Raw genomic sequence first — 246582 nt, forward strand, 5'->3', positions numbered from 1 at the left:
TACATATGTGTGTGTGTGTGTGTGTGTGTGTGTGTGCTTGGTTAAACTGTCTTAAAACTAAGGTGATTTCTAGGGTTTATCAAGTCCAAAAATTTGTCATCTATTTCAGACACTTTTAATCATTAGAGATGGTGGCACAGTGGAGGAACAACTCGCTCCTGCAGCTGCTCATCATGTGCCCCCCCCCCCAAAAAAAATCCTGTCCCTTTTCTGTGCTCCCCCAACAGCTTCGGTCACCTTTGCCCTGTGTTCCAGCTGTCGTGCGTTTTGAAAGGGCCATTTGCAGCTCCTCACAGCGCTTCTGACACAGAGGGGAATGAGCAATGTGACGGGAGGTGGCAGCCACTGGTCGGAAGGGGCCACTCGCTAGATTCTTATCCACTTACCGCTTTATTCCATTTTTAGTTTAGCTGTTACTGGTACAACAGGAGGATATCTGCACCGAGGTCATCTCCAGATAATTGTAAGGGAAATGCTGTTACGCTCTCTAAAAAAGATGCCAAGAGAATGGATGATTTCTCGTTTGTAGCTGAACACCCGACAAACTAAATGTTTAGTCAGATGTGTGGCACATACAAAAAACAATTTACCATTCAAGCACTGATGCTTACACAAACACTCCAACCAAGCAGGAGCAGTGATGTGGATAAGAATAGGAGCAGTGGCCCTGTGTTTCCCTGGCCCTGGCAAACGTAGGCGCCCAGTAGAGGAGGGGTGTGTGTGTGTTCACAGGGCAAGACAAAGCAGTGGTTGTGCCTGGGGACTGTGGCCTCAGCAGAGAGAGGCTCGGCACGGTGAAGGTTCTCACACACAGAAAAAAAAAGATAGGGAAAGAGAGACAGAGAGAATGAGAGCGGGGGAGTCGGGAGAGAGAGAGAGAGAGAACACTTCCTGGAGGTTCATTCTTCTTCTCTGCAATCATCAATGGCATTCTCTCCCTGACCCACTCCTCTCTCAGACAAACAAAAGACCCCGCATTCCAGTGTAGCCTGACCGGCCAACCAGCCAGAGTTGAACCACATCACTCTCCCTGCTGGACCAGAGTCTGATCATAGTTGTGGGTTTAAGCTGTGCTGGTGGTGTCTGTTTGAGGGTGTTTATAATGCATCTCCATGCATAAGGGCAGTAAAGTTTATGTTCTTTTGAAATGGTTATAATATTGGGGAGAGTGATGTTATTTCACTCTCACTGGCCATGCAGATTTAATCAAATTACCTTTTTTTAAACAGGTGCATCTTTTATGTAACTGACAGAGAATTCAAAACAAAGCTTTGCAAAACCTTTTAACCCTGTTTTTAATTAATAATAGCACAACAGCAACAAATTCAAAAGGCTGCGATGTTATTGTTTTCTTTTGTTTATTTGAAACATATATGCTTATGTCTTAAAAAAAAAGTGGGATAAGAGGATGTTTGCCACTGTGGTGTTGTGAAACCAGAGAGACCAATTACTGCAGTTTTGTAAGCCAAATGTATTTCGGGGCTTGTTTGATATAAGATTTCAGCTCTTTAGCCATTCGGGGCCTTCTGCTTTGTCATTTTAGTTCTGTAATTTTCCACATTTCCAGTTTCGGAGTAAAGTCGGATTGGTTTAACACCTGGATTCTTTTACTGTAGGGCCCCGCTGTTATAATATGTCCAGTAAGTGGTCTAGTGTCATCCTCCTGAAAAATACATGAGTGGTAGCACATGTTTTAAAACCCTGCATATATATTCATTCAGAATTAATGGTGATTTTAAAGATGTGAAATTTACCCGTACCCCCTGCATCCTGTGCACAAATTCACTTCCTCAGTATCACAGATGCTGGCTACTGAACTGTTTGCAGATCAGATGCTGGCTACTGAACTGTTTGCAGATCATCTGGATGGACTCTCTCTCAGCTGGGAGGACACGTCTTCCATTATTTCTGAAAGGAATTAAAACTTTTTAACCACAGTACAGTAATTTGGTTTTTTACTTCAACTCAGTCCATAATAAAGGGGTTCAGACCCAGAGAAGTCAGTAGCATTTTCCATGTTGTTCATAAGTGTTTTTTTCCTTTGCCTTTCAGAGTTTAACTTGGAATAAACTTAACTTTTTGAATAAAACAATAAATGTATGTCTGTTCGCTTAACAGTTTTCAAAAGTGTTCCTTTTGAATTTTTACTTCAGATTTTCACTTCAGAATTGTGTTTGTTTCCAATGCAGTGAGTGTTAGTCTTTGGCCTAGTCCTTTGCATACAAAGAGTTCCCTGCGATGTCTACCTCTTTTAATAATATTGCATACCAAAGAAAATTCTCAAGTTCATGAGTTGCAAAATTTAATTCAATTCAGTTTTATTTATATAGCACCAAATCACAACAACAGTCGCCTCAAGGCACTTTATATCGTAATGTAAACCTCCTACAATAATAAAGAAAAAACCCATCAACAATCAGACAACCCTCTATGAGCAAGCACTTGGCGACAGTGGGAAGGAAAAACTCCCTTTTAACAGGAAGAGACATCTAGCAGAAACAGTCAAGGTAGCAATCCTTAAAATTTTCAACTATTTTCCCATGCAGTCCTTCACAGATGTTTCACTCTCTAGGAGGCCAATTTTACAGCAATATTTTATATTATTTGCCTGTTGCCAGTCAACCTAACTGTAGCTGTAAGATGAGCCACCAGATGTTTTAGGGGATTTCTAGTGTTGTCCCTAACTTTTTTGGAAATAGGATGCTGGAATCACATTAAAAACAGTTGCCAGCTTTTAGAAGCAATGCTTTAATAACTGATAATCAGTTGTGTTTGTGTGTATCTTCTAGGAGTGATTTATCACAACAGCTGCACTGGTTAAATAAAATAAGTGTCCCTATATCACTCACATACTTTTAGTATCTCTTATACTGTTCTGTACTGATCCTGCTGTTTTACACGCAATTTATACAACAATAGTTGTGTGATTCTTTTGCTTTGCTTTTTTAAAATATTACATTCATCTAATAGTGTAATAGTTTAAGCAAAATTGCTTTGTAGTTGACTGGAGATGCTGTTTTGGTCAGCTTCCCCACCGCCCCACGTATCCATTCACCCATCACCTCCTCCCTATTATGGCCCTCCTGCCCTTCTGTGTCTAATTGTTGTTACCGCGTGTTATCTATTCTCCTTTAACGGGCCATTAAGTTCTGTCTGTACTGTTTGTTGTACTCTAGACAGATACTGCAAGTAGACAGGGATCAGAGATCGGATGAGCCTTTGATGGGAGAGATGCTATTAACTCACTTTGACTTTTTAATCTTGTTACTGTTACGTTTGATCCTGCAAAACAACAGAGCGGGCATTCCCATCAACAGGCCAGAGAGAGCGGGTGGAGGAGGAGGAGGAGAGCACCAATGAATAGCAACTGGAGAAAATATGGGATACCCTAAGTCAGCTTTGCCTGTATGACAGGAACAGCTTGGCGAGGCTGACACATGGTAGCAGTGAGAAACACATTACAGCGTGAGTGACAAAGAGGGGAAATGACAGCAGAGGAGGCTGAGAGACAAAGGGCACAAGCCAATGAATTTTTCATCACAAGAGGAAACATTGGCAGCTTTCCCCTGCTATCCTGTTCTTTTAATATTATTAAGTCATTATTGCGGGAATTGTCACATGCACTGTCTTGCTTTTATAAGTGATACATATATTTTACTGCACTTCTAATGCTGATTCAACTTTGAGGCAGTCAACTACACCATGCTTGGGGATAGAAAAATAATGGAGGGGTAAGACGTAATGGACGTGAAGAGGGTCGTGAGTATCACAGTGTAAAGCAAGATAATGGAAATGTTAAAATGGGAGGTCTCTAAAATGTTTTAGACTTCTAGTTAGAAACATTTTGATCAAGTATACCCAGTCATCTGAGGGCGTCATTTGATACATAGGCTCCCTGACTTCTTTTAAGCAGACTGAGCTGGCCTGTCTGTACCTGTCCAAAACTGGTTTAACTCCTACCTCTCCAGTGGAGTTCTCTGTAGCTGTAGATGACGGTTTATCTAACACAACAGGTAAAAGTGTGGCATGTAATCATGAACAACCCTCAAGATTTTTACCTTCTCGTTCAGCTATTTCATCTGGTATATGCAGTTAATTTAAGAGAGTATCTGCATGAATACAAAAAGATCAGTGGCAAGGGCTAAATCAGACTAAATACACTTCTGCAAACACATTCTTGTGTTCAGCACATCTGCTTTACCCATTTTGAGGTATTTTGTTTTAAGTGTGTCAGACTGAGACATTCTCACACTTCATGTTTAGTTGGCATTTCCTGGAAATGTCAGAGGCCCTTCCACAGCAACTTGAAGAGAAAGCGTGTACCAGTGCTTTTTGGTACTGGCAGATGTGACTGGAACCAGGTGATCGAATGTGTAAAAGTCCACCACCGAGCCTGATGCTTTAGCGCTGATGTGCAACAGAATGGAAGCAGCAGCACATCCTGCTTATGGTTTCTTCTTTAGTAGTGATTTTAATATAATTTTACTAGATTACACAAGGCTACACATGTGTCTGAAAGAACCATATCTGAAACTAGAGCTAGAGCTTCACCTTTTAGAAGCACAGCTCTTTACACAGTTTTAAGGTGCATAACCTTTTGTTTTCGTGGTTTTGATTGGTTGGTTGACCTTATTTTGGATAAAGCTTTATTTACTTTGACCTAATTTCACTTATTATAACTCTATTTCCATGTTAACAAGTTTACCCATCAAATACAACTTGCTTGAAACAAAGACACGGTGACAAACTTGTACTTTTCTTTCAGATACAGCTGCAGCTTAACTTGTTTAAAACCCTAGAAGGAGGTTTGTGAACATAAAATATTTTATTGTAATATAATTTTAAAAGTTATTAAATAACAGGGCAGATGTGAAATGACAAAATGATAATAACATACACTAAATGAACCAGTTTAGCTCTAAAAAACGTTTTTCTTAGTCTTTTCTTATAGCAAACTTTGCAAGACTGTAATTTTGAACTTTTGTAAGGCACTAATATACAACATCTGGACTAACTGGCAATATTTGTGTATATTTTGTGACCAAAAAACATGTAATCAAAAAGACCAAAAAAAAGTAATACATAATTACAGATGATTGATGACTAGAAGCACCTTTTGCAACCCTAATATAGCTCATCGCAGAGCAGGTAGAGCAGGTACCAAAATGTAATTCTCATCTTGTAGCCTGCATTACCCTTGTGGTTGTTCCAGGAAGTCAAAAAAACCCACCTAAGTACACTTAATTGAAGCGAGGATCCCTTGAAAAACATACAAGGTCCTCGGCAGGTCCCCGAAACCCATTTTGGAAACCACCGGCACAGATAAAAGAGCAGAGAGTTCAACAAGGCCATGCAGAAGAAGCACCACTGCAGTTTTTTTTTTTTTCTTCAATGGGACGCCTGACAGCCTACTACTCCTTCTGTGAGTGTGACTCATTTATGGGCGGCTTTAGGACCCGGGAGAGACGGCTGCCACAGAGGCATTGCAGACAGCGCGTTTGGGAGGTGTAGTGGAAGAAAGGCAAGAGAAACGGAGTAAATGAGAGCACTTTGTCCAGATTGTTGAAGGACCCGTCAACTTAAAACACCGCCGAAACAGCTCACTATAATGAGACGGACACATTGTTGAATTCCTGTCCAGGTAAATGTCCGCGTTTCCTTCGCATGGTTAACTACAAGAGTTCGACAGCTAGACAGGGTAGGTCCCCATTGTACTTACATGGGATGCGGTTATTCTCACCCAAGCTGCCCTGCTAGGCCCCATATCCTTTCTAACGCTAGATGCAAACCTGAAATGAGGTACTTTCCTGACTTCACTTCGCCGTAAAAAGTTGTCTCATGACGAAAAAAGTCGACGGCTCATTAATTTCCTGTAGTGAATTCTTAACGCTCGGTGTTTTTCCACAAACAGCAGTGAGTCTCTTTAAGATGTTAACCATTCATTTTTTTTTTTTTTTTTTTTGACAATGACCACTTTTGAGACACAACCCTCGGGCCAAAATATCTGCAGTCAAGTCGCTTGAAACGGTTCTTCTCTTTGCGGGAAAAAAGTTGGGTTTTTTGGCGTTGTGCTTTATGGTCCTGGAGGGAAATGAAAACAAATGAGCTCAACAAGAGAGAGCAGCTCATTCATTGTTGTGAACTACCACCGCGTTTGTTTACTTGTTTGAGTGAGGCATTTATTGCCATCTTATCTTTAGCCATTAGCTTTGCTGCCTGCCTGCCGAGAAGCTGCTGTGGCCACAAACAGTGCTGCTTTACAAAAAAGAAAAAGTTATGCGTCTATGTTGTGACTTGTTGCCACGCGTTTACTTTTTGGTCCACAATTTAGACACAGACGTCATAAGAAAAAGTCCCAACAGTGTAATTTAACGCCCCCCCCCCGGTAATCAGTACAACGGGATAATGCCTGTGGATAAGTGTGTTTTGATAGTTTTCACTGGCCTCACTGCTAGCATCCCACCTACAGTAATGACAGTTGTGTAGGTCTGCACTCAATAGTTTTTTGTCTTAAAGGTTTATTATTATAGTATTCTTATCAAGTTTGAGAGATATCAAGTGATCAAGGGCATAGAAATCTGATGGGCTTTCAAATTTCAAAAGGATTCTTGCAGGATACAAGGCTTGCAATCATGTTTAAAACTTATTTTACTAATAATACTGTCTGTCTCCTTCTCCCAGGGTGCATGCATGTACTAAAAAGAGAACATTGTCCCCGGGTGTGTTGTACCCACCATGCCTTCAGTGTCAAAAAAAAAATATGTTTTTATCGGTCATGAGACTACGTCTGTCCACTGTGTGTGTACGCAAGGGGATTTGGCATGTGACCTGGGGAAGACGCAACAAGCTGGCGCAATGATGCAGCCAGTGACTGCTTGGCTCTCGCTGTTCTGTTTAGAAAAAAAACACCCACCTCCCACCCAATCCCCTCACAGCAGCTCGGTTGACGCAAATCTGCCACCAGTTGCATGCAGAATCTGAGGAATGTTGTTTGAAATTTTGTCCAAAACAGACAGACAGGGGCCTGGATGCATCACCAGAGTCTGGATGTACTGAGACTGAGAAAGAGGTGGTTCTCGTACCGGTGTCCCGGACGTCACTCTTCTCCATCTGTGTCACAAAAACTGAAAACACTGAAAACAAAATACTTTTGTTTTCCTTTTGCTTTTCTGTGTTAACTTTCCAGCCATTGTAAAATGATTCTCATGAGGTGTGATGTGTGTGTGTGTGTGGGGGGGGGGGGTGATTTGAATAAATTAAGCTTTGTGTTGCTTTTACAGCTTGTCTGAACAGCCTGAATATGATTACATTAACATGAGTCATAAAGTGGTTGGTGTTCGTGTCATCGTAGGATTAAAGCGGCGAGTCTGCTTGCCTTTCAAGGTTGCAGTCACTGCGGTTTTGTGTTCAGTTAAAGCTGCCCGCAATATTCTTATCAATAATGGTGTGCTTTCAGGGAACTTGAAAGAGGAACTTGGTAGCGTAGTAGATCACCGTAATACTGGCTCCACTGTGGTATTTGAGCTCAAACTAAAGTGTTGCTTTGGTGACTTGTTTTTCAGCAACAGGTTAGCGTGATGTCATTTCTTGTGTTTTTAAATACTTTCAGTGTAATGTTTTACTTTTGGAACCAGAAACCATGTGGTAGTTTTTCTGTTAACCGAGCAGAAACTGAAGCAAAAAATGGTATCTATTAATCTGTGATGAAGGAAGTAGCGTGGTGATGTCGACCTGATTTTTTTTTTTTTTTTTTTTCTCCCCTGCTTCCTGCTATAAACACATGGGACTATCCTCTCTGGCCCAGTGACAAGCTCAGTGTGTGGCAACTTTTGCTGCATGACACTGATTTGCATTGAATGGGGTGGCCCCCGGCGTTGGAGCCAGAAAGATGAATGATTGAAAGCCGCCCTGACATCAGGGCAGGCAGGCAGGCGGTGGCCCAGAGGCCTGAGGACCATGTGACCCGCTGTCAGGGTACTGGGTTCATTCAGTGGCTGCTGGCTGCAGCGCTGGCAGCGGCCCAGCTTTTTCCACACAGGCCGCAGTAGCAACAGGTCGCTCCCATTAAAACAGCAGCGCTCTGTTGTGGCTCCAGAGCCGGTCTTGTGCATGTGTTGCTTTTTTGGCTGCGGCGTGTGTGCGCTCAAGTTTGTTTGTGAGGTGTATCCCAATGTGTATATAATGTGTGCGTGCCTGTGTCACAGAGTCCACACTAAGATGCCGATGGGATCCAACGGTTTTTGTGATCCTTACTTTGAATTGCACTCTGTGTGCTTCCCTTTTTTTCCCCTTCTCAAATCCCTCTCCAGGATCCTTCCAACATCGGCTGTGTGACACAAGCACCACAACCCCAAGTGCAATAAACAAAAACACTGAGCGAAAATAAACTTTGGCTTCATAAACTTACTTTTGCTCACTGATGGAGGGGAGCAGAGTGGCAGTAAAAGGTGTTGATTGCACACTCGCTGCCAGATGTATTCGAGCCTGAGGCTGTACTGATATGACTCGTTGTCTGTCAATAGTCACATTCACTTCCTGTTGTTGTCCCCACCAGTTAGCTGGATGAGGCCACTCAAACAGAGCTCTCTTTTGATGGCCCAGCTCTGATGGAGCAGCAGGGAAATTGATTTCAGCCGATGGTCAGGGATTGCCTGGCGCAGTATGTGACATTTATGTGAACAAGCATTGCAATTGATCATCTTTTGGCTGCTTCCCTTTATTCAAAGCTATCTTTATATCACAAAGAAATACTGAATGAAGGAAAGGGTCAAGTGCTTTGGTTATGATAGCCTGCAGGTTTGAAGTCTAATGGTAGTCTTGACAGTGTTTGGATGACTGTTAGTACAGTTTTTACTGCCTTATTTGACTTCTGCTTTAACAAGTGAGCTATTGCAGCTACTGCTGTAGCATGATCTTTCTCCCAAATTTAGGTTTTTAGTTGGGTTTACTGTCTGCCCTTTAGTCATACATCTTTGTCTATGCCCTTACATGTGTTTACTATGTAACCCAGGATGGTATTATGTCCATTTTGGTATTTTGAACTGTCAAGACCTAATAACACTTTGATAATTCGTCTACTGGAGGCTATGCTTTTATTTAAAGGTGCTCAACTGTGTGCATCTCTCCATCTTCACTATAAGAAGCACACCTTGACCTCATAGTTTATTCATTTTGTTCTGTTGTCAAAACAGTCTCACCTCGAGGTCTGTTTAGGAGCAGCACTGTAACTGTTGAAGGGTTTTGACAACATCACATGACCGCCATCATCTGCCGCCTTGCAACGGTACTCTTGTACAAAAAGAAAAAAATCACATAATCAATATTATATTATCCTTTAACTAATTTAGTTACCTTGGGTTTCCTGGGAAGCTTATTCCTAAGAATTCTTTTTTTTATTATCTTGTAATATATTTTAATCTGAGCTGTGTTATATAGCACATGTATTTTGTTTTTAAGCAAAACAGTTCCGTGTTGGTTAATGCCATCAACCACATAGAAGTGTGCTTTAGCGCAAATCTCTTGCTAGAGCACGGCGGTGGGATCTTATTTTAAAAAAGACTGTCAGTGTAAAGTCATTTTTACTCACAAGGAAATTATATTGATGTTAATATAAAGGATGTTAATTTAAAATCCAGTTAACCTAACACGCATGTCTTCGGACTGTGGGAGGAAGCTGGAGTGCATGCACAAAAAAGCCCCAGCCTGGATTCAACACGATTGGGAACCTGTGCAGGTTGTACCCTGTTTTTCACCCTTTGACAGCAGTAATGGGCTCCAGCACCCCCACAACCCTGAATTGGATCAGTAGGGTGAAAAAATGGGTGGAAGCACAAGGGAAGCAATAATTTTGAAATGCTGGGCCAACATTGAAACTAACAACTGGCAGATTGCATATGTGTGTTGGTAGGTCAGTCCAGTTTGATGTCTTGCAGACACAGAAGTTGTCACTATAAATGCATACTGTGAGGAGAGATTAAGTGTCTTTCAGTTCCTCGTCACACACTATGTACTTGGAATATATTTATATCTTTTTAAAGAGTATAAATTCACATACCATTTTCTGAAAATGGATCCCAGATATAAGGACTGGGATGGAGTAGAACAGGTAAACCTCAGTCACTGCCTTTGAGTATCGTCTTATTTGCTGATTGACTCACAGCAATCAGTGAGGTGAATGTCAATGATTGGCCCTTGCCACAGGGATCACCACAGTGGGCATCTCTGAATGTTTGGTTTGGTACAGTTACACCAGATGTCTTTCTTGTCACAACTTCAAAGGGGATTTGTATGTCCCGTTGGAATCAAACCAGCGACCTTTAGCTTGTGAAGCGGGTGTATAAACATCTACACTATGGAGCCATTAGGTTGGTGCACCTCTACTTTTGTTAATTTTTAGTTCAATATCAATTTTATTCCTTTATTTGAATTAGTTCAGAATCATTTTCGTTTTGGAGCTCTTGGTCCTGTAAAATAAATAATTAAATAAATAAAAATGTTCCAGATTTCTTAAGAACATGACTTTCAGATACTGTCCATGTGCTGTATAGATGTTTTAGATCTGCCACATCTGCTTTTGCCCTAATTTTGCCTTTGAATCCAAGACACCAGGCTGTCAAAAATGCCAACTGTGTAAGTTAGTAGACTCATCAGTATTACAGCTCTATCATTAAGACACAGAAGGATCTGGCACATAATTACAATTGTTATTCAGAGGTGTGTAAGGTAGTCTCATTTAACCTTATGTTCTTTCAGCTGCAGCCCTGCTGTGTTTAACAGTTTGACCTTGTCAGTGTAAGGCTTGGGTGCCCTTTCTTGAGATCATATGACTATATTAAGGCTCAGAGAACAATAAAATTATTTTAAATTGCTTTCAGTGAACTGGGGGAAAAAACAAGAAATAAAGCTGCTTCCCAGAATTTATATTTCTTATTGACGCTCGTAAGGGAAACGCAAACACTTTAGTCGGTCTTTATCAAATTTAGACCCTGCTCACAGAGGCCCAAGGGATCTTCCAGGAAAGGTGACTCTTATTTTTCCAGAGAATATGATTGTTCCGTAGCTGGTGATTTTCTACATGTTATGTCAAACAGTCAAACATAACCTGCTGTGGAGCAGGTTAGGTCTGCACCATGTGTTACCATGGGGAAGTGAGCCACCTTAGTAACTGTAAAAACCCTGGGTTAAACCTGAAGTGACTACATTATGCCTGTAATCCTTCTTTGCAGCACAGGGCCTCTGGGCTATTATGTAGCACACAAAAACATAAACTTGACTAGACCTTTTCAAGATTTAAACATGCCATCCGTGCATGGAGTAGAACCCTAGTAATCTGTTGTTCTTGGTGAAAAATCATTAAACAGCTGTGCACAAAGTTTGAAAATCTATTATATGGATATCCTGTTTGAGAATTATTTGATATAATTATTTTCTCACTGGTGCTCTGTTCATGAGTAGGAAAAAACTCCCAGTCTATCAAGAACGGCTGCCTCAATAGTGAACAGCATGGAATTTTCCAATACGGGAGACTTCATTTTGATTGCCAAAACCCACAGCTTTACACAGATATTTGAACCTTGAAATGTTGCAGGTTCCACTTGCACTGTAGTTGTACCCTTCCCTCACTGACTGGGCCGTAAAGCAGGAAGCTCTTTTCGGTTCTCTTGCCTCCCCTCAGCCCCGTTGACCTGAGGGTTAATAATCAGACAAGTGGAAAAAATTGTTCACCTTAACATGGGGCTAATTTTTACTTTTCTTTAACTAATAGGTAACCACCATCGAGAAGACGGCTATAAACTCCAGGACCCTGTCTCCAGGCTCCTGCGCAGGGCTGAGTGAAGGAAACTTTGGACTGAAAGTTGTCTCTCCCTGAGAGAAACCTGGATCCTCCATCCTGGCCACCAACATGACCAATGTGGTGATCGTCAAGGAGGGATGGCTGCACAAAAGAGGTAAATTTACACTTTGTGCCATCAAGTGCGATATTATTTTTCTTGTGTTTATTTTTTTGATAACTGGATTAACACTTAAACAACTAACATTTGATGTGTGCTGAGGTTTTTGTACACGTGATTACAATTCAGTCGAGGTGTGTAGTTGTCGTGACCTTGTAACAAACCTAACTGTGCAACACACATTATGTAAAGACCCTAGAATATGTCAAAGATTTCAAACTCTTGTTGATACATGTCAGAAAACAAATTAGTTCATGCGTACAGTTTATATAACACTAGTACTGTACTTGATATAAAAAACGGATTCGTTATACAAATTGCCTCAACTTCTTGGTGGATGCAGCAAATCTTTTTTTTTTTTTTTTTTTCTCCTCCCTCTAAATGTTGCAGAAATGATGAACAACAACAGTATAGACTATTTGCCAAGTGGTTGATTAATTTGTAAAGCCATTTAAAAGGAAGTAGTATACCAAAGTAGTATGCCAGATGTAATATAAAGAGGCATCCAGTTGCAGAATCCCCAACGGGCCCCATGGAGCTGCTCTGACAGTGCTGTGTGGCGTGGCATGGCTCAGTGTCGGGCGTGAGTCCTGTTGTTTGGACGAAAAGGCATTCCTCACATACCTGCTGGCTTTGAGCAGCTTTATGTGCGCATACTAACTCTGCCTTCTGCCGTGGCTGCCTCACAGAGCCCACTTCACCACTGCCTGCACCACCAGGGGCAAAATAGGATAAGAAACCACTGAAATCTCCTGGGCCCAGAAATAAAAGGACCTGGCCTTTTTCTGGAAGAGAGAGCACCAAGACTTGCAATTATTGGATAAGGTGATGGGAGTATATCACTATAAGAGTTCCTGCATGTGTTAGCCCATAGTCCCCGTTTTCAAGACTTGTGCTAAGCACATAGCCGGTTTCTGGTTTAGTTTGATGGGTCAGCTCAATATACCCCATATGATGCCATCATGCACCTCTGGTCTTCTGTTTAATGTAAGGGCAGCGTGTTAGTTACCATTAGGACTTTATTTGCGGAAAGTAATAAAGTTCAAGTCTTGAAAGTTTAGGATTAGCTGGTAGTAAAATAAAGTCTACAGAAGTAAATTGTGCTACTTTTTTGTCTTGGTCTATTTGGGCAAAAAAACAGAACCTGCTGTCTTTAGAGAGAACATCTCCCCTGGTATAAGTGAATAATACGTTTTCCCCTGTTGAGACTGTGTGTAAATTTGTACACTCTCTGAAATACGTGTGTGTTTGTCCCATTAAAATCTGGCACACATCCATCTTTCCACACCTTCACAAGTACAGATAAGAGTGAAACATTATAACAGGTGGCCTGTGTAAAGTATAACTATAAGAATAGTAAAATAGTGACCGGTAAGAAAACAGTCAGCTTGTGTGACAGAAGCGTGCGCATATGCACACTGTTGTAGCGCTGAGCCTCCATCTATACGCGCCCCCCCCACCCCCCCCACCCCCCCATTTGTGACATGAACACTAAACAAACAACCCTTCAGAAATAGTGAGTTGGCATGCTGTCGTAGCCCAGCAGCTGTGCCCTGTGAAATGTCACCGAGCCTCTGTTTTGATTGGAGGGCATCCGCCTGCCTCCTTGACAGGAAGGCTTTTAGTGTCGCGTCACTGTCATGCAATCTTTGCCCCAGAGCCAGTGCACAGAAGGTGAACCTGCAAGTAGCCCTGTCTTTCTGTCGATCACCTCGGTCAGCCAGGCAGTCTGTGCTCGACAAACCTCTTCCCATCTTCCCGCACCTTGAGTGCAGCTTGTGTGGTGGCGCCACCCAAGTGACTCAAATCTCCATGTGGGCGTTATAATAAATGGCTTGTACCACCTCTGAGTGTGTTCACCATGCTCATTACTCCCATGTGTGCTTTCAAAACACCAATTTGATGTTTTACAACAGATTGACCTTCATATTTCCATCAACACTCCTTTTTCTTTCGTGTGTGTGTTTGTCTGTTTCATGGACCTGGTCTTGCACTGCAGTACTCTCTTACAAAAGCAGGTACAGTTTGAGTAGCCTCCTCTTCTAGCAGTGCCCATTTATTGGCTCCACATGATGATTGAATTTCACGGTGGGCCAGTCGCAGGCACAAAGCAAAGCAGCTCTGGCAAGCAGGCTCTTTGATTCCTTTCTGATTAGTCATCTTCAGCATGCACGTGCAGACTGAGTCAAGACGCCTGAGAGAAAGTAAAGCAAGCGATTGTGCCTCTGTACCTTGTAACCCCCCACCCTCAGTAGAGCTAATCTGTCATTAAAGCTCCAGATTCCCAGCCTTGGATTGCTCTGTACAGTTGTTCCAGACAGGCTACACTCTGTGAAATGATCTAATTCTGAAGGACACACCTTCATAGTTTCTTCTTAAGCCTTGTGCTGCAGTAATGCGTCTGGATTGTGGACACCATTGGGACATGTTGATGGGATTGTTATCTGTTTTGGAAGGGCAGTTTTGGAATGTGAGACAAAGCAGCTGAGTAGGATGGAGCGTGTGTGTGCGCACATTTAAACATGCATATGCAAATGTGAGTGGTTTAATATACAGAGTGAAGCATATTTATTCTGACACTGCCAGCAGGACATTACCCGGTGCCCTTATGCACAGACCACATAGCAAGTACAGGCCTGCACAAACACTGTAACTTTGTCGTTACTATCATAACCAGTTGTTATGTGTCCCCAAATGGTACTTCCTTTTTAGATCCTTCATGGAGTGCACCCACACACTCTGAATGTGCCTACGGCCTCTAGTGGCCACGGAGACCAAACGGCATGTTATTTCTCTTTGCAAGTGTTTTTCCAAAGTTTCCATCAAAGCCAGAGCATCATCTGACATCAAAGAGGCAGATTGTGGGTTCCCTAGTTTCCAGGGAAGCGCTGTGGCCAAAAACCCAGTCAAGCTCAACAGAACAGCGCTTGCTTGTCCTCCCTTCTTCCCTGGCTCTTGTTTGTTTGACTCATTTGCTCCCTGACAAGTATAAAGAGCCAGCCCCCTCGTTAGGCTAACGAAGGCCACAACAACTGTTGGATTTGGGTAGCACGCTCAGCTGGCTCCAACCCGTGAGAGGAGGGGTGGAGTGAGGGAAGGAGGGGAAAGCAGAGAGCACAGCAGTAGAGATGGGGGCGCAAAATGGGAGGGGGGCGCAAAATGGGAGGGGCGCAAAATGGGAGAGGGGCAGAAGTTGAGCAGCGTCTTTGTGATGTTCCCAGAACATTGCTCAGTGACCCAGTCGGCCTGAGGAGAGCTGGTTGATGTTGTGTGCGACGTGCCACAGAGACTCTCTCGTGGTTTGGTTTGGACCTCATCAGCTGATTGGCTCTTTTGCTGGTCATGCGGCTGAAGGACACCCATGAGCTGCTCGTCCATGCAAGACCTTGTTGGTGGTCCAGGAAAGTGCATGAGACACAGAGTGGGGAGTGAGCGGGGGTGGGGGGTTATGAAACATTAGACACAGTAACTGTAGATTTTTATATTTATTTTTTAAAACATTTTTTAATTTATTTTTTTCCTCCATTCTTTTGAACGTTTGTACCTTCCGCATCTGGTGAGCAGCCCTGCAACAATTCAGCCAGCATTTCCCACATTTATATTAGTTTGTTCTGTAAGATCTCAGTAAGGGAATGCAGTGTTTCCTGCAAAGCTTGATGCTCTTCAAGGGCCAGACCCACCTGATTAAGAATGTCTCATGATACTGCATTGCTGACTGTCTCAGGATTTAAGGACTTTGAGTCACGGCCAAATCTGCTGCTGGCCTTGCCTGGTCTACCCTCATTATGGGTGTCAAGGATTGCATACTGCTACAAATACACAATCACATAAACATACGTACGTACATACTGCAACAGTGTAGGGAATAGTTGTGCAAATTTGCTGATATATTGTGAAGATTAAATGTAAACAAAAATGATAAACAAAACTAAAACTTGTGATGCTGCATTAATAACTCCTTTACAAATATGCTGTGTTTTACCAGCTTAGTTCTGTTAGTGTAGTTAACGTTGTTATTATTACTACATCGTGCACTGTTCAGCCATAATCTTATATGCCAAGTAATGACCTCAGGCTTGTTGAACACACAGTTTTTATAGGATCTAAAGTTTCACTGGGGAATAACTCTGTAATGAGATATTGACTTCACCTGTCAACAGCTGACAAGTGAGTACATACATACACATTTTTAACATTAAATACCTAGCACAGAAGTTAAGTGATGGATAAAGGGATTTTCCAGAGGGAAGATAATCAAATATGGAAGATGCCTGTCTGTAACTGGACTGCTACTCGTATAGCACTTTGCAACTCTACTTAGCACTTAACACTTTTTGCTACTAGCCTTATTCACACATTCCTGCAGCACTTTATTCTATTCCTTTAAGCGCTTTCAATGAGGCACAGCAAGCATCCGGAGCAATTTGGAGCTCAGTATTTTGCCTGAGGACACCTCAGATTGTGGACTGGAGGAGCTGGGGATCAAACCACTGACCTTCCAATTAGCAGACAACCTGCTCTTCCTCCTGAGCCACAGATGACCCTCTGTCAGTGGGTAATTCAGTAGTTTGACTGAAACTAATGGTGTATACCCTGTCTTGCTAACTTTTTTCCAATAAGTTTACAATAGTCAGCCTGAACTTTGTGAGGGAAACGCCCAAATGAACACCAGTAGTGAAAGTTGAAGTGGCAGACAGATCTGAGTGGATCCCCTGTAGGCAGGGTCCAGCAGCAGAGGGTGTCACACCAGGAAGCCATTGCTCTGGCCGGGTGTCTGGCCGTCAGCGTGGACCCCCTGCTCTGGGTAATGGGAAGCAGTCTTCCTGCTAAATGTGGTGGAGAGAAGTAAATTACTGGGGTGCAGCTGTCGGCAGGCAGGCTGGCTGGAATGGTGGGGGGGACCAGGAGGCTGAGGGAGGTGGCACCTCCACCATTCGCCTCCTCTCGCAGCAAGCCCGCTGTGTGCTTACTTTGCTGTGCAGAGTCCGCCTGGTCGCCACAACTGTGGTACTCAGCAGTGATCTCAGCCTTTGTTACTGTTGCTGTGCACCCTTTCTGTCTGTGTCATTTCCTCACTGTCCTCATCTCTCTCTTTCTGCTTGTTCTCTTTCATTCTTACTCGCACACTTTTTTTTTCTTGTCTTTTATGGTCCCTCTTTCTCCCTTACCCTCACAAGCTCATCCCCTTTTTAGTCCTCCCCCACTTCCAGCGCACGCTTCCCACTCTGTTGCTAGGATAATGACCCTGCTGACAACTCAGACCCATGGCGGAAGCGGCTATGGACCAGCGAAAAGCTCAAAGTCTTTGACATCAATCAAATCACTGGCACCTCTCTTCAGTTTAGGGTGGGTTAGAGAGACAGCGAAACGAAAGGGATGCTTAGCTGTCTGGGGACTCAGATATGTGTTACATCTATGATATTGATATTTTCTGTTACTCTGAGCATATTTCATATTTATATTTATTTACAGGGCATACAGAACATTTTAACAAGTAGTGCCCCTGAAAAATGTCAACAGCTGGAGTGTACCTGTCTAAATGGAGCAGGCGCAACGTAATCGTTGCTTGTTTAAGGGTGCTAAATTTTACTGGTCATTGAGAGTTCATTGGCACTAATTTGTTCTAAATAATGTGTGTTTATTTGTTTGCCATGCAGTAACCCAGTTAACTAATCCATGGATTGCTTGTTTACCCAGGGAGAGGGTGCAAATCTCAGCCCAGTGTGGCAGGGGGGAACTTCCCACAGTGTCTCTATGGTAATCAGCAGGTGTCACTCACCACAGAGAAGAAGTGAGGGCTTTCTTACGAGCGTGAGAAAGCGGGGCAGCCTCCATCGCACCCCCTTGCTTTTTTTTTTTTTTTTTTTTTTTTTAGGATAGCAGTAGCAACCCTAGTGACAGAGAGAGAGGGAAAAAAAAAAAAGGGAGAAGGGGAAGAGACAGAGGGCTAGATTTGGGGTTGGGGTGGCCCTTCAACGGAACCTGTTGATGCTGCTGCCAAAGCCCTGGCAATGGTGCACCTCCCACCCCTCCTGCAAACCCCCCCAAATCCAGCTGCATGGAGAGAATGAGGCCAACAAAAGGGAGTATGAGCCGGGGGGGTGGGTCAGGAAGGCATAAAGAGTAGGAAAGAAAAGGACTCCGTACTCCAGGATAGTTTAAGATGGCATGTGAACCCGGCGCTGCCTTATATGGTCGCAGTCGGGCAAATATGTAGATGGGTGTTCGGTCAGCATGAGAAGCTCAGCTTAGAGCAGGGCGTCTTGGGGGTGGAGTTTGTGGTTGCTGGGCTCAGTGTTGACCCTTGCATCAGGGAGCCCCCACTCTTTTAGAGCAGGCAGTCCGTGCCTCATTGAGATGCAGGGCACAGGGTGGCAGGCCGCAGCTGCAGCCTACAGGCAGAACCCGGCAGAAAAGGGCCGAAGGGATGGCGGGGGCGGCTGAGGAAAAACCAACAAAAGGCGAAGCCCCCCTACCCCCTCCTCCCACGCTTTGGAGTTCTAATTCCCTAATCCTCAACCTCCGCCTACCCCCACCTCCTCCTCCTCATCCGATTCTCACCACTCAAACTCACACACACGCACAGTTCATGCAGTTACACTGGCTCCCTTCCTCTCCATCCCCAAGCCATGAATGGCCAGACGGGGACAAAACCCAACAGCAGCCCTCTCAGGAAGTCCAACCACTGGGTGTGAGCACTGAGGCACATTTTGTCTGACACTTCTTTTGGTTCCTCTCACTCTGTGTGAGATCATTTACCCACTTGCATTGTTAATTACTGTGCATGTGTGGTTTATCTAGTGGCTTGTGACAAAGGTGTTCTTGTCTTTTTTTAAAGTTACTGTCTTGGAAATTTTATTAAAAACCTTACAAATAGAACGAGCTGGGATACAGCTGTTAGTTTGAGAGACTGTGGCTTTTTTTTTTTTCCTTCTCCTTTCTTTTGTAATTTAAAAAAAAAGACTGCTTGATGAACACTACATGATGCGTCTTATTAGCCAACAAACTATAGCAGCTGGGTTCTCAACATTCCTGTTGCTGTCACGTAGAGACGGAGAGTGCAGGATGCTCCTCTGAACCAGCCACTAACCTCATTCACCCGCCCTCTCTTCCTTTTATTTAATGAATCCTCAATAAGCTTGTCTGACTAACCCTTAGTGTTAGGGCCTCTTAAGCCAAGTTGACTTTCACATGGCTTTACTGTCCAAAGAAAGGATTAACGTGAAGTAAAGAGTCATTTCTTGGAAGTCGACGTGAAGTGTGATCAAGTTTAGAAAATTTGAAATGTATAATGTTAACACTTCCTGATCATTTCAGTATCTAGATTAAAGTGATTCCCTCCTCAGGAGTTGTTGTAGTACCCTTTTCTTGTAATTCGGTAAAAGCAAAGATGCTCCAGCTGCTGTGCCAAACCCGTTCTTTCCTCCTGTACCGTGTTTGGGGTGTAGAGGGGCGTAGCTGTGGCATGCTGAAGCTGTCCGCACACAGGGCCATGCAGCAGTTGGCAAATAAAGATGAATTCTGTTTTGTTTGGCAGCGGTTCTCCGTTCATTATTTTCCACTTTGCCCAGCGCGCATCCCAGCCCTCAGCAGCTGCTTGTCATGTAAAGACACTCTATCAGGCCCTGACAGCTCCTCCCCTGCACACACAGTGCGCATGGCTCATGCACACTTCACTTGCGCTCACACACCCCCACACCACACTCACTCTCCTACATATGTGGGGAACATATGTAGTGATCTGTCTCACTACCACGCCGTTCAGCACAACTCCTCACACACTGCTTTCTCATCCCCTCCAGTACTCTCATCTCTCATCTTTTGTCAAATCAGTCTTCCCATTCTTCTGTCCTTCCCCTAATTTGGTTGAGACGAGCCACATGTCGGCTGTCATGCTTTTATTAGAAAAGCTTACTGGGACTGTGATAATGCAGTGGATTTCCTCAGAGCAAAGTGTGTGTTTGTGCATGCATGCATGTGTGCCTATGTGTCAACCAGACACTTGAAGCAGGTTTTATCTTATCTAGGTTGTGGTCAGTCTGTCTGTTGGCCACTTTCCTGTTTTGGAGAACATGTTGACATCAAAAGGTTTTAGTTTACTGGAACACTGTGATGATGAAGTGAGTTAAAAGCAGAAGGCTCTCCTGTGTTGTTCTGAGGCCTATTGTCCTTTGTCAGCAGTCTGCACTTTTTCTCAGTGTACACAGGATGTATTTGGGGTCTAGTATGCAAAGCACTGGATTTAAGTAGTGCAGAAGAAGAATTTTTTTTTTCTTTTTTTCCCTCTCTACATCTGCATAACAGTCCTTGTGTATAATTACCATATAAATGTATCCATGTTTACTCTAAACAGTAACTGTATACTTGACAGAAGGGGGAAAAAACCCAGCCTTAGTTTTCACTTTCTCACTCTGTCAATTCTTAAGAAAAGCCGCTCTGTGGAAAGTACAAATGAATAAAACCAAAAGGGGAAATGTGTGTCAATAGGAAGCTGACAAGGGTCATCTTGGTTGTTTATGCTCAGAGTGCAGACTGCAAGTGCAACCCCTTCACTCCCCCCCGCCTGCTCTCAATGCGGCGGAGACGCGCGCTCGCAGACAACCGGATATAGCCATTTCCACAGTTGTCATGTGATCAACTTTGTGGTCACAGACGAGGAAGTTACAGTGTCCTCCTGTCTAGAAGGAGCATGCACTAGTTGAGGGATGTGCAATGCAGATGTGGGGTTGCTTAACCTTTGCAGATGTGGCATCAAAGATGAGTGCCCCTGCAGAAAAGACTTTTTAACTTTCCAGTTACAGTAGACTGCGTTAATACAGTGGGTTAGACCTTATTTACCTTTTTGTGTGGAACAAGTCCCTCTTAATATCACAATTGCCATTGTCAGAATGGGGATAATGGTGACTAAGGATGCTTAGCTGGCTGTGTCTTCCACACCAGTATGTCAGATTTTCCCCCAATACATGCCATGCCTTGCCATGCTGCTGCGTCACATATGACCACCCATGCAACTACTAGTGGGTGCCATGCGTCAGTGGATCTGGCAGAAAAGCCTTTCAAACTGACTGTTTGTTGTAATCTGTTGCACACAAATACCTTTCAGTGCCTACAAGGCGCCATACATACACAAATGTATTTACACACAAGCACAATCATGTGTACACACAAACACCTGTTTCTGCCCATCAGGATCTGAATCTACGTAAGAACATTACACAGTCTGGAAATGATTTGCCTGCGTTCCCGCCGCCAAACGAAAACTTCTAAATTGAAACTTTAGGCCCTGCTGGCGAGACACGTATTTACGTTGAGCCTTCATCACGTGTCGCGGTGTCAGGTAGGGGGCTCATTATGCTGCCTCTGCATTGTGCACATACTGTCCTCAGTGTTGGTTGGCATGGGTTATAGCTGGGAGATATGGGTCAGCCAAAACCTGACCACAGAGTGAGGCACCAGCTGGGGCCCAGCGGAGGAAAACAAGGACCGGTATGAAGGGCTCAGGAGACTTTCTGGCTGCAGATTTGTCCAAATTACGTATTGAACAGGCTCTCGAGTTAACTCTCAGCTGATACTTAATGACTATGTGTATTCTTAAATGCCACCTCTTTTGTGCTTTTATTATTTAGATTTTATGCTAAACAAGTCTCTAAGCTCCATTGTGCTGAAGTAAGGAAGTCTGGTGCTCTTAAAGGCTTGTGATAAATAACCCTACGGACGTGGAGTCCCAGGAGATCGGCGTGTATTTGGATGATTGATTGTTAAAGTTGATTGGTGTGGTTTGTATTTGGAAAAATCTTATCACTGCAGTTGTGTGCAAAGCGGTCACGAGGGAGCTGCAGCAAACTGTATTCTGCTTATTTCACTTGGGGCAGCACATCTAGTATAAGCGGATTTGTCGAAAAGCTGTGAGCGCCCGAGTCTGACGCCTGTCAAATTTGAGCTAATTTCTAAATTGGCTTTATTTGGTGTGAAAACACTTACTCAGCAGCAAATGAGATGAAGAATCTCCTCTTGCACAATAAAGAAAAATGTAATAACATATTAAACATCTGCTCTGGATTGAAGACTAACGTCTTCTATCATGCCAAGTGACGGATGTTTCCTTTTGTATGGTGATTGGTGCCACCACCCCAGCAGTCAGAATAAATCAGGTGTTTTGTTTTTGTTTTGTTTAAACATCCGGGTGTTTTGATTCGGGTTTAACAAAACCGAGAACTGTAACACAAACATCTGCATCATCGTACTGCAATTTCATTTTCCCAAGTGGAGCTAATAAAACAAGCTAGTCTATAACTTCCAACTGTCCAACGAGCACTCTTTTTCATTTTTCTTCTGATCAAAAAACTCTTGTTATCTGAAAGGGAAGCAAATACAGAATGCATTAAGATCCTGTCGGTATCAACATTTATGGCGCTTAATGAATAAAAATGATTTGAAAAGTGTAAAGAAGCGATAGGAGAAACGCCCTTCAGCTGTGTTGAGTTACGTTGCATAGTTTGTTTACCGGTGGTGCTCTGCAAACGTCCCTGTTGGTAACATTTTGATTGTAGCGTTCCAGCTGATTCAAGCGAGTCGGGCGTGTTGTAAACAAATCATCCACAACTTATTGTGATAGTAAAACAAATTATTTTTAAACTGCTTTGTCTGATTATCTTTGTGCGAACTGCTAAGTACACACAAAAACTGGTAGGTAAAATTATTTATGTTTATTGTCTGCAGAAGTGGAAAATATCAGCCAATCTACTGGATTTTAAAAATTCCAATTCCATAAATGCCGAATATTGGTATCAACTGAGTTCTAGCTATAAACCTGCATTTTCATTTTTCTTTTCTAATAATGGGCAGGTTGCGATTCCTGTGCGGTAGCAGTAACAAATTGGATTATATAGAAGTCTAAGGAAAGTTACCGTTAACTCGTTCCCTCATCCTGATGACTTTAATGTCTCGATCGCTGCTCTCAAGTCCCATTAAATAAAAAGCATACAGTGTCCCTCAGCAGCCAGAACTCCCAGCTCATGGCTTCTATAATCTGCATTATATTATTATCATAGCGGCTCCGTCCAGCTTTATGTATACAGGCTGTGAAGGGCATCCCGTGTCGTCGCTTTATGTGGGGAGGAAAAAATGTAGAAGAGAAGCAGGAAGGGGAAGTTGATGATTTTGACAGATTACAAGTGACAAATCTTGAAAAATGACACTCAGCCAGTTTTAATAATTCATGTGATTTCTTTAAATATTTTAGTATAATGCGCACTAAATAGAGTAGATATTACAAGCTGATGTTTGCTCTGTACTGTCTAATCTGCTATCAGTTTCATCACTCAGAAGTGTGTGTGTATGTGTGTGGATAACAGAAGCTCATAGGACAGATCTTTTACTTTTTACACACACGCGCATACACACACCACACTTCTGTGTTGGAGGAAATGGGGCAATTAAGGACAGCTTGGTATGGCACTGCATGGGGTTAATATGCGGCTCCGTAATTAAAAATAAATTACAGTTTTCCTGTATAAATATTCAAGTTCCACTCCGCTGTGTGCCACTGCCTTGTTATGGTATGTAAGCTATTTTTTTTTTTTTTTTTTTTTTCCTCAGTCTTCACCGTCTGCACAACATCTGGCGCAACATTTCCTGAAGCATCACCGGAATAAATTGAGTTTCGTCTGCCTAAGAGAGATTCATTTGTGTGATGCCAGTGTGTCTAAGTGAATGGGATGGACATGCTTGGCTTGAGTTTAAGGCTGTTGTCTAGAAAACGAGGAGTGTGGAAAGTTTTGTATGAAAATCAAATTGAAGCGTTGGCATCCACCGTTACAGAGTTAAGAACTGTAGGAAATGTTAAGCCGGACTGCAGATTAAAATGTTTTAAGTGAAGTTAAAAATTCTACTTGTTAAAAGTGTATGCAAATACTGTTTTAAGTTGCTTAAATGAAAGGCAGTTTTTGCTGAAACTAAAAGCGTGAAAGTGTAAGAAGCCTGAGGATATTTGCATACGTGATTTACAGAATTTTAATTGTGAAGCTGCTTTCACACATGCACTGAGAACCCACATGTGTTGTTCAATCATACTGGAGCTTTACCCGTACGTTAGATTTTTACCATGCCTGCTGTGCTGTTGGAAGAATGACACGATCAACTAACTGTCACACTTCAGAGAGGGCAAGTGAATCCTGCACACTCTCAAACAAGAATATTTCCAATGGGAAGAATGTGTTTGAAGCTTGCATTCCTCCATTGTGTGCTACAAGTGAGAAAAGGCCACTTGAAACAATGTCCCATTCCTCATTCTCCTGGTATTCGTTTGATTTCTTGCGTAAAAATGGCTACAGTGGAATTTTAATTACAAAAAAAAAAAAAAAAAAAAAAAAAAAAAATCTAGTCTCCTTCCTGGTGAAATTAGTCAACTTAGATCCTCAAACTCGGGACAAGTCGGGACAAGATTATTTTGTTTTGTTTGAATATCCTGTGACAATCTACATTGCAAATGACTGTTGAAAGAGGACGTACCACGTGGAAGGAAGTAGTCCTGACTCGAGCTTTAAAAACAGCATTTTTGATTTTCACTAAAAGAAGGCCCTAGTGCTTTCAGTGCTAATTTAATAATGTGTTATACCGCTGACAATTTATATGAAAAGAAATCACTAAAATGTAATGAGACATTCACAATGTTTATTCCTCAGCTTTCGAGACTGTAAAAGCAAGTAAGGTTTGAACAGACAACACCGGAGGGGGGGGAGAAAAAGGAGTTGGTCACATGCTGTTTAATTTTGCCTCCTTTTCAATCTTTTTCTCTTATCAGGAGAATACATCAAGACCTGGAGGCCAAGGTATTTTCTCCTGAAGAGTGATGGTACATTCATTGGCTACAAAGAGCGACCGCAAGATGTTGACCAGCTGGAAACCCCCTTAAATAACTTCTCTGTAGCACGTGAGTATCTGCTTCAGAGAAACCACCACATTTTTTCCCTTGTTTCTTGGCAGCTTGTTTTCACCCCTATTTTGTTTGCTGCTCTTCTTAACTTGCATACATGATTTAAGTTCAGTTCTTTATACTTCTTCTAGTCTCTACCCACACTGAAAAGAAGTTATTAACAGTTTGACAGTGTATAAAGAAAAGTGTGGAAGACCTTTTTGAACAAGTAACCCCTGAGTTTACTCATCTGGCAGCTTTCTAAATGACTTTGAATAGAAAGAGAAATTGCTGTGTTATCATCTTAATAGTACGGTGACGCGGTTTTCAGTAGGAGGACCGCTCCGAGCAAAGGGAGCTCTGCCACTGAACGTGCACGCAAGATGTTTTGACTCCTTACATTAATGCATCAGATGGCAGCTCTCTTCTTTCTGTGCAGTCCCCGAAACTTTGTTTGCATTGTGACAGATAATAACAAAAACAAAACAAAACCAAAAAAATGCCCAGAGCAGCTCGACTCACTCGATCTTCACATCAGAGAAAGTTGCTGCGATAAGCTGCGCAGATGACTGAACACAGCAATTAGACGGCATACTGTTTGTTTAACAAAATGTTTCCTCTCCGACACTCTTGAGTTATCGTGGCCATTAGCCGCCTGATTTCAAGTATTTATCTGGGCTCCTCTCGGAGGTTCTGTCTCCATCAGCGCTGGCTTTGCTTTTGTCACCACTGTGACCCCACCACAGAGGACACATGGTGCGTCGTTGCTGACGGGGCCGCTGCAGCTGGATTACATATTCACCCTGATGGAGCCATGTTGGATCTCAGTGGTGGTCCACTCAGAGTCCTCCATCCATCAGACGCAGGCCATTTTGTGTCACGTTCTGACATATTTGCTGACATGTTTCATTTGGGAACAGATGTTACTGCGAAGGAGGTGCAGATGGAAATCTCTGCTTTGTAAATTCAGTTATTAGACTGTTGTGAGTAATTGTTTTTGCAAACTGCTTACAAGACAATTATTTGCTCCAAAAGTGGGAAAATTTCAGCAGAAGCAATAAAAGAAGGGTGTGATGATGTGCATGATATGAAATTCTTAAAGAACAAGACTGATTAAGCCGGGTGTGTGCCAACGTGGCGAGTTAAACATTTCCTGGTTTGAGTTTCTCAGACCTGAAGTTCTGTTTCCTTTAGCTGATTCATTTTAGTGGAAATGTGAGATCATCTCAGGTTCTGCTCTGAGAAAACAAGATGTGACCTTGGGTTTTGGAATTTATCGATGATTCAGATCAATAATTTAACATGTCTTTTGTCAGATCCATCACTGTCTGAAAATGACTAGTAAAGAGTTGCTTTTTAGAACAACCGTTAGGGAATGATTCGGAATATGTGCCGGATTTAAAGCACTACAGATACAAAACATTTTTATTTTTAGAGGGACTGACGATTTAAGCATCAGTTGTTTTCTCCCACCAAAGTGCACCTGTTCTTTTCCAAATTGGCCGAGATTGTCTGTTAGGACAGCGATAAAGATAAATGGCTATAACTGTGGGTCTGTCTCTCCCCTCTGCTCTCCTACACACTGGCCCTTCTCTTCGTCTCCATCTCCCCGGCTGTGGTCAGAGTGCCAGCTGATGAAGACGGAACGGCCCAAACCCAACACATTCATCATCCGCTGCCTGCAGTGGACCACTGTCATCGAGCGTACCTTCCATGTGGAGACCCCCGAGGAGAGGCAAGTGAGACGCAGACCCCTCTCTGCTCACAGAGCACTTGAGCTCGAATCATCCGCATGTTAAGATTTGGCCCGGATCGCTATGAAGTAGTTTAAGAGCTTAGTTTTTCTAACATGCAGAAGCGTACACCAACATACATATTTAATCATCATTATACACCTTCACCCTGTGCACCGGCTCTTGGCAGAAGTCACACTTGAAATTGCCTTCCTGTTGATAAGAAGACAATTACATGATTGGGCTGCTGGGGTTGCTTGGTGGTAAATGGACTGATGTAATCTCTCTGCTGCTTGTGTCTCCCTCAGGGAAGAATGGACCAAAGCCATCCAGGCAGTGGCTGAAGGCCTACAGAAACAAGAGGAGGAGATGATGGACTCCTCCCCAGACCCCATGGACATGGAGGTCTACCTGACCAAACCCAGACTCAAAGTGGTACTAGCTCATTTACACTCAATGTGTCTTTGTTCAGTTATGTCCTCATAAATGTCTCTCTCGCTCGTTCTTAACTAGTGAGATTGCTTCTCGCTGTTAGTACAGCTTTTTTATTTTTCCCGTCCTCATTTGACAATTACTACTCCTTCACCCTCCCCAGCTTATTTGTACTTGCACAGCTTCGGCCCACAGCTTCTTTCCCAGCATCAGTTGTGGGTGGCTTAGCACCAGTTAGCATGCCCACTAGGTTTCACACATGGCCCCCTCCCCCCACATGTGTCATGACTTAAAGGTCCAATGTCACTGGATTAGATGTCCCCCGCACAACCATTTTCAACATTCTCTCCAGAGCTGGGGGTCAAAGGTTAACTGAGACACAACCACATATATAGGCCAAACCATTAGAGGAGTGGAAATTGCTCTGTGGGTGAGATGGTGCCTTAAATGCTTCAGCGTTGTTGTCAGTGGGATTGCGTGTCCTGTTTAGAGTCTGAGTTTGTTAATGCTCCTGTTTGTAACCAGATGCTGCATTCTCCCCCATTGCCTTGCAGACTATGCACGACTTTGAATACCTCAAACTCCTGGGAAAAGGCACTTTTGGCAAAGTTATTCTGGTAAAGGAGAAGGCCACAGGACGCTACTATGCCATGAAGATCCTAAAGAAGGAGGTGATCGTAGCAAAAGTGAGTGGCTGCCAACGAGCAAGTGAAGGGGTGAAAATTCACTGGGAGTCTGGGGGAAAGCAATGACTGATACCTAAATAGTGATTGAGAGAGTTGCACAAATACTGTCCTTTTTTTTTTTTTTTTTTTTTTTTCCCCTTTCTTGTCTCCAGGATGAAGTGGCGCACACACTCACAGAGAACAGAGTCCTCCAGAATTCAAAGCATCCGTTCTTGACAGTAAGGAGCTCCTCCATATACACAAACCAAACCTTATTTTAACTCGCACAGATCCTCAGAGGCCTCTTTAGTCCAACCCAGAAGCATCCATTCAGAAAACAGAGGCAGTTTTTGTCAGGAATGTTTTGAAGTGCTGTGCTTACAAAGGCTAGAGTTGCTTGGGGCCTTTTTTATTCAATTATTTTTATTTATTTATTTTTTTTTAAATCTGTTAACCCTTGCTTTGAGGTGGGTTGTAATGATAAGCTCCTCCCACATTTTAGATCTAAGTGGTGGGTGAAGGCAACACATTGTCTGTGCTGTGGTTTTCCTCCTCTTCTTTCGAAACGTTTTAAAATGTAGCTAAAGCCGCAATGTGTATTGTGATATTTCATGTTACCATTAGCTGTTAAAATGCCAGCTTCCTCTTGACTTGGTTTGAAACATGAAGTTCTGCTTTGAGGTTTTTGTTTTTTGATCTGCAGGGACTGAAATATTCCTTCCAAACACATGACCGTCTGTGCTTTGTCATGGAGTATGCAAACGGTGGTGAGGTAAACTAGTTTAATCATCGCTAAATGTGCATCTGTAAATACTTTGGATGTTGACTGTGTTAATTTCTCAGTTCCTTCTTGACTGAAAAACACTTATTTGTTCTCTGCGTCCTTGTCAATCTCTCCCACATCCCCTCAGCTTTTCTTCCATCTTTCAAGAGACCGGGTGTTTTCAGAGGAGCGTGCGCGGTTCTACGGCGCAGAGATAGTGTCAGCTTTGGACTACCTGCATGCTGAAAGAAACGTGGTTTATCGGGATCTAAAGGTAGGCGGGGAAATGTGTCCTCACTTCCTATCATCCTAGCAGTCAGCCTCCCTTTCTCCACCCTCCTCCCCTTCACTTTCTTTCTCCCTCCCCGTGGCAGGATATAAATAGGGTCTGTCTCCATCTAGAGCAGTGGCCAGGCCTTATTGATCTGCCTCCCCCAGATCAAACTCCAGACCTCACTGCAGCTGGATGGAAGTCCGGCCTGTACGTTGCTGCAGCCAGACAGAAATAACTACCACAGCCCCTTTGAACAGATCACCACCAACCAGTCATTATAGTACACACAAAGTTCTCAGTGGGTGATATCACCGCTCTGTGTGTGAGATTGACGTCATTCTTTGTGTTAGCTGTTTTCTTTAATGGAGGGGGGAAAAAAAGCCACACATCTTCTCAGAATGAAGTTTGACATTTCCAACTGCTTCTTGTTTTGCATTTGAGTTTAAAAGGTAAACAGAAGTGTGAGAGGGAAGATGACATTGGAGATGGATGCTGCAAATTGATAAGGCATGTTTGAGTTTAAGAAGGCTTTGGGGAGGTTATCAGTTGCAGTGGGCTTCTGAAGCCTTAATACTTCCAGCTGATAAAACTATACCAGCCAGGTCAGCATAGCACTCCCCCCATCATCCCCTCCCTTTCCTCCCTCTCTCCCTTGGGTTTATGAGCCAGGCTCCCAGCCTGCTAGGGTTCTCCTGAAAATGCCAGAGTAGCAGGATTGGAGGATGTGCTGACTCTGGCCGGGCGCTGCTGGCCACGTGTGAGCTACAGCTGCCAGGTGACTTTAACTGAGGGAGAGAGACGGCGAGGGGAGGGTGAGGACATGCTGATATTAAAAGGCCATGTAACCTCAAGTCATGACACTGCATAATGCATGTTTTTCAGTCAGTTAGGTTTACCTGTGTATATGTACACCAGGTACCTTTTCATATTCACGCTTTTTGTGAGTATTTTCACAATATTTATGTATCAAACTGAGAAAACAAAATTTAAAGTGTAGAGATCAAAAAATGTTTTCTTTCCCTCACACGTCGTTGACCTGAAAAACTTTCTTGTAAGCCATCAGTTACCATCATATATCACCACAAAGCACAAATGACTAAGAATTGGAGGGGAAGAAGGCCGTAAGTGTTGCTTGTTTGCACAAGTGCCCTATTGGTAATTTACTTCCACATGAGATACCTTATTTGGATGACATGCATAGTTACTTCCAACCTAAGGTGTTTAATGACTAAATAGTTTTCAGTTAATTAATTACAGACGTTAGTTGATGTTTATTTTTTCACAAATTCCTGTAAAAGACTCTTGTTTCTGATAGATAAATATATGTTTGATCATTTAATAATTTATATTAACGTCATCTTTTTGGGATGTTTAACCAAAGAAGTAATTTTTCTGTCTTCTCCACAGCTGGAAAATCTTATGCTGGACAAAGACGGACACATAAAGATCACAGATTTCGGCCTGTGTAAGGAGGGGATCAAAGATGGCGCCACTATGAAAACCTTCTGTGGGACTCCAGAGTACCTTGCACCTGAGGTAAACACAACAGTGGTTCAGCCTGCTGGAAAAAGTGACTTTAGTGTGTGCAGAAAAGCCCGCTTTCTGTAGTTCTCTATAGATCAGTAACAAATTAAAGTAAGCTGAAGCAATAATTTGGTGTCAGGCCACTTTAGAGCTGCAAACAGCTTTGAAATCTGGTGTGTGTTAGATGGTGGTAACCACATTGTCTAATGGTGTTCACTTGGGTTGACATTTGGTGACTAATTTACTCGTCCAGCTGTTCTTTCACTAACTGCTGGTGCAATTTAGGAATGAATCTGTATTTCTTGGTTTTCTTTGCTCTTTTTATTCAAGTTTCTGTTTTAATTTTAAATATGTGTCTATATTGGTGATATTTTTTCAGATGTGCTGAGCCAAGAGCTCTCTACCTTGCTTTAAAGTAAATAAAACCAAAATTATTGTATTTGATTGAACTAAATAAGATAAGCTGGAGCCCAGCATTAAATGCTAGTCGTGGTGCATGTGACATTTGTAGAGAAAGAAATGGTGTGTGGTGTTGAACATTAGTAAAACAAAAGGGCTGTTATCCTGAAATGCCTTTCTAATCTCTAGTTAAGGTTGTGTTAATGAGTATGCCGTGTGCTCAGGGTAGGGCAGCCTGCTCTCATGTTATATGACAAGGGGTGTGGCTACCCTTGTTGCGTGCAGGTATGACAAGTGCTGGAGTGGGCTGTGTAACCCGAGAATTCATTGTGAATGTTTGCGGTGGTTGGGTGGGTTGGTGTCAGTAAGTACATGTGTGTTTGCATGAGCCCCGTGCCTGCTGCCATTTAAAAAAAAAAAAAAAACAACAAAAAAACAACAACAACAAAAAAAACAACGTTTTCCAGGAGAAGGTGTCCATGTTGACACAGTTGCTGTATCGTTGTTTTTAGTCTGCATTTGGAATTTTCTGGTTGGGGGAGGAGGAAGGGTAATTGGCTGGCAGCATTTCAGGAAACGTGAGCTTCCGCACTCTGAAAAGAGAAGAAAAACACACACACACACACACAGAGACCACATTGGCTACAGCTGTTGTGTGGCACGAAGGGAGCCACAGCCCCCGATGCTGCCTGGGGTGCCTCACCTGACCTGGGCTGACTCAGAGCTGGTGTGAGGACACTATTACAGAGTGCTTCAGGGCGCCTCTCGGGAACACGTACCTGTGCTGCTTGCCGAATCAGATGGAACTCCCATCTAATCATCAGCACCAGGTAAAAGTCCGAGCTTTAAGTGCGTTTTCCATACATTATTCCTGCCCGTTCCAAGCTCAACCTAACCCACTTCGCTCCACCACCGAGTTGCATAGCCCATGACGGCTCCAACCTCGGCAACTGAGAGAAGAGAGACATCAGGGGGCGTTGCCATGGCAACGGGGTCGCTGGCAAGCGTCTCTGTGGAGTGCGGGCCAGGCAGTGTTACAGGTTGTTCTGCAGTAAACAATGACCTTGTTGTGTGTGCTGCACAGGAATGCTGTAACGTCTGGGAATATTCCACCCAGAGCAGAGGGTGGGGGTGGAGAGGTGGGGGCGAGAGGGAGGACAGACCCAATCTGCAAAAGCCTGATCAGTTTCTCTCAGGAGTGAGGAGTAGGAAAGTTTCATTCAGTCACTTTTTATTAAGTAGTAGAAAACTATTATTGGCCAAGGGATTTGGCTTTTAGGGAACTTCTACAAAGGAAAATGTAAACAGATTTAATCTAGCCACTGACACTGATCTGGATTCACCACTTTAAAAAATTAATGGCTTTGAGCAGAAAAAGTGCAGTATACAGAGCAGAGCTCCAAAGCAGCAGCAGCGCTGTGTGTGTGTGCCTTTTATCCTCTCTCTCCTCACTATCTCTGCTCCTTTGGGGAAGTGTAACAGTATTAGTTTGGGGCTGGGGTGCAGGCAGGCAGGCAAGCAGTCCTGGTTACGTATATGAGGGATGAGCTTGGCTCCTGCGCTCCTGGCAGCTTCACAGCTGTGGCGCTCTTCTACATATATGGGGCAGCTGCAGGCCCAGCTGTCGCACGGTGTGAATCACACGACAGCAGCGCTGGAAATAGAGACGGCCCAGTAATCCTAGCCCCGCACCGGCTTCACGTTACTGCCCCTGCCCTCATAGTCGTCCTCTTCGATGCTCGCCGCTCACCGCAGCACCCGGCTGTTTGCCCACAGACACATGCACTCGGCTTGCGCATGCACATACAAAGTAGTTTTGTTCCTTTTACGGACACATGCGTCCATCTGTTTTCCAGGACCTTCTGTGTCCGACACGGTTGCGTCCGTATCCAATTCTATTAATCCACTCATCTTTTTACTTAAGATTCTATTCTTGGGTTGGAATTACCTAGCATCACACTGCTGAAGGTTTAAGAGAACAGACTGTTCTCCTTGTCTCGATTTCACCTTCAACATCCGCCTGGTGAGGTAGAATCCAGTACATGTCCCCAGAGACCTTGGAACAACTCCGCTCAGCAGCACATTAGTCATGCAACAGGTTTTGCTGTTCACTAAGCACAACACTGGAGGAGTTTGTCTCATTAAGAACTGTCAAGAAAGTCACTTTATGGAAAGACTAATACTAAATATTTCTCTTTCTGAGACTCTGGCTGCGTTCATTGAGGTGGTTTGTTTGTAAGACCCTTGTCTGTTTGGTGCCATACATAAGCGACCCACACCTCTGCTGCTTGCTGATCTGTATGTGTGGAAGGCCCTGTGGTGATTAAATATGCAGGGCTCTGGGGGAAACTCTATCCTTGCTCCTAATGTGAGATGTGAGTCAGTGTTGGCTGGGGCTGCCTCAGAAGCCCAGACCAGGGGGAAAAGCAGGTGATTTTTGTTGGGTGGGAGTGAGTTGGTGTACGGGGGCAGCCCAGTTACTTACAGTAATTGTATTTGGTTTACAAAGCTGCAGTTCTCACAGCCTTTCATGCCTAACACATGATTAGTTGTCAACCATAAACTGTACCTGCAAAAGTGTAAGGACTACTTATAAGATAATAGCACATTATAAATCTGCAACAAGAAGTTAAAATGACTCAAGAGAATCCAAAAAATAAAATAAAATTTCGCTCACCTTTCTCCCCAACCCAGGTGTTGGAAGACAATGACTATGGCCGTGCTGTAGACTGGTGGGGTCTGGGTGTGGTGATGTACGAGATGATGTGCGGCAGACTGCCTTTCTACAACCAAGACCACGAGAAGCTATTTGAGCAAATCCTCATGGAGGACATCCGCTTCCCCCGGACCCTTGGCCTTGAAGCACGCTCTCTGCTCTCTGGTCTTCTGAAGAAAGACCCAAAGCAAAGGTGACAACCTTTCTATTTGGTGTTTGTGCAAGGAAATGTACGTTCCTACTATGAGATTATGATATAAAATGGTTGGAATTATCTACATTAATTAATTTTGTCATCATGCATCTGGGTTTGATCTGTTTGTACTCGTTTCCAGGTTAGGTGGAGGACCTGATGACGCCAAGGAAATCATGCAGCACAAGTTCTTTGCCAGCATTGAATGGCAAGATGTTTATGAGAAGAAGGTGTGTTTCTGTAAAGCTTCCTCATTCCCCTGTGATTGTCGTCTCTGTAAGATCACCAAACTTGGTCAGCTATCGTTATCTCGGAGGTCAATAAAGTGACGCCACCCATTTAGGCATGACATGGATTGTCATCAGACTGGGAAATGGTACCAAACTGATTGAAGGCTCTAATGTACTGATACGTTTGTGTCTTCTCTTCCACAACAGCTGGTCCCACCATTTAAGCCCCAAGTTACATCAGAGACAGACACGAGATATTTCGATGAGGAGTTCACAGCACAAACCATCACGATTACGCCACCGGGACAAGGTAGCGTTAAACATGCACACTCTGGGCACCCATACAGAGTTTCCTACTGTGACATATGATGAAATCAAATCTGTTCATTTACTGAGCAATTGTGTGACCTTGTATTTGAGCCTGACCTCTTCGTTTGACTTTATTACCAATTATGACTTTTAAATTGATAAAGATGAAATGAGATATCTTTTGTTCTCAGAGATTGCTGAGTTCCTTCACCTGTTAAAAATGTTATACTTGTATTTTTTTTTTTGAAGAGTTGGAAAGGTGAAATACAAGTCATTCACCCACAGAGGTTTTTGCCTCTGTACAGAGTATTGTGCTCTATCCATGTGCTAATGCTTCAGTTAGTGGTGGAGGCCTCATAAATGTGAATGCAGAAACCTTCCTGCAGGCATAACTAGCTCCCTTGAGAGCAGCCTGCCCTCTCCTGGAGAGTCGGGGCCATTAAAAGCACAGCGTTGTGCCTCGTGAAATTCTCAAATGCACTTCTGACAGCTAGTATATTAATGGCAATGGAGTGATTATGGGTTACTAGCTATGATACTGGAAAAATGAAATCCATACATGTTATTTATTGAAACATAAACAAGAAATGAGAAATGTGCATATACCATATACTGCAATAGGTCAAAAGGTGTGGTATACTCTGGATAGGTTGCCTCTCGCTATCAGAGAGTATTATTCATACCTATGGACCCTACAATTATTCAACCCATGCATGTTCTTGCACGAGAGGGCCCAGCCTGTTAGTGGATTTAAATCCAGGACTTTCTTGCTGTGAGACAACGGCTAACCACTGGTCCATTCTGCCATCCTTACAAAAACTGACAATCGAATATCTGTAGAAAATCTTTTTCAGAGCGGAGACAGTTTACATGCCTCCATTACTCTGACAGGGATAGACAGTTATTAAAAAATTTATGTATTGTTAGAGATATTAAAAGTTGGCAAGCTTTCACATCAGTTTCTGTATATTGCTTAAATCCATTACCTCTCCTAAAAAACCTAAAAAACGAAAATAAAAAAACCTGACCATTTATTTCTCCCTCCATCCACAGATGACAGCATGGAGTCCTTTGACAGTGAACGGAGACCCCACTTTCCCCAATTCTCCTACTCTGCCAGTGGGACGGCCTAAACGACTCTCAACCATTCCTCCGGTCTGACCATCTCGCTTCTCCCCACCTGACTGCACTCTCAGAAGACCGGGGGCCCAAACCCTCGTCCTCCCAGCAATCGTCTGCAGAAGCTGTCTTTGGATGCAACAGTCGCCATCTCCAAATTACCTTTTCCAGGAAGAAGGAAATCCGAGACAACATACCTGTGTGGCCTTTGAAGACTGACCACGGAGATAACACTACTGTTCATTTCCTGGTTGTTTATTACTATACTGAGCAGGCAACCGTACACCGTAATGAATGGGGAGATGTAGCTATGCACAACTTACGCTACTGCTATAAATCAGATTTTTTTTTTTTTTTTTTTTTTTTTTTGTAAACACAATTTAATGTCACCATAACCATGTCAGTTAGAAAATGGGCATACTGTGGACCAAATACATCATGTGGGAAGAGTGTATTGTTTGAGTGGGTGATCAATCCCTGTTTTAGTCCATTCAGACATTTTTTTTTTTTAATTTTTTTTTTTTTTTGCTTCATAAGTGAATGTACCATATTAAATAAAGTTAATATTCTTGCATACTTATGTGTTGTAACACATGGCTAATTCTCCTAAGACTGAAATGCCATCGTGTGGAAAGGATCTTTATCACTTTCCTACTGCTGAAAAACCAACTCTTGTCAGTATGTTGTACTGTCACACCACATCATGGTAAGTCTGGTGAATGGATTGTGAAATGCAGTCTGATGCGAGGAAAGGCAAATATGCAAAGAATGCAGCGCGATTAATCATTAAGGCACAAACTGGCCTGCAGTGAATTTTATTTTATTTTTTTCTTTCTTTCTTTTTTTGGTAACTGTTTGCACACCAGAGTCATTGAGAAGACCCCCGGTTACCTGTTCAGGGTAATAAACAGCCTCTGCAGCCTCCTCTTGAAGTAAGTGCTTATAGTTCCTGATGCCTTTTTATCTCCACGCTGTGCTGCAAACATCACCTGGTTTCCCTCTGGTGAGGGTCGCTTGGTTTCGACCCTTCTCAGAATCTCTGATCTCTCCTTTGGGTTTTTCCTTCATGTACAGTACACTACTGGGTGTTTTCCCCGCCCAGTGCATTCGCTGCAGCCTCAGTGAGGTCACTTTAACATAATACACGTCTTTTAGGAATACTTTGCAAACAAACAGGGCTTCAGGGGATCCGTCATCTTTGATTCGCCCCTTTCGGGGTCTTATATCCCTTCACAAGCTTCTGAGTTATTTATGAGACCAGCATTGATTATATTAAGTTGTACTGTGCCAATGACATGCACTTTTTCTGCCCCCAAATGATTACATTTGGACTCTTACTTGTACTTTAAGGTCGGAAAAGAATAAATTTGCTTCTTTTTATAATATGGATTCAAATGTTTGTGAATGCAAATAAAACCAGATTTGCTTGTCGGTTTTTTGTTTTTGTTTTTTTTTTTTTCTTCCTTTTTAAAGAAGGCTCAGGCTTCTTTTAAAAGCATGCTCAGTTTCCGAAAGCACTTCAGTATATTTAAGATGACAGATAATCTTTTTTTGTTTTTTTTTTTTGTTTTTTTTTTTTCTTTTTTCTCAAAAAGTGCATAATACATTATTGAATGTAATGGTTTTTATGTTTTCTCTTCAATCGTTTGCAGACCTTTTGTTCGGTTTTTGAATCTGTTACTTTTTCCTATGCACACGCGCCCTTTGCTGTCACCTTCTGAAAATAGGGAAATTCATTTTGTACTTTTTGTTTTTAATTTCAATTTCATTTTTTTTGTACCAGCCCTCCTGTATTCCTGAGACTGAGGACACCAGCTTTAGTAAACAATAATATAAACTTTGTACACTGTTTTTACTTGTCTCTTTCAAATTGATGAAATAAAAGGTCTTAACAATAGCTTTGTGGACTCTTATTGTGAAAGGGATTTCAGGCCAAGACAGTTAAAAAGCTCAGAACTCAGTGAGATGACTGTACAGTAATATTAGACCAGATAAATTGTGCTGTGTTGTGTTGGCAACATTTATTTTTGTTGCTTAGTGGAAAAAATAAACTTTCCCACCACACTAATACTTGTTTTGGGTTCAGATTTTTTTTTTCAAGCAGATCTTGGTTGCAGTTTTTATTTTGTGTTACTGTGTTTTGTTTTGTTTTTCTTCAAAAAAAAAAAAAAATCAACTTTAGCAAATTCTGAAAGTCCATATAAATTATAACTTTCCTGTATCATTAATACTAAGTGTATCATATTTTATACATGGGTTTTTAAGACCTTTGCATCATTTCTTCTCGTGACAAATCTGAATAAATCCCACAATATATTTATAAAATGATAAATTGCACAAATACTAAGACACGTATATCAAAATCAATTTGTCTTTTTTATGTGATCAATAAACACACAGTTTTTAAAAATTGGAATTTTCTGGAATTATTATTTCATGGTTCAGGCTTTACAAGGTTAAACTATAGTTTCCCTCTTAAAATCATAATCCTACTTATCTGCAAACGTCTTGAGCCACCCTTCGTTTGTTTACATTCTCCTTTCAAAGAGCCACACTGTCTTAATTTTTAAAGTGGTCTTGAGCAATATTTCTCTGGACTTTCTGAAAGTCTTCCAAAGTTTTTCTGGCTGATTTTTTGCTCATTTTCAATTCAGTTTTGTTATTTAACACTCCCCTATGAATCATTCAAGCTTAAAAGAAGCAAAAAAAAAGATGGACCAGTGTTGTGTTTAGACATAACAGGCAATTTATCAAAGACCCAAGATAGCACAGTTTGACAGGCATAAAATTGTATTTGTGTACCAAGAAGGTAATTTCCAAAGAGAACTTGGCATATTTAGACATGGTGTGCAGTGTGTTCTTAAAATATTTTGAGGAAACTGGACAAGTGGAGGACAAAGGAAGAAATGAAAAGCCTAAAAATATATCTACAGTATTATCATGTCATTATGAAATAAGTAAAAATCCAGCAGTGAAACAGGACATGACAGATACATCTAGCCCTTCAGTTGATCCATCCACTATGGAAGGGTTGCTGACAAGAAGTCATTCTTAAGGAAGAGAAACAGGGTGTAAAGGTTCAAGTATGCCAAATTCCACGAGAACTGAAATAAAAATCAGTGACATGAAGCCTTTTTGAATGATGAATCCAAATGTTAAATTTGTGGTGCAAATCATAATTAATAAGGAGAATTTCAAGAGAGAGGTATAACGGTGTGAGTGTCTGTGGATGGGTAGTAAAAGCATATCTGGAGAGAAAAACACAGTGAGTCATGGATTGGCCTCCCCAGAGCACAGAGCTCAACATTAATGGAGCAGTGTGGGAACAGAACAAAAGGCAGCCAACACCCAAAGAAGAGCTTTGAATGTCCTCCAAGAAGCTTGGAGAACTATTTCTGAAGACTACTTAAAGAAACGATAAGAACGCTTATCTAAGAGAGTTCAGGCTGTGCTGAAAAATAGATGTGGTCGTAACAAATCCTGACTTCCAAATCTTGTTAGAGTCGTAAAACTCTGTTTTTGCTTCATACTTTATTTCAATGTGTTTGCACTTTTCAAGAAATTGCTGCATATATTTCCAATTTTTCAAAGAAAGAAAGATACGAGTGTCTGAAGACTTTTACACAGAGCTGTAAATACATTACATTTGTGAAACAAAAATACTGATTCAGCTGGAGGTGATCTGAATTACTGACATTCTGCGGTGTAGCTTTAAAAATAAGAAGTAACAAAAGCTTTAAAATAAACTGGTATGTAGTGGTAATCTGCCACTAAATAGTGAAAGAAAGAACGGATGCAGGAGTTTTGTTTGTCTAAACCTCAGTGTGATCACACCCCACAGATAAAACATGGCTAAGTGTGTGTGACAAATGTTCCAGCACTCAGCGCCTCTGACTGTGTCTTGGCCGTGTTCTCCGCCTCTGCAAGACTGCTCAGGTCCACGTCTGGAGCTCCACAGCTGGTCTGAGACGAGGAGAGATGCTCCCCCCGGGGCCTCGGGCAGATGGTACAGTCTCTGGAGCAGATGTTGACAGCCAGGGCTCACAGTCTGTCTTTTGGCCAGCTGCAATGCACAGCGTCACACACTGACTGCGAGGTCTGACCCATTGTGGAGCTCACCTGACAAAAAAAAAGTCCCTTTACCTGATTTCAACTGCATTCCCCAACCCACATGACAAAGTGTGGTGGTGATGAGGTAAATGTGGGTGAAATGCACATTCCCACATAGATTTGGTTTTCTAAGCTGTATAGACAGATAAACAATATTAAAGTGCTGACCTAACGTGAGATATGCAAAAGCAGAAAAGGTGTAACGCCAGCTGCACAGAAACAGAACCACAGTTACTGCCTGGTTCATGGGAAATTCACACTTTTTACACCATCCAGTTTCAGTTTCCATCCAGTGATGTCACCGTGAAAGTATATAATTCTCAGAGATTTGTCTCAGTGCTGACTCATGGTGTCCGTAGAAGAAAGTGGTGAATTGGTGAAAGAGCAGGTTTTAATCATAACAGAGCTGGGTGTTTTCTGTTTAGAGGGAAAGCCCTCGGAAACCGGTCAGACCTGCTGATTAAAACCTCTTTCAGGTGGAGGGCAAATTCAGCTAAACTCAACCACATTTGCCTCACAGTGAACTTAGTGTTTTGGAGCACATAATGCATGGCCAGTATATGAGAACATTGTTTTCATTGCACTCAAATGCAGCATGAATCAGTAAAATATGAATGTGTTAAAATAAACTGGATGGTGACCTTTTTTTTTTCTTACACCCAGTATAAACACAGAAAGTCATTGTGACCTTGTGGCTTCTTTGAAATTTCCTGAATGAATCTCGTGATGAAATCTTTTTTTTCTTTTCCCCGGAGCAGCTCTAGTGTAAATTGAAACTAGAGCGCCATCTAATGGGTGCAAAGCTTCTGTTTTTGGATTCATATTTTTTTATAGCCTGCCATCATCTCCAGAGTTCTGTTTCATGTGTAAAAGCGATTATCACCACCTGTTGCAAAGTTAAACGGTGTTATTTTGTGATTTTTTTTAGTTTTAATTTAACCTGGTTTCTGAGTTATCATGCGCTTTGCACACTTTTAACTAATGAGTTGATTTTAACGACGAACTCCTATTGTTCGTACTCTTAGAGGCTGTTTCTCCCAAACGCCCTAATTTCTTCTATTTAGACGGGAATGCGTTGCCAAAGTGAAACACAGGATAAACAAAGTCCAGTCGGGACATGAATAAAGCCGTAGATCGTCTATAAAAGCAGTTACTCACCAGATGGCGACTAGCGCTATGTTGTGCTGCACATGCGCATCGAAGTTCTGAATTTATTTAGCTAATAGATAACCATTTACTTACGCTACAAACAATTTCTGAAATGTATTCAGATGTTAGAGCTTTTTAACAGTATATAAAATAAATTAGGCCCATAAAAAGTCTTAGAAACCACGCAAATAAACATTACGCATTTAACAAATTCAAGGCAGCCGACATTAAAGAGAAAAATAAAATTAATAAATAAAAATGAAAATATAAAGAAGGTAGGTAGACATTTTTGATATTTAAAAAAATAGACACGACCCTTAGCTTTCAGCTTGAAGCCGCTGCCATCTTTTCTGCTCCCGGAACTCGGACAGAGTGAGAGCTCTCACTCTCCTCTACCCTCTCGGAGAGAGAGAAAAAAAACGCTTTTGATAGGGACTTGTCAAGCTACGTCAGCCCGACGGGAGAAGACGCGTTTGAGGTTTGAGTTTCGTCCGGTTGTCATTCCTGCAGGAAGGTGAGGGTGTGATCGAACTTTACCTGCCCGTTGTCACCTGGTGAGCTTGTTGTAAGTGAGTGTCGGTCGGACGTCGAATTTCCAAACTGCTGTGGGACGACAAACACTGGATTCGCTCAGGAGTAAAACAGAGAAGGCTTTAAAGGTGAGTCCTTGTTGGAGGAAAATCGTTTGGAGATAGCTTATTTCGGTCAAGCCGCTGGCTCACGAGCGTTAGCTAAACAACCTCACCGACAGACTCCGAACAGCTCTCTGTTTTATCAAAAAAAAATTCAGTGGTTTATTTACAAGAGTGTAAGCAGCTTGTAATTTAAAATATAAACACTGGCTTGTATTTTTTTGCCATTAGTGGTTAGTTGGCAAAGGTTACAGGAAGTTAAACCTGAGCTGGAAGTTTGAATTGTTAGCCATCGTCACCACCTTACTCCTCATAGGAGCCATTTGCAACAAGTTTCCCGGCATGCTTCATCAAAAAGATAAACTCTAATATCTCATATCGACTTTATTCGATTACGATATCTGCGTTTGTGACTTGTGTGAACATACTGTGCGGTGTAACCTTTCCTGACGAGTGAAAATCTAGCTATAAAAATGGGATCAGTTTTTTTTTTTATGGCATTAGCTTGGTAGTAATACAGCCAGACACAAGTGGTTGGATAAAAAGATCCTCTCATTGCAGGGAGGGTTTTTCTTTGGTTCTTTTTTAAAATGATATTTAAAATTGCTACTAGATACTAGCAAAATCTGATTAATCCCAAGAGCTTGAAAGTTCCTGCCAAAACATAGACTTCGACTTAATTAAGTGAAATTAAACAAAATATGACCAAACAAAATTGCTGGAGGAAAAAATACACAAGAAATTACAATGATTGATACTGCCTAAAAAGCTTGATATAAAATACTGACAAAAATCAATGAAATAATTATAAAGAGAATATAAATATCCTTTTAAAAGTGAAGAACAAGCATTGCAAATTTCAGATAACATTAAAGTAGCATAAAGTTTTTTGCCACCCTAGATCTATTTTGATTGTCGTCTTTTCCCAGGATGCCAAGAAGGTCCTGACTCGCAACCCCAACATGAGTGTGACATCATGGTTTCTGGTGAGCAGCTCTGGCACGCGTCACAGGCTGCCACGCGAGATGATCTTCGTCGGCCGGGACGACTGCGAGCTCATGCTCCAGGTGAGTGTCATGCAGAGTGTCGTACGTGACGTTCAGGATGCTCAGGATAAGTTGCATTACTCTGCACTGATGTCTGACAGAACAGCTGGTCACGCAAGTATGCGAAAAACCAGCGGGAGGCTTCTGGCATGCGCCCTGTGTGCATTTCTGAGTGTGTGTAACCAGGTGACCGTGTCTTCACACAAAGTTGCCCCTCACAGCCTCACAAACAATGACTTAAAAACTGAACTAAAGCATTCCCATGTGTTGTTTTTCCATGATCTGTGTGCCACAAACACAATTTCTTTGTGGTTTTTGTGTAATATTCTCCTCCCATTTTCTTCTCACTCTGTATTTAGACCAGCGAAGGAAGAATGTTGCCTCGGCAGCAGTTGTTTATACTTTCCTTAGTTTGTGCGTTATGTGCAGAAAAGCCCCGCAAACCACAGAGTTGCTCATGTCCACATTTAGGCGTCGCCGGCTCAAGGAAAAACCTCATCTTTTTTCCCAGCCTGAAATGATGCAGATATTTCTAGTGCTTGGGGCTTCTTCCTGACTTGGCACATAGCCCATTCCTGCCCTATATTGTCTTTAATGTCTTAAATGTTTTGGGTTTCTTGGGGAGTTTTTTTTTCTTTTTCTTTTTTCCCTCCCTCATTCACATTGTATCTGAAAGATTAGAAGAAGAGAATCTTGTTTGGCATGAGAGGCACAGGTCCAGCTTAAGTGAAATTTTATCAAACGGCACAATTAAGGACCTTGCCTTGAAAGTTTGGACTTTCCATGAGTACTAGTGTTTGATCAGTCTGCATCTCCATGAGAAGTAATTAGACCATACGCCCCTACAATGATACTGAGTGGCTTTTGTTTCTAATTCAGTGGCCTGTTATTGTTTCTTAAGCCAGAGATCACGTTGTTTTCCTCTGATAAGGAGTGCAAAGGGAAGCTAAGGGCTACGAGTTATGAATTCAGATCTGTTAAGCTAATCGGCAAATTGATTAACCAACACTAAAAACTTAAAGTACGTTATTTAAAAGGCGACCAATTGAGCTGATTAACACAGGCAGTGCAGACTGCCTCCGACTGCTGTTTATCCCAGTTAGGGTTTGGTTTGGAACAGTTTGTGACAAGCCCATAAATTGTCCATTGAATGACAGTGTTAATTTTGCAGACAAGTTTGGCACTCAGTGAGTTCGCTTGTGCTGAGGCCCTAATGAGGAGAGAAGAAAAAGTGAGTCAGTCTGAATCACTGGCTTAGCCTGAACTTAAATGATGAAGGCGCATTTTTGCTCTGCTTAATAGAATAGAATAGAATAGTCCTTTTATTGTCGTTGTACATGTACAACAAAATTGTGGGTACTCCACACAACTGTGTAATAGCAGATGCGTGCACAAAAACTTCAGCATTCAGGGGAGATTTTTGGTAGATTAGGGCAAACAGTTAGTTTAATTTACTGCAGAATTTAAATCTTGTTTGTTGGCGAGGGCATATTGGCACACCCAAAGAGATTTTAGCCTTTAAAAGAAAATTCCTGTTTCAATCCCATCCATCCATCTTCATATCCACTTCAGGGTTGTCATCGGTGGAGAGGTTGCCAGTCTATCACAAAACTAACACAGAAAGACCACAACTATTCACACTTGCATTCACACCTATTATCAGTTTAGACTTGCCGGTTAACTTGATCTTGTGCATGTCTGTGCACTGTGGGAGAAAGCCAAACAGACACAGGGAGAAAATGTAAACTCCACACAGAAACGCTCCAGCCTGATGGTGGACCTTCTTGGTGCGAGGCAGCACTGCTCCATCTCATGCTTGGAGTTTCCTAATGAAAATATTTGTGCACTGTCTTGTTAATTGGGATTGTATGTAAACCAGAGTAATAGACTTGTTAGGTATCAAAAATAACTACTGCGGCACAGCAGTGCAGTGCTGTTGCCTCGCAGCATAAAGGTCCCAGGTCTGCATGCTGACTGGCAGTGACCTTTTCACTGTAGAGTTGGCACATTCTCTCTGGGTACTCTGTTTTTTCCCCCCGCAGTCCAGATACATTTATGTTAGGTCGACTGCTGATTCTAACGTGGCTGTAGGTGTGAATTTGAGCATGAATGATTAGCGCTCTCTCTCTCTCTCTCTGTTAGCCATGTGATGACCTGGCAACCTGTTCAAAGTGTACACCACCTCTGAGCTTTGATAGGCTCCAGTTACCCCTCAACCCAAAACTGAATAAGCTGTTAAACTGACATAATTTCTGATAGACTCAGTGCCTATGGTGCATATAGGTAAAATTCATACTGTCGCCACCTTCCAGAATCCCAGTTGTAAGCCTGGAAAATCATACCTTGGGGTCTCAATTTAGAATCTAAATGAATGATCACAAATTTCATGTCATGTAATCAAGTTGTCAGCACATCATGGATTTTTTTTTTCCACACTTGTTTCAGTCTCGGAGTGTGGATAAACAGCATGCTGTCATCAACTATGACCCAAATACAGATGAGCACATGGTGAAGGACCTGGGCAGCTTGAACGGGGTGAGTGGGTCTGTCTTTACTTCCAAACTTTGTACTTCAGCTTGTGCAAAAAACAACAAAAAAAGTCTCTGGTATCACCGAAGGCTCGTGTTTCAACTGCAGCAAATCCCTGAGTACAAAAATGTGTGCCAGAGACGGTTGGGCAAACAGTGACCATTGGGACCCCCCCCCCCCCAAAAAAAAAAAACCATCTTTCCATCTCACTCTGTTCCCTTGTCCCTTTGCTGCTGTTGCCACTTCACTGCACCATTATCCCAATGAAATCCAGAGCTGAGCCGTGGGAGAAACCGTTCATTGTTCTCAGTGTTTCTTTTGGCCTTAGTAACTGCAGCTACACTAATCAGAGCAGAACAGTACGAGGGCCTATAACTGAAATCCTTCCCCAATTACCTTTGTTTAGTCTGTGTAGAATGAGATCTACTGTTTAGTGCACAGTGTTATCCTTGTTTCTTTACTTTTAATCATCTGAAGATAAACTGAGTAACTCCTCTAGCTGTTTGTTAGTTAAGGGAGAAGTTACAACAAATTGATGAACAAATTGCGCATGTGTTTCTTTCCACCTGGACATTAAGGCATTTTACAAAAGCTTACTGACATTGCATAACAACATAATCTCATCAGAGTTTTAACGTGTTGGTGGATTAATTTTCAATGGGGAAAGGTCCGCTGGCAAAGCACCTTACGGTATTCGAGTGCTTGGAATTAGAAGGCCTGTCACCTGTGAGTCGGCACATTTCCTTCATTAGCGAATGAACCGTGAATGTTATGAATTTTGTTTTGTTTTTTTCTGTTTTGCAGACATTTGTGAACGACCTCAGAATCCCAGACCAGACATATATCACCCTAAAGCTGTCAGATGTCATTCGCTTTGGTTATGATATCCTTTTTTTTTATACTTATGTTTTAAACTTTACTCAGTTTTTTAAAATTCTATTGGCTTAATCATCATTGGATTTGTATCATTCATACATTTATTATGTAGACTTTCTGCTTTTGGAACAGTTTATATTGGTCTCTGGTATGCAACACTGAAAAGGGCCAGGGGTCAGCAGCATTTTGTTTCTCCACCTTGGTCATTTGATCTATTGGCATGAAAATCCTGTGTGGTTTTTCAGCCAGGATAGTGAACTGTTGACCGGAAGCCGCCTGCACTCTTTGACCTCAGGAGAAAACTAATGAATGGTGAAATGTATGTTAGATAACACAAAGCAACACTGTTCAGTGTACAGATACGTTTAGACATGCTTTGTCGTTAGAGGTGAAGGGACACAGTTTCGAGAAGTAATTCACCGCTATAAGTACATTTATAGGTTTATAGGTGTGTTACGGCCCTGGGCCTTGGAGGGAGTGTGACTGCCTTTTGTGTTCATATATCTCTCGATGTTTATCTGTTGTCTCATCGGTTTTGAAGTGATAAGTTTGGTGATAGTGCTGCAAGACAGTAAACCAGTTCACTTATTTTTTTGTTATAATAAAGATTTATTTGTTTTCTTGGCACAAACGGAGAAACAAAAACATAGTATTCAAACAGAAAAAAGTAATGGTCAGTGCTCAGTATTTTCCAGTCAGCACATCTCTAATATCTAATTGTTTGAAAAGAAAAATATGTAGATTGTTTCCTTTAACTCCTTCTGTACATGTGCATGTGTATATCCTGGAAAAGAGTCAACACAAAGTCCCGGAGGAAGCGCTTAAAGTAAGTAAGAGTAAGCTGTCCGTTCCTTTTTTAGTCGTCAGTGCTCGGCTGTCTTCAGCGATAGATGTTTGCTGTAGATCCCTACTGAGAAAGACTAAATAGATTACTCCTTATTTTGTTATTAAATGATATGTTAAAATAGTCACAATCTTCCCAGACCAACTCCTACCATGACAAACTAGAGCTTAAATATCTACAAGTAATTCATTTTTTTCTTTCATATTAAATTAAATAACTTAACACTTAATGCTGAGGCTAAAAAGTCAAGTCATTTCTACATGTTTTATGATGCTAGTTACTGTAGATGAATTCAATTAAAATAAAAATGATGCATGTGTAATATTTAGAAGTTGAAGCTTGAGTCTCTGGTGGATATTCTTCCTTACAGTGTGTATATGTTAGGACAGTTACAGCTGTACTGATTGTTGGCGGAAGGTTTTTCACATCCTGCTTCCCTCCTGTCTGTGTGTGTGTGCAGCATGAGAAGTACACAAGCCAGTTGCAGCTTAGCATAAAAGCCCTGGAGGCCAAGGCAAAGGAAAAACTGCACTTCCAGCACTCAGAGAAGAGCAAAGACTCTTCATCCAATGCCAAACTCCAGGACAAAGCTGAGCGTAAAGCCCACTCCCTCACAGGTAAATAATTCTGTCCACACAGTTCATTTGTTAGCAGGAAGGTGGCAGGTTTTATGATAACAGAAGTAGATAAATTGTTCTGGGTGCATGAGAGAAACAGCTTTAAATGAAGTGGATTTGAATAGCTTGGTCCCACATACATGAGGAAGAGGAAGTCTGCTTGAGTCTCCATGTACTGCATGACTTTGGCCATAGATCCCTCGATAGGATGATGGGCTTCTCTTATTAAGAGCTTCCCTGCTGTGGGATTAGGATGCCATGTGAGTAGAGAGGCTGATGCTACAATCCTGTGGTGTCAGTAAAAAAGTAGATCTTGACATCCCAGGGTTGCCAGAGTAAGTATACATGAGTAAGGGCTTTGCAGACAAGCAGAGGGGTAAAGAGTTAAGGACAAACAGTCTTATCTCAGTCAGACATGCGTGACTGCTGACAAGAGGAGCTCTGCTGCCAAGCACCCCGATGGTGCTTCAGCCACGTGCTGTAGAATTAGAAAGGTCTGTAGGTTTTTAGTCTCAGCTTGGCACTTCTGTCCATGTAGGTGATGGTAGATCTATCACTGCTGATATTTCCAGTTCTCTCACACCCTCTTTAGTCTGACATGTACTTAGAGTAAAATAATAAATTTACTATGTGCAACAGCGGAACAGTCAGGCCACTGTTAAGTTAGGCATTTTATGAATGAAGCTTATTCACACCAATGAAACGTTTTCCAGCTGTAGTTAATCTAGGAAGCAGCAATCTTGTGCTTTCGGCTCCATAATCAGCCCTTTGAGCTTAGAAGGAAAACTACAACTGTGCCTAAAATAGGACTTTTCCAGCACATGCCTCATGTTCCTCAGAGTTTCTCATAGCTGTGTAATTGACTGCAGCAATTTGAGAAACACTTCTTTGGTTAGCTCCTTTTTTTTTTTTTAGTAAGACATGACTTTGGAGCAGAGTGTGATTATGTTGCCTGCAAGTATGAGTTCATTATTTTGATGCAAGAAACCATTCAGTGCAAACTCTATATTTACTTGTTGCTACGCAGTTACTGCCTGCACTCAAAGGAGTCTGTGCTGGTGTGAGCCAGTGAGATAATGAAAGTGTCCACTGCTGTCATGCTAAATCTACAGCCTCAGTGAGAGAAGTATGTTAGAGAAAAGGAGTACACACGTTTTAAAGTGTCACTTTCATTCATTTTGAGTTTGTTTGATGTAGGAAAGTCTCTTTGCCTCACAGAGACCGAGCTTGCATATCTCTGTTGACAAATGCTGATGCAAATGCAGTCTCTTTGGCTGAGTTTGTTTAAGGCCTTGATATGGTATTTTGCCTAGCGTGGATCAAATGTCTCATATTAGGTTTGTTTTCTTTTAATTCTGACAAGCCTTGTAGAGGGAAAAAAAAAAGACGCGTGTCTTTTTCTGTGCTCGTTTTCCCCTGCAGCTGTACAGGATGTGGAGTGACTCCAATCCTCCAGCTGTCTGCAGCACAGGACACTTCACTTGTACAGTGTGTGACTCAGTCAGGCCTACATTACTGTGCCAGGACCCAGGGCTATTTAGTATTGAGAGGAAAAAAAGAGGGCATGAAATTAACAGTTCAGCGTTCCCAGTGATTGCTCTTGTAGTGGCTTCCTTTTTCAAAGTTTCCATACATAACAAATCCAGTAAGTTATAACAATAGCTAAAACAAAAATTCACTTTTTTTTGCTTTTCAACTACCTCCAAACACAGTACTTAATGTCCCTAATAACTGCCACCTTTATTTTGGGAGATTATGTCCCGTCTTTGATGTACCTCTGTGTCTGTGCACAGTTTGAGATGCCTTTGCTGTTTAATCAAATAATACGCTTAGCATAACCTTGCTCTGTGTACTGAAGCTGTTACACTCGCCCACGTTTTCTTTAGCTAAAAGGGGAAGATTAAATAAGTGGAAAGGAATCTGTAACGTGCCCGTCTGCCTCTTCGGTCACTGTGTTGATGTCTTATTGTGTGTGTCCAAGGCAACAGTGGCCAAGTGCTGCTGATACTTGGGATTGTGCAGCCACATTAAACTCAAAAGAGCTTGTTTATCCTATTTATCAGGCCAAACGGCGGCTTCTAGATGATCTGATTAGTAGAGGCTGGCTGGCATGTGTGGAACAGTATGCCAGGTTATATGGCAAGTCTTGCTAAACACATATCATCAGCAAATTTAGCCAAGGTAACTGGTCTCAAATTTAAGAGAATATATACAGAGACCACTGTATGCAAAAAGCCTTTGCATGCTCTGGTTATTCTATATCCTGGACTGATTTCTTCTATTTTTCCTTTAAAGATTAGGATTAGCTGTGCTGTCCTCACATGAGGAGGATTATGTTTTGGTGGTTTGCTGATACATCTGGCATCACAGTTTGACCCCCCCCCACCCCCACTACACTCTCTGTGTCATGGGAATGTGTGGGAGCTCTGAAACATCCAAAGGCCACTTGCAGTGTAAGGCTTTGTTTCTGAGCTCCAGCATTGTGTAACTTTTTATTGTTGCAACATCAAACCCAGACAAAACACTGTTTTGTCATGTGACTAACAAACTTATTGGATTATAAAACCAAGCAGTGGTTTAAATTCACGTCTTTGTTGGCTCTTTCTTTGTTCCTACCATTCCTCCCTGCACCTTTAGTATATTATGTACCTGATTGTGTTTGTTGGTCTGTGTTTGTGTCTGTCTGTGGGCTTTTTCCTGCTAGCCTCCACAGATTCTCCGATATCCAAGCCCACGCCTCTGTATGGCCAGCCTTCCTGGTGGGGAGAAGATGAGGACCCGACCAACAAAAAGGAGAGCAGAGGTGGAAAATTTCCAGAGAAGGAATCTCCAGGTCAGTGAATCTGTCTTATATTTCTACATGCAATCACTTTCATTTGGTGTATGCGTTCAGAAGTGTTTGTCTTTACAAGCAAAATGTATTTTATGTTAGTGATTTAATTGCATTTATTGGATATTCCCATGTTTGTGAATTAGATTTAAAGTTGCCTTTTTTTGTGGCACTTCTATTTGATGTTCTCTGTGGGTCACTGAGAGGTAGATGGTGTTAAGCCCAAGGCAGGTCCCTGGCTGTCAGTTGTGGACTGATAGCCAGGCCAAACCATGCCAGGCCAGTGGGCAGTGCCTGTCTGCCTCATGATGGATTATGACCATCTAAGCCGATGAAGGGGGGAGGGATGGTGATTGTTCTCCTCACGTTGCCCAGACAAACCGATTATTCCCCCTCAACTACCCTCCACTGGACTCTGAACTCCTAAAGTGGTATTTGGCCACACCCAGCTGGCATCCAAAGACCAATCACATGATTTGTTTCCCCAGCCAATCGTCTGGAACCTTCATGTTATTTATGGCTCTTATTTTCAGGAAATGTTTAGTGGTTATGCTTTAAGAGATTTACATAAATTGGAGTTCCTTTAACTTTGAGTTACTTTGATATAAGTGTGACATTTCTAATATTCAGCACACTAAAAGCTTTTTGTGTAGTTTAAGTATTTATAATCGCCTCATCTCTTTATTGACAACAGAACCTGCTAAAGATGTATCCACATATGAGAGCAACGGCTCTCTGCCAGACAGTCAGGCTAAGGCCACCTTCTCCTACTGTCGGGAGCCCAGTTACTTTGAGATCCCAACAAAGGAGTTCCAGCAGCGTCCTACCAAGAAACCAGAGTTGCAGGTTCATGAAGTTCCAACAAAAGACACAGCAGATCCCTCTGACTGCATCTCCTCCACCCCCACACCCCCTGTGGTTCAAAGCCACGCGTCCTTTACCATCGAATTTGATGAATGCACGCCAGGTAAAATGAAAATCAAGGACCATGTGACCAAGTTTTCTTTCCGTCAGCGTAAGCAACCTTCCACTGAGGTTGCTAGCACACCTACTGAGGTGATGTCAGCACAGAGTAAAGTTGCTGACTGGCTCGTCCAAAGCAGCGCGAGCATGATGGGAAAGAGGTCGCAAGATGAAGATGTGTGCAGCACAAACAGCGACCCATCTCTTCTGAAGACCACCAAGAGTGAGTCTCTTATACACTATCTGTTTACTCTCGCTTTAGATGGAATACTGTGTTAACTTGTTCTCCTTCCATCAATAGCAAACTACCATGAAGATGGTTCTCAAAGTGATTCGGGGCACCCAGCACTCAATGGGAATAACTTTCTCCGGTCAGAACATCAGGATTCTCCACAAGCCTTGAGAGCTTCACCACCACAGCGATTTCTCTCCCCTGACTCAGTAGAGCCTGTGTCTGGCTCTCCACCGGAGTCTCAGTCCCTTTCCAGTCTTGCTGAGCCCCACCAAGCCTTTGTGATTGAATTCTTTGACGACAACCAGAGAAAGAAGCGTTCCCAGTCCATCAATATCATGGCCCCACCAGAACCCTCCAGTCTCAGGCCACAGTTGGAGAAAGTAAAGAAAAGCTCAAGTCCGACTGGGGAGAGACAAGTCACACCTCCGTCTTCCACAACTACTCCGCCAACCCAACGGTACACTATCCCCCTGAAGGGCCCTGCTTCTACGGGCCCCCAAAGAGCTGGCTCTCTACGAAGGGAAAAGACTGAAGAACGGATCAGCGCCAGCGTTTCTGCCCGCTCATCCTCATCTGTGTCTGCAAGACCGTTTAGCAGCGTGGGCCGCAAATCTAAACTCACCCAGGAGTTTACTGCTGAATTACTGAGACAAGCAAAGGAGATCTCTTCTGCCACCTGGGAGAGAAATACTACAGCATCTAAAGCAGGGTCAGGGCTGGCATCACAGTCTGACCAAATTACCACTAGCCCTCCTCAGCCTGACGCTCATTTCCAGCCTCAAACTTCCTCGCCAATTCATAAACCTGTCCCCCTCAAGGCTCCTGTTATGCCCCCAGCATCTCAAAGTTTTGAAGTTAAGAGCCCCACAGGCCCCAGAAATGAAGAGGAGGACAGTCTAAGTGATGCAGGAACCTACACAATTGAAACAGATGTTCAAGATAAGGAGCTGGAAGAGGCACGGAGCAAGATTGACCAGGCAAGTTGTTCCATGTATGCTCGTTTTAAAGGAAATAAGGTGGCTTTGCTAATCACTGGTCTCCTTGTGTTTCTTGGAGTGAAGTCCTGAGCCATGAACATTAGCAGTCCCGCTTTGCCCATCTGTGCACTTATCTACTTGCAATGCTTTGTTCCTGACAGGTGTTTGGTGTCGTTGACAGCCCAGAGCAAACGAACCTGAGTGAAGCAGAAACACCGTCAGCATTTAGGCCTGTTATTGTTCAGGGCAGGGAGCAGCATAGTCAGAAAAGTTGTGGGGAGGTGAGGCCAGCTCCAGAGCAGGGACAGAGTCTGGTGAAGGTAAACTTTCCTGCTCAGGGTGGAATGATGAATGGCTAGATAATTGATCATTTTAATGTAATAATGATTATTTTCAGTCGGTAAGGCTGAAGTGTCTGATTGCACCAATCGGGATGTAGTGCTTCCTTGATTTGCCTTCTTGGTATTTGCTCTTTTTTCGGTGTCTCTCTTTTGATTTGTGCACTTGCCTCTTCTTTGCACACAGGCTCTGGGTTCATGATTGTTCGGGTTTTTCTTTTCTAACCAAATAAAAGAAAACAGAAAACCAAACCACGTGTTTAATACAACATGTTAGGGTTCAAGTGCATACAACACTTGAAACAGATTGCTCTTTTGGAATTTATAGTAACTGGAACTAAGGGAATCATATTTTTAACAGTTTTGTTATTTTTAACAGTAATGAATAACTTGTATGTTATCTTTTACAGGTTCAGTCAGGAGGTGCAGTCTTACAGGGGGCTCCTAAGTGGATGTCTTGCTGGGCCAGCTTGGCAGACAGCTATGCAGAATCTAGGCCTTCGTCCGGCCTCTTTGACATCCATTCCCAGATGGGACTGTCAGAAGGGGGTAAGCCACCTAACCAGACAATGATAATGAGACACCCTGATGAATATGAATGATATTCAGCTTCATCGTCTGTGGTTAATATGCATTAAAACTGTTCCACTTCAGCACGAGGCACAATCGTCCACAAGGCTACGCTCAGCCAAAGCCAAGAACGAGTTCAGCGCGGCCTGCGGCTGACATCACCGGGGGAGAAGAGTGACATTCCAGCTCCCAGCATTCATGTTCATTATGACCCAAATTCAACATTTGATGTTGAAGATAATAGCTTGGGGGTCCCTGGCGCTCAAGACGGCATTCACAGGTTAACTGTGCAGGACGATGTAGAGCCTGACAGCCTGAGTGATGCCAGCAAGTCAGATGATGGATCTATTGTAGAGCAGAAGAGGAGGCCTCTGTCAGACCAAGAAGAAAAGCAAAATGGAGACAAGCGCACGCTCCCGGCCAAGTCTACATCTTTTTACATTGGGTCAGAGGAGGAGGTGGTGCCCAAAGCTAGCACTCCTAAGGCTGAGAGAAAACAGGTGACCAAAACCTTTTCAACAGCCACTCTGACCAAACTGAGAGGCAGTCAGGAGTCTGCAAGAGTCAAACCTGTTGTATCAGCTCCTGTACTGAGCCAGGCGACACAGAGGCCAGAGGGTAAAGAAGCATCCCCGTTAATCAGACAGGAGAGCTTCACGAAGGAGCGACCTAGCAGCACCAGGTTGCCTAACATCTCTAGCCAGCCTGCTCAAAGAGATCTAAACCCCGAATTACTGCAGAGAGCTAACAGTCAGGACACGCATTCGTTTCTCAAAGAGACTGAAGATGTTCTGGCTGTACTGGAAGCTAAACTCCAAGCAGGACAAACCAACACTCCATCTCCTGTTATGGACTCTCTTTCTGGGGAGTCTGATGTGGATACCTCCAGCACAGTCAGCCAACACAGCAGTAAGACAAAGCCAAGCACACTAACAAAAAAAGTATCGGTCAGTGGCCTCCAGAGAGATAGGTCTTCAGCTAGCCTAACTAGTCAGGATTCGACTCAGCAGTCCTCAGAAAAGCACCGTACTCAGGAAGCAGAAAGGAGCAACAGGACTGAACCTCTGAGGAGGCCAGTTGGACTCAGACGCAGTGTGGGAAAACGTGGTTCCACAGACCTAAGTGATGACCATCAGAGCTTACCGTACTCTGATCAGGAGTCAAACAGCAAACAAACACGCAAATACATAATTCCCCTTCAGAAGGAGGAGACCAAGAGCTCCAGAGTGTCCCAGGCGCTGAGTCGTGCCAACAGTCTATCAGCCCCAAGACCCACCAGGACTTCCATGCTGCGCCGGGCTCGCCTCGGAGAGGCCTCAGACAACGAGGGGACAGAGACTGATAAGCTGTACCAGGAGGCCAACAACACCCCAGCTAAGCAGCCCCAGGAAGCCAAGAAACTCTCCAGGCTGGATATGCTGGCCATGCCTCGGAAACGGACAAGCTCATTTAACACACCCAGTGACAACGAGGCCTCTTCCACCCCACAGTGGACAGGCAGAAGCACAGGATTTTCCAACCGCAGCGCAGAGCTGGGTGTCAGCTCCACTCGTAGGGCCTCTGGTCCAGGGCCAAAGCCGGGAGAAAGGCCGCAGAAGGCAGCACTCAACAGAACTCCAATCACTCGTGTACGCTCTAGCAGTGCCAAATATGCCAGCAGCACAGCAAGTAAGTATAGTACCGGCACTTACACACCATCTGTTCTTATATGTTTAGCCTTGTCTGCCATAAAAATGAACTCAGATTTAGCATTGTGGGAATGACATGCCTGCGGTGTGTGTCAGACATGACAGTGAATTGGTCTGAAGCCTTTATAAGTCTCAGTTAATATAACTGATTTCTCAGTTCTGCAATTAAGAACTTTCTCATCAAACAACAGCTATGTGTGAAGGAAACTAACACTAATACTAATATTAATTCTCCAATATTCAATATCTTTCATCTGCACAGTGTACACTCATTGAAGTGAAGGCTGTATTGCCGTTTTTATATGCAGCCATGCTTTGAGAGTGTATTACTGGTCATGACTTAACGCAATATGTTTCACATTACAAATCAACTTTTATTTTTTAAACTCATTTATTCCTATCTGTACTCAGCTGCTGTACTGTGGAAGTCTAGTGTTCATTTGAGTTTGGTTCAGACCCCCTTAAAAACAACAACAGTAAATTGTTGGAAAGTCATGAAGTCTTCCACAGCATCATGTCTGTCTCTTGTTCGGGGAAATGTTTTGGGGGTTTCTATTAAAATACTCAGTGGTGTCTTTTTCTTTGTTGTTTTTTTTTTTCTTAGTGGTCTTCTTTCATGGCATCTCTTTCTCTCTCTCCTGTTTTTCCAACTTGTCTGTCCTCATCTTCCAAAACTCTAACCAATTCACAACACCAAGGCTCTAGGAGACGACAGAAAGGCTCTGACTATACCTCTACCTCAGATGAGGAGTACGACTCAAACCAGAGCACTCCTAAACACAAACGCTCCCAACCTTCCTCAGCTTCTCATAGCCCACGCAATCCGGTTCGGCCGCAGCCGATCGTGGCCCTGCGTCCAAAACACCGCGGCAGAGACTCTGAAGAAGAGACCAACGAGGGAGATGCCTTCCAGAATTGGTCCACACACAGTGCTGAGATTGCACGGTAAGAAATATGACAGGCTGGGCGTTTCTGGTGTGGATACTTGAGTTTTCCAGCCTTACTGACAACAAAACTGGTTTTACGCAAACAGTTTTAAGCATTTTTATTTAGTTAGTTAAGGGTTGTGTAACAAGGAGTCCAAAATCACAGTAGATAAGGTGATGATGATTTTTATCTGCTCAAATGGTTAATTTACTTCACTGCAACAGTAAACTTGAATATATTTTGTTTGATATTTCCTTTAATTTCTTGCAAAAATATTTGCATTGACTTTGTTGTAGAGAATTGTTTTAAAAGTAGAAATACTTAAATTCAATACAATATGGATTTTTTTTTTTTTAAATGTATATAAAGGTTGAGTCAAGATCTGGCCAAAGACTTGGCAATATTAGCCAGAGAGATCCACGATGTAGCGGGTGATGGTGAGCCCGGAGAGGAGTGCAATGCACCAGGCTCCACGGCGGCTTCTTATGAACAGGTACCGTTGTTACCTTAAACTTCAAGTGAATGAGTGAGGGCATTTTTGACTGCAGCCATGTGTTAACATGTGCTGTTATGATGTTTTTAAATGTAAAGCCGTTTCCTGCTATGAATTTGTCTACCTCTCTTACAGCTTTGGTATTTGTTTAAAAGGAATTTGCTCATAATTGAAAATTATATGGGACCATTTATGACTTAAACATTGTTTTTGTGGTTTTCCACCACATTTTAATATTTTACAGTGAATCATAGCTCATAGACCGATATTAGCTCAAAGTGACGATGAAAGAGCTCAGATGAAGATGATTCTAGTAAGCTCTTTTTTTGATAAAATAAAGGAAAACCATACTTACACTAAGTCTTCTAATGCGTTTACCTGCCATGGATACAGGGAGACATGAATAGAACTATTTAAAAAACAAAAAAACAAAAACATATTTCTTTATTTCATCTTTTTCTTGATCAGCATGTTTCAGAGGCTAACAGCCACCAGAAAGTCCCCCCAAGTTCTGCACCATCAGGGGAAGCTGAGCAGAGCTGGAGTGACCATGAACAGAACTCCAGGAGCAGAGAAGAGGTCAGACATGATCGGTTGCTTCTCCTTTAGATATCCTGTAAGGAGAGCTCTTTTATTAAAGTGTTTTATTTTTTTTCCCCCCATTAGGGCGTTGTGGACACTGCTATGCTGAATCCGGTGTCTCAGGTCATAATTGCTATCAGAGAGAACACGGAGCAGCTCGCTGACAAAATGAAGTAAGATACTAAGAAGAGCAGACACCACGAACACTTAAACTCCTCTCTTTCCATTCCTGATCTGGCTTTGATGAAAAACTTTATTGATCCTGTCTGACAGCCAGACTGCAGTGAGCATCAGCTCTAATTTAATTACTGTAACTTAGTGAGTCAGCTCACAGACAGATTGGCGGACATTATGGAACCGAGAGCAGAGATCTAATCTAAGTAAATGAGACACAGATGAAAAAACTGTTTCCACTGTTACATGCAGCTTCAGGTTGTCTTTTCCTGGTCTTTATTTGGTAATGTTTCAGACGTTAAACGAAAGTTATGGCTTACTTTTGCTGTGATAAATTCTGCAAAATGATCGGTGTCAGAGAGCAGAACGTTGACTGAAAGACACCTCTGCACACAGGGTAATGTTCCAGGACAGAGTGGATATCTGGGAAGAAATTGAGGCCAAGGTCAATTCTGAAAATAATGTCCCATTTGCAAAAACATCCAACAAGGTTAGTGTGCTTTTGGTTAAATGACAGGATAAACATATGCTTCTAAATACTGCATGTTTGAGCTAAGTTAGACGTCTGTGTTTCAGGAAATCACATCTATCTTGAAAGAACTCAGGAGAGTTCAGGGACAACTCGAAGGTGAGTCATTCGGACCCTTTAGAAACTATTTAAATGGAAATAATTTTAAAATAGATTTTCTTGTGGCTGATGACTAATTTCAAATTTTTAAAAAAAAATATTTAGTCATTAACACAGTCATGGAGCCCAGCTGGCAGCCTGGAGCTACCAAGACCTCAGCCACTGCAGTCTCCTCCTCATCTGGAGTTCAGACTAGCAAGCATTCTTCCTCACGAGACTGGAGAACGGTGCACTCCATTTTCAAACGTGGCGGTGGCCCGAGGCCCAGCGAGAGGGTCAGGAGAGCGGCTGCGACCCCGGACGATGTCAGAGAGGGGTATTTAGTCTGAGATCTGGCACAAACACGCAGGTCCAGACAGTCCACTCCAAACAGCCAGGTGCCAGACCTCTGTGTGCACAAAGGAAATACAAAGGAGGGAAGTGAGACTTTGTTCACAGAAGTGCATCCTCCTGCACACGCAAACATACACACTACTGCACTATAAGCACACCTCACACTGACCTGTGTCAGGATGTAACACACTGAGAGAGACCATAAAGCTATACTTGATTCTGTGTGTTACAGATCATCGTCATTATTTGCCAGTGTTGTGATCACCAGCACTTTTTTTTCTTTAATAAAAGCTCATCATAATTAGCTGCCCAGAGAAAAACAAGCCTGAACGTAATCATCCCAGGGAAGTCTTCAGATACATCAAACATGTGTGTTTAGTGACAAATCATTATTGAGGAATTGTTTTATTTTTTTAATAGAAAGAACTAAAGTTAATACTCGCAGATGCTGATATGCTGTGTACTCCATCCTCAGTAACTCCCCGTGCTTATTGTTTTTTGTTTACCTCCTTCCTCTTTGTGGAGTAGAATGGAAAATGTATTTTTTAGGGGATTTTTTTTCTGAGACACTGTGGTATTTTGTAACTGACACAGCACGACTGTAGGTGCGAGTTTGTCGCCTTTTGTGCCAGAATAGTTTGTTAGTATTACGCAATCGCTACAAGCCAATTTTGTGTGCATGCTGGTACTATTTCCCTCGTCGGAACTACACTTTTGTCCAACAGAGGGTGAAAAAATCCACTTCAGGAATGTGCAATCTAAATGGAGGAATGGGTGTGCTCTATAAGTAAATCAGCAAGCAATCACAAACTCTAAGTGGCTGCAGCTTTAGAGTATTCCCGGCCCTTGGAACTTTTGTAAAATTTCTTATTTTTATATTTGTGTCAAACACATTTGGGAGCTTTGGATTGTTTTCCACACCTCGAGCAAAATTTGTCTCCAAGGTTTGTCCAAAGACGAACACGACACGATTTCAAGGACGAGAAATGTGTCGTCTTTATCTGTGTTTCTGCACAACACCTCGGCCCCTCGAGTCGTGAGAGATGTAATGTTATTTATGACCAAGTAAATTGTATGAAATTGTTAAAAAATCTTTGATGATAGCAGCTGATTTGTTAATGTGTGTGTAAATGTCTAAAGATTGTCTACACGTCCTACAGGTTACCTCTCAATCTCTTCTTTTTGCACTAAGGTAGTACAGCATCATCCCTCTTTAAGCCGATACGCTGCAAACTGAAAGCTTTGACTCTCCCGTGAAAGATTGTAAGAATCTGATGCTGACACAGGAGGCCGAAGCAGGGAACTCCGGCAAGCTTCTCAGTTTCCCTCTTCCTAGTCTTGACCATGCATGTGATTGTAACTGGGAAGTACCTACAAAAGTGCCACATTAGCTGCATGGGATAAAGTTTCATGCGGACGAGTACAGTGGTTGTTTACAGACTCCAGCAAAATTTGAATGTTCTTCTTCTTCTTCTTCTTCTTTTCATTCTCAACCTGTTGCTGCTATTCATCTTCTGTGGGATAGTATTTCCACTTAGCTTTAGTCCAACACGGTCCGCTGAAGATTTAAAATGTGTGTATCAAATTTCTGTCCCCTGTTTTGGATCTTCAGTTTCTGTTTCCATTCCTTCCCTACCCAAATGATTTGGTTGTAATTTGATAGCTGTTATTTATGTTTGGTTATTTGTGTAAGGTGTCAGATGATATGTTTTTTTCAAATAAATGTGATTAGTAAACCTGTTTTGCTTTTTGTCATCTGTTGTAATCTCTTGTCACACTCACCCACTCTGCCCCTCCCCTCCTCATGCTACATCACTACCCAAAAAACCTGAAATGAAACTGAAAATGGGAACTATGCTGTGATATATTCGGCAGCAGAATTCACTTCTGCTCAGATTTGGGGGGGGGAAGTTTGGAGGAAGAAAACAATCAAGTTCGCTTTGAACTCTTTAACTGACACAAACGTTTCTTCAATCTGTAAGTTTCTTTTCATTGCTTTAAAATTTATCCAATTCCAAAATGTTTTCATTTTGGAATAATCCAAAATGAAAACAATTTGGAATAATTGCAGTAATGCAGATGATTAGGTTCTTATCAGAGATGTGAGCTCTCTAATTTGTTTATCTTCTGTCCGACACGGTAACTTCCTGCTTTTGGTCTCTAACAGCGCTTGAAAGGGGAAAATGACCTCCTCGTATAGCAGCCTTGATGACAGCAACGATTCAAACAAAAGGGTAGGGCAGCATCAAACATTAAAACCCAAACTATTCTCTTTCGTGCCTTGTCTTACTCTTAAAGCTCTCTTCCTCTCAAACCTCACCTCCTTAGACCAGCTGCGTGAAGCTACTTGCGATTGTGGCATGTCTGACTATTCTGGGGGTTTTGCTCGCCATCATCGTGCTGGAGAGACCTCCACCTCCCAAAAACCACGAGATACTCCCAGGTGACGACGGCTGGAGCAATTTCTCTATTGATCAGTGCAGGTAATAATCCAGTAATTACATCACGATCTTCTTAAATATCTGCTGCACGGCTTGAAGAATCTTATTACATGTCCACATTTGCTCACTGTTTCGAAATCAAGTCGTGATTTCGCCGTATTTGTAAAGTGGTGCGTCTTTAAACTTTATTTGGGCTCATTCTCCGATTATATTTTCTAACAAAATCTACCACAATTTCCTCTTTATGTGTAATAAATATAAGGAGGAGGCCAGGTGTTGCTCTTTATGTGGGACTGGACGTTATTCCTTATCAGCCTGACCCACAGTTTGATTGGCTCTAGCTTGCAAAGGTAAACACTGCAGGACAGACACTTCACTGGAATTTCACTGTAACCTAATTTTGGATGTGGAAACTAAAATAGGACAGACTGCGATCTTGTGTCACCTGCACACTGTGCAGCTTTGTACCACAAAGGTAAAAGCTGCTTCCCTGGAATATCACTGAAGCTACCACAAAGAAAAGTTCTTTGTTACAATAAAGGCTGTGAAGCTATGTGACTAGCTAACCAGGTGAAGTCACTTATTCTCAGGGGATGTTAGCGTCAAACGGCAGCTTTCTTTTAAGGTTATTGTTTGTAGAAAGTTGGTAAAACATTCAAATAAATAAAATGCATAGAAGTACTTTAATCATTTTTTGTGTGACTTTCACATTATTTTTGAAGAACTCTTGTTTTGCTTCATTGAGGTTTGCTGGCATTCATTTTTGCACACCTCTCTTAAAGCCCCCCATAGCATTTCAATCAGGTCGAGGTCTGGACTTTGTGCCATTGCAACATCTGGATTCTTTTGACTCAATGCCACCAAGGTGCAGGTCTGCAAAACAAGCCCAAACCATCTGCTTTTAACCATGTAAAGCACTTTGTGCTACATTTTTTTTGTATGAAAAGTGCCTTATAAATAAAGATTGATTGATTGATTGATTGATCACCCGTCCTCCCCTGTGGTTGATAGTTGGTATGAGGTGTTTGTGCTGACATCTCCACTTTGCTCTAGTCTGTCCAAAGGACATTGTTCCAGAACTCTTGTTGTCTGTTCAGGTGCAACTTTGCAAACCTAAGCAATCAAGATATTTTTGGAGAAAGAGCCTTTCTCCTGGTAACCCTCAAGATCATTTTACTAGTGGAAGCAAGTGTTGGTTTTAAGTTCATTTGCAGTAATATTTGACTCTACAAAACATCAACTGTGACTATTTTTTAAGGATGTAGAGGTTAAAGGGAAGCTGTAATGCCCCTTAAAAAGGGTAAAAGCACCTCATGGATGTCAATTAAAGCTTTGGATGGGTCTACAACTCCACATCTTTAGACTTAAAGATTAAAAGTTACTTCCTCCATTTTTTTTCCACTTCAGCTTCCAACGAATTCCCTGAGCAGATGTCTTTTTTTTTAATCCTGCAGCATGGCCCTTGTGGAGAGCATTCCCGAACATATGAAATACAAAGACAACGTAACATTCGGGATCCCTCTGGAACAAGTCTGGAACAATCTCATCTCAGTGGCAACAAACGAAGTGGATGTGGTCTCTTTCTACTGGACGTTAACTGGGGAAGACATCAGTGTCAACTCTTCCTCTGATATGCCCGTGAGTTACCAGCTGCAGTGGATAGTTGTGTTCCTTATTAAAACATCCCTACAAACTTTTTTCTTCTGTTTTCATTGTGTCCTTGGCAGGGAAGGAACATCCTGAAAGAGCTTGAAGAGCTTCCTTCGAGGAATGTGACTGTCCGAGTGATAACGAGTGTTCCCACCGTCAGAACAAACTCCACCGATTTAGAGATCTTAAAACAAAAAGGTTTGCTTTCTCTTCAACAAAGTCTTGTAGGCCACCAACTCTTTGCACCAGCTTGACCTTGACCCTTGTCTCTTTTTCTTCCTGCCTGTAGGAGTTCATGTGAGAAAGGTGGACTTTGGCCGCCTTGCAAACGGCGTTCTCCACAGCAAGTTCTGGATCGTCGATAGGAAACACGTGTTTATTGGAAGCGCCAACATGGACTGGAGGGCTTTAACACAGGTGAACGCTCACATTAGAGAATCAAAGGTACTTTGCTATTTTGAACCTTTAGAAACGCTGCTAAACAATTTAATGAGTTACTTTTAACTGCAGGTGAAGGAACTAGGAGTTGTGATCTACAACTGCTCCAGTCTTGCGAAGGACCTGCGTAAAATCTTCCAGTCCTACTGGGTGATGGGTCAACCCAACAGCTCCTTGCCACAGCCTTGGCCTGCAAAGTATAACACAGACATCAACAAACAACACCCCCTGCTGGTGAAAGAGAATAACATCTCCAGCCAGCTGTATGTGGCAGTAAGTTCTTTAAGTTTCAGTTCCTTTTTAAAGGATACTGTTAGGTTTTCTTTATCATTAATAGAGAAAGGGTTGTAGTCTGCAGCTATGTCTGCAAAAACATACTTAAAACCTGTGGTTATGAATCAAGTGCTCCTGTTGATTTCTTGTGTTTCACGCCAGGCTTCTCCTCCGTCCTTCTGTCCTCCATCGAGGACTCAGGACCTGGAGGCTATTCTCTCCATCATCTACGGGGCTCAACACTATGTTGATGTATCTGTCATGGAGTACTTCCCCACCACGCGCTTTGACAAGCCTCGGAGGTTAACTTAACCCTTTACAGAAAATACTCCACATTTATGATCCACATCGTTTTCCTCTGTTTTCCTCAGTCTGAAATCTTTGGCTTTCACTCAGCAGATACTGGCCGGTCATCGAGGATGCCATCAAGACGGCCGCGTTCGAGAGGAAAGTGCATATCAGGATGCTGATCAGCTGCGGGCGGGATTCTGATCCAGACATGTTGCCTTTTCTTCAGTCTCTAGCCTCACTCGACTCTCCTCAGCAGCATATCAGCATCCAGATAGTAAGACGCAACATGGGATACATGAAACTCCTGAAGATGATTGTCACTATTTTAAAAAAAAAAATGTGTTTACGCTCCTTTCTTTTTTCAGAAACTCTACATCGTCCCAGTGGCAAACCAGTCCGATATTCCATTTTCCAGAGTCAACCACAACAAATACATGGTGACTGATAAAGTAGCCTATATCGGTGAGAAACACAATTATTCTACAAATGTGTTGTTGCTCTAAGTCAGTTGATGGAATCTCTGACCAGGTTTATGCTCTGCTGCTACCCAGGTACCTCTAACTGGTCAGGAGACTACTTTCTTACCACCGCTGGAGTGGGCCTGGTGGTATCCCAGCATGCATCTCAACCTGAAATGAAGAATACGACCCTGTACAGTCAGCTCAAGGCAGTATTTAACAGAGACTGGCATTCAGAGTTTGCTGTGCTCCTCGATGACCTGGGACACCACCCAGACTGTTCGCTATCGAGATGACTGAACCTCTTTTATGAATCTTAAGTGCATTTCATGACATTCAAATCCCGGTTGGGACACAGTATTTTGCTGGTTTTACTACCTTTTTGTGAGGAATGATATTTTTTAATACAACTGTCACATATGTTGATTAACCTACTAAATGTGTCATGCTTCAGTTCTGACTGAACATGTTTTAGTACATGTGCAGTCAGATTAACAATGTTCTTTCAGGCACAGTGTGATCATTCACTGCTGAGCTGATTGTTTTAAAGCATGATAAATTAATATACTGCACAACCATTGAGTGCATTTTAATATCATGTCACATCATATGTAAACATGCATGAGACTTTTGTTGAGTCTCTTGTTGGCTTTTGCCACAGCCTACTTGGATGCTCACTTTGAAGCTACCTGTTGCTGCAGTATCTAAGTAACACCGACCAGCACAGCACTGCAAAGCCATGTTTACGCCTGCTGGTCTGATCAGATAAGCGCAGGTTTGATGGGGAAAGTCATCAAAGAAAGGCTGAGAAATCCCCCAACTTTTGCCAGCACAGCAATATTGGTTAAATGCGCCAGCACAATCCTGGAGTTACAAGCAAGGGCAGTGAAAGCTGCAGCTGTGCAATAAGAACCTCATCTTTGTTTCTGATGTGTTGCATGGATGTCCTCTGTTTGTTTGTGTCTGCAAATTGTTCAGTTTGTTGGTAGATTTTTGTGCTTTTGCTTGTGTTGGTCTTTGTATATGTTTGCACCCAAGTGTTGCAGATGCTGTCAGTTGGGGTGAGATCTCACACTATACAGCAGCTTCCTCTGGGGTACTGCTTGGACTGCTGATCTGTTTTGCACTTTTTCGCATAAAGAACAGTGTAATAAAGATATGGTGGGAAGAAAAAGAATCTGATCTTTAGACTTTTTTATAGTGTCAGTTCACAACAGTCACTTTGAGATGCTTCAACTTCGTGAACCATAGTGTAAGGTAAGGACACCATAGATTAGAGAGAAAACTCAAACAATCAGACGATGCACCATGAAGAGCTTTCGGGAAAAGTGGGGAGGAGGAACTCCCTTTTAACAAGAAGACACCTTTGTCAGTCAGCCAGGTTCAGGAAGAGACTGTCATGTACAGTGACCTGTTGGGGATTCAAGGGAAAGAGAAGAGAAGAAAGAGAGCATAGATACACAAACAAAACACAAAGTATGGTGGGGAGAATGCCAAGGCTATCTTGGGGAGGTCCCCAGAGTCTATAGCGACATAATTGAGGGATGGTTCATGGACACCTGATCCAACTCCAACTGTAAAAGTCATTAAAAGTTGGTGTCAAGCCTAATCATAAAAAAGAGAGTGTGCCTGTCTCCTGAATCCAAACTAAGGTTTCCCAACAGGGCAACATCCTGACAGCTGAAAGCTCTTCTTTGCAATTTGCTTTTGGAAACCTGAGAAAAACACAAGTAAGCCTGGAGTCTGAGAAGGCAGTGGTCTATTGATATCATATGCGACTGTGAGGTCTTAAAATATGATAGAGCCTGATCATTCAGAAATATGTAAAGTAAGATTGGTGTTTTGGGTCAAGTGAGCTTTTTCTCTCTTCTTCTTTCAGTGACCTTTGAACGACAAACATAGTCATGTGTTTTGCAGGCTAGCTATAGTTGAGAGAACAATGTCACATACTGCCTCCGCATCAGCTGACCGCAGAATCAGATCTGCTGCAGTTCTTTCAGACACAAAGAATGTATATTTTTTAATGTTGACTTAATCTCCAGCAAGTTATGGATATTAACAGGGCTCTAGACTAACTTTTTGCCATGGGCGCACAAAAGTTAGGCGCACTCAAATTTTTCAACCACATCGCTTAACACCGCAGTTTTACATGTGCACTTTTTTGGGGGGGGAAATTGCAGTCCATACAGACAATATTCATTTCTAAATTATTAACTAACAATCTTCTGCTTAAAGTGCTTTGTCAATATTGTAGAAAATGTTAAACTTAATCATCATCTTGGCTCCTCTGACGACCTGTTTGCTGTTGCATGCTGCTGAAAGGGAGTGGGGAGAGGGGACACTTGGGCAGTGCATTTATTGCAGCATATAATGTGTTTTCTGGATACACTGTGCTTTTTCAGCATTCAAAGATTGATGGCACCGTGTCAGAGCACGGTGCTTGTTTTCATTGCTTGTTTTTGCCCTCCCGAACAGTAGGCGGCAGTGTGAGGTAAATCTATCGCGCACAGGTCATGAGGTCGCAGGGCGGGGCTTCGGCTTGTGCAGTAGGCTACGTGTGCTTCACAGCAGTTAGCTTGCGGTCAGTGAGTTAACACCACAACTGAAGACAGAGACATGGTGCTGCTGGAAAATGATTCGGTAAGAGCAAATATACCTCGTTAATAACTCGGCCTGTTGTTGACGTTTACTATGAGATAAAAGTAAACATTGTATTCCTTAGCTGTCGTAAAGCTAGCTTGCTAATAGCCACAATGTTAGACACGCCAGTAGGCAGATTCAGATTAGCAGTTAGCACTGAAGCTAAGACTGGGTTAGACTTTAAAGTTGTACTTTCTGGCTTAATTTAATTGTTCAGGTCAAAAAGGAGCTGACCGAAATCCTTAGGTTCTCAGCCAGGTGTTGTTAACATTATCTCCAGCTGCCACTTGTTAAATTGGATTACACTTAGCTAAACTGTTGCAGTTTTGTGGAGCAGTGCAGTAGCATTAAATGTTTGAAATGTCTTGTCCTCTCGTCTCCTTTTATGTATTAGCGTAAGATTAACAATAGTTAAAATAAGTAATAATAATCTTATTATTACGATGAGGATTAACGGTTTGATAAAATATTATTAGTAAGGCTGTCTGAATCATCTATCGAGGCCAATTCTCCAGTCGGTACTTTTAAATAAAATAATCTGGATCCACACCGAATTTAAACTAATTCTTCCTCCACCCATGCTTCACCTTTTTCACCAATTTTCATGAAATTCGGCGGTGTAGTTTTTACATAATCTTGCTGACCATGCTTAAACTACTCTGCATGACTGTTGCATGATTTCACATCATCTTTCTCCTCCTGTTGTCCAGTTTCTCACAGAGCTGACACGGCTCTTCCAGAAATGCAGAACATCAGGCAGTGTTGTCATCACATTAAAGAAGTGTAAGTGGGTTTTCCTAAAAGCGACAACCAAGCTGTGAATTTCCATTTTTTAAAATGTATTTATTTATATTTAAGCAGTTTTAGTAAGAGTCTTTCATTCTTCCAGATGATGGGAGAACCAAACCGGTGCCCAGAAAGGGCCACGCGGAGTCTTTTGAACCTGCAGACAACAAATGTCTCCTCAGAGCAACTGACGGCAAGAAAAAAATTAGCACAGTGGTGAGCTAACGTTGCTTTAAGATTTTAATTTTGTGATGCTTTGCTGTCCCCACCCCACAGCTGGTTAATCCTGATTTTTCACTTATAATTTCAGGTCAGCACCAAAGAAGTTATCAAATTTCAGATGGTAGGTTGAGCAAGTTTTCATCTAAAGTCTTTTTTGACCTTCATATAAGACTGAAACTATTGTGTTTTTCTTAAAGTTTTGCCTCTTTGATAAATCCACCGTTTGTACTTCTTTCATTTTCAGGCGTACTCTAACCTCCTCAGAGCTCATATGGATGGACTTAAGAAGAAAGACAAGAAAAGCAAAAGCAAGAAAACCAAAGCCACTCAATGAGCAAGAGACTCTAAGACAACCTTGGGTACCTAAACTGGTTCGCACTATCTGAGGGGAGTGGGAGAGGGCTCCATGTGATCTGCAGCCCCCAATCTGCTTTCCTCCCATTCATTCGAGGCCTCAGATTCACAGACTGCTTTGATATTATGCCATTGTTTGCATGATAACATCTCATCCCTGACTGTCCAGTGCCATTTGGAACAGAAAACTGAGGATTTCTCATTCATCATCTCCACTATTTCTGCTTCGGGACCAGATTTTCAAAAGTTCTGCTGCCTCTGGAGCCCGATGATTAACAGCCCTTCACTCTATTTAATTATTAGAGAGCATATTTATGTTATGTTACCAGCTAAAAATAAAAGTTGTGCTAGCTCATTCTAATTCAGCTGGTTGTAGATGTTTCATTTTTTCTTTTTTCATGAAATTGGATTTAAATGTCAGTCTGAGTTTTCACGTTGAACCAAATGGTTTTTTTTCTGGTGGGGTCAAATGTCATGTACTGTATATTTTTTTTATTATGTCTTTAGAGGCACAATTAATATTATAGTCATTGTTTTTACATACCGATACCAAGCTGTTAAACTGGCTGTCTTAAATACTTTAACACCAATATGTATATTACAGTTTCAGCTAATGTCTGAATGATGTCATGATTTGGTTAAATAGTGCAAAAAATGTTGAAAGCTGCAGATTTACTGAAAGCATGTTTGAGTTATAAATACAGAGAGGAGTATTGGCTGTAATTCAGATGCCATTTTTTTTGTTTATCACAATCACAAAGCATGTTTGACTGCAGCCAGAAAACGTTTCCACCCATTTGTGTTTGTCCCGTCGTGATACCAGAGTCCTGCTCTCATTCAAGAGGACTGCAGCAGAATTTAAATTCAAAAATAAAGTGCTTTCTAAACAGTCACAGCTCGTTTTTGTCTGTTAAAATACTAAAGGACCAAACGTGAGCAAGATAGGAAACATTACGGTTAATACGCTATTTACAAACACGCATTTTTGTGCTGTACTGGCAATAACAGTCTGTGTGGCGGTTAAAAGAAGTGCCGTCTCATAGCGCGGTGTTTCTCTTGTCCGGTCTTTCCTTCGGGGATAGCGCGAGCTGGCGCTGCCGGGCGCTCTCTTCCTGGTATCCCTGGTTCATGAGGCTGGTCACAAACTGGAACATGGTCTGGATCAGAAACAATAAGCATTACACACATGCTGGCCATTAAAGTGTCAAGCTTTTGTCATCAGCTTTTAGCAGTTCCCTCCTGTGTGTAATTTAATACACGCTTTTCACAAAGTTATTGCACTGTGCAAAAGCCTTGAGGCAATGCTCTTTGAGAATCACCTTGTTGGTGAAAACATTATTTTATGTCTTTAAACTTGTGTTATCTTTGGCATTTTTTTTAGTTTTGTTTTGCCAATTCAGACAAAGACATGGGAACAAATGGTTTGTTTTATTTGACATGCTTCTAGTGACAAAGGGCCTAAAGATACGATTTAAAATGAGTTCATTGCTAAATTACCTGTTATGTGTAGACATAACACTCCCCAAATCCCTCGATTTAGGCGTCTTTTTTGTGCTTGAATGATTCATAGGTTAGTATTTAGCGGCTTAAGAAACACACACAGAAAAAAAACATTCCTCTGAAAATGTTAAGGTAGGACTTGACTGAAGTTTTGCAAATCTATTATCAGATTATGAACTGCATTAGCCACTAGAGAGCAGAAGAGGCTCAAAATGGAAAAGGATGCACAGTTTTTATGTGGATATTATACTTTAGATCTAAGCATTTGGATTTTTCTTTACAGCTGTTAAAACGTTTCTATCTGAGCAGCGTCAGCAATCTTTCATTTAAAAGAAAAAGCCGTCTCAGAGTGATCAAACTCGTGACAGAAACACCTTCCACTTGCTCAGCACCCTCTTGCATGGTTCAGTGAGATGTAGATTTACCATCAGTCAAACTTGTGTTGCATTAGTCTCCATCTTGACATGTTATGCGGAGCATTAAAGAAGGGAGTCAAGCAGGAACCAGCGTTGCTGCTGTGATGGTCGCACCCATCACATCTATTCCACGAGGTTATTTAACCAGAACGGGAGGTGGAGAGACTCACAGGTCACAGGCTCCTTACCTTCCACGCCTCCTCCAGCTCGGCCGTCCACCTCTCCTTCAGGATGGGCTGCACGGCGCAGATGAATTCTGCTCCAACATACTGGGAAAAAAATAAATAATAATAAAAATAATAATGTGAGATGCTAATGTGCTCGTGGATTGTTATGTGCTATTTGCAAGAGCGGGCGGGTAAAGCATTTTTTGCAGATTGGGGATGTGCGTCAGCTAATTCGGCTGCTGTGACTTTAGGGGTCTCGTTATATAATGGCTAATAAAGCGCTACACCATCAGCACAAATTAAAAAATATGTGTACACCTCTCCAAACAAAGCAGCATCACACACAAACAGACAGCAGCTCAAAGCTGTTGGGGATCATCGGGGGCCTTACGCTGTAGTACTTAGGCGGGGCGTTGTAATGATAATGGCTTTTCCCCAGCTCCAGAGCCAGAGCCTCCAGTCTGTCCAGCTGGTCCAGTCTAGCCACACTTTTTTCAATAAAAGACATCACCCTGCAACAGATTGAAAAACACACTCAGCTTTATCGATCCACCATTCAGTCGTGAATTAGCAGGGAGCGACTATCAGGTGATGCGCATCCACTATAGATGACACTCGTCTGTGCTGAAAGGCTGCAGACTCTCATGCCAATGAGAATAAATAAGACCGATGTGCATCTATCAGCTCCTCTCAGCTGAAAGCCAACCAGCTCCTCTCACAATACTTTATCCCTCCCCGAAGACAAATATTTCTCTACACAAAAGAACACAGTATCAATTTTCTTTGTTGTCGTTTGTTTGTGTGTGTGTGTCTGTCTGTTTGCCATCGCTGTAGAGTATTATGTGTGTGACAGCTACAAAGATGGAACAAAGGATGAGAGCTGATTTAGCTCTCTCCTATTTCTGTCTCACAGCCCAACGTGGACATTGGTGCCGATCCCCAACAAGTGCGCCTGAAGAGCCATTTGGCTGTAGCGGTGAATTTAAGAGCAGCTGGTTCAGGCTGGAATTTCGCCTGCGCCGTGGCTGCAGCAGCCCCACGCTACCCTCTGCACCTTCAGGTCCTCAGGCAGTAATTGGCTGCTTTGGCCTCATGTGTAGAAAAACACAGAGAGGCACGATGCACGCTGGGAAACAACGACAAGTGCCAGTGATGGATGTTATGAGCTCTTTCTGCTTTGGACTGGAAAGCACCGAGCGACACTCTGATTATATGATCACCTGAGGTTTATTTTTATGGTGTGTGATATGTACGACATGGTCTAATCATCTGTTCTTGTTAGTAAGGAAAAATAAAGTTATTCTAGAGCATAAATCTTGTGATGAAGTTCTTTTGTAATCTAAAAAGGATCGTTGCCACATGAATGTACCTCATGTGGGTGATGTGTTTCTTTTACTTCCAGAAACCTGGACATTTGTTTGAGTTTGTCCCACCCACACACACACACACACACACACACACACACACACACACACACACCGCCCTAAATACCCATTAGAGCACAGGGTGCTTGGACCCTAGTGGATACTTCCTCTTGGGGGTATCTGGAAGATCTTTGGAGAGGCTTTGTTTTTTTAATATATGAAAAACAGGAATGATTTGTTTTTAGGAGGTAGGCACAATAAAGTTATGAAATAGGCCCATTTGTTGCTACACATGGATTGAACAATATTAAGAGAAGGATGCACATGTCATTGATGTTTTATCACTTGATTTATGATCAGTCGTGTGGTTGTTTTTTTGCAACTGGAAACTTTTACTGCATGAATGAATCATTTCCTATTCAGTTGATTTCTATTTTTTTCCACTCGGTGTGTTTTATATAACATAAGTGTCATCTATTGTGGGATTTCCCACATACCGTTACCAGTCTGCTGTATCCCACTGTTATATTTGAAAATGCTCACCTAGAACACAAGTTCAGCTACATTACCTAAAGTGTTATTTCTGCAGATTGTATTTTCAAGAGTGCTTTCAAATTTATGTAAAGTGCTTCGTAAAAGATCTCCATGGTGTAGCTGCTCAATAATAGTTTTATATATATATATATGTATATGTGTGTGTGCGTGTGTACTTTAAAAAAAATAGGTCAAAAGGGATCCCTGTCAATAGTTATCAGACACTGGGAACAATGAAAGAGTGAAATAATAAAACCTGTTGCTTCAGGTTGAGTGTGTCATCTGTTGGCAGAAGACGGCTAAAGCCAACAATGCTTCTAAGAAGGCTAAAAAAGCACATGGACAACAACCAGAAACTTGAGCTACTTCAGATTAGAAGAAGCAACATGAACCTTTGTTTGTGTGAAAATGTTTAGGTGGAGTAGCTATAGTGGAGTAAACTGCAGATCTATGCTAGGTCGAGATGCTACAAACGGGCTATCAAAAATGAGATATCTGTGATTGTGAACTGGTACTATAAAAATAAAACCAAAATTTACATATATATATTTATATAGTACCAGTAAATCTGAGTTTATGTGAAAGATATTGTCTTCCCCTTTGGTGTGTATGCTGTTTAATTTGCTGTTTTTTCAGTGTTGTTCGAGGTGCTGATGTAGGGACGTGCTGGGATGTAGAGTCCGTGACTGACCGCAGGCCGTGCGCCCTGAGTTCTCGGCTGGTCCGCAGCCTCTCCAGGTCCTCCACATCTCGGAAGAGGAAAAAGACGTCCTTGCATTCAGGATGGGTCTCAAACAACCTGTTTGCCATGACAACAAGTACAAGCAGCCATCCGTGAGCCTCTCAGAGCCACTCATGTAACAGCCTGTCACATTCATTCCCACACCAAAACAAACCTCTCCCCCGGAGTTAGGATGATATAAACCCCAGAGTTTTAACATGGACAGTCACACATTTATTATCCTGTTTTTGCCGTGCTGATTTCAGCTCATCAGCGACGCAATTAGAGGATTTTCTCTCACCCTTGAGTCATTCTCTACACCAGACACTTTGAATAGAGATCTGATTGTGCCTTTTGGATCTTACTCTAGTGCTGCTTATAGTCAGTGCCTTCCGGTTTTCACAGCCAACATTTGCAATCAGAAACAGGCCACGGGGGTCATGACTTTGTTAGCCCGTCAGGCCCTACATTCATTTCCACCCGTGGCTCTGGGCGAGCCGCCCTCTCAGATTCAGAGTCTCAATTAAATGAGCCACTGCTCCTTGCTTGCGTCTTCTGACTTAAACTCTCAGCCAGTTTCTCTAACCAGATATGTTTAAGCATGTTACCAACCAATCAGAGATCCTTTCAGTCTCCAGCTGAGGTAGCTGTGATTAGTCATGCTACCAGAATACACAGCTGCCTCCCATGGATGTGAGTGCTGCTGTGCTCACACTGAGATCTAAGGCTTATGGTAATTCTGTGTTTTCATCATCGTGGAAGAAAAGGATTGTGACAGGCATCCGAAATGTTGTCAGACAATCAGGGGAGGAAAATATAAGCTAAAAAAAAGGGTGACTGAGAGAAGCTGTTGATTTTAATTCACATAAAACTTAACGAGATCGGATAGGCATCACATTTCCACCGATATGAAACATCAGGTAATATCAGATATTCATCAAAGAAAAACTGTTTATTGTGTTTATTGTGGCTGATTCCAGTGCAAACTTACAAAATGTGGGTTAAGGTAAAGTTTGATGTGCCCTGTTCTGAAGAAGACACTATTCAGAGCGTGTTAAAGCTCTGCATTACCAGAAGTAATTATGAGCTGATTATATTATCAGAGAAACAACAATAATTCTTAATTATTAGCTAACAACACAAATAGCACTGCTTACTGTGAAAATTTGTTACCTGTAGTGCTACGCAGACAACTTGGACACGTACGGTGCTGATTTCTAACTCTGAGTTAAGGATTAATGGGAAATAATAATATGTAAAATGATGGTGGGTGTGGCGGTTTTGCTGTTTTGCTTTTATTCCCCGTGGCCCTTTGAAAGAAAGCAGTCCTGTATTTTTAAACCTGAGATTAAAAAAAAAATAGGGCACATGTACAACCTTGGAAGATAAAGAGATGGCTAGAGGTGCTGGGAGAGGTGTCAGAGACTCTAATGAATGCTGCAAAAAATACCCATAGCTCTCTAGCCTTTACACAAGCTCACCAAAATGCCCAGAGGTCTGAGGAAGCATGCGTAGCAGCATGTTTGTATGAGCTTTTAAGTACTGTTAAAGCACATCTTACTATCATGTCTCCCTGTTTCTTCCTCCAGTTTCTCTTTAGTCTTTATCATTTAACTGAATGCGTAGAGCTTACAAGTTAAGCAACATGTGGGTATGCCATGCGCTTTATTACCTACAGCATCACACATGAGAAACGTGCATGTAATTGTATCTTTTTCATTCAATTCAGCTGCACAAAGTTGAAGAAACAATGCTATGTTTGCAGTGTTACTGTTTTTGTGTTGTTTTTTTCAATAGCAAAGTTCATCCGTGACGAGAGAGCTGGGACACTTTCCTTCTCGCTACTCATACTGAGATGCTCGCCAGCTTCACTGATGAAATAAAAAAAAAGGGTGAAAGTGAAGCTCTTATTTCACGACTGTCAGCACACCGGCGACACATAGACAGCTTGTTATTTTCTTCCATTGTTAATCTCTTGTGGACATGGAGTGTGCATGCAAGCATGCATAACATATGCAGACAACGTAGCACTCTGAATGGCTCAAGTGGAATTTTAATTGGCATTGCACAGAGGTTGCATTCATTTCTGTGTCGTTCACAGATATGCTACTCCACCTTTGGTGCACCTTACTTTGGGTAAATTTCACAGATGAAAATTCCCTTGCTGAGGAGTAAGATGAAAACACCATTGACAAACAGGCGATTCCCATTTGTTGTTTCATTGTAACCATTGCTGTTCAATCAGGAGTTGCAGGCAATGGTGACATTTGTACCCTGGGGTGTCCCTGACCCACGAGAGGCCCATGCATTTTCAGGCCAACACCTAAAGTCAATCCCTTTAACTCACTCCAGGCATCTTTCACTGGGCTTCTGGCCACAAATAGTCTCTCTTCACTCTAAAGACTGACAGTCTACATCACCATATCCTCTCATTTGTCTCATTTCCCTGCCAAGTGCCAAAGGGCTAAAGATGTTTTCCCGGAGGCTAGTTATCATCCTAATTGCTAAAATGAATTTGCCTGATGGCTAATGCCTTTAATTGTATAGTACTATGGGAGACCCGGACTGATATTATTATTGTTACTATCACGTGATGACATTAGGATGTGATTTGGAGTGATATGAAGGGAGGTGCGCAGGGGTGAGGTGGGGGGATCTGTTCCAAGCTTCCGGGGGGCGCGGAGAGGGGGGAGGGAGTGATGGAGGTAGAATTCAGGCATGTCATCATCACAGTAGCTCACCAAGATACTTTACAGACCTCTTCCTCTGCAGCCTGCAGGTCACAGCGTTTCATTAAGCTCTGATTGGATGATCAGACTGAAATTAATAGGCATTATTTTTACTTCTTTTTTCTTCTTCTTCTGCGTAACAAGCAACAACAAAGCGATGCAACCCATTAATACAATACAATACAGTACAATACAGTATCTTAAAGGACTCAGTGTGACTTGATAAAACTAAAGAATTTATAACACCCCGCCCCCCATCCTTACATGTCGCTTCACTAAATTAGTATTTTATTCGATTCTGAATTGCCTGAAATTCGACAAACATCAGAAAAGTCCTACCTGACGAACATAATAATCCCAACTTTGGCTATATCGTCCCGGATAACTTTCCACGAGTCTTTAATCATCTGAATCTGGTCCTCGTTGGGATACGCGGCGGCAGCAGCAGCATCCTCTGAAGTCTTCTCTGCAAACTCTGATTTTGCTGCGAGACCTGATATTGCGCAGCCCATTCTTCACATGAAAGAAGGAAAGAAGATTATTTATTTATTCTATTTTGGGGCAATGCCAATCCAGGAAGATTTTTTTTTTTAAAAAAAAGGAAAAACGACAGTTAGATACTTCGGTGCCAGAGGAAATGTGCTGGTGGTGGCATCTGGTTTCAGTGCGCGTCTGGAACTCCGCTCCTCCGCGTCAAGTCAGTGACCAGGATGCGAGCTGTGGTTGGCTCAAAATAAATAAATAAAAAACCCTCGGTGATGCGCAAATATGACAAAGGTTTGGTGCCTTTATGGAGAGGGTTTCTCTTGTGGATTTCCGGTGTAACTCGATGTGTTCATGTCCGACTTGATGGAACTTTTTTTTTTTAAGCGAGGCGGCGCTCGGCATGACTTTAAAAATAAAAAAAAACTAGCCAACACAAATGAACAGACTTATGAGAGCACATTAGCAACTATAGTTGCTACTGGCAGCTCCACCCGGATCTTATTCTAACACAGAGGTTCCCAAAGTGTGGGGCCCGCCCCCTAGGAGGGGCGCAGAACCATTGCAGGGGGGGCGGTATGAAAAGAAAAAAAAAAAGAAAAAGAAGGCTTGCACACTGCTAGCATAACGGACAGGTTTTTTGACGGGGCTCCCACACAAACGCAAAGCAGGAGATGAAGCATGGCCAAATAGGTTTCCAAACCAACTTCCTTCCAAGCCAAAGACTAGAAAATATGGTGAAGCATATCTTCCCTTTGGCTTCACCTGCACAAGTGCCAAGGTAGGTCTCCCCTGCAAAATTAGTTTTCCCTGCGTGGGAGCAGCGCTGTGCTCTCCAACTCACGGACAAACAGGATCCCACATTCTTGATTTTTAGTTCACAAACACTTCTTGTAATGACTAACTACTCCTGACATTTTGGACATGTTAGCTCTTTATGCAGTAAAGTTACAGTGGGATACAAATAATATCAGGCTGATCCTTCCGTAATTTGTTCCCCCGGTTCAAATCACGGACAAACAGTATCCCACAGCTGTTTATGTGTTTAAACCCATTTTGCACAGAGAGACATTTTTTGAAAAATGTATTGACAGCAATGTTGAATATTATTAAACAGGAAAAAAAACAACTACACGTAAAATAATTACACCGTGACGCCGCTGCCTTTCTATAGGGAGAGACAGTAACTGCGTGTGTGTATGTAAGCGTGTAAAACCTGCAGATAGTCAGATTAACAGTATTTTGTCTCTATCTGCCATTCTGCAATTCATCTCATGTAAACAATAACGTGGCGCACAGCGTGACGTGAAAAAAGGCACATACCTTTGACGTTGCGTGATGAACTCTGTAATCCTCGTCCACACGTAAACGCAAAAAAGGAGTTTTAAATAATCTCCGTTTTCGGTGAATCGCAACACCGTTTACGTGTTGACGAAAAGCCCAAACGCATAGAAACAGCTGAGTTTTCAAAAATACCCGTGTAGGTGTGGACGCAGCGTAAAAGAGTTAGTAGTGTATTTTATTACTACCTATAATTTATTGCCGTTTACTTGTATTTGCTTAATCATTTACTAAATGTTTGAGGTGTGAAATGAACCGCAATGGAGCAAAATATGGGTGTGTGTGTTTGGAGGATGTGTTGGGGGGGCGCGAACATTGTTCTTGTAAAACAAAGGGGGGCCTGGCAAAAAAAAGTTTGGGAACCACTGCTCTAACATATTTACAGTAACTATGACTGCCTCGTTGTTTGGGTGTCACACCGAGCTCAGTGCTCTACACGGAAAAGTAACGGGAAATGAGCCATTTGCTTTTCTAATTGAGGCCCTTTGCATACTCTCCTTACAGGAGTGGGCCTCCCATTTGATGATGATGGTACTTTTTTTTTTTTTTTTTTTAGAGATATTTAAAAGCAGTTCTCATATATTGAGGAAAAGCTAAGAAAAAAACCCACTTAAACTTTGTCGTAGAGCTCCTCCTTTATGGCACTGGTATCATCTGCTTAGAACTGTTGCTCTCTTCATTTTTGAAAGAGCATTTTCTTACACCACACAACAATAAATCCTCTCAACTCGCCTTTAAATGAATTTATTTGATGTAAATAGAAGGCTGTCTTTGAAGCCAAGTCAACCACGGTATGAATGGATCTGCAGTAACGCACATTTACCAATAACTGACAAGGACATTTCTGTTTTTATTCAAAATATGGGAAACTGCGAGTATGAAACAGTGCATTTTCTGAAATGGAAAAGTAAAACGAGGTTGCTCTAAGCTGAGTATTTACAAGAGGCCAATATTTCCCAAATATACAGTTTTATAAATAATGTTTAAGAAAATATACAACTTGCTGAGAAGGCTAAAGCTCCAGTGATGTTTAACACGTTTTAGAAGCAGCTACAGTAAATGACAAAGCAAACGACTGCTAGGATCACTTGCTAAAAACAAAATTAAAAAACAAAAATGGCAAACATCTTTGGTATGTGGACACAGGCTGTGCTAATAGCAGAGCTGACATCAGTCAGAGCTTCCCTGACAGTTACATAGAAATATTGCTATACCGACTGTAGCAAGAATCACTAACAGTGGGAGTACAACCAGTTTTCCCATTTCATACAGGAGATTATATACATATTTCTACATAGACTTTGTGCAGACATTTACCCAGTGTGTAAATATTATAATTCATATTTTATAAGAAGACAATAGCCATTAATATGTCTCTGGTGTTACACTGTGCTGCGATCATGTCAGGGTGTCTCCTATAGTAAAAACACTGCACAGTCACAAAGTTGCATTCTTTTAAGAGAATAAACATGAAAAATGGGTGCTGGGACAAGTATGAGATATTTGTCAGATAATGTTTCAAAATTCTAATAAAAATATACATAATTCACATGTTCATGAACTTGTGCTCAAGTTCTGGAACTTCTCTCGTAAGCTTCTCACAAGTTTGCTCTCTGAGGTCTTCCCTGAACTCAGGAGATCAGACTTTGCTGCACTGTCTACGCCCTCGGGACAGAGGTTATCCCCTTCTTGTGCTTGGCTGACCTTAAGGCAGGTCCTGGCAGGATCCTGAAGGTTCTGTACTTCATGAAGGGGTAAAGACCCAGGCATATGGTCCAAAGATTTCCACCTGCACAGCAGGGGATAGAGTCGAGAGCGTTTCTGGTGTGGGGGCCAGTCTTCTACTACGGAGCCTTTGTCTCTGCATGTGGTTTCAGATTGCTTTCTAAGTGTTTCAGAGTCTGTCACAGACCTACGAAGATCTGAGGAGCTACTGTATTTATGTTCACAGCCATTACACTTGTCCATCCCACTCAGGACTGTGCAGCTATGGGTTATTTTTGAGGACTGGGATGCATCCGTGTATTTGGAGCGCAGCTCCTGAACATCAGGCCAATGGAAGGTCTCCATCTCCGGGCTCTGCGGGCAGGTAACTGTGCTCTGGGAGCTGGCTCCAGAGCTGGGAGTCAGGACTGGACTTGGAGAATGGAGTTCAGGGATAACTGCTTGATTGCAAGCATTCATGGGCAATCTTAGGCTTGGTTTACCTGCATACACACAGAAAACAGACAAAGAATGCCTTTCAGGTCTCTTTGCACACAAGTCAAAGTGCTAGGGTACTGTAAAAGAAAAAGAGCAATGATTTGCATCCTATTTACCCCTTTTTCTAAGCTGCAGCTTCTCCTCGTGGACAGCAGGCATGTCCCTGAAGCCTTCCTGGTTTGCAGTTTCTCGGCTCCTTTGCCAGACAATGGGTTTGTTATTTTTAATGCGCTGGCTGTACTGACGAGCCAACTGGAACACCTTGTTCTTCATCTTTCCCATATCTTGAAGGATCTGGTCCTCATCCATGCTTGTTCGGAAGCTAATGATCTTAGGTAGTTGACCTTGGCTGTCTTTACCGATCTCTTGAAACACCGGGATCTCGGAGCCCTGACCAGATCCTCCTTGGCAAGTTGGGATAGGTGACAACGTGGAGAGGGTGTTGGAGGCGGTGCTCATTTCAGACTCGTCTAGGACCTGAGGTGATTGCTTATCGGTTTTAGCATCTGAAGTATCAGAGCTGATGTCGTGTGCCACTTCTAATAATGACTCACTAACTTTCTCCTCTGCATCCTGCTGGGCTTCCTGGCTCTGTCCCTCATTTTCCATGTCTTGCCAAACCTTGAGCATTTCTGATGAAGGCCTGAATTCCTCTTCTGTGCCTGAATTGTCTGAAATGCTGTTAGAACTAGCCTGGGCCTCGAATGATCTCTGTGGCACATAATTTTCAGTGTTTTGACTCGTTTGTAATCCAGGAAGGTCAAACACAGACCAAGATGTAGGCCTGTTCTGAGAGAGACCTTTCCTAAGAGCTGGGACGGCCCTCTCCTGAGGAGCAGGATTATCATTAAGCTGTTGGCTCAAGTTCCTGACCAGACCTGCTGGAATATAAGACAGACTCTCCCTGCGCTTGATGCTGAAGTTAGCATCTTGGTGCTCAGCGTGCTCGTAGTACTGTCGAATTTTGTGGATGAGGAGGCGATCTTGTTTGGAGAGCGTAGACCTGCGTTCCCCTTCATTCAGCCCAAGTTCACGCACAGGAACTGACTGATTAGCCTCTGAGCTAGTTTTCAGCTCTGCTGAGGAGCTGAGCAGCATTTGGGTCTGTTTCTCAAAATCCATGCAAGCTGAAGGGCTGTGGAAGGCATCATCATCCGCGGACTCTGAGGGGCAGACAAGTGAACCCATGTCCTCTGACATTACACTGCTCCGTCTAGATAGGTTGCCCCTGAAGTGTCCAGCTATCACACTCGCCTGGTCTAGCACAGAGGAAGGTAGGATGCTTTTATTACCCGAGATTATCTCCTCTTCCTCTTCTGAGAGCTCTCCATTTGTCAGTACACTCGCCTCCTCCACTTGAAGACCAGAGGAATCACTCTCTCCTTCTTCTTCCTCTCCAGTTTCTCTTGAGCTATCCTGAGGTCCTGAGGTCTCAGTTTCTTGTTCTGAGGGGGTCACAGGAGACTCAGGGCACTGGAAGTGATCCTCTTCCAGCTGATTGCTCTCATTTGCTTGAGGAAGACAGTCTAGATTGCACGGCTCCTGCATACTGACCTGAAACATGACACGAGTTTTGTTTTACAGTAAAATGATACTTTCTAATAACAAGCAATCTCTAAGCTTAATGGTGCAATTTACAGTAATCTTAATAGTTGAATGCATAAACAACTTATGATGCATGTACAGTGCTGTGCAAAAGGTCTGTCTTTATATTTTGCTAGGGAAATGGAAAACGGGTGCAGCAGTTTATTGAAACATGCAAATATACATTGAAATACAGTATATGGCAAAAATGTCACAGCTTGAACTCTCAGGCCATCTTTCTTATCACTTTTCCAGTTTTAAGTGGTTAAACAAAGGAGAAAAAACCCCAATACACTCCTTTGAAAATGGTCATGTACAAAGAATCGACTGAAAATAAATGAAAAAGCAGCCAATGTCCAAAGAAAGACTTTGAAAAACCTTCAGAAAGCCTTTAAAAACAATTAGAAGAATGTGTGGCTCATTGGAAGCAAAATATAAATCAATCAGGGCGACTCAAGACTTTTGCACTGTACTGTAAATGATCTCATTAGGCTCAGCTGAGATTTATCACAGGGATCCATGTCTGTACAAAAATCCAAGTGTAGTTAAAAACTGCAAAGGCACTGTGAAGCCATTTGCAGCTGTCTGTAATGACTCTTTACTGGATCCTTTTTGTTACCCCTGGCGAGTTCACTATTACATTGTTTGCGGCTGTACTAGTGTTCATATTGCTGATGTCACCCCAGCCTGGCATTAATCTGAATTTATTTCCAGGTGCTGCCTGCTCTTTTGGAGTGCCTGCAATTGCAAGAAGCGCAGCTTGGAGCTGTGCGACGCAGATAAGGTTAGGAAGAATAATAACCTGTACTCTGCTTGGCTGAAGAAGCCTTTTCCCCCCCGCAAAGTTACTGATTATGAGAATCAGGCTTGAACTGTAGCTGGCATCCAAAGCCAATGTTGCCTGTCTCAGTGAGAGTGCCTACCATAGCACAACAGTACGTGTGAGGAATTTTAACTACCAGGACTACATATGTACAGCAGGCATTAATATAACTTCAGGCATAATTCACATGTAGCTTAGAGACTATGTTGATGGCAAAGGGCAGCTATTAAATAGGAAACCAGTTTATTTGTGTAATGTATTATTAAATAAGCTCGCACTCATTCACAGAGCTATAACAATAACAGATAATAGACTGAGAGCCTCATTCAAAATATACAATGGCTAAAATAAGCTTAGGAAAATGAGGACAGATGGGTACTTTTTTTTTTTTTTTTCAGGGTGAAAATCTTTGCTGATTTAGATTGTTTAATTCATTGAGAACTAAAATAACACAAACACATTCAAGTTCAAAACTGAAATCACAGTCTATGGCGTTTATGGCCCCTGTGTAGCTGCAACCAGTCCCAACAGCCTCTGGGCACGATTCTGGTCAGGAATCGGATCGTGTCCTGCTGGATCTCTTCACAGACCTGGATCAGGATATCAATGAGCTCCTGGACAAGTCGCTGTTTGGCAGTGTTGGATTCACCAAAGTTGGATTCAAGTCTGGTGAAGGTGAGGGCCAGTCAATGGGCAATCAGCGCCTTCGACATCCAGGCACTGCTTACACACTTGGGCTGCATGAGCCGGAACAAGCCCGGAAACAGGAGGAACCCAGTCCTCACAGCATGAACAAAATGTCTAATGATAGGCTGGAAGATTTCATCCCAATTCACAACAGTCAGGGTGGTATTCATTATTCAACATGACACTGCCAAACTGGCACACTGAATAATGTTGAAGGCAGCATAAAATCTGACTATTTGATGCCTGTGACATGAACCTGCTTTCATTTGTAAAGACAACAGTGCCAGTGGTGGACCTGCCAGTTCTGGTGTTTTCTGGCAGTGCCAGTTAAGCTGCACAGTTCTGGGCTGTGAGTACAGGTCCTACTAAATGATGTGGGGTCCTCATGACACCATCACAAAGTTAGATTCTAACAATTTGGTCAGAAACACAAACAGTAGGCTGTTGGACGTCATTTGATGTTCCTCTATGCACAGAGGAGCAGATACTGGTTGTGCTGGCCTTCTATGGCCCTGTCCAACTCTTTTTATGTAATAGGCTCCAGCCCCCCCACGACCCTAAAAAGGATAAGCAAATGGATGGATATTTGGGGATTTTGTTATCCGTAGTACATAATGTCATGATTCAGGGAATCACGGCCAATAAAAATGATTTTCAGGCCCTCAGGCAGCACTGGGGGCCTGAGCTTTAAAAACAGACATGATTGTGTGTTGCAGGAACACCTCTGAAAACCATTCATTGTAGCATCCAACGACCGAAGTTGAAACTCAACCATGCAATGAAACACACCTATATAAACAAGATCCAGAAAGAGCCCCTGCCTTCTCCAGGTCCAAACTCATTTAAAGTGGAAAACTTTCCAGTGCTAACCTCTGGGCTAAATTGGTGGTATGAGTAGCACAAAAATTATTTTACAGGTAGAGGCCAATGACATTTTTCACTAGTTTTGAATTTGGCTAGAGTCAGTGTCACTGCTGGTAGCATGAGGCAATATCTGGACCCTACAAAGGTTACACAGGTAGTTCAAATCCTCCAAATGGAACATCAATGGTTACCATTACCAGAAGGTTTGCTGTATCCCTAACCCCCACTAGGTTGTCCTCTAGCCATGTTTTGTTTTTAAAATTGAAGAAGCCTCTTGGATGCAAGGATGAATGTCTTCACAAGCTTAAAGATTTCCAGTTGCCTTATTTTAACAAACTCTTAGGACTATTATGACCTGGGTGGCTGAGAACCTACACAGTAAACATTTCCCTTTCCCAACTTCTTTTGAAACATTTTGCCACAAAGAACCGTTTTCACTCATAGTACACAGATTGTGTACTTCTGGAAACTTGCATGTCAAAATATCTGCATGTGATTCTAAGGGCAAGTAACATTAAGGAGAATCAGCATGTCCATTATTTTTTTTTCTTTTTTTTTTTTTTTTGTCTGTCCCATTTGGTTCTTAAGCCGTCAGAATTGTTGTCTGAAGACCAACAAGGATACCAAATGGAGATGGGTACTTTTTAATAGACCTCATACACGTCACATGTGACCTCAGAGACATGTATGGAAATCAGGTTTAATAGATGTGTATAAACTGTATACTGGGATTTATCAATTACCTGCAAGCTGCAACTTTCTTTCAGAGCATCAGCCTCATGTTTTTCCACCTGCCTGTAAGCTTCTGCATCCTCTCTTGGCAGAGTTTTCAGCTCAGCAATATCTTCGTTCTGATCATCCTGAAAAGGCAAAACATGGAATCAATCTAGTCTTTTGCTTTTTTTTAAAAATGAAAATCTATTGAAATGATGTGCACTCAGTCACATTTGGGAACAATGTTGCTACAACAATTAACTTTAACAAAGGCTTTCTAATTATGAAAGTTCAAAGGGGAAATATGATCAGAAAATATGATTATCAAAGGGCAAAGCTCTTGCTCGTTTAATCAGATGGCTACATTAACCTTTGAAGTCAAACAACATTTAAACAGAGCAAATTGAGTCAGTGGTTCAAATGCAAATGTAAGCATGATCTCAACATCATAAGCTTTAACATTCATCATGAAATCCAGCACCTTGTAGCAAGAGGAGGAAATGATAAAACAGGAGTGCATGCACAGTGAGAGGACACAAAAGTCTAAAGCAAAAAAACAAACAAAACACACGCAGGCAAAGACATGCACAAGGTATGACTTAAGTTTCACCCAAGTCCTCAAATTGGTCTTTATGAGCCGACTGACAGGATTTCAGTTGATGTTCTTTAATAGCAAAAATTTAACCCAATGCATTCAGTGTGGACAGTGCAATTGGTAGCAGGTGTTAGTTCCATTTATGAAGGAAAAAAAAAAAAAAAAAATGAGGGATAGGGATGAGAGCCAGCGTGGGAGAATGAGTGGCAGTGAATATTGGTAAGCTGGTGGAATGGAGCAGGAAATGGGAAACCCGTGGGTGGCTGAAACCCTCACCGTTGTGAAGTGAGTAGAAAGCAAAGACCTGGCTCTATAGTGCCAGCAGGAGATGGCTGCGAGCACTGAGCTGGCAAAGTCGGCTACCTGGTCGTCTCCCATCAGTATATCTTCCTTGTAGCTCTCCCCATCTTCCACATCCTCCTCCTCCACAGCCTTCTCTGGCTCCAGCCCCCCCTCACTGGGTAAATAGCCCTGTTTCGGGTCCCTGTCAGTAGGACTTAGCTCCTCCAGAGTGTCCCTTCTCAGCATTAGATCCTCCACACACGAGCTCTCAGCCTGGGGTTCCCCTAGACTGGAGGTCAGCGTACTGACACTAGTGGCCGGCTGAAGGGAGCATCTAGCCCCCAGCAGTGCCCCCTCACTGTCTGCGTGCTGTAGCGTGAAGGCATGGACATGTGGTTTGTTATTGCAAGGCCAGTGCTAGAGCAATGCTGTGATTGCAAAGCTGTAAATGGGATGAAATTACCATAAAGCAGCTTTAGCTTTAGGTGAGATGTGATTTATTTTTTTCGAATCTAGGTTAAGTACGTTTTGTGAAGATTAGAAATCTCGTTTTTATTTGATTTTCTTTTTTAGTTAGAACATAAAGTTTGAACTGTTGACTCAAAAACGGATTAAACCATATCTCACCACAGCCCAGTGATGTAAATAAACCACTTTGCTACAACAGACAGAAAAGACTTATTAATGCTTATTAAAGGACAGCATTTGGATTTCAAACACTCACCTTCAAAACAGCTGCGTGGAGAACAAAACCACAGAGGAGGAGGCCGAGAGAGGAACAAATGAGAATGTTAACGACAATGAAAAAAGTATATGCCAGTCCAATATTATGTGCCAAAAATGACCTGAATACCATGTACATCTTGTATAATTACAATCAGGACAATTTCTGTCTTCACAAATGGGAATTGAGTGACGTAGCTGTTAGTCTGGCCCGGACTTAAGGGAGGCCCTGTGATTAGATAAATACTGATAAGCAGCATCTTGTTCTCAGAGTCTAAAGCCGGACACGATGTAATTAACCAGTACGTGATGACCTCCTCCCTCACCCTGATGAGAAGGTTGACATGAAAATTGCTTTTTCATTACACTGGTTCAAAAACAGATCAGGTCTGGGAGCAAAGGAGAAGAATAGTGAGATTTTCTCTCTTTTAAAACGGTAAGTCAGAATCAGTGAAGATGCACAGATCTAAGGGCCGGGCCGAATCTGACTACTGAAAAGAGCCTGTGTATAACAAAGCCTCTGACCAATGTGGCATATAATTAAATGGATTATAGTGAGGTGGAATGGGGGTGGGAGTGAACGTGCGTCTTTTGATGTGTTTTCCAGGTGTCTTTGAAAGAGAACAAAGCGGAAATGCAATGGAGGCACAAAATGATCATGGTAGGGGGCCGTGGGGCTGCTGCCCCAATGAAGAGGCAGAATATGGATCAAACTCTTAACACTGGTAATGAATCTGCACCTTTTGCACCTAAATCCTACTCAACATCCAGCAATTTACAACATACACACACACACATACATACAAAAAAAAAGCCACTAACCTTTTGTGCTTCTTCTGATTTGTTTGGCTGGCTCTAAAAAGAGGATTACAAATTGGAGAGCTTACTAAGAGTCTAACTGGTGGTTTAATGATCACAAAAACTACAAAGACCAACGTTTTTGTATTCAGATTTAAAATCGGTACGGCTCTTATACCTGATCTCCTTCTCCCATTTCTTCCTTCGAGATGGAAGTCATCAGGCTGGCAGGACTCCACCTTCTTCAGCTTCTCAGGGCTATACTGGTACTTCCCCAGATCTGAGCAGCAGAAGGATATGCCATTATACTCTGATTACTACAACAATCTTCTCCACACAGATAGATGTCTTTTTTGTATATAGAACTACTGAAAACACGCCCTGTCCATATTGGTTACTTTAATTGTAACACTTACAGTTTGAATTGTCCAGAATGGCTTCTTTTGCCTGTAAAAAGAACCCAGCATGTTTCAGTAAAAGCTGCCTCTTCATAAGGAACAAAAAAAAATCAGTGTGAGGGATGATGTTGTTTACCCTTTGTGGAACGATGGTGCTGTGATTCTCAAGTATGAGCCTCTTGATGTGATGGGCCCAGAGACGCTTCTCTTCTACAGACTTGGCCTGGATCAACAAGCACTTGCTTTAGTCATTTACATTAATAAAGATGCACCAGATATAATCCATCCATGCATCTCTTTCTCTCCATCTATATAATGATTCTATTTTCATTTACCTGCACTGTGTGAGGCTGCTTGGGACGCTTGAAGTGGATAACACTGAAGAGCAGGGGATCCTTGGCACTGTCAAGTAGCATTAGGGTGGAGCACTGGAACCACAGAATGCAGTAATGAAGAGAAGGGCTACACCAAGTGTACTTCATTATCTCTTAATTTGCTTTCTAATTAAAAAATCTAATTAAAGTGGACATGAGTTATGCTCATTTCTAGGCATATATATTTTATAACAGGAGTGCTCATATTAAATATAACAGTGGATAAATTGGTTATTTTGAACTACATCAGACAAAGCTCATCTTTTTCTTCTTATACTTGCCATCTTTTCCCCCCATTTTCAAAGCGTTTAAATTTGTTCAAATAATATAACAAAAACGTACCAAGATATGGATCTTATAGACGTAGTGTTCTCCTCTTTTTTTGGTAATAAGGAGCATCTTTTCAAAGAGGAAGAGAGTGCGGGTGTTCTTCGCTCTTAGCACATGAAAGGTGCCCTCTAGCACAAGCTCTCCGTAGGTGGTCAGGTCAGCGCCCTTCCAGTTGATCAGAAGAGACTGGATCTCCTAATGATCAACATATTAGCACATACCGTTTAAGTATATATATGAAAAAAATAAGACAATGTTATAAATGCTAAATTGGGGCTGGCTGTTATTTTTAGTCCTTGTACAACGGAAACACTGAGAATGAACTGACTACATGTGGTATGTGTCCACTGGGACATTTCTGCATGTGGGGTCACAATAAATGACTGATATGTGGTCTTCTTCTCAGTTACCCTCCTAAAACTGTGCAAGCACTGAGCTGCACCCGACTATTCAAATGCCTCTTGGTGGGCTGTCTGCTAACAGATTTCAAGCGAAAAGCAAGTTTCTCTTACAAACTTAGTACTCCTCTTATCTTACTGAACTGTTATCACAGTAAAAGGCATTTCTGAAAATCCCTGTGGTGAGAAAAATAGCCATGCATTTTCTAATCTAATTAAGGTGAAGGCAACCTTGATGTCTTGTAATAAAATGAAACAATCTTGTCAGAAAGCCACGGCTTGGATAGGTAAAGTGAATATGAACTAGGATTCTGTGTCCAAAGGATCCATTATTTCTCATAACTTAAACCAAGGAAATCATTAAATCTTTATTGTCACTTTAAATTAAAAACAACATGAGAAAAGTATTCAAGTTGAAATCAGAAGGATGTGCCTTGGGAGACATTTTGAACACTGGAGCTCTGAAGAGTTACAGAATCATTACATTTCAAAAGCACCTTCACTGAATGTGAACGGTTTATTTCAACCACATGGCAAAATCAAACTCTTCACAAGTATTTTGAAGGAATCTCATCTGACCTGCACTCTGACAGCGTGTTCGTGCTTCCTCTTCATATCGTTGATGTACCAAGCAACCCCTGTCATGGTGTCTATGGCCTCCTGAATGACCTCGTAGCCCTCTTCGTCTGGGTCAAAGTGCTTTGCAATTTCCTTTAGCAATGATCGAAAATAAAGATTAAAAATAAATAAGATTCTGTTGAGGTTAGGTCAAGTTACAGTACATTCATACCTAAACATTTTTTGTATCTAGATTAATAAGTAATGTAAAATTGGAGAAAGAGGTCAAGAAACACTTGTTTACAGTTTTTTAATCTTTTAAATCAATCTACTAAACTGAAGAAACATTTTATTCAACCAAAATGACCCTTGAGGAGATTCTGTACCTGAAGCAGCAGGTGATATTTCAGTATCCTCTGAACTGGCTTTAGGAGGTAAGAGCCCAAAGGAAGGGAGCGCTTCAGAGCGGCCTGCCGATCCCTGAAAAACTTGGCCAAAGTTTTACTCCTCATGCAGTCGGTCAGTGCTGCCACTGAGCTGTTGGACGGCAAAGAACGACATCCATCAATACCATTAAAGCTTGTTATATTAAAAACTAGAATTACTGTTTCGTGGGCGTTTTTGCCAACAAGCCAAGCTGCAGTTTAAACATCCACAGATTCATGTGGTTACATGATAGCAAACACCACGCTTTATGAGGCAACAGATACTTATTTAGTTAACCTTTTAGTTCAAATGATATATTCCCTTAAAGCATTCCACACCAAAACAGGAAAATAAAAAAAAATAAAAAAATATGAGAAGAACATCTCGTCCTAGCTACTCACTTGGGATAGTTGGTGCAATACTGGGTGTAGATTTCAAAGTATTCACTCTGGCGAAACACAGACCAGTCATAAGTATTACTTATGTGTATTGCTTGGGGAGCTGATATTGCTTTAATTAGTGGAAGATTGTTGTGCTTACCTTATTCACAAAACACTGAGCGATAGCCACGGGATCATTTTCACACATGTCCAAAGACTCCAGCAACTCACTGAAATGCAGGAAGCAACAATATGTGATAGATGAGTGTCAATTGGGAATACTGAAACCGTGATTAATTAACAACTATTAAGAAACAGGTACTGGTAACCAGCAAGAACTTAATACATATAGTGACTTGAGCCTTAAGGAGTTTTTGATCTTTTTTAGAGGGAAAAAAAAATACCAGTAGAGGGAGCCATACACTGTTAAACAGGCGAATGTATACATATCTGGATTGAGACTATACCACCAGTCCAATCAAAAATGGGTTTTATTCAGGTCACAAAACAAAACCCAAGTTGTAGTTTAAACTTTTACAAGCTGTAACACCATCTCAGTAAAAAAAAAAAAAAAAAAATAAAAAAAAAAATACAGGCGTTTTACTGCAGTATGACTCATTTCTCTACTGCTGAAAATGTACTTCAATTACAATGGAAAACTGTCGGAAAAAAAAAAAGTCACTAATCATCACAAGTCCTCTGTATGAAGTATTTTTAATGCACGCAGCACAATCCATTTTCAAGTGCCGCAAATCTTTGAGTGAAACTGACTTCAAAGAAATGTGCCAGCGTGTTCTTGGTTCAGTGAGAAAAGCATCGGTGTTAAGATTTGTGTGTGTACAGTGTCAATATTTGTTCATACCACATGATTGCTTGGTTAACAATATTTACTGCTTAGAGAATGTTAAGTGCCTCAAAGAAGTACAGATTCTTGGATGAAATAAAGACTGTTTATCAGTAACTCCCAATGTCAAATAAGAGTTTATGACTTTCAGAATATTGAGAACTTTGGAGTTGGCAAAGCTAGGCAAGGGACTGGACTACAGCAAAGTAAATAACTGTTAGATTCTGGTTTCTTTTTTACAGTATGTGCAGTACAGCATCCAAAGTAAGCAGAATTTCTGTATATCGTTCATCCAGAAAAATAAAAGCTGGTTTCCCCCTTTTGGACATATACATAAACATATGGCACTAGTGCTAAAGCTGATATAAGGATTTATCCACCAAAGCGATACTATGATTTAAAGTTAATATCACTGTTTATATATTGCGAAAGCAAAGCCCTCACAATGCAGTGCAAGTCAGGCCTCGATACAATGGCACAACATCAATTACAAATCTGTAAAATTAGACTGTGATCAAGATGTAATAACTACCGCAGCCTTCTTTATAATAGCTTTGGCATTACCAGGGAGGCTCCTCGCTATGAGAGGAGAGAGGAATGTTAATGTGTGTTTTGGCAGGCAAGCGCGGTCAGCAACGAACACTTGCTGACATAAGATGTCGAAATGTAAAGCCAGCTGCACCTCTATTTCCGCGGCTTTCGGATATTTGCAATCAGGTCTTTACTGCAGCGGGAGCTGTTCCTTTGTTTTCCCTGCATCCGGTTTGAGTGACTCAATAAAATATAAGCAGCATGTGAAGAAAACTTCATTAAGGATTTTTAACTTTCATCAAATGCTCCATTATCCAATAGCATAATAAAAGTGTACAAAACATTCCTTGCACAAAATGACTGCATAAAAATACCCCAAACAGACTTGTTGTATGTACCTGTTGAACTCGTAGATGTCCTCTATGTTTCCAAAGAGAGCACACACTTGTTCTGGCCGTATGGGAAGGTTGCCTATATCGATAATGTGAGCCAAGTAATCCTGAAAAAACAGTAAAGAGGGGAAGTTATATCTAAAAACTCCTTAAAATGTGGTTACATGTTTATGGTTAAGAAAGAGACATGCACTTCCAAATTCCTGCCAGCAGAGGGAACATGCATATACTTTTTCCTCTCATAGCCTTCTTACATCCTCTGCACTGAGTGATGATGACACTTGTTTAGTGCAGCTGATTGCTGCAGTTTTAGGGCTATAACATTTCTTCTAATGTGTGTAAAAAGACAAGTGGGGTATCAGAGCTTCCCGAGCTACAGAAGCAGGATTATTATTTTATAAATCAGTTATGAAACAGTTCAAGGATCCTTTTAAGGACTTGTTCTGTGGACCAAGGAGCAACGTGACTCCGTGAAAGAAGCTCTGCAGTACCCATTCTAGAAACATCAGTACAGCCTGTTCCCCTCCCAGAACCTGATTCCCTCTGGACATAAAAAGTATTCAAACTAGTTAAAAATATCAAAAAGTACTCAAGCCAAACATGCCAACATCTGGATGACCCTCTTTTTCTGTCAATTACACACTCGCGTGGAAAGAAAACAACTCGAAACAAGCAAAGGGGAGAAATAACGATAGTCAAACACAGATATAAGCATTTACTAAATACGGAGCATACCAGTAAACAGCTTGTGCGCACACAGCAAAGCCTCCCTGATGATGTGGTGTAAATACAGGCATACTTAGCAGGCTTGCTGGACGGCCCAGATTAGGAGAACAGTCATCACATCACACTACTGAATGAACTGCTGCACACCATTGATGGAGAATTCCTGTGCTGCAATATCAATGCTCACTCTGAGCCGACAGAGTGCCGTGAGATTTAATTTAGTGAATCCCGTCTGTAGCTTATAGTGCTAGAAGCTGCTTTTTCTCCCTAATACAACAGGTAGGCCTGCATGTAATTGCAACACTCATTGTTTGAATCGCAAATTTTCACATTTACGAATAAAATGCTGAAAGATCTTTCTGGGTGTGTTCTGGACAAGTGTTGGGAATATATTTGGGCATGCGAAACCAGCCGGGGGTCAAACAGCTGTTCTAAAAATGATCTCATGGAAGGACAGTAGAGTGATGGCTTTAAGAGTCAGAGAGATAAATGGCAAGATAAAAAGCAAGGATGTACATGCGTAACAGCTGCGTGTCAGGATGAGGCAAGAGCTTTGATTTAGCATGAAATCAAACAATGCCAAAAGAAGTGTTATGGGCCTGTCGAATCCAAGGCTTTGAGTAAGAATAGGATTAAAAAAAGCAAGTTAAGCAATACTGTAATCATGGAATGACTATTTTCCCACGCTATAGCCCAACATCTCTTTTCACATGTGTGTTATTTCTTCTGTTGGTGCAAAGATAGAGATATTTGTGTTGGCTGGGGAGGCCTGACACTTCAGACTAGGCTAGATCTTGCAGCAGAGTCTGTCTCACTGGCTCTGCTCCTGTCAACTGAAAGAGTTTAAGGTCCTGGAAGTGTTTGTCAAGAGCACGTCATTATTTAAGCTACAGCAGGGGCAGCACTCCCTCCCACACTAAATGCAAGACGCCAGACACAGTCTGGAGCAAAGTGAGGAGGCGCTAACTGTTTTACTGCCATTCAGTGTCAGAAAAGGCTCACCTGTTAAAGGCATTAGAGTCCGTGCAGTGACACAGTAACACACTGCTCCTGGTTTTTGTGGTTTTTTTCCACCCAGGACAAACTGAGAACTGGGGAGATTTCTGTCTGGAAGCTGTTTCCAGACTACAAAGGTAGAAAGAGTGATAAGAAGTAAGTGGCCTGCTGAGTGGTAAAATCATCCCTGGCTCATTTTCCACGCTTCACATCTTTCAGATGAGGTTTCCACTATCTTTAACCAAGATCACAGAGCCCAAGATTCCTGCTGCCACGAAAGACCTGCACTGTTTCCCATTCTGACTCCACATATGAGCACACTACATAATCCCAGGCTGTAAGCTGTAAGCCTTCACTGCACTGTAAATATACAGAATAGTTTATACAAAACACTAAAACTCGACCATGAACTGTTTAACGTCCTCCTTTCTATGAACTAGAAATCTCTAAACAAAGCAGTCAGCCGCCAGATGTCTGGCACATTTTTTGTCAACTGGCTGATTTGTTTGGAAAAGAGGAAAATCAGAATGGATCCTGTTCAAGTACCAGACCTATTTGTAGGGAACACAGTAGGCATTATTTACTTTCAACAGCCACTGACTCAGTTGTCCGTGTTTTGGTTCCTGGCTGCTCAAATTCATCAAATCGCCACTAAAAGGTGACGCAGACATGAGGTCATAGCTGCATGTTAATCCAAATCAAATATGAGCTTTAAGTTCAGATGATTTAGTGGCTATAATTTAAAATTGTTGGCTCAATCTGAATACTTGGCTAAAGGGGAAAAACCCTGACATCCACTCACCTCTACAATGCTGCGCAGATCCTTGACGTACATGCGCTCTGTCTCCATGATCTCCATGACAACCCGGTCCACATAGGTCAGCTTTGGGTTGGGCGCCATGGCATCCGCGACGACAGGCGAACAGGGGATGTGAAGTATTTCACCAGTCGCTTTCCTGTTGGCTGTGCCGTTGTTGTTATTCCACTGGCGGTTGATCAACCTGGGCTCCAGCTGTTCCTGCCAGCGATGTCTAGAACCTGAAAGGGTGGGACTCTGGTTCCCAGCCTGCTCTCTGGTGCCTTCAGCTGGGCTCAGCTCCAAATCTATGTCCTCTTCACTTGGAATAGGCGGTGTGGTGGAGGAAGGAAGGACTGCTGTGCTCCCGAAAAGACTGTGACTATCACGGGATGAACCAGAGGACAGGGAGGACACCAGGCTCACTGGACGTTCACCCTCTCCATCCAGTGGCTCCATGCATACCTGGCCGCAATAGTATGGACCCAAATCGAGGCCTCCCTGGACATGGTCACTGTTGGAGAGGGGTGAGGACAACTGAGGAGATTCTGGAACAGGTGAGAGAAACATTGACATAAATTAGGTGAGGTTTTGAGAAATTTAAAAAAGTAAAACTTTTAGCAAAAAGCAGACAAAAATTAAAAGGATCTTCATCTATAATGTATGCTAGATTATTACTGTTTTGGTTAAGGACATTAGAATATTCTAATGTGCAACTTTTTACCTTTATTGGTAGGATTCTAACATTGTCATGCATTTAGATACATGGAAGCTGCTCTGTAACCAACTGTTTACTGCTGGCTCCTGCTTGTCTTAAAGCTCAAGCTATAATACAGTTAAATCTATGATATAGCCACAACTATGTTAAACCACTATGGTAAGTCTGCCCAGCAGTGCAGTGTAAATGCAGAGTAATTATTAGCACAAGAACAATGCCTCCATAAACATATCTCAATACACTGTAAGTGTATCTGGCTTCCCCGCAATGCTACTGCAATAGATGGCATTCTTCCATTGTAGGCGTGCACTGTTTTCTTATTTTGATTGATTATAATCAATCTACAGAACCAAGCCTTCTGCTTCTCTTTTCTGCAGTTCAGTAACAAGTAACTGGTCTTTAGTATGCATTAGCTTGAATTTAGCTCATTATTGCAGAGCTATGCAGACACACCAGGGCAAAAAGGGAAATAAAAACAGTGATAGCCCTTATAGGGATTCAATGCAACTACTAATGACATGTACAACATCGATATTCCTCATTAGTCGTTATATTTCGCCTTCTCATACATGCAGCTTTCTAAGCCATAAAAACGCTGTTTCAGTAACAGACATTCATGACAATTATCTTAGACAATATGTCACAAAACAGATCATCATAAAGGAAGTGAATAAAGAAGGATCCAACTGCATGAGTCCCATTTTTGGACAATGTTAGATAAAAGTAAATCAATGAATGTTTAAGTAACACTGAACAGACTACTATCCAAGAATCAATACATAACTCTGTTTCCACTCCCAGACTAAGACAGAGGAGTGGCTTACAGTAAAAGGCCTCACTCAGATCATTACTGACACAGCCCAATTACAATGCCACATATTATATGAAAAGCCCAGCCATTTCCTCGCTCTCCTGACTATTGAAGACTAAACTTTGGAAAAACGGAGAGGGGAAAACTCATGAGAAAAAAAAAAGGGGGGGGGGGGGACCAGGAGCTTTGTTTATGCGTCTTTATAGAGCCATGACTGAATTTAAGAGAACTGGAATCCATATTCAGTTTCACATTCTTCCTGGCCAGATGGGGAATTTTCCTCACAAACGTTTCCTAAACATATGAAATCATAGCGGGGTGAGAATGGCCACTGTGCAGAGAACTCCATTTCCTTAAATATTTAGAGAGTAAAGAGGTCAAAACAGTTTGCCAAGCTAAAGAAACACAGCTTTGTCAAGCAGTTCAACTCCAGTCCAATAAATGGAAATCTATGGAGGCACGAACCAACTTTGAGCAAATCATCAAGTGGTAATTAATGTCTTGGGTCATATTGCGTGTGGATGGAGAGCATAAATTGGTGCCGATACAACCCACCCAAAAAAGGTCACTTATGTCACGAGCTTGAAAAGCACTATTTCTTTCTGTTCTACATGAGTGCTGACAAGTTTCAACTTACATATTTCCATCATTAGATGTGCAACAACAGATCCAGGATAATCCCAAGGTTTTAGAAACAAAAATATGTTGCAACCATGCTGATTCACCTTTCCTGACTTCACTTATTTCCCAGCACAGAACATGAAACCTTTTACAGTTCTGTTTGGAAGAAATAATATTAAGCAAGTCAAACATTTCATCTCAGAGCATGGGAAGAACATAAAGCTAGTGATTTATGAAGTGATGTGCAGCTGGATGGGTTTCACTTGAAAAGTCAAGCTACCTTTGGTTTATTCAGACACACACAGACGCGCCTCTTTTGCATCTTGAAACTTTCCATGACTCAGTAGTGAGCTCATGTTGTTCATACTACATCTACAATCCGCACCAAGCCTTCCCACTGACACCGTTCCCATGCAAAACCTCACTGGGAGAAACAGATGGGCTGGCAAGCACGAGGTGACCGCTAGAGAAAGCTCTGTTTACGCTCTGTGACAAATCACAGGGCTGATGGTGTAAGGGGAGTGTAGTGGTGAGCTATTACACTCAATACACTGCTATGAATTAGGCATCTGCTTCCTTTGCCGCTTCTGTCGGTACTTTTGGTTTTGAGCCTTGCTCTGTGAGGCATGTGAAACTCCCTTCCTCTTTCCATTTCTTCCTCCCACCCAATATCCCTCTATAATAAAGCCGCTCTGTAGCAGGCTGCAAACACTGCCAAGTTAAAAGGAGGAAGAGGAACCACACAATGTGAACTACAGATAGGCTAAAACCCAAGTCCCTCACCTACTTTTGCACAACCACAGTGACAAAACAAGACATGCATGAGTAAACTGCATTATAAGGTAAACAGCGGCATTGTAAGAATACTCTGGACTTATCTGCAGATTGGAGCATGCACACTTGAGATCAGGAGCTCAGCTTTGATTGACCACTTCAGAGATTGTACAAGCAGGAACTATCAGTAGGTGATACCACTTACCACATGTTTTAGGTTAAAACTGGAGGACCAAACACCACCTATGCTGAAAGAGGCTGAGCATAGGAATGTAAATGTCCTGCTGATCTAAGATAAGCCCAATGTGTACTCCTGTGTGACCCAGTGCAAAATGTTTCCAGTCAGCCTGTCACAAAGATGACAAAAGCCAAGCCAGTGTAGTCTGCATCCTCTGTAACATTTCCATTTACATCATCTCTCCCTCTATATATCCTAAGTAATAAGAAAAACCATCATGCAGACAGTGTAAAAGAAGAGTGTCTGCTCTTGCTTGGTGCCACATAGTCTCTTCAGCATGTGCAAATATTTATTACTAATCTCTGAGGGATCCGTAGCCACAGTGGCAAAGCCGTTCCCATTACTGTGGCACTCTGTTGTCAGATGTGGAGCGCTTTACAAGTGTCTGCCATTTAAATTAAGCCTTTTTAAGAATAAATACACAAGATTTCAATTAAAGAAACAATATTACAAATGTACTGCAAACAGATCAAAGCATCCATACTGTGCAGTGTTTTAGATGAGTATTTGGTTCAGGCCCAAATGTCAGTGATATTTTGGCAACACCTGCAGGGAAAAGTCATTAAAAAGCAACCACCACAACAGAGTTTAAATAGATGTTTTCTAAAAGACTGTTAACTAGCTATGGTAGTCATGGATGACATTTTTGCATGCCAACTCGATTTTTAAGTACAAGTTTTAAACATTCGGAGGAAATGTCTGGAAAATGCAGTAAATGTGGATCTCTAAGGTGGGCCAAGCTCCATTTCTGATAAAACCTTTACGAGAATACATTCGATCCTGTTAAGAAAGACAGAACCAGTTTTCTTGATAGAGGTAATAATATACTGTATATTAAAGTGGAAAGTTTAATAATATCTTATTTACACTCCAGAAGTACCGAGTGTAAATAAGGAGCAGGTCAAAGGGTTGCATCCATTTTTAACATAGGTGATGCATGCAAGCCGAGGTCAACTTTCCTTTTTAGCCATACATTACAAACTTGAAACCCCGTCTACTTATAATGTATAATTAGCATATTTGCATTCATTTACATTCTTCATTTCCTGTCTCTTCATTTTAAACAGCTCAGTGGACAGACCTGTTAAACCACAGATTATACAGAATGCTGGTGGGGAATGTTAAGTATAAGGGAGCTTAAGTGTATGGTCCAGAAAAAAAAAAAAAATTATTGTAGCCAAGCCACAAGTGTAATTTTGCCATTCACACGCCACAGTTTCACAAAGTGTTCTACCTCAGCTACAGCACAACACTCTCCTTTGTTTCAGCTGAGCATCAATACAGCTAGCGCCTTACTGAGATAAACATTAACCAAGTCAAGGCTAGAGTTTGAGATAGTGTAGTATTTGGACCACATTTCAAAAAGTCTCTTAACCTCAACAAGCCAAAGAGTAGAGACTGTGGAATTCTTAATGGATTAAAATAGGTCAGACTCTTGTAGCCTAAAATGGAAAAAAGCTAACCCTCTCATTGTAATTCTTTAAATTCCAGCTTCTTGCCTGTTAAGCTGAGGTTAACGTTTACAGACAAAGGTGTTTTAACGCTACAAGCATGACTTCCCTTTTTAACTCCTGCCTCTTTGAATCCTCTGCCGTGGACAACTGAATGCAGTTCAACTGTGTCTTAATACAATCTGTAACACGGGAGGTATTCCTTAAATTTAAAAAGCTGCAGCTCATATAATGAGATGTATATCTGAAGACGATCATTCCTCAAACTTACTGGTATATTTTCAGTCTCCGTCATTACTGAAAAGAGACGCAGCATTTGCTTACAGAGGCGCTCTGTGACTAATCAGTCGAGAACTAAAGAAGTCTGTTTGTTTCCATTTCAGCCCAAGCTTATCAGACAGTTAACAAATGCACAGTTCATAAAACTCATCTGCCTCTGACATTATGATGATATGAGTGACATGCAGTCCCTAATAGGATGATGCAAGAGTTGAAGGGAAACACTGAAATGAAAACCCCTGCATCTGGTTATTAACTTTCTAAAAGGTCATAGACAAGATCGCCTCAGTCTCAAGCTTCATCTGTCAGAAGCTGCTACTGTATAGGGAACAATGAGTCCCTCCATATATACTTGTATAAAACATTTACCAGTCTCGGTCAAAGACACATACAAAGTACAGATGTTACTGTTGGTAAGATGCTCTTGCAATAAGCTCTGCAGACATGATCGGGCATATCTCAGTACATTTTTTTTCCCAGGTAAATATTATCACCTTCTCTGGTAACATAAGCCACAGCATGCCACAATGACGTAAGTTAATAGTTACATAACCCAGTGATGATGAGACTCACATTTATCCATCAGTTCATGCAAACCAGCTTCAGATACCCATGCAAATTCTAGCCAAGAAAAGCTCTGGTTTTTATTTCTGGGACATCTAAAACTACCGTCCATGTACTCGGCATATCTGTAATCTGTCTGGACTCAACAACACAGGAAGAACCAAACTCTTTGTAAAGGTTGCATTGCACAATGCAACGTCTGCTTGACTTGAAATATGAGGAAACCAGCAAAAGAAAAACAATGTCAGCCAAAGTCTGAAGAAGATTACAGAGCAGGTTACAAACTGCACCATGGAAAATATTACAAGCAGCAAGAAGTCGACAATTATTTGTAACCTAGCTTAATTGTGTTTGACAAATGCTTATACAGCCAAATTCAAGACCCTTTTTTAAAAATTCAAATATCTGAATGCTTACCGTATAGATAGAAGTGTTGAAGCCAGTAAGAGCCACAGAGCAAAGTCCAATTTTTCTAAATCAACATTTCCTATCTCCTCTTCAGTCCCTACAACTCCTATGATGACAATCAGTATGATAAATGAGTACGTGTCTTGTGATTAAAGAATAGATGTCTCCCAAAGAGACACACCTGTATGACTACTTTAGCTGAAGTTAAAAGAATCCCCCAAGTGTAGCTAGCGTTGTTAATGTGTCCCTGAAAATAAAGAGTTTGTGCTAAAGTTCCTCCTGCGCTACCCACTCTGACTTGTGGCCTTTTGTTTTCTAAGCAAATCAGGAGAAAAGAAACAGGAACACAGCCTGTATTTGTGTTCCACATGCAAATGCTTATTTGAAAGCAAAAAGAAGCACTTAGCATTAGAAAAGCATCTTTCTTTTACCATTTCAAAATTGATAAAATACTACACACACATGGAACACTATGAGACACCTCAGCTCCTCTAAATATTTCCTTTCTGTGGAAACTGTCATTTGCATGAGTACCTTTACTGGGATTAGAAAAGCACTGTGGATAACCATCCAAAAGAAAAAGCGAGTCCCTGCCTGCTCTATTAGCAAACTTCGCTTGGACGCTCCTGCCTGATTCATAATGACTCATGTATTAAATGACAATAAATTGAACACAGCAGACAATGAATCACCTGTAAAGTCACCCTGTGCTATTCCTATAGCCTTATCAGGAACTGGATGAGTGATGGTGATAAAGCTGCCGTCCTGTGAATAACTCTGTTTCTTGGGTACCAGCCTCTGTCTCGCAGTCGTTAACATTACTTCTGACAACTTAGGACAATTAAGTGATGGTAACCTGAGACACAAGTAAGTGAAATTTAACTTGTTGAATAAAGGGTTTGTTTCAGTCATTTATAAAGAACCTGGCTGTTTAAAGCAATGCAGTAACTATGTTTTTATTGTCACTTTCATTTGCCAAGTTATAACATGCTAGGAAAAGCAGAGTTCCTAATGGGCTCATTAATGAATTCACTCTCAAGCAAAGAACACAATCAGCAGTTTGTATTCATGTATATACCATAAAGAAAACATAAAAACCTTTCCCCCCCCCCCCCCATAATCTGGTTGCACTCACCCTAATCAATGTTCTTATTGCTTTAGAGATTTAGGTATTATTACTTGAATAATTATCTAGATCATTCTTAACTAAAAGGAAAGAAAACAAGTTTGTAACTCAGTCATATCAGAAGCAGCCAATTTCATTGTACACAGTCTATATAAGTTTCAACTTGTCTGAAGTGTGAATAAAGCAGGAAACTGCACCCATGAGCACAACTGGCCCATGTACTGTAGCAGCAATGAGTCTGTTTTACTTTAACTGTCAGAAAACTATAAATCATTAGATTACTATTTACTATTAATAGATTATTGGAGATTGATACTGCTTAAAGATGCCTTTAATACTTAGGGTTTGTGAGAGGCACTAAAATGTATGTAGGATATGCAGAGGAAGTGAAGCTAAGCATACTTTTACATCAACTCCTTCTTTCTTGTTCTCGTTGCTATGCAATAAAAACAGCGGAAAAACAAAGTTGCCATAAAGTGATAATCTACCTAAAAATCAAAGCTAAACACATCAATATTACTGTCTAAAAGTAAGACTAAAGCCTGCACAAAAAAAAAAGCTGAAACAAAAGACAGAAGCTGACAAAAACACCATAATCTCCTTCAGACCAGGTTAGGTTTATAGTCTAAATTACCATGGCATTGTATCCTGGTAAAAAGCCCTAGTTAAAAACAGGTTGCCTCACCAACTACAAATCCTTTTTCCATAGTGGAGGCCTCAGCTCTAGAGACTATTGCTAATCTGCTAACTGATTCTTCAGAGCCACGAGAACAGTGTGTGGCCGTGTTTCTCTCAGGAGATAAGAGGAAATCTTGCTTCTCCCTACATCTCAATAAAACCCTTCCGCCACTCAAGATCCACTCCGAGCTTCCTCGTCCAACACCCCTTCACAACCTCTGGCAATGAAGTCCTCCCCCAGTGGCAGCTGGGAGACAGGGAGGGAGTCTTACACCGACTTCCTTGGGAAAAACTCCTCCCCACCTGGCCCCGGTGAATGGCTGCCCCACAGGAGGATGTGAGGGTGCCTCAGAGGATTAGGCCTGGAGTCTTCACAGACCATTATCAAACAGCATGAGTCAGAACAGAGGTGATTAGACACCGAAACCAATGGCCTGGTTTGATTTCGTATTCCCTGACAGAAAAAATAAAAAAAGGTCACGTCAAAGGTTTTCTGCTGTAAACAGTCCTTCATATGGTTTGATTAACACCACCTCACATGGAACTTTTAATGTTGCGTTAATAATTAGCCTGAAGGTCGGTAAATAAACCGTAGTGAACAACATAGGCCGAATACACATACACAAGCTGAACCTGCATTCCTCACTGGCAGCCAAGGTCAAACTGTTGTACTGAGGAGTTTTAGGGGGGAATTCTGGTGTTCAAAAGTGAAACTAAAAGTCTCCCATTTACTGTCTGTAACATCAAACATTAAGATACATCTGTATTATTTTGCCCCCCCCCCCCAAAAAAAATAACTTCCTAAAAAGTTACAAGTGTGTGGATGTTAAAAGGGGCACCTACTGAAAAGCTAGTCTTTAAGAAAGCTATATGAAAAGAAAGTATTAGTCCTAATTCAATATGATAGCATATAAGAGTAAAAAGAGGACAGGATGAAGCACTATGACTTTATCAGAATTAAAGTGACATTTCAGCAATGGAGATGTCTTAAAGAGTGAAAAAGGACAAAACCTCCTCTCAGAAAAACAAAACAAAACAACCTTAAATGTAATCTTCTAAAACTCCTCTGTGCTGGACGCAGGCTCCTAAAGGATCCAGCAGTGCCAGCTGACCTCAGTGCATAGGCATGTGATGATCCACTTAAGAAACTCCTCCATCAACAAGCCCCCCCACCTCCAAGACCTCTTTAGGCACACACACGCACCAAGCTCTGGATCCATTCAAATCATTTCCTCTGGACGACACACACTTCTGGGCCCCTGAGGTGTGAGCCCATTGTAAACTTTACCACCAATTTGACAATCTACAGCCAAACTGCTGTCCTGTTAGCGCCTCTCTGCCGAGTCCACGCGGGCTTGTGTCAGCACAGCTGTGTGCGGCGTGGAGACGAGAGGTCAGAGGGGAACCGTTCATTTACTTCACATGAAGCCGTTTATCACATGCAGTGTTATAAAGGGTGTGATGGTGTTTTTTCTTGGCATTTAGGCCCCAGTAAAGTTGTGTTACTTTGCACTCAAATAAAGAATCTTGTTATGACACCAAGTTCTCTGTCTTCGTGTAGATCACTAAATACGACACAAGCAAAGGTTTTCTCATGCTTAAAGAGTTAAAAAAAAAATCCTTCACTACATTTATTACACAAACAGTCTTTCACAATAACATTACAGTATAGCTCGATGTCTGCAGGGTGATTAGAATATTATATATAAAATGGCCTTTAGATTGTCAACTGACTGTAAAGTGCTAAAAGGAAGTTGATGCAGGGTTTTATAGATTCAAATGAGATTCATAGAGGCCATCTAACTGGAAACAGCCTGTAGCTAATGTGGGTAATCCACTGGAAGAGCTCTATAGAAGGAATGCCATTGTGAGAGGATGTAAAATAATTCATTCTGAAAGAAAGTCTTGTAAAGAGCAAAAAACCAAACAAACAATTCTCTATAAATTAGTTTGTATTGTGTATAATTGATTTGCACAGATGTATGCAAGAATTGTGCTGACATACAGGACGAGGAGCTGTCTGGGATTTCAGTCTGAGTTCAAATCGATGCAGAACAGGAGTTGTGGCAGGCTCACCTGAGACTCCATGTGATTTCCGCTACAGACAATTAGGTAGAGAAAGAGTTCCAGTCCAGGAGCTCCATTAACAAGCCCACTCAGAGATGTAGCCATCCCTGCCATCATCTATCTATGTCCACAACCCTATGCCCACTGGTCTGGAAAAGCTGCAGTGAATGGAGATGATCCATCCGTCCCCCTAGAACCCCTTTAAAGCTGTACATTCTGCACACGCAGCTACATTCCTGCTTGGGGTTAAGTAGGTCACGGGGAACCCTTATCTTTGAGAGAGTCATTTCATGCAGCCTCAGGCCTGTTAATGCCTGGATGAACCTTGTCGGAGATTAGACACACATTTTCCTTTTTTTGAAACGTCAGAATATATGGATTACACCTGTCCTCGGGCTACAAGGGTTGCAACTGTGCATTTTCACATTCTAACGCAGTAATGAAAGGTACATTCTTACAAAAATTATTAGGGGCACTACAAAAGTTACCCTACATCCTTAAATTTGTCTGGGGGAGAAAAAAAAAAAAGCACCTTGGTTGATCCTTATTATGTGTAATATGACATGGCCCCTATCCAAAACCTCCAAGTGACAATAAAAACGCCCTCTTTTCACTCCAAAAATCCTCTGACCTTTCAGAGACACCAGAGCTGGACTGTAACCACAGCCTTTTTATTGTTTACCTTGAAGAGACAGGTCTTCCTTTCGCCACATGCATTCCTCCAGCCTGTTAACCGCATCCAATCATCACCTTCCACAGAGGGCACATTACCAGCTGCCCTGCCCCTTAATCACCATCCATCCATCCACACAGCAGGGGGGCAGGTCAGTCACACTTTAACTCAAGCTGAAAAGGATTTAACCGCAAGTGGGCTTTACTGCCAGGATGATTATGTACGAGTCACACGGGCTATAAAAAAAAAAATAAAAAAAATGTGAGGACATTTACTTGGTGCAGAGTGACATTTTGAGGAAACAGACACATATTTTCATTGAGGGTGGCACACGTCTCCTTTTCACCAAAGCTGAATCAGTGGAATAGGCGTAGGGGGGGAAAAGGCCACCATTTATACATTGGTAGTCTTCAGCAACAGTGAAAATCCAGCACCAAATGTGTTCAGTAGAGGAGAGAGGAGAGGTGTGGGGGTGGTGGAGGACTGAAGGACAGAGCAGGCAGACAGATACAAAGAGGCCCTATGTCTATGTTGTGGCTCTGTGACTAAAGATAATGAACACTAAAATAATATGTAATTTGAGTGGTCCCCAGTATATAAGGTCAGCACTACTGGCTAGACTACCCATCTTGGCTGCCTGAGACACATTCGGGTTTGATGTGCAAGTGTTCAGGGGTTTCAGCTGTATGAAGGGGGTTGGCCAAGATCCACATCCACACAAAGAGGCTCTCTACCAGCCAGGAGTGTAGGAGGAGAGTTCATTGCTCTCTCAGCTGTGCCTCTCAGAGCCTCTACATTTCCTCTATTCTTCTATTTCCAGCATTTTACATTCACCTCTGCTGTACTGCTGTGTTATGTTAGCACAGTGTCCTGGGTAACCAGATATACCAGCAGGAATAAACCTACATATTAAAACCCTATATCATGAAACTAGTCAGTTTATAGACAGCAATCACCAGCGTTTAGGTCATATAAAATATGTATGTTTACCTTCCCCCATTGGGCCCTGGTGGAGAGCAGAATGGGTCCCCTCTGGCATGGCACGCGGGCCTCTGCTGCATACAAGAGAAAATATGAAGGGTCAAAAGAGAATGGAGGCATTTCACAGCAAGACATACAGCGTAATATTAAGGGTAAGGGTAATATTAATTAGATTCACTGGACTGAGCTGTAATTGAGAAAAATGCTTTGTTTCTTTACAGAGTCATTCTTGTCTCATGTGGCTCTTCTTTCTGACTAGACATAGCTTACTGAGGTATTACTGCATAAAACACAGAAATTTTCCATTCCCTGCTTACAGCTCTGTGTTGGCTCATGTTAGCCCCTGGATAATGCAAAGTGGCAGTAAAGGTTTTGGTATGCAGAGGAACAGGAGCTCATGCTAAATGGTGTAAGAAACCACTGAACATGGACATAAGACAGCTCGCCACAACTAAGTTAACGCTACAGGATTCGAGTGATACGAGTATTGATTCTACATCCTTAAAGTGGACTCATTATGCTCATTTTCAGCACCATTATTTTATTATTGGATTCCACTGGAGCATTTGCATAATTCACAATTCAAACCATTTTATCAGGCACTGGTGTGGAGTCGCGGTTCATCCGCTGTATGGAAAAAAGAGATTTTAGCCACCTCGCCTTTCGTCTGATTGTCGACCTCTTGTAAACAGAACACATCAAATCAAAATAATCTTTTATTACAAATATAACTGTCTAGTGAGATTACAGGTTCTCCCTTGGTGGTAGATATTTTTCCTTTATCCCTTATGCCAGGCTGCTGTGTTCTTAATAATGAGCCGTGTCCTTTCCAGAGCCACTGTGCTGCCAGTTTCTCACATCGCTGCCTCTCAGTCTCCTTACAGCAAATTAACACAGTGCATGAGAACTTGTCTCTCTGCGATTCCTGGTGAGCCTCCGGCCTTCACATTCTTGGTCCAGCTAGATCAGAGGAATAGGAATTCTTCAGGGATTAGGATGGGCATTGTTCGTAGTTCATCTGCTGGCCACTGTGCAGAGTTGACAGCCAAGCCAGCCGAGGCCAAACGGAGCCCGCTGCCAGGAGGTTCACCAATTAAGATGTGCAGGAATGTAAAAAGAAAAGTCACCGAGCTCAATCTATTAAGATGACTGCTACACTGTGGGGTCCCTGCAACCACTGGCTGGCATAGAGTAAAGACTGTTTGGGGAACCCCCCAAAAAAGCCCCAACAAAAAATTATGACACATAATTCTTATATTTTTTAGGAATCCAAGAATGAACTAGGACAAGTATGTAATAAGAAAAAATAATCCTCCTTCAAAAAGTTAAATGTGGGTTTTGTGTTATGTTTACTTAATTATCTAAAGATATCCTGTGCAGTGTTACACCACTGGTAGCACTTTTACACAATGTCTTTTGCAATGGCAGGAAAACACAGATGCAAGAATGCATGCACACAGTACATGATAAAGACTTGTGCATGGCTTAAAAATATCTCATTAATTTACACCATGTGGTTGTAGGTACTGCAACCAAAGGTAAGACAACTGTAGCTAGCAAGTACAGATGTAAATGCATTCTGACATTAATAAGCAACACTAGTTTTTATTGTTAACATAAAATGATTATTTAAATAAAACGTTGTAAAACTACTCAATATAATTATTTTTAATATTCCTGAGATTAGAAACTGACATCTAACCAACATATCAGTTCTATTGTGTTGCCTTGCACAACTGGTATCACACGCTGCAAAAACTCAATAAATTTGACCTTTGACTAAGCTCGGCCAATTGATTTTCAAGTGCTGGGTTAATATACAAAAACGCAGTACTGATGCTGAGAAACAGGCTTTGAACTTGTCCCACTGACCAGTGAACTAATAAAATCCTCTGATAATCCCACCTACTATGACCTCTGAGCTAACCTTACCAAATGACCGGACCAAAACTATGTTAATCTGTCTTTTGTCAATCAGAGGCTAGACTGGGAATAATGGGCTCAAACCTAGATACAGTGCAGACGTCTGGGTCTTAAAAATGTCTTATCAAAGGCTGCTTGTAGCTGTAGAACAGTGGCTTTGGACTGTAAGTTTTAAGATGCCTAACAGGACACTGTAACTTAATCTTAGAACATCTGGACAGTATCATCGACTGTAACTCATTAACTTTTACCTACATTAGCTGACATATGGCAAATCCAAATCCTTGTTTTCCTAGGGAGGGACAGTGGACAACTTTTGAGTCCTAACGAAAACATGAAACACACGACCAACATTCATGCCAAACTGACCACCTGTGCTTGAACTAGTTGTCATTTCACACAAATGGAGAACATTTGGTTCCCACAGCTGATGACTGCACTAACCGCAGCATGAACCTCCCATATGGGAATTTGCAACTTGCCCCTTAATTGAAGACAGATGCCACAAGAGCCAGGCTGACAGTTATTAAAAGAAAAACCTGCAATGGATCATTTCTTTAGACCAGCTGATAAACTGGTCTGAAGAAATGTTCCTCTAAACGGCACGCTTTACAGTGATCCGTATGATTGGCAGTAAGAACTCGAATTCCTTTCTTTAAGCAAAACAAACTGACATTTAAGGGGAACAGATGCTCGCAAACATGCAGTACTTGTGCAAATAAATAGGAAATGTCATCAGCGTGGTCTGAAAACACGCAGACAAATGTGTACCTTGAATCAACATCACTGGTTTGATATGTTATAGGAAAGTCCCCAGGGGCTGATAGCGATCTATCTGGAGCATTTTTTTTTTTTTTTTTTAAATCATTGACCGTTCATGGATGTTATGTGGAAGTGAGACTAAAGAACATGTCAACAGAGGAAATCAGAGAAAAATGATACTTCTCCTCTTGGGGATATGTGCCACTTTCTCTCTCTCTTCAGGCATATACAAGGAAGATGACATCATACTGCCAACTATTTGATTGCATCTGCTTTTAAAACACTCCCCAAAGAAAGCTTCCATGCACAGGTTGTTGTACTCCCAAATGATGACGCACAAGTCGGATTCAGAATGAAAAAAAAGGACCTTAATTGGGCTTTTGTGAGACAATTAACAACACAAATTAATTTCCCATGGTGCAGAACAAGTTGATGGGAGGAGGAACTATAAATAGAGAATTCTTGCAGTACTTCTCTTTTGCATCACGGTGAACAAAACGTGTACCCAAACGCAGGCCACGGGAAAGTGAAAATATGACAAGTTCCCCTCGGGATGTCTTTACTCAGTCACGGTGGGGTGGATTTTCTTTATTTCTTTATCATCAGGCAGGACGGATGTTTACGCTCTGAAGGAATAAAAATCTGACCTGGAACGGCCCGGGATTCTATGAGGTAACCGAGACAGACTCTTTATTATTCCAGCATGGGTGCCTTGTTTATTTTGCACAACCTCTCTTACCCCGTCCATCCTTGTAGAAAATACCCCTTGAAAAATAGCCTTTATGTGAGTGCCCCCTTTCCCACATTATTTCTGCAGTTTGCCCCCTGACACACAGGCTTTAAGACTTTAAGACCAGCTTTTCATTCACCGGAGAAAACAATACACCCCAATGGTCGCTGTTTGTCTCAATCAAATCCGCAACCTTTACAAAAGACGCTGCCCTAACCTTCCCACAGTCTCTTACTTTTAACTCTGTTGCATATGTGAGCGTGAGGCTTAAGTGAGGTGATAAGTGACCCATCTCAATGAACACCCACAGAGTTGTGCCCATATGGTCTGCGTACAATTTAGCCAAAATAGCCTTTAATGGGAGAATAATTGTTTCCCAATGTGGTGGAAAAGGAGAACGAGCAATTTTCACTTCCCCACCTGAGGCCTATAACCGTAGAATGCATACCTGGCGTGCGAGGCTGGAAACTGCCATCTTAACGTGCAAATGACAAGTGAAGACTTCAAGTTCTGTAAAATTATAAACGGTAGACAACCAGAGGGAAGGCAGTCCTCCATAATGTCCTGCGGTGTTTGGAAGGGAGAGGACCGGACTGAGGGGTAAAATTAGACAAGTCTTCAAATAGAACTGGAGTGTGCACGTTTAAAGGTACATTACACTTCTTTTGCAAGCCAAATGGTCCATTGGGCCTTCTTGAAGGCTTGTCAGTACTGCAACGACAACCTCCCTTGGGTGTCTAGAATACCAAATCTCTTGTGGCACTCAAGTCTCCCCTTTCAAGTAAACACAATGCTGTTAGTCCCTGTTTAAAGACAACTTTTAATTCTTGCAGTCTAATCCAAGCTGAAATTTAGAGGGAAAAAAGGGGCTAAGGCAATTCAGGACTATAAAAAAAATTCTCAGAACAGCATCAACTGAGCAACGAATGGCTAAATAATAAAGATGGGGATTTCTGAGACTCTCAAAAGAAAGAATAAGACCTCTATATAGATGAATCCAGCCTTGGATTCTGCAGCTCTGGTAATTTTATCACAGCTGCAGCATACCGAGACTCTGGAAGAAGGATTTAGAGGCCAACTCTGAGATCCAAGACACACTTGGGCAGTTTCCTGTCTGGACCACCTTAAAGGGGGAGTGCTGTTCATCGCACTGAGGCAACATTTAAGTGGAATAAAGTTGCTTCGTTATTGTCTGAAAGGTCAAGTGAGGTCAAAGAGGCAGAAGATTGAACTTTTCAGCCGTAATTGATTGATTTTTGCCCCATTCTTATTCTTCAGCAGCTGGTGGGGACGAGTCATTAAACTACCATTTAAAACTTCCCTGTGTCTCACTGGGGCGCTCATTAGAAGAAACAATTAGGATGGTTGGGGCCAAGTATGCGCTCTGTAGGGGTGGAAATTGGATGCGAGGAAAAAGGAAATGGCAAGTGATTCAGCTGCAGAGGGAGGACTAGTTTTTCTCACAGGATAAGCGTGGTAAAGTGGAAAATGTCTGTAATGAGAAAAAAAATACAGACTGTAGCAGCTGACCAAAGTTCACTGAACGGAGAGGGTTTTGCGTCAAAGACAAACAGAACTTATCTGACTGAAACTCGTGTCCACCTCAGGTCCTGTGAAATTATATTAAACAGAAACTGCAATTCATGTAAAGTTAAAGAGATTCTTCATAAGGAATGCGTTGTATGAGTACGCAACCAACTACACAGCTCATCCCTGTCATAATATACAGTATATAGAGTAGATAGGTATGCAGATGTTTTGTAACGCTCTGGCGGTTTCGGTCATCTGTCTTTACTGAAACTGAATAACTGAGTATTTGTCAGCTCGAGACGTGCTTCACAAAGACAATTACTTTATTATTTTACCCTCTGCAACCACCGAACAATAAAATAAACCATGCAGTGTGTCTTTCCAAAGCTAACGTTAAGTTAGCCAAGATTTGGTGAAGTTATCAAAAGTAGCCCACGTACCGAATTCGCCAACTTCTCTCCTTCCAGCGACTACAATCCTCAGTAAACCCTTTTTTCTTCTGTGGTTTCTGGCTGAAAATATGCAGGTTAATCCGTTAGTTTAGTCTCTTCACATGGCACATGCAGCTCAGACACACATCCCAACTGCAGGTTATCAGCTCGTACTGCGTCCGACAACTAAACCCTGCATCTTTGAAGAACTGCGAAGAACTGATGCCGCTTTCACTGTCCATCGGAAATAGCGCTTCTGGGTCCATGCTACCCCACTAATTGTAAGTCAGCATGGCTTAGGATGATAAAATTATGTCTTGCATTACACCCCCTGCTATTTTACCTTTAATAAGGATTAACAGTGTATGTCCCAGAATAACTGCTGTTTTTATAGGGTGTAGTTTACTTTGTTGTTCTAATTCACAATTGTAACTCACTAACAACAATCAAAACAGACGTAGCAGGATAGCTCAAAGTGAAAAAAAAAATTGCTTATATATAAGTCCGTCTCTCGAGTATTCAACAACAAACAAGACAGGGGTGCCTCCAGAATATTTTCATTGTGGTGGTTATGTGGAGGCGACTAAAAATATTGCGGTGGCACACCAAACACAGAATTTCCAGCTTTATTATTATTTAATATTATACGTTAATTGAAAAATATGGCAAACAAGAGTGAAATAAAAAGAATTATATGCCTAGTTAAGTTTCTAATATTAAAGTTAAATTTGATATTGCTGAAAATAAATACATATGAAAAACAGACAAGATTTTGAAATCCAAACTCAACTTCCTCTCTCTTGTGCTCACGTTTATTAAAATTAATACCGACATGGGACAGGGACACTCTTGGCAGACGACCCCCCCCACACACACACACCACCACCACCACCAGTGGGGCCCCCGACGGTGGCGCCCCTGAAACAAGGAGCGCATGAAATGTACGTACTATTTACGTACATTTACGAGAGGGACGCGAACGCAGCAAAGGAACGCCTGTTTTGGATGCTTGGTGGGTGTCAGATGTGTTCCCACATAACGACATCTGGACTGCATAGTACATATATATATATATATATATATATATATATATATATATATATATATATATATATATATATATATATTTTTTTTTAAATAAAATGTTGGGTCCTTTAACAATAAATAAATAAATCTATAAAATCATCTTTACTCCCACCCACGGAATATGTATGCAAAGCAAAAGCTTGAGAAAGCCATTGTAACCTACCCCCGCCAATAACTTTTACGAGGGTCAGGTCATTAGAAATGGGGACTTCACAAAAGATGGTGTCAGTGAGTGTATTGGGTGGGTGCTAATTTATGTGCGCTATTGCTTTGCGCAACCCCCTCTCTCCTGTCCTCCTGAAAATAATGTCACCATCACCGCAGAAGGCTGGAGACAGCATGCTAGACCACTTTACAGAAGGAGTCAACACGATGGGAAAAGTCAGCTGTTACTGTCCCATACACATTAATGAACTTAATGAACTTGACATACTCCAACCCATCTACAAAACGTGGCTGAAATTGGTTGAATTGGTGATTTTAAGTTAAACATTAGAAAGGCCAATATCGCCATCTGCTGGGAACCATTGCATCGGCTTCTAACAGTGACCAGATAACTACAAACTACCTATGGGGCAGTGAAAACTGAATGTGTGTCATTTGTCATTTACCATTCACACAGACACACACATATCTATACATATACATATATAATTGAACTTTTCTGACCTTATTTCTGACCTTATTGTTAATAGTCTTGCAAATAAGTGATCAGCTGGTGGTTATTGCTATTTGTAATTACAGCATGTTTCATTAAGGATGCATCCAAAGATGGCAGAATTTTAAACATTTTTAGCCAAATGAGAGGCACATAAATTAGTCCCTTCTTTATATTTAGTTTCAAGAAGTCAGAATTTCACTTATTTTTTAAAGTGGTTTTGAACAATAGTTCTCCAAGCTTTCTGATGGCCTTTTAAAGTTTTTCTTTGGATGCATCCAGCAACGTACACGGTACTAGTGATGGGAATTCTGGCTCTTTCTAGAAAACCGGCTCTTTTGGCTCAGCTCACTAAAAAGAGCCGCTCTTTCGGCTCCCAACCAGCTCTTCAGGTTGTTTTTTGCTTGGAATTGCATACAGAGGATTCAGTGCATAAATAAACTTTCTGAACCCTTTATCATTCACAACTGAAAATAGTTGGAAATCAAGCGCAATCATTTTTGCCTGGTCTTTATAAACTGAGTTCTGTCTTGCTGGGGTCACAGACTTCTGCAAAAACTGTCTAATAGAGCTCTGGGTTGGTTTAGGTGGTTGTGGTGGTGTACTGTATGATGCTGTAGATGCAGCAGCAGCAACAGTTGCAGTAGACACACTGGCACCATCATTAATATCACACTCAACTGACTGTGTTTTATCTTCCCATTGCACTGATGGGTGGACAGTTCTCAGGTGGCTGTGCAGGTTGTTTGTGGAGCCGGCTCTATATGATATTCTTTTCTTGCAGACTCTACAGTCTGCCTTTGTATTGTCAATAACATGGAAATGGTTCCAGATTTTGCTTCTTTTCTTGGTGTCACTCATTTTCTTTGCTATACCTTTCTAATGTGACAATGTTGTCTCTTGTTGTTGCCCCTGGCTCTCTTTCTCTCTCCCTCCTGCTCTGTTCCTGTGCTACTGATGGTGCCTGAGAGACGCATCCAGCACTTCAGTTGACCCAGTCTCCATTTCAGCCAGTGGTGTTGCAGTTCACGCTGTGTTGAAGAATAAAGTTGGGCATAACAAATATTGACTTTCAAACATGTTAGAATTGTACAAACTCTGCACATTTCAATAAATTGCTGCATCTATTTCCCATTTCCCTGGGGAAATATCACGAAATGAGAGGTGGTTCAAAACTTTTGCACAGCAACGTACCGTACTGTGCAAAACTGAAATTAATATTCTCACTTAATTTGCTTTGTGATAGTTTTGATCCTATTCAGAGAAATCAGCAGAGCCTGTGACTTTATGGGGAGTTACAAGTTTCCCTGTTGGGCAATAAAAGCCTTATTTTTAAAAAACTGCTCTGCAGTCCTTCATAAAGACAGACAACTGGTCACCCTAGTCAGTATGTAAATTGTGTATGATGTGTTGTTTAAAACCATATAATGCAAATTTGCCGGTGTAAGAGATTTTAACATTTTATTTGAAATAAACCGACATGATCACTTAGATTCTGTTGCTCTGACAGGTTTCAGCACTTCTTCTTTCAACAAGCAGATCACCTAGAAGCCAGCAGAGGTCAGCAGAAAGATAAACCATCTGCACTTTGTATAATCTCATGTGCTAACCGTATATCTGAACACAAAATTTGGTTATCAGGACTTAACATTTTATATCTTGTAAGTAAATGACAATAATCATATTAATATGACTTCCTATCCAAAACCTTACAAGTGTGTCTGTGCGCTTCCCCAGATCTGTTCATTGATACAATCCTGTCTCAGTGGTCCACAGACAATTCCTGCACCTTATGGTTTGGTTTGTGCTCTGACATGCACTGTCAACTATGGGACCTTATATGGAGAGGTGTGCCTTTTCAAACCATGTCAAATAAACTAAATTTACCACATGTGGTTTCTAATCAACTTGTAGACACACCTGACAGATGGTCAGTGGAAGCAGGATGCTTCCACTGAGCTTTCAGTGCCACGGCAAAGGCTGTGAATACTCATTTACATGTTTTATTTTTGTTTTTTATTTTTAATAAATTAGCAAGATTTTCTAGCAATTTCTTCTTTCTGTTTTTGTGTTGTGCATTGAAGAGGTCAAAAATGAATAGAATCCATTTTGTAATGAGGTTGGTAAAATGTTGAAGTGAACCCATGTCATTAGTTTCCTGATGTACTATTATATTACTTTTTATGTTGTTAAAGTGTGGAGAAAGTGGAAGTGTTGCATCATGCCACTGAATGGCATTTGACAGGATGTGGTTCTATTTTCTGAAACTGCTTAAACAGACGCCAGCCGAAGTGGTTTGACTCATTTCAGCCTCAATCATTGCGTGACTTGGTTCACATTAGCAAAGTATAGGCCAGACAAGTAACCAAACAACAACAGAAATACATTTGCACCTTCTGCAAGCCAGAGAATGCAAAGACGAAAAACCCCAAACAGCAAAAGCATATTTAATGCTCTTCAAAATGTCTACAGTCTGGGCTACATTGTGATATTACTGCACAGATTTAAACAACTCAGGTACTTTTATAAGGCTTATAAACTGTATTACCTGTGACTTTTAACCACCTGAAGGCAACATGAGAAAAAAAAATTTATTTAACAAATAACACCACACACAGTCACCAGGAAGTGTGTCATGCCCTCCAAGGGTGTCTTAGAAAGCTAGTGTGTATTACCATAAACACATACCTGAAGATACACACGCAGCCCAGATAAGCAACATGGTAATTGTATAAAAACCAATAAAAGATCTAATCATAAAGTAATCAAAAATCTAATTTATTTATCACCCCAGCTACACATGCACAGACAGGCAAGCAGCGTCAGAAGTCTGAAATACCAATTTCACTAACAAAAAAACCAAATCAAAGCGTGGGACACATTACACAAGACAGTGTTGCAAGAGCTGACTAAATGAAAACGTGTTCAAACGAGACAGTCGATGTGTTTTGCAAGACAAAGATTTCTCAAATAAAAGTGAGTTAATATTTTTATTAAGGAAGAACATCACGATCCAGCAAATATGTACATTTTATGCTGAATATTTAACTGCAAGTGTATTTTTTAAAGTGTGAATAAGGAATTGATAATATATGTTGCTTGTTCTAAAAACAAATCTTGAAAAATGATCAACCAAGAAACTTTAGGGTAAAGCATTGCCTTCTGAAATTCTAAGAATATTTACAGCATTAACTATTCATATGAAATCCATGGGAGTATGTAACAATAGTTTGGAAAACACAATACAAAGAAAATTGGACAGAGTAAAGAAGCCAGCATTAAAGCAACTGCAGTTGCAGTTATGTAATGTCAGTGGGTTAAAACATCACTGACATTACATAACCGCAAAATTTCCCAGATTTCAGTTGTAAAAAAAATAAAAAATAAAAATCAAGAATATTACTTTGTAGAAAGAGGCCAGTTTGGGCCTGATAAGAATGTAGACTTTTGTACTTAAACTAGCTTTATTTAAAGAAAAAAAAAAAAAAAAAAAAAAAAAAAAAAAAAGTAGCTGTCCACACACAGCTATAAGATAATTTAATGCAATGATGAACATTGGGGGGGGGGGATCTACTTTCAAAGAATTAAAAATACTTTCCTATCAGCCTGCACAAAGTGCTATCCAACAACTCAAAAAAAATAATCAAAAAAATCAAATGAAACCTCACATTTCATCACTGATGACGTCCAAGACATCCTTGGCTGTACATTACCTTTAAAAACATACATCTCCAACTCTCAATCTTAACCAAACACCAGCCTTTCCTTTTCTCATCGATCAGATGGGCTTGGTGGTGCTATTGTAGACCAGAGCATCTCTGTTGTGCTCGATCGTGGTGTACGTTGCATTACTGGCAGGCAGACGATGGTGCTGGGACTTCCTTCTCTTTAGGAAGTGGTACGCCAGGATGGCTAGAACGATGACAATAGCCACAGCCAACACGATAGCTAACGCTAAAATGGCTGTTAAAATGAATTAAAATAAGCATTACAATTACAGCATTACATTTTTGGTCATATAAGATTTGAGCTTGAAAAGAGGGTGAAGAGTAATGCTCTTGATTTAAAAGTGGTAGGATGGATATTTAAACCTCCACTGGCAAGAAATTATTTTCCTTTGGTACAGGCATAAATAAAAATAAAGGGTAATATACCTGTTTCGCTGCCACTCTCACTGGCTTCGCTCTCTTGTCTTTCTCTTAAATATACATCATTTTCTGAAAAACAAAAAGTGGTATGTCATTAAAAAAAAAAAAGAAGAAAAAAAAAAAGAGTTCCTTTAATATTAAAAACAATCTTTTGGAGGAAAGAGCAGGTGTAAAGCCACTGCTGAAGTTGGAAATTGTTGGTAAACTCTTGAACTTGTAACACAAGTTAGTAAAGGAGTTCTGAAGTGTGAAGCATATAGTTCCAAACCTATTTATAATACTCCAAATGCCACATAAACACTAACAAATAGCTATCAATGTCAATCAAGAATTCATTCATTTAAACCAGGGATGTCAGTCATTTTCAATGGTAGGCCACATACAGCCCACTTTGATCTCAGTGGGCTAGACCTGACCAGCGAAACTATGTGATAAAAGGGTAAAATTACAGGTAAAGTTCTGGTATTTTATTGCCCTGATTGTCTTGTAATTAAAAAAAATATAAAGTTTTCTGTAATTCACATAAAATGTCATTTTTATTTTACTGTGAAATCACTGTAAAATAAAAAACAAACAAACAAAACAACAACAACGGGGTGTCGTTACAGGGCTAATTTTGGCCCCTGGGCCACATGCTTGACACCACTGATCTAAACAGTAAAACCAAGCATCCTGTTACTCTTTAGCATGAAACAATGATGGAAATAACTTAATATTAACTTGCAGATTTCCTTTGGCCAAACACTTCGACAGTATAGACAGAATGAATTACATTTTACTGCTTCTCTGTATGTTAGCATCTTTTTACTAATCCGACAACTAGCTAATATTTGTGTGTCACCGTGCGACTCGGCTATTATTCATACAGTTCATGAGTCTCATTCAGCCATGTTCAAATTATGTGCAATAATGTATGGCCCAAGGTTTCAGTATTGGTTATCATCATCTCCATATACATTTTCTGGACCATATGGTAGCGCCAGTTTGTCATTATACAAACAGTTCCATATTTACAGACCCAACAATCATGTAGCAGAGTTGGCATTTAGTCGTTTTCACCTGAAACAATATTTAGTTGGCCTTTTTCATCACCAAATGATCACTAGGTAGTTGTTTGCACCAGCTGGGCAATAACATACAGGAAGTTTATCAGGGCTTTTTATGGTCCACAAATGACTCAACGGTGAGATAAAGGATAACGCGAGGTCCACTGTGGAGCTGGCTTCTATCTTTTGTGGGTTCGTGGTAGAATTAATTTGATAAAGAAGCTAAACCTACTGCAAAATAATTCATTTACAGTTCACCTTCTTTACAGTTCATTGTGAGAGCTGTGAACTGCTCCATCAGAACAGGTGTGAAATGTCACGTGGGTACCTCTAACAAAGGCGCCCAAACTAAACCCGGAGAAAACAAAGAACCATTTAAACTCCTGTAGCATAAAAATGGAATGAATAGGAAATGGTACTATCATATATGACCTGTAGGTCTCTGGTATGTTTTTTGTGAATGAAGTCTGGGATTATGTGTACTATAAATATATAAAAATTAAACCCTACCTGTGACACCACGGCAATACTCTTGACAGGCCGCCTCATTCTCAAACTTGTTATCATTTCCCCCGCAGCCACTGTAGTGGAAGCGCATACACTTCTCTTCGATGGGTTCGTAGTACCACTTAGTCATACTGTCCCTGCAGGTTCCTCGGTTGGGAGTTTCTGTGCAGTGTGCTGTGAATTTCAATAAACCACCACTAAGGTTAAATAAATGGTTACATAGATAATAACAGCCTGTGCTACATTTAGAAATAGCTAATTATATAACAAATAAATAAATAAACTCTAGAGAATGGCTTAGAAGCTCCAATCACCTTTTTTTTCATTGACTGGAATCTGACGCAGAATCTCAAAGTTGACTTTCACTGACGACCACACAGGAGACAACACCAGTTAGCATGACTTTCAAGAAACATTTCACCAGAGTGCTATCAAAGCCCCATTTGTGATCCCACAAGCCCGTTAGTTATTACTCACAGTCGTCGCAGTTCTGCTCATCAGAGCCGTCGCTACACTGTGGTGTTGAGTCACACTCAAGTGCAGGATCCAAACAGCAACCATTAGCACAGCTGAATTGTGTCACATTACACGGAGCACCGCATTTTTCTACTGTGACACACAAACATAAGGGAAAGTGTCATTTGTACTGTTCTATGGCCTAGATAGATATTTGCCCGAGATAACTAATTATATCCAACAGTTAATGACCCATCAGACAACTATCACCTAGAGTTGTGGTGAACTTAGCAGTCAGGCCATAAATTTACATGGTTTTGGTTGTGAGAACAGGTGTTTGTCAAATGGCCAGAAACACAGATTCAAGGGAATTCTGATGGAGTTTCATAATTGTGTAAATATGAAACTATTTGTCAGTACAAATACATTTGTAAAAGTAAATAAATTACTTTTACATGTTAGCCAGTCCTTCATTAGGAACCATTCAGTGTGGCATCAGAGACGAGGAGAGCAAGACTGAGGTGACCAAGAAAAACATACAGAGTAGAAAAAGTAGACATTCATTTCCAGTGCACATGCGGCTTCTACTCTTTTGTTCCGTGACCATCATTTACCTACCTTGATTTTCATGAATAGGTAAACCTCTACCAGATCCTTTTACTGAAAGAAATAAAACAAAAGGAGATTATGATTAAATGAAAATGATTTGTTAAAAACAGATTTACCAGGGAGTAAGCTACAGAAAGACATTAGTATTGAGATTTTCCTCAAATAAAAAGGGGTTTGATAATATTAAGGAGAAGAAATGTTCATTTCTTTTAATTACAAACTATCAGTGAAGCCATAAAAAAGAAGTAAAAGTAAAATCTTAAAAATTTTTATTACAGTGGATTTGAAACAAAACTACCATTAATAAATTCCCATCTTAAATTTGAGTAGATTTATATCCAGACTGAAACAACTGTATCTGAGAATCTTGGAAAATTACACTGAGCTTTTAGATCAGGTCACTGACGTGTCCTGATGGTGACATTTCACCTCTTCAGGCAGAAAGGATGACAACTTTCAGCAATAGTCTGCTATCTCAGAATCACTCAACAGAGAGGCTGAGGAGGTATTTTGTCCCTTGGGCGATCAGACAGTATAACACCTGGGGGGGATGTTTTCAATTTTTCAAATGTTTTTAAATAATCAATTAATATATTTTGTATTGTATTACTACTACTTTATGTTTTCTGTCAACTGCACCTGAGGAGACATTTTCACCTACTCTCTAGAGAGCAGTCTTGACTTGTTATGCAGAGAAAAGTGTACATTTTCTTTACCATACAAAAGACTTTGCACTTATCCATTAGAATCGTGCTCACCGGCATTTTTGGAACAAGCCTTGATATTGGCTTTGAAGTCTCTACTTGATTTTTCCTTTATTTAAAAAATAATAATAATAATTCATCTTCACTTGCAGGCTCACGTCATTACTTCTCACAGCAGGAGCTATTTGGAGAATGAAACAAAGCCAAAGTCGCACACAGCTCTGGGCTCTGTGTGCTCAAAGGGCTGAATCTCTGACACAGTTCTGTCTGTGCTGATGTAACTACTCAAACGAAAGCTTAGACCTGACACTTAGTGGCAAAAACACTTGTTTTAAATTGAAGTGAATGTTCTAAAACAGGGCTTGAAAATGTAAAAGATGTATACCAGGGCAAGTAGTTACAGTTTGTTCTATGTATCCTCTTATAATCTGTAACGTAAACCCCTTCAGTGAATTGACACACACATATTAATGATCTGTCAGTCATTTAAATGAAAAACAACAAACAGAAGAATAAAAGCATTGATCACAGGTACCTGAACCGTGGCAGGCCTTAACGCACTCGCTCTCGGTGAGATAGTTGTTGAGATTCTCCCTGCAGCCCCCGAATGTGAACTCCTCACACTTTTCTTCGGCGCCGTTGTAATGCCACCGAGGGAAAGAGCCGCGACACGGTCCAGCCTTCTTCGGAGCCATACAGTGGTCTGATGGGACACAAAATAAAAAGGATTACCTTTGAATCACAGCTAACTTACTCAACCACACATTAAATTTCACTAGTAACTTCACAGCCTGTATGTGTTCACTTGAAAATATGAAACCTGTCAACAGCTTATCAAAAGGCCATTTCTTTGTGACTTTAAGAGGAAACAAATTATGCTTTTTCTTATTTTCAGTAATATAAATACTGCTAAGATCCTATTAAACACGGCCGGAGTTTCAAGCTATGAGCTCAGCGTGTGTACAAGAAACCCCCATGAGGCAAAAGGATTCAGGTTGTTCTAAATGCTCACTTTCCCCTCATATATGTTTTATCACTCGGCTCTGGGTATGAGGACAGAAACCTCACACACCTGCTGTTCAAATATTATCTGTGTCAGGGGCAGCCAATTAAAGAAAGTTGGCTTAAAGGGCAATTAGCACCTATCCCTTTAGGACCAAGCACTCGTGCTGATAGGTCAAACAGTGGATGAATCAAGATACTGCACCAAGGCCCTGTGTTAAGATAAATAAGGATAATATGGGACTTTAATTCATCAAAACAACTCTAGAAGAGTCCACTTCTACTTGAAAAGTAGCTGGAAAAGAAATTGGAAACAGATCCCCATTAACAAATTTAAAATGATACATTATTAGTCAGTGCTTTAAATGTTAATCAGATGCATCAGATGACTTTCTGAAGCAAATTAACAATATGACACTTGCTTTAAGTCCATAATCCAATTTGATCAATCGTACGAGACAGCTGTCCTGTGGCATACGTGGTACTGGATTTGATGAGATTTCCTTTTTGTCTTGAGAGCAGACAGATAATTACTTATGAAACTGCTCTCCAGACAGAAAGAGGGAGCAGAAAAAAAGAAGTGAGGAACAAAAGAACTACAGATCATGTGAATGTGGTTAATGACACAAAAGATCATACAGACTCTTAACACTGGAAAAGGAAACGTAGCATTTGGAAGTATAAGCTGTACTTTAATTAGTAAGTTCTCATATTATTTCTTCATTCATGAATGGCAAGCATTGTTATGCAAGAGTCGCGGCACTGACACAAAGCCAAGTCTCAGCAACAATCACACATATTCCACAGAAAGCATTCCTGAACATTATTCAGCACTAAACCTGTTAATGGGTAACTGAACCAACTAGATGGTTAGAAATCTTTTCCTGTCCTTCACAGTATAATCAACCAGCAGATGCAGAACTAAGCAAAAGACAACCCCCTACTGCCCACACGTAATTTTAATTTTTAAAAAACAACAGATTTTAAATGACTTTTAATTAGTACGGACACTTCCATTGACTTTTTGTTTGTGTCGCCTAAGCAGAAACCAGACTGACAGGTTCTGCTGAGTTGGGGGAGGAGTGATGGTATCGGGGGAACAGTAAAAACCACACCGACTGAGATTGCTCACTTCCGTTTTCTCCAGAGAGCGTCATGTCGCCTTACTGTGGTATTTTACAATAGAAGCGACCTGGATATTACTTCCCCTCATACAAAAGGAGAATATTAAACCAGTCGCTTGTGCTCCAAAGTTCACTTTCCTGCTACCAGCCCTCCTTCCCCAGAGTCTTAGAATTGGGCGTAATCTCTTTAAAACACGAGCTGTTATCCCTCTGTGTTCATGTTGTCATGTCACTCTGTCCACAGGAATGAGTCTAGCATGTTGTGACATGTCTGCCAACATGGAAGGACTTCAAGGATTGGGACAAATCGAAAACAGGAGGAACTGAAAACAAGCTGCTTGGAAATGTTTAATATTCCAGGGTGAGGGTGGTGCAACAGAAAATTAATTAATTAAAAAAATTATCCATATATTTACAAAAAAAATAATTTTTTTGTAAATATCTTAATTAGGAAGTCTTGACCCCATTAAAGAAAATGTCAACAAATACAATACGGAGGAAAACATGACTCATTACAACTGAAACTGAACCATAGCTCCTGCCAGTTTATCAAGTAATGAAACATATTGGCCAGCTCCAATATGAAATGTAATTTCCAGCTTCGGACTGGCAGCGTGGTATTTATGTCATGAAGACTCTGATCTACAGAGTAAGGTTCTCTCTCCATTTAAAACTTAAAAACAGATACATGGACTGACTCTACGATAGCACTTTTCTGCTTCAGCATTCAAAGTGCTTTATACAGCAGCCTCAATAACAGAAATAAGCACATTTGTTCTACACTTAAGCCTTCTATCTAACATTCAAACTGTGATCGTGCCAGAGGACACTTTGGCATACAGACTGGAGAAGTCAGGGATAGAACCACCAATCCTTCAAATAGTAGATTCCTTGCTCCACCTCGTGAGCCACAGCCACCACATAATTTAAAACCCAGTATGTTCAAATCATGCTGAAGGTTCAAACAGCATCTTTCTTCAGACTAGATACTCACGCTCAGACTGCTCAGGAGTGAGGACGAGGACCTTAACATCGGTTGAATCCGACTGGCCGATAGTATCCGTAACAGTCAGCTGGAACATGTATTTCCCAGATGTCAGGTTGGAAACAACCATTTGGTCTTTATATTGGCTGTCCTGTAGGGCATATAAAGACAGGGTTTCATGTTTTTTTAGTGAAACAGCAGGTGGAATCAATACAGTTATAGCAGATATTCCTATAAATAAATGCCATCGTCTTAAAATAATGGTGGTAAATTCAGGTTTGTCACTCTCCTCACCTCATAGACAGCATATGGATATTCAGTGAGCATTTTCCACTTGTAGGACGCAATCCCTTTGTCATCTCTGCTTTTCATACCATTCAGTACAAGCCTTTCATGAGGCTGGATCACCTGGCCCGGACCTCCATCAGCCACTGGACGACGGTCATCAGTATCTAGAGCGAAACCATGAGATGAGTGGGAATCACATTTTGACCAGTTTTAACAGAAAATGTAAAAAAAAAAAAAGCAACAAAACAAAAACAGTACAAGCAACTAAACAAGCTGAAGACGAGATGAACATGCTAACCCTTCCAGGCATGTAGGAACACGCAAAACTGAAGATTACTGCCATAGATATGAAGAACAAGATAAGCTTGCTATCATTAAACAAAACAAAACAAAAATCGTGAATCAAAACTGGTGGATTTAATTATCGGAGTGTACTAACAAATTTGGCAAATTCATGACCTTTAAGCATTTAAACAGCACACCCTCATAATGTTTGTTGTGAGGTTGGGTTCCTTAGAAAAACGAAATGTCACTACTGGATGTTCCCACAGTTATAGTCCATATGCATGTCAGATATTCACAAAGGCATAACTAACAACATGTTGATCTCTTTGACAAACATTCTGTTGTGAGTTTTGGCCTTACCTGGGTCGGGGTAATTAACATGATACCTGCTAAAAATGTTCTTGTGGATATAACTGTTGTATCCTTTCTTCCCAACAACGCGGCAAACGTATTTCTGTTTGTACAGGCAATCAAAGAGAAAGCAGGAGCTGATCGTGCCTTCCTCCGCTCCCTCCTCCATGAAGGCGACATTGCACCTGGACTCTTTGCAGCAGGCTTGCACGCAGTCCTTGTGTCGATACAGTTTCGGCGACGAAATAAACGTCGCTCCGTCTTTCACTGATCCGTCGGCATCGAGCACAAAGTTTTCCCGACCTTCCTCGAATTGGGCCAAGCATTCCTCACCAACCTGCTGACCAGCGGTGGTTACGACAAGTAACAAGAGCAGCAGCGCACACGCACCCGATCGTCCTTTAATTAATGAATACATTATTTTAAAATAGAGTCCCATAATGTAAAATTGACGCAAGTAAAATCCACAAGTGAAAGTGAAATCGGTTAAAAATATAACCGAAAACTTTATAACTAAAAAAACCCCCAAAAAAACACAGACACAAGCCAAACAAAAAAACCTGTTTAGGCCTCAAAGAAGCTAAACAACACGTCTCCTCCTCGGCAGTCAACTCTGATTAAAGTCTCGAGAAACTAACTACTTCCTGATATTCTTCAAGACGCATCTGAGTGCTACCACACAGATCTGACGCTTTACGAGGCTGAAACTCAGAAGAGATTAACCTGTTTGATGTCGGCAAAAACCAGGCAATCAACGACATAACCCAGGTGACTCACCTGAGATACAGGAAGTGAAATTCCACTTGAGCCGCCACTCCCTTCTCCCTTCAAACAAAACAGGGACAGAGCACCGAATATGTGAGTGTAAAGCAGCATTGTAAACTGCCGGGCGACACTTTATTCAATTATTTGGTCCTCAGCTTTTAAGTTTGATTTTAAGTTACATTAGTAGATATAAAATACAGTAATATAAATCAGCAATAAAACAACAAAACAAAACGCACATATTCATTTAAATTTCATATAAAAAAGGGCTGTTTCATAAAAAATAATTAATAAACGAGATAAATCTAAAAATGTGTCAGATAAACCAATCGTGGGCAACAAGAGAAAAAGATGATATTAAAATGATTAAATATAGAAAAAAATACTATTAATATTATTTCATAATAATCAGAAAAGTAAAGCGAAAACCAGCATTAAGATCTTCAGCACACTGCTGAGCTGTTACATGCCACCAGTTTTAACGTGCATGCGCACTGATTCTCTAAGTCTCTCGATCTGCATTGAGGGGACGCTGTTCTTGTATGGATATATATATCACCCTAATTTGTTCTTTTTTTTGGGTGGTGGTGGTGGTGGTGTTTTTTTTTTTTTTTTTTGTATAGTTATGAATAGTTGTAGAGACCTCATTGTGTTGAGATCTGGTGAGTATAGAGGTCACAGAATTAGAGCATTTTCACACTCATGAAAACCACTCAGTGACCTCGTCTGCCTGATGGGGGGAACTGCCGATCTCTGAAGGAACCACTGGCATCAGGATAGAAACGTTTAATCGCATGATTTAAGCGATCAGGAGAACTTTGTATCGATTTGACCATGCGCTCTGAGGAGACAAGTAGACACACCTCTCCCCGAAAAAAATAACACGGTGTCTGTGTGCACCTAGGACGCAGGTATGTCCTGCCTACACCACACATGAATCACCCAGTTGTGAGAATATGGAGAGGAATGACTCATCGGTTCATATTGTTTCCCACTGCATCTCTAGACTAGTGCCTGTGGCTTTTGTACCACAGAGGTGCATTTATCATTGTAATAGGGTTTGTGCACTGCAACACAATATCTCCCTTTATGTAAATGTCACTGAAAGGTTTTTGCTGACAATCTAGAGGAAGGATTATTCTGTTTCTCCTCACATATTGCACTAATGCACATCAAACGTGAGCTGCTGACCACAATTACCAAGCCTTTTTTTAAACTAATGTCTTTACCATCGATGGAAATGCAAATTAGGAATTCTTCCAAAATGGTAAAAGCTGAGCAGTCTTTGTGGCTGTGAAGCTCCTCTTTCAGTGTCTAATTATTTACCCCTGTTTTTTAATACTGTCATGGACTTAAAATGTTCATGAGCTTTAATCCAGAAGATGGCAGTATGACCCCACCAAACGCTGAACAAGCCGGCTTGCGTGAGCAGTTTCTTATTTATTTCTAAAAGCATTGTAAAAAAATAAACAAACAAACAAAACATGCTTCTAGCCCTGATATGAATAATAAACAAAATGACCCATCTTTTAAATTCACAGCGGTCCCAGTTCTCTTTGTCATAGTAATACTGAGCTGAATCAGGCTGGTGAGTCATTAAAATATGTGACCAGTCAGGAAGCAACGCATGAACCAGGTGTGGAGCAGCAGGAAGTCGATAATCAAATTATGCAATGTAAATAATTTGGTTTAGAAATGTTGAAAGAAAGAAAACACTAAGAAGATAACTATCTTGTAGAAAACAAAGGTAGTGGGGTTATCTGCGAACTCTTCAGCCCTACAGTAAGGTCACACGAGCAGAGGTCAAACTTATTTACTGCCCTTGCTTTCGTTTTCTCTCACCTACAATGAGTCACCCTGGCAGGCCTGAGGTGAGAAGGCCTAGCCTTTTTTTTTTAAGACAGCCCAATAGAGCAGAACCAAGTAGCCCTACGATGGGATGGATGAATTTGTTTGCCTAGAAAGGTGAGCTGCTCGAGGCACTCAATAATTCAGTGTTTGTAACAGACGGTGCATCAGTGGGTGAACGCTCGCAGCCATGCCTGATGGATAGTCCCTGCCAAAAGCCAAATAAAACAGAACCCCATTATTCATATCGTAATAGGATCTGTGGAAACTCTGCAGCCTGTTGCCTCTCTTGTCTCAGCTGTAATAATCTGGCATAGGTGTCCACTACTATGAATTTTTTTGACCTGTGGGGTGGAGTGCTGTTTGACTTTGGAAACACTGATGCTTTCAGACTTTTGTCGTTTGACTTCTAAACAGTCCTAAACACTGCTGCTGCTGCTGCTTCATCCATTATTTACCTGTGCGTAACCGAGGATGCCAATTGGACTTCAAGGCTTATTAAACGCACACCTGATAATACCCGTTATAAAGAACAAAGCAGCTACCATACTAGAGGAACCCTGGCTCACCTGTCAGGTTGGGGGGGACCCAGCTATAGTTAGAAGTGTTTGTGAACTTAAGAAGCGTCAAGGATGGCAAACCAATTTGACTCTGTTAACTTATAAATACTTAAGGTACTTTTACTGAGGGGGAAACAATAAAAAAGAAGCTGAGTGGTGTGCCAGTAATGACAGGATTGGCAGGATGTGCAATGATCAGAGGGGAAAAACCAAAAGTGCAAAAGGATATGCTGGCATATTTTCACTTAGTTATTATCCTAACTTGATTGAAGGCAGTCGCCCTTTCGCCCATTCTCCTCTTTTTATTGCTGTAATTGACCTATGCCCACCCCCTCCCCCAACCACCTTTCCCCACCCACCCCTTCCCGCTATAAGACAGAGAAAGAGAGCAAAACGCAAACACACACCCTGTAAAGTGTGTGCACGTACACACATGCAGAGGCAAGCTCAGAGCCATATCTCATTACCATTCTACTGATAGTGCAGCCAGTGGGTGTTGCAAGAGGAGAGAAGGAGAACAAGACAGTGAGCTTTAGAGAGGGACAGAGAGAGAGAGAGAGAGAGAGAGAGAGAGAGAGAGAGAGAAGGGGGGGGGGGACGAGGACAGGCAGGGAACCAGAGGCAGTGTTAAGGAGAAGGGAGAGCACGAGCACTCCTCAAAGATAACAGGAAACACAGGAGATACGTGTGGGAGCAGCGTATCACTAAAAGAAAAGCAGAGACAGAGCAGGGGATTCAGAGCGTGCAAGTCCAGCGTGCCTGTAGGTCTGTCTGTGTTCCAGCTCGGTGCGTTTCCACGGATCTCCTGAGGCCGTGGCAGCCATGGCGTCAGACCCTAGCACCCAGTCCAGGGTGATGTTCCAGGCAACAGACAAAGCAGAGGAGCCGGCACACCGCAAACTTGGCAAGCTGACAGTCAAATACAACCGCAAGGACCTGCAGAAGAGGCTGGATATTGAGGAGTGGATCGACGGGCAGCTGCACCTGCTGTTTGACTGTGAGGTAGGACGGGGCTGGCTCACACAGACACTCACTCAGAAGCACGCTGTGCCGGGGGTGGCCAGAGAGGAGGAGAGGGGAGCGAGTAAGGGGAGAGGCACAGAGCCGCTCAAAAACGTTGCTTGTAATAGAAATGACAAAAACCCGATCGAGGAGTGGGTGGTAGGAAAGTAGCTGTGTTTCACGGCTGTTCTTTCTGGTACAGAAACCCTCGCATGTCATCATAATGACTGAGGTGCCAGCTGTGTGGTGTTCTGCCATAAGAGATCGAATGATTTTGCAGAGAGGGGATGTGACTAGTAAGCACGACCACAATTTCACACCTCGGTCTCTTTAAGCATATGTGGTCGCCATGTGGCTACATTAAGATACGAGGCGTTTAGATGATGTCCTTGCACATAACGAAGTTGTACAGTGAAGCAAGCAGCAGTGAGTCAGAGCACCAAAACAATTATGTCACAATTCCAATGTCTGCGTGTCTTGTGACAGATTCACCCAGTCACTCAGTAACTATGTAATCGAAAATACAGTATGGTACATAGTTTGATTGCTCACATATAAAGAAATGATTAATGATGATGGTTTCGATATAGAAATGAACATGCAGCAGGCATTGGAAAAAACAAAAGGTATGCAGTCTATATTACCACAGGACATATGTGATGGTTAGAGTTACATCATGGAAAAGCATTACTATTACTTCCATAGCGAATTTAATCCATGGTGTGAGGACGGCTTCGTTTTAATACAGCGAGGACTCTACCAACAACAACATCCTTCATATCTTCCCTCCTGCATGGTGGGATGCAATCCAATTATGTCAGAGGCTCCATATTGATTTGCTTGGCGTTCTCCAAGGGGAAACCATGGCAACAGATGTCTCATCGCCTACACGAGGCGGTGTGGCACGTTGGAATTAGGGGTGCCTGTTAAAGGAGAGCGAGCTTTCCAGTGACGACGTGGATCAGATGACAACGCAGCCTCCGTTTCATGCTGGAGAACGCAGAGACAAAGTGTTTCTCGTTTAATTCTCAAACCACACGGAGGCTCTCCTCGCTGTAAGATGGTCTAGAGCCACCTCTCTGCCTGGCATCCCTTTACATTATCACGAAACCCTTTTCATACGGCATAAAGCAATGCATAATAGTTAGGGCTGGATCAGGTGACCCTGAATCCTCTGTTAGTTACACTGTGAGTGTTTCTTCTTCACTCATTATGTGTTTATACACATTTTGTCCTGTCCTGGCTGTGCCTCTCTGAGTCTGGTTTTGCTGGAGATTTCTTCCTGTTAAAAGGGAGTTTTTCCTTCCCGCTTTTCCAAGCATTTGCTCAAAGGTGGTTGTTACCTTTACCTTACAATATAAGGCCCCTTAAAGTGAGTGCTGTTGTGATTTGCTGCTACATTAAAAAAAATTGAATTGTAATTGAATTGAATATAACACTGCAGAGCACGAGCAGGTGGGCAGATCTATGGCTGCCTGCAGACAGGGAAGTTCTGTGTAGAAAATCTGAACATGATTAGATAACGTCTTTATCTAAACCAGGGTTAAGCCTTGCTGCCTTAAAGTTAAACCATTTGAGTCACAACTGAGGGAACTTAAGTGTTTTGCTCATCAAGATACATGTTTCATGAGCCTCTTTCCCCTCTTGGTAATATATGGTAATATGCTTACGATGCTGAGGGCAGAATAAATCACATTAGTTGAAACTGGGACACGTAGATAACAAAAACAGATCCAAAGTCTTGTCTCTGTCTACTGTTTTGATCTTGTCCCAGAAACATACAATTATTTTAGTACTTCTGCTTTCTCCTTCTGGTTCTAACGTGACCTAACATAAGTGTGAATGTGCAACACATGTACAGCACAGACAGCAGATGTTTGCCCTGCCACAGGATGGATGGATTGTCGGTATAACTGACAACAGAGCAATAACATAATGCATTTATTTGATGGATTTACAATAATACCTGCTACCACTGACTTCAAGTACCTTGTCTTTACAATTTCCTTAAGACAAACCTACATTCTTTACATATGGAAATTAAGGCTCAACTTTCCAGTTGGGAAAGCCTGAATATTTGCATCAGGTCCTCATGTGGGATTATTTGCTCTTGTCCACGTGCACAGGCCAGTGTAATGAATTTTGCATGGGCTCGGAGGAAGGTTACTTTGTTGGTTCTCTGAGTCTTCCGCGTGGAAGCATTTACCATCAGTCCCCTGTGTCACCGCCTGAATTATTTAGACACATCTCTAATTCATAGAAAGTACTGCCTCAGTCTGGTGTGGCGGCTTTCGTTTGCGGACTTCACACCTTTTTAAAAACTATATACTAAGTAAAGAGTTCTAAAATAGGCAATGCAACCTCTCAGTCTGCATGCTGCTTCGATTTAGACAGACCCTACCTCTAGTTTCCCTACTGACTGTCAGTCTTCTTCAGTGAAAACTTGTTTTTTAAATGTGCAGACTGCAGAAATTTCCACAGAGAGAGAGTAATTTGTTTGAGACTTTACGCAGACTGGGATGAATCCTATCAAGTTCAGCTGATTCTTCTTTAAAAATTGCTCAGATTTGTATGTAATTAGACAACAGGATATGGCTCCCTTTTTTCTCTTGCAACTGTGCCGTGACTCACTCGCTGAAGTTAATGAACATTTTGAGATGTGGACAGCTCGTGCTTCGGGCAGGAAAAGGGAAGGGGATGATAAGTTAACATGTGCCGGCATCTTCTCGAAACAAGACACGTTTTCCTGGGCATGGCTTCCTGTGTAATAACAAACACCATGATGAGCATTTGATGTTAATGTTTTGTTAATATCTTGTTATAATGAAAGGCTAGTGAACCGTGTTACTGACTGTGTTATGAAATTACAGGAAGTTCAACTAAACCTGTTATAATAATAAAAAAGAAAAAAAAAGAAAAGGCCTGTCGTGTTGTTAGCTGCTCACGCCCACAATAGTGAAGTGTTAGTGAAAATAACAAACCCTTCCTGTCTAATCCCGGCTGCTGCTTATCAAAGAATAATACAGCATCATCAAATCCTATTGTTCAGTGTTCACAGCAATAAGCAAAGTTTAGTTTGCTTATTATTCACCAGCTGATTATTAGAGCTATGCAAAACTGGTAATGCTCTTATTAATATCAGTAAATATCCATATTGAAGCTGAATAAAAAATCAGACATAGCTTGAATTTCCTGTCTGGTACTTAATAAATGTCAAGGAGTGATATTGATTGCTCAGTTAACGGGTCAAAGGTCACCAAAGTCATTATTCTCTTGGGATATCAAATGTCAACACATTACACAACAATTTTATTGGCTCAGACACACTCTCTTGATTTAAGCAGTGAAAAATATCACATCCTAAGGCAAAACTAATGGCAGACACTCTTTACATAGTAGCTACTGTTCTATATATGGACAGTTTCCCATCACTGCAGCTCAGCACTGCTTGCGGAGAGAGCTTTAGGTCAACTTCCGATAATGGTGAAATTTAAAAATTGTAAAATTCCGGTGGAAGTCGTCTTATCTTTGCTACATATTTGCACTACCACCGTCTGAAGCTTCAGTCCTCTGAGAGCCACTTTGATATTCATGAATTCCAGCATTAGTGCCAACATTCGTTTTAGCTTCAGTATATTGCTTTTTAACTTCAAAAAGTGCTGCTGAGACGGTTTCCACCCAGAGGCCTCATTAAAATGCCCTTTCCCTCACAATGAAGGTAAATCTCGGCGAGAAATACTGGGAAGTTAGAATGAGGACGAGATCGTGAGTCTTCGTGATAAACTCATGTGTTCCTCCCAGCTTGGGGAAGCCGTCGCTCATTGATATTCAGCAGTGCTCTGCATTGCCTCGCTTTCAGAGGCAGACTGAGGAAGTTTAAGAGCAGTATAAGTACATGAGAGCTCCAGGTTTCCTTTTCACTGGACATGAAGTATACTTATACACGTTTCTATTCTTATACAATTATAGTAGAGCCACTGAACGGCTCCAAACGGTGAAAATTAAACCTCTTCAGTCATGTCTTAGCAGTGTTTGGATGGCATACTGAACACAATTCCACAAAGTGCAAATCAATTTTGATAAATATAAGTACAATAATAAATACAAAAGTATTCACCGCCTTTTTTCTTTTAGTCATTAAGGTGTTTCGTTGAAGTTTTTCAGGATTACACTATCAGCACTTTTGAACCAGGTCAAGTACAAAAAGGCCAACCGCAGTATAGTTGGTAAAGCAAAGTCCATAAATGTACAGCTTAGATATAATAATAATAAAAAAAACCTTCAGCCCTGCATTTATCCTGCAGACATCAGCAGAATTACACAGGGTCCAAACTGGCAGTGTGTATCAATTAGAGGCGGGCACAGGGGCCCATCTATTCCGCCACTCAGCACTTCCGCATTGATTAGCTCTCTCTCCACATCTAGAAAGCTGTGTGAGCCCCGTCCTTTCATGTCATGAAAGCTCCCAAACCAGAAAATATTCCTCCTAATAAAAAAAAAGAGGCCACACTCGTCAAATATGAGCATGCACCTGCTGACTCCAGATATCTTCGAGTTCCTCCAGTGAGCACTCCTCATTCCCCCTGAAAGGTGTTCAGAGCTCGTTACATAAAGTGATTGCTTTGCTAGATTTGGCCTTGAGAGTGGAGAGTGCTATGTTTTACAGCCTTCACATATAATTGCCGTTAATCTTTAAAAATGATGCCATCTATAGGTCGTTACATTGCAGTTGGGAGCGCTCGTGGGTTTGTGTTGTTTTTTCTTTTCCAGGTGTGCAGAATTCAAAACATGTGACGTGCATCAGAGATTAATATGTAAAAAAGTGGCGGAGCTGGAAATGACAGCTTGCTAAACCATCCATAAAATATGAGGATGGCGTTTTGCAAGCCTGGCCTCATACACCCTTTCTGTCTTCATGCATCAGCCCACTGAACTTTTCCCATCAAGTCAATCAATTTTTTATTTTGTTTTATATAAAATGTTTTTATCCTCTACAGTAAACCCACACCAAAATAACTAACTAATAAATCTGTCCCATGTTCCTTCCCTCACCCCCAACCAGTCGTCAGATGGCTGTCCATCCCTGAGCCTGGTTCTGCCAGAGGTTTCTTCCTGTAAAAAAGGGAGTTTTTCTTTCCCACTGTCGCCAAGTGCTTGCTCATCGGGTGGAACTATCTGACTGATTTTCTCTCTAAAGTGCCTTGATGCGACTTTTGTTCTGTTTTGGCACTATATACATAAAATGGAATTGAACTGAAAAAGTAATGCGTTAGTCTTCTGTCTGAATGACTACATTTAGTTGGCTGGAAAGATGAGGAGGGATAAAAAGCCAAGAAGCCCACATTATACAATCCAATTTGCAGGAGTTTGTGAGGCATGCAGAAACACAAGTATCAGTGAATATGGTCTTTAACTTTTATTCCTCTCCACTCTCACAGGAAGAAGAGATCCCAGAGTTAGAAATCGACATAGACGAGCTCCTGGAGCTGTCGGATGAGGGGCAAAGAACCCGGCTGGAGGTAGGATTCTGTAGAATAACCTAAATACAGATCTGATGAGATATTCCAATTGCTTGTTAATGACTTGTCAGGTATTTATTATTGCTGAGTGGTTCTGCAACTAGTTCCCCTAAATTACATATATATACATTAGTGCTGTCAGCGTTAATCTCGTTAAAATGACGTTAACGCCATAACCGCATAAACGCCGCAAATCTCCGTTAGCGAGTTGACGCGGATCGGCCCGCGCAAGGGGCTAACGCGTTAGATCTAACCGCACTGACGCATTGACTCCATGCAGCCCTCCTAACGTCATTTTAACGAGATTAACGCTGACAGCAATAATATACATATTTGTATTTGGTTGTCCTTAAGAAGAAACTGACTCATAATGAAATCCTGCTGTGCAATGTATGCAGAGAAAAAGAAATGGAAAACGTGTAAGCCTCTTTCTGTTTGTTCATTAGGAGTTGTTGCACGAATGCGGGAAGCCAAAAGAGGTGAGACAAAAACTTAGAAAAGAACACTGAAATATTATGTCTACTTATTAACAAAAAGTAAAAAATTAAAACAAAAAAATTAAATTTCCCCATCTTCTCCATAGGATTTTATCAACGGGCTGCTCTACAGGATAAAGGGTCTACGTAAAATGTCAGGTCCACTGAAGAAATAATTGTAGGTCAAATTAAGAATCGAGACAATGTGGAGCCGCTCATCTTCGTCGCCCCACACATTAACCATTTGGATGCCTGTAGGTGTGGATCAGAGGGACTATATTCCTGCCCCCTGCCTCCTCTTCCTCCTCCTGCTGGGTCATCATCAATGTAACACCAGAGCTGTGGGGTTTTGAATTGAATTTATTATTTTTTTTATTAATGTTGTTATTTCAAATTCATTTATGGACTGCTTCAACGTTTCCCAATACCATACCAATAACGTACACGTGATAAAAGCTGTACTGACTATTACTCAGACGGACTGTTTTTGTGTAAGACTGTACATTTTTAGTTGCTTATTTATGTACATAAATATTTTTGTTCAGATAACAGTGTTGTCAAAATAAAAAAAAATTAAAAATAAAAACATTTCAACATTTTCAAGACAATGCTCACATCTGATTTTTAACAAAGTGATACACCAATATCCTTCATCAGGTATTATCATTTCCACTCATTCAAATAAATATTGGCGTGTACATTACACTAATTGGTTTACAGTACCAGTTAAACTACCCTGAGCTCACAACTGCTCAGAAACACAGATAATGATTTTGCCCTACTGTCTACAGACAACTTTCCTACAGAACAGCAGTCAGCATTTTATTCCCAAAACATAAGGTAGTGTTTTCAGGCATTTTCAACAGATTGGCGGAAACAAAGGAAACTTTGACATGTCAAGAGTAGGTGTAAACACAGTGAGATCAGCAACAAGATGTTCCATTAAGTATGCATCCATTAACTTCGTCCATTTCCTGTCTGGGGTACGTGTATGACACGGCCAGAAAAGGCACAGTAACACTTTCCACATGAACCTTAATGGAGCAAGCCCCAAGAGAAGAGTGTAATTATGGTTTCTCCTCAGCCAGACAGTAATGCACGCTGATGAGCCTGCACTCTGGCCTTCTCTCTGTCAAACACACAGGGTCTTTCGGGTGAGGTCTCCACTATAGAAATGTATATGGTTCTCCTCGACTTCTCTGACAAAGAAGGCATGTATACTATAAGAATTGCACTCCCTACAAGGCCTGCCAGACTGAGATATTTTTTATCAAGTAATAATATGTTGGATCTAAAAGGAAAAAAAGGCTTTAATGTTAAAAATAAAGCTAAGGTATGCTGCATGCTCTCAACGACGTGACATAGTTGCTAACACTTATCCTTTATTTATAATCAAATTACACACACAGCCAAACATAGATTACAAGAGCAACTGCAGTGACTGCCAAAAGAAAACAAAGCCCTTAGTAATCCTTTTATACTGACTCCTCTGTGCTTCCTCGGTGCAGAGCTGACAGCAGTCTGGGATTGTACAACATCCCAGATGAGCTCACGATGTGTCTGCTTTCTGTACGGGTTATAAAAACTTGGAAATCATCATATGATGACAAGTGCAAAAGAGCACTTTAAATAAGCCTTTGTTGCCATTAGGAAGTAGGACAAGTCAAAATAAAAATAAACCCGATACTTCTTATTCAGATCAACCATATTCATTTTTGGGATTCCTATGTGAAGCGGCCGTGCAGGTTTGCTGCAATACTTTCACTGTCTAGCAGCCTCTGCAAATGTTACATACGTCTATTTTTACACATTCCACAAAAAATAAACTATATTTAAGATATTATACATATTATATTGCATTTACATTGTGTTTATGGTCCTTATCTAGCCGGTGCTTTGCAAGAAATATTACCAGTAGTTTCTTATTATGCTCCATTCAATTAGTTCAGCCTTAGCATTTACTGAATAAAATATGTTAATGAGTTCTGATGGTTTGTGGCTTGTTTTAGATGATTAGAGAGACTGTTTTCTAACAATAGTAAGTCACTTAAGGCTAAAGAACAAGTCTAAGTGTGATGGCTGGCCTAACTCTAACAATCACCTGCAGCATAGCTTCACTATCATGTCTTCCTCTTCTTCTTTGGCGCAGTGTAGTTAGTGGTGCGATGCTCCTTCCTGTCATATTTATCATGGCCTTCCCTGGGGACATAATGAAGCATGGATTGATAATTCATCAGACTAAATACTTTATATTCATGCTGCTTAACAGTAGGGCAGCAGCTTGCCTGCAATTTATCTGGGTCATGGTATGCATTCCAAATCACAGAGATCTTGTTTTTTTGTGTGCAGTCAAGGCTTCGATGCAAAAGTCAACCATGAGTCTAAAGCTAGGCTTTTATCTTTCTTTCTATAATTAATGCATTTCATACTACCTGAAGCAGCGGTTACAGTACAGATCTCCATCACAGGTGTGACATCGAAGGCTGGCATCTTGGTTACAGATGCAGCACCACGGAAGCTCTTCTTCATCACTGTCTGATTGCTGATGTGCATCAGCAGCAGGTAGGTTCCTGTTCTTAGGTGCCGGAGGCGGAGCCTTTACAATAAAATCAGATCTGGATATAAATTTTATGCACTCACGTAGCTTTAAAAAAAATAAAAAATTCAAGTGTGGTTTTGTACCGGTTTCTTGGACGATTTTTTCTTTTCCCTATTCCTTGGGCCACTCTGTTCTAAAGGTATGTTGTAGCCACTGGCCTCATCTAGTACAGCTTCTTCTGAGAGCTGAAAGAATACAAGAAAAAATAAGAAGTGATTAAATTGGCAAAATAGCAGCCCCTTGTGGCTAGGCACACTGGTCTGAATTAGTTCACTCATGCCTTTAGGGGTGTAAGATGTATGCAGGAACAAATTATTTATAGTTCATTATCATCTGATGGTTATTTTGCCACACCTGTTTTAACACTCTCATAACAGCTTCTTCTTCAGTCTCCTCTTCACTGTCAGGTTGCTGGAAGTCCTCCATAGTAACTATAAATGAATCACAATGAAAATGGGGCATGATATACTAGCATACTAGCACTTCTGTCATGGAAACTGCATTTACAACGCACGTCCTTATCGTATTTTATGACACACTAGTGTAAAACAGTGGATAACAGATAAGGTGTGTTGCATGGTGCTCGAATAACTCACCTTTGTCCGGGTCCTGCCCCTTCAGCTCTGCCAGCCTCTTTGCCATGTGGAGGATCTGATCCTGAGAGTGACGCTCTTTCCTCAGCTCCTCCATAGCTTCCTCGAGCAGATGGGCTTTCTCAGCCTCCAGCTGCTTGGCTGCATCCTGGTTCTCTTCCAAATTCTCATCCAGTGTACCTGCCTCACCTTTATTGAGATCATTCATACGGCCATCTACACCTTCAGATTTAATAACAGTGTTGTTCAGTACCTGTTTATTAATTTTACGATATAAGAATGAATGATATGACTGACTCATTACTTATTGGTTTAAGGCAGGTGAAATCAGGGAGAAATGCAATATCTTACTGCATTCAGGATTTGATTGCTGGTTGTCAATTGCAACTTCCTCTGTCATCTGACTTATCAAATCATTGGCTTGTTCAGTCTGGGTCCGGTTTTCTGGAGGCTGATGCACCTACAGACATGAATAGACAAGCATATATACTTGGAGTTAAGAGAAACTGTTTAGTATTGAGTTCCCTCTAAATAAATATTTGAAGCTATTGAGCTACTGAGCTGTACTGTAAGGTCTAAGATGTTACAAACAAGCAGGAAGAGATTCAGCTCACAGGTCGAGGAGCTTGAGATGGTGGAGGGAGGCCCCGCAGAGTGGCCAGACGGTCCTCCATCTCTTCTGCAGAAGGTACTGGCTTGCTGGGAGCTTTCAGAGCAGCAAGTCGGGACTCGAGCTCTTTGTCAGAGGGGACAGACTCTGAAGAAAAGGCAAAAAGCTTACTCCTTACCTTATTTTGGAAAATATTATAATAATACTGCACTTGCTAGATTAAATAAAAATGAGAGCTGTTAAAAATCTTATTACTAGGTGCTGTGTCCTCCTTGAGCTTTTGAAGCCTTTCAGCAATCGCCTGATCTTCTTTGCTCAGGCCGCTGGTTAGTGGATGTCCTGCTTTGCTAGTCCTCACAGGCTGTGTCGGCTGTCCTTGCTGTTTGGCCTCAAGTGCAGCGACCCGTCTAATGGAAGACACGTGTACTTTAGATATTATGAAACTGCTGTGCTGCCAAAGTTTAAGTCATTCCCTTATTTGATCATATACACTGACTTTTTATAGTTTTCTGGAGGAGACCATCTGCCAGCACTGGTTGAAGATTGCCCACTAAAAAGAAAGAATTTTAAATAAGAGAGAAGCTCCAAAGCCAAAACAAAACTACTTTTAGGTTTTTTTTTCCTCCTTGCAGGGTTTGAGCGTTACCTGGTCAGATTACCATGGCACTGTTTGCAGACCTTCTGCTGGGTGTTGCCACAGCGAGGCACCACAGCACTGAAAGTCAAGCAGCTGGAGCAGAAGGAGCGGCCGCAGTTCTTACAGCCCAGCTATGACGAACAGTAAACAGATCACTTTATTCAAAATGTACCCCTATGTATGTCTATGTGGTTAGCATTAGCCGTGAAATACTCACCTCCTTCTTGAAGAGGCTAAACTTGGACGCACAACAATAACATCGACTGTCCATACCGACACGTGCAGAGGCTCATGGGTAGGAGGATGTTAATGCTATCGATACAGCTACAGTGGGTTAAAATGCCTAAGAAAACACACTCAGTCGTGAGCATTAATCTGGCAGCTAGCTACTAGCAACTATTTTCAGGTGTTCATTCAAAACAGGAAGCAACGCGGAAGCTGAGGTGTGACGTAATGCATACGCATCTTCCGGTTTTCCGAATCGTCCAATCAGAATACTGCAAAACCTCTGGCGGTCCTTGTTCAAAACACAGACACAACCGTTCAACAGGTTTACTGCGACAACGTTGGAGTTCCAGCTGTCACCTAGAAAAGAAATAAAGGAGGCTCGGAAGCGGTATAGAACACGCAGGTTTTGTAGAAAGTCTATTTTAATTCAGCTAGGAAAATTTGTCGTCGATGGAAACATTGCTAAAGTTGGTCAGGCTAAAGCTATCGTTAGCTAGCTAGTGTGTTAGCTCCAAACGCATGCACTTCCTAACGTTAGCAGGAACGCAGGGAGAGTGTTGATAGCTGCATTAAACATCATTTTGTGTCTCTGTCACACGGTTTGTAATACGATGGCAGTTTACCACATCATTATTAAAAAAATGTATTGTTGTCGAAGTGCATCGTTAGCTCATGTTGTCCTAAAGCTTGTTCAGTATGCCTCTTGGTCATCATGCCATTTAGTTCGCACACAAAAGGACTAAGTAATAAACAATTATAATGACAGTAACTGTAATATATACTTTTATTACTTTTAGCTATACAGAGGTAATAATAAACTTTGTGTATATCATCAAAAAAGTTATTTAAAATTAAATACAACTACAACAAAAGTGCATCAAACGAAATAACAAGTAACAGACTTGACCAGTGAAAAATTAAATAATTTTAAGGCTAAATAAAAACTGAATGAAACTACATATTACTTAAAGCAAAGAAGTTATATGAAATTAAAACAAGGGCTGTGTGTAAAGAATATTCAGTCACACCTAGGCTTTGGAGGGGGCTGTTAAGTTTAAAGATTTCAACACATCCAGGTCCTCTGGCAGGCTGTTCCAGCAGCTTGAGGCATAACACTGAAAAAGCTGCCTCCCCAGAGGTTTTTGTCTTGCACTTTGCAACAGCTAGAGGATTTAAATAAAAGGATTTTAAAGTCAATACAGAAACTGACAGGCACCCAGTGTTGGGACTTTGCAACAAGTGTGATGTGTCCTCTCCTTTTGGTCGTAGTAAGTCTGGCAGCAGATATCTGAATCAACTCAAGGAGATCTTAGGTAGATCAGATAGCAGAGCCTTAGAGTAGTCCTGCCTGCTATGTATATAAAACTGGTTTGTCAGAGTCACCAAGATAAAATTCTAGCAATATTTTTGAGTTATAAAAAGGATGATTTAGTGGCACACCCAACGCCTCCCTCAAGTTACGATCTGAGTCAAGGCTTATCCAGTCAGACTTGGGGGAAAAAAGAGAAACAACAGCATTGTGGTAGATTTTTAAAGCATAGATAAAACTCTGAAGGCCACCTCAGAAAATCTGAACACACTGATGATGTAGTAGTCTCAAAAATTCTTGTGTCAAATATGATACACTAGGCATTAAAGGGTTAAGTTTAATTTTTATTGTTCTATTGATTTGCCCATAAGATGATTTCTTATTAAAGTTAGATTACAGATTAGATATTAAAAAAATAGGACGACTTAAAAAGCCCAAGCAACTGAATTAAATGTGTGTATACAGAGGGCGAAATAATGGTTTTGATCCAGGACTGATTCTGTGGGCACGTGTGCTTTCTACACATAACGAATTGAGATCAGGGTATCTGTAATTGATTGATTGTAATTTGTGTGCCACATGGGCACAAAGCCAATCAGTGGGAGCCAGACTTCTGGCTGTTTGTAGGGGATCAGCAGGGGATAAATATCAAATAATTAATTCTCCTGCTGTATGTATCTAGTTTCTGTTTCAGAAATGGCAGAAGGAGGAGATGTGGAATGGGAGCTCAGCAAAGAAAACATCCAGCCTTTGAGGCGGGGTAGAGCCATATCGGCCTTACATCAGGCGCTGAGTCAACAACAAGATGGACCCACCTCTGCAATCAACCAACAGAGACAGTATGGATGGCTATTTTAAACTTAAATTGTTGTACAATTTCTCCATGCATTTTTCATATGATGAAAAAAGACCTTGTGGATATTTATTTCTGCAGGGCATTTGAGTCTGAGTTGCGCACATACGAGGGCGATGATCCACTTAGTGTTTGGGATCGGTAAGGGAAATATGTCAATAGCCAAGTGTGCTCATAAGCATTGCTCTTAAATTTCCCTGTAATCCTAACACGGTTTTATTTTTCCAGGTATATTAAGTGGACAGAACAAACCTTCCCCCAGGGAGGAAAGGAGAGCAACCTTACCACACTGCTGGAACGAGTCGTGACCAGATTTACAGAGGAGAAACATTATCACAATGACCCCCGCTATGTTGACCTCTGGATCAAATTTGTGAGTGCAAAAGTATAACCTCTGACTATTTCTGTTACTTTGACAAACTAATGCTGCATTTATAACGTTTTATTACATGTCACCAGGCGAAGAACTGCCAAGAGCCTTTGGAAATTTACAGATACATGCAAGCACAGGGAATTGGAGTAACACAAGCTTCCCTCTACATCGCTTGGTCAGAGGAGTATGAGGATCAGGGCAACTTCCGCAAAGCAGACTTGGTCTACCAAGAGGGGTTCAGAAAGAGTGCTGAGCCACATGATAAACTCCTACAGTTTCACAAGTATGGAGGCATCCAGTGTAGTTTCTGATAAATGAATATCTCTGTTATGTTGTTACAGTGATCACATTTTTCTGTATTTATATTCGCAGGGCACTGCAGGCACGCGTTTCCCGGCAGGTGATGATGAATGTGGAGGAGGAAGACAGTGATGATGAGCCTAAGCAACTCGAGAGAGTTTCTCTAGCTGATCTGAAACACAGAGGGAAGAAAAAGGCTGTCGCCCCCGTCAACAGAACAGGGGCCGCGATCAGAAGTAAGCACATGAATATACAAATAAAATCTGTTTCAAAATACTGATGATAACAGTGCTTTAAGACTGGGAAAAACATAATGGGTTTGTACTCAGGTATTCCCGGTGGCCTGAAGTCACAAGGCGCCCCTGTTCTTGGCAGTAACAGTCGGTTGGTCATCTTTGACGAGAATAAGGCTCAAAGCGCAGGCCCATCGGAGCCTAGATTGGAAGCTTGGGTGGCTCCTCCCACATCTAGGGCGAAGGAGAACGAGCAGAAGCTCGAGCGATGGTGTGATGTGAAGGTATGGGAGAACAGGCTCATTGTCGTGTGTGTTGAAAGCCATTATGGAAAGTTGATTCATAATTTTCTTTTTATGTCGTCATAGATGCCCCAGAAGTCCAAATTTGGGCATACTGTTATGGCTCCGCCGCCTCCCAAACTCACTTTCCAACCATTTGTGGAGGAGTCAGATCAGCCTCCTACAATGTGAGTTACTACAAATACCTTTATTTATTTATTCATTCACTTTTAATTTAAATCATTATTTTGACCGGGAAAAAAAGAACAGACGAAGAGACAACAGACAGAAATGCCTGAGTACCAAGATCTGTGGATGTATACACACATTTAATTGAAAAGCCCAAATAAACAAATAGAAAAAGTCTTCCTCTCTCATCTGAGTTGTCATATCATTCGCTTGTTCAGTCTAGGTGCAGTTTTCTGGAGACACCTACAAACATGAATAGACAAACATAAATACTTTCAGTTAAGGGAAACTGTTTAGTATTGAGTTCCCTCTAAAAAGTATTTCTAGCATTCTTCACATTTTTAGTAGCATTTATCAGAAAAAGATCCAGTTTTTATCTGCCGTTTTATGTCATTGTTTTACCTGCTAAATATTATATTCACGTCACATGTTGATTAGTGTCTTCCTAACCTGAATGTAAGTGCATTGTTCTGTCCCTCCCTCAGGACTCCATGTAAGATCAACCCAGCAGTTAACACAGTTTTGTCAGCACGTAAGCCAGGCAGAGAGGAGACTCCTCTCAAAAGGCTGCAGGACCATCAGCAGCAGCAGAAGGAGGCAGAATCGGGAAAACAACAGGAGCAGAGCATGTACTGTAAAGAGCTGCTGCTAAATGGTGCTGCTGAGTTCTGCTTTGAGGAGCTGCGAGCTGAACGGTTCTTCAAAAAGACGGCACAAGAATCAGAGGAAGGGCAGAAGGATGAAGCTGCAGCTGGTGCTGCAAACTGATGCTTCCAAATGGGATTTAGTTCCTTTTCTGAGTTTTTACCATTTTTGACTAGATCATGTAGTGACTGTTCATCATCCAGATGTAAATATTGTCATAGATTTCCAGTTACTCAGAAGGCTTTATAAACAAACAAAAAAGCTTTTTGGGGGGATACCCTGGGAGCTGAAGACACACTAAAAGGTGTATTGGATTCGTGCAAATACAGTGGTTGGACCAAATAATGGGAAACCCTGTACAATGTAATCTAGTAAAAATGCTACTAGCGTGAGAAAAAACATAGATGTAAATACATGTTGATACTGAACTGATGTCCATGCCTTAGCTACCAAGCGACTACTCAAATGTGTTCCTTTTTCACTCCTGCTTGCATCCATTGTTCTTAAGCAGTTTTTTTGTATGTATTCTGTTTTTGTTTTTTTCTTGCTCAGTATTTCTTGAGCAGATTTTTCTACTCTAATCCAACACAGTCAAAAATGGGTTTCAGTGAGACACTTCAGCTGGGCTTCATGCGCACACTTGAGTACATGCGCCTTTCAGGCCATGTAACATTGATGTCCAATAAACTTGATACAATAACCAAACCAATTACTGGTGGTTGTTAATTTCTCTTTTAGAAACCAAAGGGGGTTGTAGTAATGCACTGTCAGCAGGGGGCTTGCAAGGGGAAGCATAGATTGCACTCCAGGTAATGGTGTTTGCTTAATTACTAACAGGACACCAGAGCAGTTTAGTGCCGACTGTAATCTGATGCTGGTGGGGGCATCAGATAAAAATGCATTTAAATGTCTAATGTGTAATTCAGGAAGTATTTACCCAGAATCCCAAAAAGCATTGAAAGTACACTTAAACTTTTAATCTACTGTGATGACAGGGTCCACTTTACACAGTCAACTTGCTGGGCAGACTTTGATGAATGGCTGCAAGATAGGTGGCTGGCTCATTAGCAAGTGAAATCAACCACTTGCAGCTGTGAGCAGATCAGGCTGTGGTTATCCCCAGGAAGCCACTGTCCTGATGAACCGTGGCTCAAAGCGGTGTTAGTTTTACATGCAAGTGGATCACTGGAGGAGCACACTTCACAGTGGAAATATGACACTGCCGGCCAAGATCCTCTCTAGTGGTGAGTTCCCATACTGTCTACTTTAAATTGTGGCTTAGTGCTGGGAGCAGCTGAAATTCAGTGATAAGTGATGGGCAACATGATGCGCTCCCATCATAATAACAGCATAACTGCACCATAATGCATCCTCTATGCCTCGCCGGTTGGCATGACTTATTAAAAGCTCGTCCCAGCCAGCGACTCCCGACAGAAAATCCATAGCTCTCCGCACTGCACTGGAGAGCTGGTACGAGGAGGCCATCTACTGTAATGCTCTGTAGACGGGCCCTCGGAGAAGAAAAGCTTTTGTCCTCTTACTGCGACGGACAAGAACACTCGAGTGCCGTGTAGTCTTTACCTATTTGTAGCCTACGGTTTGTGTTTGCATGCACCAGTTAGCAGAAAGCTTTCTGTCCAAGACCTAGACTCACTTTAAGTCACTAGTAGAGGTTTTGCCCAGTGAGAAGGACTGAGGTGAACTTCCATCAGGCTTGCACGGAGACAGAGCAGCTTGTAAACATGCAGCAGCAAAATCATCAGCCCCTTTTTTCCCCCTCCAATCATTCTGGTTGTGGAATTTCATACGCTTTCAGAAAAGGAAACTATAGCTCATGACTTAAACTATGAAGATTATTTCCTGATTTAGATCTACAATGATTTCGTTCTGTAATTTTGACTCATGGTTATGTAATTCAGACAGCAACCCCAGCGTGTTAATATACTAACCGATGAATCAGTATTTTTACCACTTTCACTTCGATCCTATCAGTTCTCCCGAGGCCACTACTTGATATATACTTATATATCTCAAATTTGGCTTAATGTTATGTAATTACATGTAATTACATCCATGAAAATGACAGCTTATTATCTTATAATCATGAGTTAGTGGTATTTTTTTAGGGTTTTCTCTGATCATGTTTGACTTATCTCACTGTTTCCACTTAGTAAGTCAGAACTTTGACTTACATTACCTTGCACATTTGTTTGGTTACCTAACTGCTCATTAGCTGGCAGGTTAATGCCACAGGCTTTCTCTAGATTTCTGCAGTGCTTGTCTTAATCATACAGATTTAAAAATGGATTTCTAGGTCATCTGAAAATGTCAGTGGATTGTTTTTTCTAAATGAAAAATTACATTTGCTTTAGCTTAATACTCTGAGCCCCGGTAGCCTGCTGTGTAATTCCTACATATTCATGCTAAACAATAGAATGAATTGAAATGCAAGGAGTTAAAGTGGTCTTACTTATGCAGCTTTGGGGCTTTCACTTTAATGACGCTGTGGTTTAAGACCAGTATTGTCATTGTAAAATCTGTTTTACATCACAAGCTACTTTTACGCTATTTATCCGAGAGGAGCGCCGGGTTTAGAGGACCGCTTAGTGAAGATGACATGTAAAAATAATTTATAACATCTCCTAGTCTCTCCTTTTATTGCAATACAATACACACTCTTAAAATACTCCATACATACATATATACAAAAAGAAAGTGATAATTAAATAAATTTCATCTTCAAGTAGAAAAATGATATCTACCTAACAGTGCAGCAGTAGCTTTCTTTTTATGTCTGTGCTAAACCACCAAAGCAAAATTGTGTGGTTCTGTGCATTCTCGCGGAAACAGGAAGACATGTTTCATTTATTGACCTTTTGACCTGCGCAGCTTTCCTTCATACTGGGCAAGCAGAGATAAGGATAAATAAGCAAACCTCAGCTCAGATAGCCCTGGTAAAAAATGGAGTAGTTTTTGTGATCACCATATTTGTGCATTTTAATCTATCTTTTACCGTTTCATGAACTCAAAGGAAATCATGACTATAAGAAGACCACCACACCAGTTAATATCTGTGACAATGATGCTGACTAGTAAGAGTGAAAGAGAGGGAGGGGTTGTGTCTGCCATACCCCTAACAGGAAAATCTGCCACTGTTATGCAGATTGGTTTAGTGGAGTCGTTTTTCACCTCACTTTATTTGATGTGTGTGTGGGGGGAAGGGGAGGGGGGTACCATTATTTAAGCCTGTTGTAGTGCCTTTCATATCAAAATGCCATGTATTACACATATGCCCTAAATGTGGCTCACTCTTGCAGGCAGTTTCTGCATGACTTGACCCTAATACATTTTCCTTCTCCGTGCCTGGTCTTAGCTTCTGTATAAATTATTCAGGAAATGATTGTGGTAAAAGGAGAGGGGAAATGTTTCGCTCAAATAATGAGGATGCCGGATCAGATGCAGGAGTGTGGCTGTAACTTTAGTTTCAGTGTCCTCACTCGCAATGATTTTGGGGGGTTTTTTGGGTCACGATAGACTCGAAAGACAGTGTGAGGATGAGGATCGAAGCCCCTCTACAGGGATAGTCCCACACCCCTTTTTACAAGCATCGGTACATACAGCAACCCCTCCTCTGCCATCTGCCATCTCCCGCACCATGTCATTTCATGGATAATACATTTGAGTGAACATCAGTGCACCGGGTGAAGGCAGCACCCTCGTGTTCTTGTGTCACCCACATTACGTGCAAAGGAGACAGAGAGGCAGAGAGATGGTGGGTGGGGAGGGGAGAGGAGAGGAGAGGGTGGGGGATGAAAGGTATCCCAGGTGATGAGGTGTTGAAGAGCTCTCCTCTCCTTACAGTCACTGGAAACCGGCACACGGGCGCAGGCACATGCTGCTATCAGTTCTTTTGCAGCCCAGTGAGGGAGTGGGAGGAGGCAGAGAAGGAGGGAAGTGATAAAGAGAGAGGCAGAGAGAGGAGGAGGAATAGAGTAAGAGAGAAAGGGAAAGGGAGGTGGGAGGGAGTGTGTGTGTGTGTGTGTCTGTAGGAGAAAGACAGCGAGCCTGAGAAGGAGAAGGAGAGAAAAGGGGGGTGGATGGAAGGAGCTACATGGTGCTGTGATATTCCTCTCCTCCTGGATGCTGCTTTTCTTTTTCATGGCTTTGTCCATCCATTGTACGGACACCCCCTTGTCCCCGGGAGCAGGCACCGGTACACGAATCAGCACTCAGCCACAGAGCCGGGGATGAACCGGCCCCAACAAAGAGCCTTTGAGATGGCAGTGTGTGCTTCTGCCCGGAGGGAGGAACGCATCAGGCTTTCCCAGGCAAGCGGCAGCCTGCAGTGTGCTCTCGCTTGAGAGCCATCCCTCCTCGCCGTTGTGTGCATGAGCTTGAGAGCGTGTAGGTCCGTGTGCGAGCGTAAATGTGTGTGTGAACGTGAGCGAGCAGTGCATAATAGTGGATGTGAGTGTATGTGCACACTCTCGCTTCCAAACCTTCCTGGAGGAGAGAGGCTCTCCTCTTCACTGGACAGCAAGGTAAGGGGGAATGACTGATTTTTTTTTGGTGTCTTTCTCTAACAATGATTTTATCCCTCCAGAGCCCCATCTTCTTTCTTCACGGCGAGGAGAGTGGGGTAAAGTGGGGTGGGGGGCAAAAAAAAAGAGGCTTAACGTCATTGATAAAGAGCAGGCTAGTGTATGCCATCGGTAGGCATCAGTCGTGGTGGAGGAAGAGAAAGAGGATGTGGAGCAAAAGCCAGTGCAGCCAGGTGCAGATGTGGTGGCGGTGGTGGGGAGGTTTGCTGGATGTATTCAGTGATGGACTGCATCTCAAAAGAGGAGCCTTCACCTTCTGCTCACCCCTCCTCCTTAAAATCCCAACATCGTCTCCTCCTCCTGTCTCTTCTGTCCTCAACCCCGATTTCACAAAAAAGGATTCAGCACTCCCTAAAATGCTGTCTCTCTCAAGATGGATCACACTTGATAAATCTAGGATGACTATTATGAGTACTCTGGACACAGATGCTTCCTGTTTTTACCAATGTGAATTCAGGTGATATTTTTAGTTGTACCAGTGCAAGCTTCTACTACTGCACATATATACATACTTCAGTAGATGGATGCTGTGGAAAGAATAGGCACGATAAAGGAGACTCACACGTGACGTGTTTTCCTAGCATAAAGAAAACCTGTTGTACGAGGGGTTGCATGAACGTGGGATGTGATGTTTGCATTGTACTGAGTTTGAGCACATTAAGAAACAAGAAATCTGGTCAGTACTCTGGAAAAAATAGATTTGTAAAGTCTCTCTATTAGTCTGCTATTAGATGCTAAGTCCTCTGTGGAAATCAATCTAAGGTGAAGGTGTTTTAAAGAAGTGTATAGATTGTTTGTTTTAGCCCACTTAGCATTGCCAGTGCACTCATTGTGAATGATGCTGTCGCAGCACTTCTCGCACTTGCTACTAAAAAAAGAAATAATAATAACAACGCTACTGTTAATGATTACATGTGTGAGTTGAGACGACATCTGATCTTATCTGTGCACATAAGGGGTGATTTGCTCGTAAGTTTAGTATTGATTGAAATCTGTGTGTTTTTTGAAAATTTTTATTTTTAGTCTGTTGATACGTAACTGAGGCTCTGCAAGTAAAAAACAAAGCTCTTGTTTGTGACTCAGGTCATTCATCGATATTCACAGAGGAAGAGGAAGAGCAGCGAAAGGGTAGGGGATGTGACAGAGAAGGTCTCTTTGGTTCACACAAATGCACACAAACACACACACAGCTGGACATCTGCTTCACTCAGGGTGACGTGCGCTCTTCTGTAAAGTCTATATTTTGGTGTTTGTTTTGTGTTGCCCATCGTGCAGGTTTACAGGCTCACAGTAAAACAAACAGACTTAAACACACGCTTCAGGACGCCGACAGGACAGCAAGTGATACGGACCTCTCACACACTTGATCACGGCACGCAGGTGCTGTTGCGATGCCCCAGCGACCCATGCTGGGCTCACGATTGTTTTCAGGAGCGTCTGTGACATGTTCATGCTGGTGAAGGCGGGGGAGCTGTGCATTTACCAGCTTAGTGTAGCTACTGGCCACGAGATGTCAAGCACTGAGGATTAAAAAATCCTCAGAGTCCAAATTAGGACAGCATGACACGAGTCCCCCCCCCCCTCTCTCTAGGCTGAAACAGCACCCATGCTGGGTGACAGAGAAGGACAGCAGAGTTGGTGCAGATTGATACCATAAAGGAATCCGAGGTTAAAAATGGACTGTGCTTTGTCCCTTGGAGAGACATGCTGAGGCCTTGGCTGGGAAAAAATATAAATCAAAGCCTTCATAAGCACATGCGCATACAGTAAAGCATGCACCGAGTCCCAGTGCATCAATAAATTAGACCCAGGAGAGAAAAGTTGGGCTTGTACCATTGGTCCAGCCTGATCATACGTTTCTATCAGCACAGCGTCAAATTGTTCAAAGCACTTGTGAGAGCCAAGAGGATCTTTAATTAAACAGAGTGTTGGTCACTGCTGCATTTTCTTTCTCTCCTGCCTCTAGCCCTTAACATACATATTGATGCATATTTCCTGACGTGACAGTCTGTGTTTTTCTACTGATGTGTCAGCATCCAGATAACATCCCATAAAATCCCACAGGACAACAGAAGCGTTGTTTTTACAGTGTCATTACGTTAAGGTGTTTGGAGCAGATAGAGACCACAGTTTTTACTGCGCAGTAATGTCCACACTCTTCACTGCAGGGCAGAGCAAACTAGTTTTCTTGTCCATTTTCTCATCCGTGAGAATCAGTGCCATTATGTCAGATGACAGAATGATGTACGTGCTGTGTTGATGCAACTGTCCTGTCCTCAAATCCCCTCCACTGAGGCTTGTTTACTGCAGAAAAGATGATGGAGAAAACAGTTTACATCTTCAGAACTGAGAGAGAGCTCCTATCGGCATCATTACGCTTCAAAAAGTTGGACAAAAACAAATGTCTATGTTAATTTTTTCAGACAGCTTCAAATCTACAGCCATCCTCTTCAGTATTTTTTTCCTCTCTGTCCTCCATCCTAGATTTATCCGTCTTCTCTTTTTTTTCTGTCACCGCAGCTGAGTGTCCGGACTCTCCTTTCCTCCCTCACTCTTACTGCTCCCGTCTTGACCTCTCATTTCTTGTTTCCTCCTGTCAATATTAACACAGGACAAGTGTTCCCTCCTGCGCAGATTTCTGCTCTTAAAGGAACTGACAGCCCACATTGTTGGGCACTGACACTGTTTTTTTCCTGCGTACTTCCAATCCTCGGGCCTTTTCCTTACTTACGCCGAGCATGAGGAAATGACAGACGAGCGTTTTTGATCGTTCACTTTCTCAGAATCTTCAGTGACTTCTACCATTTTAGATTTGCACGACTTCATCCAGAGATTTGAGTGAAAGCCGGCATATGACGCATCGCTGCGAGTTATGTGACATTTGAAAGACCCCGAGATATGTCACTATGAATGAACTCCCTGTGTGAATGTGGGTCATCCATGCTTAATATCTCATTTTATAAACAGAAAAGTGAAAGCACAATATGGATACAATTGACTATCTAACCAGGAACCTATACTTCCAGGGTTACATAAGGGTCTACTCTGACACTTTGCAACCTTGTCCCATATTTTCTTTACACTTTCATATATTTGCATCTCTTTTATAATCATCAAGGGTATGAACTCTTAATATTTATCAGCTGCAAGACTGTATTCATTATGTGTTTCACCTTGTGGGTCCTCCTGTCAGTTTGCGTGTCAACATGGCAAAAGTTGGTCCTGAAGACACCTTTAACGGGAGCAATGCCAACGCCACGAGTACTTTGTCAAGTTTGTCTGTGGATACATTTTGGCCACACTCTGTGCAAGCTTACTCTTTTTGTGCACTGCTGCTGATAAACTCTAGACCAAAACTAGTCCATAACACTCACTTCACGTGCCCTTGGGTATGCTCTACATTATGTCCTTACCCCTGAGTGGAGCTTTTGTCGGAGTTACAGCTACATCAAGGACTGAGAAAGTTGCTGTTTGAAAACTGGCACTATGTAGCCACACAATATATCTTTAGTCATCCAAAGAAGATGCTGGTTTAGGGAAATCATACTTACTCTTCAAGTAATCCCAAAGAAAAGAAAAAGAGAAATTCTGCATATTACCTCAGAAAATAAACAAATAGGGCCACATTGTCCTATGTGCATTCTGCCTACAGCCTTATTAGCCTAAAGACAACAGCTAGTAGCAAAACGGTACTGCTTTCACCTTTACAATGTGCTACACTACTTTACATCAATCTTCAGAAATTAATCTTTGCAGAAAAATAACACAACATCTTTCACTCCATACATTTTGCTTATTGACATGATTTATGTGAATAAAACCTTCTTGACAGCTGTAAGATCCCTCTCGACCCCCGTTCCCACTTTGTAAAAAAATAATTTTACGAGGGCTAACATATCTTTTGTCCATTACATATTACATTTATTAGACACGTGTCTGTGGCAAAATGGAACGTGATTGCTTTGGTGATTTCGGTACATCTTTGGGAGCTGGATGGATATGCTGACACCCTGAATAGGCTAACTTGTATCGACGTTTAAGTTGACTCTGGACGATTCACGTTAGCAGGCATTACACTGTTTTTCTTGGCCTTTCATGCATTAATGGTACTGCAGTTTTTTCAGGCAGTTGAATAAGTCATTTGTGTTGGTTTGCGGTGCAGACACAACCCATAGCTTTCTGTTCATATGATTTCTTTTTAGCTAACATCACTTGCATTAATTCAAGGTATTTCCAAATAATAATAGATGATCCACTTCAAGGGACAGCTCTTCACCTTCTGCTGTGCATTTCAATTTAGTTCTTTATATGTCTGTTAACATAGCATTACTCATCCAGACCAGCCCAGGAAACATGTATGGTGCAGAGAACAGCTACTTGTGACTGGCACAAGGATCTGATTTAGCGCTTGCTGCTTTTCTTAGCATTCTTAGTATAATAAGTGAAGCACTCATATTAGATATCAGTCTATCGTGCACATTTAATTGTGGGAAGCCAAAACCCTGACAGAGATTAAGATTCAGTTAAGTGTGCAACACTACTAGGTAGAGTGATAGCCAGAATGCATTTAATGCCGACAGTCTCTCGTTGCATGCTACATGTGCATGTGAGCTACATTTGAGAAAGAGAAACTTCGGACAATGTCCCAGGCACACTGATGACTTATTAGACACAGTGTCAGTTTGATCTTGTCTTCAAGTAAATGTTCAGTAAGTGTAAGCAATAAACAATTCAGATGTTTATAGTTCACAGGTGTATAAAATCAAGCACCTAGCTATGGAGTCTTCCTTTACAAACAATGGAGGGGGTGTGTGTATCTAACAAGATACATGAACAAGTTAGTTCATGTAATTTCTTCCCTCTTAGTTCCACCATCATCTGTAAGTGCTTATATTGCATAAGGGAAGCATTTGGAATTCAGAGCAACTCAAGCAGCAGCCTACTTGAGGTTACAGAGGGTCGCCGAATCCTGATCCAGGATCTTTGTTCACAAGTCAGACCTAGCAGCCTTCATTCGGCTGGGAGAGTCCAAAGGTGCTAAAAGCACAAGTGGTCTGTTCCTCAAGGAACCGAAAATAAGGGAGTGACTATGAAAAGATGCGATGCTTTGCTTTATGTAAGAAATAGCAATGAGGACATTGGCAAATGTGAGTCTACAAACCAGACAATCAATCGATACTTTTGAACCCGCATTCTACTTTATACGGCAATGTTATTATTGTTAATATCATTATTACTGTTTTAGTTCATGTACGTAGGTATTCCACAGAATTAATGACTTGCTGGTTACACAAAAGAAAAAGTCAAGACATCACCAAAGTTTAACCATCTTTGAATGATCATTGCACCGTAGCTATTTTAGTCTGTTCAACTGCTAGTGTTAGACTGACACCCCAACAATGTCATCTCCAGCACAGTGCAGCTAGCATGCCTGAAGAAACAAAACTGTGCAATCAACCAAAGCCACATTTGTGCAAAGAATTACTTTATGGAGCTAATAGATTCATGCCGACATTCTCCAGCGTTTCTTATATTCTGAGTGCTTTGTCATGCATGATGTATCAGAGTGCTAGCGTCTTGTTATTCCGTGTCGTTGAATGCAGCTTATTACATCACATGTAAGGTCCTATTGAAAGTCCTTCCATGCTTGCAGAGGTGACTTCAAAGAGAAAGACATCAACGTAAATCATAAACACTGCTATTGTACTGTCCAGTCACGTCCAGCGCCTTGTACCTTTTATGCCCTCAGACGGTGCGTGTGTAAGTGCATGTGTATGTGTTTTACAAAGCACGGGGAAAACATGACCATCCAAGACCCCCACCCCCCCTCTAGAGGCAGTCTCATTACACTCAAAGGGCAAAACGGTCATCATAATGAAGCTGATAGAAGAGCAATCTCTAAGCGCTCTACACTGCACTGCAGATTCCAAAAGCACCATTTAAGACCTTGATGCTATCTATACTATTATGAAATAGATGTAACCCCCCTCCTGTAATTCAGTATAGCTGGATTATGCTTATACATGCATTGACAAGTACAAAAAGAGGATTACCTCATCTCCATCGTCTCCCACCCTCACTTCACTATTTGACATGAATCCCGTACAAAATAAACACCCATCTAGTGCAGGAGAGGAGGGGGGGAAATGATGCGTCCTAAAATTAGATCAGTGAGGGACTGAACACCACTAATCCTGCAAGCACAGTCACCTGCACACTCATTACATTTTTGCATGCACGCCAACAAAAAGATAGAAGCAGAAATCAGGGCAAATAGGAAAAAAAAAATCATTCAACAGAGCTGGGAGCACTAACATCGAGCAAATCCAATATCTCTCTTATCTCTCGATCCCCTCCCACTCAACCGCAACTCCTGCTTGGGGTGATCTGAACATGAGAGGAAGGAAAGCATGCTCTCTCTTCTTCTGTCATGTTGTCTGTGGGGAACATATGGATTGCCTGGTTGAAATTCTGGATGGTATGAGAGGCCAAGCTACTCTGCCAGGTGAAGAAGTTCCATCCAGTCAGGGGTAAGGCTATGATTGGATATTAATTTGAGCGTGGATTGGGAAAGGGATTAAGTGGTTACTTTCTGCAGAAAAATAAGTGTATTTTGCATGCGTTAGAGAATCTGCAGGCTGCGGAGTCTTTCTTTCAAGGTTTATGTTTAGTCAGACTTCAGAAATACTTATTGCAAACAGATTTTTGCCGAGTTCCAGTGTGTGAGATCTTATTTCTCAGTGATGGGATTTGTGAGGGTTTTTTTTTTAGGTCACGCGTTTGGATCTGTTTAATTTGTTGCTCCTGCATTAAGTTGTGAAGATGAAAAACACTTCATGTTGCACAATTTTAAGAGTGACCTCATCCTGGCTCTCCTTTCATGTCTGTGACAGCAGCTGGCTGAGTTTTGCATCAGCACATTGATAGATTCAAGACAAGCCACTGAGGCATAGGGTCAAGTCCCTGCAGTTTTGAGGGATGTGACTGGAAAGAGATGGTGGACTGTGCAAGTCAAGCTCTGTGGAAACATATTTTAGGGCTTAGAAATCAATAGCATATTGCTGTCAGGAGTGTCATAAGCCCGGCAGAGTCTGAGAGGTCAATCTAAGGCCAGTCGCATATGATTAAAGCTTGTAAATCAATAATTGTATCAACTTTTTAAATTCATTCTGCCCAGGAATGAATCAAGTATGCATGTGTGTTTCTTCTTGTGTCTAATACCACAGTGGTTAGTTTGTATTTCCAGAGTCTGCAGAGGGGAACAGTGGTCAAGTATGAATAATGAATACTGTGATATATTCTGTTCTCTGCTGTTTTGAACTGATGCAACTTGATGAAGTATCATAAAAACCAGCTGCTCTTTTTGCACTGGTACTGTAGCAGTTTGCATTTTACTCAAGTGACTATTGATTGGTATGCTTATAAAAGAATATGTGAGCGCAAATGTGTAAATATTTGTTCGGGCAATGCCAGCATCGGCATCTTTAACAGCTATCTAAGCAGACAGCCTCTCATGCAGTGCAAAAAGAGAAAAAACGACAGAGATCACAATCTTCTATTTTTGCAGCTTGTGTTTTTTTGCAGGCATTTTTTATTCAAAAGGGGCCACAACTGGCACTTAAAAGCCTTTCTGTGTCTCCAGGAAAGAAACTGGGTCCCTGTCTCTCTAATATATCCAGGTTTGACTGTAATCTTGGCCCCGACTCCTCTCACCTCACCTTCTGAGAGCCCTCACATCATAATGTCCCTGTCAGATAGAATTAAAGTCCTTCCCAGCATCACATTATGTACATAGGGAGAGCACAGAGTGGTGCATTTATGCGACACTTAGCATATTAGCCTTGTGATTGAATTATCCTTGGCGAGTGTCACGTCTATTCTAGCAGTCCTTCTTCGCCCCCTCCTTCCCGCCTATCTCATCCTACCGCTGCCTTTCTGTAATGAAGTGGAGGTTTAGCTGATGTGACCAGCGGGCCTAACTTACTTTTACCTTGCAGCAATGCAGCAGGGTGTGTGGCGTGGGTTAGTTACCAATACATCTCTTAACAGGCGTCATTGATGCCGATTAGAGCCATGCTGGTCCGAGGGCGGAGGTGGAAAGAGGAAAGGCTGCCAGTGTGATCGCCTGCTGGTTTGCAGAGGGCTGAAAAACTAATTTTCTCAGCTCCCACTATTTCAGAGTGCATGATGGGAGATTGTATCTGATCCTCTCAGGGTACCTTGTAGGCCTCTGCATTGGCTATTCATTTCAGGGTGACTTTTTGCAAAAACAAACAAGAGTTCTGTGACGATTTAGTTGGCCACAGAAGTGCTTTGAGCTTGACAGGTCAAGTTAGCCTGCTATGGCAGTAGTTTTTACTGTATTAGCTATCTTAGTTTAGCATGTCAACATTTGGTCATTTGCACACGCAAATACTTAAATCAGGACGGAAGTAGTGGACTAAGGAGCAGACCGGCACTGGCATCCCCCTCGCATGGCTAGCTGAGACGGCTTCCATGCTGTGAGCTATTTTAAAAAAAGTATTAATTCCAATCAAGTGACTTAAATGTGAGTGATTATCTCCCCTTACAGCTGTGCAGCCGAGGAAATGAGATGTAATGCATTTAATTATTTCCCCCCCACTTGAATGGAAAATAAAGCTGAATATACAGTAAACCCGAGTTAGTGGCTCAAGAAATACAGGACCATCCATCTGAAGATTAAGTAGTTGCCCTCCCTGCAATCAAGGGCACACAAGCTACTAATTAGGATGGGATATGAAAACGGTTATAAAAAGGCTTTGAAGGATAGCCTGCCATAGTATATTTATGTCTGTATATATATGTGTGTGCATGAATGTGTGTTGTACTTATTCTGCTAATGCACTGAAAGCCTGTGGGCGCTGGCCAGCCCAGCCTCATGCTCATCAGTAAAAGGGCACAGAGAATGAATAAGCCTTAATTGACCAGATATTCTTCATTACACATGTGCTTACAAATCCATTCGCTCTCCTTGGAGCTCTTCTCTGTGGCGCAAGCCTGTGACAGCCAGCAAGGCAGTGTGGGACATCCACGTCCCAGGCACAGCTATTAGAAAAGCCATTTGAATATATATATTCTCTCATGTGGAAGAATCATTTGTTGGCACATTTTATTTAAATGAACCTGGAGTAGTGGGCAAATGAGAGCAGCAACAACTCTCTAATCATTGTGGCACAGGAGTTTTGTTTGTATTTAAATGTCTGGTTTACAGTTACTGAATGTGTTGTTGGGCGCAACTTCTTTAAAGATGATTACCTTTTTTCTACAGGGACATTTTGAAGCAGACAGGCTGCTACCCTTCTGGACCTGAAGATGTTTCGCAAAAAGAAAAAGAAGAGGCCTGAGATATCAGCGCCCAAGAATTTTGAGCACCGAGTTCACACCTCTTTTGATGCTAAGCGGGGCTGCTTTGTGGGCCTGCCGACACAGTGGCAAAGCTTGATAGAGAACCTGCGAAGGCCCAAACCCATGGTGGACCCTTCCAGGATCACAGAGGTGGAGTTGAGACCAAAGAAGGTATGCTATTTAGCCCTTTATTGATTCTCTGTCCTTACCCTGAGGTGACTACTAATGAATGGCACACGGCGTTGATTCCCATTAAGCTGTAATGAGCTTCATTCACAGAGACATATGTGCTGGTCAGTGCAAAAGTATTTGTGAGTGTTGTCACAGAAAATGCCACAATCCTCTGATGGCAACGTGGAGAGCTCTCTCCCCCCGCCATCTTTTTGCTTTCTTATCTATCATGTGGCTGAGCTAATGACCCTGCTGTGTACACTGACTGTACAATGTTGAATACTCATAGGGGCCACAAGATTTATTACTCCACGCAGGCAATTAATAACAGTCCATGGTGCCTTCCCAGAGATGTCAAGCAGAAGGGATAAAAAGTGCAGGTACAGCAAAGGAAATGCCAGTGAGTGATAAAGCCTGCAAATCTCAGGATTTCTGTGCTTCATTGAACACGCCGTTGATGCTTTTTATGGCCCCTCCAGAAAATAAAAAACCCACAAACATTTCGTTAAGTCTATGACGTGATTGTTATTAGTGCTGTGGAATATGAGAACAGTCATTCCAGCATTTAGGTCACTCAGGTCAGTCAGCATGGGTTTAGTGTCATCAGAAACACAGAAAATCCTAAAAGCTAAAAATAGAAAAATAAAGATTCAGCACATTTCAGATTATTTCTACATGATGGGAAGACAGTTTCATTTTGAAAAAACATGTGAAGTTGCACAGAGGCTATTATCACCTGCCATTCCCTCCTCACAGCAAGGTGCTACAGTAGGTGAGATGTCATCTGACCTCTACCCCCCCTGTGCTGATGTAATGGCACTGAGCCAGAGAAATGGGAGAGGCAGTAGACTATAACTGAACATGACTCTACCCTGAGTACTGACTACTAAACTAAACCACCATGCAGTCAGTGTTACATCAACCCTGTTCTGGCAAAACATCTAAAGATTGTCTGATGATTTTATGTCAGGGCAAGCTTAGGCCATTTGCCTTTGGTTGCCTGCCAGTTATGCATACCACGAGAAAGTTCATGAGCGGTTATCTCGACAATCTGAAAGCATGTGAACATGTAAAGGCTCTTTCTTTGTGTTTCGCTTTAAACATTTGCGAAGTATATTTGTTGGTGTATTGTCAGAATCGTCCACTGAGGAAAATAAATTCAAGTCACCGTCTTTGTAGAATGACAAAGATGTCCTTTACAGATTCCCAAGTCTAAATTTAACTCGCCTTTGAGCGATGATTATGTCACCCTCATTCCTCTCTGTCCAAAATCCTTCTATAATGCAATCATGGCTTGCAGGATGTGATACAGATAAATGCTTCTCTCCTTTCAGACCATTGTGCGTGGGAGCATGATCGGACACGGAGACTACATCGCAGCCATGATCAATGACATGAGCCGTCTGTCTGTGACCAGTTCCAACTCTTTGCGGAAGAGCAGCCCTTCAGCCAGGAAGAGAGCCCAGTCTCTGGGAAGGTTGGGGGAGGTGAACGAGGGAGACACTTACCAGTATGAGGGTCTGACCCAGGAGGATGACGACGATGAGGAGGAGGATGCGGGTCAGGAACAGTGGAGGAATAGGGCCAGGAACATCCACAGTGAGACCAACACCCCTTACTTGGGCATGAAGAAGAGCATCACTCTGCAACCTAATGGGATTTTGCCCAAAGCCACGTCCACCTATGAAGTCGGGGTCAGCTCTCTCGAGGGCCCGTCACATCCTGCTCAGTCCCAGAACATCCAGATGCCAAGTCACGGGGCTTATATGAGTAGTGATATGGGCAGTCCTCAGGAGAGAGTGATATGGAAGAGAGATTTCCAGCTGTCAAGGGGAATGCCACCAAATCAAAGGCCTGTAGCTTGTTTCTACAGCCCTGCTATGACGGTACAGCCACCCCAGGGAGATCAAGGCACAGTCACCACAGAACTCCGACCCAATATACCAATGTACATGCACCAACAGAACAGCCCTGGCAGGCCCTTCTCCTCCTATGACCTGAAAGTAAGCCTTTGCAGCGATTAAGTGCACCGATAATACATTATTTATAGAATACACAATATGTGCATATTTCTAATCCTATGTACATCATTTTTAACTACTCAGCATGTTTCTGCATGAGCTCTGAATACATTAAATAAAGTTATATTTTGTTGTCAAAAAACCATCACGGATCATGTTAATGCTTAGGTTGCGGAACTTTAGTGAAGCAGCTTATTGATTGGCTTTTTCACTAAAGAGGATTAAAGTTCTGAGTTTGAATCTTTGGTTTAATTCTAGACTAAAAATAATGAAATGTGGGTTTATGGTGCCAGTAAGGTTGTAAATGTTGAAGGAAGATGTGTTTGCCAAGATCTTTGCAGGACACTTGGGGCCATAAAACAACACATCAGTCATATCAGGTGAAGTGGATAAGGACTGAAAGTGAAGAACTTGATTTACATTTAGTTTTAAAGTGGGTCAAGAACCTTAGGCAGGTGGCCAACTGCCTTTCAGTTTTCTCTTAATTTACCTCACCCCATTTTTCTGTGTTATTGTGCAGGGAGAATCAGCAGTGAGGTACCACTCTGGTTTCCTGCCCACCGGCACCAGCAGTCCTCTGGTGGGAGGCGTCAGACCCCAGCGGACTGTTCGCTCCTCAGCCAGCTACACCTTGGGTCTGTCTCCTAATATGGGACTGAGGCCCACTGGACCAGACCCCTTTCTCAGACACTCTGGATGCCCCAACCCTCCCTATCCCAGACAAGACAGCCCTTCCCAACCTCGACCTTCACCTACAGGCTCATTAGCCACCAGTCCTCCAGGCACCTGCTCCCCTGCCTTCAGACCCCCGCAACACCCATCACCCAGACCCCCACCCGACCCACCTAAAGTGACACATGAACAGTTCAAGGCGGCCCTGCAGATGGTGGTGGACAAAGGAGATCCACGCTCTTATCTGGAGAACTTTGTGAAGATCGGAGAGGGCTCCACAGGAGTGGTGTGTATCGCAACAGAGAAGCACAGCGGCCGGCAAGTGGCAGTGAAGATGATGGACCTGCGGCGGCAGCAGAGGCGAGAGCTACTCTTTAATGAGGTACAAAAAAAATAATACAACATACAAATGCAAATAATGTACAGAGTGTCATTAACAGCAACATATCTCTAATCTTTGTTGTTTAGCCTGTGGAAAAAAAGTTTAATAATCTCTTCTGTAGCTCTGGACCAATCAGGGCATAAAAGAGAAGTCAGTTGCTTCATTTTAAGTGCTAAAAAAGCACTTTAAGTGAGTTAATCACAGCTTTAAAGTAGGGGAGTGTTTACAGCCTGGTACGAGAAAAAAACTGATTCGGTCTCTAGAGTTAATTTTGCCTTTCATAGCAACATTTGAACATTTTTAATGAAGTTATCTGACAGCTTTGGCTTGCCGTGCTGTTAAATGCAATAAAAAAACAAGCAAGTCTAATATTTTATTAGTATTACTTATCACTAACTGGTATCTGATTCTGGGTGACACATCCAATGGCTTATTAAGGTTAAGTGATCACTTGTATTCAAATATGATCATATCTGACAAAAACCAAGAGGCTTCAAAAAGGCAGCTGACACACGGTGTGCCTTTATAGTGTCCAGTTTTTATGCACATCTATCATTTGGAGGTATTTTCCAGTCTGAAAGAGTAGCACTGATGTCATCACCATGGTAATCTTTATGGAGTTTAAATGAACTATATTTCTGCTTGGCACTGAATTCCAATGACAGAGCAGCAGTCATCTTTACTCCCAGAGAACCAATAAGTGGCCACATTGTTTGTTATATTTCTAAAGATTATACCACCAAATAATGTTTTGTGCTGCAGGTGGTCATCATGAGGGACTATCAGCACAGAAATGTGGTGGAGATGTTTAAGTCTGCTCTGGTGGAGGAAGAGCTGTGGGTCATCATGGAGTACTTGCAGGGCGGAGCACTGACTAACATCGTTTCTGAAACCAGGTGAGAACGCCATTAAATGAAATATCTTCATCCACAGTAGAAAAACAAAACAACAACAACAAAAAACTGTATTTCATTGATTCCATATGGAACTTATATTATTTAATAACTAAATCAGCCACAAGGGGGTAGTGTAGTATCAACTGGTGAGTTATTGATGTTTCTCCCAGGAGTGCAAAGACTGTCATCCAGTTTTCTCGTGCACGCCACGTCTGCTGCTTTCCTCCAGAGAAAAATTATAATACAGTAAAATAATTGAATTTGTGTGTGTTTATATGCCACATGGAAGGCTGATTTTGGGTAGAAATTTGATCCCCCGATGCTGCGGCGCATACATCAAAAAGGGAGAAAACATATTGACCAGCAGCAGGGAGCTGAAATTTATCAGGGTGTGTTTGTTTGAGCTGTCAATATGGTTTATATTACTAACAGATGGCTGGCTCAATCTCCATAGGGTGACCTCAGGGTTAGATTGTTTGACTCAAAGGGATGAAAATTTTCCTCTCAAGCCAAATGATATATAAAGTGAGCCAGCTGTCACTGCCACTGCTGGTCTAAGCCTAAAATAATCAGGATATTGACACAACAATCAAGATCAAGAGTCCTTTGTGTATGCTGTTTCTCCAGGCTGGACTATGATGTCAGATTATTTAAAAAATCCACCCAGTTTTAATCATTTTATCTTATATAGTTTTAGACAGTTTTTAACCTACAATGATAGCTGTGTGTGGGAGGAACCTTACTCTGTAAAGTAATTGTTACCTAGTGTTATATCAAAGGCACATTAGCATCGCGGCGGAACGGGCATGTTTCATTCGTCACTCTGCTACGTGGGAGTTGTTGTTTTGAACCTTGCACTCTTTATCGTTGCCTTTAATGTGCGGTGATTCATGAAATTCAACTTTAAGAGCTGTTGATTCGTCATAACTAGTAATGTAAATGTGTGAAATGTTCATGTGAAATCTGTGCGTTTCTGTGTGTGTGCATTTGTTGTCCTGCAGGCTGAGTGAAGAGCAGATTGCTACAGTGTGTGAAGCTGTGCTGCAAGCCCTGGCCTATCTCCATTCACAGGGAGTCATTCACAGAGACATCAAAAGTGACTCTATACTACTTACGTTAGACGGAAGGGTATGAAATGTTTCTTTCTTTCTGTCTCCTTCTTTCTTTCTCTTTTTGCTTTCTTGATTAAAATTAAGGAAAGCGTTTTTGTTCCTCACAGGTCAAGCTTTCAGACTTTGGCTTCTGTGCTCAGATCAGTAAGGACATCCCTAAGAGGAAGTCTCTAGTGGGGACACCTTATTGGATGGCGCCTGAGGTCATATCCAAGTCGCCATATGGCACTGAAGTGAGGAGGCACACATTCAGTTCGCATGAATACCACCAGTGTAGCACTGATTGCCAACAGAGGCAATCTGTGCAACAGTGTGAGACCTGTTAGACATTTTTTTCCCTGTGTCGTGGTTTATTACCAGGTCGATATATGGTCGATGGGCATCATGGTGGTTGAGATGGTGGATGGAGAGCCGCCGTACTTCAGTGAAACCCCTGTAGCAGCGATGAAGAGGCTGAGGGATGAGCCAGCTCCTACTGTTCGAAACGTCAGTCAGGTACGAGAACAGACCAATGTGCTCGCACTCATTTTTTGAAGATAACTGCAGTATATTTACGCAAGCTAGCAGCAGTGATGGTCCAGATTGAAGTGTCTTGGCAAATGCTGGATGCAACACAATTACACAACCATATCACTGCAATGATTCATTGGAGTTCAACTATATTATATACTTATACGTACCTATTATGTGCCTATATAGCAGCTGGATAGTGTAGTGGCAGGCCTACACACCTTTGGAGTCGCAAGCTCGACCCAGTAAGGGTCCTGGCTAGACCCCCCATGCTAAAAACCAAGCCCTGGAATGGCGCGGCTACGTCTGCAGCTTGTCCGCAGCTCGGTTTATGTGACAAATAAAGGTTGTTTGTTTGTTGTTTGTATTTCTTCCTGGTGCAGGTCTCCCCAGTCCTTAAAGACTTCCTGGACCGTATGCTGACTCGAGACCCCCTAGAGAGAGCCAGCGCCACTGACTTGTTGGAGCACCCCTTCCTGCTGCAGAGCGGCTCACCTCAGTGCCTGGTCCCACTGGTGGAGCAATACCGCAAGCGCATGTCCCGCTGCTGACCCCACAGGGCTCCTGGTTCCCCATCACCCACCTTCTGTCTGACCCGTCCAGGCCTCAGAAGAGGACTAGCAACTGGGGTCCAACTCCAGCTCCCAAGCCAATGGGCTATCAGCTCCAGAGGCGCAGACCCAGACAGCATTTTGCTGTCGGGGTAACGGCGGCAAGTTTGGTAGACAGACACAGCATGGTCTCGGGCATGAGAGAAGCATCTTAGGAGCGAGTTAAAGGCAGCATGCAATCCCTCACTTCTCAGCTCGGTGCGATCCGATTATCGATTGGTTTCCTGTAACATTCAGTGGGATTCAACACAGCACAATGTGGTGCATATCAAAGTGATAGCAAAAATCAATATTCCACATGACTACATGTACATGTGCTACTATTAAAATCCTATATAGTGTTCATAGTGGGCATTATTGCTAGCTGTGTAAAGCTTTTAAAGCTGGTGTTTAGGCTCAAACCACAGTAGCTCATTGTGACATTATTAGGCAGGGATAAAGTTACCTCTGCACACTCACACTCTGTAGTGGAAACTGGACAACAATCTGTCAATCCACACTCTTTGCATGGCCAAATGGAGGCACACCTGGCCTGATGTGAATGCTTGAATATGTACGAAACAGGGATGTGAAAGACAATTCTCCTTTTATTAGCATAACAAATGGGTAGATGAAAGCCCCAGCTGCTACTATTGGGCTACTGGAAAACCACCAATTCCATGTTTCTCTTTTTTATATTTATTCTTTATTTCAAAAGGTATTGTTGGTCGTTTGTATGATGTGAAGTTGCAAATAAGGTTTCATTATTAGGTATGGACTTGAACCATGAGCAGATAAATTAATAATGTAAATACTGAATATTAGGATCTTACACCTGCTGACTCACTGCAGTAAATTATATGAAACGAATTCAAAATGTTACTTTTCTTTACTGAAATGTGACTGTATAGTTGTTTTTTTGTTGTGTGTGTGTGAGAGAGAGAGCGAGAGGAAGTGCATGAATGTGTGAGGTGACATTTCAGCGTTCGCTTCTGATTTAACTCTTTGTATTGTGACAGACTTTTTAAAAATCATAAGATTTATGTGTGTGTGTGTGTGTGTGTGTGTGTATGTATGTGTGTTACTCCTGAAGATGTGTGTGACTGTATTTGCATTTGTTTGCCTAGATAAAGCACACAGGCCTGGCATGTGATGCTGCAGGACGTCGACCTGCTGAGAAACACTTTGCACATAGTCTTTGTATTCTGACACAGATACATGTTGACATGTTTCATGTATTTCTATTTCTGTGTGAAGCATTCATGAAAAAGAGAGTTACACATTTTAATTTTGTACAAATCAATAAATGATGCATACTGAAGCGGTATCCATTTAAGTAACTCTGAGTCCTTTTGGCATATGCATAAATACAGGATGAATGAGCCGGTCTTTTAAAGTGTTTATTACATGTTGAGCATGAATCATACAGTGCACGGTCACTGAATATTTAGGCGAAATACATTTCTTCTTTTTTTATTATAAACACAGAAGCAATATCAAATACATTCGATTTCAGGTCATATAAATCTTATACATGTGAAACAAAATATTCATTTTCAGCAGCTCACAGACTGAAATTGTGTTCATTTGTAAATGATTTTAAACATGGGTTAGCAAAATTGCACTTTATGCAACTTTTATTGACAGGTATTGAAAAACAAATAAGCTGCAACAAAAGCGAGGAATCATTACTTTTCTCAGTATGTAGGCGCTACTGCTGAGCAAGTACCAGAAGTTTAAATGCTGTTAAAAAACATCCACTACCAGCCAATTCTGCGGTTAGACATTGTCCTCTTTCTAGTCGAGGGTGGACTGAGACGAGCAGCTTTCGAACTCACACTTCACTCCACTGATGCTGTCGACGCTCGGCTGACTGTTGACCTGTTGGTGCGTGTGCGAGAAAGGAAAGGTTTCAGAGCGGGACATCCGACCCCTGCCATTCGAGGAGCCCGATGAGCAGTCTATGACCATCCTCATAAATTCGGGTGCAGTGAATCGCCGCAGCAGTCTGGTCCCCAGGCCCGCGAACCCCGGGGTACGGTTGGGGAGCTTCCCTGACTCAATTTCTCCCCTGGCAGGAAGTAACTTGTTGTGTCTGGCAGTCGCGCCAAAGCTGCCCCTTTTCTGCTGCTCTCTTCTGCTCAGTGAAGCCATATCATTAGCCTCTTCATTCTTAGATTTGACATTCTCCTCTGGCACTCTTACAGGCGGATTCTTGCTGTTTAAAAGAGGTTTTGGCACTGAGACAATTTTGTCAGCATCGTTTGTCAAGCCCTGGGTGTTCCCATGACAGTCCATCTTGTCTATCAGGCATCTCTCATCCTGCAGCGAGGCTCTCTTTAATTTGCTGGCTGTCAGGCTCATGTCACGCACATCACCCTGATAGGACTGCTTTCTGCTGCTCAGAAGGTCCAGGTTAAATGACTTTGCTTTGCCCCAGAGAGGAAAACTCTCTGGTGCTTGCTCTGGGAGTCCAGTGTCTCGGCTGACATCTTTCTGGCTTGGCTCAGGAAAAGAGTTCAGTGTTTTAGTACCCCTTAGCTCTCTAAGGTGGCAGTTTTGCAACTGCTTGGCTGTGAAGAGAATGCTGTGATCTCCCTCAGTTTGGCTTTTCTCAAGCTGAGGAGGCAGAGCCCAGCTGTGGCGATGGTTTTCCTCTTGAGATTGGCTCCTGGGACATCGGAAACGGTTCCACACTCCATTGCCGTCGCCAATTTTCAGCTGTCTCTGAAATACCCCAGGCAATTGGTCTTCATTATTTAACTGTTTGGAGAACCTCTCCAGAACCTGCCTGGGGAGCCTGCGGGGCAGACGGCACTCACCCTCCTGAGTGGTACTCGCATCAACAAGTGGATCATCTGTAGCAACACTCCTCCTGCAGGGAAAGTTCAGAATCTGGACACACTGACTGTGCCCAAAGAAGCTGGCAACCTCAATGGCTGAGTGGCCAGCGTTATTGGTCCTGTCCAGCCTCAGTCCCAGTCTTTTGAAAGCCCTGACCAGAAACTCCAAAACCTGGCTTTGCCCAGAAAATGCAGCATACATGAGGGCACTGTTTCCCCAGGCATCAGTGATATCAGGGTCAGCACTGAACTGAACTAGAAGTTTGACCACGTCCAGGTGTCCCATCTCACATGCATGGCTCAGGGCTGTGCGACCATCCTCGTCCTGGCAGTTGACATCCGCCCCTTTTTCCAGCAGCAGCCGGGTGAACTTGGCCCTGGTCCCAGGGTCTTGCAGGCAGACGGCATACATGAGCGGGGTGCGGCTGTTCTCCGTCTTCGAGTTGATAATGCGTCCATCCAGTGCATCCAGGATGAAGCGTGCAAGGTGGACTTTACCGCCATGCATGGCATCGAGGAAGGTCTTGGTGCCAGAGCCCTGGCGCAAATCTTTTGGCCGCATCATCCTACAACAGCTACTTGCGGTGCTGAGCCTTCAAGTGAGCCGAGAAAGAAAGATGGCAAAAAGGGAGAGGAACTGTGCGGCAAGTTCTCCGATACTCACTGTGTTAGAGTGAGCGCTTCACCTCGGAGTAAGACTCAGAGAGGAGCTGCCAGTGTTTTTATACCTCCCTTTCCACATGCCCTCCCCACGTTGCCTAGGAAACAAACGTCTGAGGACCATTATGCAGTGGCAGCATCCATTCAGCCCGAGCACTCTCTGCCTGGAGAGAAATATATGCTATTTGAACAGAATAATTACTCAAGGAGAAAAACATGGCCAGCATTTACCATGTGAGGTCTGTGGGGTTAATTTAAATGCAGTATTTTCACTTTTGTTTGTTGCAAATGAACTCAATCGAGAAAATTTTGCTGTTGACAGAGCAGTCAAAATAAAAAGGAACTCCTGTGATGAATAGTGCATTATGCTCATATGTAAATGTCCCATTTACATGCAAGACTATACTGTATCAGTACACTTAGCAAATGTTTGAGGGAAGATGAGACAGGCTTTGAGAGATCTATTCACTCTGTTGGTGGGGGGGGGGTATGTTAGCAGTTATCCTTTTTTTCCTTGAAATAATGCATCTATCCATCCATCCCTCTCTGTGTTTGTTCACAGTTTGCTCCAGGCTGCCATAATGAAGTGCAACAAGTTCAAGGTATTCTCCTCAACTGTGTGAAGACTTTTTCGAGGTTTCATGATAATGGCCTTGCCTGAAGGTATTTTCTTGTCAAGGGAAATAGTAAATCAGATCAAATCTACAATAAAAACACAGTGAAAGCAACATTAAATTAAAAAACAAAAAAACCCCGGAAATCGCTCAATGTCAGATTCAGTCCTCTCAGTGACTCGAGTCCCTTTAATCATACAGATTAAGACCACTGTTTGTTTGAAGATTTCAATGTGATTATCAATCTCCTTTTGCAGTAACACTGAAAATAACAATCAAAAGCCCACATGATTATGAACTGCTCCTCTAAATATAGCTATGTCAAACTACTGTAGTACTTGTAGTATTAGACATTCAGTTAGTACACTTCATAGTTAATGATTTTTAAAAGGGCAGCTGTGCACTTACAGGGAGTGACCAAGACTGATGTGCTAACTACTGCAATTTATGAACATGACTTATAAAGGCTCTGGCCACATGTAATACTCTGTACTGAAAATAACAAGTTGGCATAGATACCTACCAAACATTAGCGATGATGGTGTATCCTCCTCTCAATGGCTGAAGATTGTTAGCCAGTACCTCCTTTTTCTATATGTAGCAAACTTATGGCAAATGGTTGTTTTTGGTTAAATTGTAGGCATGTGTTTATTATTTAACACTAGTTAGCAGGTATTTGTTTCTCTGCATTGCACCTGTGCAGTATATAAACAGCTTACTAGTCACTATTTCGATATTTTATATTAAGATTTTGCAGACACACTTACTGTGCACAATAAATGGCTGTATGTCAGTCTGCACTAAACTACGTACTCAAAAAAGCAAGTTTAAGAAAGGAAATATGATTTGAGATACAGTTAGTGTTTATTCTGTGCACCGAGAAGCTGGCAGGTTATTCTGTTTTATTTTTCATAGCTTGTAAGAATAATCAAAATATTACAAATTACCACTAAAATCTCAATTGTACACATATGCCTTAAAACCGTGTTTGCGTCATTTTACTCAGATCTACAAACGTGAAGCTCACGTTGGTACCACTAATTAAATTATTTAATCCTTTGTTGTCAAGACTTGTGACTGAGACCCTTTACACAGCTGTTTGCGCTCCACAAGACTAGAGTTTAATTTTAATTTCTAATATAAATCTCAGCAGGACCAAAAGTGTGCCAAATGGTGGAGGTGAGAGGAAACATTACTCCGCTTCCACCTAGCTCACTGTTCACCATCCGGCTTCATCAGACCCTCAGCGGGTCCTTTGTGTAGCACTACGAGCCATTCGCTCATTCAAGTGGGGCTGAAATTCATCAGCAGATGCTTCCTGTGGGTTGTCTTTACATGGTGGAAGTTATTCTGTCAACATCATCTTTTTTCATAACAAAATCATATCATTGTCAGATCATGGTATCATGACAAGGTCATATTATCGCAGTAACTCAGTAGGTTCCTACGATTACTGAGATGCCACTTTATAGTTTTACGATAAATAAATATAAAGCTGGTGAATAAATTATTCCAAGGCGGTAAGATGGCTTTTCCATAAAGCTGTATATGCTAGAATGTCGACATGGACATAGACTGTAAGAATAATCATACAATTTCAAGTCCTTCAAACAGTGTTTGAGTCATCTGTAAATGTGAACCACATGCTGATACTATAGGAAAAATATGGAATCAACAAAGTCATTTGAAACCACAAAAAAGTGATTTTTTTTCAATGCTACTAGTAAGTATTATAAGTATTAATGATCATTGTAGCCTAGTTAGCCTGGCATTGCCATTTCTAGAGCTAAATAAAACACTTTGATTCTAAAATGTTCCTAGTTTCTGATCCTGAACATTATACATACACATCATCAAAAAATTACACTTTGGCCTTACTCACGTGAGTTATTCCAGTGATGCTCATATGACCGTCATAAAAAGGGATTCATCCTGACAATGTCACCTCGACCCTGCATGATTAGCATTAGCATATCAGAAAATGGGACACATTTCCTGGATGTGGAGTAATAATTTTGACTCACCTTCAATCTGCTTTTGTGATTTAAGCTTCAGTATAACTCACCCACTCAGGGATTTGTTGTGCACAGAGCATACTGCAGTTATATCCAGATGATCAGTGCACTTCTTGGTTGGGCTACCGTGACATTGCATCGGGCCAGACTCCCTTTCCTTTATAAGAATTCTCAGGCAGCAGTTAATAATCATGCCTCTTTCAAAGACACTTTCTTTAGAGCTCATTCTTTTAATGCCTATTGAGGAGTTTTCAAACTTTTTTCTGGCATACTTCCAGCCTAATAGTGCAATCCATTTCTGAGCTTGCATGAATAATTTACCAGGTATCTACAGACTCATCAATTCCACTCAGAGGTGAAGTATTCCTGTACTTAAGACATTAGCGTGTTTAAAATTCTATATCATTTGTTCATGATAACGGCTGTAGAATTGTCACAGGTCACCAAATGTAATTAACAAATAGCACAATTTCCATACTAGTGAGTATTTTTAAACTGTAAGTTAGAAAAAATCAAGGCTGTGTCAGCAAAATTACACACTAAAGAAACCAGCCTCGGCTTATCATTTGTAAATTGGAGGCCACCTTTAGGATTAATCTGATAAAGTGGACCTCAGTGATTGGGCAGAGTTCACTAACACTATGCCACTTCTTATCATGAGCTGCAGAACAGTGAAACTTTGGTTGTTTTTGTTTTTTCAGTTCATCCCAGGAAATAGACTTGATCCATCTGGATTGCGTGCGTCCTTGCAGGCTGTTTCAACTATTATTATGTCTTGTGACACTGACAGCTTGGAACTGTAAGAGGAACATTGATAAATTCCTAGAAAACAATTGCCTGTAAACAATAAATTCCCTTTTATCTAATCTTTCTTCAACATAACAGATAGCTACTACATAGTATCTAACTTTTATTCATTGTAGTGTGCTTTGTTGCCCAACACCAAAATTACCCAGTTGTTTAGATACATTTCTTCAAACCCAGGACTGATTATTAACATAATACCATCATAGTGAGGTATGCTCAGTTTACCTCTATGCATGACATAAAACCCCTCTACTATCAATCCCCTAAATATGAAAACTGGAACAAAGAGAAATGAATGAAATGTGGATGAAATATTCAGAATGCGAATGAGTTGGTACCATGAGACTTGCTAATTGCACAGATATATGCAATAAAGCAAAGATGTCGTGGTAAATACCCGATCTCTCATTCACAGCGGGCCTGGCCTAGGCAGGAGCCACTTTGAATGCCTGATTAGAAATTAAAGCTGGTGTCAAGTTAAGGTGTTATCCCCGGTTCTAAATAACTTAATTAGCCACGGGGGAGAATGCACTTTCAGTGATAAAAAAAAAAAGAAAAGAAAAAAGAAAGCAGTCTCTCAAGGTGCTTCAAGAAACAACTTGCATGTGGAAACAAAACACAGAGCTGGGCCTTCTTGGTACCTTCGCTGAGCTACAAACAACTGGGACTAGATAAGTGTAGGAAGGCAAGAAACTGAGCACATCTGGGACAAGTTCAACAAAGCCCATTCACTGTCACTAAAAATGTTTTCTTATCAGTGACTCAACATGCCCTCATCCTCCACGGACTACTTAATCCTCCTTGCTAATTAAACACACCTGAGAGTGACGTGGTTTGGGTGATCACCTGCCTTGTTCTGTGACAAACAATGCAGCTCGTGGTAACTTTGCGTTTCCATTCCCTGATCAAATTTAGAAAGGAAAACAGTGCCAGCTACAGCACAACTCGCCTAATCAAGTCGTAACGACCAACGTGACATGATGACACTTTCCTAGAACTCGTCAACGTTATTAATGACCTCCTTTCGGAATCACGGCGTAAACACAATCTGACTTTTGCTTCCTCGCAGTTATATAACATTTTAGCACCGGTAGATGTGTCATTTGAGTCGGGGATAGCTTTTCCTGCAGGGATAAAAGCACTAAAATGACGCATTCATATTCACCCAAAACAATCATCGGTCCGTGTGTCTATTCAGTGCCTCTAATGCCCTTTGATTTGATACAAGGACACAGCAGTCTTAGGCTGAATTGAGATTTCACACACCTTCCGTTCCAGGAAAGAGGCAGCAGCTGGCCTGCTGTCACTGTGTAACCATGGTGTGCGTGTCATCGCTAAGGTTGAGGCGAGGTCATTGCTGCCCCATAGCAGAGAGCAAATGTCGAAGAGCAGAAACTGTGAATCAATTTCAAGCTTTAATAAATGTCACTTGTGTTTTTATTTCAGATAATAAAAACATGGGGCATTATTGGATTTTTGTTTTGTTTTTTAAATTTCACAATAAGACAGAAGATAGCCATGATGAAAACGAGATGGATGGAAGGGGACAATTACTAAGAGTTACAGGGTTGCCACTGAAGAACCTGACAGCTCACCAGGAGCTGCCAATCACAGGGACTGCTGATATGTTATTGACCACGAGGCAGACCCCTTAGTGTCTTTGCTCCCTCCGTTATCATCAATTATTATCCTGACTCAGGGTTGCTAGCCTGCCAGAACCAGATGGCAAACAGTAGGTTGTTCCTTCTGCCTTCGGATTTAGAGGACTATAATATTAGCTTTCAGGCGGAGACATTTTGGACAACAGTGCATTAGCGGAGTGTGTTCTTTTGCCACAGCAAAAGGGAGGATTGATTAAAGAGGGGAAGCAGCAATGAGATCCAAAAGTCCAAATCACATCGGGACTCGATTTCTTGTGGTTTTGCATAAAGACAATCAAAAAGTTTAAGAAATGATATGCACAGTATTTCCCTTTTAAAGTGCTGATTGGTAGACTTCTGACCTCTGATATTTGGAGTGGCTTGAGAAGACGCTGTCTTTCAAGCAGTACACTGAATACAACGCACTTTCTTGTGCAGTGGATGAATTTCTGCACGGGAGAAACATGCAAAAATGCACCTGAAATGGAGATTGCAATGTTTGTCTACAAGTTCTGAATATTTTCAACTTGTCCAGTCTGCAAGTAATGATCATTCTAAACTCTTCTAGTATCTGATAAACCGGTAATTGATTTTCAAAGTAAAAGTTGCATCTTTTGAAATGTGTTGATCGCAGAAAAAGCACAACTTTTACTTTGAAAAGTAACAGTCTCACTTTTTACGATTTTCAGTTTCACTATTGCTTGGCAAGTCTTTTGCAAGTGTTTGCAGACAAGCTGACGTATTTCACGTAACTACTGGCGAGGCTTTTGGTGCATCTCTGTATACCTTTAGTAGACCAGTTGTGATCACTAGCTTAACTGAACTATACACCTTTCACTAGTAACCAGTGTTTACTATTGGGTCACCGATCAGTTTCTAGGCTTTCATACATAAGACTTTATCAATTACTTTCACAGCAACTGCTGGCAACCTCCAACAACCACTCACAACTGGTTGAGGAACACACATACTTCCCTATCAAACAGAGATTTCCAGGAGGTTGTCAACTGGTCTCCAGGTCTGTGTCTCTAAGGCCAACATAAGGATTTTTGCAAAAACTAAAACTTCTCACTGATTTCCTGTTGAACAAGAGGATTTGCCTTCAATGCCATTTCCTATGAACCACCTGTACCCACTTCCATAATCTATCAGCTCTGACAGAAATTCTTTTTTCTGCAGTGATGTGGAAGAGATGGAGGGCCACAAAGCTCCCCTCTCCATCTTCCACCTGACAGGCCCTTTTCGTGGCCTTGCAGGCCCACTCATCTCTGACAGCTCAATAAATTGTACAAATGGATAACAAATGCATTTGTTTGATGTCCACAACGTACAGAGGCGGGTAACACTCGGGCGCATCAGGAGTAAAGGTCTGCCTCACTGGGAGGAAGCTGCAGCAAATGGCAGGTTTAGCTGGGTCAGTGGAGAAAGCAGAAAAATTGCACCTGGGGACTTTAACACAATAGCACGTGCCAGATTTCATTTGATATGATAGCTGGACTGCTGACACCGGCGTATCTTTTACTCAGTTTCCTCAAGTCCATCACTTTATGGACTCTGAGTTAAAGGGAAACTGATCTATTGTTCTTGTGATAAACCTTTTATTGATTTTAAAACATGACCGTCTCTAACTTTAAAAAACACAGAAAAAACTCATCAGTCAGACCTCACCCCAACACCATCGCTTTGTAAATCACAGGCCTCTTCACGCCGTGCTCCCTTGGAGGAATTTCACTTCTTGTTAAATGAACAAATGGCCCTGAAGCCCATGGATATCCATTCTCTCCCACATGCTCTGCCACTCACGTTGTTCAGCGTTCACCTTCCAACTGCTAAAACTGGCTTCTTTGTGTGTGTGTGTGTGTGTGTGTGTGGACACACACATACAGTGTACAATAAAAGTAGCTCTGAGTAAAAGCAAGTTTTAAATGAACCCTTGATAAGACTTCTCTGAAAAGAGGCACTTGGTGACTCACCTGTATTAAATGCATAACATAGAGCACATGCTGTCATGACATTGTGGGTGTTATGTGGCTCAAGACCTTTTTTACACCCACCATTCTCCTGAGCTGCTGCCACATGAAGCAAAAAAGAAAAAAGAAAAGCAGACATGGGGAAGGGAACTAATGATGTAGGCAAGCTGAAGTGATATTGTACCTACATTTAAATAAAATATGTTCATATACTAAAGGTGTACTATTGTAGATACACAGACAACATCAAAGATTTTCTTTCCAGGTGTCCTTTCACTTCATTGGCAGTTTGTTTGTGGTCACTGTCATGCTGAAAAATGAGTTTGTTGCTAGTCAGATGCTTTTCAGATAGTGCTGATAGTGGATCAAGATCAGATGTTTTTCCATCAAGTTAGGAAAAATCCCTAACACCACTGGATGAAATGTAGGCCTAGACATGACAGAGCCTCCATCGTGTTTTATAGATAACTGTCGGCACTCTCTCTTGGATTTTTGGCAAATAAGTCTTAGGGAATCACATTGTTGTCTGTCAAAATTTGTTATCTTGGGCCTTCTTTGCTAAGTTGTAATGTGTAGGTTCAATGCTTGTTAGTTAATTGAGTTAACTGAATTAGATTGTTAGATTGGAAACATTTGGCTTACTTTCTGCAGAGCATGTGTTTCATGTCAGTGCTTGAAACTTAAATCAATCAATCAATCATGCATTTTGTTCAAACCTTCAAAAGAACCATTATACAAAATATCCACCTTCTCTTTCTTGTTGACACGTAGACTGACTGCTCTGCATGAACCAGAAATTGGGAGAATATTATCACTTATTTATGTTTTTTTAATGAAATCTGAGTGCTAGACTTTTTTCTTGTTGCTTGTATATCAAATCAAAAAGGTTCAGATTGTTAACAATGCTAAATGAAACTGATAACTGACCAATCATTAAACTTTTGACTGATTTATCAGTGTTTTTAAACCTGCCCAATTACTCTGATTTATTATATAAAAGCCATTTAGGAAATGTTTTAACTATGTACCAATAACACTGCAGAAGCAACAACAGCTCCCAGGCATTTGACTGTTTACATAACAGTGTATTCAGCTGTCAGGGTTTTCATATGATGTGTCTCTGTTCTCTTAACTCACTGTGAGATGGAGGCTCTTAATCCAGAGAGGTTAAAGCTATAATGGAGCTATCACTACACAACAAGGTAACCAAATGTCAGAAAGAGCAAGAGCAGAATAAATCAACCAAACTGAGCCTTAAAACATGAATTTTTGCCACCCGGGAAACATGAAAATTAGGATTCAGGTAGTCATGAGAGTACTGTCTGCTGCTACTTTAAAGTATGTGGGTGTCTGTGCGTGTGCACTTGTATGTGTCTGTGTGTTTAAGTGAAAGGGCCATATCATCAACACATGTAGGACGCTCAAATCTGCATCTCTGAGGAGGTGGAGGTGCCTCTCACAGGCCCTCAGCGCTCATGTGATACAGTGGAGAAGAGGATGACTGCGATGACGATGAGCCACACTCATTGGGCTGCTGTACCCATGCCAGAATTATAATGTTAATGAGGTTATGTTGGGCATCCAGGAACAGAAATCAACGTATGTATCGTGTATGCAAATCATGATGAAACTGCAATCTCGTACTCTCTTTAAAAACAGAAAGTGCAGTTTGCAGCTCGCAGAATCCTCCACAAACAGGCTGTGAACAGTGCAGCCTCGGCAGGTGGTGTTTATGTGGGTGGTGTGGGTGCTTAATATTCATCTAGGATGGCATCCACTTCGAGCCAAGATGGGCAACGGATCCTGACTCCACCTCCTGTGGGTCAGACCTGCTTCCTCACACAGGAAATAACAAGTAGAAAAAAAATGTGCATGTACCTCGCAGTACCCCTATTTTTAGAGCTTATTCCACTGAAAAATACCAAATCTCTTGTCAGCTGTTCGTTTAACCTCACATGTTCCATGTTTCATATGACTATTGTGCAGAATTCTGCTTTTGATTGCAGAATTTAGTTTGCAAGGGGAGGCACAACTGAGCACAGACGGCAACAGACAAAGGCTAGTACTGTCTTTTCAGCCACTGCCAAGATTCAGTACAGTTTCACTGATGGTAGCTATTAACAGTTTTTTGTGCTTTCAAGTGATATAATTTCTCAAAATTAAAAAAAGGTTGAGGTTAAAGTAAAAAAAAAGTATATTACATACCAAAAGACTTTTTAATTAGATTCTATTAAATTGAAAGACCCTACAATAATAGGAAGAAAACCACTATAGTCAAGGGACCCCCTATGAGCAAGCACTAGGTTAGAGTGGAAAAACTCCCTTTAATAGGAAGAAACCTCCAGCAGAACCAGGCTCGGGGGGGCAGCCATCTACCACAACTGGTTGGGGGTGACCGGAGGGCGACAGGACAACCATATGCCATTCGTTTAAAGCACCTAGGATCTAATTAACTTTTCTTAGGAAATTCTTTACCTTTACTTTTATCTCACAGATATAAAAACAGTATAAAACTTTTGCTTTTGCAGCTACTCTGTGATTCATTCGTGTTTGTGAACGGAAACGCTTTCCTCCTCCTCTTTTGACTTTTCATCCAGTGTCACTGAGTAGCCGTGTGTTCCCTGTCGGTGAGAGATCCTGCTCAGGCCATCCCTCTCCAGCTGGTTTGAGACAAACCTGCCGGAGATGTCTTCATCCTTATGTAAGATAATTAGCCCAGTGATTCAGGGCTGACTGGATTCACACCCAAAAGCTAACAGTTCATCTGTGTTGTGCATGAGGTGGCAGGACTTTCGGGCACAAGCTGTGTCTCCTAGAGATTTATCCGGATCCCCCACTTTGAAATGTCACTCATGTCATTTGATTCAGAAGAAGGGTGTCGCGTGGAAAAGGAAATCAAATGAATGAACAGATTGCTCGGGATGATGAGTCAGAGAAAAGCTGCATTCATTAATAAATGCACGCACGAGCGTGTAAACACTTGGGGGGGAAAAATGACTCTCACAGGATGCTGTGCATAAGTAGCTGAAATTTAGGCTGAAACCCTGCAATTTCCGGATTTATTTATTTATTTAGTTTTACCCAGACTACCTGCATTATCTCTGATTCACGTGCCTTTATTATAGCTCTGGTTTTAAAAGAGCACGTGATCCATCACATAGCAATTATGTGGTATTGTGAATCAGGTTATAATGTGCAAAATTACACTGAGGTTTGAAGCAATGCGCAAAGAGTAAGAGAGACAGTGGACAGGAGAAAAGAGAAAGGGTTACTGGCAGACAATACCTAACCTCATTTCCCATCACCTCTTCACTTAAGTTCCAGTCACTGATTCAGCTTCATTTTTTTTTATATGAAGATGCATATCATTTTGCTGTGTGTCAGTATGATAATTACTTCACTTCAACAAACTACAGTCAATATAATATCTCAGGGATTAGCTAAGAAAGACAAACCTCAGCTTCAGAAATTCAACAAATCAACCTCTACAAAAATAAAAAGATGTAGCAGTTTTAGTGATAGAAAAATAACACATATTTCGAGTAACTATAAGTTTATTAATCATCAATTCATCACAGGAATAAAACAGGAGAAACTCCAAAGACTACACTAAAAATCCTCAAAAATAGGTTGAGCCAGATTTTAAGCTATCATCTACATTTTCCAAACCAGATTTTCATGTTTTACATGCAATACAGGATGTGCCGTGCACGTGGAATTGATGTCAGAGGAGCTTCAAGCTTGTTACAAAGTAAATTTACCTTTTTTTTTTTTAAATCTGCAAAACTGCAGTGGCTACATCACAGAGTCCAAGCGAGCACTTATCACACATGCAAACTGATGTGCCATTGTCTCGCTCAGCCCTGCAGACTCTGATAACCCATTTTTGCATCTACATTTAGTCCCATTTTTAACTTAATAGAACAGAAAGGAGACCACAAGCACCTCTCTAAGGCTTTTAGAGCTACAGAAACCACATCTGCAAGATATTTGTCACTTTGTCGCCTAATTTAGGGTGTTTTTTTTAATGGTGAAAAGAAACAGAAATAAAGAGTTAAATAGAAACTAAAAAAAAAAAATCTTTTCAAAATCATCTAATTTTGGAGTACCTGGACATTTTTGAAAACATCATTATCAGCTCCCTAAAGTATACACCCACCTATGAATTAGCACAACTAAATTGCAACTTCACTCTGAGAACCTCTCATTAAGCAATCTTCTACTATTTCATATCCGCGCCCTGATTATAGGTTATGTAACAGTTTGAAAGCAGATATAAAAGTGAAAAAATACAACAAAACATTTATAGCAGAGTTACACAGAGAGGTAATCAAAAGGCACATCTAACCTAGGAAGACATCTCCATAGAAGCCCACTCCACCCCCACTCTTGTCGACCTCGTCGACCAATTCAGGGAAGTGCGCCCCCACACATACATTAACGGCCTCTCGCACTTCTCGTGGCAGCGATCTTGTTTTCTGATCGTGCTCCTTCAGGGCCTCTTGATTGAGCTGCCAACACAAGGGGCCAAAGGTTAGTCGGAGGATTATCAAGAGAATGGGCTGACATTTTCATGATTTCACACATTTTTCTTTTCAGGCAGGTGCTTATCATAATCCTTAGAGAATGATTTTCTCTGCTGGTGCAAGTAAAACTGAGTAAAAAAAGATCGACCTCAACTGGCTTATACCCAAGTTTGACTGATTGATTGCAAATAAGAGTGAGGGATTTACCAATATGGAAAAAAATGGCTCAATATTCAGTCAGTATGTTAAATACAGCTGCATACATTAGCTCACATTCAGCTCTCTTCATTCATCCGTTTGTTTTTAAAGCCTCGCTTGAATTCCTTCCCCCGCCTCTCGCAATATCGAAAACTCTATCTGCAAGCTAATACTACTGGTGAGACATAAAAACACACCGTCCATCTGGCATTCGCGCGTCAGCGTCTAAGCTGTCTTCTCACACCTCTTTTCACAATAATAACTGCCAAGATTTCACCAATCCTAAGCAAAGTATTGTCATAAAAAGCATTCTGACATCATTTACAGCGGTGGGAGCTTGATGTGTACTTTCTGCATCCCCCAAACTGGATGTGTCACGCAGCAGCATTATGTACATCCACTGAAAGGACAGATGGCCGTGTGGTTGAAAAACAGGAATTTGGTGGTTGGCACAGTTTGGATTATGGATGCCTTTAAGTAAATCAATGTAGTCAGATTTACACTACATTTGTTTGGACAGGAAAATCCAAAAAACTCTTTGCACAACGAAGGTAAGGTTTGTGTAAATTCTCTCTGTGATTTTGCAAGTACAGTGTAAAACATTAAATCTCTATCATTGTCTTTAAAAAGGTCGGGTACTGGTCGACAACCCATTGTAGTGGGGTCCATGCATCCACAGGTCAGGAGTGTATTGGACCAGCACAAAATTAGGCAGGCGGTCACAAGGTTATTCCCAATCAGTGTGCGTGACATGGAATAATGGGTGAGTACTCTCGGTTGATGCTAGCTCACACACAAGCGAAATGCTCTAATTTTTACTCACTGATGGGCAAACCTATGTAAGAACTTATGCAGCGATGGGAAGAATTTTTTAAAGGACTCTGGAACTGCCAAAGAATGCAAGGAAGGTATTTATTTTTTCTATGACAGTCCCAAGAAATCCGGTAAAAAAGCATAGTCATTTCTAAAGATCAGGAGTCAAGGACCTCTCAGAGTTTCTATTGGTAAACATGACTGTTTTGGGGGTCATTAGAGGTTTTTACAAATCTGCAGATTTAGTGGAAACACGAATAAGATGTGCAAGTGTAGTTTCATCTTTCTAAAAGAAAAAAAAAATAAAACCAGTGTACCCCGGTGTTACCGTGTGTACCTGATTGGTCAAGGTCTTGATTTCTTCCAGTGTAGCAGCCTGTTTCTTCATCAGAGCCTCTTGCTGTGGACTGTAATCTGAAGACTGTAACAATACAACAAAGCAGAAAACATGTTGCAAGTGGAAAACACTATCGATTTGTGGTTTTGAAGTGTGTGCGAGCAAATGGGAGTGTGCATGTGGTATCAAGTGTGCGATAAAGACTGTTAGCGTGTCTATATAAGCAGTTCATCTGCTCATATGTACCCGTGGGATCTATGGATGCAACCTGAGAGAGAGAGAATCAATACAGTTAAGTCACAGGTTGCACTTGTCGAGTTAGATTACAGAGCCCCCAACTGGACTTGTGCATTCAATACTGAGCCTGTGCTGATTAAACAAGTGATTGTGTTATAAATAGCTGCAGTAATTAATGAGGAAATGTTGATTAAGTAGATCAACACCAGCTGCAATGTGACCCAAATGTGTGGAGGGATGAAAGTGAGGGGGGGATTTCTGCCATCTAAACTGAGTCAATCTGAGAGGAGCAGAGTGAAATAGCTGGGTCTTTAACCTCGATGCATCATGCCTGAATCTTGATGAGCCAACGGAGGAACAAAAGCAAAGCTCAGTGAGTCATCGACCACACATGGATTAGCTTGTAAACAGCTTCTGAGTAATGGACAAGCCTGGCCTATGGTCAGGGCCCGCTGCACTTTACTCACTGGGTGAAAGCGTGTGTAAGTTTGTGTATGCGTGGCCTACTGTGAGTTAATGTGTGTGCATGTCCAAGCGTGTGTGGGTGTACCTACAGCTGTGTGAAAGAGAAAGGCTTTAGCATGCCTAGGGTATTATTTTTCCATGCTTGCTTCAAATCTTGGCATTCTTAACAATAAGTACACAGCTAAATTAGATGTGATCTGGTACTGGTATGCGTGAGTACATGAAAATTACTAAAATAATCATTTTAACATTTGGGGACACGTATTTCATTTCTGAAAAACAAAAACATTTTGTGTGATGAAGATTTGAGCCTTAAAAACAGGGATGTTAAACTCATTTTACACTGTGGGCCACATACAGCCACGGGTCAGCCGAGTGAAACTCCCCTTTCTGTCTATGTTCAACTACACATTAGATCCCTGCAATAGTACAATTTCAATAATACATCTCAGTTTTCTACATGATAGATGTGTAAAATTACAGAGTGGCTATGGTGGAGAGCTTTATCAATAGGAAAAACTGTAAAATTGTGAAAATAAGGTCCTCCTTCAAATTTTTCAGCCTTCCAGTGGGCCGGATTGGAGACTTCACCGGGCCACTTCTGACCCCTGGGCCTTATGTTTGATACCCCTGCTTAAACTCTTCAAATCCATTTTTTCTGAAGCTATTTTTATAAATAGTTTTTCCTTTCATCTCTTTTTGATATCTGTGACTGACACTGGTTACTGAAGATGTCACTTACATAGATGTATTGCAAAACTAGTCTAGTTGGCTCTCTTCTCATTTCTGACTCTGCAGTTTCAAAGCACTGACCTCTTCATCCATGAATAGAGCAAAACTCTAATCGATCCTTCCTCCTGTTTGCCTTTTTTGCAGTATAAGCTTCTTTCCTTTCATGTTTATTTTAGTGCTAGAAAGTACAACAGTTGGCACTCTCACATGGTTTGCGGGGTTATCTCCTGCCAGAATGCTAGCGGTTACTAGCCAGCAGTGTGTTAGCAAGTGTATAGAAAGCCACAGTGAAACTCAACCTTCAAATTTTATTTCCAGAAGTAGAAAGTCCTTAAGGTTTTTACCTTGAAAGAGAGCATTTTTCATTACTAAATTGCATTGCTGCCAGTGTTGTGTTATTTTGTTATTTTTTCAATGTCATTGCTTTTATCTTCCTTTAATAATAATAAAAATAAAAAATATATATTTTTACAAAGTAACATTCATGATTTGAATGTCACAGCTTTAGCCTGTCTCAGCCAGTCTGTCAATACAGTGCCCACAGATGTACACTAAAGCTGCAGCTAAGCTAAATGTTTAACTTAGCATAAAAAGCTAAATGTTTAGCTTAGCATAAAACAACAACAGAGAGCAGCAGAAACAGCTAGCATGCGTTTGTTTAAAGGTAACAAGAAAGGTTACCAGTACAAGCTTGTTATAGTTAACCAAAATGAAACTTAAAACTAGACCTTTGAAAAAAATAAAGCTTAGCAAATTAACTAAAATAAAATAACAATATAAGGAAAATGTTTGTACATTTGGTGAAATTATTTTTCAAAACTTACCTTATGAAGCTTTTTATTGAGACTTTGGACATGTATTAGACTTTGAGTCAACTGCTCTAAAAGTTCTGTTTTTAATGTAATATCTGTTCTGCTTTTCTTACATCTTGCCTCTGACATTTGTCCTCCATACACACATAATTACAAGGACTGAAAGTCAAACTAAACTGAACTAAAACCAAAAAGTCAAAACAAAATAAAAATATAAACTAATTAGCATTACAAAACTAAAATAAGTCCAGTTACTAATGAATGTAAACTGTAAAGTGTTTCCCTTATTTTCCTTTTTCTAGGCTACGGTAACCCTTTTTCTGGTTGTAGTGTTACGTTAAGCTTAGCTTTTAGCAAAAAGATGACCGCAAATCTCAAACAGTGCCTTTTATTTTGCACACAAACTAACAAAAAGGTTCGATTGTGTTAGATCACTTTGAAACAAACAACTTCTGTACTCACGGCAGCATTCGACTGACTCGCTTCATCCAGCATCTCAGTGCTCATTGCCTTCTTCAGCCTGAATGAATACATTTATCTTTAATTAATCATCTTGTACAAAATGTTAAAAATTCAAATCTTCACTCTTGCTCTCTTAATTCTTTTATCTTTGTAAAATAAATTGTAACTAATTTAGAGTGATAAATAAAACCTGAATGTCGTGAACTTACTTTGCTTTGTCTGTGGACGAACATTTCATGTTGGCTTTTTTCTTGTTTTCTTTGGTTTCGCTGCAGAGCAAGACAAAGGGAACATGTGAGGATCTCAAATCTGACAGTGAAAAGTGACCCTATAAAAATCCTTTCTCCTTTAATCAAGAGTTGTAGGGCTGTGTGTGTCTTATGTGACCTTATCTTTATAGTGAAAGGAACGCTTGAATGCTGTGTTTTTGTGCCTGAGTGGACAGGTAGATGATCAAGCCTGCCTTTGCTTCCCTACTGCTGTTTAAACACCTGCTGGATAATGGCTGTCCTGAGATAACCATCTGCCAGCTGGGGACTTGGGATAACGCACACACACATATAACACCATAAGCCCAGCCAAGGACATTGGAAGACCCGCCTGCTGAGGTGATTCATTCATTATTTGAGGTATTCTCTTTGCTAAATGTCAAATATTTCACCTCAAATGGCACACAATCGCACACACACACACAGAGACAGCAAAGTCTGAAGGGACAGATTGGATAGACTCAGCAAAGCCTTCTGCTCCCTCATGTGCGCATCATGTCCCGAATGTGTTGCATGCGTGCTCACACCTCTCCAGGGTTTTCAGTTCAATGGCGTGCTTCTCCATGGCCATCTCCAACAGTTTGGCTAGTCTCTGTCACAACACAATAAGAAGATGGTGCAGTCACAGTAAGGATGAAGCTCCAACTCATGAGACGTGAATAGCTGTGAGTAACAATGTGAATGAAAATGTTTGCTTCTGTGCAAAAACTGGGGTCAAGCGGATCCTTTATATACAGATTGATTACTATTAGTAACAGCAATCCAGTTTGTGTGTAATTAACAAAGCCTATGCTTGTCCATGATCCCAAACACACAGCAAGGAGAGCCCACAGAGGGAATAGTGACTACATCCTGAGTCATGGACATTAATCTGAGGTGAACAGGTAAATATATAACAGAGATTTCAGAGTGAGGAGATTAATGGCTGTAGGAGTGACTAGAGCACACAGAGAAGAGTTTGTCTTTCAGGTGTTACTTTTATAAGCCACTTTATACTGTAAGGACAGGATGTGAATATCATACCCCTTTGATGCCTTTTAGAAACACTTCACAACAGTAGGAAGGCAACAGCTCCAAACATTAACATTATAGATCTAGTAATAGTGTTAATGAATAGCATTGTTACCAGATAACTACTTCTTTTAATGTTGGAAACAGGCCTCACAGGTATCACCGTGCAAAATAAAAATAATATTTTATTTCTCAAAGCAGCTTACGTTTAAATAATATCACCGAACGAGTTGATGACGTCTTATCAGCATCCTGATTTTTACTTAAATTGGGGTAAATCATGTCTTAACTGATTTACACTCATGAGCCACTTTAATCAGCCAATCAGATGGCAGCAACTCAGTGCACTAAGGCATGCAAACATGGTCAAAAAAACGTACTCAAGTTCAAACTGAGAATCAGAATGTGGAAAAAATGTGATTTAAGTAACTTTAAATATGGAAAGGGTGAGTATTCCAGAAAATGCCAATCTGCTGGGAATTTAAATCACGGCCATCTCTGTGGTTTACAGAGAACGGTCCATAAAAAAGAAAATATCCAGTGAGTTTTCTGGGTGGAAATACCTTGATGATGCCAGTGGGCGAAGGAGAATGGCCAGACTGTTTTTCGCTGAAATGAAGGCAATAATAACTCAAATAACGGCTCGTCTCAAGCAAGCCATACAGGAGAGCATTTGCAGCCTAAAACTGCACCGGGTGCACTTCTATGAGCTAAGAACAGAAAATGGAGGCTAGAATTTTTATGGGCTCACCAAAATTGAACAACAGAAGATTGGAAAAATGCTGCCTGGTCTAATGACTTTTGATTTCTGCTCCAAGATTTGTTGGTTTGTAGCATAAACAACATGAAAAAACATGGATTCATCCTGACTTGCAGGATGCAATTGAGGCTGCTACTGGTAGTGATGATGGTCTGGGGGGATATTTTCTTTGCACACTTTGTTGCTGACCATGTCCATCCCTATATGACCACAGTGTGATTGGCATGGTTGCTCCTGCAGGATATCGCACAATGTCACAAAGCTCAGATGATCTCAAACTGGTTACTTGAACATAACAGTGAGGGAGTGTGAGGATATGCAGCTGAGGCATCTGAAGCTATTGTGTCATGCTATCATGTCAGTATGGATTAAATGTCTTTTTGAATCTATTACATGAAGAAATTCTGAAGGCAAAAGGGCCGTGTGTACCTAATAAAGTGGTAACTGTATTCATATAATCAGGAGACATAAGTGGAATGTTTCTCTGGACTCATGTTTCTGTCCATCTGAGTGAGTATAACCCGTTTATCTCCTAATTTACTGTCTTCCAGCACACGTAGAAACGATGGCTTTACAGTATTTAGTAATTATACTTTTCTGGCTCATGTTTGGTATTTGGGCAGGTGGAACACAATAGATTTGATTGGGGTTGAAAACAGCTGCCTGCGTCACGTAGCGAGTAAGCCACTGAACAAACACGGTGTTTTGTGAGTCATAAAACCAAAATAATGAGCTGATAAGATCCTGAAATATTCCTTAGAGCTGAGGGGACCTTTCACTTGCAGCAGTAATCATTCGGTTCACTGTTAATTATGACAGTATTGATTAGTGCAGCTTTAAGCACAGTATCTGGCTGCAATGTGTATAATGTGTTTATTGTCACCTTCAGTGTCACTAACCTCTGTTGCACACTGCTCCTTCTTCTTCTTCATCTGATCATACTGCTCAGCAAACAGTGTTTTTATTTCAGACGTCATTTTTTCCTTCAGCTCCTGCACCCGCTCTGTCTTCCCGTTGGACTCAGGGGTGTTGTCACCTCCCCTGGTGGAAAAATAACACGACACAATAAATCAGTATGTGCGAGGAATACAGTTTATTGACTAACAGCCACTGCCCATCATAGCTGACGACCATGAGCTTCCAGAAAATACTATACAAAATGCTTATTTGGCCTTTAGTAACACTTGGTTTGGTCTGACAGCTCAGTGTGAAACACTGCAGACCTCACACTCATTTTCTTCATCCTCATCTTAATAGTCAATGTCAGCTAGAACTGCACATTAGCTGTAGCTGTATTTCTCATGTTTCTAAATATAGTCTTATTAATCCAAAAACAGCAACATTATTAGTGAGTCGCTATTAATTTGTGGAGATTTGAGCGCTGCTTTGCAGGAAACAGGACTGTCTCCTTCCAGCGGGATAATCAAAAGCTCTTTTGTCAAGCACCCTAGCTAAAATATATAGCTGCAAATTCACTCTGAAAAGCCCTTTGAAAACAAATTTGGGAAGGAAAGCATCCCCTTACTCTTTTTTCTTCACTGAAACCTTCTTCTTGAGGCCCTTGAAAGAGTCGGAGTATTTCTGAATCAGATCCTCGCCTTTTTTCTGATACTTCTTTTCTAATTCTTTTATCTCCTTCTCCTGACGCTTGATGACCTTCTGATAGCTCTTGTGCTGTGTCAGTTCTTCAGTAGTCACAGTCGAAGGCTCTGCAGCACAAACACAAAGGGTTTTTTTTTTTGTGGAGTCTTCTTACTTTTCAGCACTGGATATACAATTATAATGAATCTATTCAACAAAAAATAACTCTAAATTGTTCTGTATTATCCTTGCCAGAGCGCTTTTATCCAGAGTGTATTGACAAAAGGGAAACTATGATGAGTGCAGCACATGACGTGCTGCAGTGTTACCTTCGCTGCCCGTCTGTGGCTGAGATGAGTCACCTGATCCTGCAGACTCAGTGGTTGCAACTGTTGGAGAGGGAACGGCCGCAGCAGAAGGCGCTTCAGCAGGTTCTGCAGCAGCACTGGCTTCCTCTTTCTTATCAGATGTAGGCTCGGGGTTTGTACCAGACTCAGTGCTTGGTTCTTCTTTGGCTTCAGGAGCCGGTTCAGGCTCCGGGCTTGCTTTGGTCTCCTCGGGTGAAGGAGAGGCTTCAGGGAGGGTTTCAGATGTGGAGCTTCCTGTGTCTGGTGCTGCATCAGCCGGAGCTTTATTAGTTTGAAGCGTCTCTGCCTTGCTTTCTTCCTCCTTTTTAGCTTCTTCTGCACCAGCTGCTGGTGGAGACTGGTCAGTGGCATCAGCGGGCGGTGTAGGTTCGGATGCAGCTTTTTCTAGAAGAGGAAGTGATTAAATGCACTTTCAAAAACACCAGCATTGAGACCAATTGTGTTAGCAGCAGACAAGCTCAAAATCTTTGCAATGCAAGATCTGAAGTGTCACCCTCTAAAGCTTCATTACCTGCAGCAGGGGCTTCACTTTCTTTAGCTTGGTCTGCGGGAGGTTGTGCTCCAAGAGGCAACTCATAGGGAGACACATAGTCAGAAGATGACTGCGGGAGTAAAAGAAGAAAAGGACAGGAACATAACAATCTAGCAAAGCTGGTCATATTCCAGGAACTCAATTAGTGTTGTTAGGATTTACTGGAAATCCAGAGGTATTGCTGATGATGTTTTTTCTTTCTTTTTTTTACCTGTTTGGGAGGCTTTGTGGTCTTCTCTGTGCCCTTTGTTGGATTAAATAAGGCATCTGTGAAATCTGCAAAACAAACCATTTTAATGAGTGTACAATGATTTATTCTTAAACCAAACGTAAATGTGGGTACAAAGACAAAGAAGAAAACAAAAATGCTTCCAATCTACATTAGTCTCCTCTTCTCTAACTGTCACTCTGGCAACAAGGATTCACTCGCAGCAGAGGTTTTCTTCTTTTGCAAAAACACAAAGTAAAAAGCTAAGCACCCGCAAAGGCAGCAGGGATGTAGTCCTTGACCTCAATGTACACAAAGAGAGCAGGCAGAGTGAGGGGCATGTTGCTCTCACTGCGCAGGCAGATGTGATGGAAGCCTGCAGGGCATGAAAATAAAACCTTGGTGAAATAAAAGCAAGGCAGCAGCTCGCCTGATGCAGAAGCTGGTTAAAACAAGCTGGCAAATGTTCTAAGGCCTAGAGTGATTCATTGCTTTAATTATGTATATTTTATGAAGTATGAATTCAAATATTCTCAGCTTCGCTGACCTGACTGGATGGCATCAAGAGGGATGATTCTGTGTCCCACGAATTTGCCATTCTCTTCGTGGACAACGATTCTTAAAGATGCCAATTCTGGCAGCAAGATCTAACCATGAAAACAACAACAGATATGTTAGTGACACATCATTTCATTCATTTATTCATCAAGGAGCCAGACTTTCTTGTAATATTTCAAAGTGGTCTTGAGTATGATTTCTCCAGGCTTTCTGAATTTCTTTCAACATTTTTCTTTGGACACCGGCTGCTTTTTAACTCCTTTTCAGTCCTGTCCTTGTACCTGGGCATTTTCAGAGGAATGCTTTTGTGTGTATGTGTGTGTTTGTTAAGATGCTTAACACTGATGTATAAACCATTCAATCATAATACAGGCATCTAACTCAAGGTGTGAAGAGGATGGAGGAGGTCAGGAGAGAGGTGCAACATCTGGTAAGCATCTAAATGGCAAAGGCTTCATTTTTTTTAGCATAACAATGACCCCAAAGACACAATAAAACACTATCAGTCTTGAACCTTCTTCCCTAGAGCCCGGACTTCCACACTACTAAAGCAGTGTGGGATTGTCTTAACAGAGATCGGAACAAAAGGCAGGCAGCATCCAAAGAAGAGCCCTTCAAGGAGCCTGAAGAACTATTCCTGTCAAAGAGAGTTCAGGCTGTGTCGAAGAAAAATGGTGCTCATACCAAATACTGACTTTCAAGCTTGTTAGAATTGTACAAGCTCTGTTTTTGCCTTCACATCAAAATATGAAGACTGGGGAGTGGCTGAAAACGTTTACACGGTGTTTTATTCACCTTCTCAAAGACAAATGGCTCTTCATTCCACACTGGATTAATGGCGTTGGGTGTCGTGGACCACTTGGTGCGATATTTCTTCTTAGGATCTCCTGGCAGCCCAATCACTTCCACCTCAACCCCTGTTTTTACATTCTTGTCAGACAGAAACTGCCCTGAATAGATCTATGGAGACAAGTAGATATGACTGGACGACTTATATATACAAGTCTTGACATTTGAACAGCTGGACTCCTATATGAAGCAAATCATGTTTTTATTAAGATATTACACAAGGACAACATGGACAGACTTCCCAAAGCCAAAACAGCCATCTGTTATACACATACTGCACTAATTCTTCATGAGTGTCTCTGCAGGGAATGCCAGAAATGATGCAGAAATAAAGGATGGAGCTTGAAAATCAATTACTCTGACATTCAGCTTCCATAGATAATAGGAGCCCACACTGATGGTTAAAGAAATAGAGACTCTGTAATAACAGGGTCATGAACCTGCCTTGATGGTCAGTGTGCTCGCCACAACGGTGTCAATCCTGTCACAGAAAGGGTCAAACTTCTTGTCATTGCGACGCATAACATCGTGCTTGAGGAGGTAGCCCGTTCGGCCGTTGAATTCAAACAGGGCCATGTTGAGCTGCATGGGGAAATCTGTAAGCGAGACACAAACAGGCTATTCCTGCCACTTCTCTTCAGCTTAAAGAGAGGCAGCGAACAGAGGCCTGTGCAGCACAAAAAGGTGCAACACTGACCTGCTGTGGCGAATAAACAGAACAGATTTTAAATGACTAAAACACACAATGTCATCAGTGTGTCAGAAAACTATATTTAAACAGGAACGGTAGACGAATCCAAACATCCACAAAGGGTATTAAGTATATTTCTGAGCATCTTTCAGTGTCATATCTCCATTTTTACCCATCGTCTGGTAGTTGAGCGCCACCATCTGGCAACCAACGTTCCAAAAAGGTTGGGGATTGTAGTTGGAGGAGTCCATTCTTGTTCCTTTGGGGTAAATCCTGCTCATCTGCCTCTTATTATATCTTAGAAAGACGGTTTAGGAAGTATTAATTTATATCTCTGTGTTTTTCCCCCCTGAACCCACTCAACTGAATGCATAGAATATATTCAGGTTTTCATTTTTGTCAAGCACGACAGCATCTGCTGCACTCTTAAAGGATACTCAACAAATTCAACGGCACTCTTGGCGATCATTGCCTCCCCTTTGGTCTCCACAAAAGAAGAGATGACGTAACTCTTGTTTTTCTCTGTGAAGGGAGAAGAAAATGACACGTTACCAAGGTTACATAGAGTTGTACCTGTTTTGTTTGAGTTTAGGTTAAATTCGTTGTTCGCAGACATACTTCTGGCGTTTTCAAAAGAGATGAATTTGTTGGGCTGGATGTAGTTGACTATGGATGACATGGCCTCATATGCTGTTACTTCTTGTCCAGCTGTGCCCTGCGGGGCGTCGAAAGGAGGTTAACTTATATTTGGACTCTCCTGGCTGGAACAAATGATATAAAACAAGTATTTACTTCATCTGATGTCTTCATTTTCTCCTCATCCTGTTCCTCTGTGTCTTCTTGCTCCTCATTTTCCTCCACAGCTGCTTCCGGTTCTGGTGAAACACATAAAAACAGTGTCAGTGACACCTGGAAATAAAATCACTTGTCAAAATCTGGAGTATAACTGAATTTGCCTTGTGGTTTTTCATTTTCATCTTGGTTCTCCGGGGTGGTTGCTGCTGGGTTGGCCTCGTCCTGGGAAGTGGCATTCGGGGCCTGGGCGTTCGTAGCTGCGGCAGCGGTCTGGTCAGCGGCTGCTGCCACAGTTTTCTTATTCTGTGCCGGTTTCTCGTGGCTGCCCTTCTTGTTCTTGATGAGGATCTTACCCAGGAGCTCAGACGGGCTGGGGATCTGCTGGCCCGGCTTCAGCTGAATGTTAGAGACACAAACGAGAAGTTTAAACAATGACAAAATCGATAATATTCAGAAAGCATGAAACTTATATTCTTGCTTTTGTTTCAGAGGGATTTACATCAAAGTTGTTTAATGTTCAAAGTGTCATTGCTAAATTTAATCAACTTAGTTTGTTTTTTGTTTGGCTGTTGAGCATGAAACAAATGTAGTCTGAGATTTTATTGCTGAATAAAGGAGAGCTGTTAAAAGGCAATGGACCTCATTTATTAACATTGCATATGCACAAATATGTGTAATTTAAACACAAAATATAAATAAAAAATAAAATGAATGGCTGTTATTGACAGGTTAACTTAAAAAGACATTCGCATAGTGGACTGTAGGGTATAGCCATACTCCTATTACATCTTCCTATTTTCTTTGCTATGCAGTTTTTATTTATTATCCTGGGCTGTGTTTTGGAGAGACTGTTTATTATTTTAATTAACAGTAAAATACAATAAAACTGTTATTATTTATTTATTCACCAGTTTTTTTTATTTTTGCCTTTTGGTCAATTTTCAAAAACTCCATACTCCTTCAAATTTTCTGAATTACAATTAAATTAAAAAAAAATGAAAACAAGAAAAAAGAAAACAAAATACTAAATTGAAAGGTGCAGACTTTAATCTTTTTCTTTTACACATAATTGACAATAATAGCTATTATTTTTAGTAGTAGTAATAGTAGAAGAATTCGTTTTAAAAGCTTGTGTTTAATTTTCCTAAGACAGTCAGGTCGTCATGTGATCATATGCATGGTCACAGGGACTGCTTGACCTTTTAAAACAAAAAAGCATCCAAGCATCTGGATGCATCAAAAACCTGAATGCATCCTCTACATTAATGTTGCATTCACTGACATTACCTCAGTTCAATAATTTAGCCCAAATACCATCATGAAAGCTGACTTTATTGCCTGCACACTGATAACAACCTGGATGGTCACTCTCCCATTTAGCTTGTTGCCTTTACTTAAACCTTTTTTAAAAAACAAAACATAAAATTAACAAAATTCAAAATAAACATTTTTTTTTTTTCCATTCTTCAGAAGTTGAGGCCTGGATTCAAACTGTCTGCTGACCTTTCTAAAACACTGGTTTTGTCCCTAATACCATCTGAGATAGTTAAACAGACACTGCCTCAGGAATATAAACACACGCAGGCCTAAGAGGAGCAGACAGACTTTGTTTCTGGGAATCTGAGAGGTTCTTACAGCGGATACAAGACAGAGGACAACAAACACGCCAGTGAAACTTGAACTTTGCCATTTATTCCCTTTATGTCGTTGTGATTAAATAGCGAAACTCATCCGAGTCACCCAGCGTGGCATGATGTGGTCTGTTTAACAAATCCCCCACATCTAAACTTTATCTGTTATTTTGACAGCTGGCTGTGCTGCAGCAGTGTACTCACTCACAGGGTATTTGTCCAGTGGCTCTGTTAACAGGGCATCACCAAATATGGTTTTGCAGTAGTTGGCCATCTTCTCCTGCTGTTTCACCCTGGAAGAAATCACATTAATGCCTGTTATTATTTGTGATAAGTGCATTAGAACAGCAGCATTAATGGCATGTTATGACACGGCTTTATTTAAAGCTCGGCTCTTACGAGTCAACGTGGTTCTCGAAGGAGAGGATAACGGGGTACTGTGAGGTCTTGAAGGCACTCTCTGCAATAGCCTCTATCACGTCCTGTCAAGTGTCACAAAAAGAGGCCTCTTAGTTGGTATTTTATAAAAGTGGATTTTTACTTTTGACTTGCCTTGAACTTAAATTTAAAGAAATGAAACTGGCAATAGCACATTAGAAAACTTCAAGAAGTTCATGAGACGCAGTGCAAAAAAGAAACAAGCTCACTAAAATGAAAATGATAAAAACGTGAACATTGTATCAAACTGCAGAGGTGGTTTTTGCAGAGGCTGTGATGTCAGTGAACTGAACCTGGGCGTTGTGCCTCGGCCCCCTGGGACTGTTCATCTCCTGCTGCCCTTATATGGAAGTGTTGAGTGTAAGAGAATGGCCTATCAGTGTGTTTGTGTGTTACTGTGTACTTACACTTTCTTGTTTCGAATGTGCTCTTCAGCATGAATTAAAGATAAGTGTGAGCAACTTTTTGGTGTGCAAGAAGCTTAGATGTTGCACATTCAAGATGTGCTGGCAGGAAAATGGTGACGGTCATTTACTTGGACTCAGGCGTCGCTTTCTGATCACAAATTTTTAACACCAAAAAATAAATACTAGAAATTTGAATATTAAATTTGTTTATCGTTACCACTCCTTTCTGTAAAGGCTGTGAAATATTAGAGTGGACCTTTTATGTTTTTCCTTATCTTTTATACTACATAGAAGACATGAAAAGATAATAACGTAGGTATACTTAACTACATCAGCTCTATACACTGGTCATTAGTTGTGACCAGTCATTAGTTGGTCATTAGTTGTGCCCAAAAAATTCCAGTGACCCCAAAACTCTAACATTTTAGCACAACATTAAAAAGGTGGGAATATTTATATATGGTCATCTCAGCTTTGAACAATAGCTGAATCCAGTGGGAATGTGAACTGTTGCAGAGGAAAACTTTCAAATACTTGGAGGGTGGGAGACTGAGGGCACATGAGTATGTTTAACAACCTTGAACAGGATCTCAGTGGTCATGGTGAAGCCGTGAGTAATGATGGGCTCTTCATCTGGAGGTTTACCCTTCCAGCAGTCCAGCTCTAGGCAGCGGCAGCCGGCGAGCAGACACTGGCGGTACATCTCCGGAGAGGACACGCCCGAGAACTGACCAGCTGCACAGGGAGAGAAAAATGAAAAATAAGGCACATACGGATTGTTAAGCAGCATCTTAAAGAAATCACATCAATTTCTCTCTTTTTTCTGACCTGTTAGGTATGTGTTGTGTGACGACTTGATGAAGTAGTGAGGTATGGGTTGGGTCATGTCTTGACACTTGGCCAGACTGTCTTGCATGACCACTGTTGTCTCTGGACCCATCAAGTAGAATAAAAGACCTTCTGGAGAAATCAAACCTGAAGATGGGAACAAGAGACCATTTGAAGCAAAAACATACGGAGGGTGATTGTGCCCATCATTCCATCCTCAGCATAGCAAAGTGACCAAGGCTGAATCTCACCTCTGTTAGAATTATTGGACAGGGGTTCATACTTGTCAATCAGTGCCTTGATCTGGTCTTGCCGGAGACGCGGAAACAGTTCCTCATTGAGCCGAGAGTCTCTCTGTTTCTCGTTGAGGAACTTGGTGAAATTCTCCTTCGTCATGGTGGGTTTGGTGGAGCTGGAGGGCGGGGCACAGCGAGACAATCACATCTTGGACTTGCATTTACTTCAGGCTGCAGTGTTTTGCCTGAATATTATTACCTTTGTTTCTGATATTACTTTGACTAAGATATTCATTTTTATTCTCTGTCTGCGCTTCACTGCTGTATGGGTTTGGATGCATGCTCGCGTATGTGCAACTAATTTATGCAACTTATGATTGCACTGCTGTCCTTCTTGGCCAGGACACTCTCTTAAAACAGATTTTTTTCATGATTAAATACGAGTAAATAAATAAATAAAAGCATCAGCAATGCCCATAAGGTTCCTCATGCCCATCACGGCCAATTTCCTGCCATTTTAGCTCAGGCAAGGCTGCTGAGGCATGAGCTGGAGTGCAGACTGGCAGCACAAGACCAGCATATTACATGAGGCACCTCTAACTTTAGTTTGTCAAACTAGAATAATTTTTGCTTCATACATTTTGAACAGACAATGACATAATTTTTGAAACGAGTAGATTTCAATGCCAGATGAAGAAGGTTTACCACTAATCATCAAATTTATTAATATTTTTTTAATTTTTTGCAGTAACAAAAAAGTGCAATAGCAAACTAATTATGAATAAAGCATAACTTTAGGTGTGTGAAATTCAGGTTGTACAATGATCAGCTAAGGACATTTCTACATGTTACTCACTAGGAAGTGAAGATCTCATAGATCTCAGGCCGAGGACAAAGGTGTGTCATAAAGCTCCTGAAGGCAGTCTCAGTGAAGACATCAGGCTTAATGGTGTCATACTGATTTTTTTTAATTGCAAAATTAAAAAGAGCAAAACAAATGTGCAGACGGATTGTCAGAAAACTGCAAAAGGTTTTCATTAAGTTACATAAGAATAAAGTCCAAATTTAAAATGTATTTCCACTCGACAGGAGATTTATTTTCTGACCTTTCCTTTGGGGAGCTGTGCTGCTGCCAAAGCACTTTCTACCCTCTTCTTATCCGCAGGGAACATCTTGTAAATACTGAAAAAAAATAGTGAACTACTGAGTAGAAAACACGGGTATCTACTGTACAAATGAACCAGCATGTGGTTGTCCTGAAACTTACTGTTTCACTGGGATCTTCCCATCTTTGTTGGTCTGAAGAGAAAGCCGGACATATCTAAGATTTAATAGTATTTCCATTAGAATTCCCAGAGCACGTGTTATCCAGCGCATGATGTGATTGCATGGTATTATGTTCCCTCATCATCTAGAAGCCATAGATTACATGATGATGTTCACTTACATTTTATCCAGGAAGACCTGCCTGCACGCGTTGTTTCTTGCGGCGTTGTAAGCGATCGCGAGAATGTCGTCCGCCCAGTTCTTATGTGCATTTTTTTTAATTCACAAAAATAAACAGAGGTGCTGCATTAAATTCGGTGTCTGCATGAGCTTTGCTTAAAAGGTCATAAGCGTCTATGCACAAGCTCACCACTAGAGGGTGTTGATACGGAGTTAGGTTAGGAAATGAGAGCAGTGAATGTTGTATTTGAACAAAGCACTATTGAGATTTCATTACAGCAGATTAAATCCGGATGTTGGAGTCACAGAGTCTAATTTAGACTGAAAGGGCGGGGTTGGAGGGGTTGAGAGGGAGAAGAAGCAAAGGCTCCAGTGGTATAAGGGCTAGAGGCCTATGGCTGTGTTTGAACAGTCAAAGGGGAACAGCTACTACACAGATACAGCGGTTTATTACCTGTGTCACTTTTTCCTTTGAGGCAAAGAAGTTATGATAGGTCAGGTTCACCATGTCTGGACCCGAGACAATAGTTAGGGTTTTTGCGAGATGATTGCTGTCCGGGAAATCCAAATTAAACACATTTCGGACCTTTGGGTGCTGTGGACAAAAAAAATGTATTAATTCATGTTTTAGCTGACTGAAAAAATCTAAATCTGCAGCACTTTGCTGTCTGCACAGATTGGATGCCTGAAAGGTGCTTCGACACATGCAAATATGCTGACCAGCATATGCAAACATATGCACGACACAATGAGAGTCGCGCACTCGCGTACATATATGCACACACACAAACACCAGAGCACAAGCACAAATGTGCTGCCTTCCTGTGCATGATGCTCTACAATCACCTCTCTATGCACGCCTGACGTCAGCATTGGAGCAGCTTTCCCAAAAAGTCCTAAGGGACCCAAAGAGGAAGATGTGCTTTCAGCAGCACCCCATCTGTGATGATGCATTCTCCCTAAGGAGAACAGATTTTTCAGATTTCCCTCCCGTAAGGGATGATGACAGCTGCATAATGCAGCTCTCTGTGGAGGCCAGTGAGGAGTGGGAAAAGAGACGAAACTACAGCTGACAGCTTTGGAGCTCACTCGAAACTCGCTCACAGAAATCTCCCGCCATGACTCAGCCTGTCGTAGGGTGTGTGTTTATGTTTGTTTGCGTGCCAGTGCATCTGTGTGTTTCTGTAGTGGAGGAGTAGCCTGGGTTCATGTGTCCACGGCGCTTTTTTTTTTCTTTGCAATGCAAATATGTCTGTCAATATTAATGGGCAAACAAAGGACTCGGCAGATATATTTGCATGCTTGCAGAGATTCCTCCACACGGAGCACAATCATTAAGCTCGATTAAATCAAAGTGAATGCCACAAATTAAATAATACAAGGGGACTTACTTTGGGAAGTTTTGCATATTTTCCTGTTCTGGTATCTCTGATTGTAGCAACATCCAGGAATGTTGTCTCCTAGAAACAAGAGACAAACAATCATTGTAGATACTAAATTCAACATGTAGGCACCGGTCCAGATATGGATTAGATACAACTCATCCTTTGGCAAAGTAGAAAAAAAATATGTCACACATCAGTAAAATGTGAATAATATCACGGTAATAAACAAGCTATTTAAGGCTGGGGATATTGTATTGCTGTTTTAACCTATAAATGAGAAAATAAATGCCAAGTTCATTCTGATATTTTAACAAAGTAGTTTTCCATGTTCACTTTCAAACAATACATCTGTAATAGCAGCAGTGATGGGGTGGTCATGAAACGGTAAAATGTTGATGAGAGCATGGTTGCTTAAAAATACTGCATGCTGATCATGAGGAGGGTCAGCGTGGCAGAGGTAGCTATTACATTTTTCTCCTGTTATTACACGGAAACAAATTATGTGGTTTTAGGGGAAACTGTGACATTTAGCTATGCATGTTTCCCAGTATTATAGCTAATACTGGTGTAATTACAGAATTATTACCTGGTAATAACTAAATCCCTGTTATTATTGATCCGCAAAGCTCTACTTAAGGATTTTTGATATTATATAAATGTATTCTCTTTTTCATTATATTTGTTTTATTTTAAACATGTATTAACATTTGCGCAAAGACCAGCGTTATTACAATTTTGCATTTTTCATTAGTTTTTTATTAAATTTGGTTTCGTTTGTTTGACTTTACCTGACTCAATTTATTTTTTTCCTTTTTCCATTTTGTTTTGTTTTCATCTAAGGCGCATCATCAGGGGGAACATTTGAGAAGCTATTATGAAAGACATCACAACACAATGTGAAGAATATGTAGACATCACAGTCACAATAACCATATGATTTCCTATATCACTTCCTCCTGCTTCTAGTTGTGGTGACCAATATGACCAAATTAGGGGAAAAAAAAAAAAAGCAAAGACATTTCTTTCATATTATTTAGTTTTTTTAAGCACCTTTAATTTTTTTCAGTCCACATTTGCTTTTTACACCTATTTTATCTTAAAATTTAGTATTGGTTAACTGTGGTAACACATTTAAAGGAGACCTTGACTGTTTAGTGAGAAGAGAGAGACAGAGATGAAGGATAAACAGTCACCTTCACTGAGTGCATCACAGTGCAGCTGCACAGCACAGCAGGATGGTGAGCCCACATCAGCACTGATCGATAATCTATACGGGCTGCTGAGGCCAGAAGGTGGTGAATGAAGCGCTTAGATATCCCACACCTTTAGCAGATCCTAATCACATACATTTTACCCACAAATCTGAATGCTGCTGGCTTTTCCCCACCTTGCTTTGGTTAATCCAGTAGACGAAAAACCCTTTTGGATCCATCTTCATGGTGACAGGAACGGTTTTCGTTGAGTCCTTGATAGAGACAAAATTATTCAGTACTTCTTGTATCAAGCTGATTGACAACAGTAGTCATCTAAGGGTAGTGTGTATCGTAAGATGAAGACCGTACAACATTATAGAGGAATAGTCTTTGACGTGGTTCGGGTAATTGTTTGAGATGGAACACGTGAAACAGAGATGCTTTTTGGTGATGTGCTGATACTAAACCTGATATTTAAACTGCATTTGTAACTATATTTAAGTTATTAAATAAGAAATTAATGATTAGTGTTTTAAAAACAGATGAAAACCATGGAATTTCACAGAAAAGGCTGTATTGCTCACAGGAGAATGAAAATAAGCAACACTTACTGATGTATATTTAAACTCCTAATCACTTTGGCTAATATTCAGGAATCAACAGCTTAATTTTTTTTCAATATATACTCACCTCTGACCACTTCGTAAACCTTTCTCCTTTGACCAGGTAATCTTTGATCTCTGGAGGATCCAGAAAGTATCTTTTCTTATTCATTTTGTCCTTCTAGAGTGGACTTTGTTCCAGTTAAATAGCCTATTATTGCTAAAATATATCCACTATCTGATTATCCAACATGGTCAGAACTATTAACCAGCTTATTCCAACACTAGCAACCAAAAGGATGCACTAAACTGGAACCCAACTGACCTGCCTGTGTCCAGGACGCACCCAGGAAAATATGCATTGCAAATTAAGATGAAAAAAAAGAAAAGAAAAAAAAACAGGACTGAAGGTTAATCTGTTGGCCATAGATTTACAGTTTATATGTGTAAGATAAAGGTTACGTAAGTATATGAGAAGATTCTAACTGTCATTCACTTAAAGTAAAAGCATTCACGTGTTTATAAAAAAAGATGAAATAATAAAAGGCACTAATTAGATATTTAAAACACTTTTTTCAACATACAGCTCCTCCATTAACTGTTGCTGTGACAACAATAACTGAAATTGCTTTCTACTGAGGAAATAGTTCCTTTAAAAAGTGATAACAGAATAATCCTCTGGCTTCTAAAAAAGTTTTTTAAGCCCCAAATGAATTCATAAGTGTTTAAATGGCAAGACACAACTGGAGACAATGAGGATTTGCTTTTCTTTTAGCTTCCATGAATTGACACTTGGTTAGTTAATGAGTTCCTTCTTTACACAATGATATTGAGTTGTCATTATTTATATCAGCATATCAGATTATGTATGCCTGCTACTCAAACTATAGTTGAAGCAGCATCTGTTGCACTAAGTGTTTGGTTATTTCTGCTATATGTTGTAAATAAATGCCTGATCTGATCACACTAGTTCTTAATTTTGCATTATCAGCTGAATATTTTATGAAATTGTGACCTGTCCAGGGTCACGGTGTCATTTATTACTCAGGGCCAGACAGTGCTGTTTCAACAAAAGATCCCGGCCCATTTGGATAACATTCAAATAAACCTTCAGACAGCGCAATATCTGATGCAAACAGTCAGCCACTGAAGAACCAAAGAAGTGACTTCTGGTGAACCAACCACAGGATCAGTTTATTCAAGATACTGGTGATTTTAATGGGGAAATAAAACCTTTTAATGAAAAACCGCTACGCACAACCTTATCAAACTCACATCACAGCTGGCCACCTCGCTCCCATACCCTACCATACCGTAAAACACTGCAATGAAAGCAGTCATTACAAACAACCCCCATTAGATGTTTGTTAGAGCAGGGCTTGTCACACCCGTCACGTGTAGAAACTTGTGCTGACGCTCATCCTTAGAAGCAGATTGGCTGTCGCAAAACAAATCATTTTCACCTCTGCAGCCAAGCCACTATAATGTAGGTCATTTTTCCACTTTGTATCAATGTAACAAAACCATAATGTTAACTGTAAACTTGGCATGACACATAATAGTCAATCACCTCAAGGCGCTTTATAAGTTAAAGACCCTAAAACAATAGAGAAACCCCATCAGTCAAACAACCCCCTTTAAGCAAATGGCTCGTATTTGTATAGCGCTTTCCTCAGTCCCTAAGGACCCCAAAGCACTTTACACATTCAGTCATCCACCCATTCACACACTGGTGATGGCAAGCTACATTGTAGCCACAGTTACCCTGGGCCACACTGACAGAGGCGAGGCTGCTGGACACTGGCGCCACCGGGCCCTCTGACCACCACCAACGGGTGAAGCGTCTTGCCCAAGGACACAACGACCGAGACTGGCCGAGCCGGGGCTCGAACCGGCAACCTTCCGATTACAAGACAAACTGCCAACACTTCAGCCACGATTGCGCATCGCAAGCACTTGGAAAAACTTCCTTTTAACGGGAAGAAACCTCCAGCAGAACCAGGCTCAGGGAGGGGCACCTATTTGCTGTGACCAATTGGAGCCGATGGCTAGCACCACATTGGACTTCATTTTGCTTTTAAAGTGTCTGTAATTGTTTGTGGCATATATTCAACACGGTGCCTCAAAGACAAAACATTCCTCAGAGATTTTAGTCCATGTTGACGTAGCAGCATCACACAGGTGCTGCAGATTTACTGGCTGCACATCCATGATGCAAATCTTCCTCCACAACATCCCAAAGATGCTCTATTAGACTGAACTTTGGACTGAATGTGGAGGTCATTTGAGTGAGCTCATTGTCATGTTTAGGAAACCAGTTTGGGATGACCTGAGATTTGTGACATGGCGCTTTAACCTGCTAGTAAGCAGCCATTAAAAGATGGGAACACTGTGGTCATAAAGAGATGGATGACGGTACTCGGGTAGGCTGTGACATTTAAACAACATTTGGTCCTAAGAGGCCCAAAGTGTGCCAAGAAAATATTTCCCCGATTGCCCCACACAATTACACCACACACAACCTGAACTATTAATAAAAGGAAAGGTGGATTCATGCTTTCATGTTTCATGTTCCTGCTGTTTAGTCCAAATTCTGATCCTACCATCAATTTTGCAGCAAATACAGACTTTTTAAAAAAGAAAATCTTCTATTGTCCAATTTTGATGAGTCCATGCAAACAATTTCCTGTTACTGAGCGTGCTCCTGTAGACCATCTGCTTCAAGGTCCAATGTATGACAAAGTGGTTACTTGAGTTATCACTGCCTTCCTATCAGCTCAAACCACTTTTCTCTAATCTCTGGCATCAACGAGGCATTTCCACCCCGAAAGATGGCCTTTTGGGAAACTCCCAGTAGATCAGCAGCTCCTCAAACACTCACAGCAGCCTGTGTGGCACAAACAACCACGCCAGTTGAAGCTATACCATCCTGAGGCTCGTTCAGCATGTGGACCACCTCAACATGCCCAAATACACCGAGTGATTGCCCGATTACATATTTGTGCTAATTAGCGGTTGGCCGGATGTACTTAACAAGGTGTCCAGTGAGTGTATAATAAACAGCGGGTACTTGTTATATAATGTGTTCATTTATTTGTTTTTAAGTGCTGTGCGATTTATGCTGAAAACTGGATTTTACTCGCTTGTTAAATCTGTCGCTTCACCTTTTTCACCTTCCCGGAGGACACTAGCGATGACAAATTCGGGTCGCTGTCCATTGTGCTGAAATGGCGCGTTGTAGAGCAACCAACAGGTACATCATAAGCGGCATGAAAGCCACTCGTTACGTATGGGTCTGGCTACGAGTTTAACACGTGATTACGTAAGACATCAACATAAATGAAGCCCCCTTCTCTATGATTGCTCGGAGCACATGGACTACCATCCTTTCCACTCGGGTGAACGCAATGAAGCTAAAACACACGGTTGACCGTGTTCATCCCCTCCGCAACATCCTGTTCTCCGTGTGCACTTCTCGCGTGCTGATGTGAAGGAGATGTCGTTGTTCTTTTTGTTTTTTTTAGGGTTTCTGCTCGGGTTGCTGCACAGCTGCTGCTTCTTTAAGAGCCACCACCCGCCCCCTCTCCTGTATTTTTAGCTGAGCCAGCCACTTCATTTGCTGGATAAGACAGACAGTTGTGTACCGTATGATCTCACTTAATCGTTTTAATAAATGACATCAAATAGTGTACTGCGGATTCGCCGTGGGCCTGCGGCCAGCTGTTCCTTGGAAACCTCGCACAGGAGGAGGAGGAGGAGGAGGGGGGACATTTGTCCCGCCGCTGTCGGATGCTGAAACGCGCAGTCAGTCAGCCTGTGGATGCTTGATGTCCATTATGAAACGCAGTGCTGCGCTGGCTGTACAATATGAGGCGCAGTTCCTCTGAGATCAAATGAATTACGGGAAATCTATTTAGGTGCAACATCTTCCTGTGAGCCGGACAGTTCAAGGTGGTCCAGCATCTTCCCCAGGAGCCTTCTGCTTCCTCTTCTCTTGGACTGTGGATAACATAAAGCCTTCAAGACGGAGGGGGTGGTGGAGCATCGAGGAAAAAACAGGGGCAATATGAGAGAGCGGGACTTCATGCCCAATATGGAGAGGGGCAAACCTGCTACTTATACGGGGGACAAAAAGGCTAAGATGGCTGCTAAGACTAACAAGAAGTGGGTGAGACTAGCCACTGTTTTTGCATATGTGTTGTCTGTGTCCTTAGCAGCCATTATCCTGGCAATTTACTATAGCCTGATCTGGAAGCCAACCAGCGCATCCTCTTCTGCTGGGAAGCCGGTGGTGCCCACTCCGACTGCAAACATCTCAACTAACATCTCCACAAACGACAACATGACAGAGTGGAACTCTACGCAAATACGGCTGTTATCTCTCAACCAGACCAGGCAGGTCACAACCCCGCACGGTCCGGCGATTCAGTGGGGTGACAGAGCGGAGAGAGTGGCGGTTTCCCCGCGGGGTGCGGGAGCAGAAATTGCGCACTCGCAGCAGGAGGAAGGACTCTACGCGTCTTCCCACGGTCACACGAGCGCGGAGAGGTCGGGCGCTTTGGGTACAGAGACGCAAGGGTCTTCTCAACCCCGCGTGAGCCACTACATCTCGTCGAGCACCGCGAGGGAGTCTGTCGCTGAGGACAAGGGGGAGAGGGAGTCGCGCGGGGTGACAGAAAAGCGCGAGCCCGAAGACGCTATCACTCTTCCTCCGACCTGAACGGCGAGCCGAGGTGGCCATGGAAGAGACTGGTCGGGCCTAATCCCCATCACCACACCATCCTTAGGACCCCCCCCCCCCCCATATTTAAAACAGCTACCCCCACCCCCCTTTCCCCCCCAAAAGGAGTGTTTTACATTCTCAGTACCGCAGGTCGGATAACTCACGTCTTTCAAGTGAATTTGCAGAGCCCCGTATGGATACTGAACTGCACATGTTAACAGACATCTTGCTTTTATTACCGAGAAAAGAGGAGAGCTCCTCCGTGGACCCTGTTCCCCCTTAACTATGCGTTTCCTTTTTCTTTTGTTTTAGGCCATCTGTATGCCTTAAATCAGTGTGTGTCTACTTTACCTCGGACAGTTTCTGAGGCCACTAACCTGCCTGTATGTGTGCAACACTGATATATATATAAATATATATACACACTCTTTCCTATTCATTTAACAATATGTATTGTTAAACGAATAGGAAAGAGGCTCCAGAGATGCGTTTTGCAGGACCTAAATATGTCTTGCAGGCATACAGCTCCTCACATCACTGCCATTCTTCAGCCAGTTTAAATCAATACTACATTATTGCATTTTTAACACATAGGCCGTTTCTCCTTTCATGGATTAAACCCAGGACACCAAGTAGAAGGACCTACGTTATTGAGTTATGCTCAGGTATGTGCATATAACCATGTAAATGTATTGTGTATTTGGTTGTGTACATATAAGGCAGGCATACATCTTTGGGCCTTGACTTAACTTTTAGCATAATTAGATGATTTTTATTAAAGCTATAGTATGTATGATAGGAGGAACTATATCACAAGGTTACAAATAAACATCCTAAAATGATTCATTTCTATGGTTTTATAACAGATGTATGTAACTCAAGAATTAGTCACTGACATTATCCTGTATGTTACCAATATTTTATTTATTTAGAGCCATAATGGATACTATAGATTCAAATAAATGATAGTTTTTTCCTAACATCTTACACTGGGTTTTATATAGAGAGTTATTTACATGAACTCTTTGGAGTGCAAGTATAATTATTGATTGATATGAAGGCGTAGGTTCGACAGAAGTAACAGCAGCGCCGGCGCAAAGAGGACTCAGTTTAGAGTCAGTGTTTGTTCTTGGGGTTTAATCAGATTTGGGCTCTTTGAATCACCTGAGTGAACCGTCCAGCCTGTGATCAGAGGGACTGTCGGCTTTTCTCAGAGAAAGAGAAACCTTCGCCTCGCAGTCTACCACAGTTTTGGTGTGCTGCAGCTCTCACTGAAACCACTTCACACAGTCACATGTGGTGAACTATGAAGTGGAAATAAGACCAACCACCCCATGCGCTCTCTCAGCAGCATGTGAGGGAGGTGTATTGATTTGCGAGCTCTGTTGTTACACTGTACAAAAGAGAGAAGAACACATTACACAATGCCGCTTGGTGCTATTTTGATCCAGCTCCCTCTGAAAAGGCCTATTTGGCTGAAAGGTTTCCGTGCTGGCTGTGACCAGCGTCACTCACTATCGCCCCGAAAATAAAACCACTTGATTTCCTCCGTGCAGCCAGCACCTCTGTAATAATGTAAACGGTGATGACATGCACTGTTTTCTTAATGTGACAGATTTGCAGAACCAGAAGCTGAGGTATGTGTGCCGCTGTGCTAAATGGGAAGCCCATTCATCAGGGGAGACAGCAGACAGCAGACACACACACACACACACTCATACACACACAATCACAAAGCAAGCCTTGTGTACAGGAAGACAACAGAGAGTGTATAACTCAGTAACACTGGCCTCAGTTTATAGGATGACTTTGGCAAATGTGTTTCCAGTGCCTCTTATGGCTTTGTGATATATGAAAGGAGCAGCGTGTGGCCTATTGATGAAGGAGTTTATCTGTGGTGACAGTTATTGCAGAAAGCTACATCTGAGTCAGGACACAGCATCTGACCTCATGACTCTTGAACCCCCCCTCACCGAGGTAGATGATCACATTATCTAAAGTGAAATCAGTCACATGTTACATAACAGTGTGATATGAGAATAATTTGTCTTGTGACTGAAATCAAATAACGGTTTGCATGACCACAGGAAAGTGAAACTGCAGCTATTAAATCATTAATACATATGTATATATATATAAAGCTGTATATATAATTACTATTACTGCTAAAAGCCTGAGGAGTATATGCATAAAACGTTGGTAAGAAGAAAAGGAAATTGTTTGATAGTGTCCCCCTTTTCTCTAGAAAATTCTCTAAAAATGTATTTTAAAAAACTTGGCTTTACTTTTTCTCTATTACTGAACCCAAATAGCTTTCATAAAAACAGTTTAACTACTGGACCCAATGCACAAACCCTTTCTATGTCACATTATTGTCAGGTATTGTCACACTCCTTTCACTCTGTGGAGTTAGTCTATCAGTGCAACAAGCATGTTTTTAGGGCCACCCCTGTGCAATATGCACAAATATATATGGTGGGGGGCGGGGTTTAAAAAAAAGCAGACTGCTTAACTGACTCCAGATGATAGGCAGTTGTTTCGAGATAGCATTTCTTCAACACATTCCCTTCTTTCTTCTCCTTAAGGAAGTTTAACTGCATGGACTGCTTTAAATGCTCTGTTTCTTTGTTGGTGCTTTTGTTTCTATTTAAGTTAACTCCTGTATCAGTAATCAGAGGGAAAATAGCTAATTTTGTTATTTCAGGCATCTTCAAAAACTCACCCATCTATTGTTCAAACTTCTGTTTACAAAGGTCAGCCAATCAACTTGGACCACATGAAGCTGCCACCATAAGTGATCTTTTAACACATTTAGGTTCATCAGACGTTCTGCAGATGAATGTCAGAGTGGTGCTTAGCGTTTAAAAGGCTCACAAACATCATTTTGCATGGTGAATGCTAAACACCCGGTTAGTCCCAGAGACCTTTCCAAAAATAACCTTAGGGAATGAAAGTTCCATCAATGCTGCATTTAAGCAAGACACCATCACAAAAGATAGGAGATGCTGTTTCGCAGTAGTGACATGAGAAGGAAGAAAACAAGAGCTTTCTTCAATTAACTAAAGGGCAAACGTGTGGCTCTATTAGGAGCTGATGCAAAAGGAAAATGAAGCTGTGTGTAGGTAAAAAGGGACCAGCTGATTCAAACAATGTCACGAGACTAAAAAAGAAGAATCCACCAGAGGTTTTTAACTAGATTTATTGCATGATGCTAAGCTGACCTCAGATCTGTATGACAAACAGCATATGTGCACCTTGTCGACCCAGGCCTCTTGTTTCCAGGCCAGGAGAAAGAGGAGGGGCGAGGGCACTCTCCTTGATCCTTTATCACGGCAGCTGCCGAGGCGTGGTTGTTACATGCTTAACTATGACCGGGCTGGAGGGAGATGATGAACAAACCCAGCGGAGGGAGGTTGTGTTAGGGTCGCAGGTCCAGACTAGACATCACTTCCGCTTGACCGACATCCATCAGCTGTAATGAAACACCTCGAGAGCCTCCGACTGTTAAATCACTGTTAAAAACCTTGGCTAATAGGAGGTGTTGCTGACACGAGCAGGAAACCAAAGGAGCGCTTTATAGACAACAAACAACAGTTTCACACAGTTTTATATTTTGATGCACATCTTTGTCTGTAACCACAGACAAAGGTCAATAAGTAACAGATTACATCTTGTTTGCTTCATTTGTACAAAAGGTTGTGTTTTTTTAAGGAGTGTTTATGTTTTATTACCTGGTACTTACTGAGACTCCAGGAAGTTACTGATCCCATTCAGGAAACTTTCCCATAAAAAAAACAAAAACAAAAAAACCCCCACAATCTTGTTCCCACATTTCAGCTTTCACATAAACTAAAGTTGCCAAACTGAATGGAGTGAATCAGCAGCAGGTATACCAGCATGTTGCTGACTGATAGATAAGTGGTATTGATGCTTAGGTGTAATTGTATTTGCCCGGAAGAACTAGTAGAAGTACTGCTTTAACCTTTGTGAAACAGCCTGGAGTAGCGACTCTTTTCTCATCGGCAAACGCCAAACCAAAGCACCAAAACAAAAGGGTGTTGTTGCAAACCAAAAAAGGATGACAGGCTTCAACATCACCTTGCTTTAAAGCTGCTTGGACCAAATGTTGATCTCTTTTTTTAAAATTTTTCCTCAGGATAGCAAGCCTCTCTCCACTGCAGAGCACAGCTGACATAATCCCACACTGCACTTCAATCCTCTAACACAGCCTACAGGACTCATTTCCATAATATCAACACTCCCACTTGTGTGTGCTATTGTGTCAAACCCTCCAAACCATTAGTTAGCTTATAGCATTAAAGTGATCCAGAAGTGTTACTGCTATTTTTTGTGCTCGTGTGTTAAAAAGTAAAAACAGCGTACGGCAGGTCACAAGCTCAAAGGCCTCAAAGGTAGAGCGCTGCCATGGAGACAGACTTGTGAGGAGATAATTAAAACAGTAGCACCTATGGGATCCCACCTGCAGGGCTGAGAGGAAGCTGTTTCTAATGCAACAACTCTTCAGAGAACTCATGTGAAGTTAATCAAATTAAACATGAAAGCAGAGTCTGTAGGCAAGAAGTCAAACTGTATGGACCGTTGGTGCTGCAGCGTGCCGTCTTTATCGCACTGGTCCTCCGATAACGTATTAAGAGTGACGAAACAAAAGAAAAACCAGCACGCAACAAATTCACCGACTACTGCGTGTTCGCTCAGGTGCACGAGTAAAGTGAAGTGAACAGGGTGACAAAACGATGCCAGTCGGAGCCTTTGAAACAGAAAATCTTTATTCATGTGGCGTATGCTTCGTTCCGAGCGGTTCAGCAAATGAAGTCATGTTGCACATGGACTCAATTTAGAGTGAGCACTCAGAGCAGCAAAAAGGCTGGGGTCACACCTCGAAATGCAGCACACACGCATACACAGGCACATCTAATTACAACAGTGCGTGAAAACACGTGGGGGGGGGGTACTCGCACACGCCCCGCCAACCAACTCATCTCACCTCAGAAACTTGACATTGAAGGAAGGTGACAGTGCAGATGTTAAACAAACTGAATGAACACGGACTAAACACTTACATATAAAATGCTCTATGACTGATTTTCTTCCACTACATGAAATCCCACAGGGAGATTTAAAAAAAAATACTTCAAAGGGAATCAGTGACCTGTTTTTCACACAGATGTTTCCTTCTACTGATAGATTGCTATCCACATATAATACAGAATAAGGCCCCTTCTTCCTTAACGGATGGACTGGCTTCAAACATTGTGGCTTGCTTCTTGCTTTTTTGATTTTATGTAACCTCCGTAGACACAGACAAGACCACGCAGCTCAGAGCATGTCCGCTGTGTTTTCCACTTACAGTTACATAACTGTTTACTACACAGTGGCATTGACGAAAGCCAAAAACTTCTTTGAGGACAGAGCTTCTTTAAGGCGTCTTAATATAGCTGTCGCTTCTTACCAAAAATAGCATCAAAGGCTGGCAATAAATTTAAAAAAGGAGAAAAAAAAAAATACAACTCACAGAGAAACAGCTTGAGATTTACTTGGTAACATTCTGCTGTCCGAAATGGAAAGGCAAATAAATAAAATAAATGAGGCAGTTAATATACAAACCATAAATTAAAGTACACCTTCAGTAGCTGAAGAAGCCAATATGCAAGGCACAACAACTGGCTAAGATATTACTCAAGGGAAGCATTTCAAAAGATATTAGGCTCTCTTTCACAAACATAATACAGAACAAATAATACAAAAGGGAATTACAGCTGAATCCCGGCATTCTCAATTCACCCTAACTCAAAATGCTTGAATGATATTTTTTCCACCCACAGGGGCCCAAAGACCAGAATTTGTACACTGTTTGTTTAGAATCAGCTAACATAGTACATTACAATCCCAAATTCAGTGCCTGGAAACCATAACATAACATAAGAAGAGTGAGGAAGACCGGATCATCTGGATTCAGCTGTAAAACTGTGCTTTAGGGAACACAACAATAGTGTGCAAGGTTTCAGCTCTGCAGTGTTATAAATCAATATTTAAACATCCAAATGTTTTCAAATGTGTTATGCTTTGCCGTCAGCTGGCTGTTTATTTTAACAATAAAGGAGTACACTAGTGAGTTATGTCACCTTACAACTGGATCACATTTCTTTCTTTCTAAACCTAGATCTGCATTAAACACTACAAGCTCGAACAGGCAAATTTGCTCTTCTAGGTAGCCTCCTTGGGCAGCGCTGCAAGTTACTCCAGTGTGGCTTTTTTTTTTTTTTTTTTTTTTTTTTTTTTTTTTTATTGTGTCAAGGCTTTTAGGGAAAAAAAAAAAAAAAAAAGAAAAAAAAAAAAAGAGGCATTTTCAGGGCGCCACCTGATCCAAGTTCCAGCGGTTTGGACTGAATGTTCTACTTTGATGTCTCGGGATGTTACAGCACAACTCTGTGCTGATAGTCTGAGTGTAGGGGACATATTCATGGTGCACAACCCTCATGACTGAAAAAAAGAAGAAACGAGGATGTTCTGGATGTCCTGCCTTAAGGCTCTGACAGGGTAGATTCTTCCTTTTTAGGCTGCTCTTGGCTCTCTGAGACATAGATCCAGTTCCCCAGTGCTGATCCCCCCCACCCCCCACCCCCCACCCCACAGTGTGACACAGAAATGTATTCCTTCCTCTCTTTTCCCCGGTGAAAAGTAGTCTGACCACAAAGCAATGTAAAAACAGCAGGCACGCTGGATGTGGCCCAGAGCTGCACAAGGAGACGACCTTGATGAGTAAAAAGGCCAAATTTAAATCAAGTAGGTTTCTTTCACTTACTTATGGGCAGAGATATGAGGTTTCATGACTGCAAAGCTGTCATCCCCAAATTCAGATAATCTTAACCAGAGTATGACATCATCAGGCTCCTGTCTTGATATCAAAAATCAGTGGCGTGCTCCTTTCACCGTTCTTAGTAGCAGAAACATTTACAGCATGTCAGTAGTAACATTTTGTAAACTTTGGACTGTCTTGGTCACTGGCCAAAGACATTAGGGTTCAAATGTGCGTTTTAACAATATGCTGATTTACTTGTCAAAGGCTATTTATGGATGCTGGAAGCAAAACTCTACTGGAGGTCTGCAACTATGTATCGTCATATATTACAATCTTTATTCGGTTACTGAAAAGTTACTCAGGGACTAGAGCTGAAAAGTAGCTTTTAGCTATATCTGGTACAATATATTTATTGTGCATTGTCCCTGCTAAATAAGCTGAATAAATTAAAAAATATACCTCTAAGGCAGAATCAGGCACTAAGTAATTAGACTGTGGCTTGGTTTAATGTCAAGGGCTATCTAAGTTTAACCGATTAGCTAGCCTCCTGATATGTACTTCAACATTTTCATACAAATGTGTAAACATTCAGTGATATTGCACTCAAGCAGCGTACTTCCATACAGAAGGAGATGTCAGTACACATGTTTTTGTACACAAAGTGCTCGGATGTAAAAAAAAATAAAATAAAATAAAAAAAAAATACTAACAATAATAATAATAATAATGATAATAATCGAGCAGGAAAAAGGTGTCTCACCATTCATGTGTCAAATTTGAGACAAAAATTCAGCTCCCACAGCAAAATTAAACCACAGTTTTGCCTGTAAGCTATAAACAGTATTGCAAACGAGCTACTTTGAAGCAAAAATAATGCATCCAAATGCTGTGTTTTGGTTTCAGTGTTTATATCCCGAAAACGTTGGTTAAACAATTTTCCCATGCTCTCGTGCCTGCAAAAACAAAAAAAGAGAGAAAAGGATAAAAATTACCAACTGCAACTTTCTGTATTTTACATTTACTATATTTTCTCATTCCCTCCTCAGTATGAACGAATCAACTAGGCAATCATACATTATCTGTTCCGGTGGAAGATGAAATGAAAAACCATTCTCTCATGAGACTATTTCTCCTGCACTCCATCAAGACTCCGAGGGGCTGAATTAAAATTGGATAATACGCAGCTGCAGTGCAGATATATTGCATAGCTCTCCTCATCCATTTAAATCCCCATCCATTTGCACTTCCCTCCATCAGTCCATTTGCACATCTATTGATTCTCCCTCACTGACCTTGTCACTGCTGGTGGAGTGTGTTGGGTGTGCTTCTCCAGACTCCAGGCTCAGAACAGACAGACCAGAGTCTATCAGCTCTTCTGTGAAAACAAAAGCACGGTTAGTTTTACTTGGAACATCCACACAGGCTGCCAGGAGGAAAAAAAAAAAAAAAAATCAGGCTCGCTGAAGTTCAGGCGTACCCGTGTTTGTGTTGCTGATGTTGCACTTGGGAAGCTCCACGGGCTGGATCTCATGTAGAGGGGTGCAGGCTTTTTCAGCAGGGGGGGAGCTGGGAGCTGTGGGTGGGCTGCTGTCCTTTTTAGTGCATTCAGTTTCAGATCCCTGCTGCTGTGCAAGAGAAGGTGCAGCTGGACCACCTCCTTTATCCTGAAGACTCCCATCATTCTGCTTGGCACTTTCAAGAGGCTGATGTGGCCTCTGCATTTCATGCTTGTTCTTTTTGGGTGAGGAAGCTTTCAAAGAGCTGGGACCTCTGGATTCTGACTCTTGAGAGCCCGTGGTTTGCCTTGCATGAGCCCCCTGGATGAGTTCCTCAGAGAAGCGCACTTTCTTCTCCAAACCCCGAGAGGACAAACCCTCTGCCTTCTCCTGAGTCGGGGTGTCCTCTCTAAGGATAGCAGCTGACACGGAGGCTGCTGATTCACTCGCTTCCTCGGGCGTGCTCAGTGAATCCAGGCTCGGTGACTGCTTTGTTTTTGCGTCCTGATCTTTCAGCTCGTCTGCATTAGCGTCTGTGAGGGCATCAAGTTCCTCAAGGAACTCCTCCAGCGTCGTCTCAGGCATCTAAAAGATGAGATCAAAGCGACAAACAGGAGTGTTTTTTGCTATATGGATGTCTTTTATTATTCACTTTATAGCAGGGTCAAAAGAGGTTTCACCTCTCACCTGTAGGTTCTCTCCATCATCATTTGCCTGCCATCTGAAAAAAGGGTATTCAGAAACAAAAAAGCAGTGTGTTGTGAATCTCTTTTTCTTTGCAAGTTATAGCATGGTGTAATATTGTATATAACAATCAGCCACAAGAGTAAATAACAGATCATTTTATCACAATGCAACGTTCAGCTGGCAAAGTTTGGGTCCTGGCATTCGTGTGGTACTTTGACACATACCGCCCACTTAAACATTACCGCAGAAGAAGCACACCCCCACAAGCTTTCTACAATGGCAGCACAGCATCTCACCCTTAGCAGGACAACATGTCACACCACAAAGGAAAAACAGTTCAGGACTAGTTTTTTTCTTAGACATTAAAAGAGCCCAAAGCTCTCAGTTAGCCTTCAAACTGTCTGACTGAGCATCTGTGGGATGTGCAGCAATAAGCCCTATTCACAGAAGCCCCACCCAGCAGATCATGGGTCAGAGACATTATGGCGGTAAGAGAGAGCGTTCACTATAACTGGCAGGTAGTCGTAATGTTGTGTAGTTAAGCACTATAAGGAGAAAGGACAAAGAAGAGACTGCTGCAGGTCATTTCAGTGTTGCAAAGTGAGTCTTATAACAGCATTTGCTTCTCAGTCACATACATGCTCAAAAACCAATGACTACCATGAAAGTGATGACCACTGGGAGTCATATCGGGTGATTGTCCAAGGATGTGTGGAAAGCAAGAGCTGTGATTCGAGGTTGGGTCTCAGCTGTTGTGATCGTAATGGCTTTTCATGCATGAACTCCAGACAGTGTCAGGAGACTCAGGCTGGGACACTGTCCTCAGTTGTCCTTTGTCACATGTAGACTCAGTACTGGATATTGTGTGTTTTAGGTAAGGGTGCTGTCTGGGTAGAGTATGCAGCAGGCAGAGCACGAGATGACCACTTGCTAGCTGTGAATTCATATTATATATATCATATTATTCACATTATTAAATGCCCTTTTTTCTCACATCCGCGATAGGAAATCGCACCAACTTTGTACTAAGGAACTGGCGAGCTAAAGACTGTTTAATACTGTTTCATGTTTAATTCAGCTACATCAGACATTAAAGTTCTCACACGCACCTCTATTTGGATAAAATCCAGAAACATCGAGAGCTGCAGCGCATGTGTGAAAATGGCTTTGGTGGCCTGTGGGCTGCCTTTGCCCACACTCAAATCTGTTGCCAACTGTAACAGCAGCACAGCCTGATAACAGGAATCTCACACCTGAGTGCTGTTTTACAGAGGCGCCCCCCCCCCCCAATCCTTACCCTTTCCTACTTTTACAGAGACATAAAATCAACTTTTTCACTCCAGGTCCACATAGTGCCTCACTTTCAGCTCTGTGGCTGTGGATTTTTTGGACATTATGATTGCATTACAGCGCACCTATGACCTTTTCCACCAGTACCAACTCAGATCGGCTCAGCTTGGTTTTTAGGGTTTTCCATTAGGTGGTAGTACCTAGTACCAGGTACTTGTTTAGTACTTGATGGGGTTCTAAGCAATCTGAGACGACCCCAAAATGTGATGTCAACAAGCTGCATGCCCCGGATTGGCTAGATGGCCTCCTCACTATCAAGTGGTGTTTCACAGCAGAGGAGAAACTGTGGGGGGGGGGACAGAATGCGGCCTTCTGGGTTATTTAGTCAGCTGCCACCACTTCTAAATTAACTCTCATGACATCCAGGGGAATTTGTACATTAGGGCACAGTGCAGAAAAACAACATGTCTTTCCACATCCGTTTTACGTACTGCATTAGTCATGCCGATGTTTCTCGTAACCGCTAATTGAAGCTATGTTGCAAAACGCTCTGATGGTTGAATCACCTTTGCCAGCAGCCCGTTGTGTTTAGCTGTTACTGACCTTCTGGCCCGCCCAGTCAGGCGATCTTTGCCTTTTGCTTTACTGCTCATCACTTGCACGTTTTTAGCTCCCTTGTCTTTGCCTCGCTTGTCATGAGCTAGGTAAGAAAAATACCAAAAGTTTAAAGTCTAAACACTATACGAGTATTTTATGGGATATAACTGCTCACTAAATTATGTGGGGAATACCTTTTGAATCGCTGCCTGCTCTGGGTCCTCTTCTAGCATTTCTTCCTCCTGCAGCAATGTGATATGTCTTTTTTATGATTTGTTATGAAGTGTCTTACTCCTTACGTTCTCAGTAAGGTCCGTGTCTTTTGTCTTACCTCTGCTGGAAGGCCCCCAGTCTCTGTCAGAGAGGGATTTGTCTGAAAACCTAGAAGCAGAGGCTTAGTTTTAGACAGTAACAAAACCCAGCGCGACCGATCTCTTTATCATGTTCCACAATCATTCACCCCCCCCGGCACTATAACATCTCATCTGCACTACATAAACAGGCATTTCAGTATATCACCTAACATCACTGTGAGCCTAGAGTTTAAGATTGTGCAGAGATTTCACTCCACGAGGACCCACTCCTACATTCGACATCCTCTGAAACCACATAAATTGTCGAATCAAAAACACATTTCCTCTTCTGTTCTTTCTTGGGAGCCTTGTTAATGCTTCGCCAAATAAGGCAAGGCATTTCCATCCCTTACCCCCCAGCTAAAAATAGCTGCTCTTTCCTTGTGCCTTTACATTTGGATACTTCCCTAAACAGCACATTAATTTACTCTGCAACTTGGTCAGTCTTTGTACAGCCACAGCTCAGTTTGTTTGAAATCTAACAAACAGTTCACAATAAACGAGTTGTATTTCTTTCCCGCGGTCAGTTTGGGGTGCTATTGTGTGATTTCTCCCAGCAATGCAGGCAGCAGCCTGTAAAGCTGTTTGAAATGTAGCTCATGAACTCCTTCAGCCGTAAAAAGTTATATTATGCATACATAAGTAACTGTTTGGTAATATTTTAGCTGTGTAACATCGTCCTGTGACATGGTGACAATCAGCCTTGCGATCATGTGGTAGAACATGCACAACATCCAGAAACCTCATCTAATGGATTCTTCACTGAATAATTTAACTACAAAGAGGCAAAATGTTCTCCGGGGTTATTTTCTCCTCTTCATCTGCCTAAGTGAAGTGAGCCTTTCAGTGAAGGAAGAATTTAAAAGTGAAAAGGGGAATTCTACAAAACTAATAACTAAAAAAATTGCCTTAGTGCTAATAAGACCATTTTTAGCATGCATGGTACTGCATACTGAAAGTATATTAGTACTGAAAAAGCCTCCTCTTAAAAGTGACAGTCCACTGTTCAACCTCCAAACCCAACATGGACTTTTTTGTTCTTTAAAGGAATTTATAATGCTTACTTCATTATACATGTTACTCCTAGACTCTCTTTACAAAGCATAATGTTCCTTCCTGTTAAAAGGGAGTTTTTTCTTCCCACCATTGCCAAGTACTTGCTCATAGTGGGTGGTCTGACTGTTGGGGTTCTCTTTGTTGTTGTGATTTGGTGCTATATAAATAAAATTCAACTGAGTTGAATTGTTTGGACAATCTAAAATCCTGGAGTCCTGGCAACATTTTCAACTAAATGAGAGCAAAACTTTATTTGGCTTATCAAGCGCTACGGCACTTGGCCATTTAAACTATAACTAAAAATCCTGGATAGTTCAACCTCTAACAAACAAAGAAGTAGTTTTGTGAACAGCAGCTTTAAACCATCACAGAATTACAGATATAGAAACAGTTATCCACACCTCAATCACCTCCCAGTTGGATTATTGTAACTCCCCATTTATAGGATTACCCAATTCTAGTCTTTTTCAGTCACAGATGGTTCAAAATGCAGCTACTCATCCTGTAAATCAGGGGTCTCCAACTCCAGTCCTCGAGAGCAGTAGATGCATCCCTACTCCAGCACAGCTGAATCAAATGGTGGAATTACATCTTCAGCAGTCAAGTTTGGGAAAGGCCTAGTAACAAGCCATTCATTTAATTCAGGTGTGTTGGAACAAGAATGCACCTGAAAATCAGCTCCACAGTATTTCACAGATCTTTGAACTCCATGTTTTGCCATATTTTGGTTTAAAATGTTATTATGTTACTTTTATTTTAGTCCTTCAGCTTTAACAACTACAGCCAATGGGAATATGAATGTAAACCTTTAACTCTTTCAAAAGTCTTACATATTGTCAGTTTTATCCATGTCCCACGCTCGTCTCCACTGGCCCTTGGCATTTTTATGGCGTGCCACCCTCTCCCTGTCAATCTGCTCACGCTCCTTCTTCCACCTTAAATATTCCTCCTGCTCCTCTCTCGATGTGGGGACATTGAGGTCTGTGATGGCCTGCAGGTTCTCGATATCCTATGTGCATGCAAAAGAGAGCATTTCAGTGTGTAAAGTTATTATAATGGATACATATACAGATCTGTGGGAACCACAAATGTGTGTATTTCTCCTACGCTGATGTATTTTGCATAACTTTAAGGGCTAACCACTGCCTCCCTGGGTAAATACTGATCAGTGTTCCAGGAAAAGTACAGTTTATAGCAAATACAATTAGAAGCTCTTCCTCCATTCCCCTCTTAACCTATTTATTGATTACTGTGATGACAGCACAGAAGATTGCTGGCTAATAGTAAAAAGAGATCTGATACAGGCTCATTAACACATCAGAAAGGGCAGAAGCTGCTTCTGTTATAAAGTCTTCAAGCAAACCAAGACTAGAGATGTCACGAAAAAGACCAGCAGTTTCTGAGAGAGCGTGCTGATGTCTAGAAAAAAAAATACATTTGTGGGATTTCTGAGTACCAGGAATGACCATAAAAACCTGTATTAAAGCTCAAAGCAGCAGCTAAAACAGTGAGAGAAAAAGAGATGCAACACAGTGCTGGTAAGAAACTATGACAGGTCATGTTTTCCCCTCAGGTGTGGACCAATCAAATCGAAGTAAACATGTTGCCCTCCTGCCTACACTTATTGGAGAGCATGGCATCTGTCCTCATCCTGTTTTCCACCTCGTCTCTCCTTGCTCTGTGCTGGCCCTCAGAGGACATCAGGGGTCACACGGGAAGACGCTTCTCACATGTTCCAACAGGCCATGTCCTGCTGCCACCCCAGCTGCTAATTAAATTTTTTTTATGTTTTTGCCTCTGTGGGGCCTCAATGGGATGTTGCCAGGAGCCAAAAAAGGCAGGTTGGATGTTACAAAGTGAAGCTGGCCAGTTGCTGAGATCATAATCTTTCTCTCGACGACGGTTGACCTTCCAAAAGCTGCACTGATTTAGGTCCATATGATTTATTTGTCACACAAAAGAGTAAATTTCTTGTGCAACATGATGAGAAAAAAAAATCTACATAGTATTTCCTTGAATACTGTCTAGGCCAGGACTGCAGCAGCCAGAGAGGCATGAACAGCATCAATTGTCATATGGAGAATCCGCCGTGCCTTTGAAGCCCATCCTTCCTGCCTCCCCAGTCAGTCTGCTTATCGCACGCCCGATCTGTGAGACAGCTCTGAGCTACTCCAGCAAGGCTGACATGCAAGCCAGCGGGAGGCAGATGGGAAGAAGCGCTAGAAAAAGGGGCACGTGCATGGTAACGTGTTGTGCTGTCTGTGTGTGTTTGTGATGAGGACAGAGCGCATATTTGCATTTGCTATTCCCTGCGCTTTGTATGCTAACGTAGTGTTAGTGAAAACCTTGTTTTCACAGACTGATCATCAGCAAATCACGTGGTCACGATGAATTGAAACTGCAGTCCTTTGAGCTCGGAGAGGTTAGACACAGTATCTAAATGTTTGCATCTGTGTATGAGGGTTTTTTTATTTACCTGGCATTGCTCTGACACCCCGTGATGCTCCTCAGTGTGCTTCTGCCCCTGTTTGACCTCATCCTGTCAGAGAGGAGAAATTAAAAGATGAGCTTAGCAGTTATAAGTGTGACACTGCAACTTGTTGCCCGCTAATTAAACACAGTTGTAAAGAATCGCTTTGCTGCTGTCACAATCAGGCCACTGACTCATCCATTAGGAAAGACTGAGAGGTCTACACTGCCACCCAGTGGTTTTAAAGTGTAACTGCACAACTTGGCACAACAGCTTCAATTATAATGTAATTTCTGTCCACTCTGCACGGGGGCAGACTGCAGTTAGCAGGTAGCTGACCTTGGAAACCACCTGGCAGTTTGCAAATCAAACACAGCTTATTAGAGGTACAGAATTGTGCTAATTTCTATTCTGGTGTAGTTCTGATTTCAATGATGCGCTCTGGTGAACACAGAGGATGAGTCATGTTGCTATTAACAGCAACACTCTAACAGCCGATGGAGGATGGGGGACAACATGCACCGGGGAGAGCGAGTGGGCTGGTAGCACACCTACGGGCTGGGACGCCCACACGATCATTCGCACGCCCACATCCAGAGAGAGTATAGCACACACATACACAAAGACCCCCGGCTACCTCATTTCTCTCTCACCCCACTACTCTGTCTTCCTCTCCCTTTTTCTTGGCACCTTGCCAGGCCTGTCTCTTCGGTAGCATAATGAGCCTTTTCAGAGTGAGAAGGCAGTTGAATGTTAATTAGATCAAATCGGCCCTTTCAGGATGGTGGGAATAGGGAAACAATCGTGCCAGAGGAGTGTGGACCACTTAAAGTTTCAGGGAAAAGAAATGAGGGGAGATTGAAACAGATGGCACGGTTGCCAAGTGTCTGTCTCTCTCTCATCCTCCCCTCTGTTCCTCTCCGTCCAACTGCATTTCCTTACCCCTGTCACTCTCTCTCTCGTGAGCGTGAGCAGTCTGGTCATGAGGTTCCTCCAGGCTCCATGAGACACTGCTGCACAGCCACACCCCTGTCTCTCAAAGAGTCATTATTTATTTCCAGGGTGTCTCTCGCTCTGTCGCACACACACACACCCATACCCATCAGATAATTATTTCAGAGGCAGGGCAGTGCAGTAGCAATGTGCACCTCAGTGAACCAACGCAAATATTTTTTTAAAGCTTGCCAGATGGGTCCATGGTATGTTCTCCTACGGTATCACCCTTGAGCAGCTTTCTCCCCCGCTGATCTCATATAAACCTAGTGAAATGACACTGGTTACGTAAACCAGGTCTCTGGGATTCACAGATGACTGGTGCACTGGAGCCCTGGCTACTGTTCAAGTGCTGATTCAGTCCACATGATAAATGGGGGCAGACCTAGTGGGCCAGAAATAAAGGCAAAAGAACAATGTGTTCAGCCCATAGATTCAGTGCACATTAACCCAGACAGCCCAGTGAGCAGCACTCAGTGTATCGGCCAATCAGTAGCAGAGATGCACATTTTAGACTGAACCTGTACTTCTGCAGCTCCTGCTTTCGTGTCCCCTCCCTCCCTCCCACCCCACCCCACCCCATGACCAGACTGTGTCTGTGTTTACAGTGGCGGCGAGGATCAGCTGCCTGTGCATCAGCTTATTTATTTCAGTCTGTGAGTGTGTGTGTCTGCGTCAGGCCTCAGACTGAGGCAGAGCAGCTGTTCCAGACTTTCTGCATACCCGGGGGGGTGGGAGGGGGGGCTAAGGTCAGTGACAGTTTTGCATTTCACAGCCGAGGCGGGGGCACACGAGTCCCTGCCTGCATTAAATATGGCATCTCAAGCAAACCGGAATAACTTGTAAAAGTTAACTGGGGACGATTTTGGGAGATTCAGGTCAAGGTATATTCCTCAGTTTCCCTTTCTTACATGAAACACACAGCAGGAGATGACAGGAAATTCTTCATGCGGTTTACTCGAGGAAGTTGCCTGAATCGAATTTTTCACACGTACCTTTGTCGAGTGACATCTAGAGGAGATCAGAGCTGCAGTGTGTGTGTAAAAACAGCTCAAAAAGGCTTAAAACTTAGTTATGCAGAGCATCTATTCAACCCACAGCTCTATTAGCCACCCTCTCCTTTCCTAATCTCACACCAGTCAGTCACAGCCCCGGTCCACCTCCTGTCAACAAACCATTATGCTCCATCACAGGGATGGAGGGGATGGGCCAGACAACATGTCTCATATCTATGTAAAACACGTCGGTGCAGCATGTGAGAATAAACAAAGGGAGGGGGGAGGGAGTGAGAGTGGAAGGAGGCAGGAGTGTTCGGTGTGTGTGTGAGTCGGACCTGTGGTGCTGAGTCTCTCTTGGTCATGTGAGATGGCTGCTTCGCCCTCCCCGCTGACTCCGCACGCCTCGCCTGTCCATCATTGGCGGGGCTGTTGACGTCCACAGGGCCCGGCCTCTTCTCAGGCCTCTCACTCACCACCCTCTTACCCTGGAGAGTCAGTTACTCATATTATTAGCATTACATAAGTGTCAGTATGTGCTCTGCAGTACATTTTGAAACATTCATTTAAGGATTCTTAGTTACGAGTACTTAGACACTAGTTTGTGGGTTTGGTGAAGTCATTCATACGCTTTTAAAATTGGCTCATTTTTGTGATGTCCCCAACTTTAGCGCCATCACTACATTTTGATTAATCTCTTAGAAAACTAACTATAAGTCTCAGCTGTACTTTAGCCCTAATTAGCCAATGAATGGACCAATCAGCATGTCTTATTTAATACTAAATAATACAATAAACATGGTAAATACAAGCTGCAGATTGGTGTCAGGTTAGCATGTGTAATAAGGATATATGGTTAAATCGTGTTGGCCTCTCATTGAATTTGGTTAAGGAGAATATATACCAACTCTGGATTAGACATGCATTTGGATGGATGGATGGATGGATGGATGGATGGATGGATGGATGGATGGATGGATGGATGGATGGATGGATGGAGATCCAGTTGCTTTGTTGTGTTATATTTTGATTTGCTGGCCCGGTGTGGCTCCAAGACTTCTAAGGGAAATCTTTAAAAAGTTGTGCTATGAAATGGTTCCACTTCATTGGATACACTTGTTCAATAAGTGACTCTGAATGTGGCATGTATGTCGGTGATAGACTGGCTGGTTTGAGTACTTCAGAAACTGCTGATCCATTGGGATTTTCCCACACAGCCATCCCATGGTTTACAGAGTAGAGATCCAGAGTCTTTTAAATGCATCAACACTCTTCTGGATGCACATTCTTGCCTATGCAAGAAGAGCTCATGGAAAAAAATAAATATATTTGTAATTCTTAAAGTACAGATCTTTATAAAAATGTTTTGTGACATTCTTCCTTGTTACAATATAACTAGACTTTAAGCTACAGGGGTTTTGGCTCTCCTGTACTGGGTCCTCGTCACTTTTTCCTTGTAGTTAATTTACCTTTTTGCCAGCCATGGTGACCGTTAGCTGCTTCCTGTGTCCTCGGCCAGCAGTCTGTGGAGGAGCCTCTCCCCCTCTGTCAGGTCCGGCTTCCTGCTGTCCCTTCCCAGCTGGTGAACCGCCACTGAATGGCTTTGTCACCACCACACGACTATCCTTCTTTCCAATCAAAGAAAAGGACAGTCTATGAAATATTGATGTAGTTAACAGCATTTCTTCTTGAAAACAGATGGGTTCTGTCGAATGCAAAGACAACACTGTGGGATATTAGTTAATGTAGCTTTTTTTATATAAGGCCGGGGGGGCAGAGACTCAAACTGGCCCACTGGACATCTTTGAAAAATGTGAAGGAGGACATCCTTTTAATTGTATTCTCATAAATTGTACAGCATTTCCTACTGATGGAGACCTCCCCCACAGTCCTTCATACAACACCAAAGTAATAAATAAACAGAAATAACAGAAATTCCTGGTTTTGTCTTTTTTTTTTCTTTTTTTCTTTTTTTTTTTTGCACATTAACAAAACTTTCCACTTGAGGAATGATGTACCAGAACTTTTTCTGTAGTTTAACTTATTTAATTTATTTTTTATAATTTAGGCCCAAAGATTCATGCTGATAGATTTCCTTTATTAAATAGAGCAGCATTTCTTAATCAGGTAGTAAAACTGAGACGTGTTAGGATTTTTAATTAAAGATAAAATTATTATTATTATCATTATTTTTGCTGACACTCACACTAGTGGACTTGCTGATTGTGATGGTAAGATCATCGGCTTTGCCCTTCCGGCTCTGCAGTGCCATTCCTTCTTCTTCTGCTCTTTTCCTGTCCTCCTCCACCTCCTACAAACAATAAAGTAATTAGAAAAACTGAAAGAGTTGCAAGCTCCACACATGAGATCTCAGAAGCTTTTTTTATATGTGAAGACTTCTTCTCACCTTGTACCTCTTCATGAGAGCTTCATTCTTCCTGCGGAGAGCCTCAATCTTCTTGTCCAGCTCCAGGTCCTTCTCATGATCCCTCTTGGGCATCATGTCACCGGGGGTCTGGGATGAGAAATTTTTAGGTATTCATTAGAAAAATAAAAACATTTACGTTTCATCGGATTGATCTAGGCTTCTACGGCTTCATACAACCTGGTTTTCTCACAGGTGGGGTGCTGTGCGAAATTTAAATAAAACAGAATAAAATGATCTGAACCCTACTGTTCACTGGAAATACAACAAACAGGATATGGCACAAGCTCAGAAATAACCCAGTCTCATATTGAAGTTCATGCATCCAACAGGTTTTACAATTCTTTTAGGACAGGAGTAATGTTACTACTTTGTTGCATCACTTCTTCTTTAAACATTTGTGTGGGAACCTAGGAGACAAATTGCAGTCATTTTGACAGTGAAAGATTTCCTATTTTCCAAACACAGCTGTGTGAAACAGAACACTTACTGCTTCCCCACGAATTATGGGTAGCATCCAGCTGCTGCCAATCAAATGCACTACATTAAAAAAACATCACCAAATGTGTCCACCTCTATCAAAGCAGAGGGTTTGGGGCAGTTTGCTGGTCTGGATCACCTAAAGATCAGAGTATACAATGCTCAGAAAAGATGCAAAAGAAAAACTCAAGAGCTACATCTGAGACACCACAGGCCTCAGTAAACATATTAAAAGTTGAAGCTTGTGACAGTACAAAGGAGAAAGCCATCTTTTCTCTAAAAAGAACATGGCAGCAAAGCTTGGCTTTGCAAAGCTACATCTGAACAAACCAAAAGACGTCTGAAACAACGTCCTTTGGACAACCAAGATCAGTGTGTGGAGATGTCTGGCTATAATACAAAACACCACGTACCAGCACATCAGGACTTCATGGCAACTGTCAAGCACGGTGGTGGAGGGCTGATGACTTCGGCTTGTTTTTCAGCTATAAAACCTGGACACCTTGAAGTCCATGAGCTCCTCTATATACCAAGGAATTCTAGAGTCAAATGTGAGGTCATCTGTGACAGATAAAGCTATAAAGCTCATGCAACAAGACAGCAGCAAATCTACAACAGAATGGCTGAAAAGAGTAAAAGAACCAATGTAGCAATGTCCAGACCTCTGACTGAAATACTGTCCTACAAGCCACTGACTCATGAGATGTACTTAGAGTTTCAAAGGACTGCATAGAGACCTCCATAAACTTTCTTGACTATTTTCACTGCCTACAAGACTTTTAGCACTTGGACCACTTTACTGCAGAGCCATGGAAAATCATCAATGTTTCTAACAAGCTGTTCAGATTTTTTTGTGTGAAACATTTTCATTATTTAACAAATTTAATTTGTACCACAAAAAATAGTCTAGAAATGAAAAACTTTTGTTAGCAATTGATCTATACTAAGCAATGAGCAAATAAGATTACAAACCAAACCATACACACCTGCTTTAGCAGTGTAAACAATCTGATATTCATTTTTCTAGACACATTTATCAATAAAGAAGAAAAAATGCCTACATTCAACACTCAGCTTTACTCTTGTATTTCTGTATATATTGTGAGTTAGACCATAATTACAATGACATTTAAATAAGCAACTGCAACAATATATAAATATAAAACCTGCTTATAAGCAGAGGAGAAACCAAGGCTGACAGGTGAAGTAACCATCAGCTGATCAGCTAGACTGACAATCATTTTAAAAAGGCACCTGCGTGCAGCAGTGTGCAGCAGTGTGCACCCTATTAACAAACTAATAACACTAATAGATCCTCACACCCACCACAGATGGAGTATTCATCATGAAGCTCAGTTACACCAGCAGAATGCATATGCAGACCAAATTTAAATACCCCAATGCAATCAGCAGGGCACAAATAGAGGCTCCATACTGAAAATGTGCTCCATGTGCTCTCATAGAACCTGCTTCCTTCTGAGAGAACCTCACTTTATCATATTATACCAACTGCAACTGTAAAAGCAAGGGCAGGCATTAAGTTAAAGGACTCTTAAATGTGCACAGATGTTCACAGAGCAGGGACAGTGAAGCATCAGATTTCTGCATGAAAAAGAGCTAATTTCCTTTAACCTGCAGCAGCTTAGCCTCCTGTTCCCTCCCTCTCTTCCTCCCGGGTCCAAAGTGTGGCTCAGAAAACTGGTGAAGCAGGAGCACTCCTCTGGAGCCCAACGGCTAAAAGAGGCCATGTTACCTTCTTTAAAGCAAACAGTCATTTGAGGATATAGCCTCAGAATCTGATAAAAGCAAAGTGCAATCTTTCTAATTGCCACTGGGGGGCGATTCCAAAATCAGGCAAATTTGATAGAAGTCTATGAGAAAATAAACCAAATAATCCATTTATTTATTACCTAAATGTAGGTCACGAATATGAGTTTGTTGTCACAATTGCTAGCTGAAACTCTCATGTAGCACAACATTGTGTAGCACACAAAAGACTCATGCACAAGTTTGAGTGTGGCTGATGTGATACACAAATATAGAATAGAATAGAATAGAATAGAATAGAATAGAATAGAATAGAATAGAAATATGTGCCAAAGCTATTTTTAAAAATAGAGCAGACTTGTCATTTCAAGACTATTTCAATTCTCAGTACTTCTTCTCTTATAGCAAGCAGGATCATTTTTCTTCTTAGAAATAATTAAAACACAAACAGCAGTACGGGATTAAATCTCAATGAACAACATTCGCTGTCAATCAATCAGCTACGTGTCTCCCTCTTTGAATCACTGCCGGCATCATCTGTTGTTATTCACAGCTCTGGCGAAGTGACAATAACGCTGGCAAATAGAGAATTTGCCACTTCTGCTTGTTTGCATCTGTGAGGAAAACATAATTCATTTTGAAGTGTCCTATTCCCCACTCTCTGCATAAATGACTCTGAGGGGTCAGACCATCCTGACATGCATAGGAAGTAGATGTGCCAAAGTGAGTCAGTCATCCTCCACTGCTGCTTCACTGACGACATACAAGTCAAGGTTTCTAGCACATAACGATGACTCACTGTGAGGACCGCAAGGAATCTATTCATGTTTTTTTTCCCATCACTGCAAGGAATGGCTGCCACTGGGATGCTGAATAGTTGAATTCACACTGAGCTCTCAAATCGGTCAGACTTTTTGCAAAATGACAGCAACTACATATCCTGAAATCGTCTAGGAACCTGCAAAAAGCTGAGCGGTTGTGAGAAAAGTTTGGAGTCATTCAAAGGGGCGAACAGGCTGGAAAGTGGTTACCTCACTGCTTCTAGTTGTCAGGGTACCCAAACACAACAGACCATGAGGACATACCACCAAGAATAGGTGCAACAGAGAGACTCGCTGTCGACTCCGATTCTCAGGGAGGCCAATGGCGGAGAGTGAAGCGAACCCCGGCTTCCACGAACCAAAAGTGGACAGAATCTTTGCAGAAATGGCAAACCTCTGGCTCCTGGAGACCTGTGACAGTGCAGCAGCACAGCTAACAGCCTCGCGCGATCAAACGGCACACGGAGGCTGCCAGCGGATGGCATCCATGCCCGGACAGGCGGGCAGACGGGGGAGGAAGCGGCCTGTAGGGAGAAAGCTGCCAAGGCTCCCCCCCGCCTCCTACCCAGCGATCCTGCCACCTACGGGAGCGACAGCAGGGGGGAGAAAGAGCCAGAGACACAGCTGAAACTGCGACAGAGCAGAAGAGGAAACGAGGGGGAACCTAATACTAAAAAGAGAGAGGGAGAGAGAGGGGGAAGAAGAGAGAAGGCACTCACTGGTCTTTCCATGTCAGCGCTGGGAGCTGGGCTGGGTCCAGGCGCAAGGCAGCCGTGGCGGCAGAGAGGGCTGGCTGGAGTCGACGATCATGCCTTGATTACAATGAGCCAAGTTGGGCAAGCAGCCAAGACGTCTAACAAATGCACAGAGCTCCCCTGTTAACGGATTTCACAGCGCCCACCCGCTCTCTCTCTCCCTCTCTCTCTCCCTCTCCAAACCTCCCACCCGCTTGTCCTCACTCCCTCCCTCCCTCCCTCTCCCCCTATAAAGCACTTGCTCTTTCCCCTCCTCACTTATCCTCTGCTCGAGGCACGCCGGTTAAATCGTCTCACCCTCCGATCATGCGACGCACTCTGTGAATCTGTTAGCGCTATTGCTCAAATGACACTGTAATAAACAACAATAAGAAACACCTTTTTTTCCCTATATGTAAATAGAACGTCACATGCTTGGCAACAAATCCGCCCGATTTCTCGTATGTTTTTATGCTTCAGACACTGGCAATATAATAACAGTTTCCCCTTTATTATCTAAAATCTAGACTAAAACTCGCTGATTCCAAAACTGGCACAATTTGGTTTATTAAAACATAAAATACTACTCTAACTTTTTAAACAGAACTCCTTTCCTAGCTTATCATACCACTGTGTGGATCCAGGCATCACAGAAATGAGATGCATGTGCTGTTTGTTCCCACTGTGGTTTCAGTAGCTCTTTTTCCCATGATGTCAAGACTACACGTTGAGAGTACTAAAGAAGCATCCTAAAGAAAGGTGCAGTGCAGAGGGAGTGGGGGGCTTGCATTTCCCACCATTTTTCACACGCCAAGCGCTGCCTCTACCAAAGTCTGAGCGCTGAAGACACGCAACAGCCTGACACACAAATGCCACAGGCATCTGAAAAAGGGCAACAGCACTGAGGTCAGTCACTTAAGACTCCGAGTCAGTGCTCTGCAATTTCCACTGCATTGTGGAAACAATAACACCATTAAAAGTTACCACTGGGAGCTGTTGCATTTTCTTCATACTCAAGTCCACATAACTTTAAATCTGCACATATCAATCCTGCTAATGAGCAAAAAAATAATAATATTTTAGAATAAATAAAGTAAAAATATATGTGATGTTAAGGCCCCTAATATATCAATATCAAAACTATTCTACTAAATGGGGAAGTAAGTTGTTAAATATTATAATGACTGCAAGGAAGTGTAATAGCAAGCTGTTATCAATATCAGATCAGAGAGAAGCCTTACATTAACATTGTATTATAATTTCACGGTTATGTGAACTGTCACTGGTGTGAAAAGGACCAAACAAAGTAGAATCAGAAATGCCAAACCAATGAGAACCCACAATGCAACAGTCACATGTAAAATATAAAAACACCGTAGTGCTGCAAGATTATTAGTTAGTTACTTACAAGTGTTGTGCCAAAAAGTGATTGTCTGCCAAAAAGTGATTTCCAGTATTTGCCAAAAACTGATTGCTCGTATTTAAACTGCTATAAGTAAGTTGTTGGGCTATAATATGTGAAACATATGTCAAATGCATCCCTCATGGATGACACAAAGTCATACTGAGCCACAAACAACATTCGTGTAACAAGATAGAAGGCGCAATCAGTTTTTGGCAGCGACTTTTATATAACCTTTATTTATGCAGTTAAAAAAATGTCATTAACATTAAAAATGTGTTTTGTAAGAGTAAGCTGGCCAAGAGGACAGCAGAAATGGCAGCAAATATTACAATAGTTCTGTAAAAATATTTTAAGTGGGAATAAAGGAGCGGATTAGTTATAATAACACAGATTTGTAAAGATACTTGAAAAAGCAGATAATTTTTTAATTCTATATATAACCCCTTTGTAAACGCTGTTCACCAAAGTCTATTTACCAACACACGTAAAGATATTACACATAAAAAATACACGGAAACATTGGAAATCGCTTTTTGGCAGGCAACCACTTTTTGGCACAACACATGTAAATTCAGAAAAAAGAGAAAGCCCACTGTAAGCTGAAATTAAAAAGAAATACAAAAATAAAACATTAGTATAATGAAATATACAAACATATAATGTGTGAGATGAGTGACTAATGGTTAGCTTAAAGCATCGTTAGACTCTTTGAAAGTCAAAGCTTAAACGGTAAATACGGGGTAAGTGGAAGGCAAATTAACTTCACTCGAAAGACTTTATAAATTTCTTGCCTGACAGTTCAAATGCTGTGCCTAAAACAAAAAAGGCAGACAGAAAACTACACTCATGTCAACAGCAGCAGAACTCACCGCCATCGAAGATAACAGCAGAGACACAGGCTGCAGTGTGACGTCATGTCCACCAGGTGGCGCCAAATCATCGTCAACGTCAATGACTGTAGAAAACCGTCATTGGTCAACATTAGCGAAGTCTCACGAGACAAGACGAGACGCCGAGTTATTGATTTGAAAATAAATTTATAGAAAATCATTCTTACGTCATTTTGGTAGCGTTTGCACGAGTGTGTGTGATCATTCTGTCTGTAAGCACGATAACTCGAAAGGTTTTGAATGGATTCTGATAAAACTTTGTAGGAGTGTAGAGTGGGTCATGATAACAATGCATTAAAATCACATGGCTGACATCCAACAAGGTCTTCAAGGTCAATTTAATGATTTGTTGCCTGAAAAATTGGCAAAAAACCTCACAAGTGATTATGATTCTCACAAGTGTGGTATGTATTGTCAACATCTAGAAAGTGGTGTTTAACTATTTAAAATATCACGTGACATGATACACAGAATACGTCACATCTGAATTTGATTAAAATTTGTTTGAGTGCAGAAGCAGTGCAGAGAGTAACAGCAGGTATAACTTAGCTGATTCTGATCAGTTGCCAAAAACAAGCCACAGAAACCACAGGTTTAATCCTCAAGCTTGTCCTTGAGGCAAACATTACAATACATTAAATACAGGGCTGTGTTGTAAGCATCAAAATTGTGGATTTCCTTATGAATGAGATTGCATAAAATGGTAAACACAGGGCAAGAACCAATGTGGTTGAAGTATTAGCAGTCTCCACCAGGGGATAAGCTTTTAAGGTCTTAAGCTCAGACAGTCTTAAATTCACTCCATGAGATCTGTCAGATTAAAAATTACATGCAGGTTATACAACAAATGCAAATACTTCTTGATAAGAAAATCTTAAGTTGCAGAAAAATTAAGCATACTGTAAAAAGTATTGGTAAAATAAACATTTAACCATGTGGGATTGAAATAAAAAGGCCGGCTGGAAGACTCGCCGTCTCAGCCGGCAATAGCATTGTCAAGAGTCAGCCGGTCTTCATGTGCTTCTGTCTTGTTTCCACTTTTATGTGTTTATTACATCATTTGTCTGTACTGTTTGTATTGTTTGTCTAAAATAAGTAGTCCTCTGCAGATACACCACTGCTTTTTTCTTGTGGAGATAGAAAACAGTACAGGGATTATTTGAGATTTTAATATAAGGTTTTTTGCAGTTGAACCAGGTGCTTTAGTATTTTCACGACAGTAGAATGTTCACAACAGACACATTCGCGCTCCAGACATGCCCACAGGCCAGAAGGCAATATCTGTACATCAGACAACAGATCAGTAAAATTGCTAAGAACTTTGGGCATGTTGTTCAAAACTCTTCTGACGTCACCCAAGTCACGAGGCATTTGTTTGTCTGGCTGAATCACCAGATGTGGCGTTTCACACTGGGGAAGTACCAAGCCAGAGACTGAAGGTGGTGTAATGAACAAAAATGGGTACAGCAGTGTGTTTTCATGTACTGCATGAGGACCATTTAAACACCACCATAAAGCACTGCACTCAGATGGTTTAGACATTATTAACCTCAAATTATGAAGACAGAACTAATGACCCTTGGAAAGTAAAAAGGAGCATCTAAAGAAGTGTTGGCCATACAGGTCTACACCGAATATTCATTCATGACAGTCAGTAAATGTATCATGTTCTATTATTATGACTCTCAGAAAGGCTTTCCACATAAGCTGTCTAAAATAACTAAAGTTTTTTGGGGTTTTTTTACCACTGATAAACAAACTGTTGACCAAACCAATAACCAACATCAACACCAAATAACCAGAGACCAGTCAGTTTACTGCATGAAAAGAAAGGGAGCCATTTAGACTGTAGGATTTGGTGTCCTCATTCAAACCCAACCCAACAACGGAAAATAGATTAATCACATCTATCAAAACCAAAACAAATAACAAAACACGGGTTATGAGGGTGACAGAGAGACAAAAAACCAGTTTCCAGCTCCAGTTCTGGTCTTTTTTTCTGGCCACAACTGGAACCAGACACACCTGCTAACAACTAGTGTGTACTGGGAGTGGCACACTGATGGTACTGGGCAAAAAGTTTTGAGTTTCGCAATAAGTCTTGACAGACTTCATTGCTTTGTGTTTTTCCAGGAAAATGGCAAGTAGGTACAGCGACTTATTGCTTATCATGCAATCATACATGGGGTCAGTCACAAGGTCCACTGTGAACACCACTGGCCTAAACCATGACAGAGCCTCCACCATGCTTTACAAATGGCTGTAGACCAGGGGTGTCGAACTCCAGTCCTCGAAGGCAAGTGTCCTGAAACTTTTACATGTGTCCCTGCTGCAACACACCTGAATAAAATTTGTAGGTCATTAGCAAGACTTGACCGCATGCCGAGGTGGCAACCTCCAACCCTGCTCAAGTAAATTTAAATAAAAGTGTACGTTTAAAAAAAAAAGTACTTCAAAAACTACTTTTGTTGCATGTTCATTCATTCTTGAGCTGCTGTAACATAAATCAAATGGCTGAATTGCCACCTCAGCATGCAGTCAAGGTCTATAGAGCCTTGCTGATGACCTACTAATTTTATTTAGATGTGTTGCAGCAGGGACACATGGAAAAGTTTCAGGACACCGGCCCTCGAGGACTGCCAAGACATGCCAAGTTTTCATCTAACAACTTTGCTGATGCAAAAATAATTTAAAAAAAAAATTATAACTATTATATTTGTAATCTCTTTGTAGATAAAGGAATGGGAACCAATTTTGTGTTTTTGTATAAAAACAGAAAAAAAATTACAGCAATTAAGATGTTTATAGAAAAATGTTGTTTTGTTAAGTTGCCTGTAAAGAGTTTGGTGTGGCTGTTATGTGTAATCATGGCACCACTTAATAATCCCACGTTAGGTGCCTTTGTTGATGCTTGAATGATTCATAGATCAGTTTAGCAAACAACAAAATATTCCTCTCCAAATGGTGAGATACAAGAATGGGTTCGAAAATGAGGAAAAAGCAGCCAATGTCCAAAAGACTTTAAGAAAAAGACCATGAAAAACCCCGGTGAACTATAGCTCAAGCCCACTTCCAAGGAAGTCTGGCTTCTTGGAAGCAAATTAAAAGGACATGAGAGGCTTTTTCACAGTACTGTAAAACACATCTGAGTTTTAGTTTGGCTGTCTTTGGGGTCATGTTAATGCATTCCTAAGCCTCTTGTTCTTAAGCGCAACTATCATAATTAAGTGCAAAAGTCTTCCTCTAGGTCTAAGAAAATGACAGTTTGCCTAAAAGCAGCAACTTTTAATCAGAAATGTAAAACAAAACAAAAAAATATTTACACTGGCCATGTAAATATTAAGCAAACTACTATGTTAGTATTTTTTTAAAATAAAAAAGCATTGATCTTAATTCAGATTTTTCTTTGCAGCACGCTTACTGCAGAGACAGTAGCTGTGCATGACCGGTTTGGTTTTTCTAAGAACAAAAGCTGATGTGTAGTTTTCTGGCTACACCCCGCCCACACTGAAACATTCATGTTCTTCGTCTCTGCCCTATAAATACTGCTGTAAAAGCAGACATTAGACACAAATCCTTCTGCTTTCTGCATCGGGTAGGTAACTCGTATTATTGATTTCTTGTGATGATTGATTGCATGAAAAGTTCAAGACTTATGTTTTCCTCTCCTTTTTTTTCAGGTAAAATCTTTTCACGAGGCAAAATGAGTGACCGTAAGTCACATTCTGATGGGGTTTTTTTAGATGAAGATCCCTGACATATAGTACCTAGGTTGAAAAACTGTGTGTGCTATTACTGCATTTATGAAATTACTGTAATGTTCACTGCACTTCTATGTACAGCTCATTTTTTTATTTGCATTTTGCTACTCTTTAACTAGACAAATGGGTATAGTTGTGCAGCTGCAGCCATATGTTGAACATTTCAGTGTTTGACTGAAGAACTATTTGTGCTGTTAAATATAATATAATATGCCTTTCTTGTGTCTCTGAGAGCTGTTTGTCTGAAAGGCCACATTGTCTATGTTGTTCTTCTGCAAAGTTATGTAACATATTTGCTTTCTGCTTTCTTTCTGAGTCTTCTACTTACAATATGTCTAGTAATTTTTCAGTAATCAATTTTGCTTTTTGTTTTATTTTTTCCAATTATAGCAAATGCCCAGGTGAGTCAATTTATTTCCTTAGATGGTTTTACACCTGTGACAAACAGCATAGCAAACTTATACTAATAAAGCAATTTTCTTCTCTTAAAAGACACCTCACGATCAAGGATCCGCTGGAGTAAGAAAACTTTCTCTTGTTTGCTCTTTGCTGTTTTGCTTTGCCAGTTGATGCTGTAATCTCGTAGCATCCACGTGTTGATTTGTCATTATCTCTTCCTACGGTTGGGATACCGTTCTCTTCATCATTGTATTCCCTTTGAAATATTACATTCAAATTTTGTCTTACAAAACAAGTCTATACTCCTCGTTTGAATGATTTTGTGATCTATATAAAATATTTTACATGCCACACACAAAAAGCTGTTTTGACTAGGTGTTTCCCCAGTTTAGATGTGTTGTTAGGGCCAGGTTTGGATGTCATACTAAAAATGCTGCAGAGATTTAGTCTGAGTGTCACCACTAAGGCAAAACCTACACATCAGCATCCTTTTCCCATCTTCTCAAGTTATTGTCACAGTTATTGAAGTTTGTGAGGAGTACCTATAGATGACCAGTTCAATGAAAAGCACTGAACTGAAGAGTTCGGTACCCAACCATCCAAAGCATGCAGCTTTTCCAGTCTTTCTTGAGTTTCAATAAACAGTCATTTTTTATTACGGTTGTTCACAGGGACAAGGCAAACCAGGTGGAGATGGGCATGGACATGGACATGGACATGGGCCTGGACACGGACATAAACATGGGCCTGGACACGGACATGAGCATGGAAAAGGACATGGCCATGGACATGGAGACGGAAAACCCCATGACCATGGGCATGGAAAACCTGCTAATCCTCCCAAATAGATAATGAAGAAGCCACTGACTCATCATTCTGTGTTCATTGTTAAGAGATAAAGATATCTTCAATAAACTAATACATAAAAAAAAAAGACTGTCTTGTTTATTCACATAATTAATGATCTTCTGGTAAACCCCACAGTGGCACATTTATCCAAAGCAAATGTATGGAGTCTTTTAGAATAATAACAATTAATGATTTACTGATGAAAAAGATGACATGGCAAACAAATCAAATGTGCTTAAACTGTCCAGTTTTGGAAGAATCTTCTACATGAGAGGACTTCTTCTCAGCTTGTGCTACTTCATAAACGCTTTATTGTTATATATATATATATATATATATATATATATATATATATATATATACATATATATATAGTGAGAGAGAGAGAGAGAGAGAGAGAGAGAGAGTGTTGGTTGCTTCAAAAGTGGTGTTGACCTACTTAGAGTGTCCACCAGGGGACATCATAGACTTTTGAGAGAGAGAGAGACCGCAAATTCAGTAAAGTCATGTTTATAAAAACATTTTTGGAAAATTGCAAATAGAAGTAACAATACTGTAAAAACAGAAGTTTATTTCTTGTGAAAACATTAAAAAAACAAAGAGAGAAACTGAAGGAAAGATTTAGTTTGAGAAGTTGTCTACAACCATTGCAGACTCGATGAGTTATTCACCAAGTTATAATGTAACGTTTATTCCATAGCCTTTTATGTATTTACAAAGGTTCCTCTATTTTTTAAAAGACTGCAACTTTAAAGCCGATGCTGACCAACTGATTCAAGCTTGTGCATGTTCACATGGAACAGGCACACCCAGAGGTATAGCATTGAAATGTTAATTTGATTTGTTATTAAGGTAGTAGAAAACAAATAACGCCAGAAAACAAATAACAGTTCATTTAAGAATTCTTGAGAATTTTGGGTGAATCCTGTAAAACTCTTCCTCATCTATCATGTAACATTTGTTTCCATTTGTTAGTCCCAGAACACACGCCTAGCTCACATGATGTGACACATCAGATCCAGTTGTGCATGTTTTAAGACAGTGAAAGGCGTGTACCATGTTGTGTATCATTATCAGACATATCAACCTGGAATAATGTGGACTTTTTCTGTTGTAGTTTGAACAGGTGATGAATAGTTATGAATAAAAACAAACATTTCACACATAAAGCTTAAGGAGATGAAAATGATGGTATAAATACATGCTTGTTAATAAACATAGAGTTGAGATGTTTTTAAAACACTCATCAGAGGTATGACTGTCATATTAATTTGGGGCTTTTAATTTTTTTGTTTTTTCTGTGTTTTTTTTTCAAGGGTGGAATGATTATACAACACACATTAAATTACTTAAAAAATAATTAGATGCACGAGTTTGAATTTACTTTATATCGTCTCTAATTAACACAGGGTCAAAATTATACATACAGACTTAAATATATACAGATGCACACACACACACTAATATTTGGTTAAATGTAATTTAGCAAGTTGCACCTCATCCAAATTTGTTGGTTTCTTGACACAGACCAGGCTTTTAAGCAATGTTCCCTCTAATTTTTCATATGTCTGAGCGAACACACAAACTCCCTGAGCGATCCCTTGGACCACTGTGAGCGACATCAGACGTGTGCACTGTGGTCACGCCAACATCTAATCCATCCAAGTTACATGGTTTATTAAAATAATCAAATTACAGCATTTACATTTATGTTAGACTACTTTTAATTAACTGCTTTAGCCCACTTACAATGAAAATTTAAAAAATCTTGTTCATGACCTGTGTAGTATGTTAACACTATTGGAAGTAAAAATAACTTGAACTCCAATTTTGAAAACACAACTTTCTTTCTTTTCTTTTTTTTCATAAAGCTCTGACTTGTATTATGAGTCTGTGGTCTGGGAGAGTCCTATAACTCTCTGTCTGCAAAATACAGTAATGACCAATGCTGGGCAATTAATTATATAGTTACTACTTCAAAAAAGTAACTCAGTTTGGCAAACAACAAAGTTTTTTGCAGCTATTTATTTTTTTTAATGCAGCCAAGGCATTTTTTACATTTTTTACTATTTACAGAACAATCAGCTGTTTTGCATCAAATCTGATGCCACACAAATTATTTGTGCCACTCCAAAAAATAATTTCTGTCCACTATGAGATAAAGGAGAACAACAGCCTGATACCTGCAGGCCTGACAACAGGAGATGTATCAGTCCTGTAACACCTGTAACATTCAGCAGCCGCCTCATTGTTCTGACACACACAACAAAACTATTGACTACACTACACACTAACTACACACTAACTACACACTAACTACACAAGATTTGCGCTAAACGTCTCAAATCTCTCACATCTCAGAACACCGCCGTCACTCCTAAAACTTCCCCCGTTTCTTAACAACTAGATGCCACGTTGCCATATCATTTTTTGATTGGTCGACATGGTACTTTTTTCGACCAATAGGAAAGGGTGGGGGGTTTGGTTTGGTTTTTGCTCACAGGCGGAGAGTGCTTTCGAGCGTTTTCCTTATAAAACGCCGTTTTTACCGTTTCTTCCCGCAGTAAAACGATAGTATTCAGGAATAAAACCAAACATTGCATATATTTTTTATCATAACTCTGGTTTTACGTGGCCTATCAACACAATTTAAAAACTGGTATAAAGTCCACACTTTTCCCGTCAATTGTTCCGTCTGTCCTGCTCACATCTCCAATGGTTGTACACGTTGTCATTAATGTGGCTTCACTGCACATCAGCCACGCCGCTTTGCTAGCTAAAACACCGGTGTCGGCACATAAGGACGCTGTCATAGCCTGTCAACAACGTTGATTGGCTGCGTATATACGAATGTGAATCGCATTATTGGCTGGACTACAGGATAAAGTGGCATCGTTCTAATCCCATACAGGAGCAGCCAGTCACTTACTAACACTGCAAAACAGAATTGTTAAAGTTTTAATTTTAATTTCAATTCAGGTTAGATTTTTTTTGTGCGCAACGCAGATTTTCTGTGAGCAGAGACCGTGCCAGCAGTGCGCAATTGCGCACGTGCGCAGCTTAGAGGGAACATTGCTTTTAAGCATAGTCTTTTTTCAAATTTTCAATAGACTTGAGGTTGGCGGTGTGGGAAAACCACTCCAGCCTGCTGATTCACTGATCCACAACACCAGGATATACAGCAATAACATTGGAATGTCGTTCGGACTGGAGAAGTGTAGTCGGATGGAAATGAAGAGAGGTAAGGTAGTCAGAACCAAGGGGATCGAACTACCAGAAGGCAACATTGCAGACACTGAGGACAGCTACAAGTACATGGGAATCCCACAGGCAAATGGGAACCACGAAGAGGCTGCCAGGAAAGCTGCAACCAACAAGTACCTGTGGAGGGTCAGGCATGTCCTGAGGAGTCAGCTGAACAGTAAGAACAAGATCCGGGCTATGAGCGCCTATGGCCTGCCCGTGATCAGGTACGCTGCTGGTCACGGGCAGAGATGGGCAGTAACGCGTTACTTGTAACGCGTTACTGTAATCTGATTACTTTTTTCAAGTAACGAGTAATGTAAGGGATTACTATTGCAAAAACGGTAATTAGATTACCGTTACTTTCACGTAGGGCACGCTGCGTTACTGCGTTACTAAAACCGTGATTTTTTGCGCGAGAACGTCTCATGACAGTGACGTGAAGCGAGTGCGACGTTCGTGACAACAGCTGTCTGCAGATCATAATATATCGAAAAGGGACAGAGTGTAGCATGCAGCGTTTAAAGCGTGGAAGTACTGACCTTATTTTGAGTTTGATTCCATAAAAGTGACAAAAACATTAGTGTCCGTTGTGCGTGGGAAGAAAACTTCTTTTTACAGCGAAAAAACCCCTAAACTTCCAAGCAAGCACCGAGTGTACTACGACGTAATGTGAAATTCACAGAGAAACTCGCGGATTCTTCCACTGACCGCTGCAGCACACCTGCACCAGGGTAAACCTCCTCCGCCTACCCCAGTCCTGCTTTACAGGTGAAAATAGAGCAACAGGACCGCTAGTCTTTGTTTTTATTTATTTTCTGCTGTGTTTTACTTGCATCTATTTGAAAGAGTGAGTGTAAACACAAAAAAATATTTTATATTATTTGCTGGAATGTGCAGAAAATAGGTTTAAATGTTAAACAAATTTCTTCCAGTCAGAGAATGTTGCATATAATTTAATTTTTGCTTGATGCATAAAGTTAAAAGATTAAAACTAATAAAACAAGCTTTAAAAAGAGACTTTTCCATTTGATTACATTTTGTATGATGGATTATGCAGAAAAAGTAGAATTGGGCTGAAAGATCTATCGCTTTATCACCTATTCAGGTTGTAAATCGTGTTTTTAAAAAGTAACTAAGTAACTAAGTAATTGATTACTTTTGAAAATAAGTAATCAGTAAAGTAACGGGATTACTTTTTGGGGGAAGTAATCAGTAATTAGTAACTGATTACTTTTTTCAAGTAACTTGACCAACACTGGTCACGGGCTATGAGCGCCTTTGGCCTGCCCGTGATCAGGTACGCTGCTGGTATAATAAGTTAGCCAAAGGAGGAGATAGAAGCCACTGACATAAAAACCAGGAAGCTCCTGATCATGCATGGAGGGTTTCACCCCAAGTCCAGCACCCTGAGGCCGTATGCTAAGTAGAAGGAAGGAGGCTGGGGACTGGTGAGTGTCAGTACCATAGTCCAGGATGTGACAACAAATATCCGTGAGTACATCAGGCAGATGGCCCCAACCGACTGTGTGCTCAGTGAATACCTCAGGCAGTCGAAGGAGGAGGAAAAGGAGGAACCATCATGGAAGGACAGGTCCCTGCACTGTATGTATAGATCAAGGAAGTGGCTGACATCCAGAAGTCCTACCAGTGGCTGGACAAAGCTGGACTAAAAGACACCAAGAGGCACTAATCATGGCAGCACAGAAACAAGCTCTGAGCACAAGATCCATAGAGGCAGGGGTCTATCACACCAGGCAAGACCCCAGGTGCAGGCTGTGTAAAGATGCCCCTGAGACAATCCAGCACATAACAGCAGAGTGCAAGATGCTAGCAGGCAAGGCATACATGGAATGCCATAACCAAGTGGCCAGCATAGTAGACAGAAACATCTGTGCCGAATACAGCCTGGAAGTCTGGAAGTCCTGAGGTCAAAATGGGAGACGCCCCCTAGGGTGGTGGAGAATAACCGTGCTAAGATCCTGAGGGACTTCCAGATAAAGATAGACAAAATGGTGATGGCTAACCCACCGGACATTAGAGGTAGACAAGCAGAAGAAGATGGCCGTAGTGATAGACGTAGTGATACCAGGACATCGGGAAGAAGGAACACGAGAAACTGGAGAAGTACCAAGGCCTCAGAGAAGAGCTTGAGAAGATGTGGAGGCTGAAGGCAACAGTGGTCCCAGGGGCAATCAGAGCACTAGGTGCAGTGCAAGCTAGGCAAGTGGCAACAGCAGATCTCAGGAACAACATCCATGATCTCTGTCCAGAAGAGTGCAGTCCTACAAACAGCTAAGATACTGCGCAGGACCCTCAAGCTCCCAGACGTCTGGTAGAGGACCCAAGCTTGAAGGATAGAACGCCTGCAGGAGCAAGCGGGGAATTTTTTATATATGTTTGTGTGTGTGTGTGTGTGTGTGTGTGTGTGTGTGTGTGTGTGTGTGTGTGTGTGTGTACGATCAAAATATCTGATTGTAACTGTAGATTTAGGATAGTTTTATCTCAGTGAAAAACATTTTTGTGTTATCACAACCCTCAAAAAGGCTTTCTAAAAATACAATAACAGTCATGAATTTTTTATCATTTATTAGCAAACTATAAAAAACAAAAAACATTCATGTTAAAATAAATATAAGGGAAGCGACACAGTCACAAAGAGGCTGGTGTTCTCTCTTAAAACCAGCCTGACATCAGACACTCAAACACAAAAGAAACAACAAAACAAAAGTGTAAACTTTTCAAATAGCTTCAGTGGTTAGAAGTAAGAGAACCAGCTTCCTCCTTGTTTTTTACTGGTGTTCAGCTTGTCGGGCCAGAACAGATACACCTGAGGGGAAAAACACAAACAGATCACAGACATCAGAGGAAGCAGGAATGGGGGAAGGTAAAAATCTCAACAATGTACACTGTAGATGACTCTGACTAAGTCCAAATATCATTCAAACACAGTCCAAAGGAAAAATACAGACAGCACTATGACTTTGACAGAGTTAAACCCAAAAAAAGGAATCCGACTTACCTGGATTTACCTCCTAAAAGCTTTGCAACATGAGAACATCCAAAGCTAAAATCATAACTGATTTTCTTATTCTGATAACTGATTTCTAATCCTACCGTCCAGGTTAATTTAGCAATATAACATGAAACAGTCCTAATAGTCTTACTAATAATTCAAAACATATGTTAATCTGTCCTTCTGATCTTTTTATGCCTTGAAAATTATTCATTTAGTCACTTCAAACTTGGCTACCCATTGCTCGGGAACCAACAAATTGCCAAGTTTCACACCATTTGGATGGGTTGTTCTCATATTTTGACTGAAAGTTGTTCTCCATTGCAATTGTTTCCGATATAGAAGCTATATATATATTGTCTTGTCAAATATTGTCATGGTTAAAACAAAGTACATCAGTTTTAAGGCTTTCCATATCAGGACATAAAAATCTGCGAATACCTAGAATATGTTGTTATCAGTGCTCATTTAAAAAGCCTGCATCTCTGTGTCCTGGTTTAGGGGGGCATCAGTGCCAAAGGAATTTCCAGCTTACAACTAATAGGCACAATCAGTGCTCAATGTTTTTAGAGAAACATACTCCAATCAGATGAAATCATTTACAGGGAAGGCCTTGCATATTTCAGCAAGACAATGCTAATAACAACAGTATGGCTTCATGATAGAACAGTCTGGGTGCTGATCTGGCAGCAGCTGGTCTCCTCAGTTCCCCAGATGTGGCCATCAAATTCAAAATGATCTCTTTTTTTTTTAAATGTTACAATTTCTCAATTCACACAATTAATATTGTTATTAAATTTAATATGTTTAAATGTAATATGTTCTATTGTAAATAGAGTAGCATTCTGTTTTTGAATGAATTGTATGCAAATTTTACATTTCACAACATCACCATAGATCCATAGAGCTCATCTGTAAATTGCTTCAACAATCTTAAACATTAAGAATGCAATCGCAATAAAAATGTATTGTGTACAAATCCTTACAAAATAAAGATGTGTAGACGAAAGCAACACACAGCAGCAGATATAAGACAGGCAAAAAGCTCCTGACTAAGCAGTTTAAGTGTGTAAACGCCGCTCTGCCTCTGTGTCTTCTGTGCTTCCTCTGACACAGCAACTCTTTTTCTGTCGGACGGTTGAGTTTCCAAATCTATTATACAAGTTCATTCTTGCACTTGTTGATACACCTGAGGGGAACTTCCTCCCCATAGCAATTGCACAAACGTTCCTCCAGGTGGTTCTTTTAGTACTTCTTACTTTTCCAGGCAAATTTTCAAACTCAAAATCTGCTAACAGCCTAATGTGCTGGTGACAAATTATCAGTATAAATGATGGAAACAGTGACAAAAAGTCACAGTTTGCCCTTTTTATGATGTGATGATATACACATACATGGATTCAGCTTTCCATTTAAGGTCAGAGAAGCCTATACAATATATATACTTGTTGTATAAAGCAATAGACATAATTTGAGCAGTGTGTAGGTATGTGTGTTTGCAACAAAGCTAACAGTGTGATGTTTGCTGTTTGAACTTTGTCAGTTAGGCGGACTTCTGTATGTCAGGGCAGGTGAGGATAGAGAATAACCGGTTCTTCAGTCCATCAAAACCTGCCTCCATGCCTCTCAGCTGTTTTTCATCTGTGCAACTGCAAAGAATGCTGTCAAACTAATTGCAGCAGAGCTTTTCAACACCTCTCTTCTACTCTTTTCAGACTTTGTTTAGTCACAGGAAAACTAAAAATCTTGCACTAGTACTTCTTTTTACCCACACAGGAAATAAATCAGGATTCAGTAAAGAAATTGATGGAGAACTACACCTATACAAACCCTTTAACTGCAGTTATAGTTATTACCTGGTTGCAGCTCTATAAAAAGAAAAAAAAAACTGGGTGTGGAAAATAAACTTTTTTTCAGATGCAGTTAAATAGTCACACCCAGAAGTCTTTCAGACATGAATGCAGAGAGGAACGGCATCAATGTGAGTCCACTATGCCAAGTCAGCGCTCACACTGCTTCTGATGTCTGAGATCTGAGTTTGATTGACAGGATGAAACTAGTGGGCACACCCGCTTCATGAGAGAACAAAAGTGGCCTTTGCCATGTCACAACCCTGAGGTGGAAGAAAAATATATGTCTCCTGTTTTTTTTATTAAAGGATTGTTCGGTCTAATTATGATGGTTTCAACTGACAGCAGGAGCCAAAAACAAGCCTGACAGGACAAGAAACAAAGACTAAGGGATGCTGATGTCTCAGCTCTCTCAGAGCTCCACCTACCGCTGCAGAGCCCAGATATGCATAGAAAGAGATGGATTATAATGACAATATATTAATTAATTTGGAGATGGTGTATTTTTATACACTACTAACAGAAAGGAGAAGCTGCCTTGTCAGTGTGTGTTGCTTCATGTAATATGTGGGCATCATTGACAGCAGCCACCAAGTTGTTGACATCTTTGATGGCATGAATATCTCCAGTGAGATGGAGGTTAAACTGATTCAGTAAAAGGACTAGATGCTACAATCTCTGACAATGGCTTGCTTCACATGGAGAAAGTCTCGAGGGATGGCTGCTATGAGGAAAGGCAGCCCAGAAATTTTGCCAGCGGGACACATCTTGTGTGCCTAAACTTCACAGGGTGTTTTGGTCTTTTATCCCAAGCTAATCTGCCACTTTTTAACCTCCCTTGGTTAGGTTTAGGGATTAGAGCTCTGATCTAGATTATCATAAAATTTGGGACACATCGTCAGTAGTGGACCTTGGATTCATCAGATGTTTTGGCCATTATCAGTAGACACCCTCATCCAAGGAGGCCCTGCCAGGGTTGTTCAGGCCCCGGAGTGTGTCACTGGTTTATATTAAATTGTTATTTCTCTTCTACATTCTTCTGTTTAGTTTTCTACAATTTATTTTCTTCTATCAATTCACTGCAACTGAGAAGTAAAAATAATAATGTATACTTTCTTGATCTCCGTGGGGAAATTCCTCTCTGCATTTAACCCATTCACTCAGTGAAGCAGCCATTGGGCACCCGGGGAGCAGTCTTTAGGGACGGTACTTTGCTCAGGGGTACCTCAGGGTAGCCATTCAGTGGATTCAAACCCTCGATCTTGCGAGCATGGGGCCACCACTCTACCTACTGAGCTATCCCTACCCCTAACACTTCACTCTTTAATATTTATGGAGCCTCACTTCCTCAAAGGGATAGAAAAGGTGCTAGAGAGAAGTAAGACAAAAGAGACAAAATAGGAGAGAGCGGAGAGCCGGAAGGGGGGCACCTGATCTGGCATCCCACACCTCCTGGCCGGATCGGGCTGTACGCTCGACCTCCCCACTGCCTCACAGAAAAGGGAAGAAAATCAGAACATTTTTCCTTTTTTTCTCTCTTTCATTCCTCCTTTAGGTTTCACTACCATGAGGTTAACTACACGGCTCCCAGGAGGCCCTGAGACAGCTGTATCAGTCAACCAGCAAAATTTCTAGTGTTAGGTTTTCTACCCTTTTGACGTCCTCTACTGAGGCAGACCCACCACAGGTTGATCAATCCTAGCCGTGTGTCTCATGGTTAGCTGACTACCTTAGCTGCCCAAATGATGTCAGCCCTCTTTAGCCACAGCCAGTGGCTAGTCCTCGCAGCAGTGTTAGCTAGTTCTCTTGTAACCTGCCGTTGCGACTGTCCAATCTCTCTAAGCAGTTTTGCTGTCATACTAGCAACAAAGCCCCTGCACCCCACTTCCACTGGGCGCACCTTGATCTTCCAGCTTCTGTCCTCTGCTTCAGCTGCCAAGTTGTCATAGCGCAGCTTCTTACGCTCAAATGCTTCCTCAATTACATCCTCCCACGGTACCGTCAGCTCAATGACGTATACAAGTTTTTGGGAGTTATATTGCCAGTGTCTACCAAAGTCTAAGTGCTGAAGGCATGCCGCAGACAGGCAGCATACTGGCACACAAATGCCACAGGCATCTGAAGAAGTGCAACAGCACTGAGGTCAGTCATTTAAGACTCTGAGTCAGTGCTCTGCAATTTCCACTGCATTGTGGAAACAATAACACCATTGAAAGTTACCACTGGGAGCTGTTGCATTTTCTTCAGACTCTAGTCCACTTAACTTTTATTCTGCACATCAATCCTGCTAATGAGCAACAACAATCAATATTTTAGAATAAATAAAGTAAATATATGTGATGTTAAGGCCCCTAATATATCACTATCAAAACTATTCTACTAAATGGGACATTCAGTTCAATTCAATTTTATTTATAAAGCACCAAATCACAACAACAGCCTCCTCAAGGCACTTTATATTGTAAGATAGACCATATAGTATTACATACAGAAAACCCCAACAATCATATGACCCCCCATGAGCAAGCACTTTGGTGACAGTGAGAAGAAACCTCCGGCAGTACCAGGAGGGGCGGCCATCTGCTGCGACCGGTTGGGGTGAGACGAGGAAGACAGGATAAAAGACATGCTGTGGATGTAACAGTTTGGTGCTGTGGTGGGAAGGATGAGGACCCAAATGCAGAAGGACGAACTCAAAGAGGCAGCTTTTATTGCGCTGCCGCAAAAACTTGGACATTACAACTGAGGGAAAAACAAAACCTAAACCAGAAACTAGGAACTCAGAATAAATGCGCTAGAACACTGGTAAATACGGAACTGGGAGTTACAGGGGGTTACGAGGAGACATGGAGATAACACACAGCACATGGAGTGGTGTGGTACAACATGACAACAAACAGGGAAGACTGAGGACTAAAATACACAGGCAGGATACAGAGAGGATGGGGAACAGGTGGAAACACAGCTGGGACTAATCAGACATAATGAGACCGGGGGAAAGCAAAACTCAAAACACTGAACAGAGGACACAAGACTATCAAAGTAAAACAGGAAACACCAGAGACATCCACAAAAACACAGGCTTTTTGAACATGGAACACAGGACGGGCACAAAAACAGAAACCAAGAGACAGAAGTAATAAATAATGAAATCAGAGCCCAACGACCCAGGACCATGGCAGCGGAAGAGAACCAGAGATTAATAACAAGTATGATTCAGTGCAGAGAGGTCTATTAACACATAGTGAGTGAGAAAGGTGACTGAAGAAGAAATACTCATTGCATCATGGGAATCCCCTAGCAGCCTATGCATATTGCAGCATAACTAAGGGAGGATTCAGGGTCACCTGGTCCAGCCCTAACTATATGCTTTAGTAAAAAGGAAAGTTTTAAGCCTAATCTTGAAAGTAGAGATAGTGTCTGTCTCCTGATTCCAAACTGGAAGCTGGTTCCACAGAAGAGGGGCCTGAAAACTGAAGGCTCTGCCTCCCATTCTACTTTTAAATACTCTAGGAACAGCAAGGAGGCCTGCAGAGCGAGAGCGAAGTGCTCTAATAGGGTGATATGGCACTACAAGGTTATTAAGATAAGATGGGGCCTGATTATTTAAGACCTTGTATGTGAGGAGCAGGATTTTGAATTCAATTCTGAATTTAACAGGGAGCCAATGAAGGGAAGCCAATACAGGAGAAATCTGCTCTCTCTTTCTAGTCCCTGTCAGGACTCTTGCTGCAGCATTCTAAATTAACTGAAGGCTTTTCAGGGAGGTTTTAGGACATCCTGATAATCATGAATTAATAGTCCAGCCTAGAAGTAATAAATGCATGAACTAGTTTTTCAGCGTCACTCTGAGACAGGATATTTCTAATTTTAGAGATATTGCGCAAATGGAAGGAAGCAGTCCTACATATTTTTTAATATGTGCATTGACGAGCATATCCTAAGGTTTTCTCATAGTGTTACTGGAGGCCAAGGTAATGCCATCCAGAGTAAGAACCTGGTTAGATACCATATTTCTAAGATTTTCAGGATTTCTCAGTTTTATCTGAATTTAGAGGCAGAAAATTAGAGGTCATCCAGGTCTTTATGTCTACATTCCTGTAGTTAAACTAACTGGTGTGTGTCATCTGGCTTCATGGATAGATAAAGTTGGGTGTTATCTGTATAGCAGTGAAAATGTATGCTATGCCTACTGATGATACTGCCTATGGAAAGCATGCATAATGTAAGCACAATTGGTCCTAGCACTGAACCCTGTGGAACTCCATAATTATATGTGAAGACGACTCTTCAATTACATAAATAAACTAAGTGTATTAATTCGTTGGATTCTTGTTCAATATTGTTATTACTGCAAGGAATTACAAGCTGTTATCAATATCAGACCAGAGAGAAGCCTTGCATTGACATTGTATTATAATTTAAAGATTATGTTACCTGTGGCAAAGGTGTGACAAGGACCAAACATAGTAGTGTCAGAAATGCCTCTGCCAAACAAGGAGAACCCACAATGCCATACTCACATGTAAAATGCAAAGGCACCTTTGTGCTGCAAGATTATAACAGTTAGTTATTTACAACTAAAGTCAGCAAAAAAGGTTCTTTTTTTAACTGAAGTTAAAAAGAAAAGAAAATATTAACATAATGATAAAAATGCAAAAAGCTAATGTGTGGGATGGCCTAATGCTAAAATGAATAAACATTAGATGAAGCAGGAGCGGTTTATAGATGCTGTGCCTAAATTAGACTCAGTGTTCAACGAAAGCACTCGGTTATAATTCCTGTGTCTAAAGTTCAGTTTGCACATGTAGGGACACAGGTTTAAGACTTTAAATGCAACAGATTTAAGCACTTAGCTTAAAGCATCTTTGATAGCCTTCATCTTACTCATACAGAGTAAGAAGATGATGAGATAAGATGAAGGTAAATAAACCTGACTCCAAAGACTCCAAAGATAAATTGCTTCCCTCAAAATTCCAGTGATTCGTCTTGAACAAAACAGACGGAAAACCAGCAGCACTACTCGTCGTAATCAGAGACAGGCTGCAATGTGGTGTCAGGTCCACCAGGTGGAGCCAAATCATCGTCAACACGAGTCACGCGTCAAGAGACGAGACGCCGAGTTAATTATTTCAAAATAAATTGTGTGGTATGCATAGTCAGCATATCTAAAGTGCCATGGAAAGATTTAAAATATAATGTCACATTTGACCTGTGACCTCTCTTTCAAGGTCAATAGAGTAATATGAAGGTCAAAGTGATAATATTGCTATACAGAGCTATTTAAAATTACAGCAGGATGCAAAAGTTTGGGCAACCTTGTTAATAGGTTGCCCAAACTCAGGCAGGTGCTTTAATTTGGGCACCACAAAAAAGAAATGAAATCAATATTTAGTAGATCCGCATTTTGCAGAAATGACAGCCTCTAAACGCTTCCTGTAGGTTCCAATGAGAGTCTGGATTGTGGTTGGAGGTATTTTGGACCATTCCTCTTTACAAAACATCTCTAGTTCATTCAGGTTTGATGGCTTCCGAACATGGACAGCTCTCTTTAACTCACACCACAGATTTTCAATAATATATTTAGGTCTGGGGACTGAGATGGCCATTCCAGAACGTTGTACTTGTTCCTCTGCATGAATGCCTTAGTGGATTTTGAGCAGTGTTTCGGGTCGTCTTGTTGAAAGATCCAGCCCCGGCACAGCTTCAGCTTTGTCACTGATTCCTGGACATTTGTCTCCAGAATCTGCTGATACTGAGTGGAATCCATGTGTCCCTCAACTTTGACAAGATTCCCAGTCCCTGCACTGGCCACACAGCCCCACAGCATGATGGAACCACCACCATATTTTACTGTAGGTAGCAGGTGTTTTTTCTTGGAATGCTGTGTTCTTTTTCCTCCATGCATAACGCCCCTTGTTATGCCCAAATAACTCAATTTTAGTTTCATCAGTCCACAGCACCTTATTCCAGAATGAAGCTGGCTTGTTCAAACGTGCCTTAGCATACCTCAAGCGGCTCTGTTTGTGCTGTGGGCGGTGAACAGGCGTCCCCTGCATCACTCTCTCATACAGCATCTCCTTGTGTAAAGTGCGCCGAATGGTAGAACGATGCACAGTGACTCCATCTGCTGCAAGATGATGTTGTAGGTCTTTGGTGCTGGTCTGTGGGTTGACTCTGACTGTTCTCACCATTCG

At 41.6% G+C, this 246582-nt stretch overlaps 16 protein-coding genes and 1 long non-coding RNA gene across 36 annotated transcripts; 9 read left to right on the forward strand and 8 right to left on the reverse strand.

Annotated features, from left to right (window-relative positions):
- Window positions 1-1357: 1357 nt before the first annotated feature.
- Window positions 1358-5835, reverse strand: LOC120434893. Its single transcript, XR_005609417.1, has 3 exons — window positions 5720-5835; window positions 1761-1908; window positions 1358-1663 (listed from the first exon to the last, which is right to left on the reverse strand). It is a non-coding gene; the product is annotated as an uncharacterized LOC120434893 (long non-coding RNA).
- akt1 (v-akt murine thymoma viral oncogene homolog 1) lies at window positions 5267-37118 on the forward strand. Of its 3 annotated transcripts, none has more exons than XM_039603545.1 (14): window positions 5267-5641; window positions 11765-11948; window positions 24754-24882; window positions 26488-26599; window positions 26906-27032; window positions 27584-27715; window positions 27868-27933; window positions 28398-28466; window positions 28606-28731; window positions 30139-30267; window positions 33349-33563; window positions 33706-33793; window positions 34001-34103; window positions 35156-37118. In XM_039603545.1, the coding sequence occupies exons 2-14, from the start codon at window positions 11903-11905 to the stop codon at window positions 35233-35235; spliced, it is 1422 nt and encodes a 473-aa protein (XP_039459479.1). In that variant the 5' UTR covers window positions 5267-5641; window positions 11765-11902; the 3' UTR covers window positions 35236-37118. The 3 variants fall into 3 exon arrangements, with proteins under 3 accessions (XP_039459479.1, XP_039459481.1, XP_039459480.1); XM_039603547.1 differs by having other exon boundaries at window positions 5267-5422; XM_039603546.1 differs by lacking the exon at window positions 5267-5641 and adding an exon at window positions 5683-5698.
- Window positions 37119-40944: 3826 nt separating this feature from the next.
- On the forward strand, window positions 40945-59503 carry cep170b (centrosomal protein 170B). 4 transcript variants are annotated; one of them, XM_039603220.1, is made up of 19 exons: window positions 40945-41139; window positions 42042-42179; window positions 44604-44693; window positions 45492-45570; window positions 46331-46389; window positions 46868-47024; window positions 49729-49857; window positions 50549-51040; window positions 51119-52029; window positions 52191-52349; window positions 52778-52916; window positions 53022-54605; window positions 55324-55570; window positions 55922-56045; window positions 56514-56624; window positions 56712-56800; window positions 57198-57291; window positions 57378-57429; window positions 57535-59503. In XM_039603220.1, the coding sequence occupies exons 2-19, from the start codon at window positions 42075-42077 to the stop codon at window positions 57756-57758; spliced, it is 4845 nt and encodes a 1614-aa protein (XP_039459154.1). In that variant the 5' UTR covers window positions 40945-41139; window positions 42042-42074; the 3' UTR covers window positions 57759-59503. The 4 variants fall into 4 exon arrangements, with proteins under 4 accessions (XP_039459154.1, XP_039459156.1, XP_039459155.1 ...); XM_039603222.1 differs by having other exon boundaries at window positions 55429-55570; XM_039603221.1 differs by having other exon boundaries at window positions 40946-41139; window positions 52191-52310.
- A 102-nt stretch (window positions 59504-59605) lies between these two features.
- Window positions 59606-64487, forward strand: LOC116322388 (5'-3' exonuclease PLD4). Of its 2 annotated transcripts, none has more exons than XM_031742429.2 (11): window positions 59606-59739; window positions 59930-59996; window positions 60091-60245; window positions 61658-61841; window positions 61931-62051; window positions 62143-62270; window positions 62364-62564; window positions 62727-62866; window positions 62961-63129; window positions 63221-63317; window positions 63407-64487. In XM_031742429.2, exons 2-11 carry the CDS (start codon window positions 59946-59948, stop codon window positions 63607-63609), a joined length of 1449 nt encoding a protein of 482 aa, XP_031598289.1. In that variant the 5' UTR covers window positions 59606-59739; window positions 59930-59945; the 3' UTR covers window positions 63610-64487. The 2 variants fall into 2 exon arrangements, with proteins under 2 accessions (XP_031598289.1, XP_031598290.1); XM_031742430.2 differs by having other exon boundaries at window positions 62964-63129.
- A 1311-nt stretch (window positions 64488-65798) lies between these two features.
- srp14 (signal recognition particle 14) lies at window positions 65799-68208 on the forward strand. Its single transcript, XM_031742367.2, has 5 exons — window positions 65799-65953; window positions 66664-66736; window positions 66843-66955; window positions 67050-67082; window positions 67206-68208. Exons 1-5 carry the CDS (start codon window positions 65930-65932, stop codon window positions 67293-67295), a joined length of 333 nt encoding a protein of 110 aa, XP_031598227.1. The 5' UTR covers window positions 65799-65929; the 3' UTR covers window positions 67296-68208.
- On the reverse strand, window positions 67764-76141 carry xgb (x globin). 2 transcript variants are annotated; one of them, XM_039603089.1, is made up of 6 exons: window positions 75368-75778; window positions 75086-75259; window positions 71988-72095; window positions 69790-69910; window positions 69420-69500; window positions 67764-68472 (listed from the first exon to the last, which is right to left on the reverse strand). In XM_039603089.1, exons 2-6 carry the CDS (start codon window positions 75256-75258, stop codon window positions 68353-68355), a joined length of 603 nt encoding a protein of 200 aa, XP_039459023.1. In that variant the 5' UTR covers window position 75259; window positions 75368-75778; the 3' UTR covers window positions 67764-68352. The 2 variants fall into 2 exon arrangements, with proteins under 2 accessions (XP_039459023.1, XP_039459024.1); XM_039603090.1 differs by lacking the exon at window positions 71988-72095 and having other exon boundaries at window positions 75368-76141.
- Window positions 76142-77298: 1157 nt separating this feature from the next.
- Window positions 77299-109978, reverse strand: LOC116322326 (pleckstrin homology domain-containing family G member 3). 5 transcript variants are annotated; one of them, XM_039603086.1, is made up of 19 exons: window positions 109766-109978; window positions 104390-104451; window positions 92998-93539; window positions 90480-90580; window positions 88867-88936; window positions 88728-88774; window positions 88287-88437; window positions 87922-88053; window positions 86957-87139; window positions 86576-86668; window positions 86377-86463; window positions 86259-86289; window positions 86021-86122; window positions 85867-85899; window positions 85046-85056; window positions 84316-84690; window positions 83474-83590; window positions 78889-80326; window positions 77299-78777 (listed from the first exon to the last, which is right to left on the reverse strand). In XM_039603086.1, exons 2-19 carry the CDS (start codon window positions 104436-104438, stop codon window positions 78125-78127), a joined length of 4215 nt encoding a protein of 1404 aa, XP_039459020.1. In that variant the 5' UTR covers window positions 104439-104451; window positions 109766-109978; the 3' UTR covers window positions 77299-78124. The 5 variants fall into 5 exon arrangements, with proteins under 5 accessions (XP_039459020.1, XP_031598220.2, XP_039459019.1 ...); XM_031742360.2 differs by having other exon boundaries at window positions 84403-84690; window positions 104390-104454; XM_039603085.1 differs by having other exon boundaries at window positions 104390-104454.
- A 4279-nt stretch (window positions 109979-114257) lies between these two features.
- On the reverse strand, window positions 114258-123791 carry spint1a (serine peptidase inhibitor, Kunitz type 1 a). Of its 2 annotated transcripts, none has more exons than XM_031742369.2 (10): window positions 123015-123791; window positions 122376-122533; window positions 122091-122232; window positions 119506-119673; window positions 118276-118317; window positions 117679-117807; window positions 117516-117566; window positions 117205-117375; window positions 115655-115717; window positions 114258-115463 (listed from the first exon to the last, which is right to left on the reverse strand). In XM_031742369.2, the coding sequence occupies exons 1-10, from the start codon at window positions 123442-123444 to the stop codon at window positions 115279-115281; spliced, it is 1539 nt and encodes a 512-aa protein (XP_031598229.2). In that variant the 5' UTR covers window positions 123445-123791; the 3' UTR covers window positions 114258-115278. The 2 variants fall into 2 exon arrangements, with proteins under 2 accessions (XP_031598229.2, XP_031598228.2); XM_031742368.2 differs by having other exon boundaries at window positions 117679-117810; window positions 123015-123790.
- A 2948-nt stretch (window positions 123792-126739) lies between these two features.
- zgc:162989 (uncharacterized protein LOC100037351 homolog) lies at window positions 126740-133424 on the forward strand. The gene is made up of 4 exons (XM_031742389.2): window positions 126740-127180; window positions 132619-132699; window positions 133146-133178; window positions 133283-133424. The coding sequence occupies exons 1-4, from the start codon at window positions 127001-127003 to the stop codon at window positions 133349-133351; spliced, it is 363 nt and encodes a 120-aa protein (XP_031598249.1). The 5' UTR covers window positions 126740-127000; the 3' UTR covers window positions 133352-133424.
- A 105-nt stretch (window positions 133425-133529) lies between these two features.
- On the reverse strand, window positions 133530-138032 carry zfyve19 (zinc finger, FYVE domain containing 19). Of its 3 annotated transcripts, XM_031742387.2 has the most exons (12): window positions 137832-138031; window positions 137624-137745; window positions 137474-137527; window positions 137233-137384; window positions 136982-137124; window positions 136719-136827; window positions 136371-136589; window positions 136129-136205; window positions 135858-135959; window positions 135608-135771; window positions 135277-135374; window positions 133530-134742 (listed from the first exon to the last, which is right to left on the reverse strand). In XM_031742387.2, exons 1-11 carry the CDS (start codon window positions 137883-137885, stop codon window positions 135296-135298), a joined length of 1275 nt encoding a protein of 424 aa, XP_031598247.2. In that variant the 5' UTR covers window positions 137886-138031; the 3' UTR covers window positions 133530-134742; window positions 135277-135295. The 3 variants fall into 3 exon arrangements, with proteins under 3 accessions (XP_031598247.2, XP_039459326.1, XP_031598246.2); XM_039603392.1 differs by having other exon boundaries at window positions 133530-135374; window positions 136371-136556; window positions 137832-138032; XM_031742386.2 differs by having other exon boundaries at window positions 133530-135374; window positions 137832-138030.
- A 68-nt stretch (window positions 138033-138100) lies between these two features.
- Window positions 138101-142734, forward strand: bub1bb (BUB1 mitotic checkpoint serine/threonine kinase Bb). 2 transcript variants are annotated; one of them, XM_031742312.2, is made up of 9 exons: window positions 138101-138230; window positions 139834-139990; window positions 140086-140145; window positions 140233-140377; window positions 140464-140660; window positions 140750-140913; window positions 141007-141194; window positions 141279-141379; window positions 141866-142734. In XM_031742312.2, the coding sequence occupies exons 2-9, from the start codon at window positions 139848-139850 to the stop codon at window positions 142146-142148; spliced, it is 1281 nt and encodes a 426-aa protein (XP_031598172.2). In that variant the 5' UTR covers window positions 138101-138230; window positions 139834-139847; the 3' UTR covers window positions 142149-142734. The 2 variants fall into 2 exon arrangements, with proteins under 2 accessions (XP_031598172.2, XP_031598173.2); XM_031742313.2 differs by having other exon boundaries at window positions 138125-138245.
- A 3349-nt stretch (window positions 142735-146083) lies between these two features.
- LOC116322298 (serine/threonine-protein kinase PAK 6) lies at window positions 146084-163665 on the forward strand. Of its 2 annotated transcripts, none has more exons than XM_031742329.2 (9): window positions 146084-146566; window positions 155916-156163; window positions 157498-158166; window positions 158705-159238; window positions 160001-160134; window positions 161136-161262; window positions 161354-161479; window positions 161607-161741; window positions 162140-163665. In XM_031742329.2, exons 2-9 carry the CDS (start codon window positions 155960-155962, stop codon window positions 162305-162307), a joined length of 2097 nt encoding a protein of 698 aa, XP_031598189.2. In that variant the 5' UTR covers window positions 146084-146566; window positions 155916-155959; the 3' UTR covers window positions 162308-163665. The 2 variants fall into 2 exon arrangements, with proteins under 2 accessions (XP_031598189.2, XP_039458854.1); XM_039602920.1 differs by lacking the exon at window positions 146084-146566 and adding an exon at window positions 152436-153156 and having other exon boundaries at window positions 162140-162307.
- Window positions 163666-163802: 137 nt separating this feature from the next.
- Window positions 163803-165862, reverse strand: LOC116322363. Its single transcript, XM_031742401.2, has one exon. The coding sequence runs from the start codon at window positions 165752-165754 to the stop codon at window positions 164144-164146; it is 1611 nt and encodes a 536-aa protein (XP_031598261.2). The 5' UTR covers window positions 165755-165862; the 3' UTR covers window positions 163803-164143.
- Window positions 165863-176437: 10575 nt separating this feature from the next.
- On the reverse strand, window positions 176438-197437 carry plcb2 (phospholipase C, beta 2). Its single transcript, XM_039603078.1, has 32 exons — window positions 197354-197437; window positions 196858-196935; window positions 195477-195545; window positions 194540-194680; window positions 194087-194166; window positions 193907-193960; window positions 193746-193821; window positions 193496-193596; window positions 192655-192815; window positions 192404-192550; window positions 192153-192310; window positions 191130-191212; window positions 190939-191023; window positions 189261-189495; window positions 189097-189179; window positions 188923-189019; window positions 188742-188826; window positions 188477-188601; window positions 188058-188209; window positions 187560-187724; window positions 186754-186853; window positions 186478-186582; window positions 186210-186274; window positions 185978-186068; window positions 185428-185850; window positions 185043-185226; window positions 184417-184558; window positions 182274-182338; window positions 181687-181746; window positions 181478-181535; window positions 178770-178853; window positions 176438-177406 (listed from the first exon to the last, which is right to left on the reverse strand). Exons 1-32 carry the CDS (start codon window positions 197435-197437, stop codon window positions 177239-177241), a joined length of 3804 nt encoding a protein of 1267 aa, XP_039459012.1. The 3' UTR covers window positions 176438-177238.
- Window positions 197438-200651: 3214 nt separating this feature from the next.
- LOC116322374 lies at window positions 200652-202968 on the forward strand. Its single transcript, XM_031742415.2, has one exon. The coding sequence runs from the start codon at window positions 201332-201334 to the stop codon at window positions 201983-201985; it is 654 nt and encodes a 217-aa protein (XP_031598275.2). The 5' UTR covers window positions 200652-201331; the 3' UTR covers window positions 201986-202968.
- Window positions 202969-208815: 5847 nt separating this feature from the next.
- On the reverse strand, window positions 208816-227282 carry LOC116322364 (coiled-coil domain-containing protein 9B). Of its 4 annotated transcripts, none has more exons than XM_039603727.1 (14): window positions 227247-227282; window positions 221153-221260; window positions 220952-221056; window positions 220215-220373; window positions 219084-219233; window positions 216764-216826; window positions 215118-215296; window positions 213210-213259; window positions 213073-213120; window positions 212885-212981; window positions 210992-211025; window positions 210286-210889; window positions 210101-210183; window positions 208816-209761 (listed from the first exon to the last, which is right to left on the reverse strand). In XM_039603727.1, exons 1-14 carry the CDS (start codon window positions 227250-227252, stop codon window positions 209735-209737), a joined length of 1713 nt encoding a protein of 570 aa, XP_039459661.1. In that variant the 5' UTR covers window positions 227253-227282; the 3' UTR covers window positions 208816-209734. The 4 variants fall into 4 exon arrangements, with proteins under 4 accessions (XP_039459661.1, XP_031598263.1, XP_031598262.1 ...); XM_031742403.2 differs by lacking the exon at window positions 227247-227282 and adding an exon at window positions 224958-225174 and having other exon boundaries at window positions 220215-220370; XM_031742402.2 differs by lacking the exon at window positions 227247-227282 and adding an exon at window positions 224958-225174.
- Window positions 227283-230778: 3496 nt separating this feature from the next.
- si:dkey-248g15.3 (annexin B11) lies at window positions 230779-232361 on the forward strand. The gene is made up of 5 exons (XM_031742419.2): window positions 230779-230862; window positions 230948-230980; window positions 231419-231429; window positions 231521-231547; window positions 232099-232361. The coding sequence occupies exons 2-5, from the start codon at window positions 230971-230973 to the stop codon at window positions 232273-232275; spliced, it is 225 nt and encodes a 74-aa protein (XP_031598279.1). The 5' UTR covers window positions 230779-230862; window positions 230948-230970; the 3' UTR covers window positions 232276-232361.
- Window positions 232362-246582: the final 14221 nt, after the last annotated feature.

This window comes from Oreochromis aureus, linkage group 19 (assembly GCF_013358895.1).
Source record: "Oreochromis aureus strain Israel breed Guangdong linkage group 19, ZZ_aureus, whole genome shotgun sequence".
Classification (NCBI taxonomy): Eukaryota; Metazoa; Chordata; class Actinopteri; order Cichliformes; family Cichlidae; genus Oreochromis; species Oreochromis aureus.

What these genes read in the sequence shown, in the direction of transcription:
- akt1 (XM_039603545.1), top strand. Translation starts at nt 11,903, where the DNA reads ATGACCAATGTGGTGATCGTCAAGGAGGGATGGCTGCACAAAAGAG. An exon ending in AAATAACTTCTCTGTAGCAC is followed by an intron (nt 24,883 to 26,487) that starts GTGAGTATCTGC and finishes GGCTGTGGTCAG; the next exon opens with AGTGCCAGCTGATGAAGACG. An exon ending in GTGGAGACCCCCGAGGAGAG is followed by an intron (nt 26,600 to 26,905) that starts GCAAGTGAGACG and finishes TGTCTCCCTCAG; the next exon opens with GGAAGAATGGACCAAAGCCA.
- cep170b (XM_039603220.1), top strand. Translation starts at nt 42,075, where the DNA reads ATGAGTGTGACATCATGGTTTCTGGTGAGCAGCTCTGGCACGCGTCAC. An exon ending in TAAAGCCCACTCCCTCACAG is followed by an intron (nt 47,025 to 49,728) that starts GTAAATAATTCT and finishes TTTTCCTGCTAG; the next exon opens with CCTCCACAGATTCTCCGATA. An exon ending in CGGCGGCTTCTTATGAACAG is followed by an intron (nt 56,046 to 56,513) that starts GTACCGTTGTTA and finishes TTTCTTGATCAG; the next exon opens with CATGTTTCAGAGGCTAACAG.
- LOC116322388 (XM_031742429.2), top strand. Translation starts at nt 59,946, where the DNA reads ATGACCTCCTCGTATAGCAGCCTTGATGACAGCAACGATTCAAACAAA. An exon ending in GCAACGATTCAAACAAAAGG is followed by an intron (nt 59,997 to 60,090) that starts GTAGGGCAGCAT and finishes TCACCTCCTTAG; the next exon opens with ACCAGCTGCGTGAAGCTACT. An exon ending in TTCTCTATTGATCAGTGCAG is followed by an intron (nt 60,246 to 61,657) that starts GTAATAATCCAG and finishes TTAATCCTGCAG; the next exon opens with CATGGCCCTTGTGGAGAGCA.
- srp14 (XM_031742367.2), top strand. Translation starts at nt 65,930, where the DNA reads ATGGTGCTGCTGGAAAATGATTCG. An exon ending in AGAAAAAAATTAGCACAGTG is followed by an intron (nt 66,956 to 67,049) that starts GTGAGCTAACGT and finishes TTATAATTTCAG; the next exon opens with GTCAGCACCAAAGAAGTTAT. An exon ending in AAGTTATCAAATTTCAGATG is followed by an intron (nt 67,083 to 67,205) that starts GTAGGTTGAGCA and finishes TTTCATTTTCAG; the next exon opens with GCGTACTCTAACCTCCTCAG.
- xgb (XM_039603089.1), bottom strand. Translation starts at nt 75,258, where the DNA reads ATGGGCTGCGCAATATCAGGTCTCGCAGCAAAATCAGAGTTTGCAGAG. An exon ending in GGGATTATTATGTTCGTCAG is followed by an intron (nt 72,096 to 75,085) that starts GTAGGACTTTTC and finishes CATGGCAAACAG; the next exon opens with GTTGTTTGAGACCCATCCTG. An exon ending in CCCCGCCTAAGTACTACAGC is followed by an intron (nt 69,501 to 69,789) that starts GTAAGGCCCCCG and finishes TTTTTTTCCCAG; the next exon opens with TATGTTGGAGCAGAATTCAT.
- LOC116322326 (XM_039603086.1), bottom strand. Translation starts at nt 104,438, where the DNA reads ATGCCAGAGGGGACCCATTCTGCTCTCCACCAGGGCCCAATGGGGGAA. An exon ending in AACACGCTGTCAGAGTGCAG is followed by an intron (nt 87,140 to 87,921) that starts GTCAGATGAGAT and finishes GTTGATCATTAG; the next exon opens with GAGATCCAGTCTCTTCTGAT. An exon ending in GCTGCAGCTTAGAAAAAGGG is followed by an intron (nt 78,778 to 78,888) that starts GTAAATAGGATG and finishes GTGTGTATGCAG; the next exon opens with GTAAACCAAGCCTAAGATTG.
- spint1a (XM_031742368.2), bottom strand. Translation starts at nt 123,444, where the DNA reads ATGGGACTCTATTTTAAAATAATGTATTCATTAATTAAAGGACGATCG. An exon ending in TAAGGCCTGCCACGGTTCAG is followed by an intron (nt 118,318 to 119,505) that starts GTACCTGTGATC and finishes TATTTCTTTCAG; the next exon opens with TAAAAGGATCTGGTAGAGGT. An exon ending in GTATTGCCGTGGTGTCACAG is followed by an intron (nt 115,718 to 117,204) that starts GTAGGGTTTAAT and finishes TTTGTTTTTCAG; the next exon opens with AAAATGATGTATATTTAAGA.
- zgc:162989 (XM_031742389.2), top strand. Translation starts at nt 127,001, where the DNA reads ATGGCGTCAGACCCTAGCACCCAGTCCAGGGTGATGTTCCAGGCAACA. An exon ending in ACCTGCTGTTTGACTGTGAG is followed by an intron (nt 127,181 to 132,618) that starts GTAGGACGGGGC and finishes CCACTCTCACAG; the next exon opens with GAAGAAGAGATCCCAGAGTT. An exon ending in AATGCGGGAAGCCAAAAGAG is followed by an intron (nt 133,179 to 133,282) that starts GTGAGACAAAAA and finishes TCTTCTCCATAG; the next exon opens with GATTTTATCAACGGGCTGCT.
- zfyve19 (XM_031742387.2), bottom strand. Translation starts at nt 137,885, where the DNA reads ATGGACAGTCGATGTTATTGTTGTGCGTCCAAGTTTAGCCTCTTCAAG. An exon ending in CATCTCAAGCTCCTCGACCT is followed by an intron (nt 136,828 to 136,981) that starts GTGAGCTGAATC and finishes TCATGTCTGTAG; the next exon opens with GTGCATCAGCCTCCAGAAAA. An exon ending in TTATGAGAGTGTTAAAACAG is followed by an intron (nt 135,960 to 136,128) that starts GTGTGGCAAAAT and finishes GTATTCTTTCAG; the next exon opens with CTCTCAGAAGAAGCTGTACT.
- bub1bb (XM_031742312.2), top strand. Translation starts at nt 139,848, where the DNA reads ATGGCAGAAGGAGGAGATGTGGAATGGGAGCTCAGCAAAGAAAACATC. An exon ending in TTGACCTCTGGATCAAATTT is followed by an intron (nt 140,378 to 140,463) that starts GTGAGTGCAAAA and finishes ACATGTCACCAG; the next exon opens with GCGAAGAACTGCCAAGAGCC. An exon ending in AACAGGGGCCGCGATCAGAA is followed by an intron (nt 140,914 to 141,006) that starts GTAAGCACATGA and finishes GTTTGTACTCAG; the next exon opens with GTATTCCCGGTGGCCTGAAG.
- LOC116322298 (XM_031742329.2), top strand. Translation starts at nt 155,960, where the DNA reads ATGTTTCGCAAAAAGAAAAAGAAGAGGCCTGAGATATCAGCGCCCAAG. An exon ending in AGTCGCCATATGGCACTGAA is followed by an intron (nt 161,480 to 161,606) that starts GTGAGGAGGCAC and finishes GTTTATTACCAG; the next exon opens with GTCGATATATGGTCGATGGG. An exon ending in CTGTTCGAAACGTCAGTCAG is followed by an intron (nt 161,742 to 162,139) that starts GTACGAGAACAG and finishes TTCCTGGTGCAG; the next exon opens with GTCTCCCCAGTCCTTAAAGA.
- LOC116322363 (XM_031742401.2), bottom strand. Translation starts at nt 165,754, where the DNA reads ATGATGCGGCCAAAAGATTTGCGCCAGGGCTCTGGCACCAAGACCTTC.
- plcb2 (XM_039603078.1), bottom strand. Translation starts at nt 197,437, where the DNA reads ATGAATAAGAAAAGATACTTTCTGGATCCTCCAGAGATCAAAGATTAC. An exon ending in GGGAAGATCCCAGTGAAACA is followed by an intron (nt 193,822 to 193,906) that starts GTAAGTTTCAGG and finishes ATTTTTTTTCAG; the next exon opens with TATTTACAAGATGTTCCCTG. An exon ending in TTCGAGAACCACGTTGACTC is followed by an intron (nt 191,024 to 191,129) that starts GTAAGAGCCGAG and finishes GATTTCTTCCAG; the next exon opens with GGTGAAACAGCAGGAGAAGA.
- LOC116322374 (XM_031742415.2), top strand. Translation starts at nt 201,332, where the DNA reads ATGAGAGAGCGGGACTTCATGCCCAATATGGAGAGGGGCAAACCTGCT.
- LOC116322364 (XM_031742402.2), bottom strand. An exon ending in GGGTGTCAGAGCAATGCCAG is followed by an intron (nt 215,297 to 216,763) that starts GTAAATAAAAAA and finishes GCATGCACATAG; the next exon opens with GATATCGAGAACCTGCAGGC. An exon ending in CATCAGCAACACAAACACGG is followed by an intron (nt 210,184 to 210,285) that starts GTACGCCTGAAC and finishes TTGTTTTCACAG; the next exon opens with AAGAGCTGATAGACTCTGGT.
- si:dkey-248g15.3 (XM_031742419.2), top strand. An exon ending in ACGATCAAGGATCCGCTGGA is followed by an intron (nt 231,548 to 232,098) that starts GTAAGAAAACTT and finishes GGTTGTTCACAG; the next exon opens with GGACAAGGCAAACCAGGTGG.